The sequence below is a fragment of the Oncorhynchus mykiss genome, chromosome 5, assembly GCF_057628025.1.
Source record: "Oncorhynchus mykiss isolate SJ-2025 chromosome 5, ASM5762802v1, whole genome shotgun sequence".
NCBI classification, from domain to species: domain Eukaryota; kingdom Metazoa; phylum Chordata; class Actinopteri; order Salmoniformes; family Salmonidae; genus Oncorhynchus; species Oncorhynchus mykiss.
In genome coordinates, this window is record NC_143026.1 from 63,285,624 (window position 1) to 63,560,697 (window position 275,074).

Consider the following 275,074-nt stretch of genomic DNA (forward strand, 5'->3'; position numbering starts at 1 on the left):
GCCTCAATTGTTGAAGAGGTGCAGGAGAAGTCTGCCTCTATTGTTGAAGAGGTGCAGGAGAAGTCTGCCTCTATTGTTGAAGAGGTGCAGGAGAAGTCTGCCTCTATTGTTGAAGAGGTGCAGTAGAAGTCTGTCTTTATTGTTGAAGAGGTGCAGGAGAAGTCTGTCTTTATTGTTGAAGAGGTGCAGGAGAAGTCTGTCTTTATTGTTGAAGAGGTGCAGGAGAAGTCTGTCTTTATTGTTGAAGAGGTGCAGGAGAAGTCTGTCTTTATTGTTGAAGAGGTGCAGGAGAAGTCTGTCTTTATTGTTGAAGAGGTGCAGGAGAAGTCTGTCTTTATTGTTGAAGAGGTGCAGGAGAAGTCTGTCTTTATTGTTGAAGAGGTGCAGGAGAAGTCTGTCTTTATTGTTGAAGAGGTGCAGGAGAAGTCTGTCTTTATTGTTGAAGAGGTGCAGGAGAAGTCTGTCTTTATTGTTGAAGAGGTGCAGGAGAAGTCTGCCTCTATTGTTGAAGAGGTGCAGTAGAAGTCTGTCTTTATTGTTGAAGAGGTGCAGGAGAAGTCTGTCTTTATTGTTGAAGAGGTGCAGGAGAAGTCTGTCTTTATTGTTGAAGAGGTGCAGGAGAAGTCTGTCTTTATTGTTGAAGAGGTGCAGTAGAAGTCTATCTTTATTGTTGAAGAGGTGCACCTTCTCTGACTTCTTTGCTTCAACCAGGTACAGTGTGAAGAACAGGCCCATGACAAGGCCACCCATTCCCTTCCATCCCTCAGGACACGGGTGAGAATCCTTTTTATATGACTGTTTTAATGTGAGTAAAGATGCTCAAAGAGTGGCCACATACTGATACTAAAATATCTATGTTTCATCTGGTGCTGCTGCCCCAGGAATAAATGCAGAGAAAGGAATCTACCTCTATCATTAAGGAGACGCGTGAGAAGTCTGCCTCATCTATTGCTAACGAGGTCCAGGAACAGCCTGCCCCCTCCACACACTCTGTCTTTACCAGCTCAAAAAAAGTATGCTGGGGAAGGGAACAAGTTATCTAGGTCCCTTGCACATCCATTCCGTTGGGAGGATTCCGAGATGGCTGCACTGAGAGAGGCTCTGAAGAAAAGGGGGGCAGCTAGCTGTTCTACAGGCATCACTGGACAAGGAGCATTGCACAAGCATGAAGCTTCAAATAGCTTCAGACCTCAAGATGGAGCAGAGCAAGATCAAGAAGCAAGATGAGAAGCTGGAGCTGAGCGCAGGAACAGAGTAATCTCTTGCCTTCTCTTATGCTGAAGGCTGACCAACTGGCCTCTGAACTGGCAGAGGAACACGGCAGGAGCCAGAAGCTAAAGTTAGACGTCGAGGCTGCCCTCTATGAGCAGCAATAACCTCTGGAAGAGTGTGCCCATCTGAGGCAGGCCATGGTGATAGATATACTTAATCTGCAGATAAAGCTCAAAGTGAACAGTTAAATGAGAGAGCCGAAAGAGAGAGAGAGAGCCGAGAGAGAGAGAGAGAGAGATCTTTAAAAAGCGAGATCAGAGCTCCCAAGTGCAAGAGGGTTCAAGTGAAGGCCTTCCTGGAGGTCAATGCAGAAATGAGTCTGAGCGCTGTCAAAATGACGCTGGAAAAGATCAGGACACAGAAACTCCTCTCCAAGCATTAGATTGTGCTGGAGGAGCGTCAAGAGACCAAAGCGGCCTGCATTGACTTGGAGGAGGCTGTGGCCTCAGAGATGGTCAAGGCTGAGAAATTTGGTTAATTTTGCAAAGAGCAAGCAAGAACAGAGTGACCTAGCTTCCAGCCTGCAGGCCGAGAGCAGTCGCTGCCACCGCCTATTAGTGGAAGGTGAGGCCATGGTCAAGGAGCTGAAGTCAGCTTTGGACACAGTGAAGGTCCACAGTGCTCAGCTGAGTGAGAGGCTGCAGACAGAAAGCTCAGCATGTGAGGCTCAGAAGTCGCTGCACCAAGCCCTGATGTTGCAGCACCAAGCCCTGATGTTGCAGCACCAAACCATCAGCACCAACCACTGGAAGTTCATCACCAGGCGCTAGAGGGGGAGCTTCAGGAGCTCCTCTCAGATCATCACAACCTCCTCGCTGAATACCAGGAGTTCATGGCTGAACATAAAACCATGGTCTCTGAACATGAAACCCTCCTAGCACAGCCTGCAGTCTAAGCTCCAGGACGTTGGGTTAGACTACCAGGGCCTGCAGACCAAGCTCCATACTCTGACAAGTGAGTACAGAGTCATGTAGACAAAGAGCAAGGCCTTAAAGTCGCCTTGAAGTGCAAGAGCCTCTACTCTGACCACCATTTTCTGATCTTGGTACACAAGGCTGTCATCTCACAGCAGCAGCCACTCCGGTCAGAGCTTCAGGAGCTGCACCATAAGCTGCAGTGGCAGCAGCAGCGCTGCAGAGTAGCTGCAGCCCTATCAGAGGACTAGCATAACCTGGACAAAGTGCTGCAGATGAGTGCTGGGCTAAATGCAGAACAGTGAAATTGGTTTACAAGGACACTGCGAGGATTCTGGGAGACAGGAGACTGTGTCAAACATTATTATTGTCCCACTAAGGAAGAGGAGGAAAGGCATGCCAGGAAAAGGGCAGATGCATCTTTGTTTCAGGGTACACTGTGGCTGCTGGACCACAGAGAGAAGAACAAAGAAATAGGCAGCCAAAGAGATATGAACACTCGCAATAACTGTTCCAAAGACGCTGGGCCAAAGGAACCAGAACTGTCTGGCCCCCGTGAGGAATGGGAGGAAAGAAATGCCAGGATTGCCAAGTTGTCCTTGTGCACGTCTTCAACTATGTGGCAAAGAGAGAATAGCCAAACAGATATGACCACCCTCAATAATTGATTTTCATTTAAGGATTGTTATTAAGTTGTGGTAAACAGTTTGGTTTACTTTGTACAAATGTTATTTTCCTTATGCACTGAATTTACTGATACAATTATGCAATTGCTGCTGCTAGTCAATTCCTGAGGATTTCACAACTAGGCATAATTTTGTAGCAGAACATTCTTTTGAATTCAGTAGTAAGGTTTGCATTTCAAGTGCAGTTATTTATTGGACCAGCAGGTGCCCCTTTTGAGCTGTGTTTTGATAAACCTGCTTTGAGACAGCAAACTTCTGTAACATTTGGCCCCTGTCATAAATACACATGTTCCTATTTGATTATATACAGCACCAGTCAAAAGTTTTGACACACCTACTCATTCAAGGGTTTTTCTTTATTTTTACTATTTTCTACTTTGTATAATAATGGTGAAGACATCAAAGCTATGAAATAACACATATGGAATCTCACTCCCTGATCTGTTTCACCTGTCTTTGTGATTGTCTCCACCCACCTCCAGGTGTCGCCCATCTTCCCCATTATCCCTGTATATTTATACCTGTGTTCTCTGTCTGTTGCCAGTTCATCTTGTTTGTCTAGTCAACCAGAGTTTTTGGATCAGCGCCTGCTTTTTCCCAGTCTCTCTTTTTTTCGCCCTTCTGGTTTTGACACTTGCCTGTCCTGACTCTGCCTGCTGGATCATTCTGCCTGACCCTGCCTGCCGACCTGCACCTCTGGATTATTGACCTCTACCTACCCTGAGCCTGCCTGTCGTCCGTTGCCCCACCTCTGGTTTACTGACCCCTGCCTGCCTTGACCTGTCTATTGCCTGCCCCTGTTGGATTATTAAACCATTGTTCATTCTACATTGTCTGCATCTGGGTCTTACCTTCATACCTGATATAATCATGTTATAACCCAAAAAGTGTTAAACAAATCAAAATATATTCTATATTTGAGATTCTTCAAAGTAGCCACCCTTTGCTTTGATGACAGCTTTGCACACTCTTGGCATTCTCTCAACCAGCTTCACCTGGAATGCTTTTCCAGCATTCTTGAAAGAGTTCCCACATATGTTGAGCACTTGTTGGTTGCTTTTCCTTCACTCTGCAGTCCAACTCATCCCAAACCATCTCAATTGGGTTGAGGCCGATGATTGTGGAGGCCAGGTCATCTGATGCAGCACTCCATCACTCTCCTTCTTGGTCAAATAGCCCTTACACATCCTGGAGGTGTGTTTTGGGTCATTGTCCTGTTGAAAAACCAATGCTAGTCCCACTAACCGCAAACCAGATGGGATGGTGTATCGCTGCAGAATGCTGTGGTAGCCATGCTGGTTAAGTGTGCCTTGAATTCTAAATAAATCAGACAATGTCACCAGCAAAGCACGCCTACACCATCACACCTCCTCCTCCATGCTTCATGGTGGGAACCACACATACGGAGATCATCCGTTCACCTACTCTGCATCTCACAAAGACAAGGTGGTTGGAACCAAAAATCTCAAATTCGGACTCATCAGACTAAAGGACAGATTTCCACCGGTCTAAAGTCCATTGGTCATGTTTCTTGGCCCAAGCAAGTCTCTTCCTCTTATTGGTGTTCTTTAGTAGTGGTTTCTTTGCAGGAATTCAACCATGAAGGCCTGATTCACACAGTCTCCTCTGAATAGTTGATGATGAGATGTGTCTGTTACTTGAACTCTGTGAAGCATTTATTTGGGCTGCAATCGGAGGTGCAGTTAACTCTAATAAACTTACCCTTTGCAGCAGAGGTAACTTCCTTTCCTGGAGCTGTCATCATGAGAGTCAGTTTCATCATAGCACTTGAAGTTTTTTGCGACTGCACTTTTCTGGATTGACTGACCTTCATGTCTTAAAGTAATGATGGACTGTCATTTCTCTTTGCATATTTGAGCTGATCTTGCCATAATATGGACTTGGTCTTTTACCAAATAGGGCTATCTTCTGTATACCACCCCTACCTTGTCACAACACAACGAATTGGCTCAAACGCATTAAGAAGGAAAGAAATTCCACAAATGAACTTTTAACAAGGCACACCTGTTAATTTAAATGCATTCCAGGTGACTACCTCATGAAGCTGGTTGAGATAATGCCAAGAGTGTGCAAAGCTGCCATCAAGGCAAATGGTGGCTACTAAAATATATTTGGATTTGTTTAAAAAGAATGTGGTTACTACATGATTCCATATGTGTTATTTCATAGTTTTGATGTCTTCACTATTTTTCTAATTCAACAATGTAGAAAATAGTCAAATAAAGAAAAATCCTTGAATGAGTAGGTGTGTCCAAACTATTGACTGGTACTGTACATCCCAAACTCAAAACTATTTTTGAAATTGCCACAGTTCAGGAAGGTGTCCCATGTGGAAATGTAAAAATATATGGACACAAAGCTTGAGTACTCTATGCATGTGTTTTTTTTATTACAGTTTATTTTTTATTTTATAAAAGTCTGAATAAACATGATTTTTTTTTACAACCAAACTGTTTGGAAATGTTTGTCAGGAAGTGTACTTAGATGTTTATTATAACTTTTGTAAAGCCTACATGAATTAGAATTAGAACTGTATTCATATTGTGCTGTGAAATTGGTTGGAAACAACTTATTTTAGCTTTTATGATAACACTTTCATAAAGTACATTTTCCCCAGCTAACTGCACATTACAATACATGATCTCATACAGAAAAGACACCTTGCTTCTTGTGGGTCTAATGTGAGATTCAAAGTTGAGTTAGTTTGGGTAGAGTATCATTCAGGCACAGGATAGAGGAGGGTACCTTTTTAAACCACCCTTTCCCTTTTTCTTGACGGATGAGTCTGATTTGTAGTCCTTGTGAGGTGTTCCTTATCCAGGGGAATGCTGAAGCCCTCCTGTTGGTGAATTACTGCAGGGATAAATACTGACCTCAGGGTCAGTGTTGCAGTAATGGTCACATTTGACTAGTCCGCCATGCAGTTGTTATGGCTGTCTTTCCTTTGATATGACTTGCACACTCAACAAGTTTACAATTGCTGGACACCCAACAAACTACAATCGTTTTACACCAATCAGCCTCACGGTTTTGTACGTCATTTTAGAAAGTAATATGTTGTTGGATTTTGGCTATGTTCATAAGTGCTGTTGGGGCAGTGATGCTTGTTAGGTGATAAATGTCAGCATAAACAGTTCTGAAAGAAGTTGCTTCCTGCCAAATAGTGAGTAATGTTGATCATGACAGGGAGGGGTACTTCCTGCTTTGATACTGTACTTCAGAAGGGATTAAGTTAATAGTGCCTTGTTGTTTACAGCCAGTGTCACACATAGTCTATATGTTTCCTTTGTTCTGATTTGAAGCAATGGATTCAATCCATTTTCCTTTTCTCTAAAGGCCAGATTTCTGACACTTCACATATCGCTTGAGTGCAGTGGTACTGTATAATTTCTCCTGTTTCTCTAATTTCTCACTGCTCCATCCAGGAAAGGGAATGTCATCAACTCATTCAGAAGAGGATGCAAGCTTTATGCCACAGGTGTTCTTTTGAACTACTCTCGAGTTCACACAACAAATTAGGTATTGTGAATACAGTGGCTAGACAAGGGCATTGATTTTGGTGCCCTCAGCTATTTATAGTTGGATGTATGCTTTGTTTTTGGTCCAGGCATAACATACACTTTTGGTCAATGTATCCAATTTCATGGTTTAATTTATAACGGATTGTTATGAGGACACCAAGGTTTGAAGACACTTCAATCAGCCTTATTCATGGTTTCCCCTTGGGTCCTGGGGCCCCCCATGGGTACACGTTTTGGGGTTTGCCCTAGCACTACACAGCAGATTCAAATAATCAAAGCTTGATGATGGCTTGGCTATTTGTATCAGCTGTGTGTTGCTAGTGCAAAAAAACAAAATGTGCACCCAGGAGGGTGGCCCCAGGACCAAGTTTTGGAAACCCTGGCCTAGTTGATCAGTATAAGGTTTGGTTCACTTCAGATTGAAATTAGGTTCACAGCATGACTCAGTCACAGGGAAGTATTGGGACCGCTGTGGTGGGATTGTGATGTTGATAAGGTTCAATTATAGTGATATTCAGGTGTTGAATTTGACTTTTGAATTGGTGCAATTTAGCCCACAATCTGATGCAATCTGATATAAGTGCTCACTTACATTACTTGCATCCCATTCCCAGTCTCTCTCTCAATAAGTCTGCACTGAGATACTGTTCCAAGATCTGCATGTCCCCAATGACATGATCTGGAGAATTATTGGTATTGGTCAGGACTCATTGAAAGAGAGTGGAGACATCATATAGCACATTCATAAGTCTGGTATGTCCCACATTGCTATGCACCAGTATTTAGTTTGTTTGTTGTTGTTGTAGTATTGACTTTCGAGCTGCTCATTATTGTTTTGTGGAGATTTCAAACTAAAGCAATGACTTGTCATGTGCCATGATGACAATAAGAAATATTTACAGATCAATAACCGTTTTCAATGACTATCTATTGGCCTATGCTTTTACATTTTTTTCTCATAGTTACTGCTTATATATATTTTTTCTCCGACAATAATTAAATTGTTTTATGACAAAACAGCAGTGTGGTGTAGACTGTGATGGCAACTATAGTATTCAAAACTAGATGGGGGGGCTAAGCACTGCAATGACGAGACAGAGGATGCAACTGAAAACGGTGGACTTTTTACATGTATGATATGATCAGTGGTCCTAATGTATGCTGACTCGGTTGCCCCTTGTGTGACCACATGATAGTGAAGTGACGCCTTGTTCCATGTGTGAGAGCAGCTCATTATTTGGCAACCGGTCAGAGTGGCAGCGGGCAGGGCTGAAGAGGGGATCCCCGGGATTTATTCTTTTTGTACATCGAATTACGGGTGTAAATTGTCTGTCAAAACAAGTGAAAAGCAAAAGGGACACCTCTTCTCCGTAAGTTAAAATATCATTTCAGCTGATGGGTAAAAGTAATATTGATTTTTTTATTTAATTAAGTCGACAACTTGAAGTTTTTTTTTCTAGTCGTTAGCTATCATAGCTACCTAGCTTACTGCTGAGTGAGTGCTAGGTAATGGTTTGTGTGTGCCTCGCTAGCTGTAATTAGCTAGCCACACACACCTACCTAGCGACTGCCAAGAACATACCGCCTCAAAAGTCAAAGAATGCATGTAAACTTGTACCGGTTGATGTTTAAAAAGTCGGAGACAAGTATTTTCTTCACAACATCAATTCAAGCAGTCTAAAAACTAACATTTTAGTTTCGACTCTCACACATCGATTGTTTGTGACCGAATCCGGAGTGTCTGTCTCTGTCTGCAAGTGTCCGAGGCCGGGAGTTCGTTAGCTAGCCAGCCAGGAGAGTGGATTTGGTGTCCGAATTTGGTCAATCCCTATAGTCATTGGGTCAATCTCACCACTTGCTGGTTTAACATATGAATTATTCTACATTGTAACAAGAGATTTAACCCATACGATCTCAGGACGTCTTCAATTTTCATCACCGTATGAATCCAATGGCAGTTATGCTAACTCGATAGCTTGCTAGCCCACGACCTGGCAATATGTTACTACGTTAGCTAGTCAGTTGGACTGTGGGAGACAGGTTGTTGTTACTGAGCGACGAAAAAAAGTTTTGGGTTTTTACTTTATCACTAAATAACAAATTACATTAAATAATTGTATATGTTAGTTGCAGCACACTTAAAGAAGCCGGCATTCTCTCATAATTGCTTTGAGTGGTTTTTATTTTGATAGGAAATTGGAGGCGTACGTAATGGTGGACGATGGTAGTGTCCCTTGGTGTGAGACCCCACATGACTGCCATAATCAAAAATACCCCATTTACCATTTTACCTAAATAGTTGTTTGGACTTTATTTCCTTTCTGCAATAAAGTTCTGGGCAAGGCAAGCTATTTGCTCAAGTCCTGAGACAAGACTCATTGCCTGGTAATTGTTCTAATTGCAGCCTTTTTCGAACCTCTCATTGAGGACCACAGAACTAGCACACCTGATTTAACTATTCAACTAATCATCAGGCCCTTGACTAATTGAATCAGGTATGCTGGTTCAGGGCTACACCAAAATGGCCAAGGTGCATAACGATGGAGGAATTCAGATATGATGTCATTGTTTTAGCACTACCACAGAGTTGTTAAACTACTGCGTGCAACATGGTTCAATATGCAAATAAATTACTTTATTGAAGTCTTGGAATTATAATTGGGATCAAGTTAACTGCTAATGCAGATACAAAAAAAAGAGTAATAGAGAACACTGTATAATATGGCAAATTTAGCGAATGAGGCATTTGTGGTAAGTACATGGGGGCCGTCATCTTTATTCTTGTCCGCCATTGTGAAATGTCTGGGTGTCCCAGAGGAGAGGTTTGAAAAAGGCTGGTCTAAGGTATTTATGTATATTATGCCAATGTATTACATTGCACTCCATGGCCTTGTGGACATTTTTGAAAGTGCTCTTTTTTCCAGATGTAATTGCCTTTGTGAGGGTCAATAGCCTCCAGATTAGGTACCATAGCAGTGCACATTCCCCCTCCTGCCAAGCGGCCTCCATGGAGACTGGGCACCCTTGGCTAGTGGCGGGAGACATGTCACTTTGCATCTTGTGACGGGCCATAGAGCTGCCCGAGAAGCGGTGTCCCTTGTGAAAAACCCTTTAAAGAATGATGTGATCAGACAAGCATGACTCAGCTGACTTGACATCCACGGGTGCTGCATCAGGGTAGAACTTTAGAGCTAACTACTAGACTAGACCACATTGAGAAAGAAAAGTTCAAATGAGTAAAGGTTAGATTTGGACTCTTAGTTTTTTTTCACCCCTCCATCTACACAGTCCTCAGCTTTTCGAACTCCTGGATTTAAGATAAGCTTTTCAAAATGGAATTTAGGTATTTTGGCTCAGTAGCCAATTTCTTTACAGACATCATTAGAGAAATTAAGCTGCATTGAACTTGTTTAGAGGACTGGATTGCACTACAGGCCTCTACCAATGCCTCAAATGGGTGATGACTTTCACTTTCATTACAAGTCAGTGTGTCTGTCTGACAGAATTCAGTGTTACCACAAAGTAACAGAATGTCTGTTTCAGTGTGACTGTGAATTGTTTTGTGGTGACTTTCTGAAGGGACTTTGTCTCATTGCTGGTATGGGCCTAGTATGTTCATCTATTGTTTAGAAATGTTACAGAATGCATGGGATAGAAACATTTTGTGTTTAGTTCTAAGTTAGCATCCATTTCAGCACCACAGTTGACAGAGAGCAAGCTGGATGTCTGATTTCACAGCGAGATGTCAGCCGCTCTTCAGCTGATGAATGAAAGGTGATTCTCAGATAGAAAAGTGTCTCTGTGTGATAATAAAATGTTCAGCTCTGCATCGGTCTCTTCTAATGCTCCTCAATTTAGAGTTCATTTAGAAGCCTACTGCACTCTATGGAGGGGTGAATATTGTTTCCATCCATCCACATGTCTGGCTGATGTATTGTCATAGCACAACAGGGAACCTTCAAGGACTACAGTGAGCGTTGGAACAGAGTGATTGTTGAACAGGTCGGGCTGTGGTCATCTTGAGCGATGAGGTTATAAGGGACAGAGAGATGAATATGGAATGGCAGCCGGTCAGATGAGATGGCGCGCTAGCGGGCTGGTGTCCTCTCTGTTGATATTGCTGGCCAGGGAATTGTATGGCGTCGCAGAGTGGTAAACAGGAAACGCAGGAAGGCGACACGTGGCCCGAGTCAACCAGTCAGAGGCTTCAGTTTCTCTGAGACCAGCTTCCTGACACTATAGGGAGGATGGGTTCAGATTAATGTTCTATTACTTGGCTATACAGGGCCAGTACAGGCATTCAAATCAGGATGTGTAGTACAAGGTAGAGCCAGCCTAAAGATATACATGCTCATATTATCTTCAGAAGACACTTCATTAGCAAATTTTGTGTGCATGTCACGACTCGAGCTCCAGGGAGTGGAGCAAATGCCAAAATGTCCCTATGATATCTCACATGATGTGGCGCTTTTCAATACTTGATAAAATATGCATTTTTCATCTCTGTTACATCATTTTCCAGAGGGGAACACGTCAGGTTGTCTCTTTTCAGATCCGTCCTGTGGTGATACTATTGTGTACATTTCTAGGGCATGTCTTGGTGTCATCTTCAGTGTGTGAGGAGTACAGATCCTGTCCATCCACATGTTTTCCTTTGTACTAAGAGTATAGCGTACCACAGTATGAGTCATAATACCCATAAAACCTAGTGGTTAAACAAGGAAATGCTTCTAATCTTTTCCCACCATTCATTTTTCCCATAGGGGATTTTAGAAACACTTGTTTCGTGTAGGCTTACCCTGGCGTGAAGTTTTGATAACTGTGTAAATCTCTTTTGGACAAGGTGACGTATCAATTACTGAACCTCCATTCCACCTCGCAAAGTTTGCATTTCCTTCTCATTTAACTTCTCTAAGTATTGCCACACTGGACTTCGCTGCTGTTGCTTGCTGTTTTTCCAAGTTAAGGATATTGAGATGAGCAAGATGCAACACTCCCCCTTCAACTCGCAACAACAAAGACGAAATATCGGTTCTGCCTCTATGACAACGGGCAGTTTCATCTCGCTATTAGCATTTGAGGTTTGGTGCAACAAATGTGCCACGTGCATAAAAATACACATTTTATATAAGGAATTGGCAACTCATTGTCAAATAAGCATCTTATCCAGCTAGGCCACTTGATTTCAACATCTAAACAAAGTGAACAGGCTATGTTGTTCCAACAGTTGGAGATGGACAGGACGGTGGATTAATAAGTTCTACCTTGTTATCAAGCAAATATATCCACTAAATATAAAGATTAGGTGGCTACTCACTTGCATGTGGGTTTGTGCTTGAGAGATTGTTTGAGACCTGTGTTAATGTTCTATAAGGCTTCTACCAGAAGTTGGTCATTATAAGGGCATGTGTATTGTGCATGGTTCTGGTTACATTTGTAACCTAAAGGGCATTTTCATAGACATATTTATTGTAACAAAGCAGGTTAAACAATTCTGATAAAATAATTAAATTATTAGTGGGTCTTATGGTTGTGGAATGCTTATTTAGCCAAGGTATAATTTTACAAACCCTGATTTTATTTGATTATTCCTGACAGTTTGCATTTTAATTTTTTATTTCAAATTTATTTAACCAGGTAGGCTAGTTGAGAACAAGTTCCCATTTACAACAATTTATTGAGTTGTGAAATGCAGCGTATTGACCTTTAGTTGTGCAACAAAGTTTATTTAGAGAACACAATGTATGTGTGAGTAAATTAGAAAGATAATTTTTTTGGCCATAACGCCAGCCCTAGTTGGACTTCATGTTGACTCAACTGTGTGTGGATGTCAAGTTGACCATTTCCTCATGTCAGGACCAGAACAGCTCTAGCACTTGATAAATGCTGTGTTTGTTCTGGATTCCACTCTCATCTGGTAATCCAGAACAGATTAGGACTTTGGTGATCAGGTGAGAATAGATGTGAACTCTGAGCAATGACCCTTAGTATCAGGAAGAAGTGAGTACTCCACTTCTGGTGCGTATTCCTCTCCTCGATGACTCTGCACTGGTTTGGCAGGTGAAAGCAACAGGACAGATTTCTACTAAGGAATTGCTTTCACTTGACCTATTATTTCAGATCAGGGAGGAAAGGAGGTTAGGAGAGAAAAGTAGTTTATTGAAATGCCCCCTTTGGCTGTTGATGACTGAGTTGTATACTTCGTGGAGGCCATCATCTCCAACATGGCTGCTCATTCATAGCCCAGGGGTCAACGGGCAGCTAGCTCAATTCAAGCATGGTTCCTCATTGTGTTGCCTTATTGTGAATTCACAAATGAGAGGCTCCTGTCTTTCAACATGGAGCTGTAAAGCTGGTCAGACGACATTAGGGGTCGGTGCTGGTATTCCATAGGGGATTCGCCACCTGTTAACCAGGTAGGTAGGCCATAGGGGCTCTTCAATAATTATGGAGTATCTTGTCTACTAGTGTGCTATATATTTTATTGAGTTGTGAGTTTGTATGAGAACCAAATTACTTTCCTGTCTGCCAACAGTTATCCTTGTGTCCTATTTTCACATGAATAATGTGTTGAGTTGTTTTTGCGACATCATACATATCGTCAAACTCCTGAAAACGGTTTCAAAATATGATCACACATACTTCTCAGGAATGCCTCAACATTGCCAATCATTTTTTGACTGGGTATATTAAGAGTCGTGGATGAAGAAGTGAGGACTATGACATTGCTACATTATTCCAGTTATTCTCCTAACAATAGCTCCCACTGTCTGTTTTAACTGGCCAGCTCTGACATGGCAACTCTGGAACTCAGTGCGGCAGCCACACGTATACAGCATCAAGGCACTCATCCAGGAGGGGTACCAAGCATCCAGATGCCCTGCTGGCTGCCTGTGTCGCAAGCATGCCAGCTAGATGTTTGCTGAGCTGACGTTACACTAGTGGAGGTGCTGACTGCTCATCATCTAGCACACCTATAGTGTGTTTGACCGTCACCGCTTCAGAGGGTGTTTAATTAAACATGGCTGCCTGCTTCAACGCTCAGGAGTGGGCTTCCAGGTAGATAATAGTAGTGGAGGTCAGATACTGGTTTTGTTGGTAGCTGTTGATTTGATACAAAAGGAGTGTATTGTCTTTTGTTTGTTGGGATCCCCTCTATCTGTTCAGTGCTGTGGGAGAGATTGTCTGCAATTGTCTGCTCAGATTTGGGTGTTTTTCTATTTTCTATGGCCACTTAACAAATACGTGGAACTTTTGTAGAGTTCCCCTATAGAGTGATTTGAATTCCATGATTTAGAATTTGTCTTTGGATTTTGAATTTGAATAAGATATTTGTTTATCTGTAATGCACAAATTGAATAATTTAATTAATAAATTGAATGGACATTGCATATTTTAAAATGTAATTGAATATTAAATATTGATATATTCAGTTTCAATATCGTAGATATTGCATTCATTGTCTGTATCAAGTTTACAAAATATAAGTTGTTCAAGTTGATCAAAATGTAATATATTCAACTTCCCCGACGCATTCAGATTCAGTTTCGGTTATCTAAATTCAGTTTCAAAACCAGAGACAACATTCTAGTACTTTGCCAGCCAGGAAAGGTAGAGGAGAAAAGATAGAGCGTTTGAGTCTGTGGTAAATGGAAGCTTCTGGCTATTTCTGAAGCCAATGTTGCCTGTTGAATTTATTTTCTTTCTACGAATTTGCCTCTAGCGTTTGAACCGTTTTGGCTATATGCTATTATGACCCCATTCCTGAAAGCTAAGAGACTGGCGCATGGACATGCCTTCTGCTGCCCTCTGATGATCACAGGCTGTGACGGACACATAAGAAGGGAGTGTCACAAAAAAACACAATTTGGCCAGAATAAGATTATAGTTGAATAGCCCTTCTAAGGATAGCCGTTCCAATCCATATTTAATCTTGCTATTGTAACTGACTGGGATTGAATCCGGTCTCTTGCATGTCACAAAATTGTGTTAGCCCATATAGCTAAAGCCTATAGGGATAAGTTCATGTTAAGGACGACACGCTGCTTACTTGACGGGTGCTACTTCCACCTGATTCAATTCATTCGGATACTCAAACTTAGGACACACGTTGGACACTGCCTCAAACACACGTGACCACCCTCCTGAAGCATTCCAACCCATCATAGTATTAAAAATGGCCTTCTTCAATTGTGCAAGGGGAAAGCAACACTTCAGGCTGAGGAGTGAGTTACACAGATCCCCATCTGCTACACTAATACAAGTCTTCAAGATCCAGCAATGTTACTCATCAAAATAGTGTGGTTTGGTAATCTGTGCTTATGTGATGAACAAACTTGCCTGAGACGTGTTAGTTTCAAGTCTCCAGCAAGGGTAGTCATTATAATGGTAATGTGACTGACTGGGTTGACTGTGTTAGCCTGCTGCTAAAGCCTAGGCATTGCTCCTGTGACTTGGATGGGTCTCCTCAAGGAGGAGGTCAAAGAGGGGTGAAGTGTAACACCGGTGGTTTGGTGACTACGCTTGTGTGATGAGTGACTTTTCCGATATCCTTCTGCCACAGAAAGTGGTGGTGTTTTGCAGTAGGCCTGGTTTCAAGCACAGTCAGTTATATTGGTGCCGTGATCTCTGAGTATGAGGTCAAAGGCGGGTGAAATGTAAACGGGGGGGGGGGTTCAACAAACCTCACATAAAAAATATTTTTTTATTTTATTTTATTGAAGAGTAACCTAGCTGGATACTTGTTAGCCCACAGGAAACTAACACAGTCTTGTGACATGCAGTAGACCTTGTTCGAACCAAGTCAGTCACAAGAGCAAGATTTAAATAGGGAGTGGATAAGCTATCCTTAGAAGAGCCATGACGGGGCTATTCAATTATATTCTTATGGGAGACAAATTGTGGTATTTGTTACTCTCAGTTCTAACATATACTGCTCGGCCTGTGAGCATCATAGAGGAGAAGCCCAAACGGATCAAATCTAATTTTACTTGTCCCGTGTGCTGAATAAAACAGGTGTAGAACTTAACGTGAAATGCTTACAAGCCCTAAACCAACAATGCAGTTCAAGAAAGTTAAGAAAATATTTACTAAATGTAAAAACAATAAATGTACATAACTAATAACAAGGCTATATACAGGTACCGAGTCAATGTGTGGGGGTACAGGTTAGTCGAGATAATTTGTAAAGTGACTATGCATGGATAATAAACAGCGAGTAGCAGCAGTGTAAAAACAAAGGGGGGAGGGGTTCAATGTAAATAGTCCGGGTGGCCGTTTGATTAGTTGTTCAGCAGTCTTATGGCTTGGGGGTAGAACCTGTTAACCTTTCTGATCTCCCCATCCCGGATCCGGGATCGTGAATACAGACTCAAGCTCATTACCATAACGCAACGTTAACTATTCATGAAAATCGCAAATGAAATAAATATGCTAGCTCTCAAGCTTAGCCTTTTGTTAACAACACTGTCATCTCAACCATTGCAAAACAAGCATTTGTGTAACAGTATTGATGGCTAACGTAGCATTTAGCATTAGCATTCAGCTGGCAACATTTACACAAAAAAACAGAAAAGCATTCAAATAAAATCATTTACCTTTGAAGAACTTAAGATGTTTTCAATGAGGAGACTCTCAGATAGCAAATGTTCAGTTTTTTCTGAAAGATTATTTGTTTAGGACAAATCGCTCCGTTTTCTGCGTCACGTTTAGCTATGAAAAAACCCCTGTATCCAGGATTGTGTAAATCTATCAGCAAGCTCATTAGCATAACACAACGTTAACTATTTATGAAAATCGCAAATGAAATGAAATAAATATGCCATCTCTCAAGCTTAGCCTTTTGTAAACAACACTGTCATCTCAGATTTTCAAAATATGCTTCTCAACCATAGGAAAACAATCATTTGTGTAAAAGTAGCTAGCTAGCGTTAGCATTTAGCGTTAGCATTTAGCGTTAGCATTAGCGTTAGCATCCAGCACGCAACATTAACAAAAACATAAAAGCCTTCAAATAAAATCATTTACCTTTGAAGAACTTCTGATGTTTTCAATGAGGATACTCTCAGTTAGATAGCAGATGCTCAGTTTTTCCAAAAAGATTCCTTGTGTATTAGAAATAGCTCCGTTTTATACATCACATTTGGCTACCAAAAAAAATCCGAAAATTCAGTCCTCAAAACGCGAACTTTTTTCCAAATTAACTCCATAATATCGACTGAAAACATGGCAAACGTTGTTTAGAATCAATCATCAAGGTGTTTTTCACATATCTCTTCATTGATACATCGTTCTTGGACACATGCTTTCTCCCCTGAATCAAATGGTAAAGTAGAAGCAGCTGGCAATTGCGCACCGAATTCGACGCAGGACACCAGGCGGACACTTGGAAAATGTAGTCTCTTATGGTCAATCTTCCAATGATATGCCTACAAATACGTCACAATGCTGCTAAGACCTTGGGCGAACGACAGAAAGTGTAGGCTCATTCCTTGCGCAATCACAGCCATATAAGGAGACAATGGAAAACAGAGCTTCAGAAATTCTGCCAATTCCTGGTTGATGCATCATCTTGGTTTCGCCTGTAGAATGAGTTCTGGGGCACTTACAGACAAAATCTTTGCAGATTCTGAAACTTCAGAGTGTTTTCTTTCCAAAACTGTCAAGAATATGCATAGTCGAGCATCTTTTCGTGACAAAATATCGCGCTTAAAACGGGAACGTTTTTTATCCAAAAATGAAATAGCGCCCCTAGAGCTCTAACAGGTTAAGGAGCCTTTTGGTCCTAGACTTGGTGCTCCGGTACCGCTTTCGGTGCGGTAGCAGAGAGAACAGTCTATGACATGGGTGACTGGAGTCTCTGACAAGTTTGTGGGTCTTCCTCTGACACCACCTAGTATATAGGTCCTGGATGTCAGGAAGCTTGGCCCCAGTGATGTACTGGGCCGTTCACACTACCCTCTGTAGTGCCTTACAGGCAGATGCCAAGCAGTTGCCATACCAGGCGGTGATGTAACCGGTCAGGATGCTCTCTGGTGCGGCTGTGGAACCTTTTGAGGATTTTGGGACCCATGCCAAATCTTTTCAATCTCCTGAGGGGGAAAGGTGTTGTCGTGCCCTCTTCACAACTATCTTGGTGTGTTAGGACCATGGTAGTTTGTTGGTGATGTGGACACCAAGGAACTTGAAACTCTCGACCCGCTCCACTACAGCCCCGTCAATGTTAATGGGGGCTTGTTTGGCCCTCCTTTTCCTATAGTCCATGATCAGACCCTTTTGTCTTGCTCACATTGAAATGTTGTTGTCCTGGCACCACACTGCCAGGTCACTGACCTCTCTATAGGCTGTCTCATCGTTGTCGGACACTGTTGTGTCGTCAGCAAACATAATGATGGTGTTGGCTCCGTGGCCAAGCACGACTCCGTGGGTGAACAGGGAGTACAGGAGGGGACTGAGCACGCACCCTTAAGTGGTCCCAGTTTTGAGGATCAGCGTGGCACATGTTGTTGCCTACCCTTACCACCTGGGGGTGGCCCGTCAGGAAGTCCAGGATCCAGTTGCAGAGGGAGGTGTTCAGTCCCAGGGTCCTTAGCTTAGTGATGCGCTTTGTGGGCAGTATGGTGTTGAACGCTGAGCTGTAGTCAAGAACAACATTCTCACATAGGTGTTCCTTTAGTCCAGGTGGGAAAGGGCAGTGTGGATTGAGATTGCGTGACCTGTTGGGGCGGTATGCGAATTGGAGTGGGTCTAGTGGGTGTGGGTCTTATGGCATGATGGTGTGGATGTTGAGCCATGACCAGCCTTTCAAAGCACTTCATGGCTAGTGACGTGAGTGCTACGGGACGGTAATCATTTTGGCAGGTTAACCTTCGCTTTCTTGGGCACAAGGACTATGTTGTCTGTTTTGAAACATGTAGGCATTACAGACTCGGCCAGGGAGAGGTTGAAAATGTCAGTGAAGACACTTGCAGTTGGTCCGCCCATGCTCTGAGTACATGTCCTGGTAATCCGTTTGGCCCTGCGGCTCTGTGAATGTTGACCTGTTTAAAGGTCTTGCTCACATCGGCAACTGAGAGTGTGATCACACAGTCGTCCAGAACATCTGGTGCTCTCATGCATGCTTCAGTGTTGCTTGTCTTGAAGCAAGCATAACAGGCATTTAGCCCGTCTGGTAGGCTTGCGTCACTGGGCAGCTCGCGGTTAGGTTTCCCTTTGTAGTCCGTAATAGTTTAAGCCCTGCCATATCCGATGAGCGTCAGAGCCGGTGTAGTAGGATTCAATCTTAGTCGCACGTAAGTTCTTTTTTTTTGTCCATCCACACCGGACACGGGAGTTTTGAAATATAAAAACAAACTCTGGGATATAAACATTGGGTTGTTATTTTGCCTGAAATGGACAAAGTCCTCTACTCTGACAATTAATCCACAGATAAAACTGTAAACTGAATTAATTTCTAGTCATCCCTCCTCGTTCCTTCATGCTTCTTCCTTTGGACTTTATATGGCGATTGGCAACCAACTTTAAGGTGCATTACCACAACCGACTGGTGTTTGGACCTCAGTTCAGCTTTCAATCACCCACGTGGGTATATGCTCCTAAAAACCAATGAGGAGATGGGAGAGGCAGGACTTACTAAATAACCAAGTTTTAGCGCCTGGCTACACAGACGCCTGCGAGCAGTGTGAGTGCAATGATTAAATAAAATGTATGTGTATAATTATTTTGCAACGTGTCCGGTCTGGTCAGCACGTTAGACATTGCGTACCAGCAGTTATTGACAAATAGACACGCAACCTCGTCTTACCAGACGTAGCTGCTCTGTCCTGCCGAAACACAGAGAAGCCAGCCATCTCTATATTATCCGTGTTCTCGTTCAGCCACGTCTCGTTGAAACATAAGATATTACAGTTAACGTCTAATTGGTTGGATGGTCTTGATCGTAGATCGTCCAGTTTGTTTTCCAATGATTGGGAAAGGGGGATACCTAGTCAGTTGTACAGCTGAATGCATTCAACTTAAGAGTCTTCCGCATTTAACTCAACCACTCTGAATCATAGAGTTGCGGGGGGCTGCCGTAATTGACATCCACCTCATCAGCACGTCATCAGCGCCCAGGGAACAGTGGGTTAACTGCCTTGCTCATGGCCAGAATGACAGATTTGTACCGTGTCAGCTCCATTGCACGTTGGCCAATAATACAGAGGGTAGTGGTGGTTTACCTACTTGTCAGTGAATTCTTGCAAGGCACCCCGCCCTACTCCCCCTTTTTTCGGGCAGTATTTCTCTCACGTCGGACTCATTTTAAATAAAAAATGTTTGTACAGTTCGTGGTGAGTAATCGCTGTTCTGATGTCCAGACGGTAGCAGCAACATTATGTACAAAATGAATTACAAACAAAATAGAACAGTTGGTTAGGAGACCGTAAAAATGTCAGCCATCATCTCCTGCGCCATTATTAATGCTTGAGCCAAATTTATAGGAAGAAATAAACATGCCACATTGTCTTCAAAAAAGCTTTGGTTATATCACATAGATTCAAACGCTCTATCTGTTCTCTTCTACTTTTCCTGGCTGGCAAAGTACCAGGATGTTGTCTCTGGTTTTGGATCTGAATTTAGAGAACTGAATTTCAAAACTGCATCAGGGAAGTTGATTATGAAACTTATAATAACCTTGAAATTATAGTTTAACTTGATACACAGACAATGAATGCTATGTATGTGTATATATGCAAAATTTAATAGTCCATACAATTTAACAGAATGCACTTCATTCAATACAGTTTAAAATCATGTAATACAAGTTACATTTATGAATTCAATGATTCAATATGTGCATTTCAAATTCAATATCCTAATACAAATTCAAAATAATGGAATTCAAATACAATTTCTGTTGGCACAGAAATGGCTCCATATTCCTAGAGGAAAGGGAATCCCTGCTGTTGCTAGGTTATGTGTACTGTATGATTTAAAGGAATACTTCGGGATTTTGGCACGAGGCCCTTTATCTACTTCCCGAGTCAGATGAACTCATGGATACCATTTAAGTCTCTGCATCCAGTAGGAAGGAAGTTCGTGGCAAAATCCCATAGTATGCCTTTAAGGGAATTTGCATCAGGATTCACAAACACCTTATAACAGTAGAGATTTAAAGGGATATTTTACGCAAACATATTTGATTATTTTGTTCATTAGTCCACTGTTGATATGATCCCATGTCAGCAGTAAGTTTTCAAGATGTATCACTTTCAGTACAAAGTAAATAGTGTGGCGATGCGTTATATGATTGGGATAAAATATCCCTTTTAAGAAGGGTATTTTTCCATATACTAGGGTAGAAATTATTTTTAGGCTACAGGTAGCCTTTGCCGAAGAATAACGTTCAAGTATTGTTACCAGCATATTGCCTCAAGTAGGCTATGTGCTAGCCTGCAGGGGTGGGCAACTCCAGTCCTCGAGGGCCTGATTTGGTGTCACACTTTTTCTCCATCCCTAGCAAACACAACTGATTTAATCAAATTGCATTCTAAACTGAAGATCATTATTAGGCGATTATTGGAGTCAGGGCTGGGGCAAAACTGTGACACCAATCAGGCCCTCGAGGACTGGAATTGCCCACCCCTGTGACGGGGAAGTTCTTTTAAGTTTAGTTAGTCATTGTGTTCTCTGAGTCAGCACAGACCTATAATGCAACCCTTCACTTTGAGTTCTGCAGAATCACGGTCCAGGTAGTTGACCTATTGAGCAGGGTAAACTCAACTTCAACAGTGCTGCCATTCAAATTCAGGACTTCAAGCTAAAACAAGTCTAGTCTAGCTGATCAGTTTATCCACTGGCAGTATCATCATGAAGATCACATGGTTAATGGAATCAGAGGTACAGCGGCTGGTATTTCATACTAATTATGATCTATGAACTAATCTGCTCTTAATGTCCCAATGCATGCTGCGGCTCGATCGGCCTGCATCGTGACTGCAAACACTAATGTAAAGTAGTCCTCTTCCTCTCAGAAACTGGGATTGTGTGTGTGTGTGTGCGCGCGTGCGTGTATGTTTGAGGGGGGGCAGTGTGCTTGGTGTTTGTGATTGAGTCTTTTCCGTACGTGCACATTCCTTTGTGCTCACGTGTAGGGGGCTGGCTGCACCTCTTGGGCTTTGCACGTGCCTTCGGTCGCCGTCCGGTTGCTAAGGGGAATCCAGGTGGAGCCTCACTCTGGTAGATGCAGGGTTAAAGGCCTCCATTTTGTTAGGTAACACCCTAATGGCCTGATCTGTCAGTTGCGTTAAAATGGCAGGGCTTAACCCTTGGTGTTCAGGACCGAACCAGTAAGGGCACCCTCCCTGCCTCCATGCTGCCACAACCAATGGGAGACGGAGAGTGAGGACGCTGAAGAGGAAAAGTGTTTATCAGTGTACAGTAGATCTATGGCCAGCCACTCTACCCTCCCCCACCACCCAGTCAGCTGGCTCCCTCTTTTTCACTCTTCTTTCTATGCTCTCTCTCCCTCTCTGTTTAGTCTCCATGTACTCAGCTTGGTGGAACCAGATTAAGCAATGTGTTTTTTGTCACAATCAGATATTCCAAAGAAAATGCAGCGGGTTGAAGTTTTACTTTCTTTCTAAATTCATATTAGGAGTTGACGTCATTCTGAACCTAAAACACGATCTGTAGTGCTTAAATGAATAATTAAACAAATGTATTTTGCGTTATTCATATCTAGGACGATATGCCGAATTTAAAATGTGTATCACAGGGAACAGATGGACACTAATTGCATAGGAAGGAGATTTAATAGCTTTGTGTGTAGCCCATTTATTGGGCAATATTATGTTGTCTCCCTCTCTCACTGGACCCAATAGAGCCTGTTTTAAAAGTGTCAGTGTGCTGTTAATGTTCTCGCTCGCTAAATCCAATCCCTATGGAAGGTAATTTACATATCAGATAGAAGAGGTTAGCTAGCAGCCTGAGGAAATGGAGCATTTTGATTGATCCTATACCCCTGAAGGATTTCGTAGGAAAATAGAATGTGCTCACAGGAGAGTCATACCAGGTTCTCCATATTGTTCTAGCCAACTGTGTAATCGATCCATTGTTTATAGCAGGAATCGCTTAAAATGGAATGGGCCTAAACTAATTCAAAAGTGGTAAATGAGCATGCTTTCTGTTTTTCTAAAACAATACATGTATTACTATATAACTGGCCAAGAAACACGAGGGCAAAGTCACACTTTAGTAGCCTTGTCAATTCGACCAACTTCTACATGTGGCCTTTGGATTAAAAACCAAATAATTTGTGTGACCACCCGCCAAAGTGACTGGTGAAATACATTCAAATGTATTAGTCACATGCGCCGAATACAACAATACAACCTTACAGTGAAATAGTAACTTACGAGCCCCTAACCGACAGTGCAGTTTCGAAAAATACAGATAAGAGATAAAAGTAACAAGTAATTAAAGAAGAACAGTAAAAAAAATAACAATATATACAGGGGGGTGCCGGTACAGAGTCAATGTGCAGGGCCACCAGTTAGTTGAGGTAGTATGTAGGTGGAGTTTAATTAAAGTGACTATGCATAGATGACATCAGAGAGTGGCAGTGGGGTGGGGGCAGCGGCAGCAATGTGAATAGTCTCGGTAGCCATTTGACTAGATGTTCAGGAGTCTTATGGCTTGGGGGTAGAAGCTGTTTAGAAGCCTCTTGGACCTAGACTTGGCTCTCCAGTACCGCTTGCTGTGTGGTATCAGAGAGAACAGTCTATAACTAGGTGGCTGGAGTCTTTGACAATTTTCAGGTCCTTCCTCTGACACCGCCTGGTTTTGAGGTCCTGGATGGCAGGAAGCTTGGCCCCAGTGATGTACTGGGCCATTCGCACTATCCTCTGTAGTGCCTTGCGGTTGGAGGCCGAGCATTTGGCGGGTGTAATTTTCCAACCCTGTTGATAATGGATAGAGTGCAATGTATGAGCACACGTCATTTAGAAACCTGAGGTGACGGTTTGCCTTTAGATTGTGTAGATTGGCTTTGTAATGTACAGCGTTAGTTATCGAGTCCAATTAAAGCATTTGTTTTCTGATACATACTATGTTACCATCACCTTTGCAAACTGAACACTTTATATCGTGTGATGTGCTAAGAGCATTTTGTATTATTCTGTACATAAATCTGAGACATTCCATTTTAGTATGATATGGTATGTATTAATTTATGGATGTCCATCATCCATTTCATATATGTTTTAAGAATGACAATTTATTATGTTACGAATTTGCATTATGTACAGTATGTTACTAATTTTCTTAACGTATGATATGTTACAAATTGTAGCTAGGTGGCTAACGTTAGCTATCTCACTAACATTAGCTAGTCTAGGGGCTAGGTGAAGGGTTAAGGTTAGAGGAAGGGTTAGCTAACATGCAAAGTAGTACGTTGTTAAAGTTGCTAATTAGCTGAAATGCTGAAGATATCCGTGATGAGATTCCAACTTGCAAACTTTTGGGTTGCTAGAAGTTTGTTATACGCCGACCCAACCACCTTCCTTTCTTTTTTGCCTTAAGTAACCATCTTCCTTATGTAACCATACGAAATGTAACCTAGCATATCAAATGGTGTGTCTCGAATTTACATAGAGAATAATACAAAATGCTCTGAGACCAGGTTGTCTCACTCCACCCCCACTTGAGGCAAACAAACTTTTGAGATGTCACACATGGTGTTTTGCTTGTTTGAAATGCATAGCCTACTTCAGTCGGACCTGTTGATTCCTTTACATTACGGGTGTTGATCGACAGATTGGGGTTATTTGTGAGATGAAATTGTCTTCCAAATTCCACTGTATTTTACTGACTCTCACTGGAGTTGCCAGATGGTGCCTAATGACACTATCATTGATTCTAGATCCATACTTGGCCCTCTGCCCACAGCAAGAATGATCTACACTCTATTTCAAACTAAACATGTTTTTCCTGGCCATTTTCAAGTAATGAAAGAAATCCTGAACTCGTTTTTTCCTGTCTTTTCATGATGAAATGCTTTTGTTTTCTTGAATGGAGGGTCATTGACTGAAAGCAAGGCTCAATTCTCACAGCACAGTCTCCTGATTGACACCCTATAGTGAGAGGCAGAAAGAAATGTCATCAATCTGTCCTTGTATGGGCTCTAAGCACTCTCTTCATTCCACTCCTTCCTGGTACCTTCCTGCCATCACCTGCTTCCAAAGTACTCTCTCAGCCCGTGTCAGTGCACTGGTTGAAGTACTGTTGCCATGTTATTCCCTAGTCAATCCCTCTCACGTTACTTTGAATGGCAGTGAATGGATAAACTCTCACTTTCCTACTTGGCCTTTTAGTACATACGTTTTAGCTGTACTCTACTGTTTATTGCTCTGTCTGTTTTCCCAGAGGTTGTCTAATGCAACATCTCCTGATTTTTCTCACATAATCCAGGTTTCCATCGAACTGTTTTTATGCAAATAAATTACGTCAAGACGGGCCTGATGGAAACAGCAAATTTGTCGGTAAACGTTCCTAATGTCGACAAAACAAAATACGCTAGACAAGGTGGGATATTTTTGTCTGTAAAATTAACTATGCTAGAAATTGCAGTGAAACGCCTTTATTTGTTAATATTGATATAATAACCATCTTGACGTAAACTTGGAATAACAATCAAATGGTGATTGACGCTTGGCTGACATTTGACAAAGAAAAGTAATCTGGCTCTTTTGTCCATAAAAATCTCATGTAGGTAGCCTACCCACACTGTATCTGAGAGCTGTTGGCTAGAGAGCACGTGCCAAGACCTGAGTGGGCACATTTTGCTATATAACGCAGACATTTTTGTGACAACCATCAAAGTTGGAAACGCATTTGAACTTTTATTCAGTAAATGGGAATTTAACGGCAAGTTATTTTTATGTGCACTACGTTATCACGCCCAGCCTTTAGTCAATTTGGTGGGAAAATGCACATATTGTTTAATGCAGATTTTGGAATATTTGCATGAAAATCTGTCGCCAGTTGGATGGAAACCTATCTATAGATAGACATTGCTTGGTGAATAGCAAATGAGCTTCAACAGGGTGGTAGGTAGGTGAAGTGTGACGTGACATTTGAGGACGGGCACATAAGTCTCTCAAATGTTACATCTTCATGATACCATCCATCTACTATGAGATGAGTCATGCATGCCTGAGCTACAAACAAGAATAGCTCCCTTAGAGATGACTCTACTGGATGTCATCAGCAGGGAGGGAATTGCAGAGGCCATTCTGGCTCCTATGATTCACATGTAGACCTACGTCAAGAGCAGGTAATACACTACACTGTGCTGTGCCACTCAGGCCCTGCGGCCATTTTGAGCCCTGCTGTCCCTGGCTGCATTCAGGGAGGACGTTCAGCGACCACCAGTTCCCTCCAGTGTCACTAAGTGTGTTTGTGAATGTGTGAGCTCAGGGCATGATAGTAAAGAGCTGTGTGCTCTGTGGTTCATGCATGCTCCACCCCCTTCAGATAGATGCCCTTTGTGCTCATGGATGGGTAGAAACGGGGCACATCTGTCCTTGTTATGCCGCAGTGCTCAGTCCCTCTTAGCGCAACAGTGTTTCCACCCCACCATTTTATAGGCAGGGTCCCTCTTGCCTCCACCTCTCGTGCCCTCCACCTCTCTTGGTTCTGTTATCATTGCTTGAGCTTCCTAAATCGGGCCTCTGTTTGTTTTAGTTGAAAATGCCCTGCCTTCCTGGAAAATAGGCAGATTTTAGTGAAACATTGAGCAGATGTGGGGGATATTATGAATCACTATAGCTCTGTGGCAATGCAAGTGCTGAGTGGGCGAAAAAAGCTGAGCTGAACAGTTTCAGCAGCCTGGCCAACTGGTTCCTCTTAGGGCTGGGCGATATGGCCTAAAAATAATCTATTTGATTTGATTATTTTTCAAATTTATGGCGATTCACAATATATATATCAATGTATTATATTGTCTCTAAATAAGCTTTTGTTGTACAATTTACAGGTAAAATACGCTGCATTTCAAACAGTCAGCAATAATCTAATGAAGTCAGGGCTTTTGAAATTATACATATTCTAAATGGTAAAGTAGTTTAATCTGCTTTCTCTTTGTAATAATCACTGGTCTGGCTTTCAAGTCTATGAAAATACCCTTATTAGAAATGTTACCAGAACCATGCATCTCGTAGCAGGCATTAGCTGTAGAAAATGAACACAGTTAGGTCTCATAATCAATCTGTAATGCATAATTCCACATGCTAGTGAGTAGCCAGATAATCTTTCATATTTAAAATCTAGCCAACTTGGATCTATTTGCTGGTTAACATGGTAGAACAGTCGAATTGTTATGAACGCACCCTTCTGTCCGTCTCCAACTGTTTGAACAGCATGCTAGCCTGTCCACTTTGTTCAGATGGGCCACTTGATTTCAATATTTTATTTCTCAGAATGAGAACGAGGTGCCAATTCGTTATATAATAGTTTTTTATGCTCATTGTACATAAAACACAGACTAGACAGCTAGTATAGGTCTGTGGCTAAACTGTTACATTCATTTTCCAGAATCAATGTTCATTGATAGTCTGTTTTTAGGGGTCTGCTCTGCTCTTCATGCAGAGTTGAGACAAAAAGACTATAGTTAGAAAGGTTCAGTTGTCTTCCATTATAGTGAAATGATGTCTCAATGTGTTTCGGTGTCCATGTTCGAGATCGACCGATTTAATTGGAATGGCTGAATAATTTGGGCCGATTTCAAGTTTTCATAATAATCGGTAATTGGCATTTTTGGACACCGATTATGGCTGATTACATTGCACTCCACGAGGAGACTGCGTGGCATGCTGACCACCTGTTACGCGAGTGCAGCAAGGAGCCAAGGTAAGTTGCTATTTTAGCATTAAAACAATCAATCTTAACATAATCACTAGTTAACTACACATGGTTGATGATATTCCTAGTTTATCTAGCTTGTCATGCGTTGCATATAATCGATGCGGTGCTTGTTAGTTTATCATCGAATCACAGCCTACTTTGCCAATCAGGTGATGATTTAACAAGCGCACTCGTGAAAAAAGCACTGTCGTTGTACCTAACCATAAACATCAATGCCTTTCTTAAAATCAATACACAAGTATATATTTTTAAACCTGCATATTTAGTTAATATTGCCTCCTAACATGAATTTCTTTTAACTAGGGAAATTGTGTCACTTCTCTTGCGTTCTGTGCAAGCAGAGTCTCAGGGTATATGCAGCAGTTTGGGCTGCCTGGCTCATTGCGAACTGTGTGATGACCATTTCTTCCTAACAAAGACCGTAATTAATTTGCCAGAATTGTACATAATTATGACATAACATTGAAGGTTGTGCAATGTAACAGCAATATGTAGACTTAGGGATGCCACCCGTTCAATAAAATACGGAACGGTTTCGTATTTCACTGAAAGAATAGATGAAAGTGTAGATGCCAATCACCATATAAGTTCAAAGATGAAAAAGCCTGGAAGGAGGAGCAATGACTAGAAACGATTCGGTTGACCGTTTTATGTGTAGATTAATTGTCAGAGTAGAGGACATTGTGCATTTCAGGTAAAATAACAACTCAATGTTTATATCCCAGGACAAATTAGCTAGCAACAGCGAGCTAGCTAAATAGGACAAATTAGCTAGCAAGTGCAAGCTAACTAGCTAAATTGCCATACATGTTTAATGCTTTTTGAGCTGTCCCCAAATTAATCTGATTGTCAGTTTGTTTTGATATTTCAACCTGCATGTCGTGATCGCGTTTGGTGTAGGGGGACAAAATAAATGTATGCACATCCTATCAATCCTATCAACTCCCGAGATTAGGCTGGCAATACTATAGTGCCTATAAGAACATCCAATAGTCAAAGGTGTATGAAATACAAATGGTATAGAGAGAGAGAGAGAGAGAGAGAGTCCTAGAATTCCTAAAACATCTTACCTGGGAATAATGAAGACTCATGTTAAAAGGAACCACCAGCTTTCATATGTGCTCAAGTTCTGAGCAAGGAACTTAAGTTAACTTTTCATTTACATGGCAAATATTGCACTTTTACTTTGTTCTCCAACACTTTGTTTTTGCATTATTTAAACCAAATTGAACATGGTTCATTATTTATTGGAGACTAAATTTGTTTTATTGATGTATCATATTATGATATATCATATTAAGTTAAAATAAGTGTTCATTCAGTATTCATTCAGTATTGTTGTAATTGTCATTATTATATTTATTATTATACCATATATAATATTTATTTATTTATTTATTAATATTATAATCGGCCGATTAATCTGTATCAGCTTTTTTTGGTCCACCAATAATTGGTATCGGCGTTGAAAAATCATAGCCGGTCGACCTCTAGTTCATATGAGCGATTTTTTTTTTTTTTTTTTTAATTAAAAAAAAATATAATAAAAATATTCGACCAAACCTTAAATGCAAATAGTGAGTTGAAACCACTTCTCAGAGAGAAAGACGTGATCTTTCATCTTTGTTCTGAGTTGCAGGGGGAGGAGCTTGGTGTGTGAATGGGAAGGTGCAGTCACAGCAGAAAGAGTGAAGGAGATGAGAACAATCAGAGTAACATTCTTGTGATACAGGCATTTGGAATATCTCGCTGAAACATTAATTAGATGTATTGCCCAGCTGTACTACTTCTCATGTTTGGGGGTGTTTGAATTTGAATCCTGTTTAGGTAGTCTAAGCATCAGTGCTAGGAGTGGCTGGTATTGGTTTCCTGGGGTGAAGTGTGTGTGTGTGTGTGTTCAGCTACCAATGACTCACTAAAACTCCAAGTCCAAGCATCTGTTTTTTTTCTTCTTATGTGTGCTTTAAGTCAAGTGGGAATTGAACTGCGTCCCAACCAACATTGGAGAATTTCAGACTGATCCACTCAACTCAGTTACAGGTTTTTGTGCTTGTGTCAAGATGATATTACAATAGCCATTTTGCAGAAAGTAGCCTGAGTGACTGAGGGTTTAGGCTGGCCTTGTACACACTCCAAGGTACGCAAGTGTGAAAATTAGTTCCTTGTTAGACAGGCCAACCCGAGGTGTGGTTCACCCATTGAGCTGTTTTGATGTGAGCCATAGCAAAGATGTTTTCATGCGTACAAAGTTTGTAAAGCCCTGATTCTAATGTGCCAGCACATTTTATAGGGCACAGTTTATGACACTAATTGAACATGGCCAACGTTATGGTTTCCAGATGTGAAAGGGTAAACACGATTCAGAGCACTGGTGGATGTTTTATTCTACAGCATATTGTGTCACCACCTGAATTAATTAAATACAGATCATACTGAAATCTAGGCGTTCGAATCTCTTAAGTCTCCTTTTTCCCCCTCTGAATTAATCTATTGATTCAGTGTGTGTGTGTGTGTGTGTGTGTGTGTGTCATTGACAATCAATGTTTTAAGCAATTAGACCTAAATAAAGTTGACATGTTTTGGACATGGATCACTTCACTATTGATAGTGATTGGTTCGGTGTTATAGATTGATTGCCATTTTGCATCCTTCAGTTGTCTCTGTACATTTTTCAGTGGTGTCTGTGATGCTGTCCGCCTCCTGTTCTCTGGCAGACATTTGTGTTTTGGAATGCAGGCGACAGCATCTCTGCCCCCCCCCCCCCCCTCAAATCTCCCAGTGGCAGGAGGCTGTGGCCTCTCCTGCTGCCAGTCGGTCTCTCTGGGTTAAAACCTGCTCCCTCCAGCCTCTTCTCAACCCTCAGACTGGTTTAAACCAGTTCTCATGGAAAGGCTTTGTGTCTCCCATAGAATCTTGGGAAGGGTAATATGGAGCTCTGCTCTGGTGATGTCACAGTGGATGAGAAAGACCTTGAGTCAGCCTTCTTTATCTGATGGTAGAAGTGTGTACACTCAGGTAGTCTATACAGTGGCTGCCCCAATGATTGTTTACAACCTCTATAAGGGGAGTGATGAGGCAATTATATTTACTTAAGGGGAGACGGCAGACTAGAAGTACTGGAGTCAGCAGGCTTGAAAGGAGATAAGAGTAGGCCTAATGGTCTTCCAAACCCCCCCTTCCCTGTACTTCAACTCTAGTCCAGAACACACACACACAGTGTCAAGTACACACTGAGCTCTGATTCTTGTTCCAGTTCATAACCTGTGCGTCTGTGAGATGTTCATGTCTGTGTGAGTGTATGCTTTATCTATGGTGTAGTGCCATACTTGTGGGTCAGGCTGATGTTCAAGCTGAGTGTGTCTCCCTCCTGCTCCATCCTCTGCTATTACTTTAATGATGGGGGATTTGGGTCAGCATCTGGGGAGCTGGCACTGAGGCAGGCCTGTGCTGCAGTCAGGTCAGTCAGACAGAGAGCCCCCCCTCTCCAGCACAGCTGGAGGAATTACTGACCGGCCCGCTACCACACATCCACACTGATATGGTGCCTCTGAGCATTTAGGCCTAGATTTGTCCAGTTTTCATTGGTCAAGTGCCTCACTGTTGAATTGGTCCAGTGTTTGTTTATCTTTCCCCGACAGTGGTGTTTGCATTAGCATGACCACTCATTATCAGCCAGTATTCAACTTCCATCTCATCTTGGGGTGGTGCGATGCTACTTCAGCCTGCCCGCCGCTGACACAGATCTCTGTTTGTTTATCCATATCTTTAACCCCCCTGTCTCTCGTTCTGTGTCGCCAGGTAGAGCGATGTCGGAGGAGGCGGTGCGTCAGACGCGCAGCCAGAAGCGGGCCCTGGAGAGGGACGTGGTGGCCCCTGGCAGCCCCGGGGGGGAGCTGGACATTAAGAAGGTGAAGCTGGAGAACAATGAACAGCTACCTGCAGCAGACGGCCCTATAGCTCTAGTGGCTGTGGGGGGAGGAGATGTGGTGAAGATGGAGCAGGCAGCCAAGGAGGCCAGCATGAGCATCCAAAAGACCGACGAGGTCAAGGCTACCATCAAAGTGGAGGTGCAGACCGGGGACGGGCCTGTCGACATGAGCACGTCCAAGAGGTGAGAAGAACACTGATTACGCACATGGTCTAAGCCTACACTCTTTCTGGCTGTACATTTGAACAAGGCCTAACTGGACTATGGTACCCTCAGACGTGGTCTATTTTTGTTAATAATAATATTACCACCACTCTCTGGATTTAGTTTTAGAACATTGCTCTAAAATGTTATTTTTTCCATCTGGCCTTTGGTGCATGTTTACAATATGATGGGTTGTCTTAGAGTCTGCACATGGTACATTTGTGACTAGGGAATGTAGTGCTTTGTTATGACTGGAAAGGGAAATTTGCTTGGAAAGCAAGTTTGCCTTCAAAATACAATTTTAAAAGTGGAACATTGTAAATCCAAAAAGGCAAATATGGGATGATGTTGATAATGTCCTGAATTGATTATCCAGCTGTTAAGGTTTTGGTTAATTTTGAAAGTTGTATGTCTCTACTGAGGCAGTATGTGAGAGAGGCCTTGTCCAGATCTTCAGATATGGTTGGGTTAAAATGAGTTATGAGGGTATGCATGGATGGTCATGTGCTGTTGTTGATGGTGGGGGGGTTGGTTGGTTATGGAAAAAGTTATTTTTTGACAAGTTGAAGCCTAGGCTGTTAGTGTGTGTGTGTGTTGCAACAACTATGTGTAGGTGTGTTTGAACTGCTGTCTGCGTTAGCTAGCGAGTGGGCTTCTCACACAGGAAGTGCATGTCTGTGCTCCCTCTGTTCCTGGTGGCCTGCACCCATTTTGAGAAGTCTGAGGCTTTGGCTGACGGGCTCCATTTTCTCCAGCACCTGAACTCTGCCTCACTTCATACAAAATGAAGGCTATGTGTCACAAACTGGTTCCAGCCGGTCGTTGCCATGGTTTCCACTTTGGAAGGAGCAGTTGGGGAAAGGAGGGGCCGTTGTTGAGTGTGTGTGTGTGTGTGTGTGTCACATGACCAAATGCCTGATGTCATGATGTGATCTCTTCACTTGGTAGAGTCATTAATATACACTGGAGGTGAGAGCAGTAGTACGCAAGGAAGATAGCCGCCAAGGAAGGGATTTGCAGTTATGCATTGTAGTAGTTCACCCTCATGTCACCTTTGCCCTTTTCTTCACCCTAAGTCTGTACTGCTACTGTTTCCACATTTTTTTTGTCGAACTTTTAGTGTTTGCAAAGGAGATCTAGCATTTTGATCCAACTGTTTCAGAAATTGGGTGCCGAGTAATAGAATATGCGTTGCTTTCCAATGTCATAGAATTAGAAAGATATAGAAACACTTATTTTGGCCGGAAAGACCTTGTTATAGGCTAGCGCAAACGGTTGATGACATTTGTCCATGTCCAGTTTCATGAATAGTGGTTTGTACGGGTAGGAATACCTACCTCCCATGAGTTAACTCTTTCAGAGGAAGTGTGAGTCAACACTGCTGAGTATTCCAGAGAACTAACGTTAGTAGCTTGTAGAAACGGAAGCCGTGGCCACTGGATCTTATGTAACCACGTACTTGGCTTTTGTTTGTGCTTGTCAAATCAGCTTTTAGGGTGGAGATGATCACCTCGTCACCATATATATAATAACCCTCGCTTTGCCCATTGCCTGGGCTAGGAGTTACTCCTGGTTAGGTCGTGTGTGTGGTCCTATCCATTGGTTTACTTTTTGCCCTACTTGGTCCATTGCTTTACAAGCCCTCTGTATCACCAGCTGTGGATTGTGTGATTGTAAACCATAGCTACTGTATCTTTCTCGGCCTGCCCTCTAAACAACGACGCCTCAGCCCTGTTACCACTGCAGGGCCCTGGGATGTTTTGCACCAACCAGGATGACTGTGTCCTTGTTGATATGCCTGTGTCCTACCCTCTGCACCGTAGCCGAGCTGCAAGTGGCAGACTTAGGCCGGCTGTGTGATTAGATCTGGCCTCATAGCTCGTAGCCCAAGACACACAGTCAGTCAGGGTGTATACAATAGGCTGTCTCCTAGCCATGTTCCCCTCCCCCACCCCTCTCTCCCCTCCAGTGTCTCCTGCGGGCCTCTGCTCTGCGACTCTGGTGTCAGCAGCTGGGAGGGGTGGGGCCGCAGGCATAGCTACTGTCCGTACAAAGCGTCACCTACCCACCTCCCAGCCTCACTCCCCCACTGGGTACAAGCGGGACGCCTGCTGTGTAGGGGCCAGCGAGCTATCTCCTCCATCGGCCTTTCACTCCCCCTCTCCGTCACAGGCTCCACGCTGTATACCGCTGCTCCTCTTTGTCCTCCTCAGGCTAGAGGAAACAACAGCTAGCTACAGCCACAGAGGGAGCTATGAGGCCAGAACTAATCACACAGCCGGCCTAAGTCTGCAACTTGTAGCTCGGGCCTAGAAGCTCACGTATTTTGGCTCTGTTTTGAATGCATTCATTTTCTCCTCTTATATTCCAGTTGTAAGGAGTTGGAGTCTGCTTGTTATTCAGACAGGGCTCTGAACAGAGCTCCCACTCCACCATGACGGCTCTATTGATCTCAGATCAACTTGGGTGTCCCACAACTGCTGCTCACTCATAGACCACTGAAATGTTAGAATTTACCGCCCTCTACTGGACCCATCTTGCTACTGTATCTTTTTGCATACACGCCCAAGTGGTTCTCATTTGCTAGGTGATTAGTGTTGTATGATCACACTCAAATTAATTTCCAAATTATGTGAGGAGAGGGATTGTCACTCAAGGGGGGTTTTGCTCTCCATGTTTACATTTTGCCTAGTAGAGTTTAGCTTATAAAGTAAATAGTTTGTTTCTCTCTCTTCTCCCAGTGACTTAAAGAAAGAGAGGCAGCCCCTGTCACCAAACAATGACGTCATAGTGCTGTCAGACAACGAGCCGTCCAGCCCCGTCATGAACGGCCTGAACCATTTCAGGAAGACAGACACGCTCATGGTACGACCCGACACACACACACACACACACAGAGAGACTCCTCTCCTCTGTACTATTCACAATGTTTCTTTATCTACCACGGATGCAAATACATTCTAATGTAGTTGTGTGTGTAACCCCCTGTTGTCTTCCCTTGTGTAGAAGAGCAGGCCAGATGAGAGGGAGTGCATCATCAAACAGTTGATGGAGGAGCTGAGACTACAGGAGGCCAAGCTGGTGCTGCTGAAGAAACTACGACAGAGCCAGACACAGAAGGAGAGCACTGTACAGAAGGTATCTAAACAAATGCGCGCGCGCACACACACACACTGTTTGCGCTAAACCCCTAGATTGCCATGAATAGTCTGGTCTCTCTCTCTTCCAGCCAACCTCTGGCTCTGTAGCCACTCCTCCACCTCTGGTCAGAGGCAGCATGACATCAGGCAAAGGAGTGCTACAGGTACAGGCAGCTACTGCTCACCACCACTACACAATACAATCATACATTGCTGCTGTTGTGTACCATACATTCACGCTCCTTGTAATAGTATACCAGTGCATCCATTCAGCCACTAAGCACATTCAAGCTCTCTGTACTAGCTTGTTGTCAGTGTGTCATCTGTTCAACCATGCTGTGCTGTCTGAGGTAATCACACGCAGTTAGCGGTGACACACTACAGCTGATGTGAAATGGCTCTTTTTAGCATTTACTGTATGTGACTTGACAAAACAATTTGAAATATGACATAACAGGGACTGGCCACTTGCCAGCAAATGTCAACAATGATAATGTGATGCTTTCATGGGCAAATCTCATTGCCATTAAATCATGATTTAGCCAAAGGTCTGAGTTACACGTGTGGCTCTTGAGTTGGGAATCGTCCCTCATCGTATGGGTTCATCATGTGGTTGGGTTGCGTGTAAACCCTGTTGTTTTTGTGTCCAGGTGTCGTCAGTCCGTAGCTCAGGCACAGTGATCCCTCCTCCATTAGTCCGGGGTGGGCAGCATGTCCCGTCCAAGCAGAACTCCCAGACCACCATGCCACCCCTGGTCAGAGGGGCGCAGGTAACTTATACTCTGGTACTTACCTTTTTTAAACATACTTTTGTTGTTGTCTGTTGAGTATGCCCCTTTGGTACTTGTGCAATGTCAGTTATTAATAAGGCAGGTAGCCTAGTGGTTAGAGCGTTGGGCCAGTAACTGAAAGGTTGCTAGATCGAACCCACGAGCTGACAAGGTAAAGATCTGTCATTCTGCCCCTGAACAAGGCAGTTAACCCACTGTTCCCGGGTAGGCTGTAATTGTAAATAAGTATTTGTTCTTAACTGACTTTAAAAAATACGAATTCTAACATTCTCTGCATCTTCAGTGTATATTTTCACATTTTTATGCTGCTTTCTAAACAAATTCCTTGGATGTGAACTCTCTGCAACCAATAGACCAAATGCATAACACACGCGCTTGTCAGTCTTTTCCAGTAAATTCATTTTACAATTATATTTTGCATATCTTCTCTCAATCTCTCTCTCCACGCCCTCTCCTGCCTCTGTCCCTCTCCCTGTGTGTGTGACTCCCCTCTCCCTTATGTCCATGCCGTACCCTATCTTCCTGTGTGTGTGTGTGACGTTGTCAGCCCATCGCGGTATCTCCCCAGCAGATCGCGTCCCTGCGGCAGCAGCAGCAGCAGCAGCACTCTGGGTCGGGCCCTCCTCCCCTGCTGCTGGCCCCCAGAGCCTCGGTCCCCAACGTCCAGGTGCAGGGCCAGAGGATCATCCAGCAGGGCCTCATCAGGGTAGCCAACGTCCCAAACACCAACGTCCTGGTCAACATACCACAGGTCAGACCACTATCACCCAGGACAGTCAGAAACACAGGTCACTAAACGTACTGGCCAGCATTTTACATTAAGACCCCTTCGACTTCCAACAGCATTACTTCTCCATTGCTTTTCATCTTGACTAATATGTGTCTCTGTTCCACAGGGCTCTCAGAAGGGCTCGTCCGTGACGTCCCAGGCCGGGATGGGCAGCAGTGTGTCTACGGTCCAGGCCAATGAGTCCCCGGCTGCTCGCCAGGCGGCTGCCAAGCTGGCTCTGCGTAAGCAGCTGGAGAAGACCCTGCTGGATATCCCTCCTCCCAAACCTCCCGCCCCTGAATTCAACTTCTTGCCGTCAGCAGCCAACAACGAGTTCATCTACCTGGTGGGCCTGGAGGAGGTGGTGCAGAACCTGCTGGACACACTGGGACGGGGTGAGTTAAAACTTTCATTCAGAAATATTGATTCCTTGTATCAGCAGTTTTATATGCTTTTTATGGTGGTAGTAGTAGTAGCTAATCTCTTCATTCTACCTCCCTTGCTCTATTTGAAAGCTGCTGGCATAAGGTACGGTACGTAATACTGGCATGTCACTTTTCTGTGTTTCTCTCAGGCAAGCAGCAGGGTCAGTCTGTTGCCCCGGAGACCCCCGTCCCCGAGGAGCCGCACACCTGCGCCCAGTGCAAGACTGACTTCACGTCGCGCTGGCGCTCGGAGAAGAGCGGCCCCGTCCTGTGCGACCACTGCATGTCGTCCAACCTGAAGAAGGCCCTGAAGGCAGAGCACACCAACCGGCTGAAGGCGGCCTTCGTCAAGGCCCTGCAGCAGGAGCAGGAGATAGAGCAGCGCATCCTCCATCAGGCCGCCTCTCCTGTCTCCAAAACACCCTCCTCTTCCTCTGGGATGAAGAGTGAGCACCAGCAGCACGTGCTGGTGTCACAGCAGTACAAGCAGGCCAGAGCCCAACTTCAGCAGCAGCATAGAGGCACGCCTGTGGCCCGCCACCACTCCTCCATCAAGCAGGTCAGCACTGGGACGCAACACTACACACAACTAACTTGTACGAAAGGGGAAGCTTGTCTGTACATTTTGATACCTTAAAAAAACAGTGGCATCCTTTTTAATTATATTAACACATTGGTTACTAAACTTAATATTTTCTCCCTCTCCCTCTCAGAGCCCTGGTCAACTGTCCCGTAGTGTGCAGCAGGCGGTGGGGTCTCGCGGTGTCAGTCACTCGTTCCCCACATCCTCTCAGCAGCTGCAGAACGCTGTGACGGCGGCCACGCTGGCCAGCAGGCCAGGTAAGCATGCCATGCGCCCGGCGCAGGGGACAAAGGGCAGCAGCAGTAACCCCTCGGCCATCCCCAACGCCTGGAGGAAACAGACCACCGGGAACTCAGGTAGATGAACCTCTACAGGACAGAGACAAGACCCTGTCCTCACCTGCTTCTCTTTTTCTCTCCTCTCCCTCTTTCTCCTCTTCTCTCTCTCCCTGGCGACCTAAAATACATTCTAGTGTCATAAAAGGTTGTGGAAGGTGCATTACTACCTCAATGGGGTGACTGTATGCTTGCTCTGAGATGTAGATAGGCTTTAGCTAGCTGACCCTTTCTCTCGCTTTGCCTTTCCTCTGGTGGTGGATCAGACTCATTTGTGTATTTTTAAAATGTAGAATCCATTCATTCCAATAAAAAAATGTGTGTCCTTGATTTTTGCTGTAATGGCTGCAGACAGGCTAAAGGATGGTAGAGGGTGTTTGAGAAGTTTCCTGTTTGTGTCCCTGGTTCCAGTCCTGTGTACTCACTGCTGTGGTTATCGTCTCCTTCCAGGTGTGACCATGGCATATGTGAACCCCAGCCTGTCTGTGAACAAGACCACCACCTCCGCCAACCTGGAGCGCCAGAGAGAGTACCTCCTGGACATGATCCCCTCCCGCTCCATCTCCCAGACAGCCAACACATGGAAATAACACCACCCCTCTATCAACCCTTATTATTAATCTGAATAATAGTCACTCATTATCAATTTAACAAAGGACTCCTCTCTGGAAAACAATTTCACATAATCTACCATTGACCAATGAAATAAAAACTAAAACGCACCTCTCCTTATGTTCTCTCCCTCCGCCATCTATCTTCCTGTGAGTCTTCAGTTCTAGTGTGGCGCACTGGTGTTGTACTGGGAGACTACAGGGCTCTGAGAGATGCTACATCTAAAAGGGTGGCATGGACTTAAACAATCTCAAACATTTATGGTGCCTCGCTTCCTTTCCTGGTCAGTTTTGATCTTCACACATTCACACCGAGAGGGAGGGATGTCCCAGTCCAGCTGTGTCTGTGGCTCTGATTGGCTATCCAGGTGACGCGACCGTCAACATTGTCCACTGTGAATGATGCGCCTTACTTCATCTCCCCCTTCTACCTGGGAGAGCCAGGACCGGGTCTCTCTCTGGCCTCAGTGGTAGCCTGGCATGGCTGGTGGCACAAGACTGCAGACAGACAGATGTCGTGGCAGGGACTGTGGGTGATGCCTCGATCACACCGACGGTTTTATTGCATTTTGTTACACCAGAAGTACATTCATTTCCAATGGAACACTGCGTTTGCCTTGCAGCATTGCGTTGCAGAGGCAGTTTCAGTGCGCTCTGTGTGGTGCATACGTTGGATTTAACTTATGCGTCAAACTGTATGCATAGACAGCTTGACAGAAATGGTAGCAGACGGTGAATGTTGAATTTTTGTTGCACACATATCCAGATGATGCTGCATACTAATTTGCGCAATGACTATCGGTGTGATCAAGGTGTGAGCCTAGAGGACTATCCAAGGAATACTAAAATAGCTTCAGCTTTGCAAAAAAAAAAAGAAAAGAAGACTTTTGGAAGAAGAACAAAATCTATCCACCGAATAGACTGCCTTGTCTTTGAACCGACGGTGTGCAGAACAGAGGAGCAGCCCGGAGTGTGTCTGGTTATTTTGTATGGCTGAATGTTAGAATATATATTTTTTTTTTTTTGTAAGTCAAAAGATTCTGCTCCCTTCTATTTTGGAACTGGACTCTTTTGCGGAGGTCTCTGTTTGTTTGAAAGGTAACATTACTGTTGAGGTGGTTTTACATCTGTTGGTTTAGTGTTTCATTTTGAAAGACTTTGTTTTCTAAGCTGAAAAAGGATTAAGTAACTAACTTAACTTTTTTAATATGTACAAACACAGAACACATTGTGGGAGGACTATTCTTGTAAATGGTGAAAAAAAACTTTTAAAAAACTAAAAATGGAGCCTTCCAAAGAAATAGTGCAGCCCAAATGATCCTTTCATTCTACTCTTGTTTTAAATCCTTGATGTTCAAAATAGACAGGATGTGCTTTTTTTCCTGAAATGCAAAAGGGGAGGGGAAAGGGACTTCATTTTATGAAGCCATTTTGCTTTTAGTCATAGATTGTGGGACATTACTTTTCTTACAGACACATGCTGTGTCTGGGTATATTTATAGGGTCATTAGTTAAGATGTATGCTTATGCCCTCAGTTCCAATGGATCTCCACTTTAGATGATTTTCTTGTGTCCAGTGTTTTCTACGCGCGCCCATTCATTGGTCTAAAAAGCTGGACAGCTTTCAGAATGTAGTTATGCGAAACCCTAGAAACATTTATACTTTTATTTCTGTTTTCTTTTACAAGGGAGAGTATGAGTTATGTCAGATCCCTTAATTAGCTAGCTTGCTAGCCCATCTGGTGGAAATGCCAGCGGTATTGCATTTATATAGGTGGTGCAGTACAGGGTAAGAAAGTGTTGAAATATGCACCATGCTTACAAAGCTCCCTCTCAGAAGGAATAAGACGGTGCTGTGTCAGTATGAGGTCTTATGAGGTCGAGCTTCTGTATCCAAACATGGTTCAGAGCTACACAACAGTTCAGTGGCCTAATAGAAATTAAACTGAAAGGAAATTATCAAACAATGCTTTTAATTTAGGTTCTCTTGTTTATTTTTCCCCCCCCTCCAACAAATGTGGAGTACATGCTTTCCCCTGATTTAATACGTTTTGATAGCAGTGTGTGTGGTGTTCCAGACCTCCGGATAAACCAAGTGTGTTTGTGTTAACAATGAGACACCGTAAGTGTTAATTAATAAAGTGCTGGTTCATACAGCAACTCCCCAGCTTGTCCTTTTCATATGAATCCCATTGTTTTCTGTAACCACCAAGCAATTTGGCTAATCTCCCATTGTTATAGATTTGCCCCCCCACCCTCCCCCTCCATACCTACCCTACTATGAGATTTCAGAGAGATAAATGGGCTTTCATCTCTAACATATTTGCCATATAGTGCACTACTTAATAGGGCTTTGGGTAAAAGCAGTTCACTATATGGGGAATAGGGTGTCATTTGAGATTTGCCTGTTCATCTTCTGGAGCCCTGCTCAGAGCCATGATGGTTGGGGTCCTTGGCATGCGTTCCAGGCATAGAGAATGATCGAGGCCTCTAAGTCGCCAAAAGGCTGTATTAGCATGCACAGCGCCATTGAGGGCTTCCACCATTTTAATGTAGTCAACTCAGTGGGACTTCCAACTTAATTGGCTGATCCCTCCTGGTGACATGTCCAACCGGGTTATCAGGAGGGATCAGCTAATCGTGAAGAAAATAAATTGACTACTTCAAAATGGAGATGGCCTCAATGGTGCTGTCCATGCTATAATGGCACAGATATAAAGATGAGTCCTCTGTCTATCTCTGGTTCCAGGCTGCAGGTGCAGCAGCCATTAGTGTGCTGTCCTGACTACTGCTGTTTGACGACTAACACCATTCCGTTTTATCTGGGGTGCTAACACTGTTTACCGTGTAGCGCCTCACCCTAAAAAAAAAAGTTCCTATTTGTTTAGAATTGTTTTCTTGCTCTATCAAGTAAAAAATAAACAATTTAACCCCTTTTCCTTTTTAGTCCAGGCTTTGTTATAGATTGTATAATGTTGATTTGAATGACTTTTCCTGACTAAAATGTTAACTAATTAGATTACCTTGTAGTTTAATTATAACATGATCAGGCTTATTGCCCTGCCCTTTTCAAAGCCATATAAAAGGTCATCAGGGATTTAATATTTGTTATACCACTCCCATATGTCACTGAAATTGCCCAAGAGTCTATTCATAAATGATCTAAAGGCATGATTTAGAATTCAGCATAGAATCCACATTTCCATCAATAGTAAGACCTCATAGGTGTGCGTAAAATACTCGCCATTTTGGAGAGGTACGTGTTGGCCGTCTGGTCATGACGCTCCAAAGCAGAGTATCTTTCCACTTGCCGTGCGTTCTTGGGTTCGCTTTGTGAGCATGTTTCTGGCTCACGGTAAGAGACCTGCGTCTCTCTGTGCTCGACATTTTGAAGCTGTGGGTGTGGTGTGTGCCTGTGTAGAAAACGCGGCCAGTGCATCTGTCATCCTTTTTGATTTACAGGTGTAAACGAACCTTCAGATATTGTTACCATGGAATTAGACCGTTTTCTGTTTCAACAGGACAGTTGCCAGGTTAACAGTTAATCAGTGAACGGGTTGCTTCATGTGTGTTCATTATGAATGGCAGAAAAAAAAAGTAGGCTAGGCAAAGTAGCCAGACCTACGAACTATTGAATATTTTACTTTTAGATTGCAGCGTTTTTGGTCTCCCGAGTCTACTTATACCATTGTATTGTTTGAGAATATAAAATCACTGTCCGTGATAAATAGGCTACATGTATGTGAATAGCATATTACAGTATTATTAGTAGGCTAGACCTACAATATTTCCAAGAGCTGACCGCTAATAACTTTTATTAGCCTACATGGGGAACAAACGAAAGTCAAGAGATTTTCAATTGCACATGATTTAATCACTCACATTGTCCTGGCCTCTTGCTTATTGCAACCAAGACTGCTCTGCCACCTGTTGGATTGTCGGGCGGTTAGAAGGGCTGAACTGCATCAGATAGGCAATTAACTGCTGGCATGGCTCTTCCACGGTGACGTCGTCCGGGTAGACCAAGGCCTTGCGCTGAGCCCGTGGGAGTTTGCTGACATTGGAATCGTCGTACGGCATACACCCAGTGACCATGACATAGAGAATCACACCCAAGCTCCACACATCATATTTCTTAGGGTCGTATGGAACTCCGAGGAGTACCTCCGGTGGGGCGTAGGCCGCTGAACCACAGTAGGTGCTGCTCAGCTCAGGGTAGCCCTTAGCAAACCTCCCAAAACCAAAGTCTGTGATCTTTACTTGGTTGTCCCTAGTCAGCAGCACATTCTCACATTTCATGTCCCGATGGACGATGTTGTTTTGATTGAGATAGTTCACAGCGCTGACAATCTGGGAAAACATGGTCTTGGCTTGGGCTATGGGGATGGAATTGACCTCTTGGATTTTTTGGAGAAGATCCGTCGCTGCCGCCTCCATCACTATGTATAGTCGGCCGTTGCAAACCTCAATGAATTCGTGCACATGTACAATATTGTTATGTCTCACTCCCCTCAAAAGTGTCAGCTCCCTGGGTAGAAACTTGTGGACGAAGTCGTGGGGAGCCTTTTTGCGGTCCACAATTTTTATGGCCACCTCAGAATTGTGTTTCTGGGAGCTGGCTAATTTCACTTTGGAGTAGCTTCCCTCGCCGATTGTTGCTCCCAACTTGTAGCCCATCTCGCGCAGAACTTTCTCTGTGTACATTTTCAAAAAGGTATGGTTGACTTACTGCTCTTCAAAATTTGTCTTGCTGCTGCTCCATCAGGGAATAAACCCCGAGTGGTCACAAGCTCTTCGACCAATTTGAGGAACGTTAGGATGTTTCTCAGGTGGCGGTGACAACGTTGTGATATACTAGATACACTTATTGATAAGGTCACGGGCGTGTTTGCGCTTGCATTATGACGACATTGTGACAAACCGTGACGACATTCTGAGGGTCGCTAAGCTTCAGTGGCCGGCCTAGGCTACTGTAGTCCTCCTCTCTTACAGTACTATATTCGTGTTCAGATTTATTGCATCTGAACAATAATAACTAGATTTCTATCACCTTATTTGGACTATTTAGCTGTCTGAAATTAAACAAAATGACAGTTCTATTCCATCATCTAGAGTAGACTTCCGATAATTGGATACTGTTGGCTGTAATGTCTTCATATGACCTCAGGATGGCAGACTGCACCAAGAATCTCCATCGCCTTATCCACCTCTCTCTCAAAAAATATACTGGTACAGCTGTTTGGGGTTCCTTTTTAACAAGGGCTTACATAACTCAATAGGAGGAACAAAAAGGATGTAGTCCAATCTAAATTGACCTTAAAATTGGTGTCCAGAAGATTGTCTTCCCATTGTCCTGTCACTCACCACTCTACAAACGGACCAAAAAAACTGGCCTTTCAATTGTTCATAAAATGAGCAGACTTTATAGAGCAGGCCTGCTAGAACGCTGAACAAACAGGCTAGAATGTTGAGCGCAGCACTGACCTTTCCTGAAGAATGTGAGCTATTGTTTGTTAACATGACCCAGTTAGGCGCTGCAGCCCTTGGCTTGGCAGCTATTGGCAAGAGTTGTGCAAATTAACTATACAACATGTGTGTCATACACTTGCATGCATAATGTGTGGCTGTGTGCTGTTGGGGATTTCCCTTAAATTTTTTAAAACTTCTCTTTGATGCTTTAAACACATTTAAACCTGATGTCAAATCCCATCTATTTCAAGTTTCAGGCAATGCAGATGAAACCATAAATTAATTAAATGCAATACATTTATCTGGTATTTTAGAATATACTGTACATATGACATTGAATGTTATATTATGCTCAATGCCAGCAAATATGTACAATTCTATCTAAATCCATATGCATTTCCTGCCTCCTCTATAAAGTGATTGGCATTGTTATTGTGTGTGAGTGCCACTTGCAGAGCTTTGAGTCATTCCCCACTCTGCTCCAGTTTCTCCACAGAGGGTTTGTTGGTTCAGCCACTTTCTGGCTGACTGAGCTGCTATGACTCACCGAAGGCTGGGCCAATAAGCTGGCTACTCCCGTGTCTCCCTGCCTCTTAATTGGCTGCCTCGTCTAGAGAAGGGCTACTGATACAAACAGCTAGCCGGTTTCATCACAGAGAGAGAGAGAACAGGAGCCAGAGAGAGAGAGGAAGGTTCTGAGTGGGAGATAGCGGGCAGTTAGAGAGAGAACAAGAGTGTATTCTGTAAAGCAGTGCAACTTATTCTTCCCTTCTTCTTCTTCTGTGCTGAATCTTCCCAGGCTGACAAGATGAACCACAGCTCGACTGAACCGGCGGAGACCATCGAGCCCCTGCGCTATCTCAGGTAGGCACCAACAAAATCAGGACAACACAGCTATTCCTGCTCTCAATTCACTTAAATTCTCCAATACCCTCAGTAGTTTACAACTTGTATTATGGCTTGTGAACTCTGTTTTGCACATCCTGCTTATAAATATGAACTGACCTTTGATCGCTGATGGCGTATGAGCTCTTGTGCATGTTTTTATGTTGTAGACATAAAGTTGGGTGTGACGCAGTTTTTCCATCCAGAGAGGTTCTCTGTGTAGAGACAGGTGTCCAGAGCAGTCCTGCCAGCGGCTGCATTCATTCACCTTACTTTTATGCAACAGATAACGGAACCTGTCGCACCAACTCATATTTCTATCTCTGCCCTCCACATCACAGTGTGTGTGTGTGTGTGAGTGAGAGAGTGAGAAAGAGAGCGTGTGAGGGAAAAAAAGAGAGCAAACAAGACAGTGTCTGAGAAAGAGATCAGGGGCTCAAATCAAGGCTGCAATGACACCTGCTGGTGCTTGATTTTTCTGCCTGCCTGTCAGGTACTGTTGAGGAGCAGGATGTGTAATCACCTGCCGGAGATCCCTTGTCTGTCTAAGACAGAAGACAAAGTTCCAGGCTGATTTGTAATTACCTACACTCTGTGTCGGAATGAAAGATGATGATGGATAAGATTAACGTGTGTCCACAAACCTTTGGCTCCCTATTGTGACTTGACACAGAGGATGCATAGGCTACAGTGCGTAGGTAGGGCTATAGAGGTGTTGCATGAGCAAATCCCCTAGGATAATGTTTTCTATCATTTACATTATAATGAATGAATATATGAATATCAAATGGTTTCTCTAAAGACAATTTGCATACATTGATCTTTGAGCATTGCTTTTAGTACATGTTTTATTTTTTATTTCACCTTTATTTAACCAGGTAGGCCAGTTGAGAACAAGTTCTCATTTACAAGAAGCCTGATTGAATTATAATGACGGTTTCTGTGGTTGAGTCAGCTATTCATGTTTAATTCAGTGTTGTTATGCTGACCATGTCCCTGCTGCCATCCTAATGTCATTTCGTCACTTGTAAATCGGCCCTGTTAGTTAATCAGTCCATTACATAACACCATGACAATGGTACCTGGCGGTGGGCAACACAGCAGGTTGCACTCAGCCACATGTCCTCATAGTCCACACAGAGAGGGCTTGTTCCTCCATCTATAGAGCAGGAGACAGCTTAGCACTGCCAAAATAGGTGTTTTGAAGGGGCTTCTCCTCACACATACTTGCGCGAACATACGCTGCACATAGACACACACGCAGAGACACACACTAACACAAATGCGCGCACACACACACTGACTGACACATACTGGCACCATGCAGTCAGTGAGGAACATGGTCAATTACATGGTGTTGGATATAACACAATGGGGATATTACAGGCTTAATGTATGGATGCTGGGGAGATTTCTACCCTCCCTGTCACTGTCACACCCCTGTGTCTGGTCTTTATGTCCTGATGGCCTGTCACACTGTCACCAGCCTTGATAGCTATGGCTCATTCATATGCATTACCAACAGACATTCTATTTGTATTCCTTTGTATTTATTAGCTTGGCATGAAACATATGAGGTTGGTCTGTCTCTGTCACCGCTACTGGCCTGATACACTACATGCCCGAAAGCATGTGGACACCTGCTGGTCGAACATCTCATTCCCAAATCATGGTCATTAATATGGAGTTGGTCCCCCCTTTGCTTCTACAACAGTCTCCACTCTTCTGGGAAGGCTTTCCACTAGATGTTGGAATATTGCTGCGGGGACTTGCTTCCATTCAGCCACAAGCATTAGTGAGGTCGGGCACTGATGTTTGGTGATTAGGCCTGGCTTGCAGTCGGCGTTCCAATTCATCCCAAAGGTGTTCGAAGGGGTTGAGGTCAGAGCTCTGTGCAGGCCAATCAAGTTATTCCACACCAATCTTGACAAACATTTCTGTATAGACCTCGCTTTGTGCAAGAGGGCATTGTCATGCTGAAACAAGAAAAGGCATTATGCATTGGGGCAGGTAGCGCCAAACCCAGATTCGTCCATCGTACTGCCAGATGGTGAAGCGTGATTCATCACTTCAGAGAATGCGTTTCCAGAGTCCAGTTGCGGCAAGCTTTACACCACTCCAGCCGACGCTTGGCATTGCACATGGTGATCTTAGGCTTGTGTGCGGCTGCTCAGGCATGGAAACTCATTTCATGAAGCTCCCGACAAACAGTTATTGTGCTGAAGTTGCTTCCAGAGTCAGTTTGGAACTCGATAGTGAGGGATGCAGCCGAGGACAGACGATTTTTACGCATTTCAGTGGTCCCGTTCTGTGAGCTTGTGTGGCCTACCACTGCACGGCTGAGCCCTTGTTGCTCCTAGACGTTCACAATAACAGCACTTACAGTTGACCGGGGCAGCTCTAGCAGGGCAGACATTTGATGAACTGACTTGTTGGAAAGGTAGCATCCTATGATGGTGCCACGTTGAAAGTCACTGAACTCTTCAGTAAGGCCATTCTACTGCCAATGTTTGTCTAAGGAGATTGCATGGCTGTGTGCTCATATTTATACACCAGTCAGCAACGAGTGTGACTGAAAAAGCCGGATCCACTAAGGGGTGTCAACATACTTTTGTATATATAGTGTAGCTGACAGCCCATTGATATGCATTACTTGCCATGCTGTATTCATTTAGTCTGCATTAGCATGTAATGAACTTGACTAGTGAGATTGGTTTATCCATTATCCTCACATTCACTAGTGTCAGTCTTTCAGCCTCAGAGTAGTGTTGTCTCAACATTGTCCATGTCCCCTATGGTAAACCTAATTGCCACTCTTTCTAACACACTCATTGTAATGAGTCCTGTAGTGCCACTGCCTTCCAGACGTGAGCCTCATAGAGTAGAGAATTACCCTGGAGAGAGAGCTCCAGTCTCACTTATCTCCCCTGGTTGTTTGCTGCCTGTGCAGGATAATGCTGTTAATGAAGCTATATGAAGCCATGCCAGTAACAGATTACACTGCTTTTATAGTCCTTACCTCTGGGCTTTAGGTATACTGCAGGGAAACAGCCACTCACATAACCATGCTGATGAGTGGTTCATTTACCAAACACCAATAACTCCCTTCATAATGCATAGCGATAGGTTGCATTATGTAGTGCGTGATTTATATTTTACATATGCATCCATTGTTTTATGTATTATTATAAGATTTGGAGAGTTTATTAGTTACATGCACAGGGTTACAGATATAAATGCAGGGTACAGTGAAAACCTTAAGCTCCGTTACAACAGTGCAGGTCAAAGGGAAGTGAATGAAATAATAATAATAATAATAATATGTTGTATTTACAACTGTAACATGATAAATGACCATTGGGGTGGGGGCAAGGAAGATTGAGTTGAGGGCGAGGAAAACATTTCCGTAGGGGGAGCAACGGGGGGGTCTTGGGGGACAGGGGGAGCAGGTAGTGGGGCGGCAGGTAGCGTAGCGGTTAAGAGTGTTGGGCCAGTAACTGAAAGGTCACTGGTTTGAATCACCGAGTTGGCTAGGTGAAACAAATCTCTGTCCCCTTGAGCAAGACATTTAACCCTAATTGCTCCTGGAAGTCGCTCTGGATAAGAGTGTTTGCTAAATGACTAAAGTGTAAACATTTTGATGACTAGGGTGGTTATTCAGCAGCCTGATGATCTGGGGGTAGAAGCTATTGGCCAGTCTTTCAGTTTTTACCATGATGCTCCTATACTGTGTGTTCTCCCCGCTTCCACCAGTCTGTGGCTGGGGTCCCTGATGACCTTCTTGGCCAGCAGTCTTGTGAGGGTTGACATGTTTCAGTGACTTCCAGACGTCCTCCGTGGAGACCGTCAGTACGTAGCCCTCATTGTCCTCAGGGGCTCTCTCTCTCAGCAGTGAAGAGTCGTTTTGCTCGAAGCATGAGAAAAAGATGTTAAGCTCGTCCAGTAGGGTGGTGTTGTTGTCCGCAACGTGCCTGGCGATCTTTTTGTAATCCGTGATCGTTAGAAGTCCCTGCCACATACGCCTCATGCCTGACCCGCTGATTTGCTCCTCCACTTTTCCCCTATACCTTTGTTTCGCCATCTTGATCGATCTGCGTATGTCGTAGTTGTACTGTTTAACTATGCAATTGTCCCCGGTCAACTTTCCATGTTTATCAGCAGCATCTCTCTCCTTCAGTTTCCCGACAAGACTGACATCAATCCACGGCGACCCAGAACATATTCCAGTCCCCCTGATCAAAACAGTCTTGGAGAATGGATTCTGATTGGTCGGACCAGCATTGTACAGTCCTGACCACCGGAACTGTTATTGTCATAGCAACTATCTTCGAGGATGGGAGGGATATGTGATGGCAATGATAGATGTTGTTTAGAGTGGAGTGTTGTCAGTGTAATCGGCTGGGCTAGTTCTGTCTCTCTCTCTCTGTGTCAGAGCCAGTCGACCTGCGTAACACTGCTGTCCCAGACAGCTTTGCCTGCCTGTCCATCAGTCTGTCTTGTCCATCTGTCTCGACTGCAGCAAAGGCCTGATTGTTATTCCTCTGGCTTGCCTCCTGGTCGTTGCCACATTGGCAGCAGCTCTGCTGTAAAGCTCAATTTCTCTGTGTGACTGAGGGGCGGCTGAGCTGAGGGGTTTATTTATAGGTGGTTCCAAAGTAATAATGGAGACTGAGGAGGAGGGAAGGAGGGTGGAAACTCAGAAAGAGGGATGATGTATCGTCTGTAATGGTTGCAGACCATTAAAGTCAAATTAGGTGTAACAAGCACTTGATTTATTGTGTTTGAAGTGAGAGGGTGTGAGGGGTGAGGAGGTGGGCTGCGGGGATCTGGGTGTGGGTGGGCGCGGAGCTGCAGATAGGCCTGCTTCAATTGAATTACGGGAGTGAAAAAGGATGTCTTCTCTGATCTGGTTTTTCATACAGTCTCTGGTTTACTGTGGCCTGCTGATCGTGTGCAGGGTTAAGAGACCCGCAGACAGGGAGAGGGACACTGTCTTTGCCAACAGCAGTACATCCATTCTGGGCAGAGCTAGCTAGCCGTTCCCAGTCCCCTGGGCAGGGTGGAATGAGGGACACAGCTGCCCAACATTTTCTGAGATGGGAGCTTTTGTTCTTATGAATGTTTAAATTCTGGATAGTTCCTGTCTTCTTTAGCTACCCTTGACAGAACACTGCTGAGTCTGGTTTATATTCGACCCAAAGCTTCATTCAGCAGGGTGTTCAGGCTTTCAACGCAGTAGAACAAGAGAATGGGTGGGAGGGAGAAAGAGAATGAGAAAAGGGAGGGTGGCAGGGAGAATGAGAAAAGGGAGGGTGGCAGGGAGAATGAGAAAAGGGAGGGTGGCAGGGAGAGAGAGAATGAGAAAAGGGAGGGTGGCAGGGAGAGAGAGAATGAGAAAAGGGAGGGTGGCAGGGAGAGAGAGAATGAGAAAAGGGAGGGTGGCAGGGAGAAGGAGAGAATGAGAAAAGGGAGGGTGGCAGGGAGAATGAGAAAAGGGAGGGTGGCAGGGAGAATGAGAAAAGGGAGGGTGGCAGGGAGAGAGAGAATGAGAAAAGGGAGGGTGGCAGGGAGAGAGAGAATGAGAAAAGGGAGGGTGGCAGGGAGAGAGAGAATGAGAAAAGGGAGGGTGGCAGGGAGAAGGAGAGAATGAGAAAAGGGAGGGTGGCAGGGAGAAGGAGAAAAGGGAGGGTGGCAGGGAGAAAGAGAGAATGAGAAAAGGGAGGGTGGCAGGGAGAAAGAGAGAATGAGAAAAGGGAGGGTGGCAGGGAGAAAGAGAGAATGAGAAAAGGGAGGGTGGCAGGGAGAAAGAGAGAATGAGAAAAGGGAGGGTGGCAAGGAGAATGAGAAAAGGGAGGGTGGCAGGGAGAGAGAGAATGAGAAAAGGGAGGGTGGCAGGGAGAAAGAGAGAATGAGAAAAGGGAGGGTGGCAGGGAGAAGGAGAGAATGAGAAAAGGGAGGGTGGCAGGGAGAATGAGAAAAGGGAGGGTGGCAGGGAGAAAGAGAGAATGAGAAAAGGGAGGGTGGCAGGGAGAGAGAGAATGAGAAAAGGGAGGGTGGCAGGGAGAAAGAGAGAATGAGAAAAGGGAGGGTGGCAGGGAGAATGAGAAAAGGGAGGGTGGCAGGGAGAATGAGAAAAGGGAGGGTGGCAGGGAGAATGAGAAAAGGGAGGGTGGCAGGGAGAAAGAGAGAATGAGAAAAGGGAGGGTGGCAGGGAGAAAGAGAGAATGAGAAAAGGGAGGGTGGCAGGGAGAAGGAGAGAATGAGAAAAGGGAGGGTGGCAGGGAGAATGAGAAAAGGGAGGGTGGCAGGGAGAATGAGAAAAGGGAGGGTGGCAGGGAGAAAGAGAGAATGAGAAAAGGGAGGGTGGCAGGGAGAAAGAGAGAATGAGAAAAGGGAGGGTGGCAGGGAGAAAGAGAGAATGAGAAAAGGGAGGGTGGCAGGGAGAAAGAGAGAATGAGAAAAGGGAGGGTGGCAGGGAGAAAGAGAATGAGAAAAGGGAGGGTGGCAGGGAGAAAGAGAGAATGAGAAAAGGGAGGGTGGCAGGGAGAATGAGAAAAGGGAGGGTGGGAGGGAGAAAGAGAAAAGGGAGGGTGGCAGGGAGAAAGAGAGAATGAGAAAAGGGAGGGTGGCAGGGAGAAAGAGAGAATGAGAAAAGGGAGGGTGGCAGGGAGAAAGAGAATGAGAAAAGGGAGGGTGGCAGGGAGAAAGAGAGAATGAGAAAAGGGAGGGTGGCAGGGAGAAAGAGAGAATGAGAAAAGGGCAGGAAAACGCTTTCTCTGTACAAATGAGCTTGTTCAAAAAGGCAAACATTTATTTTAGATTGTTCAAATGACTGAGAAAAATCTTGTTTATCTGACCTCTAAATATCAGATTTTTTTTAATGATGCTCTGGCCAAAACACCTGTGTGTATTCTCTGTGGACACACTGAGTTAGGGGTGTATGAAGGGGGGGTGTATGAAGGTGATTAAGGAAGTAAAGGTTGATGCTACTCAGCAGGATAAGTAAGATGGACAGATTCTCTTCTCTTCCGAACCCCTCTAATAAGCGTCAGTAGAGGCTAAGTCTTTGTAATGAAGAGAGAGAGTGTGTGTGCTGTGGGGGACAGGTAGAGCTGGAGAGGGGAGGAGTGGGAATCAGAGAGATTGTTTGTGATGGAAGAAAAAAACTCAGTACAGGCTCTTCACATCCTGGAAAACGTAATGTGATTGAGATGCCCTTGAGAAAATGCCCTCTCCTTCCCAATACTCTCTCCATTGTTGTTGTTCTCTGTCCTCTACCAATCAGTGTCCTCCTCATTATTTCACTTTCAAGAGGCAAAGTACATTATAATGTGCAGAGCCTGGGACAATTTCACAGAGCTTAGCAACCAAAAATAACGAATTTAATATTCCCTTTCACCCTCTCTTTGTATATTGGTAAGGTGGGATACTTGAAATAGCATTATATATTGGTTCCATGGAAACTTGCAGACTAGATATCACATTTCTTGCTGTATTGACTGAATCAGTTGTTGGGGAGGAGAAGTGCAGTATTACCCCTTTTTCCATTAGCATGAATACGGTATGAGTAGTAGTGTATTCGAAAACGTTTTTGTACCTGAGTATGTGCGTGGACCCCTGCTAACATTACGCATAGTGATAGGTGGGGTTAACAGGACAGGCAGGACCAATGAGAGCAGCTCCTTGTCCCTTTGATGCCAAGGGCTCAGGATAAAGCTTGGCAGTATTTACTCAGGCTACTGCCTGTGTAACAACCCTTGTGGAGGGTACGAGCAGCTCCCTCGGTGAGAGACGTTTTCTCAGCTCCAGCATGTTATGTTAGCTCCATATCTCCATGAGAGTGGAATGTATAGTACCGTCACGAGGGTATAAGAGATAGTGGGCAGGACTGAAGTGTGTGTGTGTGTTTCCGTGTGTACATGGATAGCATAGAGAGGTGTGAAGAAGCAGTAAGGGGAACAGTTTGATAGAGATTGGTAGCGAGATTGGGAGCGACCCCCCCCCCCCCCGATTTATTTTCATCTCCATGACAACAGGAGGCCAAATTCCAGCACGGTGAGCACAGGAACATTCTAGCTTGCCCAGGGTTATTTTAGGGAGGTCTCTGAATTTCTTTTTACGTACCTCAGATTTATAATGGTGTATAACAGGGGATCGTTTTCTAAAGAGTCTTGTACTCCAGGAGAAGACCAGAGTTTAACCTGGGCCTGAAGTTGAATGTCTTTTGGTTCCGTTTTGATTAAAACATTGTCCCTTTTCAATATTCCATTCCAACAAAAAACGTCCAGAGTAGTGATGCTAGTCGGGCGGGCGGATGCGGGCAGCGATCGGTTGAAGAGCATGCATTTTATTTTACTAGCATTTAAGAGCAGTTGGAGGCCACGGAAGGAGTGTTATATGGCTTTGAAGCTCGTTTTGGAGGATTGTTAAGTGTCCAAAGAAGAGCTAGATGTATACAGAGAAGTGTCGTCTGCGTAGAGGTGGATCAAAGAATCACCTGCAGCATGAGCGACATTATTGATATATACAGAGAAAAGAGTCGGCCTGAAAATGTAACCTTGTGGCACCCCCATAGAGACTGCCAGAGGTCCGGACAACAGGCCTTCCAATTTAACAGAGAAGTAGTTAGTGAATCAGACGAGGCAGTCATGAGAGAAACTAAGGCTTTTGAATCTGCTGATAAGATTACGGTGATTGACAGAGTCAAGCCTTGGCCAGGTCGATGAAGACGGCTGCACAGTACTGTCTTTTATTGATGGCGGTTACGATATCGTTTAGGACCTTGAGCGTGGCTGAGGTGCAGCTGTGACCAGCTCGGGAACCAGATTGCATAGTGGAGAAGGTATGGTGGGATTTGAAATGGTCGGGGATCTGTTTGTTCACTTGGCTTTCGAAGACTTTAGAAAGAATGGGCAGGATGGATATACAGTTGAAATCGTAAGTTTACATACACCTTAGCCAAATACATTTAAACTCAGTTTTTCACAATTCCTGACATTTAATCTTTGTAAAAATTCCCTGTCTTAGGTCAGTTAGGATCACCACTTTACTTTAAGAATGTGAAATGTCCGAACAATAGTAGAGTGATTTATTTGAGCTTTTATTTCTTTCATCACATTTCCAGTGGGTCATAAGTTTACATACGCTCAATTAGTATTTGGTAGCATTGCCTTTAAACAATTTAACTTGGGTCAAACGTTTCGGGTAGCCTTCCACAAGCTTCCCACAATAAGTTGGGTGAATTTTGGCCCATTCCTCAGAGCTGGTGTAACTGTCAGGTTTGTAGGCCTCCTTGCTCGCACATGCTTTTTCAGTTCTGCCCACACATTTTCTATAGGATTGAGGTCAGGGTTTTGTGATGGCCACTCCAATACCTTGACTGTGTTGTCCTTAAGCCATTTTGCCACAACTTTGGAAGTAAGCTTGGGGCCGTTGTCCATTTGGAAGACCCATTTGCGACCAAGCTTTAACTTCCTGACTGATGTCTTGAGATGATGCTTCAATATATCCACATAATTTTCCATCCTCGTGATGCCATCTATTTTGTGACGTGCACCAGTCCCTCCCTCCTGCAGCAAAGAACCCTGACAACATGATGCTGCCACCCCCGTGCTTCAGGGTTGGGATGGCCTCCTGCAAGCCTCCTCCCTTTTTCCTCCAAACATAACGATGGTCATTATGGCCAAACAGTTCTATTTTTGTTTCATCAGACCAGAGGACATTTCTACAAAAAGTACGATCTTTGTCCCCATGTGAAGTTGCAATCATAGTCTGGCTTTTTTATGGCGGTTTTGGAGCAGTGGCTTCTTCCTTGCTGAGCGGCCTTTCAGGTTATGTCGATATAGGACTTGTTTTACTGTGGATATAGATACTTTTGTACCTGCTTCCTCCAGCATCTTCACAAGATCCTTTGCTGTTGTTCTGGGATTCATTTGCACCTATCGCACCATCTCTATGAGACTGAACGCTTCTCCTTCCTGAGTGGTATGACGGCTGCGTGGTCCCATGGTGTTTATACTTGTGTACTATTGTTTGTACAAATGAGCGTGGTACCTTCAGGCGTTTGGAAATTGTTCCCAAGGACGAACCAGACTTGTGGAGGTCTACATTTTTTTTCCTGAGGTCTTGGCTGATTTAAAAAAAAATATTTTCCCATGATGTCACTGAGTTTGAAGGTAGGCCTTGAAATACATCTACAGGTACACCTCCAATTGACTCACATGATGTCAATTAGCCTATCAGAAGCTTCTATAGCCATGACATTTTCTGGAATTTTCCAAGCTGTTTACAGGCACTGTCAACTTAGTGTATGTAAACTTCTGACCCACTGGAATTGTGATACAGTGAAATAATCTGTCTGTAAACAATTGTTAGAAAAATTACTTGTCATTCACAAAGTAGATGTCCTAACCGACTTGCCAAAACTATAGTTTGTTAACAAGAAAATTGTGGAGTGGTTGAAAAAACGAGTTTTAATGACTCCAACCTAAGTGTATGTAAAATTCAGACTTCAACTGTAGGTCCTTAACAGTTTGGGTCTAGTGTCTCCCCCTTTGAAGAGGGGGATGACCGCGGCCGCTTTACAATCTTTAGGAATCTCAGACGATACGAGAGGTTGAACAGACTAGTAATAGGGGTTGCAACAATGGCGGTGGATAATTTTAGGAAGAGAGGATCCAGGTTGTCTAGCCCAGCTAATTTATAGGGATCTGATTTTGCAGCTCTTTCAGAACATCAGCTGTCTAGATTTGGGTGATGGAGAAGCGTGAGGGGCTTGGGCAGGTTGCTGCGGGGCTTGCTGCAGAGCTGTTTGCCGGGGTTGGGGTAGCCAGGTGGAAAGCATGGCCAGCTGTAGGGAAATACTTCTTGAAATTTTCGATTATCGTGGATTTATCAGTGGTGACACTGTTTCCTAGTCTCAGTGCAGTGGGCATCTGGGAGGAGGTACTCTTATTCTCCATGGACTTTACAGTGTCCCAAAACTTTTTGGAATTAGTGCTGCAGGATTCACATTTCTGTTAGAGAAAGCTAGCCTTTGCTTTCCTAACTGACTGTGGGTATTGCTTCCTGACTTCCCTGAAAAGTTGCATATCGCGGGGACTATTCGATGCTAGTGCAGTACGCCACAGGGTGTTTTTGTGCTGGTCAAGTCTGGAGTGAACCAAGGGCTATATCTGTTCTTCGTTCTACATTTTTTGAAAGGGGCATGCTTATTTAAGATGGTGAGAAAAGCCCTTTTAAAGAACAACCAGACATCCTCTACTGACGGGATGAGGTCAATATCCTTCCAGGATACCCGGCCAGGTCAATTAGAAAGGCCTGCTCGCAGAAGTGTTTTAGGGAGCGTTTGACAGTGATGAGTGGTGGTCTTTTGACCGCGAACCCATGACGGACGCAGGCAATGAGGCAGTGATCTCTGAGATCCTGGTTGAAAACAGCGGAGGTGTATTTAGAGGGCAAGTTGGTCAGGATGATATCTAATGAGGGTGCCCATGTTTACGGATTTGGGGTTGTACCTGGTAGGTTCCTTGATCATTTGTGTGAGATTGAGGGCATCTAGCTTAGATTGAAGGATGGCCGGGGTGTTAAGCATATCCCAATTTATGTCACGTAGCAGTACAAACTCTGACGATAGATGGAGGGCAATCAATTCACATATGGTGTCCAGGGCACAGCTGGGAGCTGAGGGGGGTCTAGAATAAGAAGCAACAGTGAGGGACTTATTTCTGGAGAGGTGGATCTTTAAAAGTAGAATCTCGAACTGTTTGGGCACAGACCTGGATAGTATGACAGAACTCTGCAGGCTATCTCTACAGTAGATTGCAATTCCGCCCCCTGTTGTAATTGGGGATGGAAGTTTCAGAATTTTTGGTGGCCTTCGTAAGCCAGGAGTCAGACACGGCTAGGACATCAGGGTTGGCGGAGTGTGCTAAAGCAGTGAATATAGCAACCTTAGGGAGGAGGCTTCTGATGTTAACATGCATGAACCCAAGGCTTTTACAGTTGCAGAAGGCAACAAATGAAAGCTCTTGGGGACACACAGTGCCTGGGTTAACCTCTACATCACCAGAAGAACAGAGGAGGAGTAGGATGAGGGTACGGCTAAAGGCTATAAGAACTGGTTGTCTCGTGCTTTGGGAACAGAGAATAAAAGGAGCAGATTTCTGGGCGTGGTAGGATAGATTCAGGTCATAGTGTACAGACAAGGGTATGGTAGGGTGCGAGTACAGTGGTGGTAAACCTAGGCATTGAGCGACGATGAGAGAGCTTAACTGGCATCTCTCGAGATGCAACCTATCTGAGGCATGTTGATAGCGATGAAATGGCGATGAATGGGCAGAGAGGGTCAGTTAGCTACACACAGGGCCTGAGTTCGAGGCTGGGGCCGACAGATAAACAAAAGGAAGTACCGTGTTAATGAACAGTCCAGCAGGCATCAGCTGTGTAGCTGAATGATCATAGGGTCCAATGAGCAGCAATAGATGAAACGAGGAGCCTTTCGGTAGTCAATTACTGCGCTAGGCGAGCGGGAGACACGGCATTCAGGAAGCTATTGGGCCGGGCCTAGCAGATGGATCATCACCAACATCCACGACGCAGAGGCCGGTTGAGAGCACATCGGCCAAATTACGTCAGCAGACCAGTTGTGATGGATCGGCGGGGCTCCATGTCGACAAAGGGTCCAGGCCAATTGGTAAGAGAGGTATTGTAGTTGGTGTACTTCGTTTGCTAGCCGGGAGATGGGCCTAGCTCGAGGCTAGCTCAAGGTTAACTGGTGCATGCTTCTGGACAAGGGTGTTAGCCACTATAGCAACTCGGTAGCAGCTAGCTACCTGCGAAGATCAGGTCTAATGGTTCAGAGCTTGCGGCAGGAATCCGGTGATGTAGTAGAAAAAAAGCAGTCTGACATGCTCAGGGCTGATATTGCGCTGTGTAGACTGGCAGGTATTATTATCCAGGCTATCTGGGCTAAAGCGGCTGGTGTCCGAGCTAAAGGTAAAGACCGCTAGCAGTGGCTAACAATGACTAAATAGCTAGTAGCTAATTAGCTGGCTAGCTTCTGATGGCTAGCTGCTGATGGAGGTTCCAGTTGTAAGGTCTAGGAAATAGCAGATCCCTACCACATTGGGTGAGGCGGGTTGCAGGAAGGTATATTTAATTAGAAAATGGAAAAAATAGATATATAATATAGATAATATAATATAATATAATTAAATATAATGAAATGTATACAAAAAACGAAAAAGACCTGAATATTTACATGGAACTAAAACAAACACGTCTCACTGCTGCGCCATCTTGGAAAATTGTTTTTCCACTCCTCTATTGTCCAGTGTTGGTCCACTGGAGACACTTTTTCTTGTTTTTAGCTGAAAGGAGTGGAACATTTTTGCCCCCTTCCACGACATTAAGTCATCAGAGTGTGCAGCTGACCACTGTATACTGGAAACACTTGGTTTGTTATTTTAACTAAAACATAACACATCTTTGTTAAACATAAATACCAAACTTGTTTTTGCAGTTAGCTTTTAACAGCTAGGACCGCTATTTTTTTGTCCCGGTCTGCTTGAAAGAGCCGCTAACCGAGATAAGCTGCTAACAAAGTTAGTGCCAGATGAGTTTTCCAATGGAGCCCTCTGTCTGGAAAGGTAAATGAACGGTTCCAGCGCTGTTGGAGCTGTATCTACTACACTTTGTTTCGGGACAAACTGGATCATTGTCTGTAGATGCAAACCATTTTCGTGAACGGGGGTGTACCTAATAAACTGTGCATAGCTGTTTGAACTGTTTTTGTCTTGTTGTAATGTGCTGCCTGCCTGTATTTCCTTAAACCTTTATTTTAGCAATACATGTCATTGAGAAAATGTATTTTGGGGTCAGTAGATTCCCAACATAACAGGTGGTGGTGTGTTGGACACAGTCACTCATATACAGATGTCTATAAAGCCTGTCTCCATTCCTGATTCCTGCAACTGTTAGCTTACCTGTGTAATATTGACATAAGCTAAGAAACACTTGTTTTACTAACATGGTTCTGTTTTATTAATTGTTGTGCTGATCAATGGACAGTTCATTACTTCTGTCAAATGAATACGTAGCTTAAAGTTGTGTGTATTTGCATTTATTTTTGCAATGGAGATGGAAACGCTAAAATAATACACATTTACATTAGGCCTATATCTATACATATATACAGCCTTAAGAGTATACAAAACATTAGCAACACCTTCCTAATATTGAGTTGCACCCCACAGGGATGCTGGCCCATGTTGATTCCAATGCTTCTCACAGTTGAGTCAAGTTGGCTGGATGTCCTTTGGGTGGTGGACCATTGTTGATGCACACAGGAAACTGTTGAGCATGAAAAACCCAGCAGCGTTGCAGTTCTTGACAAACTGGTACGCCTGGCACCTACTACCATACGCCGTTCAAAAGAACTTACAATTTCTGTCTTGCCCATTCACATTCTAAATTGCACACATACACAATCCATGTCTGAATTGTCTCAAGGCTTAAAAATCCTACTTTAACCCGTCTCCTCCCCTTCATATACACTGATTTTAAATGGATTTAACAAGTGAAATCAATAAGGGATCATAGCTTTCACCTGGATTAACCTGGTCAGTCGATGTCATGGAAAGAGCAGTTGTTCTTTCAGTTGTTTCGCAAAAGCATCTTAAGGCTAAGTTCATTGTAAAATCTCAGCGCTGTTTCCAAAAACCATTATTACTGAAGTTACACTTGAAAACAAGTGTTATTTTTTGACTGTCTCTTTGGCCATGATTACAGCCTCAAGTCTTCTTGGGTATGACACTAAAAGCTTGGCACACCTGTATTTGGGGAGTTTCTTCCATTCTTCTCTGCAGATCCTCTAAAACTCTGTCAGGTTGGATGGGGAGCATCTCTGCACAGCTATTTTCAGGTCTCTCCAGAGATGTTCGATTGGGTTCAAGTTTGGGCTCTGGCTGGGCCACTCGAGGACATTCCGAGACTTGTTCCGAACCAAACTTTGTTTGAGCCAACTCTAGGTTGGTCTGGCTTCAACCAAATCTGAACCAATCATAGACATCTATGTTTCACAAGTTTGGAGCACAGTAGAGTAGTAGTTCTCAAACCTCTCCAATGGGACCCCAGGCCATTCCATGTAATGTATCTATTCCAGAGCTAGCACACCTGATTTAAACTTGTCAACTAATCCTCATTCTCTTGAATAGTTAGTTCAAAGTTACAGCAAAATTGTGAAACTTCTGGGGGTCCCCGAGGAGAGGTTTGAGAACTGTAGATCACAGCAGAGTACAGTAAAATAAAAAAAATATTTTCAACATTTAATTCAGAACTGAAAATGAACCTGATTTCAACACCTGGAAAACACCTTTTTAACGTCTGGAAAATATGTATTTTCAACATCCCAAAAAACGAGTATTTTCAATGTTCGGAAAATACATATTTTAAACTTCCTGAAAAGCCTTTTTTTCATCTTTCATTCAGAACCTAACTTCAATGTCAGCAAGGGCTGGAATTTGTTCTGAATGCTTGAACAGCGACCTGTCTTCTGTCCAATGTGTGTTGATCTAGCTAATTAGCTAGCTAGCATGTGTACACTCAATGCAATGCACAGCGCTACTTGCATGTGCATTGGCTGGGTTTAGATTCAACATAGCTAACTATTTATTAGCCAGACAATTTGTTTATCAACTACAGTCTGTGTTGAGAGAGGCTGGTTTTGGTTGAGGAAATGTCGGCTAGCTAGCAGTGTTTGTGCTGAAACTGACATCTGGCTGCACATGTAAGATAAAAGCTTTCTAGCTGAAGTATCATGCCGGAGTAGCTAGATGAGCAATGCCCATTGCATGGATCGTAAGTTAGCAGCATGGCAGTTTCTCAAAGTTTGGTGTTGATTATGAACTTTACTTAGTTAGCTAGCAAACTATGCTTTATGGAAGAATGTAGCTAGCTATGATATATTGACAACATTGAATTGTGGTTGGTGCACGATCTATACAGCTATGGTACAGTTTCATTGACTTGTAGCTACTAGATGGCTAGCTAACTAGCAATAATAGCAGTCAAGGACGTTATCTTATTTGTTTATGCTTTGATTTATTTTACACACATGACGTCAGCCATATGTAAAAATCGTTCCATAGCTAAATATACCTACATATCTAGCTTCCTTTGCTTGTAGCTTGCTTTTAGATGCGGTTAGAGTGTTGGGCCAGTAACCCAAATGTTGCTGGTTCGAATACCCGAGCCAACAAGGTGAAAATCTGTCTGTGCCCTTGAGCAAGGTACTTAAACATAATTTGCTCCAGTGGCGCCGTATTACTATAGCTGACCCTGTAAAACATGCTTTTCACTGCACCTATCTAGTACTTGACAATACGTCATTTTTCTTGTTACTGGTGTTAGCTAGCTACTGTTGCTGTGCAACAGCAAGAGGTTGATGCTCCCAGTTTTTAGAAGTCTGATATTCGCCTGAAAAGATGCAACAAAAAGGCAGCACATAGTTGGTTCTTAATGGACTGAAATGTGCATGTGAGAGCGATTTTAAATTATTAATTTGAATCAAAACTGTTGCAATTAAACGTATTCAGTCCAAATGGATCCAAGTCTAATTGTAATTTTATGGACGCTGTAGTCTCGTTTTAATCCAACGTCTAGAATTTGAGCTAGGTTTGGGCAACAAATTGTATGACGACCCTAATGCTAACGACCCAGTCAAAAATCTGGTATAGTGGCTTTCGGTAACGGCCAGACGGATCATGACGAGAGAGGGATCTGTTGCGAATTTACATTGACATTGGTGTCATATTGGCTTAGATTTGACCGTAGGGAGATTTGACCGTAGGGAGATTTTTCCCTAAGGTTGCGCTTCAATCAATCTCTAATATAGTCGTACCGACCAGCGCAACTATAATCCAAATGGGTCAAAAATAAATATGTCTGCAACAAGATGTTCTCATATTGACCGAATGAGAGCATTGACCACTGATGTACTGTGTAGCTGACTTACCATCACACACGCACACACATCACACCTTCCCAGAGAGATAGGACACATCCAGGACCTGAGAGAAGCAGGCATCAGTTAATAAGATCTGTGTAGATCATTTGTCAGCAGATGTCGTTTTCTTATGAGCTTTTAACACTTGCCACTCACGTGTTGTATTTGAGTCACCATAGAACCGTGGGCGTGCAACCAGTTGGGTGGGAGAGGGAAAAGTAGGTTGTAAGTGTGATGTGTTTTCTCCTTTCATATTTCTATATGGCTTGTCATTATTTTGAGTCAAACACAGTAATTCAGTTTTTAAGATAAAAGCAAGTATGTTTTGTAAGAACATTGTGGTATTGTGTAATCTTCAACTGCAATGTCCAAGAAGACACGAGACGGTAGGAGAATATCCGTGTGTGTGTGTTATGTTGCAGTAGGTGCATACACTGCATTACATTTGCCTGTTCGACTATCCTCTTTCTCTTCATCTCTCTCTTCTCTGCCCCTGTGTGTCTGTGCATGTGATTGTGTGTGTGCATGCACATGTGTGTGTCATTTGTGTGCATTGGTGTAAGGTACTTAAGTAAACAATACTTTAAAGTACTAAAGTATTTTTGGGGGGTATCTGTACTTTACTTTACTATTATAATTTTTTTTTACAACTTTTACTTCCCTACATTCCTAAAGAAAATAACATACTTTTTACTCCATACATTTTTCCTGACACCCAAAAGTACTCGTTACATTTTGAATGCTTAGCAGGTCAGCGAAATTGACAAATTCACACACTTATCAAGAGAAAATCCCTGGTCATCTCTACTGCCTCTGATCTGGCGGTGTCACGTCTACTCCCACTCCTCCCCTCCGGTGTTCGACGTCGCCGGTATACTCACCACTGGTCCTGCTATCCATCATTATGCACACCTGGATGTCATCATCAGGCACACCTGGACTCCATTACCTCCCCTATATCTGACACGCCATTCGGTTCTTTCCCCAGTCAGTATTGTTTGTGTTTCATGTCTATACGCCACTCGTGTTTGTTATATTGTTCAATGTTCCAGTTATTATTAAACTCACCACCTGCACTTGCTTTCTGACTCCCAGGGTATACTTTACAGAATACTGACTCCAACAATGGAAGCAGCAGCAACACAGAATGTCTACCAGACGGTCGACGAGCAGGGATATCTTCTACGTCAACATCATGACCAGCTGGCACAACTGAAAATGGCTATGGAAGAGGTTCTTCGCAGTGTGCAACGTCTCGAACATACCCGAGAGGCGTTGACGTCAACTAGCGCAGGGTACTCTACAGCCAGTCGAGCCAGCACAACAGCCCATTCAGCAATGCGCTCAGGTCAGCAATGCCCGTTTGTCCCTCCTGGATAAATATGACGGTACCCCATCTAAATGTTGTGGCTTCCTACTTCAGTGCTCCCTCTACTTTACACACCAGATGGGAGCCTCCACCACCAAGAGGTCCAAGGTTGCCACGGTTATTTCTCTGCTCACTGGACGGGCGTTGGAATGGGCCACGGCCGTCTGGGAGACTCGTTGGAATGGGCCACGGCCATCTGGACCTCCTGCTCGAGATGGAACTGGCCTGTCGAGATGACAATCTCTCCTTGGACGCACTCATTGTGATGGCCAACCATCTGGATAACCTACTCCGGGAGCGTCGGTACTCTCATCGCTTCTCTCCCTCCCTCAGTGAACACTCTGGATCAGAGCCTGAACCCATGGAGGTCTGTATTGTGGTCAAGGAGGACACCAGCTCCAGCGGTCCATGTATCGATTACAGAGGACTCAATTAAATCACCACAAAGTACCATTACCGCCAAGAAACCATTCGTCATCCTCACCGACAATCGGAACCCAGAGTACATACAGACAATGAGGAGGCTGAATCTGCGCCAAGCAAGGTGGGCCCTTTTCTTCACAAGGTTAGACTTCACACTGACTTATCGCCCAGATTTTAAAAAACACCAAGGCCGATGCCCTGTCCCGTCTCTACAATTCAGGAGAGGGTCCTGACTGGTGGCCCACCTTGGTGCAGGACATCACTCGTTACGTCAACTCCTGTTCCGTATGTGCCCAAACCAATCCCTCCAGAACACTCTAGCAGGGAAACTCCTTCCTGTGCCTCAGCGTCCCTGGTCCCATCTATCCATTGACTTTGTTACTGATCTCCCCTCCTCTGTTGGTTTCACCACCATTTTGGTGGTAGTGGATAGATTTGAAAAATCCTGTCGTATAATCCCTATTTCTGGTCTTCATACTGCTCTCCAGGTCGCTGAGGCACTATTCCAGCAGGTCTTCCCGCATTATGGCCTTCCAGAGGACATCTTCTCCGACCGTGGTCCACAATTCACATCTCGGATATGGAGATGCTCGGGGTCACACCCAGCCTCAGTTAAACGGGAGGGTGGACAGGATGAACCAGGAGGTTCTTGAGGAGTCACTGTCTGGACCGGCAGGGAGATTGGGCTCGATTCCTTCCATGGGCAAAGTTTGCCCAGAACTCGCTACGTCAGTCCGCCACTGGGTTGACCCCCTTCCACTCGGTTTTCAGCCGGCCCTGGCTTCGTGGACCCCGAGCCAAACTGAAGCTCTTGCGGTTGATGAGTGGTTCAGGCGTGAAGTGTGGAGTGATGCTCACGAGACTCCAGCGCCCCGTCCACTGTCAAAAGGAGCAGGCTGACCGCCACCACAGTGAGATGCCCGTGTACCACTCTGGGGATCGTGTCTGGCTTTCTACCAGGAACCTCCCACTGCATCGCAGTGCTAGAGGCGTCACTACAGACCCTGGTTCGTTCCCAGGCTGTATCACAACCGGAAGTGATCAGGAGTACCATAGAGCGGCGCACAATTGGCCCAGCCTCGTCCGAGTTTTGGGAGGGTTTGGCCGGAGGGGCTTTACTTGGCTCATCGCGCTCTAGCGACTTCTTGTGGCGGGCCAGGTGCCTGCAGGCTCACCTCGGTCGTCAGGTGAACAGTGTTTCCTCAGACACATTGGTGTGGCTGGCTTCCGGGTTAAGCAGGCGTGTGTTAAGAAGCGCGGTTTGGCGGGTTATGTTTCTGAGGATTTGCTTAATATAAGGAATTTTAAATGATTTATACTTTTTTTTCTTTTGATACTTAAGTATATTTTAGCAATTACATTTACTTTTGATACCTAAGTATATTTAAAACCATATACTTTAAGACTTTTACTCAAGTAGTATTTTACTGGGTGACTCACTTTTACCTGAGTCATTTCTGTTAAGGTATCTTTTACTTTTACTCAAGTATGACAATTGGGTACTTTTTCCACCACTGTGTGTGTGTGCATATGTGTCTTGTACTGTATGTGTGTGTGTGTGTGTGTCACAGGAGACAGAGGAAGGCCGTCGCCCATAATTGGGTTCAATGTCTTGCTCTGCTGAGCTTTGATTGTTGCTTTGTTTTGTTTCCGCTCAAGGAATACCGGCTCATGACTTGTGAAGGGCAGGTCATTTACATAAGCCATTTGTCGGACTAACACACAGAATGGAAGGGGCCACTCTCATTTGCATGAGCTCCATATCCCTCTCCCGTTTTCTGGCAGTACATAGATGCATTTAAAGCTTTTTGAGAGAGCATCAGCCTTTATCATCCCGCTGAATGAATATAATCATTACTGCTGCTCAGGCCTAGAGGTTTCAGCAGGTGCTTTGAGCTTGCAGTAAATGGCCGGTATGAATGTTAACACAACAGTTTGTAGTGTATCCACTAGCCAAGTCACAATTGGATTTATTCAAACCAAACTAATCAATGATCCTCCGTATCTTTCTTGTGCTAAAAGTAGGCATGTGCATGATAGAGCATCAATGCCAGTTAGCACAAATTCAAATATTTTATTTCAAGGCAGTGACAATTTTAATTCGCTATTTGGTTGGTTCTCACAATATCATTATATTATTCCAATTTAACATATTACTGATTTTGTCATTCATTTGAACAATCATCTCTCTCTGTTTGAGTTGAGAAACCATAATAACCATCCTATAGTTTAGCCAGATGATAACACTGAATCCAGAGAGGGTTGGCAGAGATCTAATTCCATAGGAGTTGTTACAACCCTTTGCACTCGTACCTGTATATGGGTTGAAAATTGAAGACCTGGGCACTAATAGGTGCCTAAATTGGAATGTAGTGGCTGTACAGTAATATGCTATACGGGACGTCAGCGCTTCACAGCTTTTACTTCAGAGTATTTGGTGGTTAGAGTGTTGGACTCGTAACCGTAAGGTTGCAAGATCGAATCCCCGAGCTGACAAGGTAAAAATGTGTTGTTCTTCCCCTGAACAAGGCAGTTAACCCACTGTTCCTAGGCCGTCATTGAAAATAAGAATTTGTTCTTAACTGACTTGCCTAGTTAAATAAAGGTCCAATTAAAATAGCGCTGTATGGGTTTTGACTAACAGCCGTTCTAGACTTGAGCACCACGTGCAACAAGAAGTTGCCAACATCCCTCCCACTAATTTGGCAACTTTTGTAATTTTTGTTGTCTGAGTGAGAGAAATGCTGTAAATGAAGATGACTCGGTGCATTTTGAAAGATGAGATGTTGAGGATTATAATAAATACCGCTTTTATGTCATACAAGCAAGCCGAAAACCTGTTCAGATGTGCACTTAAAATGTCCAAATCATAAAACGCATGTCATATAGTGTCAACGTTTATGATCACTATGTTTGATGTACATTTACAAGATGACATGGTGTCATACCCTGCGTTGTTCTGAACAGAATGAGCCTGTTTTTTTTGTTTGTTTGAAGAAAATTTGCTGTGGCACATGCACCTGAATGCACTCATGTCTCCTTTCTATGTGCACCAAAATTACAAAAATGTTACACTAAGATCATGTTTTATAACTTAGCTAGTCATGTTGGCAATACAACACGCTTTAAAATCATGCCCACCTGACCCAGGTTGTGATTTATAATGGGCTGTTTTGGATTTCGTAAACAACCGTAATTGTGTAGCGGCAGGGATGCAGGGTTGTGTTCCAAATTAAACCAATACAAGTGTGCTTGCTCTAGTTCCTCAATGGCACAACCTTACAGTTGACTCTTCTTTGAGTTATAAAAGTGCATTGAAATGACTTAGGATATGTGCACACTTTGGAGAGGTGTGTGGCCACTTGGAGAGACACACCCTAGTTATGTTTTATGTTGCACCTATCTCACATTTTCCAGGAATAGTCTTATCATGTTACTGAATGTATCCAGAGTATTTTCAGATTACGTTATCAACAAATGCGGCGAAAAGTACAGTAAATGTCAGGCACAAACAGTGTAATGTTTGGTTTCAGTCTTGTCAGGTGAACTGTTGTGTTTGTTCTAATAATTTTTCCATGATCTCTAAACTGTTCCTTTCAATTGCTGCCATATTGATGCGTATCCATTTAATATTTCTTCATTAAGAAACATTTTCATTTAGCTGTAGCCATATTGACCAATTCCTGCGAGTGTTAAGGGATAATAAGTCACTCTTTTTTATTGTTGTCAGAAGACTTCTGTCAACACTTGCTTTTAAAAACTTAAAGGCACAGTGCAATCAAAATGCAGTTTGCCTGTGTTTTGTATCATATTGTACAACAGCTAATTAAAGTGAAAGTGTGATTTAAAAAATATATATATCCTGGTTGAAAATACAATCTACACAGGACCTTTTAATCAGCTTGTTTTGCATGGGTGGAGTTGGTGACATCACCAGGCGGTAAATTAGTTAATTAACCAATAACAAAGAGTTCCAAACCGCTCTGCCAATAAGTTTTCAGTTTCCCTCTCCCCACTCAGGCCACTCCCAGATTCTTGCTTGAGAATAATTTTGCTGACATTTTTTATGGAAAACTATTACAGTAAGGTGCTTAATTGTTACCCGTACATTATTTGATATAAAAATAAACTGCATTGGGCCTTGAAGCTTTAGCACATTTTATGCCCCTGTATTTAAGCAGTCTATCTGGTTAAGAGCATCTGTCTACTGCCTAATGATGAAAAATATAATCCTAATGTCATAGAAGCCCAAGAGAGACTCCACAGCTATTCTAGCCCAGTCTGGATCGATATAGACTGGTGTTGGTCTATAGGTGGAAAGCTAACTATAACCTCATGGCTGTACTCCTGTGGCTCAATCCATTAACCATGACTTTGCTCATCTCTCTGTTCCCAGCGTGACCAATAGACTACTATCCAGTTCAAACACACCAGAGACAACCGTCTTACAGCAGCCCGCAGGCACGACCTTCAATTACAGATAATTCCCTGCATCTCTCTCTCTCTCTCTTTCAAGTAAGGGGTGCTCCATTGACTCCTTGTCAATATAAACACATGAGGGGTGTTTCCTTATCTGCAAGGATGTTGAGAGTAGTTTTGCTCAGCAGTTTTCAGATGTTTAATCCGCTGTAACGGTTGACATTTGTTGTGATATCATATCGCTATTTAATTTGTCTGACTGATGCCGTTAGTCATTTGTGTTATTTCACTGTAAAGCCTCCAACCCTGCTCAATATGCCTTAGCTAGCCCGTATGTTCCACCCCCCACACACACGCGGTGACCGCACCTGGCTTAAATGGTGCCTCTAGAGACAACCTCTCATCGCCACTCAATGCCTAGGCTTAGCTCCACTGTACTCACATCCTACCATACCCTTGTCTGTACATTATGTCTTTAATCTATTCTTCTGCACCCAGAAACCTGCTCCTCTTACTCTCTGTTCCGAACGCACTAGATAACCAGTTCTTTTAGCCTTTAGCCGTACTCTTATCCTACTACTCCTATGTTTCTCTGGTGATGTAAAGGTTAACCCCAGCCCTGTATCCCCTAGCATCACTCCCACTCCCTAGGCGCTCTTATTTGTGGACTTCTGTAACCGTTAAAGCATTAGTTTCATGCGTGTTAACATTAGAAGCCTCTCCTCTAAGTTTGTTTTATTCACTGCTTTAGCACACTCCACCAACCCGGATGTCCTAGCCGTGTCTGAATCCTGGCTTAGGAAGGCCACCAAAAATCCTAAAATTTCCATCCCTAAATTTCCATCCCATAACATTTTCTGACAAGATAGAACTGCCAAAGGGGGCGGAGTTGCAAGAGAGCCTGCAGAGGTCTGTCATACTATCCAGGTCTGTGCCCAAACAATTTGAGCTTCTACTTTTAAAAATCCACCATTCCAGAAACAAGTCTCTCACCATTGCCGCTTGTTATAGACCCCCCTCGGCCCCCAGTTGTGCCCTGGACATCATATGTGAATTGATCGCCCCCCCCATCCATCTTCAGAGTTTGTACTGTTAGGTGACCTAAACTGGGACATGCTTAACCGATTGTTGCCCACCCGACTAGCATCACTACTCTGGACGGTTCTGACCTAGAATATGTGGACAACTACAAATACTTGTCTGGTTAGACTGTAAACTCTCCTTCCAGACTCACATTAAGCATCTCCAATCCAAAATTAAATTTAGAATCGGCTTCCTATTTCGCAACAAAGCCTCCTTCACTCATGCCGCCAAACTTACCCTCGTAAAACTGACTCCTACCGATCCTTGACTTTGGCGATGTCATTTACAAAATAGCCCCCATAACTCTACTCTTTTGCACCCCAGTATCTCTATTTGAACATCATCATCTGCACATCTATCACACCAGTATTCATGCTAAATTGTAATTATTTTCGCCTCTAGGGCCTATTTATTGCCTACCTCCCTACTGTTCTACATTTGCACACACTGTACATAGATTTTTCTATTTTTTCTTTTGTGTTATTGACTGTACGTTTGTTGATGTTTAACTCTGTTGTTGTTTTTGTCGCACTGCTTTGCTTTATCTTGGCCAGGTCGCCGTTGTAAATGAGAACTTGTTCTCAACTGGCCTACCTGGTTAAGTAAAGGTGAAATAAAAAATAAACACTCCCAGATATTTATTGAATGACTGAACCAGTGTTTTGACATGCAATGCCTTCGTCAGGGTTGAAAGATGAGGAGTAATGGCGCTAGCTCATCTTCTCTTGGCCTATTGGGGATTGGAGGTCATGTGATTTTTTGTTTCTTACAGAAGAAGGATACTGTACTGTAGGTTCTGTCCTCTGGGCTTGGGGCTGCCCTAGCCCACTATTACTGTAACCTAATAATGTAACCGGCCATATCAGGGCTTAGGCCTTGGACCTGGGACCATCCTATGTATCCACTACATCACTGATCCATGGAGCATATTCATCTCAGCCTGAGTAAGGGCCAGTGGGGATGGGCCTGAAGTGGTGACATGGTGGTGATTGCACTGGATGGGAGATCATTTCACTCCCTGGGTCTCTGATGATAGATCAGGCCATGTAGGGAAATGGTTCCAGTCTCCAGGCTCAGTAGGTATTCCCTCATCCCTCCCACCCCTCTACCCCCCGCTGTACCCCCTCCTATGGCAAGTGATGTACACATTCCTGTACCTGTCCCTCCCTGCTGCTTCCCCTCCTAATCATCAGAGGGGTGCCAGGTGTGGTAGATCCTTCCTCCCCTGTCCCTCTATCACTCCCCCTTTACTACCCCCTCTGGCTCCACCAAGCACCTCTGCTGGTGACATTCTTTGCATAATGTGTCCTAATGGAAAGTGTGCATACATTTATAAGTGAGCACCACAGGTTTAGTAGAAGGTTTATGAGAGTCAAGCTTTGAAAAGATCAGAGGTGCCCTGAGTTTAAGGTTAACAGTACAAACACGTTCTCAGCAAGTGCTCTCACCCGTCATCTTATATACGTTGAGGGGAGCAGAACAGACTTTAAAAAGGGTCGTAATTGGTCTTTAACAGGCCTTTTAACTGGACAGTCTTTGAAGCATAATTTGATTTTGTAAAGGTTATCTACCTGGAAGGTAATTGTAATTTGTTTGTTGTGGCCAAGTATTGAATCGCTGTTGTGTGGGTTGACAGGTTGATTGCCCTGCTGTCACACCCACCCACACCATCTCTCTACTAATGAAACGTTAAACATCTCCTCTAGATGCAGTGAGATCTAATGGTCCTCTCCCCATTGCTCATAGGACAAACCTTAGATACCAGGCATCTCTGGAGCATTATGCTGTCGTTCTCCTCCCCATTTCAGTCCTGTTGTCTTTGTGGCTTAACTGGCTTCCATCTGCCCTCCACCCACCTCCACACTCCCATCTGCCAGCAGCTGTCAAAGGTCAGCGCCTTGCCAGGGTAGACATCCCGGGCCCCCACGCTCTGTCATGATCCCCCTTACTGCTCCTCTCATCAATTATACACAGGCCAGGCAGAGGTGGAGGAAACCCAGCACCTGGTGTGTGTGTTTTGGGAGGGGTGTGGGGATTGTGTGTGTGTGTGTAGGGGGTTGTATTGTGTGTGTTCTGCCTATGTATCTGTAACAGCATAGTTTTCAGTCCACCACCCAAGATATTCTTCCGCTGTAATGTGTCCCATATGCCCTGCGACAAACCATAAAACAGGCAAAGCATCAATACAGGGCTAAGATTGAATCATACTACACCGGCTCCGACATCGTTGGATGTGGCAGGGCTTGCAAACCATTACAGACCACAAAGGGAAGCACAGCCGCGAGCTGCCCAGTGACACGAGCCTACCAGACAAGCTAAATCACTTCTATGATCGCTTCGAGGCAAGCAACACTGAGGCATGCATGAGAGCATCAGCTGTTCCGGACGACTGTGTGATAACGCTCTCCGTAGCCGACGTGAGTAAGACCTTTAAACAGGTCAACATACACAAGGCTGCGGGGCGAGACGGATTACCAGGACGTGTGCTCCTGGCATGTGCTGACCAACTGGCAGGTGTCTTCACTGACATTTTCAACATGTCTGAGTCTGTAATACAAACATGTTTCAAGCAGACCACCATAGTCCCTGTGCCCAAGAACACAAAGGCAACCTGTCTAAATGACTACAGACCCGTAGCACTCACGTCCGTAGCCATGAAGTGCTTTGAAAGGCTGGCAATAGCTCACATCAACACCATTATCCAAGAAACTATAGACCCACTCCAATTTGCATACCGGCCAAACAGATCCACAGATGATGCAATCTCTATTGCACTCCACACTGCCCTTTCCCACCTGGACAAAAGGAACACCTATGTGAGAATGCTATTCATTGACTACAGCTCAGCGTTCAACACCATAGTACCCTCAAAGTTCATCACTAAGCTAAGGAGCCTGGGACGAAACACCTCCCTCTGCAACTGGATCCTGGACTTCCTGACGGGCCGCCCCCAGGTGGTAAGGGTAGATAGCAACACATCTGCCACGCTGATCCTCAACACTGGAGCTCCCCAGGGTTGCGTGCTCAGTCCCTTCCTGTACTCCCTGTTCACCCATGACTGCATGGCCAGGCACGACCCCAACGCCATCATTAAGTTTGCAGATGACACAACAGTGGTAGGCCTGATCGACAACGAGACAGCCTATAGGGAGGAGGTCAGAGACCTGGCTGGGTGGTGCCAGAATAACAACCTATCCCTCAACGTAACCAAAACTAAGGAGATGATTGTGGACTACAGGAAAACCGCACCGAGCACGGCCCCATTCTCATCGACAGGGCTGTAGTGGAGCAGGTTGAGTGCTTCAAGTTCCTTGGTGTCCACATCAACAACAAACTAGAATGGTCCAAACACACCAAGACAGTCGTGAAGAGGGCACGACAAAGCCTATTCCCCCTCAGGAAATTTAAAAGATTTGGCATGGGTCCTGAGATACAGAAAAGGTTCTACTGCTGCAACATCGAGAGCATCCTGAACGGTTGCATCACTGCCTGGTACGGCAATTGCTCGGCCTCCGGCACTTCAGAAGGTAGTACGTACAGCCCAGTACATAAAATTTTATTTTATTTGATTTGATCACTGGGGCAAAGCTGCCTGCCATCCAGGACCTCCAGACCAGGTGGTGCCAGAGGAAGGCCCTAAAAATGGTCAAAGACACCAGCCACCCCAGTCATAGACTGTTCTCTCTACTACTGCATGGCAAGCGGTACAGGAGTGCCAAGTCTAGGACAAAAAGGCTTCTCAACAGTTTTTACCTCCAAGCCAGAAGACTCCTGAACAGGTAACCAAATGGTTACCTGGACTATTTGCATTGTGTGCACCTCCCCCAACCCCTCTTTTATGCTGCTGCTTCTCTCTGTTTATCTTATATACATAGTCACTTTAACTATACGTTCATGTACATACTACCTCAATTGCCCCGACCCAACCAGTGCTCCCACACATTGGCTAACCGGGCTATCTGCATTGTGTCCCACCACCCGCCAACCCTTCTTTTTACGCTACTGCTACTCTCTGTTCATCATATATGCATAGTCACTTTAACCATACCCACATGTACAGTGGGGCAAAAAAGTATTTAGTCAGCCACCAATTGTGCAAGTTCTCCCACTTAAAAAGATGAGGCCTGTAATTTTCGTCATAGGTACACTTCAACTATGACAGACAAAATGAGAAAAAGAAATCCAGAAAATCACATCGTAGGATTTTTAATGAATTTATTTGCAAATTATGGTGGAAAATAAGTATTTGGTCACCTACAAACAAGCAAGATTTCTGGCTCTCACAGACCTGTAACTACTTCTTTAAGAGGCTCCTCTGTTCTCCACTCGTTACCTGTATTAATGGCACCTGTTTGAACTTGTTATCAGTATAAAAGACACCTGTCCACAACCTCAAACAGTCACACTCCAAACTCCACTATGGCCAAGACCAAAGAGCTGTCAAAGGACACCAGAAACAAAATTGTAGACCTGCACCAGGCTTGGAAGACTGAATCTGCAATAGGTAAGCAGCTTGGTTTGAAGAAATCAACTGTGGGAGCAATTATTAGGAAATGGAAGACATACAAGACCACTGATAATCTCCCTTGATCTGGGGCTCCATGCAATATCTCACCCCATGGGGTCAAAATGATCACAAGAACGGTGAGCAAAAATCCCAGAACCACAGAGAGCTGGGACCAAGAACCACAGAGAGCTGGGAGCTGGGAGAGAGCTGGGACCAAAGTAACAAAGCCTACCATCAGTAACACACTACGCCGCCAGGGACTCAAATCCTGCAGTGCCAGACGTGTCCCCCTGCTTAAGCCAGTAGATGCCCAGGCCCGTCTGAAGTTTGCTAGAGAGCATTTGGATGATCCAGAAGAAGATTGGGAGAATGTCATATGGTCAGATGAAACCAAAATATAACTTTTTGGTAAAAACTCAACTCGTCGTGTTTGGAGGACAAAGAATGCTGAGTTGCATCCAAAGAACACCATACCTACTGTGAAGCATGGGGGTGGAAACATCATGCTTTGGGGCTGTTTTTCTGCAAAGGGACCAGGACGACTCATCCGTGTAAAGGAAAGAATGAATGGGACCATGTATCGTGAGATTTTGAGTGAAAACCCCCTTCCATCAGCAAGGGCATTGAAGATAAAACGTGGCTGGGTCTTTCAGCATGACAATGATCCCAAACACAGCAAAGGAACAAAGGAGTGGCTTCGTAAGAAGCATTTCAAGGTCCTGGAGTGGCCTAGCCAGTCTCCAGATCTTAACCCCATAGAAAATCTTTGGAGGGAGTTGAAAATCTGTGTTGCCCAGCAACAGCCCCAAAACATCACTGCTCTAGAGGAGATCTGCATGGAAGAATGGGCCATGCAGAAAACGTTTGACCTCTGTCATTGCCAACAAAGGGTATATAACAAAGTATTGAGAAACTTTTGTTATTGACCAAATACTTATTTTTCACCATAATTTGAAAATAAATTCATTAAAAATCCTACAATGTGATTTTCTTGATTTTTTTTCTCATTTTGTCTGTCATAGTTGAAGTGTACCTATGATGAAAATTACAGGCCTCATCTTTTTAAGTGGGAGAACTTGCACAATTGGTGGCTGACTAAATACTTTTTTGCCCCACTGTACATACTACCTCAATAAGCCGGACTAACCGGTGTCTGTATATAGCCTTGCTACTCTTATTTTCAAATGTATTTTTACTGTTTTATCTTACCTACACACACACACACACACACACACACACACACACACACACACACACACACACACACACTTTTTTTTTCTTGCACTATTGGTTAGAGCCTGTAAGTAAGCATTTCACTGAAAGGTCTACTGTTGTATTTGGCGCACGTGACAAATAAACTTTGATTTGATCTCCTCTCCTGGACCAAACCCAGGAATTTCCCATTTTCCCATTTATTGGAGATTGGACTGCAGAACCGAACATAAAGTAGAAGGCCAGCAATGAAAGAAATGCATTTGATACAGGCCCATAGGTACTGCAGAGAGGTGATTCAGAGTTGCTGAAGTAATCAAAATGCAGCAATTTATCCTCCAGAGTTTCTGAAACTTTCTTTTTTGAATATGGGAATTTCCTGACAAAGAATAAGCTTTTTGGACACAGTACGCATCTCACCTCTTTCAATACCTTTCTCTTTGTTGTCGTTCTGCTAGTGGCTTGAAGAGTCTCGAATAAAGGAAACGTAATGTTGTGTGTGAACGACGTGTTATTGCCTTTGCTGTGTAGCATTGGAATTGCCTTTTCATAGGATTATCTGACAGTGCTCTGAGAATGACAACACCTTTAATATCTTCAGATTCGCACACATTTTAAATTCACACATTCACACAAAACCAGTCAGATAACATTCAAAATAAACAATCCCATAAAATCAGATATGTTTGAATTGAACACATGGGCAAGCATGAGCCAACATTGACAGACTGTTTTGGTTTGAAAAGACGAGTCAATATGTTAATGTCACACAGAGACCTACTGGGGAAAGACACTGGAGGACTGACTCCCAATGAGCATATTAATCTGCTTCTCTAGTAGGAACTGCCAGGGGATAGGAGAATGTCACAGGAGAGAGGTAGGTAGAGATGGAGAGGGGGGGGGGGTCTAGATAAGAATAGAGTACAAAATGGAAGGGTTACCTTTCAGTTGGTACAACACAGCTATGGGGAGTTCGCATGCTAGCGCCCTCTAATGAAGAACATTAGATTCACGCCAGACAAGGCCAATAACACCGTGCCTCACCGAATGCCCTGCCTTCCACCGGTGATAAACCCGAGGCACGGATTAATTCCTTAAATTCTTCACCTCGAGCTGAGTAGAACAATTTCACACCTTCTTTAAAATAACATGGGAACCCGAAATCTATCAGGCTTTACTCTAACTTAACAATCCCACTTAAAGAGGGTGTGCTTCTTCTGGACGTTGTGTGTTAAAGCTTGGTATATGATTTTGTGAGTTTCCTACTGAATCTGTTAGCCAGGCTAAACAGGCAGAAGAACTAACTGGCTGAGTAAGATGGCTAACGCAACCAAAAAGGCTAACAAGCCGGGTTCGGGTACAACTGTGGTGGACATTCAATTTTGTAAGCCGGTGATTGTCAAGCAACTAACTGCCAGTCTCACGGTAATGGACCGTTGATTAACATAAACACTTTTAGCATCTCCTGGCTGCCACGCATAGCCTTCAAACCACTGTAAAATGGTGCCGGAAGAAATGGCAGCAGTTTTACGGGCACCTAACCAATTGTGCTATTATGTGGGTTTTTTTGCGTTATTTGTAACTTATTTTGTACATAATATTTCTGCCACTGTATCTTGAGGCAAAAAAGAGCTTCTGGATTTCAGGACAGCGATCACTCACCTCGGATTAGACAAAGATTTTTTTCTTCAACAATCAAGACGCACAGGACATTTTCCCAACATCCGACAAGGCCAACACCCCCGTTATTGACAAGAGAAAGAGACGAAGGTACAAAGGACACAGAGCGGGGTACCTCGTAACGATCCGCAGAAGGCGAGTGGGAAAACTGCCGTTACTGTCAATATTACTCGCCGACGTACAATCATTGGACAATAAATTAGACGAGGTACGATCACGAATATCCCTCCAACGGGACATCAAAAACTGTAGCATGTTATGTTTCACAGAATCGTGGCTGAATGGTGACATGGATATTCAGCTAGCAGGATATACGCTGCACCGGCAAGATCGAACAGCACAGTAAGACGAGGGGGGTCGGTCTGTGCATATTTGTAAACAACAGCTGGTGCACAAAATCTGAGGAAGTCTCTAGATTTTGCTCGGCTGAAGTAGAGTATCTTATGATGAACTGTAGACCACACTATTTGCCAAGAGTTTTCATCTACATTTCGTGGCTGTTTATTTACCACCACAAACAGATACGGGGGCACTAAGACCGCACTCAGTCAGCTGTATAAGGAAATAAGCAAACAGGAAACTGCTCACGTAGAAGCGGTGCTCCTAGTGGCCAGAGACTTTGATGCAGGGAAACTTAAATCAGTTTTACCTCATTTCTATCAACATGTTAAATGCGCAACCAGAGGGAAAATACTCTAGATCACCTGTACTCCACACACAGAGACGTGTACAAAGCTCTCCCTCACCCTCATTTGGTAAATCTGACCACAATTCTATCCTCCTGATCCCTGCTTACAAGCACAAATTAAAGCAGGAAGCACCAGTGACTCGTTCTATAAAAAAGTGGTCAGATAAAGCAGATGCTAGACTATAGGACTGTTTTGCTATCACAGACTGGAACATGTTCCGGGATTCTTCCAATTGCATTGAGGAGTACACCACATCAGTCACTGGCTTTATCAATAAGTGTGTCGAGGATGTCCTCCCCACAGTGACTGTACGTACATACCACAACCAGAAGCCATGAATTACAGGCAACATCCGCACTGAGCTAAAGGGTAGAGCTGCTGGTTTCAAGGTGCGGGACTCTAACCCGGAAGCCTATAAGAAATCCTGCTATGCCCTCTGAATCATCAAACAAGCAAAGCACCAATACAGGTGTAAGATTGAATCATACGACACCGGCTCCGACGCTCATCTTATGTGGCAGGGTTTGTAAACTATTACAGACTACAAAGGGAAGCGCAGCTGCGAGCTGCCCAGTGACACGAGATTACCAGACGAACTAAATTACTTTTATGCTTGCTTCGAGGCAAGCAACACTGAGGCATGCATGAGCGCATCAGCTGTTCCAGACAACTGTGTGATCACGCTCTCCGTAGCCGGCATGAGTAAGACCTTTTAAACAGGTCAACATTCACAAAGCCGCTGGGCCAGACGGATTACCAGGACCTGTGCTCCGGGCATGTGCTGACCAACTGGCAGGTGTCTTCACTAACATTTTCAACATGTCCCTGATTTGAGTCTGTAATACCAACATGTTTCAAGCAGACCACCAAGAAATACTGCTATGCCCTCCGAATCATCAAACAAGCAAAGCACCAGTAAGATTGAATCATACCTGTGCCCAAGAACACTAAGGCAACCTGCCTAAATGACTACAGACCCGTAGCACTCACGTCCGTAGCCATGAAGTGCTTTGAAAGGCAACACCCTTATCCCAGAAACCCTAGACCCACTCCAATTTATATACGGCCCAAACAGATCCACAGATAATGCAATCTCTATTGTACTCCACACTGCCCTTTCCCACCTGGACAAAAGGAACACCTACGTGAGAATGCTATTCATCGACTACAGCTCAGTGTTTAACACCATAGTATCCTCAAAGCTAATCACTAAGCTAAGGACTAAACACCTCCCTCTGCAACTGGATCCTGGACTTCCTGACGGGCCGCCCCCAGGTGGTGAGCGTAGGTAGCAACACATCTGCCACGCTGATCCTCAACACTGGAGCTCCCCAGGGGTGTGTGCACAGTCCCCTTCTGTACTCCCTGTTCACCCACGACAGCATGGCCAGGCACGACTCCAACACCATCATTAAGTTTGCAGACAAAACAACAGTGCTAGGCCTGATCACCAACAACAAGGGACAGCCAATATGGAGGAGATTGGAGACCTGGCCGGGTGGTGCCAGAATAACAACCTATCCCTCAACTTAACCAAGACTGAGACGATTGTGGACTACAGGAAAAGGAGGACCGAGCATGCCCCCATTGTCATTGAGGTGGCTGTAGTGGAGCAGGTTGAGAGCTTCAAGTTCCTTGGTGTCAAAATCACCAACAAACTACAATGGTCCAAACACACCAAGACAGTCATGAAGCGGGCACGACAAAACCTATTCCCCCTCAGGAAATTAAAAAGATTTGGCATGGGTCCACAGATCCTCAAAAGGTTCTACAACTGCAACATCGAGAGTATCGGCCTCCAACCGCAAGGCACTACAGAGGATAGTGCACATGGCCCAGTACATCCCTGCCTGCCATCCAGGACCTCTACACCAGGCCGTGTCAGAGGAAAGCCCTAAAAATGGTCTAAGACCCCAGCCACCCCAGTCATAGAATGTTCTCTCTGCTACCACATGGCAAGCGGTACCGGAGCGCCAAGACTAGGTCCAAAAGGCTTCTCAACAGCTTTTACCCCAAGCCATAAGACAACTGAACTGGTAATCAAATGGCTACCCAGACTATTTGCATTGTTCCCCCTCCCACCCCTCTTTTACGCTGCTGCTACTCTCTGTTAATCATTTACAGTTGAAGTCGGAAGTTTACATGCACCTTAGCCAAATACATTTAAACTCAGTTTTTAACAATTGATGACATTTAATCCTAGTAAAAATGACCTGTTTTATGTCAGTTAGGATCACCACTGTAATTTAAGAATGTGAGATGTCAGAATAATAGTAGAGAGAATGTTTTATTTCAGCTTTTATTAGAAGTTTACATACACTCAATTAGTATTTGGTAGCATTGCCTTTAAAGTTGTTTAACTTTGGTCAAACTTTTCGGGTAGCCTTCCACAAGCTTCCCACAATAATTTGGGTGAATTTTGGCCCATTCCTCCTGACAGAGCTGGTGTAACTGAGTCAGGTTTGTAGGCCTCCTTGCTCGCACATGCTTTTTAAGTTCTGCCCACAAATGTTCTAGAGGATTGAGGTTTCTCCAAAAAGTATGATCTTTGTCCCCATGTGCAGTTGCAAACCGTAGTCTGGCTTTTTTATGGCGGTTTTGGAGCAGTGGCTTCTTCATTGCTGAATGGCCTTTCAGGTTATGTTGACATAGGATTTGTTTTACTGTGTATATAGATACTTTTATACCTGTTTCCTCCAGCATCTTCACAAGGTCCTTTGCTGTTGTTCTGCGATTGATTTGCACTTTTCGCACCAAAGTACGTTCATCTCTAGGAGACAGAACGCTTCTCCTTCCTGAGCGGTATGACGGCTGCGTGGTCCCATGGTGTTTATACTTGTGTACTATTGTTTGTACAGATGAACGTGGTACCTTCAGGTGTTTGGAAATTGTTCCCAAGGATGAACCAAACTTGTGGAGGTCTACAATTTTTTTCTGAGGTGAAATAACCTGTCTGTAAACAGTTGTTGGAAATATTACTTGTGTCATGCAAATTAGATGTCCTAACCGACTTGGCAAAACTATAGTTTGTTAACAAGAAATTTGTGAAGTGGTTGAAAAACTAGTTTTAATGGCACCAACCTAAGTGTATGTAAACTTCCCGACTTCAACTGTAGGTGTTCAGCCTGGTGTCTTGGTCTGTCAGTGGATGGATGTCATTCTAGGAGCTCATATATGTATTTGTAGGGCATCCTGTATAATCATGCTATTAGCTTTGTATTTCAGGGGTTATTTCCCAGCTAAACACAGCTGTTGAGGCCAGTTCTAGAATAATTGTCCACTTGGCTGGAGAGGTTGATTGGTTTAATTATTTTATTTTAATTCCTTTATATTCTCAGAGCCCCTGAGGTGGTGGTGTTAATTGGGTTTGAGGTAGTGACACCTTCTTTTCCTTCTCCCACTCCTTCCTTCTTTCTCCTCTTTTGCTAAATCTACATGCACTGACAGCTCTACTGCTCTCTCTCTCTCTCTTGCTCTCTCCCTCCGTTGCCATGGTCGCTTCTGCATCTCCCGGCATGGACTCAGTATTTCTCACAATTACTTTTATTACCAAGCCACTTACACATTCTCCACTGCTCCTGCATTTAGTCACATGACCACAGAGGGCCATGTGCCAACCAGCAGGAGGTATTTAAGCCTTTTTGCAATGTCATTAAAGAGCGTTTTAGCTCTCTGATTTCTAACCCATGGCATTTAGTTAGATTGAATATTCCATAATTACCTTGCACTTTCCCAATCACACCTGTAGTTCCTACTGTTCGAGCTGATATCAAATCAAATCAAACGTTATTTGCCACAGGCGCCGAATACAACCGGTGTAGACGTTTACAGTGAAATGCTTACTTACGAGTCCTTGACCAACAATACAGTTTGAAGAAAAATACCTCGCCAAAAAAAGAAATAAAAGGAACAAGTAATTAAAGAGCAGCAGTAAAATAACAATAGCGAGGCTATATACAGGGAGTACCAGTACAGAGTCAATGTGCAGGGGCACCAGTTAGTTGAGGTAATTGAGGTAATATGTACATGTAGGTAGAGTTATTAAAGTGACTATGCATAGATAATAACAGAGTAGCAGCAGCGTAAAAGAGTGGGGGCAATGCAAATAGTCTGGGTAGCCATTTGATTAGATGTTCAGGAGTCTTATGGCTTGGGGGTAGAAGCTGTTTTAGAGTTTAGAAGCCTCTTGGATCTAGACTTGGTACTCCGGTACCGCTTGTCATGCTGTAGCAGAGAGGACAGTCTATAACTAGCGTGGCTGGAGTCTTTCACAATAATTAGGGCGTTCCTCTGACACCGGTATAGAGGTCCTGGATGGCAGGATGCTTGGCCCCAGTGATGTATTGGGCCGTATGCACTACCATCTGTAGTGTCTTGCTGTCGGAGGCCGAGCAGTTGCCATACCAGGCAGTGGACACCAAGGAACTTGAAGCTCTCAACCTGCTCCACTATAGCCCTGTCGATGAGAATGGGGCGTGCTCGGTCCTCCTTTTTCTGTAGTCCACAATCATCTCCTTTGTCAAAATCATGTTGAGGGGGAGGTTGTTGTCCTTGCACCACACGGTCAGGTCTCTGACCTCCTCCCTATAGGCTTTCTCGTCGTTGTCGGTGATCAGGCTTACCACTGTTGTGTCGTCGGCAAACTTAATGATGGTGTTAGAGTTGTGCCTGGCCGTGCAGTTATGAGTGACCAGGGAGTACAGGAGGGGACTGAGCACGCACCCCTGAGGGGCCCCCGTGGTGGATGTGTTGGTACCTACCCTTACCACCTGGGGGCAGCCCGCTAGGAAGTCCAGGATCCAGTTGCAGAGGGAGGTGTTTAGTCCCAGTGTCCTTTGCTTAGTGATGAGCTGTGAGGGCACTATGGTGTTGAACGCTTAGCTGTAGTCAATGAATAGCATTCTCACATAGGTATTCCTTTTGTCCAGGTGTGAAAGTGCAGTGTGGAGTGCAATAGAGATTGCATCATCTGTGGAACTTTTCGGGCGGTATGCAAATTGGAGTGGGTCTAGGGTTTCTGGGATAATGGTGTTGATGTGACCCACGACCAGCCTTTCAAAGCACTTCATGGCTATAGACGTGAGTGCTACGGGTCGGTAGTCATTTAGGCAGGTTACCTTAGTGTTCTTGGGCACAGGGTCTATGGTGGTCTGCTTGAAACATGTTGGTATTACAGACTCAGCGCATGCTCGGAGTACACGTCCTGGTAATCCATCTGGCCCTGCGGCCTTGTGAATGTTGACCTGTTTAAAGGTCTTACTCACATCGGCTGCGGCTGGCGTGAATACACAGTCGTCCAGAACAGCTGATGCTCTCATGCATGTTTCAGTGTTACTTGCCTCAAAGCGAGCGTAGAAGTAATTTAGCTCGTCTGGTAGGCTTGTGTCACTGGGCAGCTCTCGGCTGTGCTTCCCTTTGTAGTCTGTAATGGTTTGCAAGCCCTTCCACATCCAACAAGCGTCAGAGCGGGTGTAGAACGATTCGATCTTAGTCCGGTGTTCACGCTTTGCATCAGACAATATGATCATGTTGAAATTACAACCAGCAGCACAGTAGGTAAACTACAAACTCTAGCCTCTAAAGGCACGTATAGATCTGAAAACATTGGATGCGGCAGATGTTTTCAAAAATCGACCTGATCTAACCTATCCAGTCTGTGTTCATGGTTAAGTGCTGCTATGGTTCAGTGGTTGTTCTGTGGTCAAAGCGAGGTGGTGGTTGAAAGCCCAGCTCAGCCCCTCTAATCAGGGTGTCTGCCTCCTGCTGCCATCCAGACGGGCACACGGCCCACCACACAGTCTGGCTTCTCTCTGCTTATCTCAGACCTGGGTGTCTGGAAACACTGCCCAGAGTAGAGGGGAAGAGGGTGGGGGGAGTGAGCGAGAGAGGGAAATAAGAAAATAATGAAAGAAGTGATTCAGCCCCAGCAGAGAGAGAGAGCCGGCAGCGAGAGGGAGAAAATGAGAAACTCAGACACTGACACATAGCTAGACCCAGACTGTCTTTTCATGAAAACAGGACAGTAAACGTATTGTTATGTTTCAGGTTGGGTAGAAGTAGAGAAGGGTCATCGTCAGTCCGCTGTATCCAGGCCAATAGGTTTCTAAATTGAGTTAGCGATCCTGCTCACTGGTTCAGTACCTGCAGCATGTTTTAGGGTCACTAACTCAATGGGAAGTGACAAGACTTTGTCTTTAAATGAATGTATCTGCTGATTCCCGATGCCTTGTGGCTGAAGAATTGTGTTACTGCTGATCAGTATAGGGTATTGTAACAGTAGCCTGAAGTTAGCGCTAGCATCGCCCGCTAAAATGATTACTCTATTGATGTGGCTAACGCTTGTGTTCTGTGTAGTCATCCATCCAGATAAAAGTCCTTCTGTGGTGAGTTAGCCAGCTGAGCTGAAGCCTAATAGGATTTCCAGGTGCACCGGACACACATACCCTCCACTCTCTCTGCCTTATTAAGTAGACCTGACTGAACATCAGTCATTGCCCTGCAGATCACCACACGGTGCTAAGGCCCTGAACACGCTGTATGCTGCCTGCACCTGGCAATTAATCAGGATATGAGATACCCAGCACCTGGTGGAATATAAATAATCTATATTAATAATAATATATGCCATTTAGCAGACGCTTTACTTCAAAGCGTCTTCCAGTCATGAGTGCATACATTGTCCATACAATACATACTGTATATTGTCCGCAAATGTCCATACAATACCTACATCCACCCCCAGGATCCATTATAGGCCTGAAATGAATTGAATTATGACTCACTGTTGTGAGTGGCACTGTGACTATAGATTTAAGACCCTCTCATGGGGAGATGTGTGACAAACTGAATCTTTCTATTAGATTTGAACTGAGCAAATTGAAGGTATAATACAGTCTTCTCTGTGCCAGCTGAGGCTGTAGGTGTGGCTGTGGGGGTACATCACGGCTGCTACAGCGCCTGCTCCAGCTTCACTGACGGCTGACAGCCAAACTCGAACACACACACACCTGATGTTTTCTACTCTGGCCCTGATCAGACACACGCATGCGAACGCGTGCACATACACACAAGCACGCACGCACTCATATATATATATATATATATATATATATATATTTCTCTCCTTCTTTCCTTGCTTCTAGCCCTCACACCACTAAATCATCGTGTTCCCCTCAGGCTGAGGCTGGACTGAGCCAGAGATGGATGGCCTCACTAATCTCTGTTCTCTATCTCTCTCTGTTCGGCTCACTGCTAACGTCTAATAACCCTCTTCTTCCTCTCCTATCCTGTGCTCCAAGATGGGATGCTTCCTGTGACCACACTTGTCTTGAGTGATGAGGAAAATGTACTTTGTCTTTTGTGTGCCCTTAAGTGACATTGTGCCTTAGTGAGCACACACATACGTACCTACAGTGCATTCGGAAAGTATTGCAACATTTTGTTACGTTACAGCCTTATTCTAAAATTGATTAAATCGCCCCCCCCCCCCCCCCCCCCCCCCCCCATCAATCTACACACAATACCCCATAATGAAAAAGCAAAAACAGGTGTTTAAAATGTTTGCAAATGTATAAAAAAATTATCCCCCGATTGCTCAGTTTGGCCGAGTCTTGGTTCCAAACTTCTTCTATTTAAGAATGATGGAGGCCACTGTGTTCTTGGGGACCTTCAGTGCTGCAGAATTTTTTTGGTTGCCTTGACACAATCCTGTCTCGGAGCTCTACGGACCATTCCTTCGACCTCATTGCTTGGCTTTTGCTCTGACATGGACTGTCAACTGTGAGACCTTTATATAGACAGGTTTATGCCTTTCCAAATCATGTCCAATCAATTGAATTTACCACAGGTGGACTCCAATCAAGTTGTAGAAACATCTCAAGGATGATCAATGGAAACAGGATGCACCTGAGCTCAATTTAGAGTCTCCTAGCAAAGGGTCTGAATACTTACGTAAATAAGGTATTTCAGGTTTAAAAAAACTGTTTTTCAAAAAAAAACTTTTCGCTTTGTCATTATGAGATAGTGTATAGATTGATGAGGATTTTTTTTAAATGTAATCCATTTTAGATTACGGCTGTAACATAACAAAATGTGTGAAAAGTCAATGGGTCTGAATACTTTCCGAAGGCACTGTATGCACACACACAGGGCTATCTGTTAAGCGACATAAAATCTAAAATATTTATTATTATCCATTGTTATTATTGAAATATAAACGCAACATGGAACAATTTCAAAGATTTTCCTGAGTTACAGTTCATATAAATTAATTAGGCCCTAATGTATGTATTTCACATGACTGGGAATACAGATATGCATCTGAAAAAAAAAATAGGTAGGGCCGTGGAACAGAAAACCAGTCAGTATCTGGTGTGACCACCATTTGCCTCATGCAGTACCTTCGCATAGATATGATCAGGCTGTTGATTGTGGTCTGTGGAATGTTGTCCCACTCCTCTTCAATGGCTGTGCGAAGTTGCTGGATGTTGAAGGGAACTGGAACATGCTGTTGTACACATCGATCCAGAGCATCCCAAACATAATCAATGGGTGATATGTGTGGTGAGTTTGCAGGCCATGGAAGAACTGGGACATTTTCAGCTTCCAGAAATTGTGTACAGATCCTTGCGACATGGAGCCGTGCATTATCATTCTGAAACATGAGGCGATGGTGGCAGATGAATGGCACGACAATGTGCCTCGGGAGCTGGTCTCAGTATCTCTGTGCATTCAAATTGCCATCGATAAAATGCAATTGTGTTCGTTGTCCATAAGTTATGTATGCCCATAACCCCACCTCTAATATGGGGCACTCTGTTCACAATGTTGACATCAGCAAACCACCCGCCCACACGACACCTTACACGCTGTCTGCCATCTGCCCGGGTACAATTGAAACCGGGATTCATCTGTGAATAGCACACTTCTCCAGCGTGCCAGTGGTCATCGAAGGTGAGCATTTGCTCTCTGAAGTCAGTTACGATGCCAAACTGCAGTAATGTTAAGACCCTGGTGAGGACAACGAGCATGCAGATGAGCTTCCCTGAGACGGTTTCTGACAGTTTGTGCAGAAATTCTTTGGCTGTGCGAACCCACAGTTTCATAAGCTGTCCGGGTGGCGTGTCTCAGACAATCCCACTGGTGAAGAAGCCGGATGTGGAGGTCCTGGGCTGGTGTGGTTACATGTGGTCTGCGGTTGTGAGGCCGGTTGGCTGTACTGCCAAATTTTCTAAAGCGATGTTGGAGGTGTCTTATGGTACAGAAATGTACATTAAATTATCTGACAACAGCTCTGGTGGATATTTCTGCAGTCAGCATGCCAATTGCACGCTCCCTCAGAACATGAAACATCTGTAGCATTGTATTGTAGGACAAAACTGCTCATTTTAGAGTGGTCTTCACTGTCCCCAGCACAAGGTACACCTGTGTAATGTTTCTTAAATCTGCTTTTTGATATGCCACACCTGTCAGGTGGATGTATTATCTTGGCAAAGGAGAAATACTCACTAACAGGGATGTTAACAAATTTGTGCACAAAATTTGAGAGAAATAAGCATTTTGCGCTAAAAGATCTCTGGGATCTTTTGTCAGCTCATGAAACACTTTACATGTTGTTATATTTTTGATCAATATATTTATTCTTTAGAAACTCAGTCTGGGTCTCAACGTACTGTTGAGAGTTAGAATAGTAGAATACACAAGGTACAATTTCAAAATCCGCATTCTCCATTCAAATCTGTTCAAATTATTTCACAGTACTGATGACAGATCAGCTCCTAGAGAGACATTACCATCTATGGCTGCAAATATTGAGGTGGCTTATTCTAATGCTTATCCAATAAATAATGAAAAAGAAAATCCCAGATTTCGCACATCATTGCACACACACAATGAATGTCCAGGGGCCCTTAATTCCACGGGACCCCCATTTGATTTTGTTAGTCACTCCCACTCAAATATTAACATGGCATACGTCATGGAAAAATGTATAGAATCACAGGGAATGAGCTTTAAAACTGCAAACATTTCTCTTCACACCATGGCTAAATATGTAGAATTACTGGAAATGAGCTGCAAATGTTTCTCTCTCCCCAATGGCCGAATGAGTAGAATTGCATGATATTCATTATATAATTGCTACATTTTCTCTCTGTTCCATTTCTCTTTTGTTTGAGTTTGGGAAACACTGCGCTAGCCTCCATGATTTTTAACCCAGGAACTTCTTGAGTGCTCAGCAGAGGAAGCAATTCCACAGCTTTTCTCACCAGTCTCTAAGTGCTGCTAAACTCCAATATTCTATTTCCCCGGTCGCCTTTATTCTTATGACTGAACCCTTTTTGCTGTTGCACCACTTAATCACATTTAATGTCATTATGCGCTTATCTTAATGCTAATGCAAGGTTCTACAGGGAGAAATTAAGGAGACCGGCTGTGTGTGTGTGAGTGAGTGAGCGAGAGAGAGAACAGAACAGTCTGAGCGAGAGAGAGAACAGTCTGAGCGAGAGAGAGAACAGTCTGAGCGAGAGAGAGAACAGTCTGCGCGAGAGAGAGAGAGAACAGTCTGAGCGAGAGAAACAGTCTGAGCGAGAGAAACAGTCTGAGCGAGAGAGACAGTCTGAGCGAGAGAGACAGTCTGAGCGAGAGAGACAGTCTGAGGGAGAGAGAACAGTCTGAGCGAGAGAGAACAGTCTGAGCGAGAGAGAGAGAGAACAGTCTGAGCGAGAGAGAGAACAGTCTGAGCGAGAGAGAGAGAGAACAGTCAGAGAGAACAGTCTGAGCGAGAGAGCGAGAGAACAGTCTGAAAGAGAGAGAGAGAACAGTCTGAGCGAGAGAGAGAACAGTCTGAGCGAGAGAGAGAGAGAACAGTCAGAGAGAGAGAGAACAGTCAGAGAGAGAGAGAACAGTCAGAGAGAGAGAGAACAGTCAGAGAGAGAGAGAACAGTCAGAGAGAGAGAGAACAGTCAGAGAGAGAGAGAACAGTCAGAGAGAGAACAGTCAGAGAGAGAGAGAACAGTCTGAGAGAGAGAGAACAGTCTGAGAGAGAGAGAACAGTCTGAGCGAGAGAGAGAGAGAGAACAGTCAGAGAGAGAGAACTGTCTGAGCGAGAGAGAGAGAGAGAGAACAGTCTGAGCAAGAGAGAGAGAGAACAGTCTGAGCGAGAGAGTCTGAGCGAGAGAGTCTGAGCGAGAGAGTCTGAGCGAGAGAGTCTGAGCGAGAGAGTCTGAGCGAGAGAGAGAGAGAGAGAACAGTCTGAGCGAGAGAGAGAGAGAGAGAACAGTCTGAGCGAGAGAGAGAGAGAGAGAACAGTCTGAGCGAGAGAGAGAGAGAACAGTCTGAGCGAGAGAGAGAGAGAGAACAGTCTGAGCGAGAGAGAGAGAGAGAACAGTCTGAGCGAGAGAGAGAGAACAGTCTGAGAGGAGAGAACAGTGAGCGAGAGAGAGAGGGAGAGAACAGTGAGCGAGAGAGAGAACATTCTGAGCGAGAGAGAGAGAGAACAGTCTGAGCGAGAGAAACAGTCTGAGCGAGAGAAACAGTCTGAGCGAGAGAGACAGTCTGAGCGAGAGAGACAGTCTGAGCGAGAGAGACAGTCTGAGCGAGAGAGACAGTCTGAGCGAGAGAGACAGTCTGAGCGAGAGAGAACAGTCTGAGCGAGAGAGAACAGTCTGAGCGAGAGAGAACAGTCTGAGCGAGAGAGAACAGTCTGAGCGAGAGAGAACAGTCTGAGCGAGAGAGAACAGTCTGAGCGAGAGAGAACAGTCTGAGCGAGAGAGAACAGTCTGAGCGAGAGAGAACAGTCTGAGCGAGAGAGAACAGTCTGAGCGAGAGAGAACAGTCTGAGCGAGAGAGAACAGTCTGAGCGAGAGAGAGAGAGAACAGTCTGAGCGAGAGAGAGAGAGAGAGAGAGAGAACAGTCAGAGAGAGAGAACAGTCAGAGAGAGAACAGTCAGAGAGAGAGAGAGAGAGAGAACAGTCAGAGAGAGAACAGTCTGAGCGAGAGAGAGAGAGAGAACAGTCTGAGCAAGAGAGAGAGAACAGTCTGAGCAAGAGAGAGAGAGAACAGTCTGAGCGAGAGAGTCTGAGCGAGAGAGTCTGAGCGAGAGAGTCTGAGCGAGAGAGTCTGAGCGAGAGAGTCTGAGAGAGAGAGAGAGAGAGAGAGAAGAGTCTGAGCGAGAGAGAGAGAGAACAGTCTGGGCGAGAGAGAGAGAGAACAGTCTGGGCGAGAGAGAGAGAGAACAGTCTGGGCGAGAGAGAGAACAGTCTGGGTGAGAGAGAGAGAACAGTCTGGGCGAGAGAGAGAGAGAAAAGTCAGAGAGAGAGAACAGTGAGTGAGAGAGAGAGAGAGAACAGTCTGAGCGAGAGAGAGAGAGAGAACAGTCTGAGCGAGAGAGAGAGAGAGAACAGTCTGAGAGAGAGAACAGTCTGAGCGAGAGAGAGAGAGAGAACAGTCTGAGCAAGAGAGAGAGAACAGTCTGAGCAAGAGAGAGAGAGAACAGTCTGAGCGAGAGAGTCTGAGCGAGAGAGTCTGAGCGAGAGAGTCTGAGCGAGAGTCTGAGCGAGAGAGTCTGAGCGAGAGAGTCTGAGCGAGAGAGTCTGAGCGAGAGAGTCTGAGCGAGAGAGTCTGAGAGAGAGAGAGAGAGAGAGAGAAGAGTCTGAGCGAGAGAGAGAGAGAGAGAGAAGAGTCTGGGCGAGAGAGAGAACAGTCTGGGTGAGAGAGAGAGAACAGTCTGGGTGAGAGAGAGAGAACAGTCTGGGCGAGAGAGAGAGAGAAAAGTCAGAGAGAGAGAACAGTGAGTGAGAGAGAGAACAGTCTGAGCGAGAGAGAGAGAGAGAACAGTCAGAGAGAGAACAGTGAGCGAGAGAGAGAGAGAGAACAGTCTGAGCGAGAGAGAGAGAGAGAACAGTCTGAGCGAGAGAGAGAGAGAGAACAGTCTGAGCGAGAGAGAGAGAACAGTCTGAGCGAGAGAGAGAGAGAGAACAGTGAGCGAGAGAGAGAGCGAGAGAGTGAGAGAACAGTCTGAGCGAGAGAGAGAACATTCTGAGCGAGAGAGAGAGAGAACATTCTGAGCGAGAGAGAGAGAGAACAGTCTGAGCGAGAGAGAGAGAGAGAACAGTCTGAGCGAGAGAGAGAGAGTTCCGAAGTTCCAAATTGAGCAGCTGCTGAAAAATGAGCTCCTGTATATATTGAGATTTAAATGGTTTTTTAGAGTGAAGTACATCGAAAAAATCAAAAGAAAACTGCAAGACTCAATAGAAGACAATACAAGCAACAAACCAAAAAGACAGGATTTTGAAAAAGTAACTATTTTTCATAAAATTATACAGTTATCTTAGCTAGCTGAATTGTTAGCTGAATTGTTTACATGTTGCTAAGCAGTTGCTAAGGACTCTCCTGGAAGAAGCTAGCTAGCTTACAAAGAATAACAAAAAAATATCTAGTTAACAGAAGAAAGGAAGACAAAATAAGGACAGAAGAAAAAGGAAAAGAAAAAAGGATAACAAAGTGAAACAGTCCTCTGAAGAAACAAGAGAGCATTATACAAGAAACAGCACTTCTATTGCAACATTGTAGCCAACATCACCAGCGTTGCTATGGAAATTGTTTACCCACCAGACATCCAAACAGAGAAAGCTAAGAAAAGTTTCAAAGGTTTGTTGATGGGACAGAACCATGAATGCCTGTTTGCAGATCTTACCAGTTACAAAACAAGAGCTAATTTAATTTTTAATACCAATCGAGGGAACATATGGAAAAAGGTTATTTGCAACCATTTCCCTTTCTCAAAAAAGAGGGGCATCAGCCAAGGATGTCAGATCAGCATTTTTGAAGAAGCTGACCAGAGCAACACATATCAAACAGTAAACTTATATAATAATGGAACTGTATTGATACAAGGCAATGATTCAAGCCTCCAGGCTTTTGAGAATAGGTTTGCTACCCTAAAAGAAGACGCTGACATCATCTCAGAAAATGAGGAAAAAGTCAAGGAGGGAGATGGAGAAAAGCAGACCCCAATGGTCTCTGTGACCCAGCAGGAAGCCCTCAACGTCCCTTTACCTACCTCACCTGCAGCAGACAGAGTCAAGGACATGACAATTTCAATAAGAACACCTGCTATGCAACGTTTCCACAACACCCTCTCTCTAGTCGAAGCAGAGGTCATAGAACTCAGAGAGAAGAAGCTTCAAGAGGAGGACACTGTCCAGAAACTCAAAGAAGAGATGAAACAGTTCAGGGAGGAGAGCAGAGCATCCATAGCTAAATTAGAAAGCAGAATGGACAAGCTGAGTCAGACAAATGATGACCTCAGAGACCATCTGAGCACAACTAGAAAGGAGCTCGAACAAAAAGAGAGGTACATTGACACCCTCAACCGGCAGAGAGTCATTGTGTCCTCTGCATCTAGAAAACATGTCCACCAGCTTGGTACAACACAAGCAGAACCTGAGACCAGCATGGCCTCCACTACACAGCCGGATGACACTGCACCAGCCTACCAGTCTGCTCCAGCCCAGGTCAACCTACCAGCCTCTCAGTCTGCTCCAGCCCAGGTCAACCTACCAGCCTCCCAGTCTGCTCCAGCCCAGGTCAGAATACCAGCCTCCCAGTCTGCTCCAGCCCAGGTTAACCTACCAGCCTCCCAGTCTGCTCCAGCCCAGGTCAACCTACCAGCCTCCCAGTCCGCTCCAGCCCAGGTCAGAATACCAGCCTCCCAGTCTGCTCCAGCCCAGGTTAACCTACCAGCCTCCCAGTCTGCTCCAGCCCAGGTCAGAATACCAGCCTCCCAGTCTGCTCCACCCAGACAATCACCCACAACTGCAATTCTAATTGATTCAAATGGGAAGTTCTTAGTCCAGGAAAGATTATTCCCTAGACACCAGGTGTATAAGTTCTGGTGTCCTACAACTGAGAGTGCAATGCAGCTACTCAGTCAGACCAGGATTGACACCCCTGACAACATCATCATCCACACTGGCACAAACGACCTTCATGCCAAAGGTGAAAATGTATCTGGGGCAGTGAGAAGAGTGGCAGAACGGGCACAGGCTATGTTCCCAACAACCAATATAGTTGTGTCCACCCTCCTACCAAGAAAAGACTTCCCAGAAAAGTTGATCGACAAAATAAATCAACAGATCACTGTGGACTGTGCCTCACTGCTCAACGTCAGAACGGCTCACCACCCCACTCTGACATGTCAACACTTATATGATAATATACATCTTGATCAGGACAGTATCAGAACCTTTGCCAAGGACCTAAAAGATGCAACACTTGGCAGGGACCCACACACCCATCACCCCAGCAACAAAGGTCCCCCGCCCCACCTTCTGAAACAACAGTACCTCCACCATCCCGAGGAGAAAAGAGCCAGACATGGCTTATTACAGCACAGCTCTACTAGACCAGGCCCAACACAGCACAGCTCTACTAGACCAGGCCCAACACAGCACAGCTCTACTAGACCCGGCCCATCACAACACAGCTCTACTAGACCTGGCCCATCACAACAAAGCTCTACTAGACCTGGCCCATCACAACACAGCTCTACTAGACCTGGCCCATCACAACACAGCTCTACTAGACCTGGCCCATCACAACAAAGCTCTACTAGACCCGGCCCATCACAACACAGCTCTACTAGACCCGGCCCATCACAACACAGCTCTACTAGACCCGGCCCATCACAACGCAGCTCTACTAGACCCGGCCCATCACAACACAGCTCTACTAGACCTGTCCCATCACAACACAGCTCTACTAGACCCAGCCCATCACAACACAGCTCTGACCACTACTCCAGGGTCGGTCAGAACACTGCCCTTCAGGGAAGTAGACCACATGATGCAGTCCACACCATGTATCAATTAGATCGTCAGCCTACATATGCTGAGGTAACCTCTGGCAGAAGACCCCTAGAACAATCAGAGATAGGAGAGGTGCGCCAACTACTGCAACTAATATGCAGACTACTGAGCTAGACAGTCCCTTTAATTCACACACGGGCACGCACGCGCACACACACACACACACACACAAACACACAGGGTTGCAGATTGCACATAAAATAAGTACAGTGCAATCTTATTCCATTCTTATTAATTTGTTTACAAATATTCCTAAATGTATTGACACCGGTATTATAATAATTATTATATGTAATGGTGTGTGTGTGTGTGTGTGTGTGTGTGTGCGCGTGTGTGTGTATGTATGTATGTATGTGTGTATGTGTGTATGTGCATGTATGTGTGTATGTATATATATATATATGTATATGTGTATGTGTATGTATATATACATATATGTATGTATGTATGTGTGTGTGTGTGTGTGTGTGTGTGTGTGTGTGTGTGTGTGTGTGTGTGTGTGTATGTATGTATGTGTGTGTGTGTGTGTGTGTGTGTGTGTGTGTGTGTGTGTATGTATATATATATGTGTATGTGTATGTATATGTGTATGTATGTATGTATGTATGTATATGTGTATGTATATGTATGTATATGTATATATATGTATATATATATATATATATATATATATAGTATTTTATTTTTTTTGTTTTTTTCGATGTACTTTACTCAAACCAGTGAATATCACTTATTATAAATGAGATCATTAACTATCAGCTCTTGGAATATCCAGGGCCTATACTCTTCACATTTTGGTTATAAAACAACAAATCCAGAATTGATTAAAAACATCAAGGGACAGGACATCATAATCCTACTGGAAACATGGTGTCGTGGAGACATAGATACTCAGTGTCCCTCAGGCTATAGAGAAAGTTTACTACCATCAATCAAACATAAAAATGTTAAACGGGGCCGAGACTCAGGTGGAATCATCATTTGGCATAAGCAGGACTTAGCACTGAATGAAATGAAAAAAGGTACCACTCACATTTGGCTAAAACTTAACAAAGGTACAATCTATTGTGACAATGATGTATACATATGTGCAGCTTATGCTCCTCCTTCAGATTCATCATATTATGATGATCAGTTTTTTGACAATCTCCAGACAGAAATCATTACATTTCAGGCGCAGGGTAAAGTGCTTCTTTGTGGAGATTTCAATGCAAGAACAGGTTCTGAGCCTGACTACACTGATGCGGGAGGTAACCACCACATATTTGGACACCCCTCCTTGTACAGTAGCCCTATTATAAATAATAGAAACAGTCCTGACCAAATACTGAACAAAAATGGAAAAGAGTTAGTACATCTCTGTCGAGCCTTAGGTCTGTACATGCTTAATGGTAGAATCAGAGGGGACTCTTTAGGTCAGTTTACTTACTGCTCAGCTCTTGGGACAAGTGTAGTCGATTATGCCATCACTGACATTGACCCCTCCTCCATTAGTGCATTCACTGTCAGACCACAGACACCATTGTCAGATCACAGTCAGATCAACGTGTTTCTGAAGAAATTAACTGGCAATATTCATTCAAAAAAACAGCCCAATAAACTTTACAACATAAACCAATCGTTCAGATGGGCTCCAAACAGTGCAGAGGCATTCATTGAAACATTGAACTCAAATGAAATGATGAACTCTATACAGTTTTTCAATAACTCACAGTACCAAAACAATAAAGATGGTGTCAATTCAGCTACCCAAAACATCAACTGCATATTCCAAAAAGCAGCATCGAAAGCAAATTTGAGAAAACCAAAGCAATGCAACATCAGAAGCAAAAATCAAAATGTTTCTGACAAATGGTTTGATAATGAATGTAAAACAATTAGAAAACACCTAAGACAAATGTCAAACAAAAAACATAAGCAGCAAAACAACCCAGAGCTACGATATGAATACTTTGAAACTCTGAAACAGTATAAACAAACACTGAAATGCAAGAAATTGAATTATACCAACAAGACACTTGATGAAATTGAAAACGCAATTGACCAAAATCAGTTCTGGGACATGTGGAACAATTTAAGCACATCAAAGCCACAAGAATTAGCCATACAAGATGTAGGAATTTGGAAAACTTACTTTGATAATCTATACAAAAACATCCCACAAAAAGACTTAAACCAGAACCAATTAGAAATTAAAGAAAAATTGAACATCCTGGAATCAGTCATTAAAAACAACCAAAATCCATTAGATTACCCAATAACCCAACAAGAACTAAATGAAAAGCTAAAATCTATTAAATCAAAAAAGGCTTGTGGTGTAGACAACATCAGAAATGAAATGCTGAAAAACAGCACACCTGAGTTGCAAAATGCTGTGCTTAAATTGTTCAACATGGTTTTAACTTCTGGCTGCTTCCCTGATGTCTGGAACCAGGGGCTCATCTCCCCTATCCACAAAAGTGGAGACAAATCAGACCCCAATAATTACAGGGGAATTTGCGTCAACAGTAACTTGGGAAAGATTTTCTGTAGCATTTTGAATTCAAGAATTCAAACCTTTCTTCAAGAAAAAAATGTAATAAGTAAATGTCAAATTGGCTTTCTCCCTAACCATCGCACTACTGACCATATATACACCTTACACACACTAATTAATAAACACGTCCACCAAAAAAAAGAGGGCAAAATCTTTGCTTGCTTTATTGACTTTAAAAAAGCATTTGATTCGATTTGGCACGAAGGGCTATTCTACAAAATTCTACAAAGTGGGCTTGGTGGTAAGGTGTATGACTTAATAAAATGTATGTACACAGAAAACAAGTGTGCAATAAAAATCAAAAACCAAAGAACAGAATTTTTTTCACAATGTCGAGGTGTGAGACAAGGCTGCAATTTGAGTCCAAATCTTTTCAACATTTATATCAATGAATTAGCAGACATGTTGGACCAATCTCCAGCCCCAGGACTCACACTATTTGACACAGAGGTGAAATACCTGCTATATGCTGATGACTTGGTACTTCTATCACCAACCAAAGAAGGTCTTCAACAAAACATTAATATTCTGGAGCAATATTGCCATAATTGGGCCCTGGCAGTAAATTTCCAAAAAACTAAAATCATGATTTTCCAAAAAAAACCCAGATGTCAGAAACACAAATGTAAATTCACCCTGAACAACACCTTAATTGAACACACAAAAAATTACACCTACCTTGGTCTGACCATATCTGCATCGGGAAACTTTAATATGGCAGTGAAGGCACTCAAAGAAAAAGCCCGCAGAGCAATGTATGCAATAAAAATGAAATTATTCAAAATCAACATCCCAATTAGAATTTGGACTAAAATATTTGACAGTGTAATCCTACCAATAGCACTTTATGGAAGTGAGGTTTGGGGGCCACTCAATAAACTGGATTTTAAAATGTGGGACAAACATCCAATTGAAGCCCTACATGCAGAATTCTGTCGGAAAATTCTACAAGTCCAGAGAAATACACCAACTAATGCATGTAGGGCAGAATTGGGCCGTTTTCCAGTAATAATGAAAATACAGAAAAGATCATTAAAATTTTGGCTACATCTAAATTCAAGTCCAAATTCGAGTCTGCAATTTAAAGCACTTCAAGCCCAAGAGCTGAGCCCAGAAACGAGCCCTCTCAGTCAGCTGGTGTTGGACCTCACCAACCAAGCTGACACCAGCACTGCTTCAAAAGAAAGAATTCCAATAAGCAAAATTATGAACCAATCAAAGGAATCATATTTACAACACTGGAAAAACGAAACAAAATCCCAAAGCCGACTAAATTGCTATCTGACCCTAAACAGAGAATATGAATTGGCTGATTATCTCTACTCTGTCAGAGATACGAAGCAGAGACAGATCCTTACCAAGTACAGGCTGAGTGACCACCGATTGGCAATAGAAACCGGCAGACATAAAAAGACATGGCTACCCAAAGAGGAGCGTGTATGTGGTCACTGCATGACAGGGGAGGTAGAGACAGAGATGCACTTTCTCCTTTACTGTGATAAATATTCCTCACAAAGAGATTCATTATTCACAGAAATGACTACATATATTCCAAATTTTTACAAATTGAACCCAGAGGAAAAACTAAGAATACTCATGGGCGAAGGAGCAATGGCTCCTCTTGCAGCCAAATATGTATTTTCCTGCCATAGCCTGAGGGACACTGAATAATAACATCTGCATAGTAAACAGTAACTTACTTATTATTACTATTATTGTTATTACTATAATTATTAATGTTTACTGTAGACTGTTACCATTTTATTGTTATTATTTTTGTATTTAATTTTGTATTATTATTTACTACCATTTTATATTATTATTTGCTATCATTTATAATTTTGTTACAATGTATATTGTATACATTGTTGCTTTGGCAATATTGACACAATGTTTTTCATGCCAATAAAGCAGCTTGAATTTGAATTTGAATTTGAATTTGAGAACAGTCTGAGCGAGAGAGAGAGAGAACAGTCTGAGCGAGAGAGAGAGAGAACAGTCTGAGCGAGAGAGAGAGAGAGAACAGTCTGAGCGAGAGAGAGAACAGTCTGAGCGAGAGAGAGAACAGTCTGAGCGAGAGAGAGAACAGTCTGAGCGAGAGAGAGAACAGTGAGCGAGAGAGAGAACAGTCTGAGCGAGAGAGAGAACAGTGAGCGAGAGAGAGAACAGTGAGAGAGAGAGAACAGTGAGCGAGAGAGAGAACAGTGAGCGAGAGAGAGAACAGTCTGAGCGAGAGAGAGAACAGTCTGAGCGAGAGAGAGAACAGTCTGAGCGAGAGAGAGAACAGTCTGAGCGAGAGAGAGAACAGTCTGAGCGAGAGAGAGAACAGTCTGAGCGAGAGAGAGAACAGTCTGAGCGAGAGAGAGAACAGTCTGAGCGAGAGAGAGAACAGTCTGAGCGAGAGAGAACAGTCTGAGCGAGAGAGAACAGTCTGAGCGAGAGAGAGAGAGAACAGTCTGAGCGAGAGAGAGAGAGAGAGAGAGAGAACAGTCAGAGAGAGAACAGTCAGAGAGAGAACAGTCAGAGAGAGAACAGTCTGAGCGAGAGAGAGAGAGAGAACAGTCAGAGAGAGAACAGTCTGAGCGAGAGAGAGAGAGAGAACAGTCTGAGCAAGAGAGAGAACAGTCTGAGCAAGAGAGAGAGAGAACAGTCTGAGCGAGAGAGTCTGAGCGAGAGAGTCTGAGCGAGAGAGTCTGAGCAAGAGAGTCTGAGCGAGAGAGTCTGAGCGAGAGAGTCTGAGCGAGAGAGTCTGAGAGAGAGAGAGAGAGAGAAGAGTCTGAGCGAGAGAGAGAGAGAACAGTCTGGGCGAGAGAGAGAGAGAACAGTCTGGGCGAGAGAGAGAGAGAACAGTCTGGGCGAGAGAGAGAACAGTCTGGGTGAGAGAGAGAGAACAGTCTGGGCGAGAGAGAGAGAGAAAAGTCAGAGAGAGAGAACAGTGAGTGAGAGAGAGAACAGTCTGAGCGAGAGAGAGAGAGAGAACAGTCTGAGCGAGAGAGAGAGAGAGAACAGTCTGAGAGAGAGAACAGTCTGAGCGAGAGAGAGAGAGAGAACAGTCTGAGCAAGAGAGAGAGAACAGTCTGAGCAAGAGAGAGAGAGAACAGTCTGAGCGAGAGAGTCTGAGAGAGAGTCTGAGCGAGAGTCTGAGCGAGAGTCTGAGCGAGAGAGTCTGAGCGAGAGAGTCTGAGAGAGAGAGAGAGAGAGAGAGAAGAGTCTGAGCGAGAGAGAGAGAGAGAGAGAAGAGTCTGGGCGCGAGAGAGAACAGTCTGGGTGAGAGAGAGAGAACAGTCTGGGTGAGAGAGAGAGAACAGTCTGGGCGAGAGAGAGAGAGAAAAGTCAGAGAGAGAGAACAGTGAGTGAGAGAGAGAACAGTCTGAGCGAGAGAGAGAGAGAGAACAGTCTGAGAGAGAGAACAGTGAGCGAGAGAGAGAGAGAGAACAGTCTGAGCGAGAGAGAGAGAGAGAACAGTCTGAGTGAGAGAGAGAGAACAGTCTGAGCGAGAGAGAGAGAACAGTGAGCGAGAGAGAGAGCGAGAGAGTGAGAGAACAGTCTGAGCGAGAGAGAGAACATTCTGAGCGAGAGAGAGAGAGAACATTCTGAGCGAGAGAGAGAGAGAACATTCTGAGTGAGAGAGAGAGAGAACAGTCTGAGCGAGAGAGAGAGAGAACAGTCTGAGCGAGAGAGAGAGAGAACAGTCTGAGCGAGAGAGAGAGAACAGTCTGAGCGAGAGAGAGAACAGTCTGAGCGAGAGAGAGAACAGTCTGAGCGAGAGAGAGAACAGTGAGCGAGAGAAAACAGTGAGCGAGAGAGAACAGTGAGCGAGAGAGAGAACAGTGAGAGAGAGAGAACAGTGAGCGAGAGAGAGAACAGTCTGAGCGAGAGAGAGAACAGTCTGAGCGAGAGAGAGAACAGTCTGAGCGAGAGAGAGAACAGTCTGAGCGAGAGAGAGAACAGTCTGAGCGAGAGAGAGAACAGTCTGAGCGAGAGAGAGAACAGTCTGAGCGAGAGAGAGAACAGTCTGAGCGAGAGAGAGAACAGTCTGAGCGAGAGAGAGAACAGTCTGAGTGAGAGAGAGAACAGTCTGAGCGAGAGAGAGAACAGTCTGAGCGAGAGAGAGAACAGTCTGAGCGAGAGAGAGAACAGTCTGAGCGAGAGAGAGAACAGTCTGAGCGAGAGAGAGAACAGTCTGAGCGAGAGAGAGAACAGTCTGAGCGAGAGAGAGAACAGTCTGAGCGAGAGAGAGAACAGTCCGAGCGAGAGAGAGAACAGTCCGAGCGAGAGAGAGAACAGTCTGAGCGAGAGAGAACAGTCTGAGCGAGAGAGAGAGAGAACAGTCTGAGCGAGAGAGAGAGCGAGAGAGAGAACAGTCTGAGCAAGAGAGAGAACAGTCTGAGCGAGAGAGAGAGCAGTCTGGGCGAGAGAGAAAGAGAGCTGTCTGAGCGAGAGAGAGAGAACAGTCTGAGCGAGAGAGAGAGAACAGTCTGAGAGAGAGAGAACAGTCTGAGCGAGAGAGAGAACAGTCTGAGCGAGAGAGAGAACAGCCTGAGCGAGAGAGAGAGAGAACAGTCTGAGCGAGAGAGAACAGTCTGAGCGAGAGAGAACAGTCTGAGCGAGAGAGAGAGAACAGTCTGAGCGAGAGAGAGAGAACAGTCTGAGCGAGAGAGAGAGAACAGTCTGAGCGAGAGAGAGAACAGTCTGAGCGAGAGAGAGAGAGAACAGTCTGAGCGAGAGAGAACAGTCTGAGCGAGAGAGAACAGTCTGAGCGAGAGAGAACAGTCTGAGCGAGAGAGAGAGAGCAGTCTGGGCGAGAGAGAAAGAGAGCTGTCTGAGCGAGAGAGAGAGAACAGTCTGAGCGAGAGAGAGAACAGTCTGAGCGAGAGAGAGAGAGAACAGTCTGAGCGAGAGAGAGAGAGAACAGTCTGAGAGAGAGAGAGAACAGTCTGAGCGAGAGAGAGAGAGAACAGTCTGAGCGAGAGAGAACAGTCTGAGCGAGAGAGAAAGAGAGCAGTCTGGGCGAGAGAGAAAGAGAGCAGTCTGAGCGAGAGAACAGTGAGCGAGAGAGAACAGTCTGAGCGAGAGAGAGAGAACAGTCTGAGCGAGAGAGAGAGAGAACAGTCTGAGCGAGAGAGAACAGTCTGAGCGAGAGAGAGAGAGAACAGTCTGAGCGAGAGAGAACAGTCTGAGCGAGAGAGAGAGAGAACAGTCTGAGCGAGAGAGAACAGTCTGAGCGAGAGAGAGAGAGAACAGTCTGAGCGAGAGAGAGAACAGTCTGAGCGAGAGAGAGAGAACAGTCTGAGCGAGAGAGAGAGAGAGAACAGTCTGAGCGAGAGAGAGAGCGAGAGAGAGAGAACAGTCTGAGCGAGAGAGAAAGAGAGCAGTCTGGGCGAGAGAGAAAGAGAGCAGTCTGAGCGAGAGAACAGTGAGCGAGAGAGAACAGTCTGAGCGAGAGAGAGAGAACAGTCTGAGCGAGAGAGAGAGAACAGTCTGAGCGAGAGAGAGAGAAGTCTGAGCGAGAGAGAGAGAGAACAGTCTGAGCGAGAGAGAGAGAGAACAGTCTGAGCGAGAGAGAGAGAGAACAGTCTGAGCGAGAGAGAGAGAGAACAGTCTGAGCGAGAGAGAGAGAACAGTCTGAGCGAGAGAGAGAGAGAACAGTCTGAGCGAGAGAGAGAGAGAACAGTCTGAGCGAGAGAGAGAGAGAGAACAGTCAGAGAGAGAGAGAACAGTCAGAGAGAGAACAGTCAGAGAGAGAACAGTCTGAGCGAGAGAGAGAGAGAGAACAGTCAGAGAGAGAGAACAGTCTGAGCGAGAGAGAGAGAGAGAACAGTCAGAGAGAGAGAACAGTCTGAGCGAGCGAGAGAGAGAGAACAGTCTGAGCAAGAGAGAGAGAACAGTCTGAGCAAGAGAGAGAGAGAACAGTCTGAGCGAGAGAGTCTGAGCGAGAGAGTCTGAGCGAGAGAGTCTGAGCGAGAGAGTCTGAGAGAGAGAGAGAGAGAGAGAAGAGTCTGAGCGAGAGAGAGAGAGAACAGTCTGGGCGAGAGAGAGAGAGAACAGTCTGGGCGAGAGAGAGAGAGAACAGTCTGGGCGAGAGAGAGAGAGAACAGTCTGGGCGAGAGAGAGAGAACAGTCTGGGCGAGAGAGAGAGAGAGAAAAGTCAGAGAGAGAGAACAGTGAGTGAGAGAGAGAACAGTCTGAGCGAGAGAGAGAACAGTCTGAGCGAGAGAGAGAACAGTCTGAGCGAGAGAGAGAACAGTCTGAGCGAGAGAGAGAACAGTCTGAGCGAGAGAGAGAACAGTCTGAGCGAGAGAGAGAACAGTCTGAGCGAGAGAGAGAACAGTCTGAGCGAGAGAGAGAACAGTCTGAGCGAGAGAGAGAACAGTCTGAGCGAGAGAGAGAACAGTCTGAGCGAGAGAGAACAGTCTGAGCGAGAGAGAGAGAGAGAACAGTCTGAGCGAGAGAGAGAGCGAGAGAGAGAACAGTCTGAGCAAGAGAGAGAACAGTCTGAGCGAGAGAGAGAGCAGTCTGGGCGAGAGAGAAAGAGAACAGTCTGAGCGAGAGAGAGAGAACAGTCTGAGCGAGAGAGAGAACAGTCTGAGCGAGAGAGAGAGAGAACAGTCTGAGCGAGAGAGACCAGCCTGAGCGAGAGAGAGAGAACAGTCTGAGCGAGAGAGAGAGAACAGTCTGAGCGAGAGAGAGAGAACAGTCTGAGCGAGAGAGAGAACAGTCTGAGCGAGAGAGAGAGAGAACAGTCTGAGCGAGAGAGACCAGCCTGAGCGAGAGAGAGAGAACAGTCTGAGCGAGAGAGAGAGAACAGTCTGAGCGAGAGAGAGAACAGTCTGAGCGAGAGAGAGAGAGAACAGTCTGAGCGAGAGAGAACAGTCTGAGCGAGAGAGAACAGTCTGAGCGAGAGAGAACAGTCTGAGCGAGAGAGAGAGAACAGTCTGAGCGAGAGAGAGAGAGCAGTCTGGGCGAGAGAGAAAGAGAGCTGTCTGAGCGAGAGAGAGAGAACAGTCTGAGCGAGAGAGAACAGTCTGAGCGAGAGAGAGAGAGAACAGTCTGAGCGAGAGAGAGAGAGAACAGTCTGAGAGAGAGAGAGAACAGTCTGAGCGAGAGAGAGAGAGAACAGTGAGCGAGAGAGAACAGTCTGAGCGAGAGAGAGAGAGAACAGTCTGAGCGAGAGAGAGAGAGAACAGTCTGAGCGAGAGAGAGAACAGTCTGAGCGAGAGAGAGAGAACAGTCTGAGCGAGAGAGAGAGAGAGAACAGTCTGAGCGAGAGAGAGAGCGAGAGAGAGAGAACAGTCTGAGCGAGAGAGAAAGAGAGCAGTCTGGGCGAGAGAGAAAGAGAGCAGTCTGAGCGAGAGAACAGTGAGCGAGAGAGAGAGAGAACAGTCTGAGCGAGAGAGAGAGCGAGAGAGAGAACAGTCTGAGCAAGAGAGAGAACAGTCTGAGCGAGAGAGAGAGCAGTCTGGGCGAGAGAGAAAGAGAGCTGTCTGAGCGAGAGAGAGAGAACAGTCTGAGCGAGAGAGAGAGAACAGTCTGAGAGAGAGAGAACAGTCTGAGCGAGAGAGAGAACAGTCTGAGCGAGAGAGAGAACAGCCTGAGCGAGAGAGAGAGAGAACAGTCTGAGCGAGAGAGAACAGTCTGAGCGAGAGAGAACAGTCTGAGCGAGAGAGAGAGAACAGTCTGAGCGAGAGAGAGAGAACAGTCTGAGCGAGAGAGAGAGAACAGTCTGAGCGAGAGAGAGAACAGTCTGAGCGAGAGAGAGAGAGAACAGTCTGAGCGAGAGAGAACAGTCTGAGCGAGAGAGAACAGTCTGAGCGAGAGAGAACAGTCTGAGCGAGAGAGAGAGAGCAGTCTGGGCGAGAGAGAAAGAGAGCTGTCTGAGCGAGAGAGAGAGAACAGTCTGAGCGAGAGAGAGAACAGTCTGAGCGAGAGAGAGAGAGAACAGTCTGAGCGAGAGAGAGAGAGAACAGTCTGAGAGAGAGAGAGAACAGTCTGAGCGAGAGAGAGAGAGAACAGTCTGAGCGAGAGAGAACAGTCTGAGCGAGAGAGAAAGAGAGCAGTCTGGGCGAGAGAGAAAGAGAGCAGTCTGAGCGAGAGAACAGTGAGCGAGAGAGAACAGTCTGAGCGAGAGAGAGAGAACAGTCTGAGCGAGAGAGAGAGAGAACAGTCTGAGCGAGAGAGAACAGTCTGAGCGAGAGAGAGAGAGAACAGTCTGAGCGAGAGAGAACAGTCTGAGCGAGAGAGAGAGAGAACAGTCTGAGCGAGAGAGAACAGTCTGAGCGAGAGAGAGAGAGAACAGTCTGAGCGAGAGAGAGAACAGTCTGAGCGAGAGAGAGAGAACAGTCTGAGCGAGAGAGAGAGAGAGAACAGTCTGAGCGAGAGAGAGAGCGAGAGAGAGAGAACAGTCTGAGCGAGAGAGAAAGAGAGCAGTCTGGGCGAGAGAGAAAGAGAGCAGTCTGAGCGAGAGAACAGTGAGCGAGAGAGAACAGTCTGAGCGAGAGAGAGAGAACAGTCTGAGCGAGAGAGAGAGAACAGTCTGAGCGAGAGAGAGAGAAGTCTGAGCGAGAGAGAGAGAGAACAGTCTGAGCGAGAGAGAGAGAGAACAGTCTGAGCGAGAGAGAGAGAGAACAGTCTGAGCGAGAGAGAGAGAGAACAGTCTGAGCGAGAGAGAGAGAACAGTCTGAGCGAGAGAGAGAGAGAACAGTCTGAGCGAGAGAGAGAGAGAACAGTCTGAGCGAGAGAGAGAGAGAGAACAGTCAGAGAGAGAGAGAACAGTCAGAGAGAGAACAGTCAGAGAGAGAACAGTCTGAGCGAGAGAGAGAGAGAGAACAGTCAGAGAGAGAGAACAGTCTGAGCGAGAGAGAGAGAGAGAACAGTCAGAGAGAGAGAACAGTCTGAGCGAGCGAGAGAGAGAGAACAGTCTGAGCAAGAGAGAGAGAACAGTCTGAGCAAGAGAGAGAGAGAACAGTCTGAGCGAGAGAGTCTGAGCGAGAGAGTCTGAGCGAGAGAGTCTGAGCGAGAGAGTCTGAGAGAGAGAGAGAGAGAGAGAAGAGTCTGAGCGAGAGAGAGAGAGAACAGTCTGGGCGAGAGAGAGAGAGAACAGTCTGGGCGAGAGAGAGAGAGAACAGTCTGGGCGAGAGAGAGAGAGAACAGTCTGGGCGAGAGAGAGAGAACAGTCTGGGCGAGAGAGAGAGAGAGAAAAGTCAGAGAGAGAGAACAGTGAGTGAGAGAGAGAACAGTCTGAGCGAGAGAGAGAACAGTCTGAGCGAGAGAGAGAACAGTCTGAGCGAGAGAGAGAACAGTCTGAGCGAGAGAGAGAACAGTCTGAGCGAGAGAGAGAACAGTCTGAGCGAGAGAGAGAACAGTCTGAGCGAGAGAGAGAACAGTCTGAGCGAGAGAGAGAACAGTCTGAGCGAGAGAGAGAACAGTCTGAGCGAGAGAGAGAACAGTCTGAGCGAGAGAGAACAGTCTGAGCGAGAGAGAGAGAGAGAACAGTCTGAGCGAGAGAGAGAGCGAGAGAGAGAACAGTCTGAGCAAGAGAGAGAACAGTCTGAGCGAGAGAGAGAGCAGTCTGGGCGAGAGAGAAAGAGAACAGTCTGAGCGAGAGAGAGAGAACAGTCTGAGCGAGAGAGAGAACAGTCTGAGCGAGAGAGAGAGAGAACAGTCTGAGCGAGAGAGACCAGCCTGAGCGAGAGAGAGAGAACAGTCTGAGCGAGAGAGAGAGAACAGTCTGAGCGAGAGAGAGAGAACAGTCTGAGCGAGAGAGAGAACAGTCTGAGCGAGAGAGAGAGAGAACAGTCTGAGCGAGAGAGACCAGCCTGAGCGAGAGAGAGAGAACAGTCTGAGCGAGAGAGAGAGAACAGTCTGAGCGAGAGAGAGAACAGTCTGAGCGAGAGAGAGAGAGAACAGTCTGAGCGAGAGAGAACAGTCTGAGCGAGAGAGAACAGTCTGAGCGAGAGAGAACAGTCTGAGCGAGAGAGAGAGAACAGTCTGAGCGAGAGAGAGAGAGCAGTCTGGGCGAGAGAGAAAGAGAGCTGTCTGAGCGAGAGAGAGAGAACAGTCTGAGCGAGAGAGAACAGTCTGAGCGAGAGAGAGAGAGAACAGTCTGAGCGAGAGAGAGAGAGAACAGTCTGAGAGAGAGAGAGAACAGTCTGAGCGAGAGAGAGAGAGAACAGTGAGCGAGAGAGAACAGTCTGAGCGAGAGAGAGAGAGAACAGTCTGAGCGAGAGAGAGAGAGAACAGTCTGAGCGAGAGAGAGAACAGTCTGAGCGAGAGAGAGAGAACAGTCTGAGCGAGAGAGAGAGAGAGAACAGTCTGAGCGAGAGAGAGAGCGAGAGAGAGAGAACAGTCTGAGCGAGAGAGAAAGAGAGCAGTCTGGGCGAGAGAGAAAGAGAGCAGTCTGAGCGAGAGAACAGTGAGCGAGAGAGAACAGTCTGAGCGAGAGAGAGAGAACAGTCGGAGCGAGAGAGAGAACAGTCTGAGCGAGAGAGGGAGAACAGTCTGAGCGAGAGAGAGAGAGAACAGTCTGAGCGAGAGAGAGAGAGAACAGTCTGAGCGAGAGAGAGAGAGAGAGAACAGTCTGAGCGAGAGAGAGAGAACAGTCTGAGCGAGAGAGAGAGAGAACAGTCTGAGCGAGAGAGAGAGAGAACAGTCTGAGCGAGAGAGAGAGAACAGTCTGAGAGAGAGAACAGTCTGAGCGAGAGAGAGAGAGAGAGAGAACAGTGAGCGAGAGAGAGAGCGAGAGAGAGAACAGTCTGAGCGAGAGAGAGAGAGCAGTCTGGGCGAGAGAGAAAGAGAGCAGTCTGAGCGAGAGAGAGAGAACAGTCTGAGCGAGAGAACCGTCTGAGCGAGAGAGAACAGTCTGAGCGAGAGAGAGCGAGAACAGTCTGAGCGAGAGAGAGCGAGAACAGTCTGAGCGAGAGAGAGAGAACAGTCTGAGCGCGAGAGAGAGAACAGTCTGAGCGAGAGAGAACAGTCTGAGCCAGAGAGAGAGAGAGAGAGAACAGTGAGCGAGAGAGAGAGAGAACAATGAGCGAGAGAGAAAGAACAGTGAGCGAGAGAGAGAGAACAGTGAGCGAGAGAGAGAGAACAGTGAGCGAGAGAGAGAGAACAGTGAGCGAGAGAGAGAGAACAGTGAGCGAGAGAGAGAGAACAGTGAGCGAGAGAGAGAGAACAGTGAGCGAGAGAGAGAACAGTCTGAGCGAGAGAGAGAGAGCAGTCTGGGCGAGAGAGAAAGAGAGCAGTCTGAGCGAGAGAGAGAGAGAACAGTCTGAGTGAGAGAGAGAGAGAGAACAGTCTGAGGGAGAGAACAGTCTGAGCGAGAGAGAACAGTCTGAGCGAGAGAGAACAGTCTGAGCGAGAGAGAGAGAACAGTCTGAGCGAGAGAGAGAGAACAGTCTGAGCGTGAGAGAGAGAGAGAACAGTCTGAGCGAGAGAGTCTGAGAGAGAGAGAGAACAGTCTGAGAGAACAGTCTGAGCGAGAGAGAGAACAGTCTGAGCGAGAGAGAGAACAGTCTGAGCAAGAGAGAGAGAGAACAGTCTGAGCGAGAGAGAGAGAGAACAGTCTGAGCGAGAGAGAGAGAGAACTGAGCGGGAGAGAACAGTCTGAGAGAGAGAGAACAGTCTGAGCGAGAGAGAGGGAGAGAGAGAAAACAGTCTGAGCGAGAGAGCGAGAGAACAGTCTGAGCGAGAGAGAGAGAGAACAGTCTGAGAGAGAACAGTCTGAGCGAGAGAGAGAGAGAACTGAGCGGGAGAGAACAGTCTGAGAGAGAGAGAACAGTCTGAGCGAGAGAGAGAGAGAGAGAGAACAGTCTGAGCGAGAGAGAGAACAGTCTGAGCGAGAGCGAGAGAACAGTCTGAGCGAGAGAGAGAGAGCAGTCTGGGCGAGAGAGAAAGAGAGAGCAGTCTGAGCGAGAGAGAGACAGCAGTCTGAGCGAGAGAGAGAGAACAGTCTGAGCGAGAGAGAGAGAACAGTCTGAGCGAGAGAGAGAGAACAGTCTGAGCGAGAGAGAGAGAACAGTCCGAGAGAGAGAGAACAGTCTGAGCGAGAGAGAGAGAACAGTCTGAGCGAGAGAGAGAGAACAGTCTGGGCGAGAGAGAAAGAGAGCTGTCTGAGCGAGAGAGAGAGAACAGTCTGAGCGAGAGAGAACAGTCTGAGCGAGAGAGAGAGAGAACAGTCTGAGCGAGAGAGAGAGAGAACAGTCTGAGAGAGAGAGAGAACAGTCTGAGCGAGAGAGAGAGAGAACAGTGAGCGAGAGAGAACAGTCTGAGCGAGAGAGAGAGAGAACAGTCTGAGCGAGAGAGAGAGAGAACAGTCTGAGCGAGAGAGAGAACAGTCTGAGCGAGAGAGAGAGAACAGTCTGAGCGAGAGAGAGAGAGAGAACAGTCTGAGCGAGAGAGAGAGCGAGAGAGAGAGAGAACAGTCTGAGCGAGAGAGAAAGAGAGCAGTCTGGGCGAGAGAGAAAGAGAGCAGTCTGAGCGAGAGAACAGTGAGCGAGAGAGAACAGTCTGAGCGAGAGAGAGAGAACAGTCGGAGCGAGAGAGAGAACAGTCTGAGCGAGAGAGGGAGAACAGTCTGAGCGAGAGAGAGAGAGAACAGTCTGAGCGAGAGAGAGAGAGAACAGTCTGAGCGAGAGAGAGAGAGAGAGAACAGTCTGAGCGAGAGAGAGAGAACAGTCTGAGCGAGAGAGAGAGAGAACAGTCTGAGCGAGAGAGAGAGAACAGTCTGAGAGAGAGAACAGTCTGAGCGAGAGAGAGAGAGAGAGAGAACAGTGAGCGAGAGAGAGAGCGAGAGAGAGAACAGTCTGAGCGAGAGAGAGAGAGCAGTCTGGGCGAGAGAGAAAGAGAGCAGTCTGAGCGAGAGAGAGAGAACAGTCTGAGCGAGAGAACCGTCTGAGCGAGAGAGAACAGTCTGAGCGAGAGAGAGCGAGAACAGTCTGAGCGAGAGAGAGCGAGAACAGTCTGAGCGAGAGAGAGAGAACAGTCTGAGCGCGAGAGAGAGAACAGTCTGAGCGAGAGAGAACAGTCTGAGCCAGAGAGAGAGAGAGAGAGAACAGTGAGCGAGAGAGAGAGAGAACAGTGAGCGAGAGAGAAAGAACAGTGAGCGAGAGAGAGAGAACAGTGAGCGAGAGAGAGAGAACAGTGAGCGAGAGAGAGAGAACAGTGAGCGAGAGAGAGAGAACAGTGAGCGAGAGAGAGAGAACAGTGAGCGAGAGAGAGAGAACAGTGAGCGAGAGAGAGAACAGTCTGAGCGAGAGAGAGAACAGTCTGAGCGAGAGAGAGAACAGTCTGAGCGAGAGAGAGAGAGCAGTCTGGGCGAGAGAGAAAGAGAGCAGTCTGAGCGAGAGAGAGAGAGAACAGTCTGAGTGAGAGAGAGAGAGAGAACAGTCTGAGGGAGAGAACAGTCTGAGCGAGAGAGAACAGTCTGAGCGAGAGAGAACAGTCTGAGCGAGAGAGAGAGAACAGTCTGAGCGAGAGAGAGAGAACAGTCTGAGCGTGAGAGAGAGAGAGAACAGTCTGAGCGAGAGAGTCTGAGAGAGAGAGAGAACAGTCTGAGAGAACAGTCTGAGCGAGAGAGAGAACAGTCTGAGCGAGAGAGAGAACAGTCTGAGCAAGAGAGAGAGAGAACAGTCTGAGCGAGAGAGAGAGAGAACAGTCTGAGCGAGAGAGAGAGAGAACTGAGCGGGAGAGAACAGTCTGAGAGAGAGAGAACAGTCTGAGCGAGAGAGAGGGAGAGAGAGAAAACAGTCTGAGCGAGAGAGCGAGAGAACAGTCTGAGCGAGAGAGAGAGAGAACAGTCTGAGAGAGAACAGTCTGAGCGAGAGAGAGAGAGAGAGAGAACAGTCTGAGCGAGAGAGAGAACAGTCTGAGCGAGAGCGAGAGAACAGTCTGAGCGAGAGAGAGAGAGCAGTCTGGGCGAGAGAGAAAGAGAGAGCAGTCTGAGCGAGAGAGAGACAGCAGTCTGAGCGAGAGAGAGAGAACAGTCTGAGCGAGAGAGAGAGAACAGTCTGAGCGAGAGAGAGAGAACAGTCCGAGAGAGAGAGAACAGTCTGAGCGAGAGAGAGAGAACAGTCTGAGCGAGAGAGAGAGAACAGTCTGAGCGAGAGAGAGAGAGAGAGAACAGTCTGAGCGAGAGAGAGAGAACAGTGAGCGGGAGAGAGAGAGAGAGAGAGAACTGTCTGAGCGAGAGAGAGAACAGTCTGAGCGAGAGAGAGAGAGAGAGAACAGTCTGAGCGAGAGAGAGAGAGAGAACAGTCTGAGCGAGAGAGAGAGAGAACAGTCTGAGCGAGAGAGAGAGAGAACAGTCTGAGCGAGAGAGAGAGAGAGAGAGAACAGTCTGAGTGAGAGAGAGAACAGTCTGAGCGAGAGAGAAAGAGAACAGTCTGAGCGAGAAAGAGAGAACAGTCTGAGCGAGAGAGAACAGTCTGAGCGAGAGAGAGAGAACAGTCTGAGCGAGAGAGAGAGAACAGTCTGAGCGAGAGAGTCTGAGAGAGAGAGAACAGTCTGAGCGAGAGAGTCTGAGAGAGAGAGAACAGTCTGAGCGAGAGAGTCTGAGAGAGAGAGAACAGTCTGAGCGAGAGAGTCAGAGAGAGAGAGAACAGTCTGAGAGAACAGTCTGGGCGAGAGAGAGAACAGTCTGGGCGAGAGAGAGAACAGTCTGGGTGAGAGAGAGAGAACAGTCTGGGCGAGAGAGAGAGAGAAAAGTCAGAGAGAGAGAACAGTGAGTGAGAGAGAGAACAGTCTGAGCGAGAGAGAGAGAGAGAGAACAGTCTGAGCGAGAGAGAACAGTCTGAGTGAGAGAGAGAGAGAGAACAGTCTGAGCGAGAGAGAGAGAGAGAACAGTCTGAGCGAGAGAGAGAGAGAGAACAGTCTGAGCGAGAGAGAGAACAGTCTGAGCGAGAGAGAGAGAGAGAGAGAACAGTGAGCGAGAGAGAGAGCGAGAGAGTGAGAGAACAGTCTGAGCGAGAGAGAGAACAGTCTGGGCGAGAGAGAGAACAGTCTGGGTGAGAGAGAGAGAACAGTCTGGGCGAGAGAGAGAGAGAAAAGTCAGAGAGAGAGAACAGTGAGTGAGAGAGAGAACAGTCTGAGCGAGAGAGAGAGAGAGAACAGTCTGAGCGAGAGAGAGAACAGTCTGAGCGAGAGAGAGAGAGAGAGAACAGTCTGAGCGAGAGAGAGAGAGAGAGAACAGTCTGAGCGAGAGAGAGAGAGAGAACAGTCTGAGCGAGAGAGAGAGAGAGAGAACAGTGAGCGAGAGAGAGAGCGAGAGAGTGAGAGAACAGTCTGAGCGAGAGAGAGAACATTCTGAGCGAGAGAGAGAGAGAACAGTCTGAGCGAGAGAGAGAGAGAACAGTCTGAGCGAGAGAGAGAGAGAACAGTGAGCGAGAGAGAACAGTCTGAGCGAGAGAGAGAGAGAACAGTCTGAGCGAGAGAGAGAGAGAACAGTCTGAGCGAGAGAGAGAACAGTCTGAGCGAGAGAGAGAGAACAGTCTGAGCGAGAGAGAGAGAGAGAACAGTCTGAGCGAGAGAGAGAGCGAGAGAGAGAGAACAGTCTGAGCGAGAGAGAAAGAGAGCAGTCTGGGCGAGAGAGAAAGAGAGCAGTCTGAGCGAGAGAACAGTGAGCGAGAGAGAACAGTCTGAGCGAGAGAGAGAGAACAGTCGGAGCGAGAGAGAGAACAGTCTGAGCGAGAGAGGGAGAACAGTCTGAGCGAGAGAGAGAGAGAACAGTCTGAGCGAGAGAGAGAGAGAACAGTCTGAGCGAGAGAGAGAGAGAGAGAGAACAGTCTGAGCGAGAGAGAGAGAACAGTCTGAGCGAGAGAGAGAGAGAACAGTCTGAGCGAGAGAGAGAGAGAACAGTCTGAGCGAGAGAGAGAGAACAGTCTGAGAGAGAGAACAGTCTGAGCGAGAGAGAGAGAGAGAGAGAACAGTGAGCGAGAGAGAGAGCGAGAGAGAGAACAGTCTGAGCGAGAGAGAGAGAGCAGTCTGGGCGAGAGAGAAAGAGAGCAGTCTGAGCGAGAGAGAGAGAACAGTCTGAGCGAGAGAACCGTCTGAGCGAGAGAGAACAGTCTGAGCGAGAGAGAGCGAGAACAGTCTGAGCGAGAGAGAGCGAGAACAGTCTGAGCGAGAGAGAGAGAACAGTCTGAGCGCGAGAGAGAGAACAGTCTGAGCGAGAGAGAACAGTCTGAGCCAGAGAGAGAGAGAGAGAGAACAGTGAGCGAGAGAGAGAGAGAACAGTGAGCGAGAGAGAAAGAACAGTGAGCGAGAGAGAGAGAACAGTGAGCGAGAGAGAGAGAACAGTGAGCGAGAGAGAGAGAACAGTGAGCGAGAGAGAGAGAACAGTGAGCGAGAGAGAGAGAACAGTGAGCGAGAGAGAGAGAACAGTGAGCGAGAGAGAGAACAGTCTGAGCGAGAGAGAGAACAGTCTGAGCGAGAGAGAGAACAGTCTGAGCGAGAGAGAGAGAGCAGTCTGGGCGAGAGAGAAAGAGAGCAGTCTGAGCGAGAGAGAGAGAGAACAGTCTGAGTGAGAGAGAGAGAGAGAACAGTCTGAGGGAGAGAACAGTCTGAGCGAGAGAGAACAGTCTGAGCGAGAGAGAACAGTCTGAGCGAGAGAGAGAACAGTCTGAGCGAGAGAGAGAGAACAGTCTGAGCGTGAGAGAGAGAGAGAACAGTCTGAGCGAGAGAGTCTGAGAGAGAGAGAGAACAGTCTGAGAGAACAGTCTGAGCGAGAGAGAGAACAGTCTGAGCGAGAGAGAGAACAGTCTGAGCAAGAGAGAGAGAGAACAGTCTGAGCGAGAGAGAGAGAGAACAGTCTGAGCGAGAGAGAGAGAGAACTGAGCGGGAGAGAACAGTCTGAGAGAGAGAGAACAGTCTGAGCGAGAGAGAGGGAGAGAGAGAAAACAGTCTGAGCGAGAGAGCGAGAGAACAGTCTGAGCGAGAGAGAGAGAGAACAGTCTGAGAGAGAACAGTCTGAGCGAGAGAGAGAGAGAGAGAGAACAGTCTGAGCGAGAGAGAGAACAGTCTGAGCGAGAGCGAGAGAACAGTCTGAGCGAGAGAGAGAGAGCAGTCTGGGCGAGAGAGAAAGAGAGAGCAGTCTGAGCGAGAGAGAGACAGCAGTCTGAGCGAGAGAGAGAGAACAGTCTGAGCGAGAGAGAGAGAACAGTCTGAGCGAGAGAGAGAGAACAGTCCGAGAGAGAGAGAACAGTCTGAGCGAGAGAGAGAGAACAGTCTGAGCGAGAGAGAGAGAACAGTCTGAGCGAGAGAGAGAGAACAGTCTGAGCGAGAGAGAGAGAGAGAGAACAGTCTGAGCGAGAGAGAGAGAACAGTGAGCGGGAGAGAGAGAGAGAGAGAGAACTGTCTGAGCGAGAGAGAGAACAGTCTGAGCGAGAGAGAGAGAGAGAACAGTCTGAGCGAGAGAGAGAGAGAGAACAGTCTGAGCGAGAGAGAGAGAGAACAGTCTGAGCGAGAGAGAGAGAGAACAGTCTGAGCGAGAGAGAGAGAGAGAGAGAACAGTCTGAGTGAGAGAGAGAACAGTCTGAGCGAGAGAGAAAGAGAACAGTCTGAGCGAGAAAGAGAGAACAGTCTGAGCGAGAGAGAACAGTCTGAGCGAGAGAGAGAGAACAGTCTGAGCGAGAGAGAGAGAACAGTCTGAGCGAGAGAGTCTGAGAGAGAGAGAACAGTCTGAGCGAGAGAGTCTGAGAGAGAGAGAACAGTCTGAGCGAGAGAGTCTGAGAGAGAGAGAACAGTCTGAGCGAGAGAGTCAGAGAGAGAGAGAACAGTCTGAGAGAACAGTCTGGGCGAGAGAGAGAACAGTCTGGGCGAGAGAGAGAACAGTCTGGGTGAGAGAGAGAGAACAGTCTGGGCGAGAGAGAGAGAGAAAAGTCAGAGAGAGAGAACAGTGAGTGAGAGAGAGAACAGTCTGAGCGAGAGAGAGAGAGAGAGAACAGTCTGAGCGAGAGAGAACAGTCTGAGCGAGAGAGAGAGAGAGAACAGTCTGAGCGAGAGAGAGAGAGAGAACAGTCTGAGCGAGAGAGAGAACAGTCTGAGCGAGAGAGAGAGAGAGAGAACAGTGAGCGAGAGAGAGAGCGAGAGAGTGAGAGAACAGTCTGAGCGAGAGAGAGAACAGTCTGGGCGAGAGAGAGAACAGTCTGGGTGAGAGAGAGAGAACAGTCTGGGCGAGAGAGAGAGAGAAAAGTCAGAGAGAGAGAACAGTGAGTGAGAGAGAGAACAGTCTGAGCGAGAGAGAGAGAGAGAACAGTCTGAGCGAGAGAGAGAACAGTCTGAGCGAGAGAGAGAGAGAGAGAACAGTCTGAGCGAGAGAGAGAGAGAGAGAACAGTCTGAGCGAGAGAGAGAGAGAGAACAGTCTGAGCGAGAGAGAGAGAGAGAGAACAGTGAGCGAGAGAGAGAGCGAGAGAGTGAGAGAACAGTCTGAGCGAGAGAGAGAACATTCTGAGCGAGAGAGAGAGAGAACAGTCTGAGCGAGAGAGAGAGAGAACAGTCTGAGCGAGAGAGAGAGAGAACAGTGAGCGAGAGAGAACAGTGAGCGAGAGAGAGAACAGTCTGAGCGAGAGAGAGAACAGTCTGAGCGAGAGAGAGAACAGTCTGAGCGAGAGAGAGAACAGTCTGAGCTAGAGAGAGAACAGTCTGAGCGAGAGAGAGAACAGTCTGAGCGAGAGAGAGAACAGTCTGAGCGAGAGAGAGAACAGTCTGAGCGAGAGAGAACAGTCTGAGCGAGAGAGAGAGAGAACAGTCTGAGCGAGAGAGAGAGCGAGAGAGAGAGAGAACAGTCTGAGCGAGAGAGAGAACAGTCTGAGCGAGAGAGAGAGCAGTCTGGGCGAGAGAGAAAGAGAGCTGTCTGAGCGAGAGAGAGAGAACAGTCTGAGCGAGAGAGAGAACAGTCTGAGCGAGAGAGAGAGAGAACAGTCTGAGCGAGAGAGAACAGTCTGAGCGAGAGAGAGAGAACAGTCTGAGCGAGAGAGAGAGAACAGTCTGAGCGAGAGAGAGAGAACAGTCTGAGCGAGAGAGAGAGAACAGTCTGAGCGAGAGAGAGAGAACAGTCTGAGCGAGAGAGAGAGAACAGTCTGAGCGAGAGAGAGAGAACAGTCTGAGCGAGAGAGAACAGTCTGAGCGAGAGAGAACAGTCTGAGCGAGAGAGAACAGTTTGAGCGAGAGAGAGCAGTCTGGGCGAGAGAGAGAGAGCAGTCTGGGCGAGAGAGAAAGAGAGCTGTCTGAGCGAGAGAGAGAGAACAGTCTGAGCGAGAGAGAGAGAGAACAGTCTGAGCGAGAGAGAGAGAGAGAACAGTCAGAGAGAGAGAGAACAGTCTGAGCGAGAGAGAGAGAGAACAGTCTGAGCGAGAGAGAACAGTCTGAGCGAGAGAGAGAGAGAACAGTCTGAGCGAGAGAGAGAACAGTCTGAGCGAGAGAGAGAGAGAGAACAGTCTGAGCGAGAGAGAGAGAGAGAACAGTCTGAGCGAGAGAGAGAGAGCGAGAGAGAGAGAACAGTCTGAGCGAGAGAGAAAGAGAGCAGTCTGGGCGAGAGAGAAAGAGAGCAGTCTGAGCGAGAGAACAGTGAGCGAGAGAGAACAGTGAGCGAGAGAGAACAGTGAGCGAGAGAGAGAGAACAGTCTGAGCGAGAGAGAGAGAACAGTCTGAGCGAGAGAGAGAGAGAGAACAGTCTGAGCGAGAGAGAGAGAGAACAGTCTGAGCGAGAGAGAGAGAGAACAGTCTGAGCGAGAGAGAGAGAGAACAGTCTGAGCGAGAGAGAGAGAGAACAGTCTGAGCGAGAGAGAGAGAGAACAGTCTGAGCGAGAGAGAGAGAACAGTCTGAGCGAGAGAGAGAGAACAGTCTGAGCGAGAGAGAGAGAACAGTCTGAGCGAGAGAGAGAACAGTCTGAGAGAGAGAGAGAACAGTCTGAGCGAGAGAGAGAGAACAGTCTGAGCGAGAGAGAGAGAACAGTCTGAGCGAGAGAGAGAGAGAACAGTCTGAGCGAGAGAGAGAGAACAGTCTGAGAGAGAGAACAGTCTGAGAGAGAGAGAGAGAACAGTGAGCGAGAGAGAGAGAGCGAGCGAGAGAGAGAACAGTCTGAGCGAGAGAGAGAGAGCAGTCTGGGCGAGAGAGAAAGAGAGCAGTCTGAGCGAGAGAGAGAGAACAGTCTGAGCGAGAGAGAGAGAACAGTCTGAGAGAGAGAACAGTCTGAGAGAGAGAACAGTCTGAGAGAGAGAGAGAACAGTGAGCGAGAGAGAGAGAGCGAGCGAGAGAGAGAACAGTCTGAGCGAGAGAGAGAGAGCAGTCTGGGCGAGAGAGAAAGAGAGCAGTCTGAGCGAGAGAGAGAGAACAGTCTGAGCGAGAGAACCGTCTGAGCGAGAGAGAACAGTCTGAGCGAGAGAGAGAGAGAACAGTCTGAGCGAGAGAGAGAGAACAGTCTGAGCGAGAGAGAGAGAGAGAGAACAGTCTGAGCGAGAGAGAGAGAGAACAGTCTGAGCGTGAGAGAGAGAACAGTCTGAGCGAGAGAGAACAGTCTGAGCGAGAGAGAGAGAACAGTCTGAGCGAGAGAGAGAGAACAGTCTGAGCGAGAGAGAGAGAACAGTCTGAGCGAGAGAGAGAACAGTCTGAGCGAGAGAGAGAGAACAGTCTGAGCGAGAGAGAACAGTCTGAGCGAGAGAGAAGTCTGAGCGAGAGAGAACAGTCTGAGCGAGAGAGAACAGTCTGAGCGAGAGAGAACAGTCTGAGCGAGAGAGAGAGAGCAGTCTGAGCGAGAGAGAGAGAGCAGTCTGGGCGAGAGAGAGAGAACAGTCTGAGCGAGAGAGAACAGTCTGAGCGAGAGAGAGAGAGAACAGTCTGAGAGAGAGAGAGAACAGTCTGAGCGAGAGAGAGAGAGAACAGTCTGAGCGAGAGAGAACAGTCTGAGCGAGAGAGAGAGAGAACAGTCTGAGCGAGAGAGAGAACAGTCTGAGCGAGAGAGAGATAGAGAACAGTCTGAGCGAGAGAGAGAGAGAGAACAGTCTGAGCGAGAGAGAGAGCGAGAGAGAGAGAGAACAGTCTGAGCGAGAGAGAAAGAGAGCAGTCTGGGCGAGAGAGAAAGAGAGCAGTCTGAGCGAGAGAACAGTGAGCGAGAGAGAACAGTGAGCGAGAGAGAACAGTGAGCGAGAGAGAACAGTGAGCGAGAGAGAGAGAACAGTCTGAGCGAGAGAGAGAGAGAACAGTCTGAGCGAGAGAGAGAGAACAGTCTGAGCGAGAGAGAGAGAGAACAGTCTGAGCGAGAGAGAGAGAACAGTCTGAGCGAGAGAGAGAGAACAGTCTGAGCGAGAGAGAGAGAACAGTCTGAGCGAGAGAGAGAGAACAGTCTGAGCGAGAGAGAGAACAGTCTGAGCGAGAGAGAGAGAACAGTCTGAGCGAGAGAGAGAGAACAGTCTGAGCGAGAGAGAGAACAGTCTGAGCGAGAGAGAGAGAGAAAAGTCTGAGCGAGAGAGAGAGAGAGCAGTCTGGGCGAGAGAGAAAGAGAGCAGTCTGAGCGAGAGAGAGAGAACAGTCTGAGCGAGAGAACCGTCTGAGCGAGAGAGAACAGTCTGAGCGAGAGAGAGAGAGAACAGTCTGAGCGAGAGAGAGAGAACAGTCTGAGCGAGAGAGAGAGAACAGTCTGAGCGAGAGAGAGAGAGAACAGTCTGAGCGAGAGAGAGAGAGAACAGTCTGAGCGAGAGAGAGAGAGAACAGTCTGAGCGAGAGAGAGAGAGAACAGTCTGAGCGAGAGAGAGAGAACAGTCTGAGCGAGAGAGAGAGAACAGTCTGAGCGAGAGAGAGAGAGAACAGTCTGAGCGAGAGAGAGAGAACAGTCTGAGAGAGAGAACAGTCTGAGCGAGAGAGAGAGAGAGAGAACAGTGAGCGAGAGAGAGAGTGAGCGAGAGAGAGAACAGTCTGAGCGAGAGAGAACAGTCTGAGCGAGAGAGAGAACAGTCTGAGCGAGAGAGAGAGAGAGAGAACAGTCTGAGCGAGAGAGAGAACAGTCTGAGCGAGAGAGAGAGAGAGAGAACAGTCTGAGCGAGAGAGAGAGAGAACAGTCTGAGCGAGAGAGAGAGAGAACAGTCTGAGCGAGAGAGAGAGAGAGAGAGAACAGTGAGCGAGAGAGAGAGCGAGAGAGTGAGAGAACAGTCTGAGCGAGAGAGAGAACATTCTGAGCGAGAGAGAGAGAGAACAGTCTGAGCGAGAGAGAGAGAGAACAGTCTGAGCGAGAGAGAGAGAGAACAGTCTGAGCGAGAGAGAGAACAGTGAGCGAGAGAGAGAACAGTCTGAGCGAGAGAGAGAACAGTCTGAGCGAGAGAGAGAACAGTCTGAGCGAGAGAGAGAACACTCTGAGCGAGAGAGAGAACAGTCTGAGCTAGAGAGAGAACAGTCTGAGCGAGAGAGAGAACAGTCTGAGCGAGAGAGAGAACAGTCTGAGCGAGAGAGAGAACAGTCTGAGCGAGAGAGAACAGTCTGAGCGAGAGAGAGAGAGAACAGTCTGAGCGAGAGAGAGAGCGAGAGAGAGAGAGAACAGTCTGAGCGAGAGAGAGAACAGTCTGAGCGAGAGAGAGAGCAGTCTGGGCGAGAGAGAAAGAGAGCTGTCTGAGCGAGAGAGAGAGAACAGTCTGAGCGAGAGAGAGAGAACAGTCTGAGCGAGAGAGAGAACAGTCTGAGCGAGAGAGAGAGAGAACAGTCTGAGCGAGAGAGAACAGTCTGAGCGAGAGAGAACAGTCTGAGCGAGAGAGAACAGTCTGAGCGAGAGAGAACAGTCTGAGCGAGAGAGAACAGTCTGAGCGAGAGAGAACAGTCTGAGCGAGAGAGAGAGAACAGTCTGAGCGAGAGAGAGAGAACAGTCTGAGCGAGAGAGAGAGAACAGTCTGAGCGAGAGAGAGAACAGTCTGAGCGAGAGAGAGAGAACAGTCTGAGCGAGAGAGAGAGAACAGTCTGAGCGAGAGAGAGAGAACAGTCTGAGCGAGAGAGAACAGTCTGAGCGAGAGAGAACAGTCTGAGCGAGAGAGAACAGTTTGAGCGAGAGAGAACAGTTTGAGCGAGAGAGAGCAGTCTGGGCGAGAGAGAGAGAGCAGTCTGGGCGAGAGAGAGAGAACAGTCTGAGCGAGAGAGAGAGAACAGTCTGAGCGAGAGAGAGAGAACAGTCTGAGCGAGAGAGAGAGAGAGAACAGTCTGAGCGAGAGAGAGAGAACAGTCTGAGCGAGAGAGAGAGAACAGTCTGAGCGAGAGAGAGAACAGTCTGAGCGAGAGAGAGAGAACAGTCTGAGCGAGAGAGAACAGTCTGAGCGAGAGAGAACAGTCTGAGCGAGAGAGAACAGTCTGAGCGAGAGAGAACAGTCTGAGCGAGAGAGAGAGAACAGTCTGAGCGAGAGAGAGAGAACAGTCTGAGCGAGAGAGAGAGAACAGTCTGAGCGAGAGAGAGAACAGTCTGAGCGAGAGAGAGAGAACAGTCTGAGCGAGAGAGAGAGAACAGTCTGAGCGAGAGAGAACAGTCTGAACGAGAGAGAACAGTTTGAGCGAGAGAGAGCAGTCTGGGCGAGAGAGAGAGAGCAGTCTGGGCGAGAGAGAAAGAGAGCTGTCTGAGCGAGAGAGAGAGAACAGTCTGAGCGAGAGAGAGAGAACAGTCTGAGCGAGAGAGAGAGAGAACAGTCTGAGCGAGAGAGAGAGAGAGAACAGTCTGAGCGAGAGAGAGAGAGAGAACAGTCTGAGCGAGAGAGAACAGTCTGAGCGAGAGAGAGAGAGAACAGTCTGAGCGAGAGAGAGAACAGTCTGAGCGAGAGAGAGAGAGAGAACAGTCTGAGCGAGAGAGAGAGAGAGAACAGTCTGAGCGAGAGAGAGAGCGAGAGAGAGAGAACAGTCTGAGCGAGAGAGAAAGAGAGCAGTCTGGGCGAGAGAGAAAGAGAGCAGTCTGAGCGAGAGAACAGTGAGCGAGAGAGAACAGTGAGCGAGAGAGAACAGTGAGCGAGAGAGAGAGAACAGTCTGAGCGAGAGAGCGAGAACAGTCTGAGCGAGAGAGAGAGAGAACAGTCTGAGCGAGAGAGAGAGAGAGAACAGTCTGAGCGAGAGAGAGAGAGAACAGTCTGAGCGAGAGAGAGAGAGAACAGTCTGAGCGAGAGAGAGAGAGAACAGTCTGAGCGAGAGAGAGAGAACAGTCTGAGCGAGAGAGAGAGAACAGTCTGAGCGAGAGAGAGAGAACAGTCTGAGCGAGAGAGAGAGAGAACAGTCTGAGCGAGAGAGAGAGAACAGTCTGAGCGAGAGAGAGAGAACAGTCTGAGCGAGAGAGAGAACAGTCTGAGCGAGAGAGAGAACAGTCTGAGCGAGAGAGAGAACACTCTGAGCGAGAGAGAGAACAGTCTGAGCTAGAGAGAGAACAGTCTGAGCGAGAGAGAGAACAGTCTGAGCGAGAGAGAGAACAGTCTGAGCGAGAGAGAGAACAGTCTGAGCGAGAGAGAACAGTCTGAGCGAGAGAGAGAGAGAACAGTCTGAGCGAGATAGAGAGCGAGAGAGAGAGAGAACAGTCTGAGCGAGAGAGAGAACAGTCTGAGCGAGAGAGAGAGCAGTCTGGGCGAGAGAGAAAGAGAGCTGTCTGAGCGAGAGAGAGAGAACAGTCTGAGCGAGAGAGAGAGAACAGTCTGAGCGAGAGAGAGAGAACAGTCTGAGCGAGAGAGAGAACAGTCTGAGCGAGAGAGAGAGAGAACAGTCTGAGCGAGAGAGAACAGTCTGAGCGAGAGAGAACAGTCTGAGCGAGAGAGAACAGTCTGAGCGAGAGAGAACAGTCTGAGCGAGAGAGAACAGTCTGAGCGAGAGAGAACAGTCTGAGCGAGAGAGAGAGAACAGTCTGAGCGAGAGAGAGAGAACAGTCTGAGCGAGAGAGAGAGAACAGTCTGAGCAAGAGAGAGAACAGTCTGAGCGAGAGAGAGAGAACAGTCTGAGCGAGAGAGAGAGAACAGTCTGAGCGAGAGAGAGAGAACAGTCTGAGCGAGAGAGAACAGTCTGAGCGAGAGAGAACAGTCTGAGCGAGAGAGAACAGTTTGAGCGAGAGAGAGCAGTCTGGGCGAGAGAGAGAGAGCAGTCTGGGCGAGAGAGAAAGAGAGCTGTCTGAGCGAGAGAGAGAGAACAGTCTGAGCGAGAGAGAGAGAACAGTCTGAGCGAGAGAGAGAGAACAGTCTGAGCGAGAGAGAGAGAGAGAACAGTCTGAGCGAGAGAGAGAGAACAGTCTGAGCGAGAGAGAGAACAGTCTGAGCGAGAGAGAGAGAACAGTTTGAGCGAGAGAGAACAGTCTGAGCGAGAGAGAACAGTCTGAGCGAGAGAGAACAGTCTGAGCGAGAGAGAGAGAACAGTCTGAGCGAGAGAGAGAGAACAGTCTGAGCGAGAGAGAGAGAACAGTCTGAGCGAGAGAGAGAGAACAGTCTGAGCGAGAGAGAACAGTCTGAGCGAGAGAGAACAGTTTGAGCGAGAGAGAGCAGTCTGGGCGAGAGAGAGAGAGCAGTCTGAGCGAGAGAGAAAGAGAGCTGTCTGAGCGAGAGAGAGAGAACAGTCTGAGCGAGAGAGAGAGAACAGTCTGAGCGAGAGAGAGAGAGAACAGTCTGAGCGAGAGAGAGAGAGAGAACAGTCTGAGCGAGAGAGAGAGAGAGAACAGTCTGAGCGAGAGAGAACAGTCTGAGCGAGAGAGAGAGAGAACAGTCTGAGCGAGAGAGAGAACAGTCTGAGCGAGAGAGAGAGAGAACAGTCTGAGCGAGAGAGAGAGAGAGAACAGTCTGAGCGAGAGAGAGAGCGAGAGAGAGAGAACAGTCTGAGCGAGAGAGAAAGAGAGCAGTCTGGGCGAGAGAGAAAGAGAGCAGTCTGAGCGAGAGAACAGTGAGCGAGAGAGAACAGTGAGCGAGAGAGAACAGTGAGCGAGAGAGAGAGAACAGTCTGAGCGAGAGAGCGAGAACAGTCTGAGCGAGAGAGAGAGAGAACAGTCTGAGCGAGAGAGAGAGAGAGAACAGTCTGAGCGAGAGAGAGAGAGAACAGTCTGAGCGAGAGAGAGAGAGAACAGTCTGAGCGAGAGAGAGAGAGAACAGTCTGAGCGAGAGAGAGAGAACAGTCTGAGCGAGAGAGAGAGAACAGTCTGAGCGAGAGAGAGAGAACAGTCTGAGCGAGAGAGAGAGAGAACAGTCTGAGCGAGAGAGAGAGAACAGTCTGAGCGAGAGAGAGAGAACAGTCTGAGCGAGAGAGAGAGAGAACAGTCTGAGCGAGAGAGAGAGAACAGTCTGAGAGAGAGAACAGTCTGAGAGAGAGAGAGAGAGAGAGAGAGAACAGTGAGCGAGAGAGAGAGAGCGAGCGAGAGAGAGAACAGTCTGAGCGAGAGAGAGAGAGCAGTCTGGGCGAGAGAGAAAGAGAGCAGTCTGAGCGAGAGAGAGAGAACAGTCTGAGCGAGAGAGAGAGAACAGTCTGAGAGAGAGAACAGTCTGAGAGAACCGTCTGAGCGAGAGAGAACAGTCTGAGCGAGAGAGAGAGAGAACAGTCTGAGCGAGAGAGAGAGAACAGTCTGAGCGAGAGAGAGAGAGAGAGAACAGTCTGAGCGAGAGAGAGAGAGAACAGTCTGAGCGTGAGAGAGAGAGAACAGTCTGAGCGAGAGAGAACAGTCTGAGCGAGAGAGAACAGTCTGAGCGAGAGAGAACAGTCTGAGCGAGAGAGAACAGTCTGAGCGAGAGAGAACAGTCTGAGCGAGAGAGAGAGAACAGTCTGAGCGAGAGAGAGAGAACAGTCTGAGCGAGAGAGAGAACAGTCTGAGCGAGAGAGAGAGAACAGTCTGAGCGAGAGAGAACAGTCTGAGCGAGAGAGACCAGTCTGAGCGAGAGAGAACAGTCTGAGCGAGAGAGAACAGTCTGAGCGAGAGAGAACAGTCTGAGCGAGAGAGAGAGAGCAGTCTGAGCGAGAGAGAGAGAGCAGTCTGAGCGAGAGAGAGAGAGCAGTCTGGGCGAGAGAGAGAGAACAGTCTGAGCGAGAGAGAGAGAACAGTCTGAGCGAGAGAGAGAGAACAGTCTGAGCGAGAGAGAACAGTCTGAGCGAGAGAGAGAGAGAACAGTCTGAGCGAGAGAGAGAACAGTCTGAGCGAGAGAGAGAGAGAGAACAGTCTGAGCGAGAGAGAGACAGAGAACAGTCTGAGCGAGAGAGAGCGAGAGAGAGAGAGAACAGTCTGTGCGAGAGAGAAAGAGAGCAGTCTGGGCGAGAGAGAAAGAACAGTCTGAGCGAGAGAGAGAGAACAGTCTGAGCGAGAGAGAACAGTCTGAGCGAGAGAGAACAGTCTGAGCGAGAGAGAACAGTTTGAGCGAGAGAGAGCAGTCTGGGCGAGAGAGAGAGAGCAGTCTGGGCGAGAGAGAAAGAGAGCTGTCTGAGCGAGAGAGAGAGAACAGTCTGAGCGAGAGAGAGAGAACAGTCTGAGCGAGAGAGAGAGAACAGTCTGAGCGAGAGAGAACAGTCTGAGCGAGAGAGAACAGTCTGAGCGAGAGAGAACAGTTTGAGCGAGAGAGAGCAGTCTGGGCGAGAGAGAGAGAGCAGTCTGGGCGAGAGAGAAAGAGAGCTGTCTGAGCGAGAGAGAGAGAACAGTCTGAGCGAGAGAGAGAGAACAGTCTGAGCGAGAGAGAGAGAACAGTCTGAGCGAGAGAGAGAGAGAGAACAGTCTGAGCGAGAGAGAGAGAACAGTCTGAGCGAGAGAGAGAACAGTCTGAGCGAGAGAGAGAGAACAGTCTGAGCGAGAGAGAACAGTCTGAGCGAGAGAGAACAGTCTGAGCGAGAGAGAACAGTCTGAGCGAGAGAGAGAGAACAGTCTGAGCGAGAGAGAGAGAACAGTCTGAGCGAGAGAGAGAGAACAGTCTGAGCGAGAGAGAGAGAACAGTCTGAGCGAGAGAGAACAGTCTGAGCGAGAGAGAACAGTTTGAGCGAGAGAGAGCAGTCTGGGCGAGAGAGAGAGAGCAGTCTGAGCGAGAGAGAAAGAGAGCTGTCTGAGCGAGAGAGAGAGAACAGTCTGAGCGAGAGAGAGAGAACAGTCTGAGCGAGAGAGAGAGAGAACAGTCTGAGCGAGAGAGAGAGAGAGAACAGTCTGAGCAAGAGAGAGAGAGAGAACAGTCTGAGCGAGAGAGAACAGTCTGAGCGAGAGAGAGAGAGAACAGTCTGAGCGAGAGAGAGAACAGTCTGAGCGAGAGAGAGAGAGAACAGTCTGAGCGAGAGAGAGAGAGAGAACAGTCTGAGCGAGAGAGAGAGCGAGAGAGAGAGAACAGTCTGAGCGAGAGAGAAAGAGAGCAGTCTGGGCGAGAGAGAAAGAGAGCAGTCTGAGCGAGAGAACAGTGAGCGAGAGAGAACAGTGAGCGAGAGAGAACAGTGAGCGAGAGAGAGAGAACAGTCTGAGCGAGAGAGCGAGAACAGTCTGAGCGAGAGAGAGAGAGAACAGTCTGAGCGAGAGAGAGAGAGAGAACAGTCTGAGCGAGAGAGAGAGAGAACAGTCTGAGCGAGAGAGAGAGAGAACAGTCTGAGCGAGAGAGAGAGAGAACAGTCTGAGCGAGAGAGAGAGAACAGTCTGAGCGAGAGAGAGAGAACAGTCTGAGCGAGAGAGAGAGAACAGTCTGAGCGAGAGAGAGAGAGAACAGTCTGAGCGAGAGAGAGAGAACAGTCTGAGCGAGAGAGAGAGAACAGTCTGAGCGAGAGAGAGAGAGAACAGTCTGAGCGAGAGAGAGAGAACAGTCTGAGAGAGAGAACAGTCTGAGAGAGAGAGAGAGAGAGAGAGAGAACAGTGAGCGAGAGAGAGAGAGCGAGCGAGAGAGAGAACAGTCTGAGCGAGAGAGAGAGAGCAGTCTGGGCGAGAGAGAAAGAGAGCAGTCTGAGCGAGAGAGAGAGAACAGTCTGAGCGAGAGAGAGAGAACAGTCTGAGAGAGAGAACAGTCTGAGAGAACCGTCTGAGCGAGAGAGAACAGTCTGAGCGAGAGAGAGAGAGAACAGTCTGAGCGAGAGAGAGAGAACAGTCTGAGCGAGAGAGAGAGAGAGAGAACAGTCTGAGCGAGAGAGAGAGAGAACAGTCTGAGCGTGAGAGAGAGAGAACAGTCTGAGCGAGAGAGAACAGTCTGAGCGAGAGAGAACAGTCTGAGCGAGAGAGAACAGTCTGAGCGAGAGAGAACAGTCTGAGCGAGAGAGAACAGTCTGAGCGAGAGAGAGAGAACAGTCTGAGCGAGAGAGAGAGAACAGTCTGAGCGAGAGAGAGAACAGTCTGAGCGAGAGAGAGAGAACAGTCTGAGCGAGAGAGAACAGTCTGAGCGAGAGAGAACAGTCTGAGCGAGAGAGACCAGTCTGAGCGAGAGAGAACAGTCTGAGCGAGAGAGAACAGTCTGAGCGAGAGAGAGCAGTCTGAGCGAGAGAGAGAGAGCAGTCTGAGCGAGAGAGAGAGAGCAGTCTGAGCGAGAGAGAGAGAGCAGTCTGGGCGAGAGAGAGAGAACAGTCTGAGCGAGAGAGAGAGAACAGTCTGAGCGAGAGAGAGAGAACAGTCTGAGCGAGAGAGAACAGTCTGAGCGAGAGAGAGAGAGAACAGTCTGAGCGAGAGAGAGAACAGTCTGAGCGAGAGAGAGAGAGAGAACAGTCTGAGCGAGAGAGAGACAGAGAACAGTCTGAGCGAGAGAGAGCGAGAGAGAGAGAGAACAGTCTGTGCGAGAGAGAAAGAGAGCAGTCTGGGCGAGAGAGAAAGAGAGCAGTCTGAGCGAGAGAACAGTGAGCGAGAGAGAACAGTGAGCGAGAGAGAACAGTGAGCGAGAGAGAGAGAACAGTCTGAGCGAGAGAGAGAGAGAACAGTCTGAGCGAGAGAGAGAGAGAACAGTCTGAGCGAGGGAGAGAGAGAACAGTCTGAGCGAGAGAGAGAGAGAACAGTCTGAGCGAGAGAGAGAGAACAGTCTGAGCGAGAGAGAGAGAACAGTCTGAGCGAGAGAGAGAACAGTCTGAGCGAGAGAGAGAACAGTCTGAGCTAGAGAGAGAGAACAGTCTGAGCGAGAGAGAGAGAGAACAGTCTGAGCGAGAGAGAGAGAACAGTCTGAGCGAGAGAGAGAGAACAGTCTGAGCGAGAGAGAGAGAGAACAGTCTGAGCGAGAGAGAGAGAACAGTCAGAGAGAGAACAGTCTGAGAGAGAGAGAGAGAGAACAGTGAGCGAGAGAGAGAGAGAGCGAGCGAGAGAGAGAACAGTCTGAGCGAGAGAGAGAGAGCAGTCTGGGCGAGAGAGAAAGAGAGCAGTCTGAGCGAGAGAGAGAGAACAGTCTGAGCGAGAGAACCGTCTGAGCGAGAGAGAACAGTCTGAGCGAGAGAGAGAGAGAGAGAACAGTCTGAGCGAGAGAGAGAGAACAGTCTGAGAGAGAGAGAGAACAGTCTGAGCGAGAGAGAGAGAGAACAGTCTGAGCGTGAGAGAGAGAGAACAGTCTGAGCGCGAGAGAGAGAGAACAGTCTGAGCGAGAGAGAGAGAACAGTCTGAGCGAGAGAGAGAGAACAGTCTGAGCGAGAGAGAGAGAGAACAGTCTGAGCGAGAGAGAGAGAGAACAGTCTGAGCGAGAGAGAGAGAACAGTCTGAGAGAGAGAACAGTCTGAGCGAGAGAGAGAGAGAGAGAACAGTGAGCGAGAGAGAGAGTGAGCGAGAGAGAACAGTCTGAGCGAGAGAGAACAGTCTGAGCGAGAGAGAACAGTCTGAGCGAGAGAGAACAGTCTGAGCGAGAGAGAACAGTCTGAGCGAGAGAGAGAGAACAGTCTGAGCGAGAGAGAGAGAACAGTCTGAGCGAGAGAGAGAGAACAGTCTGAGCGAGAGAGAGAGAACAGTCTGAGCGAGAGAGAGAGAACAGTCTGAGCGAGAGAGAGAACAGTCTGAGCGAGAGAGAGAGAACAGTCTGAGCGAGAGAGAACAGTCTGAGCGAGAGAGACCAGTCTGAGCGAGAGAGAACAGTCTGAGCGAGAGAGAACAGTCTGAGCGAGAGAGAACAGTCTGAGCGAGAGAGAGAGAGCAGTCTGAGCGAGAGAGAGAGAGCAGTCTGGGCGAGAGAGAGAGAACAGTCTGAGCGAGAGAGAGAGAACAGTCTGAGCGAGAGAGAGAGAACAGTCTGAGCGAGAGAGAACAGTCTGAGCGAGAGAGAGAGAGAACAGTCTGAGCGAGAGAGAGAACAGTCTGAGCGAGAGAGAGAGAGAGAACAGTCTGAGCGAGAGAGAGACAGAGAACAGTCTGAGCGAGAGAGAGCGAGAGAGAGAGAGAACAGTCTGTGCGAGAGAGAAAGAGAGCAGTCTGGGCGAGAGAGAAAGAGAGCAGTCTGAGCGAGAGAACAGTGAGCGAGAGAGAACAGTGAGCGAGAGAGAACAGTGAGCGAGAGAGAGAGAACAGTCTGAGCGAGAGAGAGAGAGAACAGTCTGAGCGAGAGAGAGAGAGAACAGTCTGAGCGAGGGAGAGAGAGAACAGTCTGAGCGAGAGAGAGAGAGAACAGTCTGAGCGAGAGAGAGAGAACAGTCTGAGCGAGAGAGAGAGAACAGTCTGAGCGAGAGAGAGAGAACAGTCTGAGCTAGAGAGAGAGAACAGTCTGAGCGAGAGAGAGAGAGAACAGTCTGAGCGAGAGAGAGAGAACAGTCTGAGCGAGAGAGAGAGAACAGTCTGAGCGAGAGAGAGAGAGAACAGTCTGAGCGAGAGAGAGAGAACAGTCAGAGAGAGAACAGTCTGAGAGAGAGAGAGAGAGAACAGTGAGCGAGAGAGAGAGAGAGCGAGCGAGAGAGAGAACAGTCTGAGCGAGAGAGAGAGAGCAGTCTGGGCGAGAGAGAAAGAGAGCAGTCTGAGCGAGAGAGAGAGAACAGTCTGAGCGAGAGAACCGTCTGAGCGAGAGAGAACAGTCTGAGCGAGAGAGAGAGAGAGAACAGTCTGAGCGAGAGAGAGAGAACAGTCTGAGAGAGAGAGAGAACAGTCTGAGCGAGAGAGAGAGAGAACAGTCTGAGCGTGAGAGAGAGAGAACAGTCTGAGCGCGAGAGAGAGAGAACAGTCTGAGCGAGAGAGAGAGAACAGTCTGAGCGAGAGAGAGAGAACAGTCTGAGCGAGAGAGAGAGAGAACAGTCTGAGCGAGAGAGAGAGAGAACAGTCTGAGCGAGAGAGAGAGAACAGTCTGAGAGAGAGAACAGTCTGAGCGAGAGAGAGAGAGAGAGAACAGTGAGCGAGAGAGAGAGTGAGCGAGAGAGAACAGTCTGAGCGAGAGAGAACAGTCTGAGCGAGAGAGAACAGTCTGAGCGAGAGAGAACAGTCTGAGCGAGAGAGAGAGAACAGTCTGAGCGAGAGAGAGAGAACAGTCTGAGCGAGAGAGAACAGTCTGAGCGAGAGAGAGAGAGCAGTCTGAGCGAGAGAGAGAGAGCAGTCTGGGCGAGAGAGAGAGAACAGTCTGAGCGAGAGAGAGAGAACAGTCTGAGCGAGAGAGAGAGAACAGTCTGAGCGAGAGAGAACAGTCTGAGCGAGAGAGAGAGAGAACAGTCTGAGCGAGAGAGAGAACAGTCTGAGCGAGAGAGAGAGAGAGAACAGTCTGAGCGAGAGAGAGACAGAGAACAGTCTGAGCGAGAGAGAGCGAGAGAGAGAGAGAACAGTCTGTGCGAGAGAGAAAGAGAGCAGTCTGGGCGAGAGAGAAAGAGAGCAGTCTGAGCGAGAGAACAGTGAGCGAGAGAGAACAGTGAGCGAGAGAGAACAGTGAGCGAGAGAGAGAAAACAGTCTGAGCGAGAGAGAGAGAGAACAGTCTGAGCGAGAGAGAGAGAGAACAGTCTGAGCGAGGGAGAGAGAGAACAGTCTGAGCGAGAGAGAGAGAGAACAGTCTGAGCGAGAGAGAGAACAGTCTGAGCGAGAGAGAGAAAACAGTCTGAGCGAGAGAGAGAGAACAGTCTGAGCGAGAGAGAGAGAACAGTCTGAGCGAGAGAGAGAGAACAGTCTGAGCTAGAGAGAGAGAACAGTCTGAGCGAGAGAGAGAGAGAACAGTCTGAGCGAGAGAGAGAGAACAGTCTGAGCGAGAGAGAGAGAACAGTCTGAGCGAGAGAGAGAGAGAACAGTCTGAGCGAGAGAGAGAGAACAGTCAGAGAGAGAACAGTCTGAGAGAGAGAGAGAGAGAACAGTGAGCGAGAGAGAGAGAGAGCGAGCGAGAGAGAGAACAGTCTGAGCGAGAGAGAGAGAGCAGTCTGGGCGAGAGAGAAAGAGAGCAGTCTGAGCGAGAGAGAGAGAACAGTCTGAGCGAGAGAACCGTCTGAGCGAGAGAGAACAGTCTGAGCGAGAGAGAGAGAGAGAACAGTCTGAGCGAGAGAGAGAGAACAGTCTGAGAGAGAGAGAGAACAGTCTGAGCGAGAGAGAGAGAGAACAGTCTGAGCGTGAGAGAGAGAGAACAGTCTGAGCGCGAGAGAGAGAGAACAGTCTGAGCGAGAGAGAGAGAACAGTCTGAGCGAGAGAGAGAGAACAGTCTGAGCGAGAGAGAGAGAACAGTCTGAGCGAGAGAGAGAGAGAACAGTCTGAGCGAGAGAGAGAGAGAACAGTCTGAGAGAGAGAACAGTCTGAGCGAGAGAGAGAGAGAGAGAACAGTGAGCGAGAGAGAGAGTGAGCGAGAGAGAACAGTCTGAGCGAGAGAGAACAGTCTGAGCGAGAGAGAACAGTCTGAGCGAGAGAGAACAGTCTGAGCGAGAGAGAACAGTCTGAGCGAGAGAGAACAGTCTGAGCGAGAGAGAGAGAACAGTCTGAGCGAGAGAGAGAGAACAGTCTGAGCGAGAGAGAGAGAACAGTCTGAGCGAGAGAGAGAACAGTCTGAGCGAGAGAGAGAACAGTCTGAGCGAGAGAGAGAGAACAGTCTGAGCGAGAGAGACCAGTCTGAGCGAGAGAGACCAGTCTGAGCGAGAGAGAACAGTCTGAGCGAGAGAGAACAGTCTGAGCGAGAGAGAACAGTCTGAGCGAGAGAGAGAGAGCAGTCTGAGCGAGAGAGAGAGAGCAGTCTGGGCGAGAGAGAGAGAACAGTCTGAGCGAGAGAGAACAGTCTGAGCGAGAGAGAGAGAGAACAGTCTGAGAGAGAGAGAGAACAGTCTGAGCGAGAGAGAGAGAGAACAGTCTGAGCGAGAGAGAACAGTCTGAGCGAGAGAGAACAGTCTGAGCGAGAGAGAGAGAGAACAGTCTGAGCGAGAGAGAGAACAGTCTGAGCGAGAGAGAGAGAGAGAACAGTCTGAGCGAGAGAGAGAGAGAGAACAGTCTGAGCGAGAGAGAGAGAGAACCGTCTGAGCGAGAGAGAACAGTCTGAGCGAGAGAGAGAGAGAACAGTCTGAGCGAGAGAGAGAGAGAGAACAGTCTGAGCGAGAGAGAGAGAGAGAACAGTCTGAGCGAGAGCGAGAGAGAGAGAGAACAGTCTGAGCGAGAGAGAAAGAGAGCAGTCTGGGCGAGAGAGAAAGAGAGCAGTCTGAGCGAGAGAGAGAGAACAGTCTGAGTGAGAGAGAGAGAGAGAACAGTCTGAGGGAGAGAACAGTCTGAGCGAGAGAGAACAGTCTGAGCGAGAGAGAACAGTCTGAGCGAGAGAGAACAGTCTGAGCGAGAGAGAGAGAACAGTCTGAGCGAGAGAGAGAGAACAGTCTGAGCGTGAGAGAGAGAACAGTGAGCGAGAGAGAGAGAACAGTCTGAGCGAGAGAGAGAGAGAACAGTCTGAGCGAGAGAGAGAGAACAGTCTGAGCGAGAGAGAGAGAACAGTCTGAGCGAGAGAGAGAGAACAGTCTGAGCGAGAGAGAGAGAACAGTCTGAGCGAGAGAGAGAGAACAGTCTGAGCGAGAGAGGGAGAACAGTCTGAGCGAGAGAGGGAGAACAGTCTGAGCGAGAGAGAGAGAACAGTCTGAGCGAGAGAGAGAGAACAGTCTGAGCGAGAGAGTGAGAGAACAGTCTGAGCGAGAGAGAGAGAACAGTCAGAGAGAGAACAGTCTGAGAGAGAGAGAGAGAACAGTGAGCGAGAGAGAGAGAGCGAGCGAGAGAGAGAACAGTCTGAGCGAGAGAGAGAGAGCAGTCTGGGCGAGAGAGAAAGAGAGCAGTCTGAGCGAGAGAGAGAGAACAGTCTAAGCGAGAGAACCGTCTGAGCGAGAGAGAACAGTCTGAGCGAGAGAGAGAGAGAACAGTCTGAGCGAGAGAGAGAGAACAGTCTGAGAGAGAGAGAGAACAGTCTGAGCGAGAGAGAGAGAGAACAGTCTGAGCGTGAGAGAGAGAGAACAGTCTGAGCGTGAGAGAGAGAGAACAGTCTGAGCGAGAGAGAGAGAACAGTCTGAGCGAGAGAGAGAGAACAGTCTGAGCGAGAGAGAGAGAGAACAGTCTGAGCGAGAGAGAGAGAGAACAGTCTGAGCGAGAGAGAGAGAACAGTCTGAGAGAGAGAACAGTCTGAGCGAGAGAGAGAGAGAGAGAGAACAGTGAGCGAGAGAGAGTGAGCGAGAGAGAGAGAGAGAACAGTCTGAGCGAGAGCGAGAGAGAGAGAGAACAGTCTGAGCGAGAGAGAAAGAGAGCAGTCTGGGCGAGAGAGAAAGAGAGCAGTCTGAGCGAGAGAGAGAGAACAGTCTGAGTGAGAGAGAGAGAGAGAACAGTCTGAGGGAGAGAACAGTCTGAGCGAGAGAGAACAGTCTGAGCGAGAGAGAACAGTCTGAGCGAGAGAGAACAGTCTGAGCGAGAGAGAACAGTCTGAGCGAGAGAGAGAGAACAGTCTGAGCGAGAGAGAGAGAACAGTCTGAGCGTGAGAGAGAGAGAGAACAGTGAGCGAGAGAGAGAGAACAGTCTGAGCGAGAGAGAGAGAGAACAGTCTGAGCGAGAGAGAGAGAACAGTCTGAGCGAGAGAGAGAACAGTCTGAGCGAGAGAGAGAGAACAGTCTGAGCGAGAGAGAGAGAACAGTCTGAGCGAGAGAGAGAGAACAGTCTGAGCGAGAGAGGGAGAACAGTCTGAGCGAGAGAGGGAGAACAGTCTGAGCGAGAGAGAGAGAACAGTCTGAGCGAGAGAGAGAGAACAGTCTGAGCGAGAGAGTGAGAGAACAGTCTGAGCGAGAGAGAGAGAACAGTCAGAGAGAGAACAGTCTGAGAGAGAGAGAGAGAACAGTGAGCGAGAGAGAGAGAGCGAGCGAGAGAGAGAACAGTCTGAGCGAGAGAGAGAGAGCAGTCTGGGCGAGAGAGAAAGAGAGCAGTCTGAGCGAGAGAGAGAGAACAGTCTAAGCGAGAGAACCGTCTGAGCGAGAGAGAACAGTCTGAGCGAGAGAGAGAGAGAACAGTCTGAGCGAGAGAGAGAGAACAGTCTGAGAGAGAGAGAGAACAGTCTGAGCGAGAGAGAGAGAGAACAGTCTGAGCGTGAGAGAGAGAGAACAGTCTGAGCGTGAGAGAGAGAGAACAGTCTGAGCGAGAGAGAGAGAACAGTCTGAGCGAGAGAGAGAGAACAGTCTGAGCGAGAGAGAGAGAGAACAGTCTGAGCGAGAGAGAGAGAGAACAGTCTGAGCGAGAGAGAGAGAACAGTCTGAGAGAGAGAACAGTCTGAGCGAGAGAGAGAGAGAGAGAGAACAGTGAGCGAGAGAGAGTGAGCGAGAGAGAGAACAGTCTGAGCGAGAGAGAGAGAGCAGTCTGGGCGAGAGAGAAAGAGAGCAGTCTGAGCGAGAGAGAGAGAACAGTCTGAGCGAGAGAACCGTCTGAGCGAGAGAGAACAGTCTGAGCGAGAGAGAGAGAACAGTCTGAGCGAGAGAGAGCGAGAACAGTCTGAGCGAGAGAGAGAGAACAGTCTGAGCGCGAGAGAGAGAACAGTCTGAGCGAGAGAGAGAACAGTCTGAGCCAGAGAGAGAGAGAGAGAGAGAGAGAACAGTGAGCGAGAGAGAGAGAGAACAGAGAGAGAGAACAGTGAGTGAGAGAGAGAAAGAACAGTGAGCGAGAGAGAGAGAACAGTGAGCGAGAGAGAGAGAACAGTGAGCGAGAGAGAGAGAACAGTGAGCGAGAGAGAGAGAACAGTGAGCGAGAGAGAGAGAACAGTGAGCGAGAGAGAGAACAGTGAGCGAGAGAGAGAGAGAACAGTGAGCGAGAGAGAGAACAGTCTGAGCGAGAGAGAGAACAGTCTGAGTGAGAGAGAGAACAGTCTGAGCGAGAGAGAGAGAGCAGTCTGGGCGAGAGAGAAAGAGAGCAGTCTGAGCGAGAGAGAGAGAGAACAGTCTGAGTGAGAGAGAGAGAGAGAACAGTCTGAGGGAGAGAACAGTCTGAGCGAGAGAGAACAGTCTGAGCGAGAGAGAACAGTCTGAGCGAGAGAGAACAGTCTGATCGAGAGAGAGAGAACAGTCTGAGCGAGAGAGAGAGAACAGTCTGAGCGTGAGAGAGAGAGAGAACAGTCTGAGCGAGAGAGTCTGAGAGAGAGAGAGAGAACAGTCTGAGCGAGAGAGTCTGAGAGAGAGAGAGAGAACAGTCTGAGCGAGAGAGTCAGAGAGAGAGAACAGTCTGAGAGAACAGTCTGAGCGAGAGAGAGAACAGTCTGAGCGAGAGAGAGAACAGTCTGAGCAAGAGAGAGAACAGTCTGAGCGAGAGAGAGAGAGAGAGAACAGTCTGAGCGAGAGAGAGAGAGAACAGTCTGAGCGAGAGAGAGAGAGAACTGAGCGGGAGAGAACAGTCTGAGAGAGAGAACAGTCTGAGCGAGAGAGAGGGAGAGAGAGAGAACAGTCTGAGCGAGAGAGTGAGAGAACAGCCTGAGCGAGAGAGAGAGAGAGAACAGTCTGAGAGAGAACAGTCTGAGCGAGAGAGAGAGAACAGTCTGAGCGAGAGAGAGAACAGTCTGAGCGAGAGCGAGAGAACAGTCTGAGCGAGAGAGAGAGAGCAGTCTGGGCGAGAGAGAAAGAGAGAGCAGTCTGAGCGAGAGAGAGAGAGCAGTCTGAGCGAGAGAGAGAGAACAGTGAGCGGGAGAGAGAGAGAGAACAGTCTGAGCGAGAGAGAGAACAGTCTGAGCGAGAGAGAGAGAGAGAACAGTCTGAGCGAGAGAGAGAGAGAGAGAACAGTCTGAGCGAGAGAGAGAGAGAGAACAGTCTGAGCGAGAGAGAGAGAGAGAACAGTCTGAGTGAGAGAGAGAACAGTCTGAGCGAGAGAGAGAGAGCAGTCTGGGCGAGAGAGAAAGAGAGCAGTCTGAGAGAGAGAGAACAGTCTGAGCGAGAGAGAGAGAACAGTCTGAGCGAGAGAGAGAGAGAACAGTCTGAGCGAGAGAGAGAGAGAGAACAGTCTGAGCGAGAGAGAGAGAGAACAGTCTGAGCGAGAGAGAGAGAGAACAGTCTGAGCGAGAGAGAGAGAGAACAGTCTGAGCGAGAGAGAGAGAGAGAGAACAGTCTGAGCGAGAGAGTCTGAGAGAGAGAGAACAGTCTGAGAGAGAGAGAACAGTCTGAGCGAGAGAGTGTGAGAGAGAGAGAACAGTCTGAGAGAACAGTCTGAGCGAGAGAGAGAACAGTCTGGGCGAGAGAGAGAACAGTCTGGGTGAGAGAGAGAGAACAGTCTGAGCGAGAGAGACCAGTCTGAGCGAGAGAGAACAGTCTGAGCGAGAGAGAACAGTCTGAGCGAGAGAGAACAGTCTGAGCGAGAGAGAGAGAGAGCAGTCTGAGCGAGAGAGAGAGAGCAGTCTGGGCGAGAGAGAGAGAACAGTCTGAGCGAGAGAGAACAGTCTGAGCGAGAGAGAGAGAGAACAGTCTGAGCGAGAGAGAGAGAGAACAGTCTGAGCGAGAGAGAACAGTCTGAGCGAGAGAGAGAGAGAACAGTCTGAGCGAGAGAGAGAACAGTCTGAGCGAGAGAGAGAGAGAGAGAACAGTCTGAGCGAGAGAGAGAGAGAGAACAGTCTGAGCGAGAGAGAGAGCGAGAGAGAGAGAGAACAGTCTGAGCGAGAGAGAAAGAGAGCAGTCTGGGCGAGAGAGAAAGAGAGCAGTCTGAGCGAGAGAACAGTGAGCGAGAGAGAACAGTGAGCGAGAGAGAACAGTGAGCGAGAGAGAGAGAACAGTCTGAGCGAGAGAGAGAGAGAACAGTCTGAGCGAGCGAGAGAGAGAACAGTCTGAGCGAGAGAGAGAGAGAACAGTCTGAGCGAGAGAGAGAGAACAGTCTGAGCGAGAGAGAGAGAACAGTCTGAGCGAGAGAGAGAGAACAGTCTGAGCGAGAGAGAGAGAACAGTCTGAGCGAGAGAGAGAGAACAGTCTGAGCGAGAGAGAGAGAACAGTCTGAGCGAGAGAGAGAGAGAACAGTCTGAGCGAGAGAGAGAGAACAGTCTGAGCGAGAGAGAGAGAACAGTCTGAGCGAGAGAGAGAGAACAGTCAGAGAGAGAACAGTCTGAGAGAGAGAGAGAGAGAGAACAGTGAGCGAGAGAGAGAGAGAGAGCGAGCGAGAGAGAGAACAGTCTGAGCGAAAGAGAGAGAGCAGTCTGGGCGAGAGAGAAAGAGAGCAGTCTGAGCGAGAGAGAGAGAACAGTCTGAGCGAGAGAACCGTCTGAGCGAGAGAGAACAGTCTGAGCGAGAGAGAGAGAGAACAGTCTGAGCGAGAGAGAGAGAACAGTCTGAGAGAGAGAGAGAACAGTCTGAGCGAGAGAGAGAGAGAACAGTCTGAGCGTGAGAGAGAGAGAACAGTCTGAGCGAGAGAGAGAGAACAGTCTGAGAGAGAGAACAGTCTGAGCGAGAGAGAGAGAGAGAGAACAGTGAGCGAGAGAGAGAGTGAGCGAGAGAGAGAACAGTCTGAGCGAGAGAGAACAGTCTGAGCGAGAGAGAACAGTCTAAGCGAGAGAGAACAGTCTGAGCGAGAGAGAACAGTCTGAGCGAGAGAGAACAGTCTGAGCGAGAGAGAGAGAACAGTCTGAGCGAGAGAGAGAGAACAGTCTGAGCGAGAGAGAGAGAGAACAGTCTGAGCGAGAGAGAGAGAACAGTCTGAGCGAGAGAGAGAGAACAGTCTGAGCGAGAGAGAACAGTCTGAGCGAGAGAGAACAGTCTGAGCGAGAGAGACCAGTCTGAGCGAGAGAGAACAGTCTGAGCGAGAGAGAACAGTCTGAGCGAGAGAGAGAGAGCAGTCTGGGCGAGAGAGAGAGAACAGTCTGAGCGAGAGAGAGAGAGAACAGTCTGAGAGAGAGAGAGAACAGTCTGAGAGAGAGAGAGAACAGTCTGAGAGAGAGAGAGAACAGTCTGAGAGAGAGAGAGAACAGTCTGAGCGAGAGAGAACAGTCTGAGCGAGAGAGAACAGTCTGAGCGAGAGAGAGAGAGAACAGTCTGAGCGAGAGAGAGAACAGTCTGAGCGAGAGAGAGAGAGAGAACAGTCTGAGCGAGAGAGAGAGAGAACAGTCTGAGCGAGAGAGAACAGTCTGAGCGAGAGAGAGAGAACAGTCTGAGCGAGAGAGAGAACAGTCTGAGCGAGAGAGAGAGAGAGAACAGTCTGAGCGAGAGAGAGAGAGAGAACAGTCTGAGCGAGAGAGAGAGCGAGAGAGAGAGAGAACAGTCTGAGCGAGAGAGAAAGAGAGCAGTCTGGGCGAGAGAGAAAGAGAGCAGTCTGAGCGAGAGAACAGTGAGCGAGAGAGAACAGTGAGCGAGAGAGAGAGAACAGTCTGAGCGAGAGAGAGAGAGAACAGTCTGAGCGAGAGAGAGAGAGAACAGTCTGAGCGAGAGAGAGAGAACAGTCTGAGCGAGAGAGAGAGAGAACAGTCTGAGCGAGAGAGAGAGAACAGTCTGAGCGAGAGAGAGAGAACAGTCTGAGCGAGAGAGAGAGAACAGTCTGAGCGAGAGAGAGAGAACAGTCTGAGCGAGAGAGGGAGAACAGTCTGAGCGAGAGAGGGAGAACAGTCTGAGCGAGAGAGGGAGAACAGTCTGAGCGAGAGAGAGAGAACAGTCTGAGCGAGAGAGAGAGAACAGTCTGAGCGAGAGAGAGAGAGAACAGTCTGAGCGAGAGAGAGAGAACAGTCAGAGAGAGAACAGTCTGAGAGAGAGAGAGAGAGAGAACAGTGAGCGAGCGAGAGAGAGAACAGTCTGAGCGAGAGAGAGAGAGCAGTCTGGGCGAGAGAGAAAGAGAGCAGTCTGAGCGAGAGAGAGAGAACAGTCTAAGCGAGAGAACCGTCTGAGCGAGAGAGAACAGTCTGAGCGAGAGAGAGAGAACAGTCTGAGCGAGAGAGAGAGAACAGTCTGAGAGAGAGAGAGAACAGTCTGAGCGAGAGAGAGAGAGAACAGTCTGAGCGTGAGAGAGAGAGAACAGTCTGAGCGAGAGAGAGAGAACAGTCTGAGCGAGAGAGAGAGAACAGTCTGAGCGAGAGAGAGAGAGAACAGTCTGAGCGAGAGAGAGAGAGAACAGTCTGAGCGAGAGAGAGAGAACAGTCTGAGAGAGAGAACAGTCTGAGCGAGAGAGAGAGAGAGAACAGTGAGCGAGAGAGAGTGAGCGAGAGAGAGAACAGTCTGAGCGAGAGAGAGAGAGCAGTCTGGGCGAGAGAGAAAGAGAGCAGTCTGAGCGAGAGAGAGAGAACCGTCTGAGCGAGAGAACCGTCTGAGCGAGAGAGAACAGTCTGAGCGAGAGAGAGAGAACAGTCTGAGCGAGAGAGAGCGAGAACAGTCTGAGCGAGAGAGAGAGAACAGTCTGAGCGCGAGAGAGAGAACAGTCTGAGCGAGAGAGGGAACAGTCTGAGCCAGAGAGAGAGAGAGAGAGAACAGTGAGCGAGAGAGAGAGAGAACAGAGAGAGAGAGAACAGTGAGTGAGAGAGAGAAAGAACAGTGAGCGAGAGAGAGAGAACAGTGAGCGAGAGAGAGAACAGTGAGCGAGAGAGAGAGAACAGTGAGCGAGAGAGAGAGAACAGTGAGCGAGAGAGAGAGAGAACAGTGAGCGAGAGAGAGAGAGAACAGTGAGCGAGAGAGAGAACAGTGAGCGAGAGAGAGAACAGTGAGCGAGAGAGAGAGAACAGTGAGCGAGAGAGAGAACAGTCTGAGCGAGAGAGAGAACAGTCTGAGTGAGAGAGAGAACAGTCTGAGCGAGAGAGAGAGAGCAGTCTGGGCGAGAGAGAAAGAGAGCAGTCTGAGCGAGAGAGAGAGAGAACAGTCTGAGTGAGAGAGAGAGAGAGAACAGTCTGAGGGAGAGAACAGTCTGAGCGAGAGAACAGTCTGAGCGAGAGAGAACAGTCTGAGCGAGAGAGAACAGTCTGAGCGAGAGAGAACAGTCTGAGCGAGAGAGAGAGAACAGTCTGAGCGAGAGAGAGAGAACAGTCTGAGCGTGAGAGAGAGAGAGAACAGTCTGAGCGAGAGAGTCTGAGAGAGAGAGAGAGAACAGTCTGAGCGAGAGAGTCTGAGAGAGAGAGAGAGAACAGTCTGAGCGAGAGAGTCAGAGAGAGAGAACAGTCTGAGAGAACAGTCTGAGCGAGAGAGAGAAAAGTCTGAGCGAGAGAGAGAACAGTCTGAGCAAGAGAGAGAACAGTCTGAGCGAGAGAGAGAGAGAGAGAACAGTCTGAGCGAGAGAGAGAGAGAACAGTCTGAGCGAGAGAGAGAGAACTGAGCGGGAGAGAACAGTCTGAGAGAGAGAGAACAGTCTGAGCGAGAGAGAGGGAGAGAGAGAGAACAGTCTGAGCGAGAGAGCGAGAGAACAGTCTGAGCGAGAGAGAGAGAGAGAGAACAGTCTGAGAGAGAACAGTCTGAGCGAGAGAGAGAGAACAGTCTGAGCGAGAGAGAGAACAGTCTGAGCGAGAGCGAGAGAACAGTCTGAGCGAGAGAGAGAGAGCAGTCTGGGCGAGAGAGAAAGAGAGAGCAGTCTGAGCGAGAGAGAGAGAGCAGTCTGAGCGAGAGAGAGAGAACAGTGAGCGGGAGAGAGAGAGAGAACAGTCTGAGCGAGAGAGAGAACAGTCTGAGCGAGAGAGAGAGAGAGAACAGTCTGAGCGAGAGAGAGAGAGAGAGAACAGTCTGAGCGAGAGAGAGAGAGAGAACAGTCTGAGCGAGAGAGAGAGAGAGAACAGTCTGAGTGAGAGAGAGAACAGTCTGAGCGAGAGAGAGAGAGCAGTCTGGGCGAGAGAGAAAGAGAGCAGTCTGAGCGAGAGAGAACAGTCTGAGCGAGAGAGAGAGAACAGTCTGAGCGAGAGAGAGAGAACAGTCTGAGCGAGAGAGAGAGAACAGTCTGAGCGAGAGAGAGAGAACAGTCTGAGCGAGAGAGAGAGAACAGTCTGAGCGAGAGAGAGAGAGAACAGTCTGAGCGAGAGAGAGAGAACAGTCTGAGCGAGAGAGAGAGAACAGTCTGAGCGAGAGAGAGAGAACAGTCTGAGCGAGAGAGAGAGAGAACAGTCTGAGCGAGAGAGAGAGAGAGAGAGAACAGTCTGAGTGAGAGAGTCTGAGAGAGAGAGAACAGTCTGAGCGAGAGAGTCTGAGAGAGAGAGAACAGTCTGAGCGAGAGAGTCAGAGAGAGAGAGAACAGTCTGAGAGAACAGTCTGAGCGAGAGAGAGAACAGTCTGGGCGAGAGAGAGAACAGTCTGGGTGAGAGAGAGAGAACAGTCTGAGCGAGAGAGAACAGTCTGAGCGAGAGAGAACAGTCTGAGCGAGAGAGACCAGTCTGAGCGAGAGAGAACAGTCTGAGCGAGAGAGAACAGTCTGAGCGAGAGAGAACAGTCTGAGCGAGAGAGAGAGAGAACAGTCTGAGAGAGAGAGAGAACAGTCTGAGCGAGAGAGAGAGAGAACAGTCTGAGCGAGAGAGAACAGTCTGAGCGAGAGAGAGAGAGAACAGTCTGAGCGAGAGAGAGAACAGTCTGAGCGAGAGAGAGAGAGAACAGTCTGAGCGAGAGAGAGAGAGAGAACAGTCTGAGCGAGAGAGAGAGCGAGAGAGAGAGAGAACAGTCTGAGCGAGAGAGAAAGAGAGCAGTCTGGGCGAGAGAGAAAGAGAGCAGTCTGAGCGAGAGAACAGTGAGCGAGAGAGAACAGTGAGCGAGAGAGAACAGTGAGCGAGAGAGAGAGAACAGTCTGAGCGAGAGAGAGAGAGAACAGTCTGAGCGAGAGAGAGAGAGAACAGTCTGAGCGAGAGAGAGAGAGAACAGTCTGAGCGAGAGAGAGAGAGAACAGTCTGAGCGAGAGAGAGAGAACAGTCTGAGCGAGAGAGAGAGAACAGTCTGAGCGAGAGAGAGAGAACAGTCTGAGCGAGAGAGAGAGAACAGTCTGAGCGAGAGAGAGAGAACAGTCTGAGCGAGAGAGAGAGAACAGTCTGAGCGAGAGAGAGAGAGAACAGTCTGAGCGAGAGAGAGAGAGAACAGTCTGAGCGAGAGAGTGAGAACAGTCTGAGCGAGAGAGAGAGAACAGTCTGAGCGAGAGAGAGAGAGAACAGTCTGAGCGAGAGAGAGAGAACAGTCAGAGAGAGAACAGTCTGAGAGAGAGAGAACAGTGAGCGAGAGAGAGAGAGCGAGCGAGAGAGAGAACAGTCTGAGCGAGAGAGAGAGAGCAGTCTGGGCGAGAGAGAAAGAGAGCAGTCTGAGCGAGAGAGAGAGAACAGTCTGAGCGAGAGAACCGTCTGAGCGAGAGAGAACAGTCTGAGCGAGAGAGAGAGAGAACAGTCTGAGCGAGAGAGAGAGAACAGTCTGAGAGAGAGAGAGAACAGTCTGAGAGAGAGAGAACAGTCTGAGCGAGAGAGAGAGAGAACAGTCTGAGCGTGAGAGAGAGAACAGTCTGAGCGAGAGAGAGAGAGAACAGTCTGAGCGAGAGAGAGAGAACAGTCTGAGCGAGAGAGAGAACAGTCTGAGCGAGAGAGAGAGAGAACAGTCTGAGCGAGAGAGAGAGAGAACAGTCTGAGCGAGAGAGAGAGAACAGTCTGAGAGAGAGAACAGTCTGAGCGAGAGAGAGAGAGAGAACAGTGAGCGAGAGAGAGAGTGAGCGAGAGAGAGAACAGTCTGAGCGAGAGAGAACAGTCTGAGCGAGAGAGAACAGTCTGAGCGAGAGAGAACAGTCTGAGCGAGAGAGAACAGTCTGAGCGAGAGAGAGAGAACAGTCTGAGCGAGAGAGAGAGAACAGTCTGAGCGAGAGAGAGAGAACAGTCTGAGCGAGAGAGAGAACAGTCTGAGCGAGAGAGAGAGAACAGTCTGAGCGAGAGAGAACAGTCTGAGCGAGAGAGAACAGTCTGAGCGAGAGAGACCAGTCTGAGCGAGAGAGAACAGTCTGAGCGAGAGAGAACAGTCTGAGCGAGAGAGAACAGTCTGAGCGAGAGAGAACAGTCTGAGCGAGAGAGAGAGAGCAGTCTGAGCGAGAGAGAGAGAGCAGTCTGAGCGAGAGAGAGAGAGCAGTCTGGGCGAGAGAGAGAGAACAGTCTGAGCGAGAGAGAACAGTCTGAGCGAGAGAGAGAGAGAACAGTCTGAGAGAGAGAGAGAACAGTCTGAGCGAGAGAGAGAGAGAACAGTCTGAGCGAGAGAACAGTCTGAGCGAGAGAGAACAGTCTGAGTGAGAGAGAGAGAGAACAGTCTGAGCGAGAGAGAGAGAGAACAGTCTGAGCGAGAGAGAGAGAGAACAGTCTGAGCGAGAGAGAACAGTCTGAGCGAGAGAGAGAGAGAACAGTCTGAGCGAGAGAGAGAACAGTCTGAGCGAGAGAGAGAGAGAGAGAGAGAGAACAGTCTGAGCGAGAGAGAAAGAGAGCAGTCTGGGCGAGAGAGAAAGAGAGCAGTCTGAGCGAGAGAACAGTGAGCGAGAGAGAACAGTGAGCGAGAGAGAACAGTGAGCGAGAGAGAGAGAACAGTCTGAGCGAGAGAGAGAGAGAACAGTCTGAGCGAGAGAGAGAGAGAACAGTCTGAGCGAGAGAGAGAGAACAGTCTGAGCGAGAGAGAGAGAACAGTCTGAGCGAGAGAGAGAGAGAACAGTCTGAGCGAGAGAGAGAGAACAGTCTGAGCGAGAGAGAGAGAACAGTCTGAGCGAGAGAGAGAGAACAGTCTGAGCGAGAGAGAGAGAGAACAGTCTGAGCGAGAGAGAGAGAACAGTCTGAGAGAGAGAGAGAACAGTCTGAGCGAGAGAGAGAGAGAACAGTCTGAGCGTGAGAGAGAGAGAACAGTCTGAGCGAGAGAGAGAGAGAACAGTCTGAGCGAGAGAGAGAGAACAGTCTGAGCGAGAGAGAGAGAGAACAGTCTGAGCGAGAGAGAGAGAGAACAGTCTGAGCGAGAGAGAGAGAACAGTCTGAGAGAGAGAACAGTCTGAGCGAGAGAGAGAGAGAGAGAGAACAGTGAGCGAGAGAGAGAGTGAGCGAGAGAGAGAACAGTCTGAGCGAGAGAGAGAGAGCAGTCTGGGCGAGAGAGAGAGAACAGTCTGAGCGAGAGAACCGTCTGAGCGAGAGAGAAGTCTGAGCGAGAGAGAGAGAACAGTCTGAGCGAGAGAGAGAGAACAGTCTGAGCGAGAGAGAGAGAACAGTCTGAGCGCGAGAGAGAGAACAGTCTGAGCGAGAGAGAGAACAGTCTGAGCCAGAGAGAGAGAGAGAGAGAACAGTGAGCGAGAGAGAGAGAGAACAGAGAGAGAGAGAACAGTGAGTGAGAGAGAGAAAGAACAGTGAGCGAGAGAGAGAGAACAGTGAGCGAGAGAGAGAGAACAGTGAGCGAGAGAGAGAGAACAGTGAGCGAGAGAGAGAGAACAGTGAGCGAGAGAGAGAACAGTGAGCGAGAGAGAGAGAACAGTGAGCGAGAGAGAGAGAACAGTGAGCGAGAGAGAGAGCAGTCTGAGTGAGAGAGAGAACAGTCTGAGCGAGAGAGAGAGAGCAGTCTGGGCGAGAGAGAAAGAGAGCAGTCTGAGCGAGAGAGAGAGAGAACAGTCTGAGTGAGAGAGAGAGAGAGAACAGTCTGAGGGAGAGAACAGTCTGAGCGAGAGAGAACAGTCTGAGCGAGAGAGAACAGTCTGAGCGAGAGAGAGAGAACAGTCTGAGCGAGAGAGAGAGAACAGTCTGAGCGTGAGAGAGAGAGAGAACAGTCTGAGCGAGAGAGTCTGAGAGAGAGAGAGAGAACAGTCTGAGCGAGAGAGTCTGAGAGAGAGAGAGAGAACAGTCTGAGCGAGAGAGTCAGAGAGAGAACAGTCTGAGAGAACAGTCTGAGCGAGAGAGAGAACAGTCTGAGCGAGAGAGAGAACAGTCTGAGCAAGAGAGAGAACAGTCTGAGCGAGAGAGAGAGAGAGAGAACAGTCTGAGCGAGAGAGAGAGAGAACAGTCTGAGCGAGAGAGAGAGAGAACTGAGCGGGAGAGAACAGTCAGAGAGAGAGAACAGTCTGAGGGAGAGAGAGAGAACAGTCTGAGCGAGAGAGCGAGAGAACAGTCTGAGCGAGAGAGAGAGAGAGAGAACAGTCTGAGAGAGAACAGTCTGAGCGAGAGAGAGAGAACAGTCTGAGCGAGAGAGAGAACAGTCTGAGCGAGAGCGAGAGAACAGTCTGAGCGAGAGAGAGAGAGCAGTCTGGGCGAGAGAGAAAGAGAGAGCAGTCTGAGCGAGAGAGAGAGAGCAGTCTGAGCGAGAGAGAGAGAACAGTGAGCGGGAGAGAGAGAGAGAACAGTCTGAGCGAGAGAGAGAACAGTCTGAGCGAGAGAGAGAGAGAGAACAGTCTGAGCGAGAGAGAACAGTCTGAGCGAGAGAGAGAGAGCAGTCTGAGCGAGAGAGAGAGAGCAGTCTGAGCGAGAGAGAGAGAGCAGTCTGGGCGAGAGAGAGAGAACAGTCTGAGCGAGAGAGAACAGTCTGAGCGAGAGAGAGAGAGAACAGTCTGAGAGAGAGAGAGAACAGTCTGAGCGAGAGAGAGAGAGAACAGTCTGAGCGAGAGAACAGTCTGAGCGAGAGAGAACAGTCTGAGTGAGAGAGAGAGAGAACAGTCTGAGCGAGAGAGAGAGAGAGAACAGTCTGAGCGAGAGAGAGAGAGAACAGTCTGAGCGAGAGAGAACAGTCTGAGCGAGAGAGAGAGAGAACAGTCTGAGCGAGAGAGAGAACAGTCTGAGCGAGAGAGAGAGAGAGAGAGAGAACAGTCTGAGCGAGAGAAAGAGAGAGAACAGTCTGAGCGAGAGAGAGAGCGAGAGAGAGAGAGAACAGTCTGAGCGAGAGAGAAAGAGAGCAGTCTGGGCGAGAGAGAAAGAGAGCAGTCTGAGCGAGAGAACAGTGAGCGAGAGAGAACAGTCTGAGCGAGAGAGAGAGAACAGTCTGAGCGAGAGAGAGAGAACAGTCTGAGCGAGAGAGAGAGAACAGTCTGAGCGAGAGAGAGAGAACAGTCTGAGCGAGAGAGGGAGAGAACAGTCTGAGCGAGAGAGAGAGAACAGTCTGAGCGAGAGAGAGAGAGAACAGTCTGAGCGAGAGAGAGAGAGAGAGAACAGTCTGAGCGAGAGAGAGAGAACAGTCTGAGCGAGAGAGAGAGAACAGTCTGAGCGAGAGAGAGAGAGAACAGTCTGAGCGAGAGAGAGAGAACAGTCTGAGAGAGAGAGAGAACAGTCTGAGCGAGAGAGAGAGAGAACAGTCTGAGCGAGAGAGAGAGAGAGAGAACAGTCTGAGCGAGAGAGAGAGAACAGTCTGAGCGAGAGAGAGAGAGAACAGTCTGAGCGAGAGAGAGAGAACAGTCTGAGCGAGAGAGAGAGAACAGTCTGAGCGTGAGAGAGAGAGAGAACAGTCTGAGCGAGAGAGTCTGAGAGAGAGAGAGAGAACAGTCTGAGCGAGAGAGTCTGAGAGAGAGAGAGAGAACAGTCTGAGCGAGAGAGTCAGAGAGAGAGAACAGTCTGAGAGAACAGTCTGAGCGAGAGAGAGAAAAGTCTGAGCGAGAGAGAGAACAGTCTGAGCAAGAGAGAGAACAGTCTGAGCGAGAGAGAGAGAGAGAGAACAGTCTGAGCGAGAGAGAGAGAGAACAGTCTGAGCGAGAGAGAGAGAACTGAGCGGGAGAGAACAGTCTGAGAGAGAGAGAACAGTCTGAGCGAGAGAGAGGGAGAGAGAGAGAACAGTCTGAGCGAGAGAGCGAGAGAACAGTCTGAGCGAGAGAGAGAGAGAGAGAACAGTCTGAGAGAGAACAGTCTGAGCGAGAGAGAGAGAACAGTCTGAGCGAGAGAGAGAACAGTCTGAGCGAGAGCGAGAGAACAGTCTGAGCGAGAGAGAGAGAGCAGTCTGGGCGAGAGAGAAAGAGAGAGCAGTCTGAGCGAGAGAGAGAGAGCAGTCTGAGCGAGAGAGAGAGAACAGTGAGCGGGAGAGAGAGAGAGAACAGTCTGAGCGAGAGAGAGAACAGTCTGAGCGAGAGAGAGAGAGAGAACAGTCTGAGCGAGAGAGAGAGAGAGAGAACAGTCTGAGCGAGAGAGAGAGAGAGAACAGTCTGAGCGAGAGAGAGAGAGAGAACAGTCTGAGTGAGAGAGAGAACAGTCTGAGCGAGAGAGAGAGAGCAGTCTGGGCGAGAGAGAAAGAGAGCAGTCTGAGCGAGAGAGAACAGTCTGAGCGAGAGAGAGAGAACAGTCTGAGCGAGAGAGAGAGAACAGTCTGAGCGAGAGAGAGAGAACAGTCTGAGCGAGAGAGAGAGAACAGTCTGAGCGAGAGAGAGAGAACAGTCTGAGCGAGAGAGAGAGAGAACAGTCTGAGCGAGAGAGAGAGAACAGTCTGAGCGAGAGAGAGAGAACAGTCTGAGCGAGAGAGAGAGAGAACAGTCTGAGCGAGAGAGAGAGAGAGAGAGAACAGTCTGAGTGAGAGAGTCTGAGAGAGAGAGAACAGTCTGAGCGAGAGAGTCTGAGAGAGAGAGAACAGTCTGAGCGAGAGAGTCAGAGAGAGAGAGAACAGTCTGAGAGAACAGTCTGAGCGAGAGAGAGAACAGTCTGGGCGAGAGAGAGAACAGTCTGGGTGAGAGAGAGAGAACAGTCTGAGCGAGAGAGAACAGTCTGAGCGAGAGAGAACAGTCTGAGCGAGAGAGACCAGTCTGAGCGAGAGAGAACAGTCTGAGCGAGAGAGAACAGTCTGAGCGAGAGAGAACAGTCTGAGCGAGAGAGAGAGAGAACAGTCTGAGAGAGAGAGAGAACAGTCTGAGCGAGAGAGAGAGAGAACAGTCTGAGCGAGAGAGAACAGTCTGAGCGAGAGAGAGAGAGAACAGTCTGAGCGAGAGAGAGAACAGTCTGAGCGAGAGAGAGAGAGAACAGTCTGAGCGAGAGAGAGAGAGAGAACAGTCTGAGCGAGAGAGAGAGCGAGAGAGAGAGAGAACAGTCTGAGCGAGAGAGAAAGAGAGCAGTCTGGGCGAGAGAGAAAGAGAGCAGTCTGAGCGAGAGAACAGTGAGCGAGAGAGAACAGTGAGCGAGAGAGAACAGTGAGCGAGAGAGAGAGAACAGTCTGAGCGAGAGAGAGAGAGAACAGTCTGAGCGAGAGAGAGAGAGAACAGTCTGAGCGAGAGAGAGAGAGAACAGTCTGAGCGAGAGAGAGAGAGAACAGTCTGAGCGAGAGAGAGAGAACAGTCTGAGCGAGAGAGAGAGAACAGTCTGAGCGAGAGAGAGAGAACAGTCTGAGCGAGAGAGAGAGAACAGTCTGAGCGAGAGAGAGAGAACAGTCTGAGCGAGAGAGAGAGAACAGTCTGAGCGAGAGAGAGAGAGAACAGTCTGAGCGAGAGAGAGAGAGAACAGTCTGAGCGAGAGAGTGAGAACAGTCTGAGCGAGAGAGAGAGAACAGTCTGAGCGAGAGAGAGAGAGAACAGTCTGAGCGAGAGAGAGAGAACAGTCAGAGAGAGAACAGTCTGAGAGAGAGAGAACAGTGAGCGAGAGAGAGAGAGCGAGCGAGAGAGAGAACAGTCTGAGCGAGAGAGAGAGAGCAGTCTGGGCGAGAGAGAAAGAGAGCAGTCTGAGCGAGAGAGAGAGAACAGTCTGAGCGAGAGAACCGTCTGAGCGAGAGAGAACAGTCTGAGCGAGAGAGAGAGAGAACAGTCTGAGCGAGAGAGAGAGAACAGTCTGAGAGAGAGAGAGAACAGTCTGAGAGAGAGAGAACAGTCTGAGCGAGAGAGAGAGAGAACAGTCTGAGCGTGAGAGAGAGAACAGTCTGAGCGAGAGAGAGAGAGAACAGTCTGAGCGAGAGAGAGAGAACAGTCTGAGCGAGAGAGAGAACAGTCTGAGCGAGAGAGAGAGAGAACAGTCTGAGCGAGAGAGAGAGAGAACAGTCTGAGCGAGAGAGAGAGAACAGTCTGAGAGAGAGAACAGTCTGAGCGAGAGAGAGAGAGAGAACAGTGAGCGAGAGAGAGAGTGAGCGAGAGAGAGAACAGTCTGAGCGAGAGAGAACAGTCTGAGCGAGAGAGAACAGTCTGAGCGAGAGAGAACAGTCTGAGCGAGAGAGAACAGTCTGAGCGAGAGAGAACAGTCTGAGCGAGAGAGAGAGAACAGTCTGAGCGAGAGAGAGAGAACAGTCTGAGCGAGAGAGAGAGAACAGTCTGAGCGAGAGAGAGAACAGTCTGAGCGAGAGAGAGAGAACAGTCTGAGCGAGAGAGAACAGTCTGAGCGAGAGAGAACAGTCTGAGCGAGAGAGACCAGTCTGAGCGAGAGAGAACAGTCTGAGCGAGAGAGAACAGTCTGAGCGAGAGAGAACAGTCTGAGCGAGAGAGAACAGTCTGAGCGAGAGAGAGAGAGCAGTCTGAGCGAGAGAGAGAGAGCAGTCTGAGCGAGAGAGAGAGAGCAGTCTGGGCGAGAGAGAGAGAACAGTCTGAGCGAGAGAGAACAGTCTGAGCGAGAGAGAGAGAGAACAGTCTGAGAGAGAGAGAGAACAGTCTGAGCGAGAGAGAGAGAGAACAGTCTGAGCGAGAGAACAGTCTGAGCGAGAGAGAACAGTCTGAGTGAGAGAGAGAGAGAACAGTCTGAGCGAGAGAGAGAGAGAACAGTCTGAGCGAGAGAGAGAGAGAACAGTCTGAGCGAGAGAGAACAGTCTGAGCGAGAGAGAGAGAGAACAGTCTGAGCGAGAGAGAGAACAGTCTGAGCGAGAGAGAGAGAGAGAGAGAGAGAACAGTCTGAGCGAGAGAAAGAGAGAGAACAGTCTGAGCGAGAGAGAGAGCGAGAGAGAGAGAGAACAGTCTGAGCGAGAGAGAAAGAGAGCAGTCTGGGCGAGAGAGAAAGAGAGCAGTCTGAGCGAGAGAACAGTGAGCGAGAGAGAACAGTGAGCGAGAGAGAACAGTGAGCGAGAGAGAGAGAACAGTCTGAGCGAGAGAGAGAGAGAACAGTCTGAGCGAGAGAGAGAGAGAACAGTCTGAGCGAGAGAGAGAGAACAGTCTGAGCGAGAGAGAGAGAACAGTCTGAGCGAGAGAGAGAGAGAACAGTCTGAGCGAGAGAGAGAGAACAGTCTGAGCGAGAGAGAGAGAACAGTCTGAGCGAGAGAGAGAGAACAGTCTGAGCGAGAGAGAGAGAGAACAGTCTGAGCGAGAGAGAGAGAACAGTCTGAGCGAGAGAGAGAACAGTCTGAGCGAGAGAGAGAGAGAACAGTCTGAGCGTGAGAGAGAGAGAACAGTCTGAGCGAGAGAGAGAGAGAACAGTCTGAGCGAGAGAGAGAGAACAGTCTGAGCGAGAGAGAGAGAGAGAACAGTCTGAGCGAGAGAGAGAGAGAACAGTCTGAGCGAGAGAGAGAGAACAGTCTGAGAGAGAGAACAGTCTGAGCGAGAGAGAGAGAGAGAGAGAACAGTGAGCGAGAGAGAGAGTGAGCGAGAGAGAGAACAGTCTGAGCGAGAGAGAGAGAGCAGTCTGGGCGAGAGAGAGAGAACAGTCTGAGCGAGAGAACCGTCTGAGCGAGAGAGAAGTCTGAGCGAGAGAGAGAGAACAGTCTGAGCGAGAGAGAGAGAACAGTCTGAGCGAGAGAGAGAGAACAGTCTGAGCGCGAGAGAGAGAACAGTCTGAGCGAGAGAGAGAACAGTCTGAGCCAGAGAGAGAGAGAGAGAGAACAGTGAGCGAGAGAGAGAGAGAACAGAGAGAGAGAGAACAGTGAGTGAGAGAGAGAAAGAACAGTGAGCGAGAGAGAGAGAACAGTGAGCGAGAGAGAGAGAACAGTGAGCGAGAGAGAGAGAACAGTGAGCGAGAGAGAGAGAACAGTGAGCGAGAGAGAGAACAGTGAGCGAGAGAGAGAGAACAGTGAGCGAGAGAGAGAGAACAGTGAGCGAGAGAGAGAGCAGTCTGAGTGAGAGAGAGAACAGTCTGAGCGAGAGAGAGAGAGCAGTCTGGGCGAGAGAGAAAGAGAGCAGTCTGAGCGAGAGAGAGAGAGAACAGTCTGAGTGAGAGAGAGAGAGAGAACAGTCTGAGGGAGAGAACAGTCTGAGCGAGAGAGAACAGTCTGAGCGAGAGAGAACAGTCTGAGCGAGAGAGAGAGAACAGTCTGAGCGAGAGAGAGAGAACAGTCTGAGCGTGAGAGAGAGAGAGAACAGTCTGAGCGAGAGAGTCTGAGAGAGAGAGAGAGAACAGTCTGAGCGAGAGAGTCTGAGAGAGAGAGAGAGAACAGTCTGAGCGAGAGAGTCAGAGAGAGAACAGTCTGAGAGAACAGTCTGAGCGAGAGAGAGAACAGTCTGAGCGAGAGAGAGAACAGTCTGAGCAAGAGAGAGAACAGTCTGAGCGAGAGAGAGAGAGAGAGAACAGTCTGAGCGAGAGAGAGAGAGAACAGTCTGAGCGAGAGAGAGAGAGAACTGAGCGGGAGAGAACAGTCAGAGAGAGAGAACAGTCTGAGGGAGAGAGAGAGAACAGTCTGAGCGAGAGAGCGAGAGAACAGTCTGAGCGAGAGAGAGAGAGAGAGAACAGTCTGAGAGAGAACAGTCTGAGCGAGAGAGAGAGAACAGTCTGAGCGAGAGAGAGAACAGTCTGAGCGAGAGAACAGTCTGAGCGAGAGAGAGAGAGCAGTCTGGGCGAGAGAGAAAGAGAGAGCAGTCTGAGCGAGAGAGAGAGAGCAGTCTGAGCGAGAGAGAGAGAACAGTGAGCGGGAGAGAGAGAGAGAATAGTCTGAGCGAGAGAGAGAACAGTCTGAGCGAGAGAGAGAGAGAGAACAGTCTGAGCGAGAGAGAACAGTCTGAGCGAGAGAGAGAGAGCAGTCTGAGCGAGAGAGAGAGAGCAGTCTGAGCGAGAGAGAGAGAGCAGTCTGGGCGAGAGAGAGAGAACAGTCTGAGCGAGAGAGAACAGTCTGAGCGAGAGAGAGAGAGAACAGTCTGAGAGAGAGAGAGAACAGTCTGAGCGAGAGAGAGAGAGAACAGTCTGAGCGAGAGAACAGTCTGAGCGAGAGAGAACAGTCTGAGTGAGAGAGAGAGAGAACAGTCTGAGCGAGAGAGAGAGAGAGAACAGTCTGAGCGAGAGAGAGAGAGAACAGTCTGAGCGAGAGAGAACAGTCTGAGCGAGAGAGAGAGAGAACAGTCTGAGCGAGAGAGAGAACAGTCTGAGCGAGAGAGAGAGAGAGAGAGAGAACAGTCTGAGCGAGAGAAAGAGAGAGAACAGTCTGAGCGAGAGAGAGAGCGAGAGAGAGAGAGAACAGTCTGAGCGAGAGAGAAAGAGAGCAGTCTGGGCGAGAGAGAAAGAGAGCAGTCTGAGCGAGAGAACAGTGAGCGAGAGAGAACAGTCTGAGCGAGAGAGAGAGAACAGTCTGAGCGAGAGAGAGAGAACAGTCTGAGCGAGAGAGAGAGAACAGTCTGAGCGAGAGAGAGAGAACAGTCTGAGCGAGAGAGGGAGAGAACAGTCTGAGCGAGAGAGAGAGAACAGTCTGAGCGAGAGAGAGAGAGAACAGTCTGAGCGAGAGAGAGAGAACAGTCTGAGCGAGAGAGAGAGAACAGTCTGAGCGAGAGAGAGAGAACAGTCTGAGCGAGAGAGAGAGAGAACAGTCTGAGCGAGAGAGAGAGAACAGTCTGAGAGAGAGAGAGAACAGTCTGAGCGAGAGAGAGAGAGAACAGTCTGAGCGAGAGAGAGAGAGAGAGAACAGTCTGAGCGAGAGAGAGAGAACAGTCTGAGCGAGAGAGAGAGAACAGTCTGAGCGAGAGAGAGAGAGAACAGTCTGAGCGAGAGAGAGAGAACAGTCTGAGAGAGAGAGAGAACAGTCTGAGCGAGAGAGAGAGAGAACAGTCTGAGCGTGAGAGAGAGAGAACAGTCTGAGCGAGAGAGAGAGAGAACAGTCTGAGCGAGAGAGAGAGAACAGTCTGAGCGAGAGAGAGAGAGAACAGTCTGAGCGAGAGAGAGAGAGAACAGTGAGCGAGAGAGAGAGAACAGTCTGAGAGAGAGAACAGTCTGAGCGAGAGAGAGAGAGAGAGAGAACAGTGAGCGAGAGAGAGAGTGAGCGAGAGAGAGAACAGTCTGAGCGAGAGAGAGAGAGCAGTCTGGGCGAGAGAGAAAGAGAGCAGTCTGAGCGAGAGAGAGAGAACAGTCTGAGCGAGAGAACCGTCTGAGCGAGAGAGAAGTCTGAGCGAGAGAGAGAGAACAGTCTGAGCGAGAGAGAGAGAACAGTCTGAGCGAGAGAGAGAGAACAGTCTGAGCGCGAGAGAGAGAACAGTCTGAGCGAGAGAGAGAACAGTCTGAGCCAGAGAGAGAGAGAGAGAGAACAGTGAGCGAGAGAGAGAGAGAACAGAGAGAGAGAGAACAGTGAGTGAGAGAGAGAAAGAACAGTGAGCGAGAGAGAGAGAACAGTGAGCGAGAGAGAGAGAACAGTGAGCGAGAGAGAGAGAACAGTGAGCGAGAGAGAGAGAACAGTGAGCGAGAGAGAGAGAACAGTGAGCGAGAGAGAGAGAACAGTGAGCGAGAGAGAGAACAGTGAGCGAGAGAGAGAACAGTGAGCGAGAGAGAGAGAACAGTGAGCGAGAGAGAGAACAGTCTGAGCGAGAGAGAGAGAGCAGTCTGGGCGAGAGAGAAAGAGAGCAGTCTGAGCGAGAGAGAGAGAGAACAGTCTGAGTGAGAAAGAGAGAGAGAACAGTCTGAGCGAGAGAGAACAGTCTGAGCGAGAGAGAACAGTCTGAGCGAGAGAGAGAGAACAGTCTGAGCGAGAGAGAGAGAACAGTCTGAGCGTGAGAGAGAGAGAGAACAGTCTGAGCGAGAGAGTCTGAGAGAGAGAGAGAGAACAGTCTGAGCGAGAGAGTCTGAGAGAGAGAGAGAGAACAGTCTGAGCGAGAGAGTCAGAGAGAGAGAACAGTCTGAGAGAAAAGTCTGAGCGAGAGAGAGAACAGTCTGAGCGAGAGAGAGAACAGTCTGAGCAAGAGAGAGAACAGTCTGAGCGAGAGAGAGAGAGAGAGAACAGTCTGAGCGAGAGAGAGAGAGAACAGTCTGAGCGAGAGAGAGAGAGAACTGAGCGGGAGAGAACAGTCTGAGAGAGAGAGAACAGTCTGAGCGAGAGAGAGGGAGAGAGAGAGAACAGTCTGAGCGAGAGAGCGAGAGAACAGTCTGAGCGAGAGAGAGAGAGAGAGAACAGTCTGAGAGAGAACAGTCTGAGCGAGAGAGAGAGAACAGTCTGAGCGAGAGAGAGAACAGTCTGAGCGAGAGCGAGAGAACAGTCTGAGCGAGAGAGAGAGAGCAGTCTGGGCGAGAGAGAAAGAGAGAGCAGTCTGAGCAAGAGAGAGAGAGCAGTCTGAGCGAGAGAGAGAGAACAGTGAGCGGGAGAGAGAGAGAGAACAGTCTGAGCGAGAGAGAGAACAGTCTGAGCGAGAGAGAGAGAGAGAACAGTCTGAGCGCGAGAGAGAGAGAGAGAACAGTCTGAGCGAGAGAGAGAGAGAGAACAGTCTGAGCGAGAGAGAGAGAGAGAACAGTCTGAGTGAGAGAGAGAACAGTCTGAGCGAGAGAGAGAGAGCAGTCTGGGCGAGAGAGAAAGAGAGCAGTCTGAGCGAGAGAGAGAGAACAGTCTGAGCGAGAGAGAGAGAACAGTCTGAGCGAGAGAGAGAGAACAGTCTGAGCGAGAGAGAGAGAGAACAGTCTGAGCGAGAGAGAGAGAGAACAGTCTGAGCGAGAGAGAGAGAGAACAGTCTGAGCGAGAGAGAGAGAGAGAGAGAACAGTCTGAGCGAGAGAGTCTGAGAGAGAGAGAACAGTCTGAGCGAGAGAGTCTGAGAGAGAGAGAACAGTCTGAGCGAGAGAGTCTGAGAGAGAGAGAACAGTCTGAGCGAGAGAGTCAGAGAGAGAGAGAACAGTCTGAGAGAACAGTCTGAGCGAGAGAGAGAACAGTCTGGGCGAGAGAGAGAACAGTCTGGGTGAGAGAGAGAGAACAGTCTGGGCGAGAGAGAGAGAGAAAAGTCAGAGAGAGAGAACAGTGAGTGAGAGAGAGAACAGTCTGAGCGAGAGAGAGAGAGAACAGTCTGAGCGAGAGAGAGAACAGTCTGAGCGAGAGAGAGAGAGAGAACAGTCTGAGCGAGAGAGAGAGAGTGAACAGTCTGAGAGAGAGAGAGAACAGTCTGAGCGAGAGAGAGAGAGAGAACAGTGAGCGAGAGAGAGAGCGAGAGAGTGAGAGAACAGTCTGAGCGAGAGAGAGAACAGTCTGGGCGAGAGAGAGAACAGTCTGGGTGAGAGAGAGAGAACAGTCTGAGCGAGAGAGAGAGAGAACAGTCTGAGCGAGAGAGAGAGAACAGTGAGCGGGAGAGAGAGAGAGAGAACAGTCTGAGCGAGAGAGAGAACAGTCTGAGCGAGAGAGAGAGAACAGTCTGAGCGAGAGAGAGAACAGTCTGAGCGAGAGAGAGAGAGAGAACAGTCTGAGCGAGAGAGAGAGAGAGAGAGAGAGAACAGTCTGAGCGAGAGAGAGAGAGAACAGTCTGAGCGAGAGAGGGAGAGAGAGAGAGAACAGTCTGAGTGAGAGAGAGAACAGTCTGAGCGAGAGAGAGCAGTCTGGGCGAGAGAGAAAGAGAGCAGTCTGAGCGAGAGAGAGAGAACAGACTGAGCAAGAGAGAGAGAGAACAGTCTGAGCGAGAGAGAGAGAGCAGTCTGGGCGAGAGAGAAAGAGAGCAGTCTGAGCGAGAGAGAAAGAGAGAACAGTCTGAGCGAGAGAGAACAGTCTGAGCGAGAGAGAACAGTCTGAGCGAGAGAGAACAGTCTGAGCGAGAGAGAGAGAACAGTCTGAGCGAGAGAGAGAGAACAGTCTGAGCGAGAGAGAGAGAACAGTCTGAGCGAGAGAGAGAGAACAGTCTGAGCGAGAGAGGGAGAGAACAGTCTGAGCGAGAGAGAGAGAACAGTCTGAGCGAGAGAGAGAGAGAACAGTCTGAGCGAGAGAGAGAGAGAGAGAACAGTCTGAGCGAGAGAGTCTGAGAGAGAGAGAACAGTCTGAGCGAGAGAGTCTGAGAGAGAGAGAACAGTCTGAGCGAGAGAGTCTGAGAGAGAGAGAACAGTCTGAGCGAGAGAGTCTGAGAGAGAACAGTCTGGGTGAGAGAGAGAGAACAGTCTGGGCGAGAGAGAGAACAGTCTGAGCGAGAGAGAGAGAGAACAGTCTGAGCGAGAGAGAGAGAGAGAACAGTCTGAGCGAGAGAGAGAGAGAGAGAGAGAGAACAGTCTGAGCGAGAGAGTCTGAGAGAGAGAGAACAGTCTGAGCGAGAGAGTCTGAGAGAGAGAGAACAGTCTGAGCGAGAGAGTCTGAGAGAGAGAGAACAGTCTGAGCGAGAGAGTCAGAGAGAGAGAGAACAGTCTGAGAGAACAGTCTGAGCGAGAGAGAGAACAGTCTGGGCGAGAGAGAGAACAGTCTGGGTGAGAGAGAGAGAACAGTCTGGGCGAGAGAGAGAGAGAAGTCAGAGAGAGAGAACAGTGAGTGAGAGAGAGAACAGTCTGAGCGAGACAGAGAGAGAGAACAGTCTGAGCGAGAGAGAGAACAGTCTGAGCGAGAGAGAGAACAGTCTGAGCGAGAGAGAGAGAGAGAACAGTCTGAGCGAGAGAGAGAGAGAACAGTCTGAGCGAGAGAGAGAGAGAACAGTCTGAGCGAGAGAGAGAGAGAGAGAACAGTGAGCGAGAGAGAGAACAGTCTGGGCGAGAGAGAGAACAGTCTGGGTGAGAGAGAGAGAACAGTCTGAGCGAGAGAGAGAGAACAGTGAGCGGGAGAGAGAGAGAGAGAACAGTCTGAGCGAGAGAGAGAACAGTCTGAGCGAGAGAGAGAACAGTCTGAGCGAGAGAGAGAACAGTCTGAGCGAGAGAGAGAGAGAGAACAGTCTGAGCGAGAGAGAGAGAGAGAACAGTCTGAGCGAGAGAGAGAGAGAGAACAGTCTGAGCGAGAGAGAGAGAGAGAGAGAACAGTCTGAGCAAGAGAGAGAGAGAGAACAGTCTGAGCGAGAGAGAGAGAGAGAACAGTCTGAGTGAGAGAGAGAACAGTCTGAGCGAGAGAGAGAGAGCAGTCTGGGCGAGAGAGAAAGAGAGCAGTCTGAGCGAGAGAGAGAGAGAACAGTCTGAGCAAGAGAGAGAGAGAACAGTCTGAGCGAGAGAGAGAGAGCAGTCTGGGCGAGAGAGAAAGAGAGCAGTCTGAGCGAGAGAGAAAGAGAGAACAGTCTGAGCGAGAGAGAACAGTCTGAGCGAGAGAGAACAGTCTGAGCGAGAGAGAGAGAACAGTCTGAGCGAGAGAGAGAGAACAGTCTGAGCGAGAGAGAGAGAACAGTCTGAGCGAGAGAGAGAGAACAGTCTGAGCGAGAGAGAGAGAACAGTCTGAGCGAGAGAGAGAGAACAGTCTGAGCGAGAGAGAGAGAGAACAGTCTGAGCGAGAGAGAGAGAGAACAGTCTGAGCGAGAGAGAGAGAGAACAGTCTGAGCGAGAGAGAGAGAGAACAGTCTGAGCGAGAGAGAGAGAGAACAGTCTGAGCGAGAGAGAGAGAGAACAGTCTGAGCGAGAGAGTCTGAGAGAGAGAGAACAGTCTGAGCGAGAGAGTCTGAGAGAGAGAGAACAGTCTGAGCGAGAGAGTCAGAGAGAGAGAGAACAGTCTGAGAGAACAGTCTGAGCGAGAGAGAGAACAGTCTGGGTGAGAGAGAGAGAACAGTCTGGGCGAGAGAGAGAGAGAGAAAAGTCAGAGAGAGAGAACAGTGAGTGAGAGAGAGAACAGTCTGAGCGAGAGAGAGAGAACAGTCTGAGCGAGAGAGAGAACAGTCTGAGCGAGAGAGAGAGAGAGAACAGTCTGACCGAGAGAGAGAGAGAGAACAGTCTGAGCGAGAGAGAGAGAGAACAGTCTGAGAGAGAGAGAGAGAGAGAACAGTGAGCGAGAGAGAGAGCGAGAGAGTGAGAGAACAGTCTGAGCGAGAGAGAGAACAGTCTGGGCGAGAGAGAGAACAGTCTGGGTGAGAGAGAGAACAGTCTGGGCGAGAGAGAGAGAGAACAGTGAGTGAGAGAGAGAACAGTCTGAGCGAGAGAGAGAGAGAGAACAGTCTGAGCGAGAGAGAGAACAGTCTGAGCGAGAGAGAGAACAGTCTGAGCGAGAGAGAGAGAGAGAACAGTCTGAGCGAAAGAGAGAGAGAGAACAGTCTGAGCGAGAGAGAGAGAGAGAGAACAGTGAGCGAGAGAGAGAGCGAGAGAGTGAGAGAACAGTCTGACCGAGAGAGAACATTCTGAGCGAGAGAGAGAACAGTCTGAGCGAGAGAGAACAGTCTGAGCGAGAGAGAGAGAGAACAGTCTGAGCGAGAGAGAGAACAGTCTGAGCGAGAGAGAGAACAGTCTGAGCTAGAGAGAGAACAGTCTGAGCGAGAGAGAGAACTGTCTGAGCGAGAGAGAGAACAGTCTGAGCGAGAGAGAGAACAGTCTGAGCGAGAGAGAGAACAGTCTGAGCGAGAGAGAGAACAGTCTGAGCGAGAGAGAGAACAGTCTGAGCGAGAGAGAACAGTCTGAGAGAGAGAGAACAGTCTGAGCGAGAGAGAGAGAGAACAGTCTGAGCGAGAGAGAGAGAGAACAGTCTGAGCGAGAGAGAGAGAGAGAGAACAGTGAGCGAGAGAGAGAACAGTCTGGGCGAGAGAGAGAACAGTCTGAGCGAGAGAGAGAGAGAACAGTCTGAGCGAGAGAGAGAGAGAGAACAGTCTGAGCGAGAGAGAGAGAGAGAGAGAGAGAACAGTCTGAGCGAGAGAGTCTGAGAGAGAGAGAACAGTCTGAGCGAGAGAGTCTGAGAGAGAGAGAACAGTCTGAGCGAGAGAGTCTGAGAGAGAGAGAACAGTCTGAGCGAGAGAGTCAGAGAGAGAGAGAACAGTCTGAGAGAACAGTCTGAGCGAGAGAGAGAACAGTCTGGGCGAGAGAGAGAACAGTCTGGGTGAGAGAGAGAGAACAGTCTGGGCGAGAGAGAGAGAGAAGTCAGAGAGAGAGAACAGTGAGTGAGAGAGAGAACAGTCTGAGCGAGACAGAGAGAGAGAACAGTCTGAGCGAGAGAGAGAACAGTCTGAGCGAGAGAGAGAACAGTCTGAGCGAGAGAGAGAGAGAGAACAGTCTGAGCGAGAGAGAGAGAGAACAGTCTGAGCGAGAGAGAGAGAGAACAGTCTGAGCGAGAGAGAGAGAGAGAGAACAGTGAGCGAGAGAGAGAACAGTCTGGGCGAGAGAGAGAACAGTCTGGGTGAGAGAGAGAGAACAGTCTGAGCGAGAGAGAGAGAACAGTGAGCGGGAGAGAGAGAGAGAGAACAGTCTGAGCGAGAGAGAGAACAGTCTGAGCGAGAGAGAGAACAGTCTGAGCGAGAGAGAGAACAGTCTGAGCGAGAGAGAGAGAGAGAACAGTCTGAGCGAGAGAGAGAGAGAGAACAGTCTGAGCGAGAGAGAGAGAGAGAACAGTCTGAGCGAGAGAGAGAGAGAGAGAGAACAGTCTGAGCAAGAGAGAGAGAGAGAACAGTCTGAGCGAGAGAGAGAGAGAGAACAGTCTGAGTGAGAGAGAGAACAGTCTGAGCGAGAGAGAGAGAGCAGTCTGGGCGAGAGAGAAAGAGAGCAGTCTGAGCGAGAGAGAGAGAGAACAGTCTGAGCAAGAGAGAGAGAGAACAGTCTGAGCGAGAGAGAGAGAGCAGTCTGGGCGAGAGAGAAAGAGAGCAGTCTGAGCGAGAGAGAAAGAGAGAACAGTCTGAGCGAGAGAGAACAGTCTGAGCGAGAGAGAACAGTCTGAGCGAGAGAGAACAGTCTGAGCGAGAGAGAGAGAACAGTCTGAGCGAGAGAGAGAGAACAGTCTGAGCGAGAGAGAGAGAACAGTCTGAGCGAGAGAGAGAGAACAGTCTGAGCGAGAGAGAGAGAACAGTCTGAGCGAGAGAGAGAGAGAACAGTCTGAGCGAGAGAGAGAGAGAACAGTCTGAGCGAGAGAGAGAGAGAACAGTCTGAGCGAGAGAGAGAGAGAACAGTCTGAGCGAGAGAGAGAGAGAACAGTCTGAGCGAGAGAGAGAGAGAACAGTCTGAGCGAGAGAGTCTGAGAGAGAGAGAACAGTCTGAGCGAGAGAGTCTGAGAGAGAGAGAACAGTCTGAGCGAGAGAGTCTGAGAGAGAGAGAACAGTCTGAGCGAGAGAGTCAGAGAGAGAGAGAACAGTCTGAGAGAACAGTCTGAGCGAGAGAGAGAACAGTCTGGGTGAGAGAGAGAGAACAGTCTGGGCGAGAGAGAGAGAGAGAAAAGTCAGAGAGAGAGAACAGTGAGTGAGAGAGAGAACAGTCTGAGCGAGAGAGAGAGAACAGTCTGAGCGAGAGAGAGAACAGTCTGAGCGAGAGAGAGAGAGAGAACAGTCTGACCGAGAGAGAGAGAGAGAACAGTCTGAGCGAGAGAGAGAGAGAACAGTCTGAGAGAGAGAGAGAGAACAGTGAGCGAGAGAGAGAGCGAGAGAGTGAGAGAACAGTCTGAGCGAGAGAGAGAACAGTCTGGGCGAGAGAGAGAACAGTCTGGGTGAGAGAGAGAACAGTCTGGGCGAGAGAGAGAGAGAACAGTGAGTGAGAGAGAGAACAGTCTGAGCGAGAGAGAGAGAGAGAACAGTCTGAGCGAGAGAGAGAACAGTCTGAGCGAGAGAGAGAACAGTCTGAGCGAGAGAGAGAGAGAGAACAGTCTGAGCGAAAGAGAGAGAGAGAACAGTCTGAGCGAGAGAGAGAGAGAGAGAACAGTGAGCGAGAGAGAGAGCGAGAGAGTGAGAGAACAGTCTGACCGAGAGAGAACATTCTGAGCGAGAGAGAGAACAGTCTGAGCGAGAGAGAACAGTCTGAGCGAGAGAGAGAGAGAACAGTCTGAGCGAGAGAGAGAACAGTCTGAGCGAGAGAGAGAACAGTCTGAGCTAGAGAGAGAACAGTCTGAGCGAGAGAGAGAACTGTCTGAGCGAGAGAGAGAACAGTCTGAGCGAGAGAGAGAACAGTCTGAGCGAGAGAGAGAACAGTCTGAGCGAGAGAGAGAACAGTCTGAGCGAGAGAGAGAACAGTCTGAGCGAGAGAGAACAGTCTGAGAGAGAGAGAACAGTCTGAGCGAGAGAGAGAGCGAGAGAGAGAGAGAACAGTCTGAGCGAGAGAGAGAACAGTCTGAGCGAGAGAGAGAGCAGTCTGGGCGAGAGAGAAAGAGAGCTGTCTGAGCGAGAGAGAGAGAACAGTCTGAGCGAGAGAGAGAGAACAGTCTGAGCGAGAGAGAGAGAACAGTCTGAGCGACAGAGAGAGAACAGTCTGAGCGACAGAGAGAGAACAGTCTGAGCGAGAGAGAGAGAGAACAGTCTGAGCGAGAGAGAGAGAGAACAGTCTGAGCGAGAGAGAACAGTCTGAGCGAGAGAGAACAGTCTGCGCGAGAGAGAGAGAACAGTCTGCGCGAGAGAGAGAGAACAGTCTGAGCGAGAGAGAGAGAACAGTCTGGGCGAGAGAGAGAGAGCAGTCTGAGCGAGAGAGAGAGAACTGAGAAAAGATGGTGTCAATTCAGCTACCCAAAACATCAACTGCATATTCCAAAAAGCAGCATCGAAAGCAAATTTGAGAAAACCAAAGCAATGCAACATCAGAAGCAAAAATCAAAATGTTTCTGACAAATGGTTTGATAATGAATGTAAAACAATTAGAAAACACCTAAGACAAATGTCAAACAAAAAACATAAGCAGCAAAACAACCCAGAGCTACGATATGAATACTTTGAAACTCTGAAACAGTATAAACAAACACTGAAATGCAAGAAATTGAATTATACCAACAAGACACTTGATGAAATTGAAAACGCAATTGACCAAAATCAGTTCTGGGACATGTGGAACAATTTAAGCACAACAAAGCCACAAGAATTAGCCATACAAGATGTAGGAATTTGGAAAACTTACTTTGATAATCTATACAAAAACATCCCACAAAAAGACTTAAACCAGAACCAATTAGAAATTAAAGAAAAATTGAACATCCTGGAATCAGTCATTAAAAACAACCAAAATCCATTAGATTACCCAATAACCCAACAAGAACTAAATGAAAAGCTAAAATCTATTAAATCAAAAAAGGCTTGTGGTGTAGACAACATCAGAAATGAAATGCTGAAAAACAGCACACCTGAGTTGCAAAATGCTGTGCTTAAATTGTTCAACATGGTTTTAACTTCTGGCTGCTTCCCTGATGTCTGGAACCAGGGGCTCATCTCCCCTATCCACAAAAGTGGAGACAAATCAGACCCCAATAATTACAGGGGAATTTGCGTCAACAGTAACTTGGGAAAGATTTTCTGTAGCATTTTGAATTCAAGAATTCAAACCTTTCTTCAAGAAAAAAATGTAATAAGTAAATGTCAAATTGGCTTTCTCCCTAACCATCGCACTACTGACCATATATACACCTTACACACACTAATTAATAAACACGTCCACCAAAAAAAAGAGGGCAAAATCTTTGCTTGCTTTATTGACTTTAAAAAAGCATTTGATTCGATTTGGCACGAAGGGCTATTCTACAAAATTCTACAAAGTGGGCTTGGTGGTAAGGTGTATGACTTAATAAAATGTATGTACACAGAAAATAAGTGTGCAATAAAAATCAAAAACCAAAGAACAGAATTTTTTTCACAATGTCGAGGTGTGAGACAAGGCTGCAATTTGAGTCCAAATCTTTTCAACATTTATATCAATGAATTAGCAGACATGTTGGACCAATCTCCAGCCCCAGGACTCACACTATTTGACACAGAGGTGAAATACCTGCTATATGCTGATGACTTGGTACTTCTATCACCAACCAAAGAAGGTCTTCAACAAAACATTAATATTCTGGAGCAATATTGCCATAATTGGGCCCTGGCAGTAAATTTCCAAAAAACTAAAATCATGATTTTCCAAAAAAAACCCAGATGTCAGAAACACAAATGTAAATTCACCCTGAACAACACCTTAATTGAACACACAAAAAATTACACCTACCTTGGTCTGACCATATCTGCATCGGGAAACTTTAATATGGCAGTGAAGGCACTCAAAGAAAAAGCCCGCAGAGCAATGTATGCAATAAAAATGAAATTATTCAAAATCAACATCCCAATTAGAATTTGGACTAAAATATTTGACAGTGTAATCCTACCAATAGCACTTTATGGAAGTGAGGTTTGGGGGCCACTCAATAAACTGGATTTTAAAATGTGGGACAAACATCCAATTGAAACCCTACATGCAGAATTCTGTCGGAAAATTCTACAAGTCCAGAGAAATACACCAACTAATGCATGTAGGGCAGAATTGGGCCGTTTTCCAGTAATAATGAAAATACAGAAAAGATCATTAAAATTTTGGCTACATCTAAATTCAAGTCCAAATTCGAGTCTGCAATTTAAAGCACTTCAAGCCCAAGAGCTGAGCCCAGAAACGAGCCCTCTCAGTCAGATGGTGTTGGACCTCACCAACCAAGCTGACACCAGCACTGCTTCAAAAGAAAGAATTCCAATAAACAAAATCATGAACCAATCAAAGGAATCATATTTACAATACTGGAAAAACGAAACAAAATCCCAAAGCCGACTAAATTGCTATCTGACCCTAAACAGAGAATATGAATTGGCTGATTATCTCTACTCTGTCAGAGATACGAAGCAGAGACAGATCCTTACCAAGTACAGGCTGAGTGACCACCGATTGGCAATAGAAACCGGCAGACATAAAAAGACATGGCTACCCAAAGAGGAGCGTGTATGTGGTCACTGCATGACAGGGGAGGTAGAGACAGAGATGCACTTTCTCCTTTACTGTGATAAATATTCCTCACAAAGAGATTCATTATTCACAGAAATGACTACATATATTCCACATTTTTACAAATTGAACCCAGAGGAAAAACTAAGAATACTCATGGGCGAAGGAGCAATGGCTCCTCTTGCAGCCAAATATGTATTTTCCTGCCATAGCCTGAGGGACACTGAATAATAACATCTGCATAGTAAACAGTAACTTACTTATTATTACTATTATTGTTATTACTATAATTATTAATGTTTACTGTAGACTGTTACCATTTTATTGTATTTATTTTTGTATTATTATTTACTACCATTTTATATTATTATTTGCTATCATTTACAATTTTGTTACAATGTATATTGTATACATTGTTGCTTTGGCAATATTGACACAATGTTTTTCATGCCAATAAAGCAGCTTGAATTTGAATTTGAGAACAGTCTGAGCGAGAGAGAGAACAGTCTGAGCGAGAGAGAGAGAGAACAGTCTGAGCGAGAGAGAACAGTCTGAGCGAGAGAGAGAGAGAGAACAGTCTGAGCGAGAGAGAGAGAGAGAACAGTCTGAGCGAGAGAGAGAGAACAGTCTGAGCGAGAGAGAGAGCGAGAGAGAGAGAACAGTCTGAGCGAGAGAGAAAGAGAGCAGTCTGGGCGAGAGAGAAAGAGAGCAGTCTGAGCGAGAGAACAGTGAGCGAGAGAACAGTGAGCGAGAGAGAACAGTCTGAGCGAGAGAGAGAGAACAGTCTGAGCGAGAGAGAGAGCGAGAGAGAGAGAACAGTCTGAGCGAGAGAGAGAGAACAGTCTGAGCGAGAGAGAGAGAGAGAACAGTCTGAGCGAGAGAGAGAGAGAGAACAGTCTGAGCGAGAGAGATAGAGAGAGAGAACAGTCTGAGCGAGAGAGAGAGAGAGAACAGTCTGAGCGAGAGAGAGAGAGAGAGAGAGAGAACAGTCTGAGTGAGAGAGAGAACAGTCTGAGCGAGAGAGAGAGAGCAGTCTGGGCGAGAGAGAAAGAGAGCAGTCTGAGCGAGAGAGAGAGAGAACAGTCTGAGCGAGAGAGAGAGAGAGCAGTCTGGGCGAGAGAGAAAGAGAGCATTCTGAGCGAGAGAGAAAGAGAGAACAGTCTGAGCGAGAGAGAACAGTCTGAGCGAGAGAGAGAGAACAGTCTGAGCGAGAGAGAGAGAACAGTCTGAGCGAGAGAGAGAGAACAGTCTGAGCGAGAGAGAGAGAACAGTCTGAGCGAGAGAGAGAACAGTCTGGGCGAGAGAGAGAACAGTCTGGGTGAGAGAGAGAACAGTCTGGGCGAGAGAGAGAGAGAAAAGTCAGAGAGAGAGAACAGTGAGTGAGAGAGAGAACAGTCTGAGCGAGAGAGAGAGAGAGAACAGTCTGAGCGAGAGAGAGAACAGTCTGAGCGAGAGAGAGAACAGTCTGAGCGAGAGAGAGAGAGAGAACAGTCTGAGCGAAAGAGAGAGAGAGAACAGTCTGAGCGAGAGAGAGAGAGAGAACAGTGAGCGAGAGAGAGAGCGAGAGAGTGAGAGAACAGTCTGAGCGAGAGAGAACATTCTGAGCGAGAGAGAGAGAGAACAGTCTGAGCGAGAGAGAACAGTCTGAGCGAGAGAGAGAGAGAACAGTCTGAGCGAGAGAGAGAACAGTCTGAGCGAGAGAGAGAACAGTCTGAGCTAGAGAGAGAACAGTCTGAGCGAGAGAGAGAACAGTCTGAGCGAGAGAGAGAACAGTCTGAGCGAGAGAGAGAACAGTCTGAGCGAGAGAGAGAACAGTCTGAGCGAGAGAGAGAACAGTCTGAGCGAGAGAGAACAGTCTGAGAGAGAGAGAACAGTCTGAGCGAGAGAGAGAGCGAGAGAGAGAGAGAACAGTCTGAGCGAGAGAGAGAACAGTCTGAGCGAGAGAGAAAGAGAGCTGTCTGAGCGAGAGAGAGAGAACAGTCTGAGCGAGAGAGAGAGAACAGTCTGAGCGAGAGAGAGAGAACAGTCTGAGCGACAGAGAGAGAACAGTCTGAGCGAGAGAGAGAGAGAACAGTCTGAGCGAGAGAGAACAGTCTGAGCGAGAGAGAACAGTCTGAGCGAGAGAGAACAGTCTGAGCGAGAGAGAACAGTCTGCGCGAGAGAGAGAGAACAGTCTGAGCGAGAGAGAGAGAACAGTCTGAGCGAGAGAGAGAGAGCAGTCTGGGCGAGAGAGAAAGAGAGCTGTCTGAGCGAGAGAGAGAACAGTCTGAGCGAGAGAGAGAGAGAACAGTCTGAGCGAGAGAGAACAGTCTGAGCGAGAGAGAGAGAGAACAGTCTGAGCGCGAGAGAGAGAGAGAACAGTCTGAGCGAGAGAGAGAGCGAGAGAGAGAGAACAGTCTGAGCGAGAGAGAAAGAGAGCAGTCTGGGCGAGAGAGAAAGAGAGCAGTCTGAGCGAGAGAACAGTGAGCGAGAGAACAGTGAGCGAGAGAGAACAGTCTGAGCGAGAGAGAGAGAACAGTCTGAGCGAGAGAGAGAGAACAGTCTGAGCGAGAGAGAGAGAACAGTCTGAGCGAGAGAGAGAGAGAACAGTCTGAGCGAGAGAGAGAGAGAACAGTCTGAGCGAGAGAGAACAGTCTGAGCGAGAGAGAACAGTCTGAGCGAGAGAGAACAGTCTGAGCGAGAGAGAGAGAACAGTCTGAGCGAGAGAGAGAGAACAGTCTGAGCGAGAGAGAGAGAGCAGTCTGGGCGAGAGAGAAAGAGAGCTGTCTGAGCGAGAGAGAGAGAACAGTCTGAGCGAGAGAGAGAACAGTCTGAGCGAGAGAGAGAGAACAGTCTGAGCGAGAGAGAGAGAACAGTCTGAGCGAGAGAGAACAGTCTGAGCGAGAGAGAGAGAGAACAGTCTGAGCGAGAGAGAGAGAGAGAGAACAGTCTGAGCGAGAGAGAGAGCGAGAGAGAGAGAACAGTCTGAGCGAGAGAGAAAGAGAGCAGTCTGGGCGAGAGAGAAAGAGAGCAGTCTGAGCGAGAGAACAGTGAGCGAGAGAGAACAGTGAGCGAGAGAGAACAGTGAGCGAGAGAGAGAGAACAGTCTGAGCGAGAGAGAGAGAGAACAGTCTGAGCGAGAGAGAGAGAGAACAGTCTGAGCGAGAGAGAGAGAACAGTCTGAGCGAGAGAGAGAGAACAGTCTGAGCGAGAGAGAGAGAACAGTCTGAGCGAGAGAGAGAGAACAGTCTGAGCGAGAGAGAGAGAGAGAGAGAGAGAGAACAGTCTGAGCGAGAGAGAGAGAGAGAACAGTCTGAGCGAGAGAGAGAGAGAACAGTCTGAGAGAGAACAGTCTGAGAGAGAGAGAGAACAGTGAGCGAGAGAGCGAGCGAGAGAGAGAACAGTCTGAGCGAGAGAGAGAGAGCAGTCTGGGCGAGAGAGAAAGAGAGCTGTCTGAGCGAGAGAGAGAGAGAACAGTCTGAGCGAGAGAACCGTCTGAGCGAGAGAGAACAGTCTGAGCGAGAGAGAGAGAGAACAGTCTGAGCGAGAGAGAGCGAACAGTCTGAGCGAGAGAGAGAGAACAGTCTGAGCGCGAGAGAGAGAACAGTCTGAGCGCGAGAGAGAGAACAGTCTGAGCGCGAGAGAGAGAACAGTCTGAGCGCGAGAGAGAGAACAGTCTGAGCCAGAGAGAGAGAGAGAGAACAGTGAGCGAGAGAGAGAGAGAACAGTGAGCGAGAGAGAGAGAGAACAGAGAGAGAGAGAACAGTGAGTGAGAGAGAGAAAGAACAGTGAGCGAGAGAGAGAGAACAGTGAGCGAGAGAGAGAGAACAGTGAGCGAGAGAGAGAGAACAGTGAGCGAGAGAGAGAACAGTCTGAGCGAGAGAGAGAACAGTCTGAGTGAGAGAGAGAACAGTCTGAGCGAGAGAGAGAGAGCAGTCTGGGCGAGAGAGAAAGAGAGCAGTCTGAGCGAGAGAGAGAGAGAACAGTCTGAGTGAGAGAGAGAGAGAGAACAGTCTGAGGGAGAGAACAGTCTGAGCGAGAGAGAACAGTCTGAGCGAGAGAGAGAGAACAGTCTGAGCGAGAGAGAGAGAACAGTCTGAGCGAGAGAGAGAGAACAGTCTGAGCGTGAGAGAGAGAGAACAGTCTGAGCGAGAGAGTCAGAGAGAGAGAACAGTCTGAGAGAACAGTCTGAGCGAGAGAGAGAACAGTCTGAGCGAGAGAGAGAACAGTCTGAGCAAGAGAGAGAACAGTCTGAGCGAGAGAGAGAGAGAGAGAACAGTCTGAGCGAGAGAGAGAGAGAACAGTCTGAGCGAGAGAGAGAGAGAACTGAGCGGGAGAGAACAGTCTGAGAGAGAGAACAGTCTGAGCGAGAGAGAGGGAGAGAGAGAGAACAGTCTGAGCGAGAGAGCGAGAGAACAGTCTGAGCGAGAGAGAGAGAGAGAGAACAGTCTGAGAGAGAACAGTCTGAGCGAGAGAGAGAGAGAGAGAGAACAGTCTGAGCGAGAGAGAGAACAGTCTGAGCGAGAGCGAGAGAACAGTCTGAGCGAGAGAGAGAGAGCAGTCTGGGCGAGAGAGAAAGAGAGAGCAGTCTGAGCGAGAGAGAGAGAACAGTCTGAGCGAGAGAGAGAGAACAGTCTGAGCGAGAGAGAGAGAACAGTCTGAGCGAGAGAGAGAGAGAAAAGTCTGAGCGAGAGAGAGAGAGAACAGTCTGAGCGAGAGAGAGAGAACAGTGAGCGGGAGAGAGAGAGAGAGAACAGTCTGAGCGAGAGAGAGAACAGTCTGAGCGAGAGAGAGAGAGAGAACAGTCTGAGCGAGAGAGAGAGAGAGAGAGAGAGAACAGTCTGAGCGAGAGAGAGAGAGAGAACAGTCTGAGCGAGAGAGAGAGAGAGAGAGAACAGTCTGAGTGAGAGAGAGAACAGTCTGAGCGAGAGAGAGAGAGCAGTCTGGGCGAGAGAGAAAGAGAGCAGTCTGAGCGAGAGAGAAAGAGAACAGTCTGAGCGAGAGAGAACAGTCTGAGCGAGAGAGAGAGAGAACAGTCTGAGCGAGAGAGAGAGAACAGTCTGAGCGAGAGAGAGAGAACAGTCTGAGCGAGAGAGAGAGAACAGTCTGAGCGAGAGAGAGCGAGAACAGTCTGAGCGAGAGAGAGAGAGAACAGTCTGAGCGAGAGAGAGAGAGAACAGTCTGAGCGAGAGAGAGAGAACAGTCTGAGCGAGAGAGAGAGAACAGTCTGAGCGAGAGAGTCTGAGAGAGAGAGAACAGTCTGAGCGAGAGAGTCAGAGAGAGAGAGAACAGTCTGAGCGAGAGAGTCTGAGAGAGAGAGAACAGTCTGAGCGAGAGAGTCAGAGAGAGAGAGAACAGTCAGAGAGAGAGAACAGTCAGAGAGAGAACAGTCAGAGAGAGAGAACAGTCAGAGAGAGAGAACAGTCAGAGAGAACAGTCAGAGAGAGAGAACAGTCAGAGAGAGAGAACAGTCAGAGAGAGAGAGAAAGAGAGAGCAGTCTGAGCGAGAGAGAGAGAACAGTCTGAGCGAGAGAGAGAGCAGTCTGGGCGAGAGAGAGAGAGAGAGCAGTCTGAGCTAGAGAGAGAGAGAGAACAGTGAGCGTGAGCGAGAGGGAGAGAACAGTGAGCGAGAGAGAGAGAACAGTCTGAGCGAGAGAGAGAGAGAGAACAGTCTGAGCGAGAGAGAGAACAGTCTGAGCGAGCGAGAGAGATAGAGAGAGAGAAACAGTCTGAGCGAGAGAGAACAGTCTGAGCGAGAGAGAGAGAACAGTCTGAGCGAGAGAGAGAGAACAGTCTTTGCGAGAGAGAGAACAGTCTGAGCGAGAGAGAGAGAGAGAGAGAGAACAGTCTGAGCGAGAGAGAGAGAGAGAGAACAGTCTGAGCGAGAGAGAACAGTCTGAGCGAGAGAGAGAACAGTCTGAGCGAGAGAGAGAACAGTCTGAGCGAGAGAGAGAACAGTCTGAGCGAGAGAGAGAACAGTCTGAGCGAGAGAGAGAACAGTCTGAGCGAGAGAGAGAACAGTCTGAGCGTGAGAGAGAGAGAGAACAGTCTGAGCGAGAGAGTCAGAGAGAGAACAGTCTGAGCGAGAGAGAGAACAGTCTGAGCGAGAGAGAGAACAGTCTGAGCGAGAGAGAGAGAGAACAGTCTGAGTGAGAGAGAGAGAGAGAACAGTCTGAGGGAGAGAACAGTCTGAGCGAGAGAGAACAGTCTGAGCGAGAGAGAGAGAACAGTCTGAGCGAGAGAGAGAGAACAGTCTGAGCGAGAGAGAGAGAACAGTCTGAGCGAGAGAGAGAGAACAGTCTGAGCGTGAGAGAGAGAGAACAGTCTGAGCGAGAGAGTCAGAGAGAGAGAACAGTCTGAGAGAACAGTCTGAGCGAGAGAGAGAACAGTCTGAGCGAGAGAGAGAACAGTCTGAGCAAGAGAGAGAACAGTCTGAGCGAGAGAGAGAGAGAGATGGTTATAAAACAACTAATCCAGAATTGATTAAAAACATCAAGGGACAGGACATCATAATCCTACTGGAAACATGGTGTCGTGGAGACATAGATACTCAGTGTCCCTCAGGCTATAGAGAAAGTTTACTACCATCAATCAAACATAAAAATGTTAAACGGGGCCGAGACTCAGGTGGAATCATCATTTGGCATAAGCAGGACTTAGCACTGAATGAAATGAAAAAAGGTACCACTCACATTTGGCTAAAACTTAACAAAGGTACAATCTATTGTGACAATGATGTATACATATGTGCAGCTTATGCTCCTCCTTCAGATTCATCATATTATGATGATCAGTTTTTTGACAATCTCCAGACAGAAATCATTACATTTCAGGCGCAGGGTAAAGTGCTTCTTTGTGGAGATTTCAATGCAAGAACAGGTTCTGAGCCTGACTACACTGATGCGGGAGGTAACCACCACATATTTGGACACCCCTCCTTGTACAGTAGCCCTATTATAAATAATAGAAACAGTCCTGACCAAATACTGAACAAAAATGGAAAAGAGTTAGTACATCTCTGTCGAGCCTTAGGCCTGTACATGCTTAATGGTAGAATCAGAGGGGACTCTTTAGGTCAGTTTACTTACTGCTCAGCTCTTGGGACAAGTGTAGTCGATTATGCCATCACTGACATTGACCCCTCCTCCATTAGTGCATTCACTGTCAGACCACAGACACCATTGTCAGATCACAGTCAGATCAACGTGTTTCTGAAGAAATTAACCGGCAATATTCATTCAAAAAAACAGCCCAATAAACTTTACAACATAAACCAATCGTTCAGATGGGCTCCAAACAGTGCAGAGGCATTCATTGAAACATTGAACTCAAATGAAATGATGAACTCTATACAGTTTTTCAATTCACAGTACCAAAACAATAAAGATGGTGTCAATTCAGCTACCCAAAACATCAACTGCATATTCCAAAAAGCAGCATCGAAAGCAAATTTGAGAAAACCAAAGCAATGCAACATCAGAAGCAAAAATCAAAATGTTTCTGACAAATGGTTTGATAATGAATGTAAAACAATTAGAAAACACCTAAGACAAATGTCAAACAAAAAACATAAGCAGCAAAACAACCCAGAGCTACGATATGAATACTTTGAAACTCTGAAACAGTATAAACAAACACTGAAATGCAAGAAATTGAATTATACCAACAAGACACTTGATGAAATTGAAAACGCAATTGACCAAAATCAGTTCTGGGACATGTGGAACAATTTAAGCACAACAAAGCCACAAGAATTAGCCATACAAGATGTAGGAATTTGGAAAACTTACTTTGATAATCTATACAAAAACATCCCACAAAAAGACTTAAACCAGAACCAATTAGAAATTAAAGAAAAATTGAACATCCTGGAATCAGTCATTAAAAACAACCAAAATCCATTAGATTACCCAATAACCCAACAAGAACTAAATGAAAAGCTAAAATCTATTAAATCAAAAAAGGCTTGTGGTGTAGACAACATCAGAAATGAAATGCTGAAAAACAGCACACCTGAGTTGCAAAATGCTGTGCTTAAATTGTTCAACATGGTTTTAACTTCTGGCTGCTTCCCTGATGTCTGGAACCAGGGGCTCATCTCCCCTATCCACAAAAGTGGAGACAAATCAGACCCCAATAATTACAGGGGAATTTGCGTCAACAGTAACTTGGGAAAGATTTTCTGTAGCATTTTGAATTCAAGAATTCAAACCTTTCTTCAAGAAAAAAATGTAATAAGTAAATGTCAAATTGGCTTTCTCCCTAACCATCGCACTACTGACCATATATACACCTTACACACACTAATTAATAAACACGTCCATCAAAAAAAAAGAGGGCAAAATCTTTGCTTGCTTTATTGACTTTAAAAAAGCATTTGATTCGATTTGGCACGAAGGGCTATTCTACAAAATTCTACAAAGTGGGCTTGGTGGTAAGGTGTATGACTTAATAAAATGTATGTACACAGAAAATAAGTGTGCAATAAAAATCAAAAACCAAAGAACAGAATTTTTTTCACAATGTCGAGGTGTGAGACAAGGCTGCAATTTGAGTCCAAATCTTTTCAACATTTATATCAATGAATTAGCAGACATGTTGGACCAATCTCCAGCCCCAGGACTCACACTATTTGACACAGAGGTGAAATACCTGCTATATGCTGATGACTTGGTACTTCTATCACCAACCAAAGAAGGTCTTCAACAAAACATTAATATTCTGGAGCAATATTGCCATAATTGGGCCCTGGCAGTAAATTTCCAAAAAACTAAAATCATGATTTTCCAAAAAAAACCCAGATGTCAGAAACAAAAATGTAAATTCACCCTGAACAACACCTTAATTGAACACACAAAAAATTACACCTACCTTGGTCTGACCATATCTGCATCGGGAAACTTTAATATGGCAGTGAAGGCACTCAAAGAAAAAGCCCGCAGAGCAATGTATGCAATAAAAATGAAATTATTCAAAATCAACATCCCAATTAGAATTTGGACTAAAATATTTGACAGTGTAATCCTACCAATAGCACTTTATGGAAGTGAGGTTTGGGGGCCACTCAATAAACTGGATTTTAAAATGTGGGACAAACATCCAATTGAAACCCTACATGCAGAATTCTGTCGGAAAATTCTACAAGTCCAGAGAAATACACCAACTAATGCATGTAGGGCAGAATTGGGCCGTTTTCCAGTAATAATGAAAATACAGAAAAGATCATTAAAATTTTGGCTACATCTAAATTCAAGTCCAAATTCGAGTCTGCAATTTAAAGCACTTCAAGCCCAAGAGCTGAGCCCAGAAACGAGCCCTCTCAGTCAGCTGGTGTTGGACCTCACCAATCAAGCTGACACCAGCACTGCTTCAAAAGAAAGAATTCCAATAAACAAAATCATGAACCAATCAAAGGAATCATACTTACAATACTGGAAAAACGAAACAAAATCCCAAAGCCGACTAAATTGCTATCTGACCCTAAACAGAGAATATGAATTGGCTGATTATCTCTACTCTGTCAGAGATACGAAGCAGAGACAGATCCTTACCAAGTACAGGCTGAGTGACCACCGATTGGCAATAGAAACCGGCAGACATAAAAAGACATGGCTACCCAAAGAGGAGCGTGTATGTGGTCACTGCATGACAGGGGAGGTAGAGACAGAGATGCACTTTCTCCTTTACTGTGATAAATATTCCTCACAAAGAGATTCATTATTCACAGAAATTACTACATATATTCCAAATTTTTACAAATTGAACCCAGAGGAAAAACTAAGAATACTCATGGGCGAAGGAGCAATGGCTCCTCTTGCAGCCAAATATGTATTTTCCTGCCATAGCCTGAGGGACACTGAATAATAACATCTGCATAGTAAACAGTAACTTACTTATTATTACTATTATTGTTATTACTATAATTATTAATGTTTACTGTAGACTGTTACCATTTTATTGTATTTATTTTTGTATTATTATTTACTACCATTTTATATTATTATTTGCTATCATTTACAATTTTGTTACAATGTATATTGTATACATTGTTGCTTTGGCAATATTGACACAATGTTTTTCATGCCAATAAAGCAGCTTGAATTTGAATTTGAGAGAGAACAGTCTGAGCGAGAGAGAGAGAGAACAGTCTGAGCGAGAGAGAGAGAGAACTGAGCGGGAGAGAACAGTCTGAGAGAGAGAACAGTCTGAGCGAGAGAGAGGGAGAGAGAGAGAACAGTCTGAGCGAGAGAGCGAGAGAACAGTCTGAGCGAGAGAGAGAGAGAGAACAGTCTGAGAGAGAACAGTCTGAGCGAGAGAGAGAGAGAGAGAGAACAGTCTGAGCGAGAGAGAGAACAGTCTGAGCGAGAGCGAGAGAACAGTCTGAGCGAGAGAGAGAGAGCAGTCTGTGCGAGAGAGAAAGAGAGAGCAGTCTGAGCGAGAGAGAGAGAACAGTCTGAGCGAGAGAGAGAGAACAGTCTGAGCGAGAGAGAGAGAACAGTCTGAGCGAGAGAGAGAGAGAACAGTCTGAGCGAGAGAGAGAGAGAACAGTCTGAGCGAGAGAGAGAGAGAACAGTCTGAGCGAGAGAGAGAGAACAGTGAGCGGGAGAGAGAGAGAGAGAACAGTCTGAGCGAGAGAGAGAACAGTCTGAGCGAGAGAGAGAGAGAACAGTCTGAGCGAGAGAGAGAGAGAGAGAGAGAGAGAGAGAACAGTCTGAGCGAGAGAGAGAGAGAGAACAGTCTGAGCGAGAGAGAGAGAGAGAGAGAACAGTCTGAGTGAGAGAGAGAACAGTCTGAGCGAGAGAGAGAGAGCAGTCTGGGCGAGAGAGAAAGAGAGCAGTCTGAGCGAGAGAGAAAGAGAACAGTCTGAGCGAGAGAGAACAGTCTGAGCGAGAGAGAGAGAGAACAGTCTGAGCGAGAGAGAGAGAACAGTCTGAGCGAGAGAGAGAGAACAGTCTGAGCGAGAGAGAGAGAACAGTCTGAGCGAGAGAGAGCGAGAACAGTCTGAGCGAGAGAGAGAGAGAACAGTCTGAGCGAGAGAGAGAGAGAACAGTCTGAGCGAGAGAGAGAGAACAGTCTGAGCGAGAGAGAGAGAGAGAACAGTCTGAGCGAGAGAGTCTGAGAGAGAGAGAACAGTCTGAGCGAGAGAGTCAGAGAGAGAGAGAACAGTCTGAGCGAGAGAGTCTGAGAGAGAGAGAACAGTCTGAGCGAGAGAGTCAGAGAGAGAGAGAACAGTCTGAGCAAGAGAGAGAACAGTCTGAGCGAGAGAGAGAGAGAGAGAACAGTCTGAGCGAGAGAGAGAGAGAACAGTCTGAGCGAGAGAGAGAGAGAACTGAGCGGGAGAGAACAGTCTGAGAGAGAGAACAGTCTGAGCGAGAGAGAGGGAGAGAGAGAGAACAGTCTGAGCGAGAGAGCGAGAGAACAGTCTGAGCGAGAGAGAGAGAGAGAGAACAGTCTGAGAGAGAACAGTCTGAGCGAGAGAGAGAGAGAGAGAGAACAGTCTGAGCGAGAGAGAGAACAGTCTGAGCGAGAGCGAGAGAACAGTCTGAGCGAGAGAGAGAGAGCAGTCTGTGCGAGAGAGAAAGAGAGAGCAGTCTGAGCGAGAGAGAGAGAACAGTCTGAGCGAGAGAGAGAGAACAGTCTGAGCGAGAGAGAGAGAACAGTCTGAGCGAGAGAGAGAGAGAACAGTCTGAGCGAGAGAGAGAGAGAACAGTCTGAGCGAGAGAGAGAGAGAACAGTCTGAGCGAGAGAGAGAGAACAGTGAGCGGGAGAGAGAGAGAGAGAACAGTCTGAGCGAGAGAGAGAACAGTCTGAGCGAGAGAGAGAGAGAACAGTCTGAGCGAGAGAGAGAGAGAGAGAGAGAGAGAGAACAGTCTGAGCGAGAGAGAGAGAGAGAACAGTCTGAGCGAGAGAGAGAGAGAGAGAGAACAGTCTGAGTGAGAGAGAGAACAGTCTGAGCGAGAGAGAGAGAGCAGTCTGGGCGAGAGAGAAAGAGAGCAGTCTGAGCGAGAGAGAAAGAGAACAGTCTGAGCGAGAGAGAACAGTCTGAGCGAGAGAGAGAGAGAACAGTCTGAGCGAGAGAGAGAGAACAGTCTGAGCGAGAGAGAGAGAACAGTCTGAGCGAGAGAGAGAGAACAGTCTGAGCGAGAGAGAGCGAGAACAGTCTGAGCGAGAGAGAGAGAGAACAGTCTGAGCGAGAGAGAGAGAGAACAGTCTGAGCGAGAGAGAGAGAACAGTCTGAGCGAGAGAGAGAGAGAGAACAGTCTGAGCGAGAGAGTCTGAGAGAGAGAGAACAGTCTGAGCGAGAGAGTCAGAGAGAGAGAGAACAGTCTGAGCGAGAGAGTCTGAGAGAGAGAGAACAGTCTGAGCGAGAGAGTCAGAGAGAGAGAGAACAGTCAGAGAGAGAGAACAGTCAGAGAGAGAACAGTCAGAGAGAGAGAACAGTCAGAGAGAGAGAACAGTCAGAGAGAACAGTCAGAGAGAGAACAGTCAGAGAGAGAGAACAGTCAGAGAGAGAGAGAAAGAGAGAGCAGTCTGAGCGAGAGAGAGAGAACAGTCTGAGCGAGAGAGAGAGCAGTCTGGGCGAGAGAGAGAGAGAGAGCAGTCTGAGCTAGAGAGAGAGAGAGAACAGTGAGCGTGAGCGAGAGGGAGAGAACAGTGAGCGAGAGAGAGAGAACAGTCTGAGCGAGAGAGAGAGAGAGAACAGTCTGAGCGAGAGAGAGAACAGTCTGAGCGAGCGAGAGAGATAGAGAGAGAGAAACAGTCTGAGCGAGAGAGAACAGTCTGAGCGAGAGAGAGAGAACAGTCTGAGCGAGAGAGAGAGAACAGTCTTTGCGAGAGAGAGAACAGTCTGAGCGAGAGAGAGAGAGAGAGAACAGTCTGAGCGAGAGAGAGAGAGAGAACAGTCTGAGCGAGAGAGAACAGTCTGAGCGAGAGAGAGAGAACAGTCTGAGCGAGAGAGAGAACAGTCTGAGCGAGAGAGAGAACAGTCTGAGCGTGAGAGAGAGAGAACAGTCTGAGCGAGAGAGTCAGAGAGAGAACAGTCTGAGCGAGAGAGAGAACAGTCTGAGCGAGAGAGAGAACAGTCTGAGCGAGAGAGAGAACAGTCTGAGCGAGAGAGAGAACAGTCTGAGCGAGAGAGAGAACAGTCTGAGCAAGAGCGAGAACAGTCTGAGCGAGAGAGAGAGAGAGAGAACAGTCTGAGCGAGAGAGAGAGAGAACAGTCTGAGCGAGAGAGAGAGAGAACTGAGCGGGAGAGAACAGTCTGAGAGAGAGAGAACAGTCTGAGCGAGAGAGAGGGAGAGAGAGAGAACAGTCTGAGCGAGAGAGCGAGAGAACAGTCTGAGCGAGAGAGAGAGAGAGAGAACAGTCTGAGAGAGAACAGTCTGAGCGAGAGAGAGAGAGAGAGAGAACAGTCTGAGCGAGAGAGAGAACAGTCTGAGCGAGAGCGAGAGAACAGTGAGCGAGAGAGAGAGAGCAGTCTGGGCGAGAGAGAAAGAGAGAGCAGTCTGAGCGAGAGAGAGAGAACAGTCTGAGCGAGAGAGAGAGAACAGTCTGAGCGAGAGAGAGAGAACAGTCTGAGCGAGAGAGAGAGAGAACAGTCTGAGCGAGAGAGAGAGAGAGAACAGTCTGAGCGAGAGAGAGAGAACAGTGAGCGGGAGAGAGAGAGAGAGAGAGAACAGTCTGAGCGAGAGAGAGAACAGTCTGAGCGAGAGAGAGAGAGAGAGAACAGTCTGAGCGAGAGAGAGAGAGAACAGTCTGAGCGAGAGAGAGTGAGCGAGAGAACAGTCTGAGTGAGAGAGAGAACAGTCTGAGCGAGAGAGAGCAGTCTGGGCGAGAGAGAAAGAGAGCAGTCTGAGCGAGAGAGAAAGAGAACAGTCTGAGCGAGAGAGAACAGTCTGAGCGAGAGAGAGAGAGAACAGTCTGAGCGAGAGAGAGAGAGAACACTCTGAGCGAGAGAGAGAGAACAGTGAGCGGGAGAGAGAGAGAGAGAACAGTCTGAGCGAGAGAGAGAACAGTCTGAGCGAGAGAGAGAGAGAACAGTCTGAGCGAGAGAGAGAGAGAGAGAGAGAGAACAGTCTGAGCGAGAGAGAGAGAGAGAACAGTCTGAGCGAGAGAGAGAGAGAGAGAGAACAGTCTGAGTGAGAGAGAGAACAGTCTGAGCGAGAGAGAGAGAGCAGTCTGGGCGAGAGAGAAAGAGAGCAGTCTGAGCGAGAGAGAAAGAGAACAGTCTGAGCGAGAGAGAACAGTCTGAGCGAGAGAGAGAGAGAACAGTCTGAGCGAGAGAGAGAGAACAGTCTGAGCGAGAGAGAGAGAACAGTCTGAGCGAGAGAGAGAGAACAGTCTGAGCGAGAGAGAGCGAGAACAGTCTGAGCGAGAGAGAGAGAGAACAGTCTGAGCGAGAGAGAGAGAGAACAGTCTGAGCGAGAGAGAGAGAACAGTCTGAGCGAGAGAGAGAGAGAGAACAGTCTGAGCGAGAGAGAGAACAGTCTGAGCGAGCGAGAGAGATAGAGAGAGAGAAACAGTCTGAGCGAGAGAGTCTGAGAGAGAGAGAACAGTCTGAGCGAGAGAGTCAGAGAGAGAGAGAACAGTCTGAGCGAGAGAGTCTGAGAGAGAGAGAACAGTCTGAGCGAGAGAGTCAGAGAGAGAGAGAACAGTCAGAGAGAGAGAACAGTCAGAGAGAGAACAGTCAGAGAGAGAGAACAGTCAGAGAGAGAGAACAGTCAGAGAGAACAGTCAGAGAGAGAACAGTCAGAGAGAGAGAACAGTCAGAGAGAGAGAGAAAGAGAGAGCAGTCTGAGCGAGAGAGAGAGAACAGTCTGAGCGAGAGAGAGAGCAGTCTGGGCGAGAGAGAGAGAGAGAGCAGTCTGAGCTAGAGAGAGAGAGAGAACAGTGAGCGTGAGCGAGAGGGAGAGAACAGTGAGCGAGAGAGAGAGAACAGTCTGAGCGAGAGAGAGAGAGAGAACAGTCTGAGCGAGAGAGAGAACAGTCTGAGCGAGCGAGAGAGATAGAGAGAGAGAAACAGTCTGAGCGAGAGAGAACAGTCTGAGCGAGAGAGAGAGAACAGTCTGAGCGAGAGAGAGAGAACAGTCTTTGCGAGAGAGAGAACAGTCTGAGCGAGAGAGAGAGAGAGAGAGAGAACAGTCTGAGCGAGAGAGAGAGAGAGAGAACAGTCTGAGCGAGAGAGAACAGTCTGAGCGAGAGAGAGAACAGTCTGAGCGAGAGAGAGAACAGTCTGAGCGAGAGAGAGAACAGTCTGAGCGAGAGAGAGAACAGTCTGAGCGAGAGAGAGAACAGTCTGAGCGTGAGAGAGAGAGAGAACAGTCTGAGCGAGAGAGTCAGAGAGAGAACAGTCTGAGCGAGAGAGAGAACAGTCTGAGCGAGAGAGAGAACAGTCTGAGCGAGAGAGAGAACAGTCTGAGCGAGAGAGAGAACAGTCTGAGCAAGAGCGAGAACAGTCTGAGCGAGAGAGAGAGAGAGAGAACAGTCTGAGCGAGAGAGAGAGAGAACAGTCTGAGCGAGAGAGAGAGAGAACTGAGCGGGAGAGAACAGTCTGAGAGAGAGAGAACAGTCTGAGCGAGAGAGAGGGAGAGAGAGAGAACAGTCTGAGCGAGAGAGCGAGAGAACAGTCTGAGCGAGAGAGAGAGAGAGAGAACAGTCTGAGAGAGAACAGTCTGAGCGAGAGAGAGAGAGAGAGAGAACAGTCTGAGCGAGAGAGAGAACAGTCTGAGCGAGAGCGAGAGAACAGTCTGAGCGAGAGAGAGAGAGCAGTCTGGGCGAGAGAGAGAGAACAGTCTGAGCGAGAGAGAGAGAACAGTCTGAGCGAGAGAGAGAGAACAGTCTGAGCGAGAGAGAGAGAACAGTCTGAGCGAGAGAGAGAGAGAACAGTCTGAGCGAGAGAGAGAGAGAGAACAGTCTGAGCGAGAGAGAGAGAACAGTGAGCGGGAGAGAGAGAGAGAGAGAGAACAGTCTGAGCGAGAGAGAGAACAGTCTGAGCGAGAGAGAGAGAGAGAGAACAGTCTGAGCGAGAGAGAGAGAGAGAACAGTCTGAGCGAGAGAGAGTGAGCGAGAGAACAGTCTGAGTGAGAGAGAGAACAGTCTGAGCGAGAGAGAGCAGTCTGGGTGAGAGAGAAAGAGAGCAGTCTGAGCGAGAGAGAAAGAGAACAGTCTGAGCGAGAGAGAACAGTCTGAGCGAGAGAGAGAGAGAACAGTCTGAGCGAGAGAGAGAGAGAACAGTCTGAGCGAGAGAGAGAGAGAGAGAGAGAGAACAGTGAGCGAGAGAGAGAGAGAACAGAGAGAGAACAGTGAGTGAGAGAGAGAAAGAACAGTGAGCGAGAGAGAGAGAACAGTGAGCGAGAGAGAGAGAACAGTGAGCGAGAGAGAGAGAACAGTGAGCGAGAGAGAGAGAACAGTGAGCGAGAGAGAGAGAACAGTGAGCGAGAGAGAGAGAACAGTGAGCGAGAGAGAGAGAACAGTGAGCGAGAGAGAGAACAGTCTGAGCGAGAGAGAGAACAGTCTGAGTGAGAGAGAGAACAGTCTGAGCGAGAGAGAGAGAGCAGTCTGGGCGAGAGAGAAAGAGAGCAGTCTGAGCGAGAGAGAGAGAGAACAGTCTGAGTGAGAGAGAGAGAGAGAACAGTCTGAGGGAGAGAACAGTCTGAGCGAGAGAGAACAGTCTGAGCGAGAGAGAACAGTCTGAGCGAGAGAGAGAGAACAGTCTGAGCGAGAGAGAGAGAACAGTCTGAGCGTGAGAGAGAGAGAGAACAGTCTGAGCGAGAGAGTCAGAGAGAGAGAACAGTCTGAGCGAGAGAGTCAGAGAGAGAGAACAGTCTGAGCGAGAGAGAGAACAGTCTGAGCAAGAGAGAGAACAGTCTGAGCGAGAGAGAGAGAGAGAGAATAGTCTGAGCGAGAGAGAGAGAGAACAGTCTGAGCGAGAGAGAGAGAGAACTGAGCGGGAGAGAACAGTCTGAGAGAGAGAGAACAGTCTGAGCGAGAGAGAGGGAGAGAGAGAGAACAGTCTGAGCGAGAGAGCGAGAGAACAGTCTGAGCGAGAGAGAGAGAGAGAGAGAACAGTCTGAGCGAGAGAGAGAACAGTCTGAGCGAGAGCGAGAGAACAGTCTGAGCGAGAGAGAGAGAGCAGTCTGGGCGAGAGAGAAAGAGAGAGCAGTCTGAGCGAGAGAGAGAGAACAGTCTGAGCGAGAGAGAGAGAACAGTCTGAGCGAGAGAGAGAGAACAGTCTGAGCGAGAGAGAGAGAACAGTCTGAGCGAGAGAGAGAGAGAACAGTCTGAGCGAGAGAGAGAGAGAACAGTCTGAGCGAGAGAGAGAGAACAGTGAGCGGGAGAGAGAGAGAGAGAGAACAGTCTGAGCGAGAGAGAGAACAGTCTGAGCGAGAGAGAGAGAGAGAGAACAGTCTGAGCGAGAGAGAGAGAGAGAGAACAGTCTGAGCGAGAGAGAGAGAGAGAACAGTCTGAGCGAGAGAGAGAGAGAGAGAACAGTCTGAGTGAGAGAGAGCAGTCTGAGCGAGAGAGAGAGAGCAGTCTGGGCGAGAGAGAAAGAGAGCAGTCTGAGCGAGAGAGAAAGAGAACAGTCTGAGCTAGAGAGAACAGTCTGAGCGAGAGAGAGAGAGAACAGTCTGAGCGAGAGAGAGAGAACAGTCTGAGCGAGAGAGAGAGAACAGTCTGAGCGAGAGAGAGAGAACAGTCTGAGCGAGAGAGAGCGAGAACAGTCTGAGCGAGAGAGAGAGAGAACAGTCTGAGCGAGAGAGAGAGAGAACAGTCTGAGCGAGAGAGAGAGAACAGTCTGAGCGAGAGAGAGAGAGAACAGTCTGAGCGAGAGAGAGAGAGAGAACAGTCTGAGCGAGAGAGTCTGAGAGAGAGAGAACAGTCTGAGCGAGAGAGTCAGAGAGAGAGAGAACAGTCTGAGCGAGAGAGTCTGAGAGAGAGAGAACAGTCTGAGCGAGAGAGTCAGAGAGAGAGAGAACAGTCAGAGAGAGAGAACAGTCAGAGAGAGAGAACAGTCAGAGAGAGAGAACAGTCAGAGAGAGAGAACAGTCAGAGAGAGAACAGTCAGAGAGAGAGAACAGTCAGAGAGAGAGAGAAAGAGAGAGCAGTCTGAGCGAGAGAGAGAGAACAGTCTGAGCGAGAGAGAGAGCAGTCTGGGCGAGAGAGAGAGAGAGAGCAGTCTGGGCAGGAGAGAGAGAGAGAGCAGTCTGAGCTAGAGAGAGAGAGAGAACAGTGAGCGTGAGCGAGAGGGAGAGAACAGTGAGCGAGAGAGAGAGAACAGTCTGAGCGAGAGAGAGAGAGAGAACAGTCTGAGCGAGAGAGAGAACAGTCTGAGCGAGCGAGAGAGATAGAGAGAGAGAAACAGTCTGAGCGAGAGAGAACAGTCTGAGCGAGAGAGAGAGAACAGTCTGAGCGAGAGAGAGAGAACCGTCTTTGCGAGAGAGAGAACAGTCTGAGCGAGAGAGAGAGAGAGAGAGAGAGAACAGTCTGAGCGAGAGAGAGAGAGAGAGAACAGTCTGAGCGAGAGAGAGAACAGTCTGAGCGAGAGAGAGAACAGTCTGAGCGAGAGAGAGAACAGTCTGAGCGAGAGAGAGAACAGTCTGAGCGAGAGAGAGAACAGTCTGAGCGAGAGAGAGAGAACAGTCTGAGCGAGAGAGAGAACAGTCTGAGCGAGAGAGAACAGTCTGAGCGAGAGAGAGAACAGTCTGAGCGAGAGAGAGAGAACAGTCTGAGCGAGAGATAGAGAGAGAACAGTCTGAGCGAGAGAGAGAGATAACAGTCTGGGCGAGAGAGAGAGAACAGTGAGAGAGAGAGAACAGTCAGAGAGAGAGAACAGTCAGAGAGAGAGAACAGTCAGAGAGAGAGAACAGTCAGAGAGAGAGAGAACAGTCTGAGCGAGAGAGAAAGAGAGAGCAGTCTGAGCGAGAGAGAGAGCAGTCTGGGCGAGAGAGAGAGAGAGAGAGAGAAACAGTCTGAGCGAGAGAGAACAGTCTGAGCGAGAGAGAGAGAGAACAGTCTGAGCGAGAGAGAGAGAGAACAGTCTGAGCGAGAGAGAGAACAGTCTGAGCGAGAGAGAGAACAGTCTGAGCGAGAGAGAGAGAACAGTCTGAGCGAGAGAGAGAGAACAGTCTGAGCGAGAGAGAGAGAACAGTGAGCGAGAGAGAGAGAGAACAGTCTGAGCGAGAGAGAACAGTCTGAGCGAGAGAGCGAGAGAGAACTGTCTGAGCGAGAGAGAGAGAGAGAGAGAGAGAGAACAGTCTGAGCCAGAGAGAGAGAGAACAGTGAGCGAGAGCGAGAGAGAGAACAGCCATAGCATCAATGCCTTCCTCTTGCAGGAACTGCTGACACACTCCAGCCACATGAGGTCTAGCATTGTCTTGCATTAGGAGGAACCCAGGGCCAACCGCACCAGCATATGGTCTCACAAGGGGTCTGAGGATCTCATCTCGGTACCTAATGGCAGTCAGGCTACCTCTGGCGAGCACATGGAGGGCTGTGCGGCTCCCCAAAGAAATGCCACCCCACACCATGACCCACCACCAAACCGGTCATGCTGGAGGATGTTGCAGGCAGCAGAACGTTCTCCACAGCGTCTCCAGACTCTGTCACATCTGTCACATGTGCTCAGTGTGAACCTGCCTTCATCTGTGAAGAGCACAGGGCGCCAGTGGCGAATTTGCCAATCTTGGTGTTCACTGGCAAATGCCAAACGTCCTGCACGGTGTTGGGCTGTAAGCACAACCCCCACCTGTGGACGTCGGGCCCTCATACCACCCTCATGGAGTCTGTTTCTGACCGTTTGTGCAGAAACATGCACATTTGTGGCCTGCTGGAGGTCATTTTGCAGGGCTCTGGCAGTGCTCCTCCTGCTCCTCCTTGCACAAAGGCGGAGGTGCTGGGTTGTTGCCCTCCTACGGCCTCCTTCACGTCTCCTGATGTACTGGCCTGTCTCCTGGTAGCGCCTCCATGCCCTGGACACTACGCTGACAGACACAGCAAACCTTCTTGCATCAGCTCGCATTGATGTGCCATCCTGGGTGAGCTGCACTACCTGAGCCATTTGTGTGGGTTGTAGACTCCGTCTCATGCTACCACTAGAGTGAAAGCACCGCCAGCATTAAAAAATGACCAAAACATCAGCCAGGAAGCATAGGAACTGAGAAGTGGTCTGTGGTCACCACCTGCAGAAACCACCCACAAAATGTGTAGAATTGCGCGGGATGTTCCCCAATTATGACAAACATTTTGGGAAGCACTGCATTAGAGAGAGTGTTGTGATGTTGAGTCATGTGGTCCACCCCGTCTTAATTGTGTGCGTTTTGTGTGTAGGCCCTACTGAACGTTTCCATGTCGTTGTTGGAGTGACGTGGAAGCAAAGTGTTTTACAAGCAGCCCTCTGCTCATAATAATACAAATGCTAGTGAGTGTGTGTTTGAGAAGTGGTGTGTTTGTGTGTACTTGTGGCGCATACATGTGTGTGTGTGTGTGTGTCTGTCTGTCTTCCCCTCAGGCTGGGGCTGTGGAAGTAAACAGGCTCATTAAGAGGCAATTGTTCACAGCTGAGCACCCTGAGCCAAAGCCTGAGTGGCGTGGAGCAACGCCACACCATGGGGACACTTTGGCCACCACACACACAGGGAAATTAATGGAGACTCCAGGGGAGGAAGGGAGGGGTGCAACACTGGGACTCTCCAGCTTGTTACCGTCTCTGCTGCTGCTACACTGGCAAAAAAAAAGTATGTGAACCCTTTAGAATTACCTGGATTTCTGCATAAATTGGTCATCAAATTTGATCTGATTTTGATCTAAATCACAACAAGTCATTAGCCTATCAGGAGTCAGCTTTCCTGGAGTACAATAAATGAGTCAAGATTGAAGATCTTGGTTAGAGCTGCCCTGTCCTATAAAAAACACAGCAACATTTAGAGTTTGCTATTCACAAGAAGCATTGCCTGATGTGAACCATGCCTCGGAGAAAAAAAAGAGAAGACCTAAGATCAAGAATTGTTGACTTGCATGAAGCTGGAAAGGGTTACAAAAGTATCTCTAAAAGCCTTGATGTTCATCAGTCCACGGTAAGACAAATTGTCTATAAATGGAGAAAGTTCAGCACTGTTGCTACTCTCCTGGCTGTTCTGCAAATATGACTGCAAGAGCACAGCGCAGAATGCTCAATGAGGTTAAGAATAATCCTAGAGTGTCAACTAAATAGTTACAGAAAATATTTGGAACATGCTAACATCTCTATTGACGAGGATACGATATGTAAAACACTAAACAAGAATGGTATTAATGGGAGGACACCAGGGAAGACGCCACTGCTGTCCAAAAAAAAACTTTGCTGCACGTCTGAAGTTCGCAAAAGAGCACCTGGATGTTCCACAGTGCTTCTGGCAAAATATTCTGTGGACAGATTCAACTAAAGTTGAGTTGTTTGGAAGGAACACACAACACTGTGTGGAGAAAAAAAGGCCCAGCACACCAACATCAAAACCTCATCCCAACTGTAAAGTATGGTGGAGGGAGCGTCATGGTTTGGGGCTGTTTTGCTGCCTCGGGGTCTGGACAGCTTGCTATCATCAATGGATGAACTCCCAAGTTTATTAAGAAATTTTGCAGGAGAATGTAAGGCTATCTGTCCACCAATTGAAGCGCAACAGGACAACGACCCAAAACACAGAAGTAAATCAACAACAGAATGACTACAACAGAAGAAAATACGCCTTCTGGAGTGGCCCATTCGGAGTCCTGACCTCAACCCGATTGAGATGCTGTGGCATGACCTCGAGAGCGATTCACACCAGACATCCTAAGAATATTGCTGAACTGAAACAGTTTTGTAAAGAGGAATGGTTGAAAATTTGTTTGGTTGAGGTTATTGCTGCCAATAGAGGGTCAATCAGTTATCAAATCCAAGGGTTCACATACTTTTCCCACCCTGTACTGTGAATGTTTACACGTTGTGTTCAATCAAGACATGAAAATGCATAATTGTTTGTGCTTTATTAGTTTAAACAGACTGTGTTTGTCTATTGTTGTGACTTAGATGACGATCAGGTCAAATTTTATGACCAGAGGGCCTCCCGGGTGGCGCAGTGGTTAAGGGCGCTGTACTGCAGCGCCAGCTGTGCCATCAGAGTCCCTGGGTTCGTGCCCAGGCTCTGTCATAACCGGCCGCGACCGGGAGGTCCGTGGGGCGACGCACAATTGGCCTAGCGTCGCCCGGGTTAGGGAGGGCTTGGTCGGTAGGGGTGTCCTTGTCTCATCGCGCACCAGCGACTCCTGTGGCGGGCTGGGCGCAGTGTACGCTAACCAAGGTGGCCAGGTGCACAGTGTTTCCTCCGGCGCATTGGTGCGGCTGGCTTCCGGGTTGAATGTGCGCTGTGTTAAGAAGCAGTGAGGCTTGGTTGGGTTGTGTATTGGAGGACGCATGACTTTCAACCTTCGTCTCTCCCGAGCCCGTACGGGAGTTGTAGCGATGAGACAAGATAGTAACTACTACAACAATTGGATACCACGAAATTGGGGAGAAAAAGTTAAAATATTATGACCAATTTATGCCAAAATGCAGGTAATTACGAAGGGTTCACATACTTTTTGAAGGACTACAGTACTGTGTGTTTTCTGTTCACTGGGAACATGAACTACAGGGAGTTCTGTCTCATTATTGACCCAGCTAAAGAGATACAATATGTTATATTGAATTCTGTCGACCCAGCACACTCAATATGGGTGCCATTTGGCCTGGTCTAGATGCCATGATCAGGGGTCTTGCATTCTGTATGCTCTACACTGCTTCCTAGTGGTGATACCTCCTCACTACCAAGAGAACTGTAAATAGTGGGGTAGGATGATGTTCCCCAGACTAACACAGATCTTAGGTCAGTTTTATGCCCCCCACCCACCCTAATGGTTAAGGTTAGGATTGGGTGAGGGTTAGCTGACCCTAAATTGGTGCTTACGGGCAACATCTAACCAAGGTGACAAGGGTTAGCTTTACATTTTATTTAGCCCTACAGGCAGTGACCAAGGATCAATTCTACTCCATAGCTTACTGTAAAAGTACTATAGTCCTATTATAAGAGCATCCATCCAACATAGTGGACAAAGGTGATCTTTGTAAAAGACCATCATGTGTCAGTGAGCCAGGCAGTCTGCCCCAGGCTAGCCCTGGGTGACAGCTGTGATGCTCTATTGGCTGAGCTAAATGCCAAAAGCCCTGTTGGACGAGGTGGGTTTTAACACAGTGATCCTAGAGCCACAAGAGAAGGGAACGCTGGGCCAACCTTTAGCATTCAACTAGTTACAGTGAAATGAAGGTTCTGGTTATGATGAAAGAAGGTTATGTTTATGATGCCTGTGTGTTGTTAGCCTGCAGGCTATTTATTTTCTTCGGATGGTGTTTTTTCACCATCTGTTTTGTTGGTTAGGAGATGTGAATGTGGGGTTTGTCTGCCAGGGTGATAGCGTTTGAAATGCTTTCAACATATGACTTTCAGCTGTTGAGGACCTGAAATAACTATTAAAGCGTTTCGTCATAAAATGTAAGTCTGAATAAGGTTTGACATCAGAGACAAACTCCTTAGTCATTGTTGAGCTTCCAAGGGGCTCGATTCAATCCATAGCACAGAACATCTGCATTGTAGTGCGGTTCACATTTAAAAGTAATTTCCAATTGATCCGACCTATGCAGCGTTTACCTTGAATGCAATCTCTGCGACTGTGGGAACATTGCCATTAATTGTCAATCGCGCTATAAAGCAGATCTTCAACGCTATGGATTGAATTGAGTCCTAATGCAGTTACGTGCTTTAGATTGTCTCTGTAGTCACAAATGGAGGATGAAAAAGGTTATGAGAAGAAGAGATTATTTGTGCTCCTTTATATTGTATGTGTGAGAGCAAAGCATCAGCTGACACAGATTATGCTGTAAACAAAAATACTCCTGCTGGAAACACAAATGCCGCCTTAAAGGCAAAGACGTGACACACATGCGCAAGCAGCAGTGACACACCCGCGTGCGAACACGCACACACACAAACTGACCGTTAGCTCTATAGCGAGGTTCGAAATGGTTAGATCCCGCTGCTTCCACAGTATATTGATGTGATTGATTTCTCTCCTTCTCTTCCTCTCTCCCTTTCTCTCCTGAACTCATGCAAACTAAATGGATCTATGTTGTCTTGGTAACACATTATTTACTTTTTATCTGCGAACATTTGGTCAAATAGGACATCGACATGTTATTAGAATGTTGTGACTGCATCGATCAATTCTCACTCTAATAAAATGTGTTAAATTATTACACCTTATAAACACGTCCATTTAGATATGCTATCATACAATATGCTTCGAATATAATGTTCTCCATCGTCGTCAAGAGAAATGTGTGATGTAGTACTCCAGCTCTCCACCAGGTGTCCCTAGTGTGATAAGGAATACTGTACTTTCTGTGTGCCTACAGCAGTTCACGTGCAGACAACACAAGCCATTTTTTTTTTGCCTTATAGGATCTGTTCACGTAGTGGATGAGAGGGGACATATCAGTAGCAGTGTCCCTGTCGCCTGTCCTGACCTGTGACACACACAGTCAGACTAAAACCAGACAGGTCAAACCAGCAGACCAACCTCCCTCGCTCTGATACAGGAGCATTAGTCACACAGCCAGCATGCACAGAATGACAAATAGCACAGAAACAATGCATCCAGAATTCACATACACACATAAATGAGGCACATACTGCACACAAGCACACACGCGGTGCCATGTAGCTACTGTAGGATCGGTTTTCAATGCTCCCTTTCCCTCTGGTTTAACGAGCTCACCCCAGTATATTGACATCAGTTTACGGCCTGTTTCAACTTTACGCCTTTTTCATATACCTGTTTCAGAGCCATGCGACTACCTAATTCAAAATTGACCATGCAGCGGTTCAAATCCAAGTGTAAATGCCGTTGATCAAACTCCAGGTGGTGTTATGGTCAGATGACATGAAAATAGAGCTCTTTGGCCACACACACCAATGGTGGCTTTGGTGTCGAAAAACAGAAGCCTATGCAGAAAAGTATCTCATACCTACGGTAAAATATGGTGGTGCATCTTTGATGTTATGGGGCTATTTTGCTTCCACTGGTACTATGACCCTTGTTAAAGGTCAGCATCATGAACTTTACCAAGTACCATGACATTTTAGCCAAAACCTGGTTGCCTCTGCCAGGAGGCTGGCAGTTGGACGCAAGTGGATCTTCCAGCAAGACAACAACCCCAAGCGCACATCAACATCCACAAAGAAATAGTTAATTGAAAAAAAGTCTCTGGACTTGAACCCCAATTAAAAACCTTTGGTTTGAATTGAAGAGGTCCGTCCATAAGCGCAGACAAAGGATATCAAGGATCTGTAAAGATTCTGTATGGAGGAATGATCTAAGATCTCTCCAAATGTCTTCTGTAATCTCATTAAACATTTTAGAAAAAGACTGTCGTTAACCTCGCAAGGTTAGGTTGCCTCGCAAGGTTAGGGTGCCTCGCAAGGTTAGGGTGCCTAGCAAGGTTAGGGTGCCTCGCAAGGTTAGGGTGCCTCGCAAGGTTAGGGTGCTGCAGTACTGAAAAAAAGGGGTGCCAATAATCTTTACTCCTGTCTTTTTTTTAAATCTGAACAATCTGAACAATTTATATTAGTTAAAAAATTGCATATTTTATAACTCAGTATTTGTATTATTTATTATATACAGTTGTTTTTGCTCATCTTTATCAAGGGTGCCAATCATTTTGTTCCTGACAGCACCCTCTTTCAGAGCCATGTAAATACCTACTTCATAAACTTAAACTTGGTACCGGAAAGACTTCAGGCCTCCGACAATCCCCAACCAAGCATTTAACGCAACACAACAACATGTGTTTTTGAGGTTTATCTCCTGAGAGATGCATAAACAGTGATGCCGTACAGTATATAATAGAATTGTGATTGACTGAATCTGATTGATGATGCTAATGCTCGGTGTTGTGTTTCCCTTACAGTAAAGTGGAGACAGCAGCCATTGAGACAGAGTTGCTGAGGGACTACAGGTTTGGCCAGCAGCAGCTCATAGAGATCTGGGGGCACGCCTGTGCCATCGCCATCACCAAGGTACCCCCCTATTCTTTCTCCAAGAATCACCTTTTTTGGGACCATTCATCCATTTCATCCCTCATTCCCCAGATTCTGATGCTGATAGTATTAACAGTATTTCAAACCCATGCAACTTTCTAATAGCTAGGAACTGTGAATAGAGATTTAGGGAACACACAGGGACTGTTCTGTTCTCTGTATTCTTTTTTTTTTTTTTTAATTACCCCTTTTTTCTCTCCAATTTCGTGGTATCCAATTGTTTTGGTAGCTACTATCTTGTCTCATGGCTACAACTCCCGTAGGGCTCGGGAGAGACGAAGGTTGAAAGTCATGCGTCCTCCGATACACAACCCAACCAAGCCGCACTGCTTCTTAACACAGCGCACATCCAACCCGGAAGCCAGCCGCACCAATGTGTCGGAGGAAACACCGTGCACCTGTCAACCTTGGTTAGCGCGCACTGCGCCCGGCCCGCCACAGGAGTCGCTGGTGCGCGATGAGACAAGGATATCCCTACCGGCCAAGCCCTCCCTAACCGGGACGACGCTAGGCCAATTGTGCGTCGCCCCACGGACCTCCCGGTCGCGGCCGGTTACGACAGAGCCTGGGCGCGAACCCAGAGTCTCTGGTGGCACAGCTGGCACTGCAGTACAGCGCCCTTAACCACTGTGCCACCCTGTATTCTCGAAAAAACAGTGAGTGTGGGTGTTTATTTACAGTTGTGGGAGAACTGTCCCCCTCAACAATGCTGTGTCTCTGCTCCATAAACCCTGAGGCACATCAGTGAACAGAAGCTCTATCTGGCCTGATTGTCTGATGAGAGACTGATCTGCTCAGCTGGGAGCCAGTCTGGCAAGTCCACATGCCCCTTATCAGTCCCTTTTGTGTGTGTGTGTTAGCACGTGTATGTGTCTGCTTATGTATCATGTGTCTGTTTTTAGCTTGTGTGTGTGTGTGTGTCTGTGTGTGTAAGTTCTCCAAGTCAGACTGCCTGTAGTCAGCGGTAGCAGCAGCAGTGTCTGGAGTGTGTCTCTGTGGAGCTGTCAGGAACACACGTGGTTCCTTTGACCAGACGGTTGGTTGGTTTAACCCTGCGGTCGTTTGCTCCACGGGCACCCAGTGTGGTGTGATAAATGCTCCCTGAGATTCCAGACATATGAGACACTTTCCTTTCAGAGAGAGAGAGAAAGTCTGATTACCTCAACCACATCCCCTTACCACCATTATCACCAGCAGCCAATGGTCCATGGCCAGAGCGGACACAGCCGCAGCACACATACCGTAGCTAGACAAACAGCGCCTGGCTCGACCCGGATTGGCCTGGGGCTTCTGCACACACATGCATGACATCACTGTTATTGAAGAAAAGTGCAGTAGTAGGGCCTTATGATTTCACTGCAGTCGTTGCAGTTGCCAGATAGATTCATTTTTCACCAAGTAATTCCCCCCCCCCCCCATACGTCCAAAGACATCCAATCCCCCGGCAGCAACCACACGGGCCATGACGGGTCCATCTCCGGTGTGTTCCTCTGTGATCTGGGCTGGAGTGCGTGTGGAGCGGCGCCTGTGTTCAGTCTGGGTTGGGAAGCCTTTCAACACCTGGGGAGACAAATAATGTTCTGCTTCCACGGAGCAGTAAACGCTGGAGTGTGTTGTCCCTGGGTCCCTGTTCTGTCTACTCAGGATGTGTTCAAAATGTCAACATGTCCGTCGTAAAACATATTCATTATCCTGTGCAGCTTTCATTAATAGTGTGTGGCCGTATTTATGTGTGTGTGTGTGTGTGTGTGTGGGGGGGGGGGGAATATGTATTTTTCTTACACTTGATCATTTTTACCCATAATTCTTATTTGTTTATTCCTATTTTACCCCCTTTTTCTCCCCATTTTCTGACTTATCTCATCGCTGCAACTCCCCAACAGGCTCGGGAGGCGAAGGTCGAGTCATGCATCCTCCAAAACATGACGGCCTGCTTAACCCGGAAGCCAGCCGCACCAATGTGTCGGAGGAAACATCGTTCAACTGACAACCGAGGTGAGCCTGCAGGCACCCGGCTCGCCACAAGGAGTTGCTAGAGCTCGATGAGCCAAGTAAAAACCCCCCGGCCTGGGAGAGCATAGGCCCACCCACTGGGGAGCCAGGTCCAGCCAATCCGAACGAGTTTTCCTCCACAAAGGGCTTTATTACAGACAGAAATACTCCTCAGTTTCATCAGCAGTCTGCGTGGCTGGTCTCAGACGATCCCGCAGTTGACGAAGCCAGATGTGGGGATCTTGGGCTGGCGTGGTTACACATGGTCTACGGTTGTGCGCCAGTTGGACGTACTGCTAAATTCTCTATGACAACGTTGAAGGTGGCTTATGGTAGAGAAATTAACATTACATTGTCTGGCAACAGCTCTGGTGAATATTCCTGCAGTCAGCATGCCAATTGCACGCTCCCTCAAAACTTGAGACATCTGTGACATTGTGTTGTGTGACAAAACTGCACATTTTAGAGTGGCCTTTTATTGTCCCCGGCACAAGGTGCACCTGTGTAATGATCAGGCGGAGTTCCTCTGTCCAGTGTCTGTGTTCTTTTGCCCATCTTAATCTTTTATTTTTATTGGCCAATCTGAGATATGGCTTTTTCTTTGCAACTCTGCCTAGAAGGCCAGCATCCAGGAGTCGCCTCTTCACTGTTGACGTTGAGACTGGGGTTTTGCGGGTACTATTTATCTGTTTCTCAAACTAGACACTCTAATGTACTTGTCCTCTTGCTCAGTTGTGAACCGGGGCCTCCCACTCCTCTTTCTATTCTGGTTAGAGCCAGTTTGTGCTGTTCTGTGAAGGGAGTAGTACACAGCATTGTATGAGATCTTCAGTTTCTTGGCAATTTCTCGCATGGAATAGCCTTCATTTCTCAGAACAAGAATAGACTGACGAGTTTCAGAAGAAAGTTCTTTGTTTCTGGCCATTTTGAGCCTGTAATCGAACCCACAAATACTCATGCTCCAGATACTCAACGAGTCTAAAGAAGGCCCGTTTTATTGCTTCTTTAATCAGTACAACAGTTTTCAGCTGTGCTAACACAACTGCAAAAGGGTTTTCAAATGATCAATTAAACTTTTAAAATTATAAACTTGGATTAGCTAACAACGCCTGTGTAGATATTCCATTAAAAATCAGCCAGTTCCAGCTACAATAGTAGTTTACAACATTAACAATGTCTACACTGTATTTCTGATCAATTTGATGTTATTTTAATGGACGAAGAATGTGCTTTTATTACAAAAACGAGGACATTTCTAAGTAACCCCAAACTTTTGAACGGTAGTTTATGTATGAAGGTATTTATGTGTGTGTGTGTAGTGGGACATGTGTCTATGTGTGTGTGTGTGTGTGAATGTCAGGTGGACAAGAGCAGATGTATCTCATTACTATGGATGTCAGGGAGGCAATACAGTCATTGCTCCTGTGTGTACTATGTGTGTGTGCATGTGTATGTTGTGAGGATAGGACTGAGGAGCCTGGTGAGCTGACATACAGTGCATTTGGAAAGTATTCAGACCCCTTGACGTTTTCCACATTTTGTTACGTTACAGCCTTATTCTAAAATGTATTAAATCGTTTTTTCCCTTCCTCATCAATATACATACAATAACTCATAACAAAGCAAAAACATATTTTTACCAAAAGAAATGTATTGACATATCACATTAACATACAGTACCAGTCAAAAGTTTGGACACACCTACTCATTCACGTTTTGTTTTTCCCCGTTTTTTTTCTGCATTGTGAAATAACACATAAGAAAAAATATAGTACCAAAAAAATGTTCACCAAATCAAACTATATTTTAGATTCTTTAAAGTAGCCGCCCTTTGCCTTGATGACAGCTTTGCACATTCTTGGCAAGTATTCAGACACTTTACTCAGTACATTGTGGAAGCCTCAAGTCTTCTTCGATATGAAGCTTAGCACACCTGCACACCTCTATCAGGTTGGATGGGGAGCGTCGCTGCACAGGTATTTTCAGGTCTCTCCAGAGATGTTCGATCACGTTCAAGTCCAGGCTCTGGCTGGGCCACTCAATGACATCCAGAGACTTGTCCTGAAGCCACACCTGCGTTGTCTTGGCTGTGTGCTTAGGGTCGTTGTCCTGTTGGAAGGTGAACCTTTACACCAGTCTGAGGTCCTGAGCACTTTGGAGCAGGTTTTCATCAAGGATCTCTCTGTACTTTGCTCCATTCATCTTTCCCTCGATCCTGACTATTCTCCCAGTCCCTGCCACTGAAAAACATCCCCACAGCATGATGCTGCCACCACCATGCTTCACCATAGGGATGGTGCCAGGTTTCCTCTAGAAATGACCGCTTGGTATTCAGGCCAAATAGTTCAATCTTGGTTCTCATGGTCTGAGAGTTCTTAAGGCCAGGCACCACAGGCAAAATCTATCAGTTTTCAGATTTTGGGATATTTTGCAACTAACTTCCATACTTTCATAAAATGTACAAATAAATCGGCAATAATGTATATACATACTTTATTTGTATCATTTTATCCCAACTATGTCAACTACACCTACCAAAAATGTGGTTCTTGATAGCGGTTGAAGGTCAACATGAAACATGGTATTTTGAAAACTCCATGTTGAATCATATATCACTTAAAGGCTTGTTATCCGGGGAATATAGTTAGCTAGTCCATACATGGCTATATCCTTTGTAGACGTAGTTCTTCGTGCTGAAAGACGAGTCATTTTCTGACATCATATTGGTTACTGGCATTTAAAGGCCCCTTCCAGTAATCTGTTTGGTTAAAATGCAGCGCAGCGCTTCCTCGAAGAATCCACGTAAAGAGAGACAAAATGAGAAAATCTCTAGTGGAGATGAAGATGACAACTATCGGCGATCAACTAGACATCAGCCAGCCAACAGTGGCTTTTATTCCACATGTCACAAATAAACCAACTTGTACATTATTTGATTTGTCCACAGTGTCTAATCACCATAGACCCCACCAACCAGGCATTCTGTCATGATAGAATGTGCCGACTGTGAAGGTGATCGTGATGAATTTAGGAGGAGTGTTTACACTTCCTCCAGGCTGCAGGGGTGCTCCAGGGGATATGTGGCATTTGATATGAATGTGAGGATGGTTCTTCTAGCCCATGAACTTGGACTTGGTTATGCAGATCTAAAGAAAATGAGCAAAGTCCTAGGGATTCCTTCCTTGAGTCTCCGCTTATATCAGAGAAATGACCAGAGTGACACAGAAATAAAAAGGGAGAGTAGCCCATGATTGTCAGGTGACTTGCTGTGTATAAATAATATTTATTTCCTTGCTCCAGCAAATGTATTCAAAGGGAATAAAACAGAGTGATTGGAAAACATACCTACACAATGAGACTGTCACATTAGCCTACAGTGTCATAGGGCTGTAGCTTAATGTGATTGGTGAGAAATTAGCTTTACATAAAGTAAATACATGCTGATATGCTAATATTTACGTAGGGTACCATGCTGATATTTTGTCCTGTAGTTATGACTGTGATGTCGACAGACATAATGAGTACTTTATCCCCCCTCTTTAGATCCAGAGATTCAGAGAGTGCTACAGTCAGAGTGCTGCAAAGATAATTAGAAGAGCATACGCAGATATAGACCCAGACATAGCAGAGTTGTTGGATGAGGATGCCATCATAGACCTTAATGTATCATTTGATGGCACTTGGCACGAGAGGATTCCCTTCCAACTACAGGATAGGTGTGTGCATTGGTGCTGGTACCAGCGAGCCCTAGAAAATGGTGAAGATCCACCCTGTCACAAAAACCTTGGAGGCCATACATTTTTTGAAGAGGTTGCACAGAAAATGGGACCTGTAATATCATAGGATGTCAAATGATAACATCCTCAAAAGAATGTAGCACGGAGGAACCCAGAATGCAAATGGTTCTCTGAACTCAGTTTTGGGGCATCGCAACCATATCACACAGTCTTTGTGGGCAAAAGTCACATTGACGGAGCAGGCAGTATGGCAGTAACCACGTTCAATGAGGGAGCCACTGCTATATCAAATGTGATGAACAAATTGTGGCTTGACAGCACATTGGTGACACTGGAAGCAATCAGAGAGGAGGATGCAAGGCATGTTGCGAGAGCTGACTTTTCTTCAATGGAGTGTGCCAAGCGTAGGCGCAGGTCCCATGACACAGTCAAGAGAGTAAAGCTGCACCAGCAACAACTCAAAGAGGGCCTTACATATGGGGCAGGCATAGCTGATTAATGTTCTGCACATTTCAACAGCCATACAAAAATCCTTGTATGTGACAAATTGAGCACTGATATGAGAATTTGCCCAAAACTGCCCAACAGACCAGTATTCAAACAATATGCTCTATTGCTTGAAACAAATGTATCAAATATGCTAATGTATCTGTCAAATGTATATTTGATGTTTATTTGTCCGTTTAGAAGATATTTATACATAAGAGTTTAATGTGTCATAAATGGTCATATTTATGGAAAGTACATTTTAATTGCATTAGCCTATCTTTATCAACCATTTTCTAAAAATGACATGTTCCCCCTGCGCCAATTCATTTTTATCAGGCTTCAAAGGACGTGCATTTACATTATTCCACACACAGGGTCTTAGGTCTTATAGGCTTTTTTTTTATTTATCTTGTGTCCTTTTTATTTTAAGTGTCATTTTATGTGTAAATATATTCAAAATATGCATCCGTTATACATGTGACGAGATTTTTGGAATAGTTAAATGAAATGACAATATTTTGATAAACTGATCTGTAAAAGTCTGACCATTGAGTGTCTTAACACAATAAAACAAAAAACCTGCCTTGAAGCAATGTGTTGAATAGCATGTTAGCGCCATTTTTAAGGAGGGCTTGCCTATTAGCATATTTAAAATGTTTTATAAATAAAACATCCCTATTAGCCTGTGGTGCCTGGCCTTCAGGTGCCTTTTTGCAAACTCCAAGCAGGCTGTCGTGTGTCTTTTACTGAGTAATGTTTTCCGTCTGGCAACTCTACCATAAAGACCTGATTGGTGGAGTACTGCAGAGATGGTGGTCCTTCTGGAAGGTTTTCCCATCTCCACAGAGGAACTCTGGAGCTCTGTCAGAGTGACCATCAGGGTTCTTTGTCACTTCCTTCCTCTTCTCCCCTGATGCTCAGTTTGGCCGGGCGGCCAGCTCTAGGAAGAGTCTTGGTTGTTCCAAACTTCTTCCATTTAAGAATGATGGAGGCCACTGTGTTCTTGGGGACCTTAAATGCTGCAGAATTTTTTTTTTGTACCCTTCCCCAGATCTGTGCATCAACACAATCCTGTCTCAGAGCTCTACGGACAATTCCTATGACCTCATGGCTTGGTTTTTGCTCTGACATGCACTGTCAACTGTGGGACCTTATATAGACAAGTGTGTGCCTTTCCAAATCATGAAACAGGATGCACCTGAGCTCAATTTTGAGTCTCATAGCAAAGGGTCTGAATACTGATGTAAATAAGGTAACCTGTTTTCGCTTTGTCATGATGGGGTATTGTGGATAAATTGATGAGATTTGTAATTATTATAATTGTTTAAAAAAAAATGATTAAGGCTGTAACATAACAAAATGTGGAAAAAAAATCAAAGGGTTTGAATACTTTCCAAATGCACTGTATTAGCATTCCTCCAGATAGAAGCCAGGAGCTGGGCAGAAGGGCCCTAACAGATAACCTGGTTTGGGCAGAAGGGCCCTAACAGATAACCTGGTCTGGGTTTGGGCAGAAGGGCCCTAACAGATAACCTGGTCTGGGTTTGGGCAGAAGGGCCCTAACAGATAACCTGGTCTGGGTTTGGGCAGAAGGGCCCTAACAGATAACCTGGTCTGGGTTTGGGCAGAAGGGCCCTAACAGATAACCTGGTCTGGGTTTGGCTTCTCTGTTTACCGTGCTTCTCTAAAACTAGCCTTTTCTGGTTTCCCACTGGATGTGCATTATTGACATCTTTAATCCCTCTGTTATTGCAAAAATCCTAATCTTAAAACAAGGTGCGATAAGATGAGACAGGATGCTGCTGTAAAAGGCACTCGGGCTTCCCACTGCACAGTATGTTCATATTGAATGCCACTTCCACTCCTATCAAAGATGGCCGGTCATTATATTGTGCTTATTAGCCTTAGCATTTACCTCAGGGGAACAGGTCAGAGAGGGTGTCATCACATCGAGACACACACACCAAAATCCTGTTGCACAGTGGGAGATACACCAGGAAACTGTTTCAGCCACGCAGATAAGAAAATGGAGCCTATCTCTCGCTTCCGACTCATTGGCCTGAGCTGTCATTACCATCCTTCTTCCATCTAATTTAGAGTGTATCTGCTCCCAGACAGAATATTTATGTTAGAGAAAATGGCTGCTGTCTCCCCTCTCCCAGCATCATTACTGTAATTAATGCTTTCAAGTCTGTGTTAATTGAATACTGCAATTAGAGTACGGCTCCATTTGTTGCACTGTAATGTACCTCTCCATTTAGAGTTCCGGTTATAGTGGCCTTTACCCAACATTTGGTTTGGTGAAGGCGTTGCGGGGTGAGGTGAGACACTCTTGGCTGTGATGTAGCTAGCAACACTAGCTACATGATTCACTCCCCCACTGGTTCTATTTAGGTGTGTGTGAAGCAGAGGAGGATGGTGGGAGAAGCTATAGGAGGATGGGCACATTATAATGGCTGGAATGGAACGGTATTGAACACATCAAACATATGGAAACCACACGTTTGTCTCCCTGTTCCATTTATCCCATTCCAGCCATTACAATAAGCCTGTCCTCCTATTGCTCCTCGCACCAGCCTCCACTAGCGTGAGGAGGAAGATTAGACCACTTAAGTCAACAGGAAAGTGTTAGAGACCTGCTGCCTCATTTTAAGGACGTGTGAGGGGATTTACTGGGATATGTGCTGTGCCCCTGTAAAACAGAGAGGTGGAGATGCCAGTGGCCTAGTGGGGAAACTCATGGCTCAGGCCTGATGAAAAGTAGTGTGTTGTTTAAAGGGAGCATCCTGCGGCGTCCGCCTCTGGTATTGTTTCCATTCCTGTCAGGGTTATTTAAAATGAGTTTTGGGCTGTCTGTCTTTAAAAAAAGACCTGGGTGGCATTTCCCCTGGCCATGGCATGGACTTCCTGGCACGCGAAGGAGAGAGTCTCTGACAGTGATGGAAGGTCAGCCTCGCGGATAGAATGACCCATCCACTGGACAATGAGTCTGTTAGGCTAGTTGGTGATGTCTGTCTCACTCTCTGTCTCCCTCCCTCCCTCTATCCGTCACTCACTCAATCACCTCCCTCCAGGCCTTTCCTCTGACCTCCCTGGCTAAGAAGCAGCCGACAGTGTTGGTGGTCTGTGGTCCTGACCAGAATGGCTCCATCGGCCTGGTGTGTGCCCGCCACCTGCGCATATTCGTAAGTATACCACAATAGACTTCACCCGCCAGGCATCACACACACATGGCCATGTGGACAATATCAGAAAATAGTTAGAAGTTAACAAATGGTTCACTGGGTTTAATTGCAGTATTAGGAGATTTTCATTTAAACTCCCATAAATAGTAATCTGAGTCATGATTAATTGATCCATTACGGGATTGAAAATGTCAATGACATCATTTCATTGTGACCCTCATTAAATACCGTTACCCTCGTTAAATACTGTCTGGTTACAGTTGGCAGCGGTAATGTAACATGATGTCATGGTCACATTAGTTTGCATGACTGTGGATAATGCTGTTCTGTGGTGTAAATTCATTAATTGCAATATTACAGACGATTACACTAACTAAAAACAATCTAAACAAGGATTTACCAGTGATGTACTGAGGAAAATCTACCATCTTTATTCTATGTGATGGAAACCATAGACGTGCTTTGGTTTCCCTGCCTTGGAACGAAATGTATCTATATAACGTCTCCATATGTGTCTGCGATGCCAGATTTATGAAGTGTCAATATCTATGATTAAAACCATGTTGACAGAATCTGTTAAAGTTGTAAGATGACTGTCTGTGAAGTTTTCGGGGCAGCGACTGGGCCTGGGGTCAACACACGGATATATTTTACACCAGGATCCCAGGAATGCATAAAGCATTTCCACATAACTTTGATCCAAAGAAAACGTATCATCGGTCGATGAATCCCTGACCGTGGCATTACTCTTATTCCCTGCAGGATTTGCTAGTTCAGGTTTTAGAGGCAGTGCACCGCAGCAGATAAGACCATAGTCTTTCGCTCTGATCTGGGAACTGTAGATTCGATTAAACAGAGAGTAGCTGACTATTTAGCCCCGGAGCAAATGAACTAAGCCGGACTGATTTGCACCGCGGCCCTGAGCTGGTCGTCCGTGTTCACCGAGCTAGCGTGTGTTTGGCATGCATCCTTGGTTCATTCCACTGTTAAATGTCAAACCAAAACATTGCATATGGAAAAGACAAATATTCCAAGAGTCAAAGTTCATTTTTGTCAGATTCTGTCTGAATATGATTAATTATGACCGTGAACGTTAGTCCAGCTTGTTGTTCACGCAAGGGAGGATGCACACGATGTTCCACAGTTCTTTCAGAACATTATGTGGTTATTTTATGTTTCTAAAAAACACCTTGGCCTCAACGTCTGAAAGAATCAAGTTGTTTATCACATGACACATGAATCCCCGAGATTCAACAATGTGGTCTTTGTTTCCAATTTGACAAAACCACGTGAATCTCAACAGACTGTGACTAAAGGGATGATGCTCCTTCATGGCCAACCCAGAATCCTAGCCTTCAGGGAGAGGGAGTTCAATATCGGGAATGCTTAACATCAACAGGAAAAGGCTTGTGACCTGTCTGTAACCTGTGGTCATAGGCCTCATGTCTCCTGTATTCCTGATCCATGACGCTTGTTGACGCTAGAGAGCATCCTGACGGTGCCTCCGTCCCTGAGGTACGTCTGTCTGACGTTGATGATGTAACCTCTTCTAGGTCAGGGCACTAGGGGTTCACAGAGGGGTCACTGCCAACCCAGAGGGGACATCTCTCTCTCTGGCCCGATGTTGAAGTCTGATTGGTTTAATGTCTCTCAGGAGCGTGTGGACTGACGTCTGGAGTGACAGACCACTTCCCCATCTGAATCTGACCAGGGCCAGTTAGGCAGAGATGGAGAGACCTGAACCTCTCACTGCCTAGTTTACAGTACCTCCTCCTTTCGCAACCATCTAACCAGCCAGGCCTTCCACTGAAAGCACAGCAGCAGCACACTGAGGCCCTTTCACATAGACTATTAATTGCTGGGATTGAAGTCCATTAGCAGTGGAGATCACGGGTGTCCATTGTTTAACAACACAAGCCACAGGTGTCTGGCTTTCCCTAAACGTCTATCATTAACCATGGAGGTCTAATTCAGTCATCCTCCAGACCTGAGAGCTAGAGGCCTACAGTGCTGTGCTAATCAGAGGGGAGTCTTGTCAGTCTTTATCTATCCAGCCCTGATTTACTATACACAGACAGACTAGAGAGAGGGCAGGAAAAACAGCAACGTGTACATCCTCTCATAAATGTTCTCCTTGTTAGAGGGCATGTATTCATTGCTATACTTCATTTTGATATACTTGCAGTGCCTCTCTGTCATTCTCTCTCTCGCTCGCTCTCGCTCTTTACCTACCCCTCCCTCGCTCGCTCTCCCTCCCCCTCTTTCTCCCCTCTCGCTCTCGCCTCTCTCCTTCCTTCCAAAAGGAGTACGAGCCCACCATCTACTATCCCAAACGCACTCCTAACACCATTCATCAGGACTTCACAGTTCAGTGTGAGAAGATGGACATCCCATTCCTCTCCTATCTCCCAACAGAGGTGAGCAACATCACAAAGGACTATAAGACATTTCTAGACACATTCATCCTTGAATTAAGCTTGACATTTGCAAATGTAACTGATTTATGCAAGTGCACCATGAGTTGAGCACCTGATTCTCACTGTAGGATTTGGCCCCGGCTGAGCTTGCTGGAGCTGGGAGAATAATGTAGAGCTCTTTTCTAGATATTGATCAGAGTTTGGGTTGTGTGTTCAGGTGCAGCTGATCAACGATGCCTATAACCTGGTGATCGATGCCATCCTGGGGCCAGAGACTGACCACACAGACGTGAAGGAGCCCTATGCTGGCATCCTAGTCACCCTCAAGCAGGTCAAGATCCCCATCGCCAGTGTGGACATGCCCTCAGGTAAGGCTGAGAGCTACAGTGCCTTTCAAAAGTATTCAGACCCCTTGGATTTCATCACATTTTATTGTGTTACCAACTGGGATTAAAATGTATGTCATTTTTTTGGTTCAAGACAAATACATTATATACTGTTATATCAAAGTGGAAGAACATTTCAATTGTATTTTTTATAGAAAAAAATAGTCATTGCATAAGTATTCAGCCCGTTTGTTTAAGCAAGCCTAAATTAGTTCAGGAGTCAAATTTGACTTCCTCAGTCAAGTATTGAATTTCAAACATAGATTAAATTACAAAGACCAGGGAGCTTTTCAAAAGCCTCATGAAGAAGGGGCGTGATTGGTAGATGGGTAAACAATAACACATCAGACATTGAATATCTCTTTAAACATGGTCAAGTGTGGATTATATAATAAACCACCCAGACACATCGAAGATAGTCATCCCCTTTGAACCGAGCTGCAGGACAGGAATGAAACTGCTAAGGGATGTTACCATGAAGCCATTGGTGATTTTAAAACAACTACAGAGTTCAATGGCTGTGATGGGAGAAAACTGAGGATGGATCAACAACATTGGAGTGGCTCCACAATAATGACCTAAATGACAGAGTGAAAAGAAGAATACAAATATACAGAATATTCCAAAACATGCATCTTGTATGTAAAGTAATACTGGGGAAAAAATACAGCAAAGGAATACACTTTTTGGTCTAAATGTAACGCCACATGTTTGGGACAAATCCAACACAGCAGATCACTGAGTAACTGCCTCCTTATTTTCAAGCATGGTGGTGGCTGCATCATGGTATGGGTATGCTTGACCTCTGCAAATATTGGGGAGTTTTTCAGGATGAAAAGAAACGGGATGGAGCTAAGCACAGGCAAAATCCTAGAGGAAAACCTGCTTCGGTCTGCTTTATACAAGAGACTGCGAGAGGAATTCAGCAGGACAATAACCTACAACAAATGGCAAAATCTACACTGGAGTTGCCTACCAAGAAGAACATTTATTTTATTATTTTTTTATTTTAATTTCACCTTTATTTAACCAGGTAGGCTAGTTGAGAACAAGTTCTCATTTGCAACTGCGACCTGGCCAATATGAAGCACAGCAATTCGACACATACAACAACATAGACTTACACATGGAATAAACAAAACATAGTCAATAATACAGTAAAAGAAAATAAAAAGTATATATACAGTGAGTGCAAATGAGGTAAGATAAGGGAGTTAAGGCAATAAATAGGCCATGGTGGCGAAGTAATTACAATATAGCAATTAAAACACTGGAATGGTAGATGTGCAAGTAGAGATACTGGGGTGCAAAGGAGCAAAATAAATAAATAAATACAGTATGGGGATGAGGTAGGTAGATAGCCCATCTGTAAACAGCCCATCTATGTACAGGTGCAGTGATCTGTGAGCTGCTCTGACAGCTGGCGCTTAAAGCTAGTGAGGGAGATATGAGTCTCCAGCTTCAGAGATTTTTGCAGTTAGTTCCAGTCATTGGCAGCAGAGAACTGGAAGGAAAGACGACCAAAGGAGGAATTGGCTTTGGGGGTGACCAGTGAGATATACCTGCTGGAGCGCGTACTACGAGTGGGTGCTACTATGGTGACCAGTGAGCTGAGATAAGGTGGGGCTTTACCTAGCAGAGACTTGTAGATAACCTGTAGCCAGTGGGTTTGGCGACGAGTATGAAGCGAGGGCCAACCAACGAGAGCATACAGGTCGCAATGGTGGGTAGTGTATGGGGCTTTGGTCACAAAACGGATGGCACTGTGATAGACTGCATCCAGTTTGTTGAGTAGAGTGTTGGAGGCTATTCTATAGATGACATCACCAAAGTCGAGGATCGGTAGGATGGTCAGTTTTATGAGGGTATGTTTGGCAGCATGAGTGAAGGATGCTTTGTTGCTATATAGGAAGCTGATTCTAGATTTAATTTTGGATTGGAGATGGTTAATGTGAGTCTGGAAGGAGAGTTTACAGTCTAACCAGACACCTAGGTATTTGTAGTTGTCCACGTATTCTAAGTCAGAGCTGTCCAGAGTAGTGATGCTGGACGGGCGAGCAGGTGCGGGCAGTGATCGGTTGAATAGCATGCATTTAGTTTTACTTGCATTTAAGAGCAGTTGGAGGTCACGGAAGGAGAGTTGTATGGCATTGAAGCTCGTCTGGAGGTTAGTTAACACAGTGTCCAAAGAAGGGCCAGAAGTATACAGAATGGTGTCATCTGCGTAGAGGTGTATCAGAGAATCACCAGCAGCAAGAGCAACATCATTGATATATACAGAGAAGAGAGTCGGCCCGAAAATTGAACCCTGTGGCACCCCCATAGAGACTGCCAGAGGTCTGGACAACAGGCCCTCCGATTTGACACACTGAACTCTATCAGAGAAGTAGTTGGTAAACCAGGTGAGGCAATCATTTGAGAAACCCAGGCTGTTGAGTCTGCCAATAAGAATGTGGTGATTGACAGAGTCGAAAGCCTTGGCCAGGTCGATGAATACGGCTGCACAGTAATGTCTCTTATCGATGGCGGTTATGATGTCGTTTAGAACCTTGAGCGTGGCTGAGGTGCCCATGACCAGCTCTGAAACCAGATTGCATAGCGGAGAAGGTACGGTGGGATTTGAAATGGTTGGTAATCTGTTTGTTAACTTGGCTTTCGAAGACCTTAGAAAGACAGGGTAGGATAGGTCTGTAGTAGTTTGGGTCTAGTGTCACCCCCTTTGAAGAGGGGGATGACCGCGGCAGCTTTCCAATCTTTGGGAAACTCAGACGATACGAAAGAGAGGTTGAACAGGCTAGTAATAGGGGTTGCAACAATTTCGGCAGATAATAGAAAAATGTAAATCATTTTTAGAAATATGTATGTTCTTGAGTGGCCAAGTTACAGTTTTGACTGAAATCTGCTTGAAAATCTATTTTTACATTTTAATTTCACCTTTATTTAACTAGGCAAGTCAGTTTTTATTCTTGTTTACAATGACGGCCTACCGAGGAACAGTGGGTTAACTGTCTTGTTCAGGGGCAGAAAGACAGTTTTTTTTATAGATGTACCCAAGAAGACTGACAGCTGTAATTGATGTGAAAGGTGTTTCTAACATGTATTGACTCAGGGAGATGAATACTTATACAACAACTATATTTTAGTTATTTCATTTGTATTAACCCCCCCACCCAAAAATAAACAACATATTCACTTTATAACACAATAAAATGTGAAGAAATCCAAGGGGTCTGGATACTTTTGCAAGGCACTGTACAGTATGCTGTACACCCAACATTTGCCAATGGTGCACAGATGTACAGAAAACTGCCCAAAACAGGGTTTACCTCTGAGCTAAACATGAATTAGTCATAAAAAAGAAAAGCCTGTACATGTACCACAATACACAACCACATTTGCAACTGCAATAGGTTTCGTCAGATCAACCTCAAGTCAACCTCAACACTGTCGAGCTAGGAGTGGTAAAGGTCAACCTGGATGGACTGAGACAGTAAAGCATGTAGCTTAGTGTAGTACATCTATTTGGCATCTGGCTCTGTCCATTACATCATACCCTCTCCCCATTTCTTTTGCTTTGGAATGCTGCTAGCCAGCAGGTTTCTCATCTGTAAGATGTAACATGCCCATTTAAAGTTGAAAGGAGAAGATCAAGTGAGATACTCACTCTCTCCTTGCTGTTATGTCACATGACATTTAGCCAGTAGATGTCAACCGATTTGTTGCTCGAACTATGGAGGTGGAATTTAAATGATGATCATCGTTTGTCTGTCAAAGGTTGGGATGTGGACCAGGTGACCTCAGATGGGATCAATCCAGACGTCCTCATCTCGCTCACGGCACCAAAGAAGTGCGCCACCAGCTTCTCGGGGAAGCACTTCTTAGCAGGACGCTTCCTGCCTTATGACATCCAAAAGAAATACGATCTGAACCTGCCAGAATACCCAGGCACAGACTGTCTTATAGAACTGTAACATCTACAGTACACCCTGCAGTCCTCATTTTGGATAAATATGGATAATATATTTACATGTTTTGTATTTTATAGATTGTTACTGTGCTTTATCGTTCATGTGCCATCTCTCCAATGGATGTAGACTAAAGGAGGTTGCGCCTTAGCCAGAATCCACTCATATACAATAGAAAGATGATATTTAGAATCTGTGGGTGGTCTGAGTTGTATGTCTGTTTTGGAAATGGTTTGAGGAGTTTCCATGTGAGTTGCGACATTCTCCTTTTTGTGATATCTTCTTAGCATAGTTTCAAGATGTTCTTTCTCCCACAGCCTCAACTGATGAATGCAACCCTCGACTTAAGTGCTATTTTTTTAGTTTATTTTATTTTATTGAAGAATGTTTGATTTTTGGGTTACAGAACTGTACTTTCGATCAGCTGTTTTTTATTTGATTTGATTCAGTCGACACTACTGCATTTCCTTAATCCAAGTAACACCTGTTCATTGATTGGCAGTTGTAGAGTTAACTCTTTGTCCAATAAAATATCTAATTTGGTCGTTATTTGTTTTGATTTCTATGTGATTCGATGTAAGAAAAGTAGGAAAGATGACAGCTGACAACATTGAAAGGTAATCATGACAGTAAAGGGCTCTATTCAATCCGCATCTCAGAAGTTCAACTGTACAGCGTGATTGAAATTGAAAAGTCATTTTTCCGCCTTAGCGGAGACTTACATTCACGGTAAACACGGCATACGTTGACCCAATCGTAAATTACCTTGATATTTCTAGCGTGGATTACAAATTGAATAGAGCTCTAAATCTTCCACAGGAGTGAAAACTTGGTAGAATCTATACTGTGTTGGTGGATGACATTTCCAGTATGCTTTATAACTATAGAGATCACACAGTAAACTATGCAAATCCATACAAAGCCTCAGATATTGTTAGAGGAGATCAGTCAGGAGATTAAACAGATTATATGACATGCTGAAGCATTTACCTCCTCTCTGAATCCAGAGTCGGAGTGAATCTTTTCCCTCCTCTCTGAAACCAGAGTCGATGGAGTGAAATCAGAACTTGTGTCATATCCATTTGAGAGGCCTTTTCCTTTTTTTCATATTCTGCATGAATTTGAGGAGGCCTTTTTTCATATTCTGTATGAATTTGAGGAGGCCTTTTTTCATATTCTGTATGAATTTGGGAGGCCTTTTATATTTTGGGATGCTACAGTAAAGCAAGGTGTCTGTCTGGTTTATTGGTTTACAACTGAATGAAATTTGGGAACCAATCTGGTAAATAAAAAGCAGTGTAGTGGTAATTAGTTGATGAGGAATGTCTCATCATTTTGACCTGTCTCTAAACATGTTCATAATAAGCCAGTGAAGGGATGTAAATGGGGTACAGGACTGTTTATGTACGAGCTAGTGTATTTATAGCAAACCCTGCAGTGTCCTCTAAGTGTTAGCGCCGTGTGTAGGAAGTCATAGTGTTGGAATGTTGATCCCTTAATAAACATTGGTGTTAACCTGTCAAGAGCAAAGAGCCCAGAGGCTTTTGGAGTACAACTGAACATTTACACCTCATATTTTTCATTCTGATCCTCTGCATTTTCAGAGACACTTTTTAATGTATTTAAGTTTCTTATGTTAAATGAACGATATTCAAAGTTTTAAAAGTTCAAAGTCTTTAGAGGGTGGAAGAGAATTAAGATATATTATACAACAGGTGGGTCTAATCCTGGACGCAGATTGGTTAAAACTGCATTGTGTCTATTCCACAAGTTACCACCGGCTAAAGCTATGACGTTGAAATGCCTATTTACTCTGTTCCATCTCTATGTGCAATCCACTGTCTTATCAGCCCAGCCAGACAATTTATAAACTTGATCTCCACTATAAAAAGCATCTAGACATTATCTCCCATTTCTTTTAGACTAGCAATTAGTTTTCAATTGCAGAGATTTGTATAAACCTTGCTGTTTGGTCGTGTCTACACTTGACACTTACATGCAACTTCTGCTATCAGAACACAAAGATCGCATTGAAAAGACGGGTCTATATGCACCAAAGTTGCATTGTGTTCTGATTGTGTTCATATCTAGCTGACCACTTCAGGAGGTGGTCATGGATGCATTGTGTGCAGATTTCTTCTCAGTCTGGATGCAATCAATGGCGCAAACAGTGGGCGAGGTCATCAGTACTCCTCCCACAAGTCTCCAGAAAACTTGTGCTTTGGGCCCGAGAGGCACCTATTCATTACAACGTTGGAGGAAATATGTTCCTAGCGTGTGAGGAAAGTGATTGCTAGCCTCAAATCCTAACCCGTTTACAATCTCTTTAGTGTTGCTTGCTAGCTTGTTGGCTAGCTACAAAAGTTAGCTACAGTAGTTAGCTACTGCCAACAGTCGTTGTTGTGTTATCATATTTTGCCTATTCCACCGTTTGTAGAATGCATACTGGCATTTGAATATAGCGCAGGAAAAGGGAATCCGGACACACTATGGACACGGTAGACACATTTAGATTTAGATGTAGATGCATGACGCATTCTGAATTCCATGATCAGAACTCTATGATCAGAATACTAAAGCTGCATGAACTGTCAAGTCTAGATACGGCCTCTGTCTCTCTGACAGTGTCTAGACTTTTCTCAGCCAGTCGAAATCATGAATCAGCATTATTTTATGGATATATATATGAAGAAAATGTCAATAGAAAACAGGTAAAACAAAAACGAAATGCAGCTAGTTTGCAGTCATTCCAGCTTCAGTTTGAAGTGATTGTGTTAGCTGTGGTGTTGGCTAGCTCCTCTGAACAACAGTGTCCTGACGAGAGCACATTTTCTATGCCAGGTGAAATCGAGCATCATTGGCTCATTGTTATGGATGTTTCCAAATAAATGTCCTTAGAAAACAGTTTAAACAAATGCAGCTACTTTGCTGTTATTCTGGCTGCACTGTTTGACTGGGCTGTAAGTTAGCCGTAGTTGGATTGATAGCAAGCAAGGAATAAGAACATTGCCAGACAGTATGGCAATAGAACATTTAGACTGAATGACTGGGTCGCATCCATAAATATAGAACAAAAAGACTGAACGACTGGGTCGCGTCTCTGGCAACCGAAACGATTGAACAAACGACCAGTGGAGTTGGGTAGCAACCCTAGCTTTGTGTCGGGACTGTATCTGAAGGATGAAATAGTCTGAATAAATGAATCAAAATAAATATTTTAATGAAAATATGTCAATCATTATTTGAATATGTTGATAACACCTTGTATAAAAGTGATAATGCCCTCGAAGCTGGTGTTTGGAGGATATATTAGCACGGTTTGCCGGCCCTCCACGAACAACACCCGTGCCAGTACTGTATATCCCACCGGCTTCTCTGGCATTATCACTTAAATAACCAATACTAATGTCATTGAGGATACATGTTCTAATACAGTTCATCACCAGGCTGCTCTGGATTTCAGTGATATGAAACTAAGGGCAGATCATCTAAGTGAGGGTAGACTAGATCTGCATGGAATTATCCTGCCTGCTTGAGGGACTTTTACAGAATCATTCCTAAACATCATTACAATTGCTAATGATGCATTTGCAACTATTCAGTGCATTCCATCTCACAAGGATGTCTCTGTGTGTTTTGAAGTGAGTGTTTGTTGAATGGCGTATGAAGCCACTTCCCTATTTGGCAGCGCTCCATCGTGCAATCAGCGGTTGTTAAAGTTACAAAGCCAAACCAGAAATTGACCATCTGGCATTGTCATGCTGTCTGCCAGTACATAAACAATGTGCAGATCTGCTGTAAGGCATGGTCTGTGACAGGGAGACGACATGACAGTTTATGGAAGAGCTCAAAAACTCTCGGCATGACTACAGCTGTCCGGCTAATATAGGCAAGGAAAATATACTGAATAAAAATATAAACCCAACATGCAAAAATGTCAAACATTTTACTGATTTACAGTTCTTATAAGGAAATCAGTCAATTTACAGGAATTCATTAGGCCCTAATCTATGGATTTCACAGACACCTTTAAAAAAAAGTAGTGGTGTGGATCAGAAAACCAGTCAGTATCTGTTGTGACCACCATTTGACTTATGCAGGTTGTTGATTGTGACCTGTGGAATGTTGTCCCACTCCTCTTCAATGGCTGTGCGAAGTTGCTGGATATTAGCGGGAACTGGAACACGCTGTTGTACACTTCAATTCAGAGCATCCCAAACATGCTCAATGGGTGTCTGGTGATTATGCAGGCCATGGAAGAACTGTGACCGTGTACAGATCCTGAAACATGAGGTAATGGCGGCAGATGAAGGGCACGAAAATGGGCCTCGGGATCTTATCCAGGTATCTCTGTGCATTTAAATTGCTATAGACAATGCAATTGTATGGTTGTGCATAGCTTATGCCTGCCATACCATCACCCCACCGCCACCATGGGGAACTCTGTTCACAATGTTGACATCAGCAAACCGCTCGCCCACACGACACCATACACGCTGTCTGCCATCTGCCCAGCACAGCTGAAACCAGGATTGATCCGTGAGAAGCACACTTCTCTAGCGTGCCAGTGGCCATCGAAGGTGAGTATTTGCCCACTGAAGTCGGTTATGACACCAAACTGCAGTCAGGTCAAGACCCTGTTTAATCAGCTCCTTGATATGCCACACGTCTTAGCAAAGGAGAAATGCTCACTAACAGGGATGTAAACAAATTAATGCACAAAATTATGAGAGAAATTAGCTTTTTTGTGCATATGCAACATTTCTGGGAGCTTTTAATCCAGCTCATGAAACATGGCACAAAACATTTTACATGTTGCGATAATATTTTTGTTCAGTGTAGTTAACTATCCGGGATCCTTGGGATGTCCCAAATCTGACATTATCTCATTGAAGTTGACGTTTAAAATGGATAGGGTTAGGTAAGGGTTTAGGGTAACAATGTCCCAAGGATCCCGGAGAGCACTAACCTTTTCAGTTGTTTTGATAAATAGCACGACAAAAACCAAGCCACAGTGTATATTTTTGGTTCTGGTCAATTTGATTGCTATTGTTAGGCAGTTGTTAGGCCTGTCTCTTGTTAGTTACGGTATCATCAATCACACTACACTGAAGTTGAGCATTTACTTACTGTACAATAGCTGTCAGTTCTGGACCCAAACACATAATATTACACTTTATCATAATATCTGAGTGTGTTTTCTCTGTATTCTGGAGGTATATACACACCTGTTCTGAGAGGATACAACCTTCGGTACCAGCACAAAAACACATTACAAAGCAGGGGAAATGAAGACTTTAAAGCAGTCAGAACAGGTTCAATCTTAATCTATGGAAAGTGAGAAAAAAACTTGTATGTGAGGTAATTCCCCCCCACCCCCTCTCTCTCCTTCTGACTTTTTTGGGGAGTGGTATGGGGGACAGATGTGAGAGAGCACTGGCCAATGGTGAGCAAAGGGGGGATGGATTGGACTGCTCTCTGGGTGTCTCTTCTTTTAAAAGTCCTGTGCTCTGTCTAACTCACAATCCTCATATGACTGGGTATAGGGACAGGAGCAGGCTTCCAACCAGCATCATCCACACCTGAGAACACTCAGATTCTGTAGCCGTCCCATTTTGAAAATAAATACATTTTCCTCTTGACTTGACACTATAATACAGAGAAAAAGAAGTCATCCAAGTTTGTGATTGTGAGAGGGACACCATGTGGGACTTTACAGAGATGACACTACTCCTGTCTTTCCTGGTGGCAGTGGCTGTGGCTCAAGGTACGTCAAGTTAATGTCCTCACAATGGCATGTTTATTTGAATTAATGATTGATTGCTATAAATTAGCCTACATACATCCGAGTTTTCAAAGATATATAATTTTTTAAAGTGTGAACTGTGGTTTAAGATGTTGGTTAATCTATCCCACAAAAAGCAGAATATTTTCCACACATTTTTCATAATATATGACCCTGTGTTTGTATCAATGCCTTTGTTTGAGATGCCATTTAACTGTCACTGTGGTAAGCAATATCATTACTCAAATGAGAGAAGTCCATAAGAGCCAATTCAACCCTGCACCCTGAACAGCTTCATCATTCTGACACACTGTCAATGATCCACCGTCTCTAGGAGAGCACTCTTGGTTTCTACAGTAAATGAGGAAAATAGCGACAGCTCTCACGCTTCGATTTAAACGTTTGAAAATGTTGTTAGAATGGTGTTTATGGTAATTCAATACGTGCACAGTCTGTCCCCCTGAACTTTAGAAGGTGAGAAAATAGCCTGTCCCAGTGGATGTCAGTGTTGGACCAACAGTGGTCCTTTAAAGGCTTGGACATACCAATGCTGATTTTCGACTGTAACACCGGTGTTACATTAGTGAATACGCCCTTATGTGAAACTAGGGACATTTTGTTTCCATAACTAGGGTTGACAGTGAGGACTTGTGAAGAGCAGAATCAACAACCTCTGCATCATCAAAACAGTAGCTTTGTGAGAAGGTGTTAAAGTTCACAGTAAATATGGTATGGGCACTGACTCTGGCCCTGTATATAGCTTACTTACATTCTCGTGTTCTTATTTTATTTCTCATGTGTTTTTGTTCTACTTGTCTTTTTGATAAAAAAAACAATTCTAGTACTACTGCATTGTGAAAGCCAGCAAGAAAGGCATTTCATTGTATGTGACAATAAAAAAAAAAATTGAAACTTGAAACAGTGAGCTATTGTTATGTAGATGCAAGCTGAAAAGTACCAGTGGCCTGGCTTTGGCCCCAATTGAGAGCAGGTCAACAGGAGCCATGACCCAGTGAAACACGAGTGCCGGCCCGTGTAGATGGAAACAGAAGTCTGAGCCTTTTTGGGTAAAACACTGGGGTAAATTCGTTATGGAAATGCACCACAATAGGTTTTGCCGGCTGAGAGTACTCAGCACCTCTGATCAGAGTGACGGACGTCATTCTGCAAACTGATTTTAAATGTAGAATTGTGAAAATGTCAGCAGTCAGACATCCACCAGCGGGGTGGTCGACAAAAAAACACAGCGTGCCGAACGATCGGCAGAAGAACAGCAGATCAACATTCAGTGTGCTGTGTGTGGTCTTTTAGGTGTTAGTGGTTTGATCCTACTGTAGCACCATAGGGATGCTGTCTGTCCCTGCAGGGTTATCCCACCTCTGGAGGTGTTAATCATGTGGTGTTAAGTCATCAGAACGCTCATTTCATTAACACGCTGTCATGTTAATGAGAAGCAGATGGATGTTTGGGGCTTGCTCTGGTCTAGTGGCAACACATGTTTCTCTGACATTGATTGTACAACGTCCTTGTGGCTGTAGACTAGTTACAGTATACAGTAAGGCCTAGATTCAATCCGGACCGAGGACAATTGACATTGAAAGGTCATTGCCGATTGAGCCTACATATGCAGCGTTTACCGTGAATGCAGTCTCTGTCGATCGGATTGAAGCTAGCCTTGAAGCTGTTATAATGGATGGATAGCCCTGGGATTATTTTAGAATTCAGTGCGTGTACAGTCTTGTTTGTACAGAAAAAGTATCACACTAACTAGGTGTTTGATAGAATGGACAGTGACGAATTCACTCGCCAACACATTGTGGCAGATGTGGTATTTTGTCCCCATCTCACCTCAATACATTAATCAGTAGCTGCAGACTCTTCGCAGGACTCAATCTGCACTCCCCAAGAAAACTTTTACTTTTATTTCCCCTCCTGATGCCTCTCTCTCACCTTCCCTCCATCATTCTCTTCATCACGCTCAGCATTCAGAGATTTATGACCTGTTTCTCTATTCGGGGAGACAGCTGCTCTGCTCCTGGATGCTGGGCGCTACTGAGGTGCCGAGATGGAACACTGTGACTGACATTACTCAGTCAGTCAGGCTAAACCTAGTCCTAGGTCTTAGTGGAGTGTTTTATATAGCCAAATGCCAAGAAGGCTGCCTGTTAATGAACTGTAATGTTCTGTGGCCGTGCCAGTCTCGAGATAGAGGTGGGCCAACTGGGACCATGAAGATGTCATCTCAGAACTCCAAAATCAATGTTGTCCTGTGCTAATCGGCCTCATTCAGAGAGACTAGCTAATTCTCCAGATGCTTCCACAGACTGTCTGGAGAGCAGTGGGCCAGCTAAACCAGTCACCAGGGAGTCTAGCCCACTGACTTTAATGAGAAAGGGAGGGAGAAGAAAGAGATCAAAGTAAGTCCCTTGTATTCCCATCAATCGTCACATTAAGGCCCTTCAAATGAAATGACTCCGGTTTCCCTCCTACCGTTTGATCATGCTGATGTCTGCGTTGAAGGAGCTATGTACACTAGCATTACTTTCTGAGACATAGGAATAGGTTAAGGCTCAAGAAGCAGTTATTTCTCAAGCTCCTGTATAGCCATTGTAGAAGCATAGAAAAGCACTTGCAGACATACTGTATTACTGGGAAAATACCACTGAGGCCATTAGTTGTTTTTATAGCTTGGATTAGTACATTTAGTACGGTAGAATAAGTTGACGTGAAGAACACAAAGCCTCTGTTATCCTTTTTTAAATCCCCCCAAATGTTGTGGTTGATTTGCATCATTAGTTAATGTCTGGGGGAAAACTGTGTTCAGGATAATGGACCACAGATGCTGCTGACCAATAATCAATCAGTAGCTCCCCAACCAGCCCTGCAGCCATGAGGGAGGGAGTGGAGGGAGTGGAGTGAGTAGAGTAGAGTGGAGTGGAGTGAGGGAGAGAAGGGAGGAAGGGAGGGAGGGAGTGAAGTGAAGTGAGGGAGAGAAGGGAGGGAGGGAGGGGAGTGGAGTGGAGTGGAGTGGAGTGGAGTGAGAGAGGGAGGGAGTGGAGTGAGAGAGGGAGGGAGCGAAAGAGAACAGACCGTCTGATTCTTCCACTACAGTACATCTCAGCCAGAGTATGGGCCAAAGAAACAAAACAGCTTCCACATGTTTGCAAGGCCATGGCATAAACACTCACTCACAGACAGACACACATCAAAAACCCTTACTTTCTGTTCTGGGCAATCATTTATGTCCATTAATCCATACTGGACGGCAGAATGAACTTTTCAGCCCAATGGTTTGCCACAAACCCTTTTCTAAATAAAATGCTTCTGATTTTGGACAAATACCTCCTTATTACCTAAATCCAAATAAGGCCAGGCTCTGTAACAGATGTTTCCAGGGCTCTAATGCTTCACTGCACACGCCTGTTATTACACTTAACTATGGGGCTGAGGCATGGCAAAGCTGCATCAACACTGTGTGGAGAGACGCTCAGCGTTCAGCCCAACGCTCATCCGCCACTCCATCCAAGCCATTTCATAACACAGAAAAGTGTTTTTACATGTTCTTCTTGTAAAGGCTCTGGAATATTTTAAACAACCTCCAGACCTGCTGAAAAGTCTGTGTCTCTGCCAACACACATCTGTCTGGGCTGCCTGTCTAATCTGACTGAAGTCTTTCTCTGGGTATCAAACTTCACAAACATACACTTTTATTTTCTTGCAAATTTTTATTAGCATGAGGCAATGGCCAAGTGTGCATGCTGCTCTGTCGAGGAAAACACCAGACCGAGCTGCTGAGAAGGCAACAGGAGAATGCCCTTTAGAAGGCCCTGCAGTATTAATAGATGGTTTTGTCCTCGCGTACCCTTTATCTAAAGCACAGCACAGCATTAAAAGCAGTTTTATGACATGAATGGGAGAATGCTGAACACACCTCAAATAGAAGTGCTACCAGAATAAGGAGCAGAGGCCAGCAGGTACAACAACGCCAGGCATACCAGACATTGGCACCAGAATGGCCAAGCCAAGGCAGTTCGGGTGCAGTGGGTTGCTAGCATTACAGAGACAATGCTGGGGCTGGAAAAGAAATTCCAACACCCAGTTGAGAGTCTCCCTCCATGACTAATAGAACATTGCCTGGTATTCAGCTTTATTAAGTTAAGCTAGCCTGTGTGTCTATATTAAGGGGGAGAAAGAGGGTCTGTTAATAGGTACAGAAACATACTTGGCGCCGTTGTTAATGTATTGTTTCCATTACATGGGACTATACTTTGACCTTTTCCAGTATCTTGTTACTGGGTTGGTGTTTTACGAGGGTCATGGCGGGGTAGGAGAGAGGCCTCTATTAGGGAAGGTTAACCAGGAGTATAGACCTCAAACAGAGGAGTTTAATTGTGTTTCCTCACACGTGTGTTTTAACACATTTTAGATGAAGTAAAGCCACTCACGTATCATTATCATGAAACAGCGCAGATAAAATCACTGGCTTTTTAAATTCACATATAAAGTGTTAACAAGGCACTCAAAGGAACGTTAACTAGTCAAAGTCAACCACTGGAGCCGAGGCCAGTGCACTTAGACACCTGCCATAGCTGAATACAGAACATAATGTGGCCCTTTGATCAAATATGAATTCCTATATAAAATGCCCTAATGCACCTCATAAAACTACTCTTGTAATCTTTTAACGGTTGAGGTTGCATTATGAAACATCTTGAAGTGGTAAGTGTAAACAATGTGTCCCTGTTGGAGTAGCCACAGCCTGTAATAGTGCAGTTCTCTGTCCAGTAGATTGTTCCATTAAAACCCTGCCCCTTCCAACAAAAAACCCAAACAATATCTGTTTCTAATTTCCAAAAGCCGGAAGTAGAATAGGCACAACCCCACACAATTAACTAATGATGGCATTGGTACTTACATACACTCCCTGTAACAAACTGCTCCATCAAGCCACAGCAGTGACTGCAACCCACACATCTTTAAACTCGAATCAAATCAACGTTAATTTAATGCGACAAGGTCACTTGGACGTGTGTCCAAACCCAACATGTATCCACTCATTAATGTCGGAGTTGTTTTCCTCCACAGTTCATCTAGTAATGATTAGGAAAGCTACAGAGAGAGTAAGAGAAACTGTTAGAGGTCGTTTGCTGCATAGGCATTCACATCTGCGCTGCAGAGGTTGTGTGGAGAGGCATTTGTTTCTATTTATCCAGTCATTCCATATCAATGAGGGAAAACTGATATCAAATATGAAAACCCCTGTTTATGATCGACAGTATCAAGCTAGATATGAAAAGCCCACCTTGCATTGACTGCAGCCCATTGCTTTCATGTTACAGATACACCTGCAGTATGTAGGCCTGTGAGCATGTAACAGTACAAATTTAAACCGTCCCCTCGCCCATACCCGGGCGCGAACCAGGGACCTTCTGCACACATCAACAGTCACCCTCGAAGCATCGTTACCCATCGCTCCACAAAAGCCGCGGCCCTTGCAGAGCAACTTCAAGGTCTCAGAGCAAGTGACGTCACTGATTGAAACGCTATTTAGCGCCCACGCTAACTAAGCTAGCCGTTTCACATCCGTTACACTCACCCCCCTTTTGACCTTCCTCCTTTTTCCGCAGCAACCAGTAATCCGGGTCACGGCACCAATGTAACAGTACAAATTTAAACCGTCCCCTCGCCCATACCCGGGCGCGAACCAGGGACCTTCTGCACACATCAACAGTCACCCTCGAAGCATCGTTACCCATCGCTCCACAAAAGCCGCGGCCCTTGCAGAGCAAGGGGAACTACTACTTCAAGGTCTCAGAGCAAGTGACGTCACTGATTGAAACGCTATTTAGCGCCCACGCTAACTAAGCTAGCCGTTTCACATCCGTTACAAGCACAGCAGTCAGTCTGGTTTAACCAGACTGCGAAGACTTACCTGTAACTTAGTGTACGTAATACAAATTAGAAGACAAGCCATTCCCTGGGGTGACCAGCATACTGTGACAAAATGCTCTAAAGCCATGAAATTGGAAGAGAATTGTGTTGGCGTAACAAAAAGAGCCACAGTCAGCAATAACAACCAGAGAGACTGACGCTGGCCCCTGCATTGGGTGACTTAGTGAATGTGTCCAAAAACTCTGCAGTGTCCCTCCTAAAGCGGTAAGCGCTCTCACAGACAGCCAGTCAGGCAGGCAGGCCGTGAGACAGTCCATGGTGTGAATGGCTTTCTCAGGCCGCAATGGCTTCGGGCACTTGGTTGGGAACCGAAAGAAAGGACTCCGCTGTTAGCCCTTTGATGCCTAATGCTGCCGCATATGTGGGGAGTGACTAGAAGTGTGTTTGTGTGTGTAATATCAAAGGGAATGACTGCTGTCTGTAAAATTCAACCAGCATAATGACAAGATCAGATGCAGATATAGAGAAGGCAGATGTACAGATGACAAAAGGGACAGATGGATCTGCTGTGGTCAACTGGACCCAGTTCATTGGCTCCTGGTTCTGCAGGTCCGTGCATTCGGAAAGTGTTACGTTACAGCCTTATTCTAAAACTGATCCAATTATTTTCCCCCCTCATCAATCTACACACAATACCCCATAAAACAAAGCAAAAACAGGTTCAGAAATTTTAGCAAATTTCTTAAAAATAAAAATATCACATTTACATAAGTATTCAGATCCTTTACTCAGGACTTTGTTGAAGCACCTTTGGCAGCGATTTCAGCCTCGAGTCTTCTTGCGGTATGATGCTACAAGCATGGCACACCTGTATGTGGGGAGTTTCTCTTATTCTTCTCTGCAGATCCTCTCAAGCTCTGTCAGGTTGGATGGGGAGCATCGCTGCACAGCTATTTTCAGGTCTCTCCAGAGATGTTCGATCAGGTTCAAGTCTGGGCTCTGGCTGGGCCACTCTGAAGGACATTCAGAAACTTGTCCCAAAGCCACTCCTGCGTTGTCTTGGCTGTGTGTTTAGGGTCGTTGTCCTGTTGGAAGGTGAACCTTCGCCCCAGTTGGAGGTCCTGAGCGCTCTGGAGAAGGTTTTCATCAAGGATCTCTCTGTACTTCGTTCTGTTCATCTTTCCCACAATCCTGACTAGTCTCCCAGTCCCTGCCGCTGAAAAACATCCCCACAGTATGATGCTGCCACCACCATGCTTCACCGTAGAGATGGTGCCAGATTTCCCCCAGATGTGACACTTGGCATTCAGGCCAAGGAGTTCAATCTTGGATACATCAGACCAGATAATCTTGTTTCTCAAGGTCTGTGAGTCCTTTAGGTGCCTTTTGACAAACTCCAAGCGGGCTGTCATGTGCCTTTTACTGAGGAGTGGCTTTTGCGTGGCCACTATAATATAAATGCCTTATTGGTGGAGCGCTGCAGAGATGGTTGTCCTTCTGGAAGGTTCTCCCATCTTCACAGAGGAACTCTGGAGCTTTGTCAGAGTGACCATTGAGTTCTTGTTCACCTGGCATGCACTGTCCACTGTGGGAACTTATATAGACAGCGGTGTGCCTTTCCAAATCATGTCCAATCAATTGAATTTACCACAGGTGGACTCCAGTCAACTTGTAGAAACATCTGAAGGATGATCAATGGAAACAGGATGCACCTGAGCTCAATTTTGAGTCTCATAGCAAAGGGTCTGAACACTTATGTAAATAAGGTTTCTAAAAACCTGTTTTTGCTTTGTCATTATGGGGTATTTTGTGCAGATTGATGAGAAGAGAATATGTTGTATCAATTTTAGAATAATGCTGTAACGTAACAAAATGTGGAAAAAGTCAAGGGGTCTGAATGCATTGTATAATATACCATATATACGTATACCAGGGTATTTGGAAATAGCCACAGGATGGTTTTTCCAATACCGAAACCACAGTATTTCTTTAACATCTAAGATTTTTTATAAATTTGAATAATTGTATATACTTTAAGTAAATATCTGCAGTTAATTCATGCAATTTGTTAGGAGATAAAGAAGATTGCGTTCTTCATTTCACCTGTCACATAATTTTTCATTATGAAGTTTACTGGTTGTCCCCAGTCACATGGTGTTTGTTTAGAAGCACAACGACAAGAGACTGCATGGAGCCTTGTGAGTTACTCACTGTTGTGCAGCATGTTCCCGGTGATCTAGTTACAGTATAGAATTCACAGCTAAATGTTTGCCAGCTAGATATCTTATAACTATTAAGTTAACAGTCTAAAATGTGCTAAAGCCCTGCAGTTGTGTATTTGGTTAGCTAATTTTGTAGCTAGTTAGCTACCTAGCTAAGTGGTTAGCGTCTTCCAAAATCAAGCTTCGCTTGGCAACAGCAGAGAATCCCCTCCTGGATCAAGAGCCTTGCTGGCTTATACTTGTTTTGTGCGTGGAGCAAACGATGAGTAGCATTTTTTTGTTACTTGTATAACTTTATGAACTGGGATGTCTGTCCCGGAAATACTTTAAGTCAGAGACTGTATAAAATGTTCGTAATGCGCTCATTAGTATTTAGTTAGCATTCTCTATTGGATTATACATGTACTTGTTAGCATTGGTAATCTTTGAAATACAAAGGCTCAGGAGGGTTTGAAATGAGCACCCCTTGTGTTCAGTGCCGGTATTAAAGAATATCCCGTCTGACAATCTGGATACCGCCCAAGCCTAACAGACACACACAAACACACACACAGACACACACACACTTAAATCACAACTGCTGCTACCAGACTCTTATTATGATTTCTAAATAATGCACAATTTAAACACTTGCCCCCAGTCCCCATTTCCCCAAAACAAACATGTAAATATTGGACTATAAAATGTGCCTTCCTTTATTATACTTGTGCTAAAATCATTATTCTATTCCACTGAGACATTTACTTTATGTTCATATTCTTATCTTTTATTATTTATTATTGTTGTTGCGTTGTCGAGAAGGAACCTGCAAGTAAGCATTATGTTGGATCGTGTATAACATGTGTATCTCGTACATACGACTAATAAAGCTTCAAATTTGCTCAAACCCTAGATCCTAATCCGAGCACTCCGTTCCACCACCTCTGTTCTCTTGACCATCCCAACCCTACGTGAGGGCAGCTCCTACTGAGCCCAGTCAAAGCTCTTCTCTGTCCAGGCATCCTGGCATCCCAGTAGTGGAACAAGCTTCCCCCTAAAGTGAGAACAGCGGAGTCCCTGCCAATCTTTCGAAAACGTCTGAAACTCTACCTCTTTGAAGAGCATCTTAAATAACTCTCACGGAAATGCAAATGTAAATCTGGATGGAGCTTTTCCAGGCTGATTGCTGACATTTCCCTAGCTTGGAGGGGCGGCAAAATAGAGTCCGGCTTGTCTTTGTTTTCTGGAAACCCAGACACCCCAGGGGCAGTGTACCGAGATCGGTAACCCAACCCAAGACTACCCTGCGGCCTTCAACCACGGCCCGCGAAGTGAGACGTACAGTGGGGCAAAAAAGTATTTAGTCAGCCACCAATTGTGCAAGTTCTCCCACTTAAAAAGATAAGAGAGGCCTGTAATTTTCATCACAGGTACACTTCAACTATGACAGACAAAATGAGAAAGGACAGAGGAGGACAGAGGAGCCTCTTAAAGAAGAAGTTACAGGTCTGTGAGAGCCAGAAATCTTGCTTGTTTGTAGGTGACCAAATACTTATTTTCCACCATCATTTTTGCAAATAAATTCATAAAAAATCCTACAATGTGATTTTCTGGATTTGTTTCCCTAATTTAGTCTGTCATAGTTGAAGTGTACCTATGATGAAAATTACAGGCCTCTCTCATCTTTTTAAGTGGGAGAACTTGCACAATTGGTGGCTGACTAAATACTTTTTTTGCCCCACTGTACGTCTCACTTCGCAGGCCGTGGTTGAAGGCCACAGGGTAGTCTTGGGGTGGGTTACCGATCTTGGTACACTGCCCCTGGGGTGTCTGGGTTTCCAGAAAACAAAGACAAGCCGGACTCTATTTTGCCGCCCCTGCAAGCTAGGGAAATGTCAGCAAAATACTTTTTGGCCCCACTGTAGACATTCCTCTCACATTCACAGACACTCAGATGACCTGATGAGAACACGCCGATCACCCACTATTCAGACATGTAGCTCCGCAAACCAGAAAACCGTCATGCTTCCGCCCCCATAAATCTGGTTCTCCCTGTTGTAAAACATGGTGGATCCATTGAACAGAGCTCCTGAGGTTACTATTACAGTATGATCGTGGTGCAGGTAAGGTTGGTGGTCATGATGTAATGGTGTATTCATGGTGTGGTTTTCCCCATCCAGGACCCATCTGGAACAGCTCTCTGTTTAAGAAGTGGAGCCAGACAGAAAGGAGCAGGAAGCTGGCCTACAACACACTGACCGAGCCACAGCAGACCACAGGTGAGTGAGCTCAATCCTAATGCCACCTGGTTTACCAATAGAACCCGGGAGGGAAGAAAACTCACACAACACTGTCTTCTGCACCAGACAGCAGGGTTTTCCCCCTTTGATGTACTGAAACTCCTAGACTTTACACACCCATGGTAACAGCAGAACATTGACTGATAATATGTACAGTTTTATAACATACTAGTAACATCAACATACAACCTATCAGAGTTTGGGGTCAAGTCCAATTTTTAGCAAAGGCCAAGGGTGAGATGAGGTTTTTCCCCAATTTATCAACTGAGTTTGAATTGATTTCCAGAAGGGAAATGACCTGCCTGTATTGTGTAATTAATGTTCAGTTCCAACTAGACATTCACATTCCATTATGCTTAGATTCCGTCTTGTTTCTTTGATTGAGCAGTCTGGTGAAACAAGACAATGGTGTTAACTTGTCAGGATCATAGCAGAGCAAAAAAATTGCATGGAAATAAGAGTATTTTATATTCACGAGTTCAGTTTAACTATTCATTACAAAGTAAGTACAGGAAATTAAAACAAAGTACCTAATGTCACCACAGGGATTAAAATGCACTGGATTTTGATACATTTGCAAGTGTTTTTAATTGAACAAAGAGACTAGAGGTCACTAGGTCTGTGTTGAGATTGTCTACCTACAACAGCACAGAGAACACATCCTGATAATGTCCCTCAATAGATCACCTCACTTCGTCTCCTGATCCCTCCCAAGGGTCTCTTTCCAATGAAGCAATCTATTATTCAGAGAAAGAAATATCCATGGTATGTTGCTAATGGAATGTAGTGAGGTTGTTTCTTCACATCTTTGGTAATCCTCAGAGCTGAACATGTGGCAGACGAAAGCTAGACAGCGTGCCTCTATCCCTTGGAAAGAGTTTGGTCAACGCAGGCTCCCCTGGGTGACTCAACTCAGCAGAAAATGGCAGTAGCAGACTCTTCTCTTAAACGTTGTGACCTCCCTCCTTGTTGTGACCCGTATCTCCCTGTCTTTGTCTCCCTCTGCATGTATGGCAGGTGTGACTGAATGGACGTCCTGGTTCAACATCGACCATCCAGGGGGGAATGGAGACTACGAGCGGTTAGAGGCCATCCGGTTCTACTACAGGGAGAGGGTGTGTGTCCGGCCTGTGGCCATGGAGGCCCGCACCACTGACTGGGTAGCAGCAGCCGAGACTGGAGAGGTGACCCACTCCAGCCTAGAGAAGGGCTTCTGGTGCATCAACAAGGAGCAGCCCTACGGACGCATCTGCTCCAACTACCACGTCCGCTTCCAGTGCCCACCAGGTACCCGTAGACCACAATACTCCCTTCACGTGGGTTACAAGGGCCACTTAACACAGTAGCAGATGCATGGCTTATGGACACTAATGATCTGTTCGTCTTTTCCCAAACTGTGAAAGAACTGTGCTTGTACATAGTTAAGTAACAGTTATTTTTTCAAACTTCAGGCCAGCTTACTTGAGTCCATTCTACCCATTCTATCTCAATGTGGAGAACTCACTCACCCTTGTCACTCTGTCTTGTTTCTGTGTGTCCAGTTCAGGCCTACTGGACAGACTGGGCCGCCTGGGGAACCTGCTCTGCTACAGCCTGTAATGACGTGGGCATCCAGGTGCGCAAGAGGAAGTGTATGAGCATCCAGCCCCTGCCCCTGCTGCTGGTGCCCCCATGCCAGGGCCACCACACAGAGAGGACCGAGTGTGCCACCCCACCATGCGAAGGTACCCTCCCAACACAACCTATACATAGACCTACAGCAGGGGTGTCAAACTCATTCCATGGAGGGCAGAGTGTCTGCTGATTTTTGGTTTCTCCTTTCAATGTGTCCAGTTAAGACCTAGACAACCAGGTGAGGAGAGTACCTAACTACTGTAATCAGTGACCTTCAATCAAACATACCCTTGTAAAACTGACCATCCTACCAATCCTCGACTTTGGCGATGTAATTTACAAAATAGCCTCCAATACCCTACTCAACAAACTGGATGCAGTCTATCACAGTGCAATCCGTTTTGTCACCAAAGCCCCATATACTACCCACCATTGCGACCTGTACGCTCTCGTTGGCTGGCCCTCGCTTCATACTCGTCGCCAAACCCACTGGCTCCATGTCATCTACAAGACCCTGCTAGGTAAAGTCCCCCCTTATCTCAGCTCGCTGGTCACCATAGCATCTCCCACCTGTAGCACACGCTCCAGCAGGTATATCTCTCTAGTCACCCCCAAAACCAATTCTTTCTTTGGCCGCCTCTCTTTCCAGTTCTCTGCTGCCAATGACTGGAACGAACTACAAAAATCTCTGAAACTGGAAACACTTATCTCCCTCACTAGCTTTAAGCACCAACTGTCAGAGCAGCTCACAGATTACTGCACCTGTACATAGCCCACATATAATTTAGCCCTATCAACTACCTCTTTCCCAACTGTATTTAATTTATTTATTTATTTTGCTCCTTTGCACCCCATTATTTTTATTTCTACTTGCACATTCTTCCATTGCAAAACTACCATTCCAGTGTTTTACTTGCTATATTGTATTTACCTTGCCACCAAGGCCTTTTTTTGCCTTTACCTCCCTTCTCACCTCATTTGCTCACATTGTATATAGACTTGTTTATACTTTATTATTGACTGTATGTTTGTTTTACTCCATGTGTAACTCTGTGTTGTTGTATCTGTCGAACTGCTTTGCTTTATCTTGGCCAGGTCGCAATTGTAAATGAGAACTTGTTCTCAACTTGCCTACCTGGTTAAATAAAGGTAAAATAAATAAAATAAATAAAAATGTACAAGGGAGGAATGAAAACCCGCAGACACTCGGCCCTTCGTGGAATTAGATTGACACGTGACAGTACAGTATACCGCGCCAGTCTTTAACATCAAGCCGATCATTATCATGGACCTTTTACCTAATTCCTCCTCTGCCAAGAGACGTTCAGCTGATCAGAGTCATCACTGACACGAAGACAATCAGTATCATTCAACTGTAGCCAACAGATCTGAGATGTGGCAGTAGGTACATTAGCTGTTCGGTTGTTTAATAAGTACAAAGACTACGCCCACAGCCTTTGGCAGCAGTATAGTTTCACATATATTAAAGGCTCTTCTCTCTAGCTGTCACATTTCTCCTAACTTCTCCCGAACATGGGCTTCTTTCAATTATCTGTCACTGTCGTAAACACACCTTTTGATGTGTTTAAGGCTCCAAGGGCTTTGATCAGGAGGAGGCTGTCACGGTGCACTTTGCTCCCTAAGAGGAATCAGTAGCAGCACCGTCGCTGCTCTATCCCATAGAGAGGAGGAAACCACCTGACACGTAACACTTTCATCAGTTGACCAGTAGCCTGGCAAAAGTCCTGTGATAATACTTTCACAATGCCTCTTTCCTTCCTCCTTTCTTTAAAGTGACAGTTAAGTTACAGTTTATCATCTGGATCATTAATGTTTACTTTCTGCTATTTGACCAGCCAAGTGGACTCCTTGGAGTCCATGGGGAGCATGCTCGGTGACCTGTGGCAAGGGTCGCAGGATCAGGAGGAGGACCTGTGTGAGAACCTCTGTAACAGTGCAGTGTGTGGGACGAGCGGCGGAAATCCAGAAATGTGGGAAAAATCCATGCCCCCCACGTAAGTTGTAAATCTAAAGAGAGAGAGAATATGTCTGTGAAAACAAAATAACAATTCTAATCTAATGTGTAAAAGTATACTGAATGTATTGTGTGTGGGTGTTTATGTGTATGTCTGTGTTTCTGCAGCCAATTGTAATCGCGAGTGTCCCAAAGGTCGGCCCAGTGAGGACTGCAGTCGCTGTGTGTGTGAGGGCCACGTGCTCCAGGGAGAGGTCCTCAGTATGTCCGGTGTCCCTGTAGCGGGGGCCAGGATAGCGCTGGCCAGCCAGCCCAAGATCATCCATGCCCGTACTGACTCCAAGGGCCTCTTCAGACTCCCAGGGGTCTGCTCCAGCTCCCCCACCCAGCTCTACATTCACAAGGAGAAGTTTGCCCCCGTTACCATCTCCACCTCCAGCAACAGCACTGGGTCATCCTGGGTACGGGTGGTTCTAAAGTCTGCAGGCGAGTCACGCTTAATAACCTTAACAAACAAAAGCCCAATGATAAAGTATGTTCTCTATGTACTTACTACTGGGTTGAGCCAGTCAGTCTGTCTGTATAACCATCCAACCACTAGAGTCAAACTAGGGGAAGGATGTATAAATCAACAATCTGGACCACTGGAGAACAGTCTGAAGTAGTTCAGACCATTACAACCAAATGCCCTATATATACAGGAGTATATGGACAACCCTTCAAATGAGTGGATTTGGCTATTTCAGCCACACCCATTGCTGACAGGTGTATAAAATTGAGCACACAGCCATGCAATCTTCATAGACAAATATTGGCAGTAGAATGGCTTTACTGAAGAGCTCAGTGACTTTCCAACAAGTCAGTTCGTCAAATTTCTGCCTTGCTAGAGCTGCCCCGGTCAACTGCAAGTGCTGTTATTGTGCAGTGGAAACGTCTAGCAGCAACAACGGCTCAGTCGCGAAGTGGTAGGCCAGAACGAGACCGCAGAGTGCTGTAGTGTGTACAAATCGTCTGTCCTAGAGACAACTTCAGCACAATAATTGTTTGTCGGGAGTTTCATGAAGTGGGTTTTCATGGTCGAGCAGCCGCGCACAAGCCTAAGATCACCATGTGCAACGCAAAGCATTGGCTGGAGTGGTGTCAAGCTCGCCGCCATTGGACTCTGGAGCAGTGGAAACATTCTCTGGAGTGATGAATCACGCATCTGGCAGTCCCACGGACAAATTTGGGTTTGCCGGATGCCAGGAGAACGCTTCCTGCCCTAATGTATAGTGCCAACTGTAACGTTTGGTGGAGGAGGAATAATGGTCTGGGGCTCTTTTTCATGGTTCAGGCTAGGCCCCTTAATTCCAGTGAAGGGAAATATTAACTTTACTCTACAATGACATTTTAGATGATTATGTGCTTCCAACTTTGTGACAACAGTTTGAGGAAGCCCCTTCCTGTTTCAGCATGACAATGCCCCCACGCACAAAGTGAGGTCCATACAGAAATAGTTTGTAGAAATTGGTGTGGAAGAACTTGACTGGCCTGCACAGAGCTCTGACCTCCACCCCATCGAACACCTTTGTGATGAATTGGAACGCCGACTGCGAGCCAGGCCTCATCGCCCAACATCAGTGCCCGACCTCACTAATGCTCTTGTGGCTGAATGGAAGCAAGTTCCTGCAGCAATGTTCCAACATCTAGTGGAAAGCTTTCCCAGAAGAGTGGAAACTGTTGTAGAAGCAAAAGGGGGAACCAACTCCATATTAATGACCATGATTTTGGAATGAGATGTTCGACCAGCAGGTGTCCTCATACTTTTGGTCATGTAGTGTATATACAGTGAGGCCTGGAATTATTGGATCAATTGATTAAATATCAGCAAAAAATACTGTAAAATAAATATTGCAAATGTATGCCAAACAAAAAACAATGATTGCAAAGTTAAACAAACCATATAACTCTATGCAAAAAGACCACTTCTAACAATTTCCATTGAACATTTTTACAAACACATATTTACTTGAAAAACTGTGCAGATGCAAAGTTTGATAACAGAATGACTGTACCAACAGCACAAACCATCATTCTGTTACCAAACTCTGCAGTGTTGTTCAAGTAAACTATTAAAGGTAGTCCTTGTGCATAGAGTTGTATGGTTTGTTTAACTTTGCAATCATTGTTTTTCTATAAGACAAACATTTTAAAGTGAAAAATCTGAGTCTCAGCATCACTTCACAACTGTGGAATTGCCTTGAGCTATATTGCATGCTCATTTAATTTTTTAGAAATTAATTAATTTTATTTTAATACAATTGCTAAGAGAAAAATGTGGTTTAACAGGTCATTAAAAAATATCTCAAAATGATAGGGGTCAAAATGATTGGCTCCCCTGTTTTCAATACTCCAGCACCCTTCCCTTGCGAGGATAACGACACTGAGACTTTAAAAAAAAAATGTATGAGTTGGAGTACACATTGGGAGGGATCTCAGACTATTCCTCCATACAGAATCCTTCCAGATCCTTGATATCCTTCGTCTGCCCTCTTCAATTCAAACCACAGGTCCGGAAACTGAGATGGCCATTGCAAAATGTTTATTTTGAGGGTCAATTAACAATTTCTTTGTGGAATTTGAGGTTTTTGGGGTTATTGCCTTGTTGGAAGATTAACTTGGGGCCAAGTTTCAGCATCCCCTTGTTTAGGTCAACGGGCATCATGAACTTTACCAAGTACCAGGACATTTGAGCCAAAAACCTGGTTGCCTCTGCCAGGAGGCTGAAAATTGTCCGCAAGTGAATCTTTTAGCAAGACGATACCAAAAGTACACATCAAAAGCCAGAAAGATATTGATATTTGACTACAAAATCAACATTTTGCAATGGCCATCTCATTCTCCAGACTTGAGCCCCATTGAAAACCTGCGGTATCAAATTGTATTAGTCACATACACCGAACACAACATTTCACCTTACAGTGAAATGCTTACTTACGAGCCCCTAACCGACAGTGCAGTTAAAAAAACAAACATATAAGAGATAAAAGTAACAAGTAATTAAAGTGCAGCAGTAAAAAATAACAATATATACAGGGGGCTCATAAGAATCAATGTGCGGGGGCACCGGTTATTTGAGGTAGTATGTACATGTAGGTAGAGTTTAATTAAAGTGACTATGCATAGATGACAACAGAGTGGCAGGGGAGGGGGGAGGGGGCAATGTGAATAGTCTCGGTAGCCATTTGACTAGATGTTCAGGAGTCTTATGGCTTGGGGGTAGAAACGGTTTAGAAGCCTCTTGGACCTAGACTTGGCGCTTCGGTACCGCTTGCCGTGTGGTAGCAGAGAGAACTGTGTATGACTAGGGTGGCTGGAGTCTTTGACAATTTGTAGGGCCTTCCTCTGACACCGCCTGGTATAGAGGTCCTGAATGGCAGGAAGCTTGGCCCCAGTGATGTACTGGGCCGTTCGCACTACCCTCTCTAGTGTCTTGCGGTTCGAGGCCGAGCAGTTGCCATAGCAGTCAGGATGCTCTCGATGGTGCAGCTGTTGAACCTTTTAAGGATCTAAGAACCCATGCCAAATCTTTTTAGTCTCCTGAGGGGAAATAGGTTCTGTCGTTCCCGCTTCAAGAAGGTCATGGTGTTCTTGGATCATGTAAGTTTGTTGGTGATGTGGACACCAAGGAACTTGAAGCTCTCAATCTGCTCCACTGCAGCCCCGTCGATGAGAATGGGGGCGTGCTCGGTCCTCTTTTTCCTGTAGTCCACAATCATTTCCTTTGTCTTGATCACATTGAGGAACAGGTTGTTATCCTGGTACCACATGGCCACGTCTCTGACCTCTTCCCTATAGGTGGTCTCGTTGTTGTCGGTGATCAAGCCTACCACCGTTGTGTCATTGGCAAATTTAATGATGGTGTTGGAGTCGTGCCTGGCCGTGCAGTCATGAGTGAACAGGGAGTACAGGAGGGGGCTGAGCATGCACCCCTGAGGGGCCCCTGTGTTGAGGATCAGCGTGGCGGATGTGTTGTTACCTACACCTACCACCTGGGGGCGGCCCGTCAGGAAGTCCAGGATCTAGTTGCAGAGGGAGGTGTTTAGTCCCAGTGTCCTTAGCTTATTGATGAGCTTTGAGGGCACTATGGTGTTGAACGCTGAGCTGTAGTCAATGAATAGCATTCTCACATAGGTGTTCCTTTTGTCCAGGTGGGAAAGGGCAGTGTGGAGTGCAATAGAGACTGCATCATCTATGGGTCTGTTGGGCGGTATGCAAATTGGAGTGTGTCTAGGGTTTCTGGGAATTGAAGATGGCTGTCCATAAGTGCAGATGAAGGATATCAAGGATCTGGAAGGAATCTGTATGAAGGAATGGTCTAAGATCCCTCTCAATATGTTATCCAATCTCATTAAAAATTGTGACAACTGCTGACGTAAAAAGGGCTTTATAAAATACATTTGATTGAAAAGGCTGGGTTTTGTTATTCTCGCAATGGGAGAGTGCTGCACTATTGAAAACGAAGATTTTCATTTTTTTTTTTTGTATTACTTGTTAAACAAAATATTTGTAAAAATCTATGTTTTTGAGCATACAATATAGTTCAGTATTTGTATTTATTTTATAAAGTATTTTTTGCTCATCTTTATCAAGGGATCCAATCATTCCGGACCTCGCTGTGTGTGGAAACTAAACACAGGTGCAGTTACAGGGGCAGGATTTTAACCATAATCACACCAATCATTTTTCATAAGTACGGAGACCAACAAGAGTTTAGTAGTAGTAGGCCTGATTAAGTTTTATGGAATCATGATGCCTCTGTGGTACCATTCACAACAGTTTCGGAGCCAGGTTTTTAAGGATTTGTTTCCTACTGCTTTGCAGAGAAGCCATATGTTGTAAAGCACCCGGAGGACAAAGTGCGCTACGAGGGACAGCGTGTGATGTTGTGCTGCAAGGCAACAGGGTCGCCCATGCCTGACAAATACTACTGGTAAGATAATGCATTAACTTTTTTTTTTTTATTATTTTTTTTTTTTACCCCTTTTTCTCCCCAATTTCGTGGTATCCAATTGTTGTAGTAGCTACTATCTTGTCTCATCGCTACAACTCCCGTACGGGCTCCGGAGAGACGAAGGTTGAAAGTCATACGTCCTCCGATACATAACCCAACCTAGCCGCACTGCTTCTTAACACAGCGCGCATCCAACCCGGAAGCCAGCCGCACCAATGTGCCGGAGGAAACACTGTGCACCTGGCAACCTTGGCTAGCGCGCACTGTGCCCGGCCCGCCACAGGAGTCACTGGTGCGCGATGAGACAAGGACATCCCTACCGACCAAGCCCTCCCTAACCCGGACGACGCTAGGTCAATTGTGCGTCGCCCCATGGACCTCCCGGTCGCGGCCGGTTGCGACAGAGCCTGGGCGCGAACCCAGAGTCTCTGATGACACAGCTGGCGCTGCAGTACAGCGCCCTTAACCACTGCGCCACCCGGGAGGCCAGATAATGCATTTACTTTTAAATTCAGGAAAAATCCTCCAAGTTTTATTTTAATCATGGCTAGATGCCATTATTTTAATTGTTAAAATAGCTTATTAGAATGTTCTGTTTAACTTTTTAATGGCATGTTCTCCTTTCCAGGTACCACAATGGGACCCTACTAGATAGGAATGTGTTTAAATACGAAGAGGATCTGCTGTTGAGAGGCCTGAAGCCAGAGCAGACTGGACATTACTACTGTAAAGCCAGCAGCCAAACAGGCAGCAGCAAGTCTTCACAGGCATTCCTCACTGTTATCGGTATGTATAGACCTTATCCATCCTATACTAACTGTACCTATACTGTACTTGTAGAAATGAACAGTATGGGAAGGATGCTGGATGAAGTAAACTGAATGAGAAAGGGGAGAAAAAAAAACAGCAAATTTTACTGTATCTGTTACAACTAATTTAAAAAAAATACACCCAAGGAAAATAAGATCATTAAATATCAAGGGCCACAGAATCTGGCAGCACGTGGAGCAGTAAGGTTTTATTATGTTTACATTGGTCGAAAGCAGCCTTGTCTAAACAAATCTTCTTTACCGAGAAATCCTGGACACAGTAAAAACCCAAATCCCAGTTCTCCAGAGCTCCCCGTATTGAAGTGAAATCCAAGATTGACAATAAATCCTGTTCCTTTTTTTTTTGCCAAGTCAGAGAAGAATGCGTTTCCACATCCTTACGGGATAGATACACATTGTGCATATTCCCCAGTTGCTTGTTAGCCACGATATAGATTGACAAATGGGGTTTGCGGAGGAGTGTGCTAAAGCAATCAGCCTCGGGCTACAGCCTGAGAGATTTGCCCCTGTGACTAGACCAACAACACCTGGAGCATCAAGGCTCTTAGTGGTGAATGATGAACCTGCTTCACACTACCAGCCCAGTGTGGTTCCCTTCACTTGGGAACATTAGGCTACACTCCAGTTAATTAATAAAATATTCAATTAAATTCATTCATATTAAAAAAGACAGGACTACAGATGTAGGGTCTTCATTTGAACTTTCCTGAAATGCAGGAAATGTCCAACTTGTAGTGTATTTGAGGTTTAAGAAAGCTTCTTAAGTTTGTAATTTCCACTTTGAAATGTCAGACTTGATTTTCCATTACTAGAAAATGTATTAACCCCTACAAAAATGTCCATTAATTATAATCCACATAATTCAAATTTCTTATTGCTGCAGGATTATTTCCCTGCTGTAGCAAACTGTCTCAATTTAAGATCTTACATCTGTACCATTTTCCTATCGTTTCTTTTAGTTGTGGTAATTTTAATTAGTTTTTGAAAGAACGCAAAGGGACCAGGGACGGAAATTACACATTGGGCTAATCAGACTGTTCCATCTGTCTGCAATAATCTTCTTATTTGGAGGATGGGGAGTTTAACAGGAACACTGGAGCGTATACTCAGCCATGATGTCATGCACATGAATCATTTTGCCAACATTTGGGTAAACAAAAATATTTTCTTTCCAATTCCCATCTGGATGGTTGGTGAACAAATGTTCTCCCGAAGTTCACATCTAATTACCCCATTATGAATGATTTGTTGTGCAACTTGGCTAATCGTGGTTGTCGCTCAGCATGTGGACAGAGAGAGAACGTGTGTTTAAGTGAACACTTTACATTGCGTATCCTTTACCATGTAGTTACCTTCAGTGTACCTTGATAACCACAATGCAATTAACCAGCATTGAACAACACTACTCTTTTTTTTCCCACTGAGAATAAAGGAAACCTCTAAATGTTGTTCATATTACCATAGTTACAGGTATTGTTATTGCATACTAATTACACTAATGCTCCCTATGAAAATGAAATTCTAGGTAATTACATGTTAATGTGAAGTATGACAGAGTGGGCCATTTGCATCTGTTTTTTGTATGAAATAAGTGAATGAGTAAATGTACTCCTGTATACGCATATGCTTGTATGTTTACTGCCATAAAACTTAAGTGTATTCTCATTACTAACTCTATGTGTTGTGCATTCCACAGCTAAAGGCGCACCGGCATGCAACCCCACTCCTGAGAACCACCTCATCAGACTGCCCATGGACTGTGTTCAGCCTGGGACGGACTCTATGTTATACAACGCCGGCCGCTGCCCCCACAACAAGTGTGCAGGCTCCCTGGACTTTGACCTGCGCTGCAGGGATGGAGGTGGCTACTGCTGTGGGGTCCAGAAGATGGAGAGCCGGGTAATAGACTGTGGGAGCTACAGCCTGCCCATCAAAGCGGTAACTGAGTGTGGCTGCCAGAAGTGTGTAGTGCCCAAGGTGCTGGTACGTGGCAGGGTGGTCACAGCAGACAACGATGAACCACTGCGTTTTGGGCACATGTACATTGGCAAGGAGAGAGTAGGCACCACAGGGTACAAAGGAGGCTTCACACTCAATATAACCCCAGACACAGAGAGGCTAGTAGTCAACTTTGTGGATCCCACACAGAAGTTCATTGACACTCCTAAGGTGTTTATCTTCGACAGGAGAGGGGGGTCTGTTTACCATGACGTGAAGGTGATGAGAAAGCAGGAACCTATTGATATCAATGCTGGAGAGACAAATACCATTGACTTAGGAGAAATTAAAGGGGAGGACCCTATTGGACAGATCATCATACCTCCAAATTCTTTCCACAGGAATAATGGGGAGGTGTACAAAGGTACAGTGAAAGCCAGTGTCACCTTCATTGACCCCAGGAACATCACCACAGCTGCTGCCGCTCCTGGTGAGCTCAACTTTGTGGACGATGAGGGTGACATGCTTCCACTGAGGACATATGGGATGTTTTCTGTTGACTTCAGAGATGAGGCGAACCAGGAAGTCCTGGGGGCTGGAGCGGTCCAAGTACTCCTAGACACACAGCACGTCAAAATGCAAGCTCACATTCCCAAAATGAAACTGTGGTCCCTCAACCCAGACACAGGTATCTGGGAGGAGGAGAGTGACTTTCACTACACTCAGACCACATCTGGTGGTAATGGGAGGAGCAAGCGAGAGGAGCGCACTTTCCTCATAGGTAACATGGAAATCAGGGAGCGTCGACTTTTCAACCTGGACGTGCCTGAGAACCGCCGCTGCTACGTCAAAGTGCGGGCGTACATGAATGACAAGTTCCTGAACACTGAGCAGCTGGAAGGTGTGGTCATCAGCCTGATAAACCTGGAGCCCAAGCCTGGCTTCTCCTCTAACCCCAGAGCATGGGGTCGCTTTGACAGTGTGATAACCGGACCCAATGGAGCCTGCCTGCCAGCCTTCTGTGATGCCCAGGTGCCTGATGCTTACACAGCTTATGTCACAGGAGTTATGGGTGGTGAAGAGCTGGAGGCAGCTCCCTCAACCCCAAAGATGAACCCAAACATCATTGGAGTGTCTCAGCCATACTTAGACAAGATAGACTACCAGCGATCAGACCACGATGATCCAGCTCTCAAGAAAACAGCCTTCAGAATCAACTTGGCAAAACCCAACCCCAACAATGTGGAAGAGACCAATGGACCAATATACCCCTATCAGAGTTTAATAGACTGTGAAAATGCTGGAGTCGATGCCAACCACTTCCGATTCTTCAGAGTGGAAAAGGACAAGTACGAATACAATGTTGTGCCCTTCCAAGAGAACGACTTAACATCGTGGACGGGTGACTACCACTCCTGGTGGCCCAACCCTCAGGAGTTCAGGGCTTGCTACATCAAGGTCAAGATCCAGGGGCAAAAGGAGGTCATGATAAGGTCACAGAACCATGGAGGCACCCACCCTGAGACCGCAGGTCAGCTGTACGGTATAAGAGACATCCGCAGCACCCGTGACATGCATGTGGCCAACACCTCCGCAGCTTGCCTCGAGTTCAAGTGCAGTGGTATGCTCTTCGACCAAGCCGCAGTCGACAGGTCCCTCATATCAGTCCTCCCACAGGGAAACTGTCGGAGAGTGGGAGTCAACAGCCTGCTAAAGGAGTACCTGACCAAGCACCCCCCTACCTCACCGAACAACGAGTCACATGCCTTCAACATGCTGGGCCCTGTCGACCCCTTGGGGCACAATTATGGCATTTACACGGTCACAGACCAGAACCCTAGGGTGGCAAAAGAGATCGCCATCGGACGCTGCTTTGACGGTACCTCTGACGGGTTCTCCAGGGAGATGAAGTCAGACACTGGAGTTGCTCTGACCTTCAGCTGCCCAGAAAGGACTGTGACCAGGGAGAGTCTCTTCCAACGCCTCCAGACGAACCCCAGCCAGACTCTTTCTCAGATGGCCCGGGACATGCGGGAGGCGCAGGGGCTGCAGGTCCGGGGAAGGTCCTCCCGGGTGGTGACCTACCCCTCTGGTTCCAGCAGCCGCAGATCCAGCTCCTCTACCAGGAGAAGATCCACGATGCGTGCACAGGACAGGCAGTAGATCTGCCGTTAAGTGAGTTACAAGTTTTCGTTGAGCCACAGAATGAAAATTGTTAGTGCGTGTAAAGTTTTCCTAACACCTTTCAATCTACTCTTAGGTCTTTGGGTTGGAAATAAAGAAGATGGCGTCCTCACAACCAAATAATGAAATGTCAAGTTGGGTCAGCTTGGTGATGTTGGATGTGAACTTTCTCTGAACAGCACGGTACTCTATTGAAACAGTAACCATTCCGGCAAAATCACACGGAGGAGAGAAATTAAGACATGTATTTTCTCTGAAACTTACTTGAAGGGTTTGGCAATAAATATCAATATTAATTTTATTATTTGAGAAGAACTACATTTCTTTAGCTTTCATCAGTCCAGCAAAGGACATTAATTTAATTGGCGTTTAATAGGCTTTTATGAAGGAAACGACAAAATCAATTTCTGAGAAATCAAGTTTATTTTTGGATTTGTAGCGTTCCACATTAACCATTGTGGTCGTCTTTTCTGATGTCTATGATCGCATGAGTTATAACCAACTGTAAAAGCCAGTCTAAATGCTAAACACTTCCTAATTGGCCAAAGCTTTCCATTGTACTCACGAGTCCCTCAAAATCTGAGGAACATCAGGTCCTAGTGATCCAGTCTGTTTGTAACAGACAGTGGGCCCCTTTTCTAGAAACCGGGAAGTATTCTCTGCCAAGAAGAGGCCTATTTAAGATGCATTGGGGTGTAAGGAATTATCGCGTCCGTGGAACAGAGAACGCTTTTTAGTACCCTTGTTTCTAGGTTTAAAAAAAATAATATTTAGCATGTTACATTGCCAACTGCGATCCAGACAAACTTTACTGTAACTTAACTACAACATGCATCAGGACCCTAGCCAAGACAAGCATCCCTTAACGGATCTCACCAGTAGTCTAAACAGAGCCTGCGGTATGGGACCTGGGAGAAGAGATTGTGAGGAATGACACAATTACCTTCAGCCCTCACTTCCCACAAAGTCCCCAAGTACTCATCCAACACACCTCTCTCTGTCTGTTCTTCAACATCCCTTGTACGTTACTGTCAGGAATGTAAAAAACAAAACAAATAAACAACAGACATGAAACCCCTATTTATACATAGCAGAGAATTAGCTAGACTAATTCTGAGACTGTATTGTTGTTTGGTGTGGGGGGATGTCTGTCTTTGTCTTATGAAGTGCAATAGCTATATTCCATTTTGACTTGAGAGCCCTTGCAAATCATCATGTGACAAGCCAATATACTGTACTTGGTACTGCTGGTAAATAGGGTAAATCCTTCAGTATACAGTGTAATCGGAAAGTTTTAAGACCTCTTGACTTTTTCCATATTTTGTTACGTTACAGCCTTATTGTAAAATTGATTAAATTACATTTTTTCCTCATCAATCTACACACAATGCCCAATTATAACAAAGCCAAAACTGTTTTTTAGTAATCGCCATAGATTTGCAAATGTATTAAAAATAAAAAAACATACCTTATTTACATAAGTATTCAGACCCTTTGCGTTGAGACTCGAAATTGAGCTCAGGTGCATCCTGTTTCCATTGATCATCCTTCAGATGTTTCTATACTTGATTGGAGTCCACCTGTGGTAAATTGTATTGATTGGACATGATTTGGAAAGGCACACACCTGTCTATTTAAAATCCCACAGTTGGCAGTGCACGTCAGAGCAAAAACCAAACCATGAGGTTGAAGGAATTGTCCGTAGAGCACTGAGACAGGACTGTGTCGAGGCACATATCTGGGGATGGGCACCAAAAATGTTATGCAGCATTGAAAGTCCCCAAGAACATGGCCTCCATCAATCTTAAATGGTTCCTCTGTGAAGATGGGAGAACCTTCCAGAAGGACAACCATCTCTGCAGCACTCCACCAATCAGGCTTTTATGGTAGGGTGGCCAGATGGAAGCCACTCCTCAGTAAAAGGCACATGACAGCCCGCTTGGAGTTTGCCAAAAAGCACCTAAAGGTCTCTCAGACCATGAGAAACAAGATTCTCTGGTCTGATGAAACCAAGATTGAACACTTTGGCCTGAATGCCAAGCATCACATCTGGAGGAAACCTGGCACCATCCCTTCAGTGAAGCATGGGGATGTTTTTCAGCAGCAGGGACTTGGAGACTAGTCATGATGGAGGGAAAGATTAACTGAGCAAAGTACAAAGAGATCCTTGATGAAAACCTTCTCCAGTGCGCTCAGGACCTTCCAACAGGACAACGACCCTAAGCACACATCCTAGACAACACAGGAGGGGCTTTGGGACAAGTCTCTGAATGTCCTTGAGTGGCCCAGCCAGAGCCTGGACTTGAACCCGATCGAACATCTCTGGAAAGAACTGAAAATAGCTATGCAGCTACGCTCCCCATCCAACCTGACAGAGCTTGAGAGGATCTGCAGAGAAGAATGGGAGAAACTCCCCAAGCTTGTCGTGTCATACCTATGACTCAAGTCTGTTGAAGCACCTTAGGCAGGGATTACAAAGTACTGAGTGAAGGGTCTGAATACTTATGTAAATATGATATCCGTTTTTTTTGTAATACATTTACCAACATTTCTAAAAAAAAAAATGTGCTTTGTCATTATGGGGTACTGTGTGTAGATTGATGAGGGGAAACAAACAATTTAATCAATTTTAGAATAAAGTTTTAATGTAACAAAATGTGTAAAAAGTCAAGGGTTCTGAATACTTTTCGAATGCACTGTACTTAAGCAATAAGGCCTGAGGTGGTGTGGTATATGGTCAATATACCAGGGACAGGGCTGTTCTTATGCACGACGCAACACAGAGTGCCTGAATACAGCCCTTAGCCGTGGTATATTGGCAATATACCACAAACCCCTGAGGTCCCTTATTGCTATTATAAACTGGTTACCAAGGTACTGTAATTAGAGCATTTAAAAATACAAACTTGTGGTATACAGTCTGATATACCATGGCTTTCAGCCAATCAGCAATCAGGGCTCGAACCCCCCCCCCCCCCCCCAGTTTATAATAAAGATATTTATAAGGGAGCTTGTAGAGGATTCCTTTGCATTACAGTGAATAACCATAATTCAAATGTTAGGTCATCGTTTTACATAGTCTGTGTCAAGTATACTTCGGCAATCTGCTCTGATAACTTTTCATATCTTGCTGCATGACTCATAAACTTTTAGCATTAATTGTACAATCATATTTTCAGCTACAGAGAACACAGTACCTTTCCAGAGGGAAAAATACATCTCAACTGTACTGTTTTCCAGTAGCAACTAAACAACTTATTACTAGAGTTAAGTTGCAGACACACCTTAGTCTATTACAAGACCAATTCCATGTGTTTCCCAATGGGAAAATACATTCTGGAAAAATGAATCTTTATTTAAACAATCCCTCAGTAGAACCAATATTGAGCATACCATCTTTCTACCCCTCACTGAGTATGAGTTTTAGAGGCTCTCCAGTGCTTTGGCAGTACAGTGGGAAGATGTTCAAGGAGGCCTATTTAATTGGATTCTGTAATTGGAGGAAAGTTCCCCATTGGTAATAGGTCCAAACTTGTTTATCTATGTAGTGGGTGGCTGTGGGTCCCTTCAGACCGTTGGAGAGCTCCTAGAGCTGAACTAATCCAAACCCAAATGAGTGTCTGTGGACTACAGAGGCGGCAAACAGGTCTGGCACGTTATTATCAGCGGTCGTTAATTAGGAAATAAATGACAAATACTCTTGGGAGCACTTTGAAGAGTATGACCAAGTCTTTCATAAAAAGCCAAACAAGTTCATTTCCAGACTGCTGTTGGATATGATTTAGGCCCAAGAGGTCAAGTCCATTTAACATTAAAATGACCCTACTATTAAATTAGCTGAAAAATCACAGGGTTTTCTTACATTTCAGTCAGCAAAACACAAGCCAAAAATAGGACAATTAAATAGATGTGCCACATTTACTTTGAGATCAAATAGATTATACAAATCTATTGTAAATTGCCTATGAAGAGCAACATGTGGAAATGATGGTTTATGGTCCTCTAGTCATTATCAATGACTTCTGCCATCATGGGCCTGTTAAACCCTCTTAGCATGGAGAGTCCACCTAAGCAGATTGTTGCAGCCGAGCTGCATCTGTGATGGTCACTCCCAACTCCTATTCACCACTGAATGGCGTCAGAGCTATTGGGACAACTGGAGGACATGTTAATACCAAAGATATCCAGAGGAGTCATTTCTGAGAAAAGGATGAGATTATCTTGTGATAGTTTTTAATAAGAGGGAGCTGTTGGAGAGAGAAGAAAAAAATGAGAGAAAAAAAAAGTGTTCTTTGACCTTGCTGTCAATCACTTATCTGAAGCTGAAGCAGTCTCATATAGGAGTAGACCATTTAAAGGCAAAGTGCACAGACATGTTGAATGGTAGATGTTTCATAGAGAGGCTATGGGGGGAGGTTGAGATACAGAGCAAGTCTTAACTGCCAATGTTACGTAACACATCAAGTGAGAAAAATAGTAAGGAATATCCAAACAGTCTCTTTGTCTTTCAGAGGATTTCAAAGTAGATCTTTAAGAGCTGGATGACTTTGTTTAATGAGTTGAAAATAATGCTGGGAGTTTCCTAACTCATATAACAAGGAGAAAGAAAGTTTTCCCATTTCAAATTTAGAAACTTGACAATTTGTGGGAAAAAATTGTGATTTATTTTTTTAATAAAGAAGTAATAGCCAAATGACATGATTCCCTATGACTCCAGATACTGTTTCAGGTTCTAACAATTCCAAGACAGGCCCATGCTTCACAATTCACATAGGTGATTAAATAACAATTCACATTTTCTCCCGGTTTTCACCATTTCTCCATTGCAATTCAGCAGTCTTGTATTACTACTCGTCCTGTCGAAATACTAGACACTATACAGCCCTGCCTTGTCCTCGGGTTGTTTTCCGAGTGTGCTTGTGCCATCAGCATGATGAGTGCATGCATCTGTCCTCTCCTGTACTGTCTGGCTGCTCTGAGGGAGACTAACTGATTTTGGAATATCCTCTGGTGAAGCGAGCAATGGATATTTCCACCATTGCCTAGCCTATAAAGAGAGACTTGTATAGTTGCCACTGTGCTCTGGGAGAAGTCTTGGGCCCCCATCAACACATTATATAAATCAATTCCTGAGAATTCTCTGTAAATCATTATGTAACATTTATTGCATGGCGTTGCCCATTTGGTTTTCTTTTTCATATGGTTTTTATGTGTAAATTGTGTATTGTATAACATTTACTAAATGTATGAGGAATTGTAAATAAACCTTTGACTTTTCTGGTGATATTATGTCCTGATTTGATACATTTACGTATCAATGATCGCGCTGGAAACATATTTTATTTCGAAAAAAAGTCATCAGGAAAAGGACATATTCCATTTTACTGTAGTACTGAGACGTGACGTACCGTGAGATTACATTTAAATAAAACACAAAATGAAGGGATAACTTAGTTTGCATAATTCATAACATCCACATCAATAACAAGACAGTCATAACAATGAATATAGAATGGTATGAAAAACCATATAAGCAGCTTAATGACAGGCATATACATTTGAAACAGTAGTAAAAAAACTAAATATAGAGCTTTGCATATGAGAGACAAACATTATGTAATAGCCTACATTGAAAAGTTCTGACATCAACGATGGGTCCTCTAATGTCTAAGGACAACTTGTGAATGCAATCCAATACAATAAACCGATTACTAGGAAACGTCTGGATCCACAAAATGAGAAAACCACTCATGGACTGTGCACGCCAGACCCAGTAGAAGGTGATTGTTCTACCAAAACACACAATGGCTGCATCTCAATTGTCAGTGAATATTACCCCTCAGGTGATGAATAATTAAACACGAGGCACAGGTCCTATCCACACAGCACTCGACACCAATGGAAATATTATTGTAAAAAGTCGCACAACAGGAAAGGCTATGAGGTGGGAAAACTAGAATGGCAAGCCACACTTTTACTGACACCTTTTTGGCAATCTCTGTAATGTCAGAGTGAGAACATGTAGTGGATAGAAGATGTAGTGAATGTTGTGGCCAGTGTAGGTGAAGAGGAGGCATAAAAAACACAAGTAGCTACAATAACACATTTCTCTTGACTGAATAGTGCATTTCAGTCCTGAGTCTGCTCTGCAGCCTGTTGACCAGTCTTCCCTTTGCGTCAGTAGGGAAGAACACGTCTGTGCATCGGCCAAAGGGGAAATGCTGACAAGGCTTTAATAAATACTCATTACTGGACCATAACCAGTAATAATTACAGGACCCTTCATGTGTGTTCCCTTGGATCTCAGCTAGGTACTACAAATGGCAGGCACCAGTTTAGGTGGGTGTCATATAGCTGAGCTGTGGTTTCTATTCTCTCTCTGGGCTACTGCAGGGATCACTTTATTCCATTCAAAACCTCACCACTCAGCAAAATGAATAGATGTTTTACTGTAGCTGTAACATTACAGTAGCTATTATCATTCACCAGAGGTGAACCTGGGATACTGGGCAGTGTTTAGGCTGTTGGTATATGTTCGCTGTTAAACGGTTGAGGTCAAATAATGAAAAGCTTCGCATATAAGGGCATTTCAAATTTGGGACCATGTTTTGAACCTCAATTACATCACATCAGTTCCAGTAATTATACTCTTGCACCTTACAGTAATGCATTTTAAAGGTGTGACGATGGGCTGTTGACACTTCTCTACTAAAATGATCTATATTCCCAGTAGCCCCTAACGCACCAGTCAGATGTACATATTAGACATATCATTTAGAACACACAATATTTGTAAACCTCCACAGATTTCATAAGAGTAAGGATTTGTGATATATTGAGGGAAGGGAAGAATGAAAATGTACTTAAGTTGAGCAGTGGCTAATACATAATGTCTGTTGAATGTCTGATCGGTTATCAAGATCAGCAGTGGCCCTTCAACCTCTTCTCTATTTCACTGCCAGCAGATGGCTAACGTCCCAGTGTCTCCGACAACAAAAACCTCAAACAAAAAGATGATGTCATATCTCTTCCCTTCAGACGATCCTCTTGATAATGACCCAGGGTACAACATTGCCAGATCCGAGTGGAAAAAGGTCTGTGATGATCATATAAGGCAAGGAATGCCTCAGATGGCTTGGGTTTGTAGAATAAATCTGAAAGAATTGCCAGTATTGCTACAGGCCATTCCATATGGATTGCCCAGGCTTACAACAGGTTTTAGGCAGCAGTTCAGTTCTTCTTGCCTGATGGGAAGGTCTGTAAGGAGAGAGGGCTTGCGTGCTTCACATACACACTGCCATCCTCCAATTTGACTTTGTACACTTGTTGCTAAAACAGATAAACACATAAAACAAGGACATGTGACGGCTGGAAAAATTGAAAACAAACAACACCTTGACAGTGAGCTTTACCATGAGCAGAGAGCACACTCAGGGCAGAACGTGTCACAACACTCAATATTGCTGTCACACTTGCTAGTGTAGCCTGGGCCAATTTAGTTTTTCACACACTGCACTGATTAGGAATACACATTTTGAAATGTTGAGCAAGTCAACACAAGAGCATACCAACACAGAGCTACTGGCGTTTTTAAAAGGCAGCAGACATGCAGTCAGACCACCACTGTGAGTGGTTCCAACATCCAAGACACCCCCAAACACCTCATCTGACAGCTATGTTAACGTTGGACATTGGATCATTACCCCGATTGTAATTGTAACAAATCAATGTATAACATTCACAGGCAATTTGATCCTTGTTTTTGCTCCTGCATGGAATTATAAAGACAAACAAATTGCTTGTATTTCCAGCAATTAATTGACATGAAGGGGTGGTGAGAAATTGATTGAAAAAGTGACATCCCTTTTGGTACATTATAGGAAACGCAGAACCTTCCTTCCCTCCCTCCTTGAATGAATCATTGACCAGGGTAGTGACCGTGAAAATCTCTCCAGGCACCACTTTCTCCTATCCAGTCATGCCAACTGAACTTCAAGGAGGAAAGGTACGGGAGGGAAGGGAGACTATTGTTGTCAAAGATCGTGTGCCATATAATAGGCTAAGCACATAGGCTGCAGATCTTGGTCAAGGCTTAGAGAAGTGTTCATTGCAACTGCGGTGAAGTTTGTTTCATTTTTAGTTTAATTGCATAGCACTCTGGGTTTGTAGAAGTGTAGGTTGGTTTATTGGTTTGTCTACATTAGTTGGTAGACTCACCTGTAAACCAGTCCCTGAGTGTCCTGTCCTGAGGTTAAAGTCATAGTCATGCCAGGGGCAGAAGACCTGCAGAATACCATCTGCATCCTCAATGTCTCCATCACACAGCGGACCACCTGTCAAAGACAGCACACTAACATTACATGAATAACAGTTTCCTCTGGAAATCAATGATCTGATGTCATACTTCATTTCGTTGAAGAGCAATATTATCAAAGAGAGTTCAACTCCAGAAATGTTGACATTACTGGAAAGAAGGGGAGTTGAAATGCAATACAGTGTAACATCTACATGCAGTTTACTTGATTTGTCTGGCCTTTTCATACACTACTTTAACTCATTTCATAACATAAATCATGCGTATGAGTGAGCACTTGCCTTCCATGCATTTTTCTATTCTTTCAGTATCTTACCATTTTATACCCAAAATGAATGTACCAGTTTTAATCTATTTCCTACGAAAACAGTTAGTGTTTTTGTTATTCATAGCTTCAAAAAAGTATGATATGCATACGGGTAGTGATTTCTATAGAATTTCAGCGCATTGTGTCTAGCCTATAGCCCTGAGATATAGCGAGTGGAACGTAAAGTGAGGCATATGTGGTTACCGGAGTGAGCGCAGCGAGCATCCATGGCGAAGAATTCCCCTTTCACGTAGAACAGGCAAACATCGGAGCCGTAGCCGAGGGAGGAGTGCATCAAACGGCACTGCTTCTTGGAAAGCTCAGAGGCTGGGCCTATTAGCCTCCATGAAACGCTACCCGCACTTTCCTCTTCATTCCCAGACGCCATTTAAATAAATTGGGAATATCCGTTATTTGCACTACTCGTTATAAAGCATTTACCGCCTACTGACTGCGCATTTTAGAATTGACTGTTTTATGTGAGCATATTCAATAACATAAAACTAACTGGCATCGGGATCCGGTAGTCTTGTCATGTCATCCGCGTTCATCAGAACATTAGAACAGCCTATGATTTCAAGACGCAGGTCAAGCGATTGGCCAGAGATGACAGAATATTTTTAATTGGGTCAACTGAATGTCAGATCATTTATTTTTTGCACACCTGTTCAGTAAGCCTAATACACGTTTAAAAAGGCATTAGATTTTAATCAGACTGCCATAGGTTACCATAAGTTTGTGCAAAACAGTATGTATGGAACAGGTGCTACAATTGTTTTTATTTCCCTCTAGCACATTAGCCTAAATTTAACTCAAATTAGAAACGCAATAACACTGGCTCTTAAAATGTAGTAATATCATACATTCTAAATCAGGGCAAGGTAACAAACAGGCACACAGGGCACGTGCCCTGTGGCCCCATCTCCAGGGGTTCCCCAACCAAAGATTATTATTATTTAAATGTTTTATTTTTTATTTTTTTTGGGGGGGGGGGGCTCCCCATATAGCATATGATAGCAAAATATGTAGAATTGCAGGACATTTGCTTTAAAATGCCATATTTATCTTTCAGCCTCATGGTAAATGTGTAGAAGCTGCAAGCTCATGGTATCATGTTTCAGGTAAAACCCAGATGCAGACAACGTCGAAGTAACACCAGTCTATTAATCGAACAAGGGCAGGCAAAAGGCAGGTCTAAGGCAGGCAGGCTCAGGGTCAGGGCAGGCAAAGGTACAGGATGGCAGGCAGGCTCAGGGTCAGGGCAGGCAAAGGTACAGGATGGCAGGCAGGCTCAGGGTCAGGGCAGGCAAAGGTACAGGATGGCAGGCAGGCTCAGGGTCAGGGCAGGCAAAGGTACAGGATGGCAGGCAGGCTCAAGGTCAGGGCAGGCAGAATGGTCAACACCGGGAAAACTAGGAAACAGGAACAATCGAGAGACAGGAGCAGAGGGAAAAACGCTGGTAAGATTGACGAAACAAAATAACTGGCAACAGACAAACAGAGAACACAGGTATAAATACACAGGGGATAATGGGGAAGATGGGCGACACCTGGAGGGGGGTGGAGACAATCACAAAGACAAGTGAAACAGATCAGGGTATGACACCTGGACTTCCTGACGGGCCGTCCCCCAGGTGGCGAAGGTAGAAACAACACCTCCACTACGCTGATTCTCAACAGAAGAACCCAACAAGGGTGTGTGCTCAGCCCCCTCCTGTACTCCCTGTTCACCCATGACAGCGTGGCCACACATGCCTCCAACTCACTCATCAAGTTTGCAGATGACACAACAGTAGTAGACCTGATTACCAAGCAGACAACATAACAGTAGTAGGCCCGATTACCAAATATGACGAGACAGCCTACAGGGAGGAGGTGAGGGCTCTGGCAGAGTGGTGCCAGGAAAATAACCTCTCCCTCAACATCAACAAAATGAAGGAGCTGACCGTGGACTTCGGGAAACAGTAGAGGGAACACACCCCCATCCACATCGATGGGACCACAGTGGAGAAGGTGAAAAGCTTCAAGTTCACCGGCGTACACATCACTGACAATCTGAAATGGTCCACCCACACAGACAGTAATGATGTATTTAACTTTAATAATGACTTTAATAATGTTTACATACTGTTTCACTAATTTCATATGTATGTACTGTATTCTAGTCAATGCCACTCCGACATTGCTTGTCCTAATATTTATATATTTCTTAATTCCGTTCTTTTACTTCAAGATTTGTGTGTATTATTGTGAATTGTTAGATACCACTGTACTGTTGGAGCTAGGAGCACAAGCATTTCGCTACACCCACAATAACATCTGCTAACTATGTGTATGTGACCAATAAAATTGGATTTTATTATATTTAGAACAGCATTATAAAACAGAGAATGTGACCCTGGGGCCTCAAATGCAGTAGTCTGGCCCTGATTCTAATCTCATTCATTATGCCTGGGATCAGTGACAGAACCCACTACTGCCTTTTCTGTTAATAGCTCAGTTAAAAATGGTTTAGGCCTACATGTCATATGTAACATATTTGGTCAATTTTATGTCTCAGATTAGAAACCCCCATATACAGTAATGGCCATTCAGTAATGTATCTGGCCACTGAATACAAAACAGCTGAGGACAACACTATTTCAGGGGTAGCAACAGCACATTGTACTTTTGTACTGTGTGGCACATTTTATATAGTGAGCAAATAGTTCAAAACAATTTTCTCAATTATCAATTATAGTGCTTATTATTGTCTTTATTTCAGACTTTCCATAATTTGGTAGAAGCCAGACTGGCTCTCAATCAAATGTATTTATAAAGCCCTTCTTACATCAGCTGATGTCACAAAGTGCTGTACAAAAACCCAGCCTAAAACCCCAAACAGCAAGCAATGCAGGTGTAGAAGCACGGTGGCTAGGAAAAACTCCCTAGAAAGGCTGAAACCTAGGAAGAAACCTAGAGAGGAACCAGCCTATGAGGGGTGGCCAGTCCTCTTCTGGCAGTAGATTATGTCCAGTATTTGGCAAGAGGACATTCCGGGTGGTTGTACTGGGTGGAGATTATGGCTCTGTCCAGTATTTGGCAAAAAAAATCTAATCAAAAAGGTAACACAGGAAAATGACATAACAATAACGAGGCTATATACAGGGGGTACAGGTTAGTCAAGGTCATTTATAAAGTGACTATGCATAGATAATAAACAACGAGTAGCAGCAGTGTAAAAACAAATGTAAATAGTCCGGGTGGCCATTTGATTAATTTTTCAGCAGTCTTAAGGCTTGGGGGTAGAAGCTGTTTTAAGGAGCCTTTTGGTCCTAGACTTGGCGCTCCGGTACCACTTGCCATGGGGTAGCAGAGAGAACAGTCTATGACTTGGGTGACTGGAGTCTTTGACAATTTTTGGGTTTTTTCTCTGACACCGCCTAGTATATAGGTCCTGGATGTCAGGAAGCTTGGCCCCAGTGATGTACTGGGCCATACAGACTACCCTCTGTAGCACCTTGCGGTCAGATGTCGAGCAGTTGCCATACCAGGCGGTGATGCAACCGGTCAGGATGCTCTCGATGGTGCAGCTGTGGAAACTTTTGAGGTTCTGGGGACCCATGCCAAATCTGTTCAGTCTCCTGAGGGGTAAAATATGTTGTTGTCCCCTCTTCTCAACTGTCTTGGTGTGTTTGGATCATGATAGTTTGTTGGTGATGTGGACAACAAAGAACTTGAAACTCTCGACCCGCTCCATATCAGCCCTGTCGATGTTAATGGGGGCCAGTTCTGTCCTCCTTTTCCTATAGTCCACGATCAGCTCTTTTGTCTTGCTCACATAGAGGGACAAGTTTTTGTTCTGGCACCACACTGCCAGGTCTCTGACCTCCTCCCTATACAGTGAGGGAAAAAAGTATTTGATCCCCTGTTTATTTTGTACTTTTGCCCACTGACAAAGAAATGATCAGTCTATAATTTTAATAGTAGGTTTATCTGAACAGTGAGAGACAGAATAACAACAAAAAAATCCAGAAAAACTCATGTCAAAAATGTTAGAAATTGATTTGCATTTTAATGAGGGAAATAAGTATTTGACCCCCTCTCAATCAGAAAGATTTCTGGCTCCCAGGTGTATTTTTTACAGGTAACGAGCTGAGATTAGGAGCACACTCTTAAAGGGAGTGCTCCTAATCTCAGCTTGTTACCTGTATAAAAGACACCTGTCCACAGAAGCAATCAATCAATCAGATTCCAAACTCTCCACCATGGCCAAGACCAAAGAGCTCTCCAAGGATGTCAGGGACAAGATTGTAGACCTACACAAGGCTGGAATGGGCCACAAGACCATCGCCAAGCAGCTTGGTGAGAAGATGACAACAGTTGGTGCGATTATTCGCAAATGGAAGAAACACAAAAGAACTGTCAATCTCCCTCGGCCTGAGGCTCCATGCAAGATCTCACCTCGTGGAGTTGCAATGATCATGAGAATGGTGAGGAATCAGCCCAGAACTACACGGGGGGATCTTGTCAATGATCTCTAGGCAGCTGGGACCATAGTCACCAAGAAAACAATTGCTAACACATTATGCCGTGAAGGACTGAAATCCTGCAGCGCCCGCAAGGTACCCATGCTCAAGAAAGCACATATACATGCCCGTCTGAAGTTTGCCAATGAACATCTGAATGATTCAGAGGACAACTGGGTGAAAGTGTTGTGGTCAGATGAGACCAGAATGGAGCTCTTTGGCATCAACTCAACTCGCAGTGTTTGGAGGAGGAGGAATGCTGCCTATGACCCCAAGAACACCATCTCCACCGTCAAACATGGAGGTGGAAACATTATGCTTTGGGGGTGTTCTACTTCTAAGGGGACAGGACAACTTCCCCGCGTCAAAGGGACGATGGCCATGGCCATGTACCGTCAAATCTTGGGTGAGAACCTCCTTCCCTCAGCTAGGCATTGAAAATGGGTCGTGGATGGGTATTCCATTATGACAATGACCCAAAACACACGGCCAAGGCAACAAAGGAGTGGCTCAAGAAGAAGCACATTAAGGTCCTGGAGTGGCCTAGCCGATCTCTAGACCTTAATCCCATAGGAAATATGTGGAGGAAGCTGAATGTTCGAGTTGCCAAACGTCAGCCTCGAAACCTTAATGACTTGGAGAAGATCTGCAAAGAGGAGTGGGACAAAATCCCTCCTGAGATGTGTGCAAACCTGGTGGCCAACTACAAGAATCGTCTGACCTCTGTGATACTTTAGTCCATGTGGGAAAGGGCAGTGTGGAGTGTGATTGAGATTGTGTCATCTGTGGATCTGTTGGGGCGGTATGTGAATTGGAGTGGGTCTAGGGTTTCCGGCATGATGGTGTTGAAAGCCCTTCATGGATACCGACGTGAGTGCTACCTTCACTTTCTTGGGCATAGGGACTATGGTGGTCTGTTTGAAACGTGAAGGTATTACAGACTCTGTCAGGGAGAGGTTAAAAATGTCAGTGAAGACACTTTCCAGTTGGTCCGCGCTTGCTTTGAGTATACGTCCTGGTAATCTGTCTGGCACCGCGTCTTTGTGAATGTTGATCTGTTTAAAGGTCTTGCTCACATCGGCTACGGAGAGCGTGATCACACTGTCATCTGGCACAGCTGGTGCCCTCATGCATGCTTCAGTGTTGCTTGCCTCGAAGCAAGCATAAAAGGCATTTAGCTCATCTGGTCGGCTCGCTTCACTGGGCAGCTCGCGGCTGGGTTTCCTTTTGTAGACCGTAATAGTTTTCAAGCCTTGCCACATCCGACGAGTGTCAGAGCTGGTGTAGTAGGATTCAATATTAGTCCTGTATTGACATTTTGCCAGTTTGATGGTTTGTCTGAGGATATGGCGGGATTTCATATGAGCGGACTGGCCACCCCTCATTGCCTGGTTCCTCTCTAGATTTCTTCCTAGGTTCCGGTCTTTCTAGGGAGTTTTTCCTAGCCACTGTGCTTCTACACCTGCATTGCTTGCTATTTGGGATTTTAGGCTGGGTTTCTGTACAGTACTTTATGACATCAGCTTATGTAAGAAGTTCTTTATAAATACTTTTGATTGATTGATTGATAAACGTACGGATTAGTGTCCCGTTCCTTGAAAGCGGCAGCTCTAGCCTTTAGCTCGGTGCGGATGTTGCCTGTAATCCATGGCTTCTGGTTGGGATATTTACGTACGGTCTCTGTGGAGATGAAGTCGTCGGTGCACTTATTGATGAAGCCGGTGACTGAGATGGTTTACTCCTCAATGCCATTCTATGAATCCTGGAACATATTTCAGTCTGTTCCAGCAAAACAGTCCTGTAGTGTAGCATCCGCGTCATCTGACCACTTCCATATTGAGCGAGTCACTGGTACTTCCTGCTTTAGTTTTTGCTTGTAGGCAGGAATCAAGAGGATATAACTATGGTCAGATTTGCCAAATGTAGGGCGAGGAAGAGTTTAATATGCATCTCTGTGTGTGGAGTAAAGGTGGTCTAGAGTTGTTTTTTCTTCCTTTGTTTGCACATGTGATATGCTGGTAGAAATTAGGTAAAACTGATTTAAGTTTGCCTTCATTAAAGTCTGACTGGGATTTGGGCCTCGTCGCCGACAAAGTAGTATATCCTTCGCATTGGACTAATTAAAGATAATGTATAATTTCCTGCATGGCCCAATGTAAGATATAATCCATATAATTGAATTATGGTATTTAAATAAAGTCTGCTGGATGATTAACTTTGATATAGTTTTCTGGACTGGACAGAGACATGATTATGATGTGATTGAAACGCTTGGAGGATTTCACTTCATAAAGACCACAGTTATTATATTTTCTCTTACAGCCTAGGCAGGTCTACTCCGGATTACAGTTTATATAAAGTGTCCAGTATGGTGAAAGTCATTCATCATCAAAAAATCCAAAGACCCAAAACCAATTAGTCATGAATACATAAAACAGACGTTATGGTTTTCCTTCGGTACCAAGATACATTTTTACATCTTCTTATGCTAATCACAATTTTATGTGTGATGCCCAAAATGTACATATTGGCTACTTCTTATGATCTGTGTTTCTTCAGCTTTTATTCACTCTGTTTCCATCTCTATAATGGTAATAGCCCTATGGTATGCTGGCAGTAGCTAAGTGATATTAGTCGGCAACTGTCTAGTAGCACAACCCAAAACAGAGGCCCCTTGTTCTGACCTCTTAACTACTTCCACAGGCAGGCTGGTTTGACCTCAATGAAAGCACATGCATTTAGTAGTAATTCTATATTCTCCACTGTGTGGAGAAAAATATGCATGGAAAGAATAAATCAGTCACCGTATCCCAGAACATGCTGTGCAGTAATAACCTGTACCGCTGGCGCCCATAATGACAGTCATTGCCCCACCTCAGGTGTTTGACGATGCTAGAACGTGCTGGTCAGATTTATGGAGTGTAAATAAAGTACGGAAGAGAATTAGACAGTAGGGCTTTTTATTTGCCCATCATACAACCTCCAGGCCCTAGCTGTCTGAGAAGGCTGAATCTGGGCTTGTCAGTGGAAGCTTTATGCCAGCACTGGATATTGACTCAATCCATAGAAGGAAAGTGAATGTCCACTTTTCTCCTTGTTAGATGAATTGCTATTAAAGGAAATGGTGTCGGGAATACACTCATAATAACTCATAATACTCATAAAACAGTCCTAAAAATCCCATTAGATTTATAATGAAATATCTGTTATGGAGAATCAATTATTGTCTTGGAGACTAATTTGGAAGACACAACGATCAAATTTGGTTTACTTGTGTAAGTGCATGTGCCAAAGGCATTTATATTAGCTGTGATGCAACGCAGCCAGACTCTTGGGCTGCACACTGGAATTTCACAACTTTGCACAAAAGGCCTTCTCATTTGTTTTCCATCAACCTTACCCGCTGTTCTAGCTAAGCACTCTGCGTAACAAGGTAGGGTTCTGAATTCATCAGTCATAGAGCATTCTTCAAATACATTCCTCTGTTTCCCAGTCACCCACAATACAATGTTGTGAAGTGGGCGAGGTGTCTTTGACACCATGACAGGCTACGGTCCAAAGCACTGACTTGGCAAAGTGTCCGCTGTGTATAAAGTGGAAAAATGTAAAGGTCCAGACTGTGGCTGAGTTAAAGGTCCAGACTGTGGCTGAGTTAAAGGTCCAGACTGTGGCTGAGTTAAAGGTCCAGACTGTGGCTGAGTTAAAGGTCCAGACTGTGGCTGAGTTAAAGGTCCAGACTGTGGCTGAGTAAGAACTACTAAGGCTCCAAATGTTCTATTCAGAAAAAAAGATGAAGGCTGAGGTTAAAACAAAATGCATTTTAGAAAATGGAGAAAGCAGTCCAGAACATAACAATAAAAGTAAATATAGGTGCAAGCAAGGAACAGCCACCGAGGTCCAAATGTATCACAAGAGCGCAGCAAGTTGTCTATAAATTAACTTGGCTTCTACAAGCAAACAACTGTCGCTGCCACTGGTCAGTGTAACTTTTTTTCACAGGGCTAAATTTGGCCCAAATAGACCCCTGCTCAGACAAGATACTTAGCAGCTTGCGAGGCCCAAACTCATCCATCATTAGCCAATCTAATGTTTCCAAAAACACTGTCAGCAAACGCCCTCAAAAGTCTCCTAACTCATTGGCCAACCTTGGAGTGGGGGACGGTTTTCCAGCTAATATGGTTTTCATTACTTCAGAGCACCAGCTAAAGGCTAACAACAGTACCTGCTCTACCAGTAAATATAATACCTCATTCTCATCCTTTACAATTAGCTATGTAGCTATTTTTCAGTTTTCAACAGGTGAGATGAATTTGAGGTACAAGTAATAAACTTGTTTGGGTGAGGTATGTCCACGTCCCTTATGGCCCGATCACCAGAGTTCTGGAGGTATATATCCATCCTCCTTTGTCTCTCCTATGTTCTGCCAGACATGACCTTGACATAGTGGGAATTCAACTCGAAACTGAACCCTGGGGTGAACTCTCCTGTAGCTAGTTCCTCACCGCTCCTCTGGAAAGTATAGTGTGTCCTGAGAGAGCACATTGATTAGAGCTCACTTACAGACCACTTGTACTTTTTTGGGTTCAGGACAGATCAAGCTGTATATCAGATAATAGTAAGACCTGTTTTGCGGAGTGTCAACCTGACACTGTACCTTTTGTATTCAATATCCAAAACTATAATAAAAAGGATACACTCCTCCACAAGGTAATCGCGGGTTCATCTGCACTCAGAAATTAGAAAATGCTTTTAAAAATGACTTTTGTTTGGCGTTACTCCTCATACAGTGCCTTGCGAAAGTATTCGGCCCCCTTGAACTTTGCGACCTTTTGCCACATTTCAGGCTTCAAACATAAAGATATAAAACTGTATTTTTTTGTGAAGAATCAACAACAAGTGGGACACAATCATGAAGTGGAACGACATTTATTGGATATTTCAAACTTTTTTAACAAATCAAAAACTGAAAAATTGGGCGTGCAAAATTATTCAGTCCCTTTACTTTCAGTGCAGCAAACTCTCTCCAGAAGTTCAGGGAGGATCTCTGAATGATCCAATGTTGACCTAAATGACTAATGATGATAAATACAATCCACCTGTGTGTAATCAAGTCTCCGTATAAATGCACCTGCACTGTGATAGTCTCAGAGGTCCGTTAAAAGCGCAGAGAGCATCATGAAGAACAAGGAACACACCAGGCAGGTCCGAGATACTGTTGTGAAGAAGTTTAAAGCTGGATTTGGATACAAAAATATTTCCCAAGCTTTAAACATCCCAAGGAGCACTGTGCAAGCGATAATATTGAAATGGAAGGAGTATCAGACCACTGCAAATCTACCAAGACCTGGCCGTCCCTCTAAACTTTCAGCTCATACAAGGAGAAGACTGATCAGAGATGCAGCCAAGAGGCCCATGATCACTCTGGATGAACTGCAGAGATCTACAGCTGAGGTGGGAGACTCTGTCCATAGGACAACAATCAGTCGTATATTGCACAAATTTGGCCTTTATGGAAGAGTGGCAAGAAGAAAGCCATTTCTTAAAGATATCCATAAAAAGTGTCGTTTAAAGTTTGCCACAAGCCACCTGGGAGACACACCAAACATGTGGAAGAAGGTGCTCTGGTCAGATGAAACCAAAATTGAACTTTTTGGCAACAATGCAAAACGTTATGTTTGGCGTAAAAGCAACACACCATCCCCACTGTCAAACATGGTGGTGGCAGCCTCATGGTTTGGGCCTGCTTTTCTTCAGCAGGGACAGGGAAGATGGTTAAAATTGATGGGAAGATGGATGGAGCCAAATACAGGACCATTCTGGAAGAAATCCTGATGGAGTCTGCAAAAGACCTGAGACTGGGACGGAGATTTGTCTTCCAACAAGACAATGATCCAAAACATAAAGCAAAATCTACAATGGAATGGTTCAAAAATAAACATATCCAGGTGTTAGAATGGCCAAGTCAAAGTCCAGACCTGAATCCAATCGAGAATCTGTGGAAAGAACTGAAAACTGCTGTTCACAAATGCTCTCCATCCAACCTCACTGAGCTCGAGCTGTTTTGCAAGGAGGAATGGGAAAAAATGTCAGTCTCTCGATGTGCAAAACTGATAGAGACATACCCCAAGCGACTTACAGCTGTAATCGCAGTAAAAGGTGGCGCTACAAAGTATTAACTTAAGGGGGCTGAATAATTTTGCACGCCCAATTTTTCAGTTTTTGATTTGTTAAAAAAGTTTGAAATATCCAATAAATGTCGTTCCACTTCATGATTGTGTCCCACTTGTTGTTGATTCTTCACAAAAAAATACAGTTTTATATCTTTATGTTTGAAGCCTGAAATGTGGCAAAAGGTCGCAAAGTTCAAGGGGGCCGAATACTTTCGCAAGGCACTGTATATGCTGGATGACAGAGCTATGTGAATGCATAGCAGTAGACCACATCACTGCAATAGAAGGTGCTGAAATACAACATTGAACACATACTTCCATCTCCTCCATCTAACTACTTGACCTGTCAATGTTGCCGTCTCCAAACTTTTTGTTGGAATCTACATGTTCTCTATTGACTATGGCTCTCTATGTACAAATGTTAGGCTGAAAGGTGGATATATAACTAGACATAGAAAACAAGTGAACTTGATGTTACACAGCTGTCATTGCTCACTTGCCAACAGCTGAGATGGAGTGTGAAAGAATGAGAGAAGAGGAATAATCCTCCCCTGATGTAGAAGTGTGGATCCAGTCTAGAGGGAAGTGTTAACATCGCAGATGTGTATGTACACATTTCCATTAGATTCTAGGTATAAAAAAAGGACAAGTTGAATGCAGACATCACATTTTGGGGGTGGGCTATAAATCGGAGTGTTCCAGATGATTGTGCTCACGACATGAGTAAGGCTGTAACTAGGGCCAAGAGTTTTCCACAGTCAGGTCTTATGGTCAGGAAAAACTCCAACTCATGGGGGATCAGAACGAAGGTATTGTAGCGGGTGTAAAGACTGCATAATTCCTACGGTTATGTCTGAGCCCTGTCTTCACCTCTCTCCGTCTCTGCTGCAGGTCTGCAGGAGCGATCAGATTCCACTGCATTCCTGTCTCGACATCTCCTCACTCATGATCATATCCAGACACAATGCGCTTTGTTCTCCAAGCTGCTGTCTGCAGGGCCCAGCAAAACAGAAGGGAGGGAAGTGAGGAGTGAAGGAAGAGGAGGGGAGAAATCACCATGTAAAAACATAGAGGGAGACCCAAGGTGGCCATGTCGATCTGTTTTGATGCTGTCATGGTGTGGCATATAGGTTAGGTCGGTCCATTATTGGTGGAGAGTAATAGGCTACATAAATTATGCATTGTATGAGTTAGAATGATTGATTGATCATTGGCCTGTTAATGCCATTTTGGCCTGGCATATACAGTGGCAAGAAAAAGTATGTGAACCCTTCGGAATTACCTGGATTTCTGCATGAATTGGTCATAAAATTGGATCTGATCTTCATCTAAGTCACAACAATAAACAAATACAGTCTATTTAAACTAATAACACACAAGCAATTATACAGTGCCTTGCGAAAGTATTCGGCCCCCTTGAACTTTGCGACCTCTTGCCACATTTCAGGCTTCAAACATAAAGATATAAAACTGTATTTTTTTGTGAAGAATCAACAACAAGTGGGACACAATCATGAAGTGGAACGACATTTATTGGATATTTCAAACTTTTTTAACAAATCAAAAACTGAAAAATTGGGCGTGCAAAATTATTCAGCCCCTTTACTTTCAGTGTAGCAAACTCTCTCCAGAAGTTCAGTGAGGATCTCTGAATGATCCAATGTTGACCTAAATGACTAATGATGATAAATACAATCCACCTGTGTGTAATCAAGTCTCCGTATAAATGCACCTGCACTGTGATAGTCTCAGAGGTCCGTCAAAAGCGCAGAGAGCATCATGAAGAACAAGGAACACACCAGGCAGGTCCGAGATACTGTTGTGAAGAAGTTTAAAGCCGGATTTGGATACAAAAAGATTTCCCAAGCTTTAAACATCCCAAGGAGCACTGTGCAAGCGATAATATTGAAATGGAAGGAGTATCAGACCACTGCAAATCTACCAAGACCTGGCCGTCCATCTAAACTTTCAGCTCATACAAGGAGAAGACTGATCAGAGATGCAGCCAAGAGGCCCATGATCACTCTGGATGAACTGCAGAGATCTACAGCTGAGGTGGGAGACTCTGTCCATAGGACAACAATCAGTCATATATTGCACAAATCTGGCCTTTATGGAAGAGTGGCAAGAAGAAAGCCATTTCTTAAAGATATCCATAAAAAGTGTTGTTTAAAGTTTGCCACAAGCCACCTGGGAAACACACCAAACATGTGGAAGAAGGTGCTCTGGTCAGATGAAACCAAAATTGAACTTTTTGGCAACAATGCAAAACGTTATGTTTGGCGTAAAAGCAACACAGCTCATCACCCTGAACACACCATCCCCACTGTCAAACATGGTGGTGGCAGCATCATGCTTTGGGCCTGCTTTTCTTCAGCAGGGACAGGGAAGATGGTTAAAATTGATGGGAAGATGGATGGAGCCAAATACAGGACCATTCTGGAAGAAATCCTGATGGAGTCTGCAAAAGACCTGAGACTGGGATGGAGATTTGTGTCTTCCAACAAGACAACGATCCAAAACATAAAGCAAAATCTACAATGGAATGGTTCAAAAATAAACATATCCAGGTGTTAGAATGGCCAAGTCAAAGTCCAGACCTGAATCCAATCGAGAATCTGTGGAAAGAACTGAAAACTGCTGTTCACAAATGCTCTCCATCCAACCTCACTGAGCTCGAGCTGTTTTGCAAGGAGGAATGGGAAAAATGTTCAGTCTCTCGATGTGCAAAACTGATAGAGACATACCCCAAGCGACTTACAGCTGTAATCGCAACTTCTGTTGAAGCCATTCTGTTAAAGCCATGATTTACTTCTGTTTTTGGGTTGTTGTCCTGTTGCATCACCCAACTTCTGTTGAGCTTCAATTGGCGGACAGATAGCTTTATATTCTCCTGCAAAATGTCTTGAGAAACCTGGGAATTCATTTCCGTCATGATAGCAAGCTATCCAGGCCCTTAGGCAGCAGAGCAGCCCCAAACCATGATGCTCCCTCCACCATATTGTACAGTTGGGATGAGGTTTTTATGTTGGTATGCTGTGCCTTTTTTCTTAACACATAGTGTTGTGTTTTCCTTCAAAACAACTCATTTTTAGTTTAATCTGTCCACAGAATATTTTGCCAGAAGGGCTGTGGAAAATCCAGGTGGTCTTTTGCGAACTTGTGCAGCAATGTTTTCTTTGGGCAGTAGTGGATTCTTCCGTGGTGTCCTCCCATGAACATCCTTCTTGTTTAGCGTTTTACGTATCATAGACTCGTCAATAGAGATGTTAGCATATTCCAGAGATTTCTGTAAGTCTTTAGCTGACACTCTAGAGCATTCTGCACTGTGCTCTTGCAGTCATATTTGCAGGACAGCCACTCCAAAGGAGAGTTGTAACAGTGCTGAAATTTCTCCATTTATAGACAATTTGTCTTACTGTGGACTGATGAACATCAAGGCTTTTAGAGATACTTTTGTAACCCTTTCCAGCTTCATGCAAGTCAACAATTCTTAGTCTTAGGTATTCTGAGATCTCTTTTGCTCGAGGCATGGTTCACATCAGATAATGCTTCTTGTGAATAGCAAACAAAAAAATTCTGAGTGTTTTTTATAGGGCAGGGCAGCTTTAACCAACATCTCCAATCTCATCTCATTGACTGGACTCCAGGTTAGCGGACTCCTGACTCCAATTAGCTTTTGTAAAAGTCATTAGCCTAGGGGTTCACATACTTTTTCCACCCTACACTATGAAAGTTGAAATTATGTATTCAATATGGAAAAGAAAAATACAATAATTTGTGTGTTTGTGTATAAGCACACTGTGTTTGTCTATTGTTGTGACTAAGATGAAGAGCAGATGAAATTGTATGACTAATTTATGCAGAAATCCAGGTAATTCCAAAGGGTTCACATACTTTTTCTTTCCACTATAGGATCTCTATGAGGAAAAAGTACTGTGTTAATGCCTGTGTTCCTGATGATTTTATCATTATAATGGGTTGAATTCACAGTATACATACTGTCTAGCAGTTTTCCAGGTGCTTAAGGGCTTACATTGTCCGGGATAAATTCACATCCCCTACACAAGTGTAGCACTCTCCAGGGTGATCACTCACCCTAGGATGAGGCCACTGAATGCATTAATCAATTTTCCAAAACAAAATGCAGACTACGCAATGTTATGCCCACGTTCAGGCCTCCACGTTCTCAGGCCACAGATCGGAACCACAGGCAAACTCTAAACACCTCCCTGACTCCAGGCTGGGCCTGCCTCTGCCTCCAGACGCTCTTACCTTTGGCTCCAGCACAAAGTCAACTCAAATGAACAACAGGCTGTCTGTCTGTGGGGATATTGCATTAGACTAAGACGAAATGTTGTGGTTTACGTTCAATTCCAATTGGAGTGCATTAAAACCCCCAATGTTAACTTAAATCTTCATTTGAATCGGACGGGCTCCACTAGGTCCATTTCTTACCCACTTGAGTCACACGTCAAAACAAGTCTGTCTTCGGGAATATGGACACGTGAAGACTCCATACATTTTCAGAGGCAAGCTGACATGAGAAAGATTTTCCCCCCGTTCATTTTAAGGCTGCGTGCCATCATACCTCATCATGGCCAGCCCAGGAGACTAGCAAGAACAGTACGCTGAGTTACATTACAGCATCGAATTGTCTCACTGGTCTCACAAACTCTCCAGTTCTCACCAGGGGGAAACATGGTGAGGAACAGAGCTCCGTCAAGGTCCAGGAGACTATACATATCACCCATAAAGATGCTTGGTGGGAGCAGACATTTTTCTCCATTCATACCTTTCCCCTCATGTAACTGTGTTATGGAGCTGTCTCAGATAGGCTTATGGGAATAAATGTGTGTGTGTGGTAGACATGTAATGGGGGTTATGGTTGCAGGTTGACCCCCCCCATCTGGGTAAGTGAGCATTGCTTAGGACCAAATGGCAACAGAGAATAAAGCAGAGAAATGAAATAGAAAATGAAATGTAGCATGTGGCCTGCCATATCCAGAAAGGGCATGGGGGAGTGCAAGCATTAACCATAGAAATAATATTTCTCTGATGCCAGTTCTCCCTATTTTTCTGTTAATCACCCAGTCGGTCTGTGCTTTTGAGCCGAGGTCTTTGGAAGGTCAATGATTCATGATGATTTGAAAATATTCTCCCTATGAAATTCAGATTAAATGTTTTGAGAATGTCCAGATTACGTTCTACAGGGTCATCAGTGTCAAACGACAAGTCAGCAGTATCCTGGTTAGATATGGAAGACTAATGGATATGAATGATAACAGTGTTTGCCACAGAAAACATGCCAGCACCTCGTTAGAAAACAACATGCCTCTTTAAGCAAAGGTATTTATAGTGCATGTGCCCTTCAAAACCTCAATTACAGAGTGCTATCACCTGTTGAAACTAGGTAAACTCACGGGGCTAGGGTGGTTGAGGAGTCTGAGTCAGAGAATCTTCACCTCAGATTGATTCTTCTGAGAGAGCTGAAGCTGGAACATCTCTGTGGAGTCAGTTGATGAGGTGCTGAATGTCTTTCCAGCCAGAGACCTTCAGAGTCCACCAGCTCTGCTAGCTCCACCGAGAGGCCCGGCCCTGCCAGCCTACTGCAGTCTGCAGGCACAGGGAAGGGACACCTCCACCTCCCCGTCCTGAGGTTCCCATGACCTCCTCAGCTTTTCATCTATTTCTGTTTCTGTTGGCTCAGGTCAAATCATAAATAATTGTTGCAGCTGCTCTGGCACTATAAGATGACCTCTTACATTCCCTCTCATTCTTCTTTCTGCAGGATGGTTGGAAATGGACAACTTTCTACATTCAACATTTTATTTTATTTTTTATTTTACCCTTGCCAATGGTAACCATATTTGTCTTGAGAGTTTCTGCACCTGGAGATGAAGAATAAAGGTGAAATAAATCAAATAAATCAAAGTTGTGTTTGATGAGTACTTTAACGGGATTGTTTAAAGATACAGTGCCTTGCGAAAGTATTCGGCCCCCTTGAACTTTGCGACCTTTTGCCACATTTCAGGCTTCAAACATAAAGATATAAAACTGTATTTTTTTGTGAAGAATCAACAACAAGTGGGACACATTCATGAAGTGGAACGACATTTATTGGATATTTCAAACTTTTTTAACAAATCAAAAACGGAAAAATTGGGCGTGCAAAATTATTCAGCCACTTTACTTTCAGTGCAGCAAACTCTCTCCAGAAGTTCAGGGAGGATCTCTGAATGATCCAATGTTGACCTAAATGACTAATGATGATAAATACAATCCACCTGTGTGTAATCAAGTCTCCGTATAAATGCACCTGCACTGTGATAGTCTCAGAGGTCCGTTAAAAGCGCAGAGAGCATCATGAAGAACAAGGAACACACCAGGCAGGTCCGAGATACTGTTGTGAAGAAGTTTAAAGCTGGATTTGGATACAAAAATATTTCCCAAGCTTTAAACATCCCAAGGAGCACTGTGCAAGCGATAATATTGAAATGGAAGGAGTATCAGACCACTGCAAATCTACCAAGACCTGGCCGTCCCTCTAAACTTTCAGCTCATACAAGGAGAAGACTGATCAGAGATGCAGCCAAGAGGCCCATGATCACTCTGGATGAACTGCAGAGATCTACAGCTGAGGTGGGAGACTCTGTCCATAGGACAACAATCAGTCGTATATTGCACAAATCTGGCCTTTATGGAAGAGTGGCAAGAAGAAAGCCATTTCTTAAAGATATCCATAAAAAGTGTTGTTTAAAGTTTGCCACAAGCCACCTGGGAGACACACCAAACATGTGGAAGAAGGTGCTCTGGTCAGATGAAACCAAAATTGAACTTTTTGGCAACAATGCAAAACGTTATGTTTGGCGTAAAAGCAACACAGCTGAACACACCATCCCCACTGTCAAACATGGTGGTGGCAGCATGGTGGTGGCAGCATCATGGTTTGGGCCTGCTTTTCTTCAGCAGAGACAGGGAAGATGGTTAAAATTGATGGGAAGATGGATGGAGCCAAATACAGGACCATTTTGGAAGAAAACCTGATGGAGACTGGGACGGAGATTTGTCTTCCAACAAGACAATGATCCAAAACATAAAGCAAAATCTACAATGGAATGGTTCAAAAATAAACATATCCAGGTGTTAGAATGACCAAGTCAAAGTCCAGACCTGAATCCTTATCGAGAATCTGTGGAAAGAACTGAAAACTGCTGTTCACAAATGCTCTCCATCCAACCTCACTGAGCTCGAGCTGTTTTGCAAGGAGGAATGGGAAAAAATGTCAGTCTCTCGATGTGCAAAACTGATAGAGACATACCCCAAGCGACTTACAGCTGTAATCGCAGCAAAAGGTGGCGCTACAGAGTATTAACTTAAGGGGGCTGAATAATTTTGCACGCCCAATTTTTCAGTTTTTGATTTGTTAAAAAAGTTTGAAATATCCAATAAATGTCGTTCCACTTCATGATTGTGTCCCACTTGTTGTTGATTCTTCACAAAAAAATACAGTTTTATATATTTATGTTTGAAGTCTGAAATGTGGCAAAAGGTCGCAAAGTTCAAGGGGGCCGAATACTTTCGCAAGGCACTGTATATAAGGCCTTCTATATCCTTCTAAGAACAAATGTCCATTACACAAAAAAGTCTATATAAAATCAAAAGCAAATATATCAAAAGGACCTCCTTCCATCCCCTTTCAGATGAAGCCAATATAAATCTAAATGGTTGCATCACTAGCAGCATGTACTCAGAAGACAGCAGGGAGTTTAGAAAAACATCTTTATAGTCAGTAGCACAGCTGTTTCGTTTTTCCATTAGTTGATAAATCACCTGACTGCTGAGGGGTTTGATTATTACTGTGATTAATTAGTTCATCATAATCTCACTCACTAGGCAGGAAATTAGCAAAGAGGCACCCATAGACCCCTATGGTGCTTCCCCTAATCCTCTATAATATTACATTCTTATTATGTCAAAGTGACAGCTGTTGATATCTACTCCTTTCCTCCCAGAGATATATCACATGCCTGCCTCGCTGCCCTCCTGCTACTGGGAGCTGTGGTCATCAGCATCAGCAGTGTGACATTACGGAGCAGAAGCCTTCCATTTCACTTCTGTCATGTCCCTAGCCGAGCACACTCTCGCTGGACCCCATTCCTCAACTCCAGACAGCTTTCCCGTTAGAGAGCGCTTTTCCACATACAGGTCATATGTATGTTCAGTTACACCACCGGCCCACTCTCTTTCTCATCCATCCCTCCATCCTTTCACCCAATCAAAGCTTCAGCCCCTGTCCCAGGTATTTCACGAATGTTTCCCACATTACTAGCGAACTGTAATATCAAAAACTTCTTGTCCGTCCTCCATAGGAATATCATATTAGTGTTGTTGCTAAATGCCACTGGTCAGAAGCATGAATCATTCAGGCACAGCAGAGTATTGTTCCCAAAAAAGTATGTGAAAATAGAACAATAATGCCAATAGGAATAATACATTTCCTCTCCGGAACTCACAGTCCTCTCTTCCTGGGCTTATGTGAACACTTTTACAGTCCTGAGGATCAGGCTATATTTCTCTCATGGCCCATATAACTTAATGGATTCTCCACTGTCCCTCAACGTGGACAACAGTTATTATTTTGGTCATGGGTTTGGGGTTCACTGGGAGCAACAAAGTCATGAATAAGAATACCATCGAAATTGAATTCAAGGGCACTTATACACGGTGACAGACAGTCGCACCAGAAGCTAGCCTCAACATTACCTCATCCAATCCCACCGCTTCCACAAACAGCACCTGACCTCAATCCCAGTTCCTCACTTCAAAATACTACCTTCGCTTCAAAGATTGCTGAGTCGAATTTGGAGTATATACTATTAGTAACACTCAGCCTGTACAGAGTTGTAGTTTATGTGAGGAAATTACTTCAACAACGTGGCATTTATGTTGGATGGAACAAGCGTTGCTCACCTTTATAGTTAAAACAAAAATATATATACATCCTCCAGTCCCAAGAAAAAGGAACTGCTACCATAAGACTGTCTGTCTGGCCTTCCACAGCTAGTTTACTCTGAGCTCCGGGGGCTCTAAACCATCCAGTCTATGCACCTTTCACTGAGACCCTTCTTAAATCAACCTCTGGAGCGCTGAGGTGAGTGGAAACGGCTCTCATCACCGGGTGTCCAAAGAAAGCACTGTCCTCAGTGTGAAGGAATAGACACCATTCTCTTGCTGAAATTTGGTGTACAGGGGAGCAGGGTGCTTACGTTAAGACCAGTGATGGGGACGGACCGACGGCCAACTAGCAGGAGAACTCTGGACCAGACAGCCGCCAAGGCCCTGATCAACAGGATTTACCGCGGGTCCAGGAAACACTGTTGAGAACACCAAGGCCCCGCCTCGACATCTGCTCTCGCCGATGGATTCGCCATCTTAACTCAGACCACCTCCCCTCTTCTCATGTTGGAGGGCCTTCTATAACAACGGGAAGATTTAGACAGTATTCTGTGTCATCATTTAAGCCAGAACAGCGCTCAAGCACATTGGCACATTGTCATGGCGTCCGAAAGAGAAACCAAATATAAACCATCTCAGAGAACGGGATAAACACTGCCTGTCACGTTCGTTGTAAGGATCGGACCAAGGCGCAGCGTGGTATGCGTACATTCTCTTTAAATAAATTAAACACTTAACAAAAACAACAAAACCAACAAACGAAACGTGAAGCTATACAACTTAGTGCAGACAGGCAACTTAACATACTCAAGATCCCACAACAGAAATGAGGAAAATTGCTACCTAAATATGATCCCCAATCAGAGACAACGATAAACAGCTTCCTCTGATTGGGAACCATATCAGGCCAACATAGACATACAAAAACCCTAGACATACAAAACTAGAGTACCCCCCCTAGTCACCCCCCTCTAAAGGTGCGTACTCCCGGCCGCAAACCTGAACCTATAGGGGAGGGTCCGGGACATCTACCCTCGGTGGCGGCTCCAGTTCTGGACGCTGGAGGCCCCGGACTGGGGACCGTCGCTGGAGGCCCCGGACTGGGGACCGTCGCTGGAGGCCCCGGACTGGGGACCGTCGCTGGAGGCCCCGGACTGGAGACCGTCGCTGGAGACCCCGGACTGGAGACCGTCGCTGGAGACCCCAGACTGGGGACTGTCGCTGGAGACCCCAGACTGGGGACCGTCGCTGGAGGTTCCAGACTGGGGACCGTCGGAGGAGGTTCCGGACTAGGTGGGGACCGTCGGAGGAGGTTCCGGACTGTGGACCGTCGGAGGAGGTTCCTCTGGACTGGGAACTGTCGCCGGAAGCTCTGGACTGGGAACTGTCACTGGAAGCTCTGGACTGTGGATGCACACTGGAGACCTGATGCGTGGTGCCGGCACTGGTGGCACCGGGCTGATGACACACACCTCAGCACGCCAGCTCTGCAGCGCTCTCAATGCCAGCAACTCTCTCCGGAATCTTGCGTCGAGCTCCTCACTCGACTCCCTGACTGGCTCCATGTGCCACCCCCCAAAATATTATTGGGGTTAGCTCAACGGAGCAAGCACGAGAGACATCTCCTCGTGTCGTCGCCGTTCTGCTTTCGCTGCCTCCATCCCCTCCTTAGGACGACACTCCCCGGCCTGCGTCCAGGGTCCTTTTCCATCCAGGATCTCCTCCCAAGTCCACTCCTCCTGTACAAGCTGCTTGGTCCATTTTTGGTGGGATCTTCTGTCACTTTCGTTGTAAGGATCGGACCAAGGCGCAGCGTGGTATGTGTACATTCTCTTAAGAAATGAAACAAAAACAACAAACGAACCGTGAAGCTATACAACTTAGTGCAGACAGACAAAAAAAACATAGTCAAGATCCCACAACACAAATGAGAAAAATGGCTACCTAAATATGATTCCCAATCAGAGACAACGATAAACAGCTGTCTCTGATTGGGATCCATATCAGGCCAACATAGACATACAAAAACCCTAGACATACAAAAACTAGAGGACCCACCCTAAAACAGAGATATCTAAGGTCAGGGCGTGACACTGCCAATGTAAAACTAAAGACCTTACCTGTTCTTTAGCACTTCCCTCTCTATTTGGTCCCAAGTTACCAAGTTACCTGCTCTCTGCAGTCAGATCCAGGTCAGCTTATAACAGGTGTGATAGTGAAATATAGAGGTCATTGCGCAAAGTGTGGTGAAGCTGTTTATATAATTCAATTCACTTCCAAAATACGGTAAGAAGAAGAAAACAAGAACACCGGTAATCAAGGAGAACTCCTCAGTGAGTAAACATTAGAAAACACATTTTGACTGATGAGAGTGGTTAACTCAGGAGAGCAGACAGACTAGTACTACACAAATTAAGCAATGTAGTGCATTTTACAGTGTTATTATTGATGATAACATCCTTAATCAAATAGTGGAGCCCATATGTCGGATGAGAGATTGTTTGGGCATGGGGAGGGGGTGAGACACACAGTGTTCTCCCTAGCCCCGTCTCGTAGCCCTCCCCCCTATAGCTCTGGGAATCTTCAGCTGAAATCCACAGTCTGTTTTCTCCATCCTCTAAAGCAGGGTTTTCCAAACTCGGTCCTGGGCCCCTGGGTACACGTTTTGTTTTTTGCCCTAGCACTACACAGCTGCTTCAAATAACCAACTAATCATCAAGCTTTGATAATTTGTCCTGATTCCAGTTCCCGTCCCGGGTCCAGGCTTCCCAAGGTGTCCACACCCTATACAACAGAGGTCAGTGTCCATTGCTTCTGCCGGAAGTACGTGAGAGAAGGTAAGGAGGTGGCTTGGTGCAGGAGATGCGGCAAGCATTTATGTGTTTTGTTTGTGTCACGCCATCAATATGCATGAATTTGTCTGTCCATCGTGTCCGTCATCTGTTATGTCTGATCTTGTTTTCACACCCTTGTTGTCACTGCTTGCCCGGCTCCCCACCTCAGGACGCTAGGTATTTTACTACAGAAATTCTTGTTGTAAATTGTATGTTATTGTAAAAAACCTTAATCATGTTGTAATAATAATGTTTTAATTTGAATAAAGGTGTGTTTTCTTGCAGATATTGGCTGTGAAGTTGGTAAGTTGTTTGGAAAGTATACAGCACATGTAATTGTCTTGTACTGCAAATAATGCTAAAATATTTATATATTTTGTCTGTGAGTTGAACGAGTCTGCTTGCTGGTAAATATTTGAAACTTGCTCGAATTGGCTGTAAATTTGCCCATTTGCATACTAAATGTATTCATTGCTAGTAAAATGTTCAATTGACTGAAATTGACTGTTCAGTTCCTTACTGGTCTTTACCCCTTCTCCCTAGCCATTCATCTTTTGTGCCCAATTCCAAATTAAACCTTAGGCCAGGGTTGGTTTGGATTTGGACATTGGTTTCTAGTTAGTGTTTGCATATTTGGAGGTTCTAGATTTGTGTCAGTAATATGGCAGAAGTGTCCCGGAGTCCATTACACAGCAGGGTGGAGTCATCACCATATTGCTTCACCTATCCAAGCCCCATCAAGTCAAACCCTGAAAAGATAGCGTAGGGAGTTAAAGGCCTTAATTAAACTGGGTAAAATAAAACAAAATCTTCTTTCTGCCTGTACCTTGACTTGGTGAGAGGGTTTTCAACTAAACCAGGCCCATGTTATTGAAAATGAAGAAACCTTTGTGTTTGCTTTTTTCACCCCGCTACCCCTGACTCCTCCCCTTTATCCTTTACTCTGCTGTTGATCTCAAGACGACAACCAGCTTGAGCAAAATGTTAGCCCCCTTCCGCGACTGGCTGCCTGTCGAGGACAAGTGACAGAAAGAACTAGCTGCAGAACCTCCTTTCTCTTGATTCTGCCTCTTCCCTCTCTCCTCATCCTTTAACTCTTTCTCTCCTCTCCCTCCGGACGAAATTCTACATCTAGTGACATCTGATTGCCCAACAATCTGCCCTCTCATCTCCATCTCTGGAGACCTCCTCCCATTCCTTACCGCCCTCACCAACCCCTCTGACGTCACAAATTACAGGCAGATATCCTTTCATTCTTTTGTCTGCCATTAACATTATTGCATGTCTAATCGAGCATTTCATTTAAATTAAATCAATAAATAACTATTTTTTTTACCTGTGTGTTTGCTTGTTTACGTCTGTCTCTTCCCCTGTTCCCTTTAACTCTTCTCCTGTTCTCCAGGATATGTGAGATGCAAAGATGAACTAAAAACACTAGCACTGCCAACACTCAGAACAAAGACAGCAGCAGTACCTGGACTTCGTAGACTCCCTCTTCGAGTCCTCCTTCTGAGACTGGCTGCCTGTTGAGAATAAGTGACAGGCAAAACCTCCCACCCACACAGCACCCACCTCCTCTCTATTCCATACACCAAAATGCAGTATTTCAGTCTGATTGCCTGATTTAATGACACACCTGTACCACAATATCAAAGTTTGTGTAAATCTTAAATATTGCCAGGTTGGTTTTCACAGCTGTTTAACAAAGAGTTTATTGCTTTAAACTGTAACTGTATCCCTTGGTGGTATTTTTTTAGTTAAACATCATTCATTGTTGGAACCTAGGACCTACAACAGGTACAAATATATTTAAGTGATAATGCCCTTGAAGCTGGTGTTTGGAGGATATATTGGCACGGGCCCGTGTCAATATATCTTCCAAACACCTGCTTCGAGGGCATTATCACCTTTATACAACGGGTTACCAACATATTCAAATAATGATTGACATACTCATTAAAAACGTTATTTCGATGAATTTCTTCATACTATTTCATCCTTCCACTGCAAAGTAGCTGCACTTCGTTTTTCTGCCTGTCTGTCTCGTCCTGACTCATTCGTTGCTATGGGACAGCTGGAGATCAAATTAAATATTGAAACAATGTTGCAAATGTCAGAGACAGACAGCAAGGTTTATACAAATCTCAGCTGTTGAAAACCAAATGTTAGTCTAAAAGAAATGTGAGATAATGTCTAGTTGCTTTTTGTAGTGGAGATTAAGTTTATAAATTGCTTTGCTGGGTTGATGAGACAGATGCAACAGAGTAAATAGGCATTTTAACATCATAGATTTAGCCGGTGGTAATTTGTGGAATAGACACCGGCTGGGGTGCATTTTTAACCAATCAGCATTCAGGATTAGACCCACCCGCTGTATAATCAACCACAAGGGTATACTAATGAGCTATGCTAATGAGCTATGCTAATGAAAAAAATCATAATAGGGGACGACTGAAATAATATTAGACAAGACAACAATAAAAGGGAAGGGATGCTCAAAATAAAAACATGCCAGCCAGACAAGATAGTGTATGAATTGGATTTGCATATAAATGCAGTGGAAATGAGTTGACTTGGTGATCTGTAAGGTAAGTAACATTAATGTGTCAAGCAGATTACATACGTTCTTTGCTATTTCCGAAACGTAGCAACGTTTAAGACTGTCACGGCCATTGTTGGTGGAAGAAGGTGGGAACCAAAGCGCAGCGTGGTATGTGTTCATGATGATAATATTTAATTCATCAAACTGAACACTGAAATACAAAACAACAAAGTGAATGAACGAAACAGTTCTGTCTGGTGCAGAATACAAACACTCAACAGAAAATAATCACCCACCACACAAGGGTGAAAACAGGCTACCTAAGGTTCTCAATCAGGGACAACGATTGGCAGCTGCCTCTGATTGAGAACCATACCAGGCCAAACACAGAAATCCCAAATCATAGAAAAAAGAACATAGACTGCCCACCCCAACTCACGCCCTGACCATACTAAAACAAAGACAAAACAAAGGAACTAAGGTCAGAACGTGACAAAGACATAGATTTCATGCTGTTAAAATATTAACAAGTTACCCAAAAGTAGTTTTAAATTATGTTTTCATGGTATTAGCAATAAAAAAACGTCTTTAAACAGCGAAATTCTTGCAGATATCAGCTTTGTTTGAAAAGGTAATTTTTGTTGTAATTATCTCAAATTCTACGCATTAGGTCATCACACCGTTGACATAGCAACGTAATCGAATCCCATTGTAAATCGAATCCCACATTTTTGCAGGGGGACACTATTTGGCATGACAGGCCCCAGGATAGAGATAGGGAAACCCTGCTTTAAAGCCCGATAATGACCAACACAGACTGTCTACTCTGCTGTTACACCCCTTAACAAGACCTAAAGATATCCTTTCTTTTGTTCCCATCATTCCTTCCCTCTGTCTATCCACACTACTCCTAAATATCTGCCTCTCCTCTCAGTCACAGCCAAATACCCAGAATACCAGTGTGTGTGCTGCCTGTGTTGAGAGACAGCCTCCCTCAGGTGGTACCACTGAATTCAAAGTTCTGACTGCCTCTAAGGTGAACCAAGGGGATTCCTTTACTCAGAAACCCAATCCCTGTCAAAAGATCTACATTTCATAGGCTGCGGTTTTCTTTTCACATTTCAAATGCAGATGTGATATCTCCACTTCATTTCAAATCTAGAGATAAACATTGAAATGGAGAAAAAAAACATATTGCACAATCTTGTCATGAAAGCTTGAGGAAGTGTGGAGAGGAAATATAATAATACATCTCTAACTGTGTCTATAGAAAAATTATTATATCGCTCTAGAAAATGAGAATATAAGCACTCAACATAGCTCAAGAGGGCGCCACACATGTGGCCTGTCAAATGAGAACATGTAGTCAGAGTAGGATCTATATTGCTAGGAAGTAGCAACGAATCAACCCCTTTAGAACCGTGGAAAATGTGACTGTCATTCTCTCATGTAATACAATTTGGGTTCTTTAGAGAAATGCCGGCAGAGAAAATCAAACATGTTCCGGCTGTTAAGCTTGCAACACATCATTGTGAAAGGCTGAGAGGATGCCTGGTTGTCTGTCACTCCACGTGGCAGTGGGAATGGGAACAGTCAGTCACCTGTCTCCGTGACGGCTCCCTCACTTCCTCCTCCGACTGCCCTGCAGCCAGAATAAACAGGAGTTCAATTTCTATTCACTCAACCACAGAAATTAATCCTCTACAGAACAAGTTTCATGAAGAAAACCCTTGAGCCAATACGACATTTGTCCACGACTGGACAAGCTAGGCCTACATCTGGATGTCTGTTTATCCCCCTTGTCTCAACTGAGGATCAAGGAAATGTCTAAATATAGGTATCACCTTTCAGTGCCTATTAATTACAAACAACCCCTACTAAATGACTAATACATTGGAGTCTCAGGTCCCCACTTGCCTAGTTAAATAAAGGTTAAATAGAAAATAAAATAATAAAAATGACAAACTTCATTGTCTTTCACTGAAAATCTATACAATAGGTCTGTTTTCCTTTTCACACTGTTTGGCCACCACATTAGCATTTCAGGGCCCTTGTCTGTAGTCAGGAACACTCAATATGTCTACAGACAAACAGGGAGACAGAGTGGGCTCTTTAGAGTGCCCACTGTGGGTCTATACCCCATGGTAGTTCCCCTGGGGCTTTGTATTCCTCAGACAGAGCTGACTTTAAAGAAGATTCAGTTTCATGATGCGCATGTATTTCTGTCAATAGAACGAGCGGAGGAGTGAGGAGGGGGCTCTAGCTCCTCTAACACAACCATTATCTTGTGGTTGCACGATGAGTCGGTTTAATTTTCTCTCCGAATGCTTTAAAATCAATACAGAAGTGCAAAGCTGCAAAGTTTGTCAGCCAAGATCCCTGATATGGTTAATCTCCTTGTATCTCTGACTTCTGACAGGGCTTCACCACTGTTAGTTTCTTGTTTAATCAGTGGCAAGTTTATTTTTCCTTCCATTTCCTCTTTTCTGAGTAGCCACACAGGAGATGAAGTCTCAAGTGTACGATGCTTTCAGTTTGACATTCTGCCGCATTCTCTGCATGGTCTCACTGACTGAGAGTTAGAGGAGCCTCATTTGCAGAAATGTTCCCCATCTCCTATTATTCTGCTGTATAACCGATACCTTGGAATATGTACACCATATGGTTTGCGGGTCACAATGCTTCAAGCAGAACACCAAAATATCCACACGGGAAGACATAATTTATATCCTTCAGGCCCCAGACAAGGCTATGATACCTCTATTATTTCTCTTCTACGCATGGCATGACACTTCAGACTGAGTCAGTTCTGTCTGTCTGTCTGTCTGTCTGTCTGTCTGTCTGTCTGTCTGTCTGTCTGTCTGTCTGACACAGACAGTGGACATTCTTCACACTGCGGTTGGGTTTTTTGGTCACACTTCATTCGAATTGTCCAGATTTTCCATTTGTAGATGCTCTACAGATGGTCATACTATCAACAAACTGTTGATAGCAACTGCTTGCTAAGGTTGCGGTTAGGGTAAGGTTTAGAATAAGGGTTAGGGTAAGGGTTAAGGTTAGGGCTATGGTTAGTAGATAGTTAGTTGAAATGTTACTGAATCTGTAGATAGTCTATCTGTAGATGCTCTACAAACTATCCAAATAAAGTTACATTTTTTTTCAAATGATCATTCTTGGTCTGACTCCTATACCTTAAAAAACATTTTGCCATTTTGTTAGGGTTCCCTGATTCATGTGGAATAGGGTAGGTGATGCTGGTTGTTCAGTCCTTTTGACCAATCAGACACGTCACAATACCTATAAAACCTAGCAGTCAAACATGGATATGGTTCCCTGTCACACCCTGACCATAGTTTGCTTTGCATGTTTCTATGTTTTGTTTGGTCAGGGTGTGATCTGAGTGGGCATTCTATGTTACATGTCTAGTTTGTCTATTTCTATGTTTGGTCTGATATGGTTCTCAATCAGAGGCAGGTGTTAGTCATTGTCTCTGATTGGGAACCATATTTAGGTAGCCTGTTTGGTGTAGGGTTTTGTGGATGATTGTTCCTGTCTCTGTGTTTGTACCAGATAGGGCTGTTTTGGTCTGGTCTGGTCTGGTCTGGTCTGGTCTGGTCTGGTCTGGTCTGGTCTGGTCTGGTCTGGTCTGGTCTGGTCTGGTCTGGTCTGGTCTGGTCTGGTCTGGTCTGGTCTGGTCTGGTCTGGCTCTCCTTCACCACAAGAAAACCGTTACATTCCCATTGTTTTTTTTACCATTCATTTTTCACATTGTGAATTTTACAGACGCTGCTGCTCCAGTTTCAACTGTTCTGCCTGTTCTGACCTGTTCACCGGACGTGCTACCTGTCCCAGACCTGCTGTTTTCAACTCTCTAGAGACAGCAGGAGCGGTAGAGATACCCTTAATGATCGGCTATGAAAAGCCAACTGACATTTACTCCTGAGGTGCTGACTTGCTGCATCCTCAACAACTACTGTGATTATTATTTGACCATGCTAGTCATTTATGAACATTTGAACATCTTGGCCATGTTCTGTTATCTCCACCCGGCACAGCCAGAAGAGGACTGGCCACCCCTCAGCCTGGTTCCTCTCTAGGTTTCTTCCTAGGTTTTAGTCTTTCTAGGGAGCTTTTTCTAGCCACTGCTTCTACACCTGCATTGCTTGATGATTGGGGTTTTAGGCTGGGTTTCTGTACAGCACTTTGAGATCAGCTGCTGTAAGAACGGCTATATAAATACATTTGATTTGATTTCAAACTAGGTATGTGTTTGGTGTAGGCTTACCTTGGCATGACATTTTGATAACTGTGTAATTCTCTCTCTGACAAGGTGATGTTTCAACAATATATTTGCCTCAATTTACTCAAAAGAAAGTGAAATGCTAATTAGCAACAGACGCGACCTCATGAAGACTACAAATTCTTGCAGGAAGCTACAGTTCACCAGTGTGATCAGAGACCTGTGTCCAATCCATGATGAATCCATGTGCTGTATTGAAATTAATTTAATAAAGTGTTGAACTTCTTCTGTCCCCTTTCTCTGTCTTAGCTAGCCATAGACTACACTTTCGTTAGCTAGTTCGCAGAGCAGTAGATCAACAAATATGTTGTATTACTTAGCCTAGATAATTGTTTGTACAATATGTCGACTTTGGTGTCTTTCAGAACCTTTGGCATTTTTCAAGGATGAGCATAAGAGCATTAAAAGTGTAGAAGACCGCTATAAGTCTGGCCATGTGGAGAAGTATATGTTTAATAGCAAATTTCTTACAACAAATACATTTCAAGGTCATGCTTTGAAAGGCATGTGGCACTTAACATCCTTCCTCTTGGGAGGTTTATGTAGGTGACCAAGGGATTCTCTATACCACATGCAAATGCCTCCGTGGAGTTCATAAGTGTAGCCATGCAGCCTATTTTGGTGGTTGACAATATTGGCCGTATGGATGTGGAATGGGAGTGGAGGAAGCCAGCCGTGCCCAACCAGGTGCAGTCAGTGGAGGACCTGTACCAGCCCGAAGACTACAACCGTCTGTCCTGAGAGCCCACAGAGGAGAATCTTCATTGGCTAAGGAACCGTCTCCGGGGTAGGTACAGTAGAACGTCTCATTGAACCTGAGCCAGAAGAACTGCTATCCTCCCTGTCATCCCTGTCTGTACTGGACATTGCTAAATGGCACCTGGGGCATGCAGTTATCCTGGCTGGCATGGCGCTGTCAGTGAAGCAGCAGAAGGCTATATGGCAGGCAACATTTGGACAGCGCACCAACCCCAAATGGCACACTACGACGAGAGGGAAGTTGACGGCCAGCAATTGTGGAGCCGTGGTTAGGCCCAAGCGCATTACTCCATCGCTGCTAAAAAGGGTCCTCAGATCACAGTTGTTGAATGGGGTGTTGTCTGTAAAGTGGAATACAGATAACGAAGAGGAGGGCATCAAGGCATTCAATATGGCTACAGGGATGGATGTGCAGGAGTCAGGGCTTTGGGTCACAGGGCCTGGGATCCTGGGTGCCTGATGGGCACCACAGCAGTTGGGGAGGTCAAGTGTCCCTACGGTGCAAGTTACATTACCATTGAGGAAGCAGTGATGTCAAAGGATTTCGATATCAAGGAGGGAGGGACATACTGAAGATCATCCGTACTGGCAGCAGGTCCAATGTCAGCTCAACATGACTGGAACACCTGTCACTTCTCGTTGTGTGGACCACAAAGACTCCATCACCATCCCCATTCAGTGCGATGACCTCTGACAAACTCATATTGCGCCTCCTGTCAGTACCTGTTTCCAGGGAAGCCAATGGTCCAAAAATATTCAAAATATTCCACATAGTAATGTAGTTAATGTAAGTTAAATTACAAAGGCTGGTCTGAGTGCATCTCCTCACAGTTTCATTCAGTAGTACAACACAATTCATATCGCATTTTATCATGGGCACAGTGGGAATTTATATCTGTGATGTTTAAGTGATGTCTTACCCACAGAGTGAGAGAGTGAGCGAGTACATACCTCATCCCCGTGTTTGTTTTTGTTTTTTCTGCTCTTTTGCACACCAGTATTCCTACTTGCACATCCTCATCTGCACATCTATCACTCCAGTGTTAATTGCTAAATTGTAGTTACATCGCCACTATGGCCTATTTATTGCCTTACCTCCTTACTTCATTTGCACACACTGTATACAGATGTTTCGATTGTGTTATTGACTGTATGTTTGTTTATTCCATGTGTAACTCTGTGTTGTTGTTTTTGTCACACTGCTTTGCTTTATCTTGGCCAGGTCGCAGTTGTAAATGAGAACTTGTTCTCAACTGGCCTACCTGGTTAAATAAATGTGAAATAAAAATAAATGACATAAAAATGACAAACTTCATTGTCTTTCACTAAAAATCTATACAATAGGTCTGTTTTCCTTTTCACACTGTTTGGCCACCACATTAGCATTTCAGGGCCCTTGTCTGTAGTCAGGAACACTCAATGTGTCTATTGACAAACAGGGAGACAGTGGGCTCTTTAGAGTGTCCACTGTGGGTCTATATCCCATGGTAGTTCCCCTGGAGCTTTGTATTCCTCAGACAGAGCTGACTTTAAAGAAGATTCAGTTTCATGATGCGCATGTATTTCTGTCAATAGAACAAGCGGAGTGAGGAGGGGGCTCTAGCTCCTCTAACACAACCATTATCTTGTGGTTGCATGATGAGTCGGTTTAATTTTCTCTCCGATTGCTTTAAAACCAATACAGAAGTGCAAAGCTGCAAAGTTTGTCAGCCAAGATCCCTGATATGGTTAATCTCCTTGTATCTCTGACTTCTGACAGGGCTTCACCACTGTTAGTTTCTTGTTTAATCAGTGGCAAGTTTATTTTTCCTTCCATTTCCTCTTTTCTGAGTAGCCACACAGGAGATGAAGTCTCAAGTGTACGATGCTTTCAGTTTGACATTCTGCCGCATTCTCTGCATGGTCTCACTGACTGAGAGTTAGAGGAGCCTCATTTGCAGAAATGTTCCCCATCTCCTATTATTCTGCTGTATATCTGATACCTTGGAATATGTACACCATATGTTTTGCGGATCACAATGATTCAAGCAGAACACCAAAACATCCACACGGGAAGACATCATTTATATCCTTCAGGCCCCAGACAAGGCTATGATACCTCTATTATTTCACTTCTAAGCATGGCATGACACTTCAGACTGAGTCAGTTCTGTCCATCTGTCTGTCAGACACTGACAGTGAACGTTCTTCACACTCACACTGCGGTTGGGTTTTTTGGTCACACTTCATTCGAATTGTCCAGATTTTCCATTTGTAGATGCTCTACAGATGGTCATACTATCAACAAACTGTTGATAGCAACTGCTTGCTAAGGTTGCGGTTAGGGTAAGGTTTAGAATAAGGGTTAGGGTAAGGGTTAAGGTTAGGACTAGGGTTAGTAGATAGCTTGTGGAAATGTTACTGAGTCTGTAGATAGTTTGTAGAGCATCTACAGATAGACTATCCAAATAAAGTGTTACAGTTTTTTTCAAATGATCATTCTTGGTCTGATTCCTATACCCCTTAAAATACATTTGCCATTTTGTTAGGGTTCCCTGATTCATGTGGAATAGGGTAGGTGATGCTGGTTGTTCAGTCATTTTGACCAATCAGACGTGTCATAATTCCCATAAAACCTAGCAGTCAAACACAGAAATGGTTCCCATTGTTTTTTCACCATTCATTTTTCACATTGTGAATTTTACAAACACTACAAACTAGGTATGTGTTTGGTGTAGGCTTACCTTGGCGTGACATTTTGATAGCCGTGTAATTCTCTCTCTGACAAGGTGATGTTTCAACAATATATTTGCCTCAATTTACTCAAAAAAAAATTGAAATGCTGATTAGCAACAGACAAGACCTCAGGAAGACTACAAATTCTTGCAGGAAGCTACAGTTCACCAGTGTGATCAGAGACCTGTGTCCAATCCATGATGAATCCATGTGCTGTATTGAAATTAATTTAATAAAGTGTTGAACTTCTTCTGTCCCCTTTCTCTGTCTTAGCTAGCCAATGACTACACTTTAGCTAGCTAGTTAGCAGAGCAGTAGATCAAAAAATGATGTTGTATTACTTAGCCTAGATAATTGTTTGTACAATATGTCGACTTCGGTGTCTATTTCAGAACTTTTGGCATTTTCAAGGATGAGCATAAGAGCATTAAAAGTGGAGAAGTGTGGAGAGGGAAGTTGACGACCAGCAATTATAGAGTAGTGGTTAGGGCCAAGCGCATTACTCCATCGCTGCTAAAAAGGGTCCT

At 45.9% G+C, this 275,074-nt stretch overlaps 5 protein-coding genes across 9 annotated transcripts; 3 read left to right on the plus strand and 2 right to left on the minus strand.

The window, feature by feature from the left end:
- Positions 1-7,440: 7,440 nt before the first annotated feature.
- Positions 7,441-41,036, plus strand: LOC110524254 (transcriptional repressor p66-alpha). Of its 5 annotated transcripts, none has more exons than XM_021603735.3 (11): positions 7,441-7,784; positions 31,114-31,426; positions 34,189-34,312; positions 34,454-34,585; positions 34,677-34,751; positions 35,238-35,372; positions 35,950-36,129; positions 36,275-36,542; positions 36,722-37,131; positions 37,286-37,511; positions 37,941-41,036. In XM_021603735.3, the coding sequence occupies exons 2-11, from the start codon at positions 31,122-31,124 to the stop codon at positions 38,078-38,080; spliced, it is 1,995 nt and encodes a 664-aa protein (XP_021459410.3). In that variant the 5' UTR covers positions 7,441-7,784; positions 31,114-31,121; the 3' UTR covers positions 38,081-41,036. The 5 variants fall into 5 exon arrangements, with proteins under 5 accessions (XP_021459410.3, XP_021459407.3, XP_021459408.3 ...); XM_021603732.3 differs by having other exon boundaries at positions 7,472-7,784; positions 35,926-36,129; XM_021603733.3 differs by having other exon boundaries at positions 7,472-7,784; positions 35,238-35,357; positions 35,926-36,129.
- Positions 41,037-41,953: 917 nt separating this feature from the next.
- On the minus strand, positions 41,954-42,985 carry tssk6 (testis-specific serine kinase 6). Its single transcript, XM_021601328.3, has one exon. The coding sequence runs from the start codon at positions 42,803-42,805 to the stop codon at positions 42,002-42,004; it is 804 nt and encodes a 267-aa protein (XP_021457003.1). The 5' UTR covers positions 42,806-42,985; the 3' UTR covers positions 41,954-42,001.
- Positions 42,986-44,010: 1,025 nt separating this feature from the next.
- On the plus strand, positions 44,011-203,977 carry LOC110524255 (yjeF N-terminal domain-containing 3). Its single transcript, XM_021603739.3, has 6 exons — positions 44,011-44,434; positions 187,128-187,236; positions 196,550-196,660; positions 198,964-199,077; positions 199,295-199,445; positions 203,238-203,977. Exons 1-6 carry the CDS (start codon positions 44,379-44,381, stop codon positions 203,432-203,434), a joined length of 738 nt encoding a protein of 245 aa, XP_021459414.1. The 5' UTR covers positions 44,011-44,378; the 3' UTR covers positions 203,435-203,977.
- A 4,851-nt stretch (positions 203,978-208,828) lies between these two features.
- Positions 208,829-233,438, plus strand: cilp2 (cartilage intermediate layer protein 2). The gene is made up of 10 exons (XM_021603740.3): positions 208,829-209,195; positions 219,487-219,585; positions 220,624-220,893; positions 221,148-221,330; positions 223,077-223,235; positions 223,364-223,681; positions 228,059-228,167; positions 228,817-228,974; positions 230,715-233,131; positions 233,217-233,438. Exons 1-9 carry the CDS (start codon positions 209,132-209,134, stop codon positions 233,117-233,119), a joined length of 3,765 nt encoding a protein of 1,254 aa, XP_021459415.2. The 5' UTR covers positions 208,829-209,131; the 3' UTR covers positions 233,120-233,131; positions 233,217-233,438.
- A 4,343-nt stretch (positions 233,439-237,781) lies between these two features.
- si:ch211-212d10.2 (Rieske domain-containing protein) lies at positions 237,782-242,372 on the minus strand. Its single transcript, XM_021603741.3, has 3 exons — positions 241,966-242,372; positions 241,358-241,473; positions 237,782-240,469 (listed from the first exon to the last, which is right to left on the minus strand). The coding sequence occupies exons 1-3, from the start codon at positions 242,147-242,149 to the stop codon at positions 240,371-240,373; spliced, it is 399 nt and encodes a 132-aa protein (XP_021459416.1). The 5' UTR covers positions 242,150-242,372; the 3' UTR covers positions 237,782-240,370.
- Between the last annotated feature and the right edge of the window lie 32,702 nt (positions 242,373-275,074).

Excerpts from the sequence above, each read along its gene's own strand:
- tssk6 (XM_021601328.3), bottom strand. The coding sequence starts at position 42,805 with ATGTACACAGAGAAAGTTCTGCGCGAGATGGGCTACAAGTTGGGAGCA.
- cilp2 (XM_021603740.3), top strand. The coding sequence starts at position 209,132 with ATGTGGGACTTTACAGAGATGACACTACTCCTGTCTTTCCTGGTGGCA. Across the intron at positions 209,196-219,486 it reads GGCAGTGGCTGTGGCTCAAG|GACCCATCTGGAACAGCTCT; the intron begins GTACGTCAAGTT and ends TTCCCCATCCAG. Across the intron at positions 221,331-223,076 it reads TGCCACCCCACCATGCGAAG|CCAAGTGGACTCCTTGGAGT; the intron begins GTACCCTCCCAA and ends CTATTTGACCAG.
- si:ch211-212d10.2 (XM_021603741.3), bottom strand. The coding sequence starts at position 242,149 with ATGGCGTCTGGGAATGAAGAGGAAAGTGCGGGTAGCGTTTCATGGAGG. Across the intron at positions 241,474-241,965 it reads TGCTCGCTGCGCTCACTCCG|GTGGTCCGCTGTGTGATGGA; the intron begins GTAACCACATAT and ends TGTCTTTGACAG. Across the intron at positions 240,470-241,357 it reads ACTCAGGGACTGGTTTACAG|CAACAAGTGTACAAAGTCAA; the intron begins GTGAGTCTACCA and ends TATCTGTTTTAG.
- LOC110524255 (XM_021603739.3), top strand. The coding sequence starts at position 44,379 with ATGAACCACAGCTCGACTGAACCGGCGGAGACCATCGAGCCCCTGCGC. Across the intron at positions 44,435-187,127 it reads GAGCCCCTGCGCTATCTCAG|TAAAGTGGAGACAGCAGCCA; the intron begins GTAGGCACCAAC and ends TTTCCCTTACAG. Across the intron at positions 196,661-198,963 it reads CCCGCCACCTGCGCATATTC|GAGTACGAGCCCACCATCTA; the intron begins GTAAGTATACCA and ends TCCTTCCAAAAG.
- LOC110524254 (XM_021603732.3), top strand. The coding sequence starts at position 31,122 with ATGTCGGAGGAGGCGGTGCGTCAGACGCGCAGCCAGAAGCGGGCCCTG. Across the intron at positions 35,373-35,925 it reads CGCAGGTAACTTATACTCTG|CCCATCGCGGTATCTCCCCA; the intron begins GTACTTACCTTT and ends TGACGTTGTCAG. Across the intron at positions 36,543-36,721 it reads GCTGGACACACTGGGACGGG|GCAAGCAGCAGGGTCAGTCT; the intron begins GTGAGTTAAAAC and ends TGTTTCTCTCAG.